At 37.4% G+C, this 288358-nt stretch overlaps 1 protein-coding gene across 1 annotated transcript; it reads right to left on the bottom strand.

Moving 5' to 3' along the window:
• Window positions 1–154014: 154014 nt before the first annotated feature.
• Window positions 154015–280232, bottom strand: CPS1 (carbamoyl-phosphate synthase 1). Its single transcript, XM_044241522.1, has 38 exons — window positions 280098–280232; window positions 257154–257263; window positions 253636–253780; window positions 252233–252322; window positions 250018–250074; window positions 247757–247849; window positions 245410–245499; window positions 243796–243924; window positions 242585–242691; window positions 241600–241738; window positions 240863–240940; window positions 239151–239249; window positions 235354–235449; window positions 231705–231894; window positions 230523–230680; window positions 228878–229006; window positions 225534–225678; window positions 223792–224002; window positions 222265–222463; window positions 218537–218713; window positions 214850–214968; window positions 195113–195254; window positions 193742–193807; window positions 193206–193269; window positions 191319–191500; window positions 185371–185565; window positions 184879–184946; window positions 182539–182614; window positions 178143–178220; window positions 175325–175432; window positions 173583–173672; window positions 172130–172300; window positions 169493–169567; window positions 166497–166595; window positions 158165–158224; window positions 157308–157420; window positions 155854–155983; window positions 154015–155108 (listed from the first exon to the last, which is right to left on the bottom strand). The coding sequence occupies exons 1-38, from the start codon at window positions 280221–280223 to the stop codon at window positions 155010–155012; spliced, it is 4503 nt and encodes a 1500-aa protein (XP_044097457.1). The 5' UTR covers window positions 280224–280232; the 3' UTR covers window positions 154015–155009.
• Between the last annotated feature and the right edge of the window lie 8126 nt (window positions 280233–288358).

The raw sequence follows: 288358 nt of genomic DNA, 5'->3' as shown, positions 1-288358 counted from the left end.
AAATAAGGACCCATCTTCCTTGAGGTTCAACCTTAAGATCCTGTGACACAACAATGTCACGCATAAGAATATATCTTAAAGAAATAATCAGTGAAGCCAGCAAATGTGTACTGATAAACATTCCAATGTTGTTCGTAGTAGGAAAAAAATGAAAATGAAATAGTTCCTCTACACAAAAGAAATGTGATAAAATAAGTTGTACATACACATTATGGATGTAGCCACTAAAATGAAGCTTTTTAAAATTGTTAATGGCATGGGAAAATACTCACATATAAGGTTTAATGAAAAGCTTATTATACAAAGTCAATAGGATATAACAAGTTTGTTAAAAATATATGTATATGTAGTAAAATGTAATGCGCATGCAATAAAAACTCTAAATTTTTTTGAAAATGTAATATTCTTCTTTTCTAGCAGTCTACTTTAGTTTCATGAATATAAAATATGTCCCAGTTGGGGCACCTGGGTGGCTCAGTCACTTAATATCTGCCTTCGGCTCAGGTCATGATCCCAGGGTCCTAGGATCCAGCCCCAATTTGGGCTCTCTGCTCTGCAGGAAGCCTGCTTCTCCTTCTCCTACTCCCCCTGCTTGTGTTTCCTCTCTTGTTGTGTCTCTCTCTGTCAAAAAAAATAAATAAAATCTTAAAAAAAAAAAAAAAAGCCGCAGTCATTACTTTGGAGAAATGTGTGAAGACAGTATTTAGCTGACTGTAAATGAAATGTAAATTATGTATATTTTTTAAGCGGTTTTGTCTCTAAACGCTTTTTTGGTTTTTTGGGTAAAAGTGTCATTTCTGTTTAAAGGTTTAGAATATTCAGTACCTGCATGTTCTGTTTATTCTCCTGGACAGAAATGTGTGTGTATGTACGCAAGCGTGAACGCACACACAGTAGGCCCCCATGTGCGTATGTGCACATATTTTTGTTTCAACAGTTACTCCCAGAAAATCTGGAATTGAGGTTTTGAAAACCAGAGAAAGAATATAGAGAAATACAGTAATGACCACCTCATGTAGGATATAAGACTAACCAAAGGAATCACAGTGGCATGCTGGGCTCTATAAATATCCAGTTTTATCTAAGGCTAGGTATCTCAGTATATACTGGTGTTACATGGGGTATTTTTATTGTTCTGTCTGGTCGAAGAATTGGGGCCCAACCGGGATACAAAAGGAGGACCTCTGAAAGAGGGTTTTTTATTTACATTATAGATAGATTTAAAATATACATATCTTGGAATGTGGCAAATCCTAGCATAAGAAATTAGAGTTGTAATTTAGGCAGTGAGAAAGGAATTTCTTTTGTTTTTTGAGAGAAGTTCTGGGCTGTGGACAGGTCTGCAAGGGGACAATCCTTTACAAGAAGGACTGCAGTGTGGCAAACAGGAGCAGAGAGGTATCTGACCAAGGTTTCCTCGTTCTTAGTCTACAGACCCCAAGAGTAGCCTTATCTAATAAAACTTTACAAGTTATTCTCTATATTTTACTTCCTGGCATGTATTCCTGAGCCTAAGTAGAGTTTTGCAGTGTGTGAAAACCCTATGGAGCCACAGGGAATTAAAAAAAGAGTCTGTCCTCTTCTTGGGCTGGAAAGGCAAGAACAGCCTCTTTCAAGGCAGGGATGGTAGCAGGGGAGCCAGAGGAAAGGAAGGGATTTTCAGCAGCTGTTCAGGTTTCCAGTGTAACAGGCCCCCACGCTCTTCCGGGGCCGGAACTGCATCTCTTGTAATAATACGTACCATCGCCTCCCCGCGCCATGCTGAGCAATTTAGAAATGTTCACCAGGAACCAAATCACTGGCCTTCATAGAGTGTCTAACCCCAGAACTGCTGGAGCTGTGGAAGTTTAATGATTGCCCCCTGAGCACAGGACAGACTTGCAGAAAAAGTCATGAAGAAGGGCTGAAATTAAGGCTTGAACCACTGTAATTCCTGGTATTGAAAGTTAATGACTTTCTTCCCAGATCAACTGCCTGAGGGCAGAGATTTGGGGATTCTGTTCACCATGAGGTCCCTAGCGACTAAGAAAATGCATTGTACATACTAGACATTGATTTTATTTATTGGATATATGAAAGTGAACTCATTTTATAGTTATGTGCTGTAAGATGTACTTAGACATTTGGGCTTAATATGTAAGTGAATTATATAGATATTTGCATGCATATATACATATGAACCACATGTATCTCTGCAGAGATACTATAAGGAAACTTGCTAAAATATCACAGTGTTTATCTCTGGTTCAAGTTAGTATAGATCATGATTTTTTTTTCCCTTTTTCTTTCCTTTTTTGAATTTTTCTTTATTTGTAAATTTCCTACCTAATTAGAATTAATCAAAGAATGGTACTAAAAGAAATACAACTCAAAACCCATAGAAATATATCCTAACAATATGAATTAAACAAGAACACTTAATACATATAATTACAATTATAAATGTGTTATGTTTAAACCTCCTGGAATCCCAAACCCCATTTCATGTTCCATAGACATAGGTCTATTACATGTATGACTACCAACTTCCATATCAGAAAGGAGTATTGTAAAAGGCAGAGATTTAAAAACTGAAAGGGGAAAAGAGCATCTACTACTTAATCTTATCCTGCAGAGTGGAAGTTGAAAAAAATAATGGCCAAAATATGCTAGCTGAGGTTTAAGCCTGTATAAACTATTCATTTCCCCTCAGCCCACCGCACCATCCCTCCCCCAACAGCAATTAGAGGGATATTGACAACTATGCCTTTGTTTTTCCTACATTCTAAAATAACCAACCACACCACTAATGGGCATATCCATTTTTTGCTTTACTAACACATTCAGCCAGGGATAATTTTCTAATTTTGGTTTGAAAATAATTTCATCTTCCTAAATGGAATCTGTGTATTTTCTTTCTGATACTTTATCTGCGGACATAAAATTTTCCAAACTTTTTTGTTCATAAATTATCTCTTCATGTACTGATCAAAAAAGACCTTTTACAGGGAAGAGCAAAGTGTTCTATGCAGACTGGCCATTTTAATGAAGAGGGCTTTCATTCACTAGTCCGATTCCACTTTGATATCTTTCACAAATGAGTTAAAGGGCAATAAAATGTCAAAAGAAAGGAGGACAAATACCTTCTAGGTTTAATGGCTGTTTCACCTCCCTCCAGACATGCATCTGTTTTAGGAAGGCAGGCATATGCTCTCTGAGGAGTGCAGAGAAACTGGGGCAAACATCAGGGTTGTTTCCATGGGTCTTCATTACAAATTAGCATTTGAAGTATCAGAGAAGGTACTCATCACCATGATTTTTATAGCCCCTACATTCTGAAATCTTTAACTGGAAGAACTTCCCAGAGATTCTCAGAACTACTGTGCTAAGAATGTCTTCCAAAAGTTACCTAAGACTTTCTACTAATACTGAATCAAGCTTAACTTACATCTCTCTTATTAAGAATCATTGTTTCAGGAGCAAAATTGAAAAAGGACAAGTAAATCTCCCAACTCTAAAATCTTCCAGTAGAAGACTATTTTTCTGTGTGTATTCATTCAACAAGTATACCCTCACTGCCTACTCCCTGCCAGGCATTGGATTTTCAGTGGCTGACAAGGGAGATAAGATTTATAGTCTCATGTTAAATACATTATAATGGGATAAGTAGAGAACAAAAGCAAACAAACAGTTGACAAAGATAAATACAGACTGGAGTTGGGGTCCTGGAGGACACAAACAAGATGTTATGGCAGGGAAGGAGAAGAGCAGCAGGGATATTGTTGATCAGTCCAGGCAGCTCTGAGGGGTAGCCCTTATTCCTCAAAGGCAGGATGGTGGTGGGTTGTGGAAGAGATCAGTGGGAAACCACTAGCAGTGGATCATTTTGGGGTGAACAAAGCACTCTTTTAAAATTCTACTTTAAAATGTGCTTTATATATTTTGGATACTAACTCTTTATCAAATATGTCATTTGCAAATATCTTCTCCCATTCCATAGGTTGCCTTTTAGTTTTGTTGGTTGTTTTCTTCACTGTACAGTAGTTTTTATTTTGATGAAGCACCAATGGCTTATTTCTACTTTTGTTTCCCTTCCTCAGGAGACCTATCTAGAAAGAAGTTGCTGCAGCTGAAACCAAAGAGGTTACTACCTGTGTTCTTTAGGATTTTTATGGTTTCAGGTCTCACATTTAGGCCTTTAATCCATGTTGAATTTATGTTTGTTTGTGTTGTAAAAAAATGGTCCAGTTTCATTCTTTTACATGTTGCTGTCCTGTTTTCCCAACGTCATTTATTGAAGAGACTGTCTTATTCCCATTGGGTAGTCTTTTCTGCTTTGTTGATGATTAATAGACCACATGGTCATGCATTCATTCTTGGTTTTCTAGTCTGTTTCATTGATCTATGTGTCTATTTTTGTGCTAGTACCATCCTGTTCTGATCACTATAGTTTTATAATATAATTCGAAGTCCAGCATCATGATGTCTCCAACTTTGCTCTTCTCTTTGAAGGTACTTTGGCTTCCTGAGGTCTTTTGAGGTTCCATACAAGTTTTAGGATTGTTTGTTTTAGCTCTGTGAAAAATGCTGGTGATATTTTAATAGGGATTACGTTAAATGTGTAGATTGCTTTAGGCAGTAGAGACATTTTAACAATATTTGTTCTTCTAATCCATGAGTGTGGAATGTCTTTCCATTCCTTTGAGTCATCTTCAGTTTCTTTCATCAGTGTTTTATAGTTTCCATCATACAAGTCTTTTACCTCATTGGTTAGGTTTATTCCTAGGTATCTTATTGTTTTTGATACAATTGGACATGGGACTGATTCCTTAGTTTCTCTTTCTACTCCTTCGTGATTAGTATATAGAAATGCAATATTCTGTGTGTTGATTCTCTATCCTGAGACTTTACTGAATTCATTTAACAGTTCTAGCATTTTTGTGTGTGAAGTCTTTCAGATTTTACATAAAGTATCATGTCATCTGCAAGAAGTGAAAGTTTTGCTTCTTCCTTGCTGATTTGGATAGATTTTATTTCTTTTTGTGTCTGATTGCTGTAGCTAGGACTTCCAGTACTATGTTAAATAATAGTGGTGAGAGTGAACATCCCTGTCTTCTTCCTGACTATCAAGGAAAGACTCTCAGTTCTCCCCTACTGAGGATGAAATTATCTGGCGTTTTGTTTATTATGTTGAGGTGTATTCCATCTACACCTGCTTTATTGGGAGGTTTTATTGTGAATGGAAGTTGTATTTTGTCAAATGCTTTTTCTTCATCTATCAAAATGACCATATGGTTCTTATCCTTTCTTTTATTAATATGTATATCACATTGATTGGGAATATTGGACAACCCTTGCAACCCAGGAATATATAAAGAAATTATAAAACTCAGCACCCCAAAAAACAAATAACCCAATTAAAAACGGACAGAAGACATGAATAGACATTTTTCCAAAAAAGACATACAGATGACCAATAGATACACGAAAAGATGCTCAACATCACTGACCATCAGAGAAATACAATAAGGTATCACCTCAAACTCTTCAGAATGGCTAATATCAACAACACAAGGAATAATAGGTACTGGCAAGGATGTGGAGAAAAGGGAACCCTCTTACACTGTTGGTAGGAATGTAAACTGATAATAGGCACTCTGGAAAACAGTATGGAGTTTCCTTAAAAACTTAAAAATAGAATTACCCTATGATCCAGCAATTGCACTACTAGGTATTTACCTAAATAATACAAAAATGCAAATTCAAAGGACACATGCACCCCAATATTTGTCACAGAAGTTTATGTCTACAACAGTCAAAAATATGGAAACAGCCAAAGTGTCCATTGACCAATGAATGGACAAAGAAGAGGTGGTATATATATATATATGCAATGGAATATTATTTAGTTATACAAAAGAATGAAATCTTGTCATTTGCAACAACATGGATGGAATTAAAGAGTGTTATGTTAAGTGAAATGTGTCAGTTAAAGAAAGACAAATACCATATTATTTCCCCCATATGTGAATTTAAGAACCAAAACAAACAAGCAAAAGGGAAAAAAAGAGAGAGGCAAACCAAGAAACAGACTCTTAACTATAGAAAACAAAGTGCTGGTTACCAGAGGGGAGGTGGTCGGAGGGATGGGTTGAAAAGATGATGGGAATTAAGGAGTGCACTTGTCCTGATGAGCACCAGGTATTGTATGGCAGTGTTGAATCACTACATTGTAAACCTCAAACTAATATCACACTGGATATTAAATAACTGGACTTTAAATAAAACTTTTAAAATTATTAATAAATAAATAAAATATGCTTAAATATCATACATTAAATTCACTTGTAAGTAGGCACGGATTCAGTCAGTGCACCTTCTTAACAACTCTCTGTGAGAACTTTTAGGAGAGAATTTACAGGGTAACAGGACCCTGAAGGAGTAATTTAAGACAGATTGCAAGTTTGTACCAAACTCCACTCTCAAAAAAGGTACAGAACCAATGTGATATGCGTCTTCCTTCAATCTTCAAAAAGGATATGATCATGTCTTCAAAACCAGAGGCAAGCAGATCTGCGAACTGGTTCTGCATCACTGGGACATCCTGGTATCCCCAGAGCAGCTGTTTTCTATTTGTAACATGTATAAGAAAGTCCTGATAGTCCTGTAAAAAATTGAAGTCCTGGGTCATATTCCTGCACAGCTCAATTCTTTGAGTTTTAATGTGGGTCCTGGAATTTGCCTTCTTGGGTAATTCTGGTGCACATAGGCTTAAGACCATACCTTGAGAAAAACTCAAAATCTCTTCTCCTCAGCAGTGTGGCCTAGACTTTTGCTATGATTTGGCATCATTGTTGGTTAAGCCTGCTATTGAGTTTGGTACACACTTTGTCCTGCCACTGCTAATGCACAGATATCTGTGTGTGTGTTAGAAAAACCTTCTCCCATCTGGATAGAATTTTACAGAAAGGCTCCTTACTCCAATAGAGATAGATCTGAACCAGGTGTACAGTTTGGCTGGAAGAGACTAGACTGTATTTAAGTTGTATGGACCCTCTGGACTGAATTGGGCCTTTCGAAAGAAGCTGCTGAACTGAAGGCTTCAGTCCTTCCATTATTCAAGGGCACATAAATCAAAATCAAAATGTACATCAGCAGCAAGAGTGCCAAATTATTTTACATGCAACATGGAATTAATCACTTGTAAAGATTGTTGTCTGTCTTTTATTTTTCAGGGACTGTAGCTAGTTTTGTTGGTTTTCTGTTGCCAATCATGTGTTGGGATTTCATATGACAGCAAAATGTATATAATGTAAAAGATATATTTGGAGATATTCTATATATTCTAGAAGTTTTACTAACCTGAATCCAAGAATCCTCAACCCTTAATACGTTTTACATATTTTCTCTCCACTAGCCAACCTCAGATTCTTTAGGATTCAATCCAAATCCCTTTTGTCTTATCTTTGGGGTTTCCCCCACTTAGATAATCACCCCCTTTGGGTGATGCAATCCAAAGATAGCAGCAGAGCCAAGGAGGGAAGTGGCATCATTGGGGACTACAGGCTAGGAACATCCATTATCCTGACTACAAGCAACATCACTATCTGATGACTTAGAAATTCATAACTTGCAATCTGGCATGAATTTGAGACCTCTTAGATGTTTGCATTTGAATGTATCAAGTCCAGCACGCCAAAAGTGAACCACTGACCTCTCCTTTTTGAATCCATGCCAATATCTGTGCACCCAGTCAATCAAAATCAATATTTGGGTGACATCCTTGATTCTTTCTCTTCTGTTTCTCTACGTCCTATAGGGTTAAACGCTAAGGGAGAAATCACGTATGTGTTTAAAACAAAGGAAATCCAATGCAAGGAATTGCTTACACGGGTCATAGAAGAGCTGAAAAGCTAACCAGAAATTGGTGATGCAATCCAAAGATCAGCAGCAGAGCCAAGGAGGGAAGTGGTGACATTGGGGACGACAGGCTGGGAACATCTGGTAGAAGCTGTAAACAAAGAGGCTCTTAAGTTGGAGCAATGGGCAAGATGCTACACCGGTGGAAATGTTTTGTTTCCTTCCAGTCTCCAGTGAGTACCTGTGTCAGTGGAAGCCACATATAGCAGGAAACCACCTGAAATGCATAACAGAAAGGGGGAATAATGAGCAAAGGATTAGAGGGCACACCACTGATACGAATATTCCTAAAATCTACCTGTAACCTTTATCCAAGCTGACTATATTGGTCTACAGGCTCCCAACATGTCCCTGTCCACTTTATAATCCACACAGTAACCAAAAGAATCTATTTTTCAAATACAAATTGGACCTGTTTCCATTGTAATTGTCCACCTTCACAACTTCCCCACCTATTTAAAGCACATCAATGATTTCCCATTCCTAAGTTCTAAAGACTTAACCATAGTCTGTAAGACTGTCTAATCTAGGCTCTGCCTATCTTTCCAAACTCATCCCTGACAACTATCCATCTCACGCAATCCATTCCAGAGACGCTAGCCTCCCTTTAGTTTCTGGAACATATTAAGTGCTTTTCATCCTTAAAGCTTTAGAAATCTTGCCACTGTTCTGTTATTGATTGGCTGCCTTCTTCTTATCTTTCAAAGCTGACATAATGCTACTGCCTTGGATGGCCTGCCCAGATAACTGCATCTAAGTAGCACCTGCCCCTCCATCCTGTCTGTTGCCTTCACAGCTCTTTTCTCATTATACTTTTGTGTTTCTTTATTTGTTCCCTTCTTCATAGGCACCATATGACTAAGAGACCATACTATCTCAATTTCCATTGTATACTCAGAATGTAGCAGAATATTTGACATCACTGTTCAAAATGATTATTGAATAAAGGAATAAATATGTGAATTCAGGGAGACTTGCAGAGTAACTGGAAACTAAGTGTATTATTATTTAAGAGAAAGAAAGTGCCAACATAAAATGAAAGAAAAAAATCTGCCCAGATGTCTAGCATTCGTGTTCTCCTAAATAATTATTTTTATGGTACATGGCAATTACAGTATTAAGGATATTAAATATGTCATAAATACTACGAAAGGAAAAGTTCCCTGATCGTGCTACAGAAATTCAATAATATTTGTATTTTTAGTAGCATAATGAGTTATTGGTTTTTTTGTTTGTTTGTTTGTTTGTTTTACTTCCAATAGAGTAGGGTTTTAAAAGTTCTGATTCAGTAGGTCAGAAGTGGATCTGAAATTTTGTAATTTTAACAAGTAGGTTGTGATCTAAATTCACTAGCCGCTGCTCTAGAGATCACATTTTGAGTAGTAAGAGAGCCATCAGGTTGATGAATTGGACTTACATGGATATTTTCCAATGTCCACACCTTTTAGCTGCTCTGCATTCTCAGCTAGAAAGTAGAAAGAAACCACAAAATCAATAAGATGAATGTTCAATTAGTCTAACCAGTCTCCTGGCCACATTTGTTCATCGGAAATTATGGTCTGAACCTCTATTTACTTTATAACAGCATTTTCTAACAGATTTTGTAGTTTAAGTTCCCATCATTAAAGCATTAACTAACTCATGTTTGAGGACCAACAATTAATGTACAAATCAATAATGCTAACCTTCATTTGTATAGTGCTTTACAGCTTCCACAGAACCTGCAGGTACATTATTATGTTTAATCCTCACAGCAATACAAGACGCAGCCAAGGCAAGAATCATTAACTTTACACTATAGCAAAGGAGTTGATGTAGAGAGACATTAACTGTGATAATAATCAGTAATATGTTTATAACTTTAAGTTTATAAATCAATTTAATATGCATTAGCTCATTTGATTTGCATAATGATCCTCAAAATTAGATAAATAACTGCACTTGATTATTGGTCATATGCAGCTGCAATGCCCCAAAACATTGTTTTTCACATCAGTTTGTTGTATCTGTTGCTTTAGCTACCTTTGAAGAATGTAGATTATAGGAATCTAAAAACTTAGATTGGAATCTTTGCTCTATCATTCACTCCCTGTGAAACCTTGTGCAAGCAACTTAACTACTCTGAAGCCAGGTGATCTTATCTGTAAATTGGAAGAAATAATAACTTCTATTAAAGAGAAACACATTCCTCTTTCCCTAGGTTTCCACCAGCTAATATCCACTCTACTCCATAGGAAGCAACAGTTTTGAAGCAACATCTTGGAATTACCTGTTTCTATACGCCTTGTATTATACACATCTCCATGCAGGGGGTAGAACTTGATTTATCTGATTGGGCAGATAGGAAGATTCTGACACATTGGTCACATTCTTCTACTGGGAAAGGTTAAGTAATTAAAGAGACTTACAACTTTAAGTTATTAAATTATCTTATGTGCAAAACTAAAGCATTCTCTTCTTGTATCTATGCATTAATGCTCCTGATCTGGTTTGAAGGTTTTCTTCTAGAAGCAGAGTTAGAGGCCCAACTCAGTCAAAATTTAGAATCTGGAGATTCTATGAGCTCAGAGTGTAGGAGAGACAGTTTCTGCCATGCATCTGGCAAGGTGTCTTTGAGTATTTCGTCTGCCTGCAGGTGGGGAATGTGGTCCACATTCAGCAAGTCAAGGACTGTACCAACAGGCCCATTTGAAGTTGCATCATCCACTTTTGCTTTCCAACTGAAAAGTTGATATTTTAATCCCTCTGAGACACTCTATTGACTTCTCAATTGGTTTAGTCCTTAGATAGGAAGTAGCATGTAATTAATTATCATTTTTCAGAGAAAATCCAACTATACTTTGAAGAGCTCTTATGAGAGCTAAAGATATATTCTGTTGCATTATACATAACACTCAATTAAAGGAACTACTATTGTCAGTATTCCCATCTTAACTGGCTCATTTTAATGGGAATACATTTGCATGCTAAAGCAAGTATGGGAGAAGGTAAAAAATAAAGTGAGACTATATGAGAGGTACTTCATTATTTATGATGATGTGAGTATTGATTCTTAATTTTAGTTTAACAAATAACAGAACAAATTTTTGAATATTATCTTTAACTGTGTTGAATAGTTTAGGATTGAGAAATTCAAACAAGTGTTTTTCCCAAGGCCATATATTTGGTAAGTGTCAATGCTAAAGCTTAAAGCAATATATTTTTTTTAATTCATGTGTGCACTTTCCATTTGTAACTCATTGTCTCTTAATATCAATAATCTCAGGGCGCCTGGGTGGCTCAGTGGGTTAAAGCCTCAGCCTTTGGCTCGGGTCATGATCCCAGGGTCCTGGGATCGAGCCCCACATCAGGCTTTCTGCTCAGCGGGAAGCCTGCTTCCCCTCTCTCTCTCTCTGCCTCCCTCTCTGCCTACTTGTGATCTCTGTCTATCAAATAAATAAAATCTTAAAATAATAATAATAATCTCATTATCTCCACTGATATGAAAAATAGCCAAAGTATAATACATAAACAGAAAAGTATATACTCCCCAGTTATATGCTTTGAGATATTTCTATTCATCTTTTTTTTTAGATTTTGTTTATTCATTTGAGAGAGAGAGAGCACAAGCAGGGGGAGAGGCAGAGAGAGGGAGAGGCAGAGAGAGGGAGAAGCAGACTTCCTGCTGAACTGGGATCCCAGCGTGGGGCTCAATCCCAGTACCTGGAGGTAATAACCTGAGCCGAAGGCAGGTCCCAACCGTTAGAGCCACCCAGGGGCCCTGAGATCTTTCTATTCGTCAAATCCCATTTATGGGTACCATGAATTTTTTAATACATATTTAATTTTTCAAAAATCTCTTACTTTATAAATTACCCACAAATTTTACTGCTTACTACAACAATATTATCTATATTTAATTTATAAATTTCATCATGAGTCAGAGATTAAATAAAAGGAGGATAGCAATAAGTATTATAACATAGGTTCAAGCCCAGAAAATTGATAACCTTCTAAGACATCCCCTAAGAAGAGGTTCATCTGCTTTCCAAACAAACTAAATAAACAAACAAACATACACAAAAAAAAGAAAAACAGTGGGATGACCATGGCCCATTAGTACTGATCAGTGTCTCTGGAGAAGTGATCAAACATCCCCCAGGAGTAGACTGGTTCCTGGTCACATTAAGGACAGAAAGGTTCTACTGAGTCAGAAATACCATTGATATCACACAGCTGAAAAAATCCTGTTTTTAAAAAAAAAAAAAAACATAAACACTTAAAAGAGAAAAAAGGCCAAATATCTTTCCTCACTAAAATCTAGATCAAGAACAAAGGAATGTTGTAAATGACCACAAGATTCATGAAAAAAAGTAATTGGGAGTAAAACTGTCTGGGACCATGCAACATGCAAGGTGTGTACATCGGGTTTACATGTTATCTTTCATTTCACTTGTGAGTATTTATACAGAAAAAAAAAATATATATATATACACACATATATATAAAATGACCCCACTAATATTAGATCAAAATGTAGATATTCAATATCCTGTCACATTGAGTACAGTCCTAATAAATACTCAGAATTTAAGGGATCTGTTAAATTCCTGACACATCTATCTGAGGGGGGTCTTGTAAATGAATAATGAGGAAAGGGACAAATAATCCCTTGAAGTATTATGATTATTTTCCAATGTATTTTATCAAACCACCCTATGATTAGGTTAGTAAATGTCCTATTTAGTTCCTTATTCCAATCAATTTATGTAATTTAGCAAATGTATGTTAAGTATATATAGGATAAACAAAGACGAGCAAGACACTGTAGGTTTTTGAGGCCACCTACAATCAATTGGAACTTATAGCAATTTACTACCATCTAAATATTGATAACATAATAGAGACATAGATAAGTATAATAGAATCAACCAGGAAGAGGCATGGAGAAGGGGGCATTGCACGGAAAGAAAGCACAGCACAATGAAATTAACATGAACACAATTAGGCAGACACAGTTCTCAAATGCTAGACCTGGATTACCCATTGAATCACAGTCTCATTCTTTAAAAAGTTCAAATCACAAAATCCAAGTGCTGTGACCCAAATCTGGATGGGGGTTGGGATTTCCTGTAGTAACTAACACACAATGTGTCACACAGAGGGACTCATTGTTAGCTACCGCAGGTAATGATGTCACTAATAGATTATTTATGTTGCAAATGTTTATAATTGTAGATCACTGCTTATCAAAAAATAAGTAAATGAATTTTCACAGTGGCTTGCAGAAAAAAAGGTAGCACACAACTAAGAAACCAAAAGAAATCTGTTAATCACATGGGATGACCTAGGAAATAGAGCAGAAAAGCATCAATGTCATGAAAGGCATAAAGCAAAGTAACGTGCTAGCTTCTGTGCAAGCATTTTCATTAAAACATGCCAGGTCTGGAAAATAGTGAGGAAATTGTTATTTTTTAGGGTGCAGAGAGCATATTCTCAGGTCTTAGAAAATGGTGTGAATGCAGTGGGCTTCATTGGAAAAATCCATTACATTACACAGAAAGCAGGAGACAGGGGAGTAAAAGCGTTCCATATTTTAAAAAAAGAAGAAGAAGAAGAAGAAAGAAAAAATCCTCATTTCCCCAGACTTACTTATATTTAGTCACTAAAATATAATGCAAACATGAATAATACTAGAAATCCCCCATACTTTCTTTTCAGAATAAAAATCATAATATGTTCATGTCAGAAATAAATGTAAGACATACTATTTTAAAATCCTACAATAAATTCAGAAAAATGAATCCTAATAAGAGGTTGAACATGAGAAAAAATGTTTTAAAATAAAAAGAATATTAATTCAAGGAGATAGTGACTTTAAATTTTCATATTTCATGAAATTATATGCAAAATATATCACATTATTTGAGGTCAAGTGAGTAGGTATTATCCTATTTTCCAAAAAAAAGGAAATAAGTGAAAGAAATTTAAAATTTTTAAGTATCTTCTCTTTCTGGTAATATTCCTATAAAAACAAGTTGAGAAGATGTGTAAAATTCAATTTAAAAGAAAAAAAGAAACATTCAAAGTCATCAAAAAGCTACTAAAGCAGCCAGGACTTGCGGGTCCACGCTCCCCAAGAAAAGGAAAGGCCATTGGGAGGAGTTCAATATTTGGGTGTGCTTTACCTGGTAGAATCTGTTGATTGATAAGAAGCATAAATCCAAGAGGCTAAAAAGTGGAGCAGAGATTAGAAGCAGAGAGCCTGGGAACCTGAGGCAAGTTTCCATCAGTTCTGGATGGATACAGAAACAAACACTGAAGTTTGGAGCTTTCAAAACAAGCCAGATTTGAGGCCAAGACACTGGGCAGATGGAAAGTGCAATAAGTAAGTACAACATTCTGCAGCTATTTTCCCCTTGAGGCATTTGACAATTTATAAAGAGCACAGAACAAGAAGCTAAGAACTGAGCACTGATGTCTAAGAATCAGGGAAGGTAGGAATAGCTTTCCACAGTCTCACCGAGCATGGGACACAAAAACGAAGTCTAGATCTCACAAAGAAAGAGCATCCCTGAAAAGCGTCCCTGAAATTCTAGACTTTAAGTTTCGATCCTGAAAGGAAGAGAGTAACAATCAGGATTTGTAGAATTTTCATACACAGATCAACTATTCATGCAAATATAACAAGTGATTTTGGCAAAAACTGACATGTGAAGTTAACATTTACATGGAAATAGAAGGAGATGATATAATGATATAATTTTAAAAATAAAAATTAGATGATTTATACAACAAAATTTACTCTCAAAACTTACCACATAACTGTGGTTATTCCAAGTGGTAATTATAGACAAATTCCAAGGGGTAATTATAGATAAATAAGCCAATGGAATGGAAGAGAGAATTCGGAAGAAAACTCACGTCTATTTAGACACTTGATATATAACAAGAGTGGCCTTACAGTATAGTGTGATAGGATGTTCTTTTCAACAAATGGTGCCGGGTCAGTTGGATATATATATGGGGAAAATATGATCATTATTTATGCCTCATATCACATGCAAATTAATTCCCAATGGATTTTTGATCAAAATACAAGGGGAATACTATAAAGTTTCTTGAAAAATAACACAAAAGGATATCTTCATGACCTTGGGATATCAAAGTTATCTTAAACAGGACACATGCACACACATATACACAAAAGCACTAAACATAAAAGAAAATTGATAAGTTGGAACTTGCATTAAAATTAGGAATTTATGTAAATCATGAAATACCAGTAGAGGATATGAAAATAAGTCACTGAGTGGGAGAAATATTTGAATACATAAAAAAGGCAAAGGGCTCATATCAAGAGTATTTCAGAAAAAAACAACCCGATTCAAAAAAAAAAAAAAATGGACAAGAAGCTTAAACAAGCACTTTGCAAAATAACTGGTAAACATCTGAACACCTGTGTCTGCAACCACAGTAATAATCAGGAAAATGTGAAGTGAAATTACAATGAAATACCACTACCTACTAACTAGAAAGACTGACTACATCAAGTGTTTGTAAAACTGTAAGGGAACTGGAATTTTCAAACACTGCCCATGAAGTATAAAATGATACAGTAACTTTGGGGTGTATCAGTATCTACTAATACTAAATGCTAAATAAATCCTACCATGCAGGAATTCAAAATTCAACAGACATACACACATATGTTCACCAAACTACAAGCCCAAGAATGCTCATAACAATATTATTAACAGCCCCAAACTGGAAACAATCCAGATGTTCATCAACAGTAAAATAAATAAGTAAATTGCATAACTTTCACACAATGCAATACAGTACACAATGAAAATGAACAAAATACATGCAAAAACATGGATAAGCCCCAATGACATTACATTGAGCAATAGAAATGAGGCACAGAAAGGTACACATTTTTAGATTCCATTTATATGAAGTTCAGAAATAAGGCCTTCAGGCAGGGCTCCATCAAAGGTGATATATGGGTAGATGACCCAGGATGTATCAACCTTAAGTCAGGACTCATTATGTCTTTTAAACGCAGTGTTTTGGAGCATAAAGTGTCAGAGAGGCAAATTCATATACCCCCAGAGAAGAAAGTATGAAAAAATTCTGGTTCTAAAATGAGATTCATGTCTTGGGGCAGAGCCTGGGATTTGGTCAGGAAACCAGCATGAATCAAATAAATGTTACCTGAAATCAGCAGAGTTGGAGGGCCCACCTAGAAATTTATTTTTAAACAATGACTCTCAGCATCTGAGCAATGGGAAATGAGGGAAATTTAAAGAGAATTGTACCAACCAGAAGTAACAGTTGTTCTTCTTGATAGGAGAATGGAGTATGTGTATAAAAGAGAGGCAATAGCAAAGAGATGTCCTGTAATATTGAACACGGTTTTCTTCCCCTGAATTCCCCAGCTGCCAGCCCCATCTGTGTTTTCATTTTCAGTGGAAGTCCATATTGTAAGGCCAAAGCAGACATCTCTGAAATAACTTGTCTTCCTATGCCGGGGAAAGCCAAAGCCATTGAGGAGATTGTGTTTGGTGTTCAGAAGAGATAGGAAGGGAGAGAGAGGGATAGAAGAGTTTTTACAGCCCAGAAAGGAGGAAATATCTATAGATCTTTTCACTACTCTTTCTTGGTGTCCTGGGCAGGTGGCTGGGGTGAAGTGGCTTCATGGTACCCTCCAGATGTTGGATTCCTGAACCTTGGTACATTGAAACAGAAGAGCTATGTGACTTCAAGGGGACCTATGGACAATAAACGTCAATATAGCTAAATATCTCAATGTTTGTATATTGGTAATATGGCTTCAGTAGCAACAACTGTGGAAAATGAAGGGCCCACTCAGTCACAGGAGAAAGGAAAGGAAATTGTCCTGTTGCACTACACTCTGGAAACATTTGGGGGATGGTCTTCAAACTATTCAGTATCAAGTATGGCAAAGGCATCTCTGTATCAGGCAATGACGCTGACTAATACACATGCATGGGTTTCAGCTGAAAGAACTCATACAGCTAAGATGGTATTCCAGGTGAATCTCAGCCTTGGTCATGTGTCTTAAAAATACATGATTTCTTTCATTATATGGGAAAATAGAACTGTGTTCCAATAAACATTTCATTCTTTCTTTTTCTTAATTCTATTTTATTTTTTCAATGTTCCAAAATTCATTGTTTATGCACCAAACCCAGTGCTCCATGCAATACGTGCCCTTCTTAATACCCACCACCAGGCTTTTATTCTTTCAAATAACCTTTAGCTCTCATCTGTATATGTCTTGTGGTTCATTACATAGGTAAATCCTAGGTTCATAATAATCTTGAAATAAGTTTCTGGTTATTTCATTTTGAGAAACACCATCTAAAATAACATTCCAGGGGTGCCAGGGTAGCTCAGTTGGTTAAGAGCCCAACTCTTGATTTCAGATTAGGTCACGATATCAGGGTTGTGAAATCTAGCCCCCGCCCCCTCCATGGGCTCCATGATGGGTGTAGAGTCCGCTTAAGATTCTCTCTTGCCCTCTCCCTCCGCGTTTCCCTCACCAGCTCCACCCCACCCCTCTCACGCAAACCCTCTCTTTCTCTCTCTCTCTCTCTCAAAAGATAAAAATAAATAATTGTCCATGAAAAAATGTATCAGAATCATTCTTATTAAGACACACTGAGTTTCAAAGTTCCGAACACAGTTTTCACCAATAGACTGTAAGTCCGTTTTGTAGCCTGGAAGCCAAGATAGTAGAACTACATTCTAATAATACTGTGGACCACAGATCAGTTATATCATCATGCAGAATATCAGCTTTACAGCTTCTTTGCCCTCCCTCCACACCCCCGCATACACACACACACACATTAAATTTGAGAAGCCTTGGTCTAAACAATGATATGAGCTTGCCCTTCTTAAAGGAATGTCCTATTTAGCCACTATGGTGCCCCACTATTCCAGATTTCAACTCAATTTGAGAGGTTCATTTCAGTCCCTTGTAGGTGCATTTTAAGTCTTCCACAGAAATCGCTCAAGACAAGGTCCAGTTCATTGGGGTAAAGCTGCATCGTGAGACTGAAGATTCACCAGCACCCAACCTCAGTGGCTAAAAGCTTGCACAGGCTTCAAGGACTCAGACTACCGATGACAAAAGACAGGGCATATATTGGGTTTGTATTAATAACATAATGGTAGTGTTACATCCCCCAAATTATGCTTCCACAGGGAGTTACAGCTAAAGATCAAATTAGGTGAATAGTACAATGAATCTTTAATCACTGCAGGCATGACCACTCTTTCTGTGACATACTGAGGGCCTTCATTTTTATGAATTCTACCCCTTACTTCCCACCCTTATTTTCAAACTCTCTAGCACTTTTAGAAAAGGAAGAAAAATGCATATCCATAAGTAATGCTATTAGTGAGAAATTCTGATGAAAATTTTTGCAATTCTAATTTTGGCAAAGGCTAAACAAATCAACTGACATAATTCTGGAATATTACAGTTTAATATACAGCTTTTGACTTTTTTTTTACATTAGAATCATAGAAAATTGGTATTAATTACCCTAAAGGGAGAAGAAAACTGTAAAAAACAAGAAGAGGAAAACAAAACAAAACAAAATCAAATCAGAGAAGTAACTAAATATATTGATCATCTAGAGGCATACAGGGAGAAATTAAGAAATTGATTATTCTTCAATATCAAGAGGAAATTAATACAAAATCATTTTAGCTCAATTTCTATAGTCACATATCTAATGTTGAAGGGATCTCCTATAGTACCTTCTCATTCTGTATTTTGCTATCAAATCCAAATATTATAAAAAATTATTTTGAGAAGGTGACTGGTTGGCTCAGTTGGTTAGGTGTCTGCTTTTGGCTCAGGTCTTGATCCCATGGTCCTGGGATTGAGCCGCTCATCCTGCTCTCTGCTCAGCAGGGAGTCTACTTCTCCCTCTTTTTCTGTCCCTAGCCCAGCTCATGCTCTCTATGCCTCTCTGTCTCTCAAATAAACTAGTAAAATCTTTTTAAAAAATGATTTTGAGATTATAAGAGAAATACTTTGATTTTGCCAGCAACAAATGTAAACACCAAACATATTTGAATGTGGCATGTCTAGAAATATAAAAAAAGCCTTCAGAGAGTAGAATCTATTAGCTCTGCCTCTTCTTCCTCCCCATCTTCCTTCTATTATCATTACTTTCTGTGTACATCATTATAGCTGTCTTCTAGCTCACGGTTAGCCTACAACCACCACTCCCACAGAACCACCCTACATGCATTTGCCAGAATAATTCTTATCTCAATTTTAATGGTCTCATTTTTCTGCTCAAAATAAATTAATACATAAAACTTTCTCTTATGGTTTAAGAAGACTCACATTTATTTCAATTCACCTCTAAGTCCCTTGGTTTCTAAGCCAAAATTATAGCTAACATTAATCATTAGTATTCATCAATTGCTTACTCTGTATTAGGCATTATGCTAAGAATGCATATGCATTATACTAAGCAGTGCTTTCTAGAACCCACTGAGGTTTTCTGGAGAACTATCACAGAGACATTATGGAAAACATATGTCCAAGATGGAGAAGTTGATTTCACCTGGGCTGCTGAATGATTTCATAAAGCAGAGCCTGCTCACTACCTGGTTAAATGAGTGAAAAATAAACTTTTATGTATTTCAGCCATCACATTTTTGCATTTATTTATTTCAGCTATTTAGCATACCCTAAATAATACAGATAGGTACCCTTTTATTACAGATGAGGAAATGGAGTCTGAAAGAAATAAGGGAATTTGCTCACCATTTCACAATGAGTTGGTGGTAACAACTCAAATTGAATTGAGGTTGACTAAGTCCAGAGCAACTGTTCTTTTTTTCTTTTCTTTTCTTTTCCCATTTTTTAAATTAACATGCAGTATATTATTTGCCCCAAGAGTACAGGTCTGTGAATCATCAGGCTCACACATGTCACAGCACTCACCATAACACATACCCTCCCCAATGTCCATACCCAGGCACCCTATCCCACCCCACCCCAACTCCTCAGCAGCCCTCAGTTTGTTTCATGAGATCAAGAGTCTCTTATGGTTTGTCTCCTTCCTGATCCCATCTTGTTTCATTTTTTCCCTCCCTTCCCCCACGATCCTCTGCCCTGCCTCTCAAATTTCTCCTATCACAGTAGAGTAGCTGTTCTTAACCACCACATCAGGAGGCTCCAAAGTTGTAAGGCCCCCCACAGAGTCCAAACTCTTGTCTGACATTCATGTCTCTACAATATTTATTTAATCCCAATCTCACTCCACAGCATTGTTATTTATCTGGCTCTTTGCCTTGAGGGTTTTCCACCTGCAATGCCTTTTCTGGCATTGAAATACTACCAGTTTCTCAAGGATCTGCTCATATGTTACTACCTCACTGGTTGAACTGGCACCCTACCAGAACCTCTCAAAAGCTGCTTTTAGCTCTTTTAGACTACATGACTATTTGACTTGGTTTCAATGTATTTCAAATGATCATCTCCCTATTAAGTTATGAAAGATTTTTTAAAGATTTTATCTATTTATTTGAGAAAGGGAAAGCATGAACAGGTGGAGAGGAAGAGAGAGAGGATCAAGCAGATTCCCACTGAGTGTGGAGCCCAAGGTGGGACTCCATCTCACAACCCTGAGATCATGACCTGAGCCAAAACCAAGAGTCAGATGCTTACCTGATTGAGTCACCCAGGAACCCCATGAAGGTTTTTTTTTTTTTCCATTTCTTTTCTGTGGAAGGTAATCCTGTGTTCTCTCCACAGACATTTCCTCTTCTTTTTTAATATCAGAGCTATAATTTTGATCAAGGGGCAAAATGCCTACTCCAGAAAAAAAGATGGCAAAGCCATGATAATCTTATAATAATCATATGAATATTATATGATTATCATTATTATATGATTATTATCATTATTATATAATCTTATAATAATCATATGATTATTATATGATTATCATTATTATATTATATAATAATATAATTATATTATAATATAATAATATAATTATAACTATTATCATTATTATAAGATATGATTATATAATCATATAAATTATATGATTATATATAATAATCATAAAATAATCTTCTAAGCCAATTATAATTACTCTTTGCCCTTTTTCAGCTTCTCACCCTCCCAGGTTTCCTTGCAGCTTAGAATCTCCAGGTGACATGGCTCTGATTAAAGTCTGCTTTCCTAGCAGACTTGTTTCTTCCAGGGAGAATTTTCCTTGTGATTAAAAAGAGAGAGCAATCAAGGAAGCTACTATGTTCCCTCCTTTGTGATTTGGGGCCAGATAAGTGAGGATATGCTCTTTATAGTTGCAGAAGCTTTCCCAAAACCACAAGGTAGCCAGGCTAAGGACCAAAATCCACAACTCTTGGGTTAACAGGACAGAAATATGAAAAGGGCCTTATCCTTTAGAACATCCTTGAGCTCCCACATCAACTCAGACTTCCTTCCCATACTCTCTTCTTACGCGAAGTAACTACATGTCTTTATGAGCCATTCCCAGCCACAGAAAGCGAAAATCATTCCTGATACAAAATCACACCTGAGTGTACCTGAGTGGCTTAGTCAGTTATGGGACTATCTTGGACTCAGGTCATGATCTCTGGGTTCTGGGATTAAGTCCCATGTTGGGCTCCCCTCTGCTCATGCTCCATCCCTCCACCTCTCTCTCTCTCTCTCTCTCTCCAATAAATAAATAAAATATTAAAAAACAAAATCACACCTAAAATAGTGACTATGGTCACAAAACTGGGATATTCCTGTTCTCCTCCTTCCAAGATCACCTATTTTTTTTTTTTTTTTTAGATTTTATTTATTTGCTCGACAGAGAGGGATCACAAGTAGGCAGAGAGGCAGGCAGAGAGAGAGAGGAGGAAGCAGGCTCCCCGCTGAGCAGAGAGCCCGATGCGGGACTCGATCCCAGGACCCTGAGATCATGACCCGAGCCGAAGGCAGTGGCCTAACCCACTGAGCCACCCAGGCGCCCCCCAAGATCACCTATTTTGCTGTTAGGCATATGGTGATGAAACTTGCATTGGTTTCCAAAATGTGAGCAAAAGGCATGTGGTGCATCTCCAGTGGAACCTTTAAGAAGCATCACATACATGGGGCACCTAGGTGGTTCAGTCAGTTAAGCATCTGACTCTTGATTTCAGCTTCTGCTATGATCTCAGGATCCTGAGATTGTACTCTATTATTATGGGCTCTGCATTCAGTGCAGAGTCTGCTTGTCCCTCTCCCTCTGCTCCTTCCCTTGATCGCACTCTCTTAAATAAATAAATAAATAGATAGATAAACACCTTACAAGAAGAAGAAGAAGAAGAAGCAGTAGCAGCAGCAGCAGTAAATACAACTCACTTCAAGTGGTTTTTTTCTCCTGGCACAGTGATTATGTGCCTGCATGTAAATTGAGTCTCAATTCACCTGGGTTATTGAATAACTATGATGAGCAGTGCTCCCCCATATTGACCCATGTGGGAAATGTAGATATGCAAGAAACAAACTCTTGGTTTATTAAGCCACTGAGGTTATATAGTTGTTTTATATGTAGCAATACTTGGCCTGTCTTGACTTATTTTGACATAATACAAGCAATGGTCACAGAGTGGTGACACAGGCTTCCTTGTCCCAGGATCTGCTGTAGTGATTTCATTAAAATGTGTTAAAAATTAGAAGAATTGAAACATAGGACCAATAAAAACCATTTAATGAGATTTAGTAGAATATTCTTGTGCATGCTAAGATATACTGTTAATATCACTTCAATTCATACTCTTAAGGAAAGTAGGGGACTAATTTTTTTTTAAGATTTTTATTTATTTATTTGACAGACAGGTAGGCAGAGAGGCAGGCAGAGAGAGAGAGGAGGGAGCGGGCTCCCCGCTGAGCAGAGAGCCCAATGCAGGGCTCGATCCCAGGACCCTGGGATCATGACCCAAGCCGAAGGCAGAGGCTTTAACCCACTGAGCCACCCAGGTGCCCCAGTAAGGTACTAATATTTATTGAATGCCTATAACCAGAAGACAATAAAATATAAATTAAAGATTCAAGAACATAATTAATACTGTTCCAAACACACACAAAAAATGATGGTGATCTCATTAAAATAATCTGTAAATGAGAACATTTTAAATGAAAATTCAGGTTAAAGTTCACAGAAATGTGAGGAAATATTAAGTAATCCTAAACAAAGACCACTGGCCTTTCTTATAACTATAGAAAGATGCCAATCAAGTTTTGAAACTTGATATAATTAATAACAGTACTAATAAAAATTCAAGAAATCTTATTATGTTATAGTGATCACTAGTCCCAAAGAAGGTAAGTATAGATTTCATTACTGTAAAAAGAGATTTAACTTCAAAATCAAAAAGATGAATATTATATTAAATTGTATTAACTTGTCTATGCATAACATAAGCCTTTGAAATTTTCAAAGGCCAATATCATTGGATATGACAATAATTTTTCCGAAAAAAATCAATGTAAGAAGTTAGAACCCAGTTGTGATGGTTAGTTTTATGTGTCAGCTTGTTAGGTTAGGGTGCCCAAATGTTCGGACAAACATGTCCAGATGTTGTTATGAAGAAAATTTTAAAATGTGACTAATATTTAAGTCAGTGAGTTTGGTATAAAGCAGACTATCCTCTATAATGGGTCTCATCCAATTAGTTGAAGGCATTAAAAGAAGACTGAGGTTCATGGGAATAAGAAAGTTTCTGCTCCATACTGCCTTAAGACTCTCCCTGGGTCTCTAGGCTACATGCTTGCCAACCACCACAATCACATAAACAAACTCCTTAAAATTAATCAAGCTCTCTTTGTCTCTCTTGCTCACCCACCCCCCCACGTATATAATTCGTTCTGTTTCTCTGAAGATTATCTAATACACCAGTTATTGTGAATTTGTTATCTTATGTCTTCAAAAGTTCTATTAGCTAAAAAATATGCAAGCCAAGATTAGTAGCTATATAAAATAGCATCTTGGTAATACAGCCCACAAAATATGAATTACCCTATGTCTGAAATCTCAGTGCTGTAAGGATGCCAGGTTATAAGGTTTATATATACATAAAGACACCAACAGTCAGAACTCCTCAGCATGTAAAACTTGCATAAAATATTTCAGCAGCCTCCTAGATCATGTTACCCAATTTGATGTCCAAGTAAGGCATCACTTGCAAATCTGTTATATGTAATTTATAAGCACTAAACCAAAGGTTGAAAGAAATGAATAAAAGAGACATCATGATATATTAAAGCTGCACTTTCTCTTCACAGCAGAGAAAACATCAAACTGAAGAGATTTCTGTTACACCATAGATTAGTTCCTGGAATGACACTGCTGGAAAATGTTATTTTTAACATTACTATCATTTAGAAAGCATATTGTTATGTGCCTGGGCATAAAAAGGCATTCTCCCAGGATTCAGTGACAGAAAGAGGAGAGGCAGATTTTAATGTAAGTGCATGTTCAAAGTCAATCATTTCCTTTAAGACTTTGTATACTTTAGTTCTACTAACATAAATGTCACTTTTATGAGTTTAGTTCTGTCTGGTAGAAAGAGCAAAGACTTTTAAATGGAGCCCTGAGTGTGAATCTCCGTCCTACATATCTGGTCAGTCTACAACCAGGAGAAACTACTGTATGTCTCTGTTCCTCAGTTTCTTCATCTATGAAATTAGGGGAGAAGTATTTTCCATGAGAGTTTAAGAGAATTAATTAGTTAATGTGCCAGAAAGAAGAACCCATGAAAAATGCTGATATTGAGTAGAATGTTGAATAAAATCCCAGGCTGGAGTGTCATTTATAAAGAAGTAACAAATATAATATTTCTTGAAAAAAACATTTAAATTTTCTTTAGAGATAAACTAAAAGGAAATTATAATAGAAAAACATAGCCCAATCATATCATAAAGAAAAATGTTTTATATTTCATGATATGAAGGAGAATCAGATAAAATTTAGTGACTGGGATTTAGAAAATCTTAAATTGTCAAGGAAATTATTTTAGCTGAAATTGATAACACATACTAAACAACGGTGGTGATGTTACAAGAAGGTATGTGGGGACATATCAGAGCAAAAGGTAGATATCCTAAAAATAAACACAGAAACTCAACCCCTGGTAGAACGGTCTGGAGAGTTTTCTGACCTTAAAAATAAAAGAACCTGCAATATTTTGGTCTTTATTGGTTACTTGACTAAATTTGTATAAACACACTCCACAGAGAATATTAATACTTGTGCTTCAAAAGTAGGCCCAGGGTGCCATTTTTGAATCATAATATTTAGACAATTTAGCTAGATAACTGGGATATAGTTAAGAAAATTACCACATCAGGATGCCTGGGTGGCTCAGTCAGTTAAGGGTCTGCCTTCAGCTCAGGTCATGATCCCAGGGTCCTAGAATTGAGTCCTGCATGGGCCAGGGGCCTGCTTCACCCTCCACCCATCACTCCCCCTGCTCATTCTTTCTGCCTTTCTCTCTCTCTCTGTTAACTAAATGAATAAAATCTTTAAAATAAAAAAAAAAAACCTCAAAAAGAAAATTATCACATCATCCTTCCTAGGCATAGCTCTTTGGAGGGCTTTGGTAAAATTATCAGCAAACTGGATTAAACAAATAATACTTTACTTAAAAAGAAACAGAAAAAAATATATGCTAGCTCTCATCCTGTAAATATAGCAAGAACACAATCATTGAGTCATCTGGTTATCTTATGGCTCATCAGCAATTCTATCCTAGGATCTCTCGGAATTAGATCCATTTCAGAGAGAATAGCAGAAAGAATTAAGGCTCAAGGTAAAATATGCATTGTTAAGCAGAAAAGTGCTTTATTCAACAACTCAAGCAAAGAAAATAGTTACTAAAATTGTAGAGACTCTTGTAGACATTGGAGAGAGAGAGAACTCTAACAAATAAGGTTCCAAACAAAAACAAAAACAAAAACATGGAAATGGCTGTTTTCCACAGAAATAGACAAGAAAATGAAGATGTTAGATTGAACGTTTTACAGAGGAGGGCTTATACCATGGAGGCTAACTGTCCTTCACACCCCAGAAGCTCCAATGCAATTCGTAGTCCTCAGTGACAACTACCAACTAAGGAGGCAATAATAATAATGATAATGATAAAAGCCTATTTTTATTTCTATTTTTTTTAAGATTTTATTTACTTATTTGACAGAGAGAGAGAGATCACAAGTAGACAGAGAGGCAGGTGAAGAGAGAGGAGGAAGCAGGCTCCCCGCTGAGCAGAGAGCCCGACACGGGGCTCGATCCCATGACCCTGGGATCATGACCTGAGCTGAAGGCAGAGGCTTCAACCCACTGAGCCACCCAGGCACCCCAAGAGCCTATTTTTATTGGTATTATATATTTATATTGGTATTATAGACCAAGACTCTGCAAATCACTTCCCATGCATCCGTCTATCAGTTCCCAGAAACCCAATAGTCCTGTTACATTCTTCTTCACAGGATCATTTCTTCAGAGTAATAAAGGTCTCACAGCAAATAAGTGCTAGACCTGAGGCTCTACGCCTAGTTTTTCAGCTTTTGTCTTTTAATTCCAAATCCTATATTCTTAGCACTATGTAATCACTATGTCATCTTTTAGTTCAGAGAAACTATACAATGAGCATGAAAATAAAAAAAGAGAGCTTTAATATTCTTCTTGTGGATAAAAACCTATTCCACATTAAAGCATCATGATGACATTTCCCTTATCCATTAAATAACTGGCAAAGAATAGTCTGGGACACTTCAGTTTAGCTCATGTTAATCACAGGCATATTATCATCCCTCTTATAAACTGCCGATGCCTTTGATGAGGGAGCAGGAGGCTGGCTGAGGACAGAGTAGAAGCTGGCGCCTTGCACCCCCTCTTCACCCGCTCCCCTTCATATGTGTAGCATTCCTCAGGCACCCCTGACTGCCATAAAACGATAAATAGTTAACTTGAAGGGATCGCAATCCTGCAGAACAGGAATCTCCCTTGCTCTACATATGTCCTGGAGATCTAAACAGGGAGGTTACCTTATCAATAGCACAAATTTCCAGAGGCAAATAACTCTCATTTCCTGAAGCCCTAATGTCCCCCTCCCCACTATAAACTGGAGGAGACTGAGGTAGAAGGGAATGTAAATGACAGCAGGGTCATAATACCCCACTAAGAATCTCCTAACTATCTTGATGTTAATGCCTGACCTAAAAACGACATTGATCAAGCCATAAGGGCGAGGACTCCCCCCGGCACCTTGTAGGCCCACCTTAGCACGTGAGAGCTCTGTCGAAATCTCCCATCCCTTCACCACCTCCCCCCCAATCGCAAGGTATATAACACGCCTACCCTCACAACTCGGGGCAGCCGCATCTCCGCCTGCCCACGGGTCCTGTCCCCATGCTCTAATAAACCACCTTTTTGCACCAGAGACGTCTTAAGAATTCTTTCTTTAGCCGTCGGCTCCGAACCTCACCCCACCGAACATCACCTAGGTTCTAGAACTTCATCACCTTCACCAAACCATTTTTCATATCACAACAGAATTTGCACAAACGAGAACTAACTAGAACATTGACTACACTCATACACACAAATTACAAATACATATGCAGTTAGACACCTACTAGTAATATATATGCATTTACACATTTTTAGAGAATACATGTCATGAAAATCAAGTAAGCTCAGTCTTAGGCATTATGATGGTGTTTGTCCATTGTAATGGAACTTCTTCTTTCTGCTTCTACTATTTCACACAGGCAGAGAGAAGCCCATTTCTCCCCACTGCTGACAGTGATGCTTTGTCTGAATGTCTTGTCCCATACCCAAATAATTATTTAAAGAGCACGAACAGCAACTCTGTGAACCCAAATTAAAAAGACCTCACCCTGCTATAGTCAAAATATTGAAGAACATATTAGAGGGAAGCAAGGCCTTCTGCAAAAATCAATTCTCAGTTGTGGAGTCTGTATTTTGTACAAATTTATAAGCAAAATCTAAGATCTGATAATAAGTTAATAAAGCAAAAACCCAGTGAAATAAGATCACAATAAAGGAAAACAATGGATCCCAATTGTAACAAGGCCATTCCCTCAGTCACTCTGATTAAGGGTTACAATTAGTTCCTTAGATCAGGGGAATAGGAGACTACTTGGATATCCTTTATAACTTATTATATAGGTCACTATCTCAGTAAATGCAGTGTTGTTCTTATTACACACAGAGTGGACATTCTCAACAAATCCTATTGTCTTCCTTATAAAGCCCATAGGCAAACAACAGTGTCACATAAGATTAAGCAAACTGTTAAATCAGGCAGAATATGTCTGTGCTGCAGAGTGTACCACACTGGTACAGGATGCTTCCAGAAGGCAGGTTGGCTGCATGTCACATGACAAGAGCCACTGTGAGCGATAAATATATGTGAAGTGTTTTTTACTTAAAGATAAGAAACCTTTATTTTGCCTTTAAGAAATCTGTAAACCTCTTGAAGTCAACTGTATATAACAATTGTATGTATATGTGCATTTTTCTGTAGATTCCCCAGCTTTTATCATTTCCTCAGACGAAGCTGTGATCCCTCGCCCAAAAAAGGTTAAGAACTACCAAACTACAGGATATACGTACCACTTTAAAAAAGGCAACACTGAAAAGCAAAGAGCCTCTCATTTACCATCTTGTGTAAAGAAAAAAGAACATGGTAAAATAAGTATTCATTGTGGGAAGAAAATGAAAGAGGAAAAATACTCCAAGGATATCTGTACCACTTTAAAAATTACAACACTGAAAAGCAAAGAGCCTCTCATTTACTGTCTTGTGTAAAGAAAAAAGAACATGGTAAAATAAGTATTCCTTGTGGGGAAAAAACAAAAGAGAAAAAAATATCTTCCTTAATTATGTCCAGAGCCCAAATTATATTATTCTCAAATTTTTTTCTGATTTTTAAAAAATTTATTCAAAGGGAAATCAGTCACCTAAAATGCAAAGGCAACAAACAAGCAGAAATAATGGTGAGCTGATATTTGTTTCAACATGTTTTTATTTTTAAATATTATCATAATATCATTTTCTTTCAAAGCATATGAGTGAATAGATTCTCATCTCTTAATTATTTTTTCAGGAAAGATATAGAAGTGATGGCTGAGTAACCATTTAGCAAATATATTAGACAGGTCAAGAAATAAAAATAAGCTCTCTTCAAAATTTAAAAGAGAGAAAGGAAGAAAAAAAGAATTGAAAAAAATTAGGCATTTAAATTGCAGCGTTTAACTAAATATAATTAGACCTAACTTGGCTGTTCTCCCAGAGTTCATAAACCCACACCAAGGAGCTCTCCAGGGAGAGATACAGTCAAATTGTGTATTCCTTTAATGACCCATTTAAATGGTCAGCCCTGTCCTACCTGCTCTCAATTTTTTTTTCTATTTATACCATTCACCTTTCCTTTAAGCACTTGACTATTTGCCTGAGTCAGAGGTGTTTATTAGAGCAACTTGTACCAAAGCAAAATAGATTCTACAATGTCTCAGGCTTGCAAATAAAAGAACTTTGACTATAATGTTAAGATCAGCCATTGCTTGTCCATTCCAATCCAGTCCATCTAAAACCCCACTTTACTTGATATAACTATGAATGTAACTGTGATGTAACTACGGAGCAAAGACAGAAAAACTAAAACTATGAGGAAATATCACTGAAAGGAATGTAACAGGAAAAACGAGTCTTATTAATGAGGGGATTTTTTTTCTTTTAAATAATTAAGCATTACATAAGGGGAAAACAATCTAAACTTCCAAGATTTAAATCCCAGTCCAGACTTCAAGTTTCATCTCCTTCATATTAAGAGCTTGGAAATTATCACTCATCCTTCCAAAAATAAACAAAAACAAACAAAAAAACAAAAACAAACAAACAAAAAAACAAACTGATAATTAGTGTCTTTATTTGTACCTATCAGAGTACTCAGGTTTCAGGGAAAACCTGAAATCCAGAGAGGAGGAGCTACGGGGAGCCTAGACTATAGACAACTTAAATGGTAATTTTTACAAATTAATGAAGGCTGAACATGGATTAACTTGAATGTGAGAAACTCCTGGGGGCCCACAGTCTTAGAAGGAATCCCACATTTTCATTAGTTTTTTTCTCCAAGGACCTCAGAAAGTTCTCACAATAAAGATTTTAAAAATATTTCCTTATGGCTCTTGCAAGGGGAGGGAAAGTGTAATCATTGTGAAATAAGCCCAGAGGATTCTCCATTACACAGACCTGTTCTCCAGAGAAAAAGACTTCACCAGAGCCTTAATCTAACTATAGGAAGAACAGTTCTCTTCCCATACCAGCCTTAACTGGCCTTCCTGTTCCATCTAAGTGGAGGGAGAGGGGATCTATACTGTTAGAAACAAAAGTCACAGCCCAGATACACAGATTCACTAAAATGGTAAGATTGCGAAACATTTACCTTCCCTAAATTTACCACAGCCTTACACCCACAGGGTCTGAGTAAGGTAGATTATACCTAGAAGAGCTGCAAACCAGAGACTCTCTTTGAAGAGGAGTACTTGGAGAAACCCAAATTCAAAAAAAGAAAGCAAGTACAAAGACTTTAGAAGCTGACACCTACTTGCTACAGGAAACATTTTAAAAAGCCCAAATCCTGGGATGCCTGGGTGGCTCAGTCAGTTAGGCGGCTGCCTTCAGCTCAGGTCATGATCCTAGGGTCCTGGGATTGAGTCCCGCATCAGGCTCCTTTCTCAGCAGGGAGCCTGCTTCTCTCTCTGCCTCTGCCTGCCACTCTGCCTGTGTGCTCTCTCTCTCTCTCTGACAAATAAATAAAATCTTTAAAAAAAATAAAATAAAAAAATTTTAAAAACCCAACTCTTAGCCAGATGAACATAAATCTTCACACTAAAGCCCTATTTATCTTAATTCTTATTACACAATACAGTGTTCCTAGTTTCCCACAAAAAATGTACAAGATATTCAAAAATATAGGAAAAAAACACAGTGTGAAGAGAAAATGACACAGATGTTGAAATCATCACACAGGAAATTTAAAGTAACTATAGTTAACGGGCTAAGGGCTCTCTAAAGGAAAAAATGGACAACATGTAAGAATAAATGAAACATAAGTAGAAAGATGGACATTCTAAGAAAAAATCAAAAGGAAATGCTAGAGATCAAAAATACAGTAGCAAAAGTAAAGAATACCTTGACGGGTTTATCAGTAGACTGTATATGGCTGAGAAAAGAATCAGTGAGCTTGAAGACATATCACCAGAAACCTCTAAAACTGAAATGCAAGGAGAAAAACAAATTAGAACAAAAGAAAATTCAAGAACTGCTATTTTTCAAAATATATTAACATGAGTATAGACTATCAGAAATACAGAGGAAACAAAACAGAATTATTTGAAATAATAATCCTGAAAACTTTCTAAATGTAATGACAGACACCACACCACAAATTCAGGAAATGTGAAACACCACAAGAAGGATAAAAACAAAAACAAAAAACCAAAACAGCAACAACCAAAAAGACAACAAAAAAATATACCTAAACATATTAAATTTAAACTTCAGAAAACCCGATCAAAGAAAATCCTGAAAGATGCCAAACAGGGGAAAAGAATGACTTAGCTCTTTAGGAACAGGGATAAAAATTATAGTGGATTTCTCATTGGAAACCATGCAAGAAAGAAGAAAGTAGAATGAAATATTTAAAATGTTTAGAAACACACAAACACAGACAAAACAACCACCAATCTAGAATTCCATATCTGGTATAATTATGCTTCAAAGGGAAGCAAACATAGAAACTCAGATAAACAAAAACTGAGGGACGGGCGCGTGGGTGATCGGTGGGTTAAACCTGGGTCCTGGGATTGAGCCCCACATCAGGCTCTCTGCTTAGCGGGGAGCCTGCTTCCTCCTCTCTCTCTCTCTCTGCCTGCCTCTCTGCCTACTTGTGATCTCTTTCTGTCAAATAAATGAATAAAATCTTAAAAAAAAAAAAAAAACAACTGAGGGAATTCATTGTCAGCAGAAATATCCATTGAAAATGTTAAATGGGTTTCTTTGAGGAGAAGGAAAATAATATAGGTAAGAAACTCAGATCTACAGAAAGAAAGGAGTTTCAGAAAAGGAATAAATAAAATAAAATATTTAATTTTCTTATTCTTACTTGATCTGAAAGAAGGCTTTGTTTAAAAATAGTAATTATAACATACGAATAAGTGAAATGACTAACAGTAATGTCATATAGAATGGTAGGGAAATACACTATGATAAGAGACCTGTATTACACATCAAGTGATGAATTAACACATCTGCTGAAGCTGAAGTGAAGAGTTTCTTTCTATGATTATTTTCTTCATTCCATCCCCATTCCTCAAAACATCCATGCATAGCTCCTTTAACACTGAAATTTCTACTTTGGCTTACAGCAGAAAACAAGATTGCAGACTTCAATTATACAAGATAGGTTCTTGAAGGATATACATATATATATATATATATATATATATATATATATACACCTGTGTGTGTGTGTGTGTGTGTGATATATGTATGTGATATATATATGTATCTATATATATATCACATTGGATAGGGGATAGTGCTTAGATTATAATGTTGTAATTACCAAGAAACTAAATGAATTTTCTGTTATGGTTGAGTTGTGTTATAGTGTGTGCTCTGATATTTCCCTATTAGCACATTAAACCAGAAAATTGGAGGTGTGAGGTACTTGAGACTAGATTAATGTAACTCTGGGGGTTCTTATGTATCCCTACCTTTCCAAGGGAACTGATTCAGGCTACATTTGTTGGCACCTGTACAGAATTTCTCTGGCTAAGAGTAAGCACAAGAAAACAAGGAAGAAATGATATATGAACTCATTCCTTCCAAGGAGAAGGGATTGTGTTTTGGAAGTTAACATGGCTTTGACAGTAAGAGAAGGGAAATTTTATGGTTTGGATCTTAATTTTCCTTTTAGAAATTCAAAAGGAAAAGATGATTTGAGATCCTTACTTTGTAGCTACACTTTTTAACATAATATGTCTGTAATGGTCTTCATAAAACCCTCTCTGATGATCTCAGACAACATAACAGGCCATAGTTTGAGATAAGAAATAAAATAGTGAGTGAATCTTCAACATAATATATGATATACTTTTCATTAATATTATTATAAGCTGCTATCTCAAGCTTTTAGGCTATAACATCTGAATTATTCATTTCTCTAGTATCACTTAGAGCATTGTGGCTTTGACCAGCTAACTTCACTGAAATTTCAAATATATTTAATGGATATTAAGAAGTAAATATGGAGAAATATAGAGAAAGAAGTAAATATGGAGAATATAGAGAAAGAAAGAAAGAAATATAAATAAATGTAACTGGCACAATGATACATCCTTTCCATAGTGATGAGGTAGAACCTTAAGGATTGGCATATCCTCACCACAACCTAGAATAGTGTCAAGGCAATAAATCCACGTGGTTGCGTTTTTCTGATCTGGCAGTTTCCTCACTTCATTAAGAACTTCTATGAGAATCAAGAAATGAGCTGAGAGGTACATCTTATTACCTCAACATGTATTCCTTGATCTTATGTTTGGCATAACTCACTAGATCATTTTGGTGATAAAGATAAAGTAAAATCAATTTCAGCCATATTTCTAGTATCAGATCCTTACCAATTCTTAAATCTGGTCCATCCTTTGGGTAAGAAAATCTGTAAATATATCAAGTTTCACAAATGCTGGAATAAGACTTACCTGGAACCTTGTTAATATCATCTGCCAGCAGAGGCAGCTCATCTTTGGATCCTCAGAATCTTAACAATTTTGTCCAGGAAGCCAACAGGAAGCACTGAAAAATAAGGCAATAGAGGGCGGAACAAAAATCTCTCCCATCACCCTCCATATGAGAAGATGACGTCAGGCTGGTTTACTGCCTTTGTTCTTGGTTATAATTCACAGAATTTTAGACCATAACCAATTAAGAAAATAGAAGGAAGTTATACATGTGCATGACAAAGAAAGATATAGATATACTATATAATGTGTGTATACTATATAATCTGTGTTTGTGTCTATGTGTGTTGGTATGTCCATATGGTACAGAGAGAAAATCAGACCTATCTGGATTGGCAGAATTCCAGTTTAGTTACTCTCCTAAGAAAGCCTCTCTCTCCCTGTCCCTCTCTCTCCTTTCTCCTCCTCTCTTTCTCTTTCTCCCCATATAGTAAGTAGTGTGGCAAGGGAAAAACTAAGCCAGGAATTTTCCCTCAGATAAGCACAAATATTTCATTCTCTGTCCTTCTGTCTCCTATCTCCTATCAATAATGACCCAGGGACGGCATGAAAACTGATTTAACTGCTCCTCCAACCCCACCCCCATCAAATTATGTTCTCTGAATGTTCAGGATTTGGAAGGCACTGGTGATTTGGAGAGCAAAGCATATTTGTACTCTAGTCAAATGTCCCAGTTCAGTTTACCAGAAAACTCTGTATTGAGACACAGACACCTGACTAATAATAAAATGGTACTTTTTTCCCCATTTTCCATGGTCCCTTATAGATAGGGTGAACATCGGTCCCAGTTTTCAAAAGGTGGTCCTAGTTTTCCCAGCTCAGTTATTAACAGTATTCTTCTCACACACACATATTCCACTTTGGCTGAAAAAAATGTTATGATCAACTTCCCTATCATTGGTTCTCTTCTCCTTAGAAACCTCACAAATTGAGTTACTATATCAAGATGGGAATTTGACTCTGCTGGGTATCCCGCTGAGCCCTGACCAAATTGAAAATTTGTAAGCCAATACAAAATAGTTGTTTAAGGCCCCCCAAATTTGGGGTGGCTTGTCACAAACCAATAACTAACTAAAACATCAAAACCTAAACTGCATTAACATTAGCCAATTCTCTTCCATGACGATTTTTGGGAAAGAACTAGCCTTAAGTCTGAAACACTTACTTATATAGAAACACTTCCTTCCAGATATAGAGTCCTCACAGCTGTGCTGGGCTTGTCATGTTGTATGTGAATATCTTTTTTTGTTTCATACTCAGCACATGCTCTTTGGTTCTGTTTACAGTATGCGCATCATATAACACCTGGTTAACTTCCCTGCTCTATCTGTGCTCTGTGGGGTGAGGACATCGTTCTTTTTACTCTGGCATGAGAATGCTTGTGAGAACACACTGACAATGGGGCATTGATGTCTGCCTCTCAATGCTGATTTTGCTCTATCTCTTCTTACTCATCCAGCCCCTGACTGTGTTGTGTTTTCTTCAATGATTCAGACACCAAGATGCAATGGTAAGAAGTATTTGGACATCTGTTCTTAGTGGTTGGCAGAGAGATGATCTTTGCTATTCGATATGACTTTTTTTTCTTTTCAGCGTAAGAGAATTCATTGTTATGTACCACACCCTGTGCTCCATGAAATACGTGCCCTCCATAATACCCACCACCTGGCTCCCCCAACCTTCCACCCCCCACCCCTTCAAAACCCTCAGATTGTTTTTCGGAGTCCATAGTCTCTCATGGTTCATCTCCCCTTCCAATTTCCTTCAACTCCCTCCTCTTCTCCATCTCCTTATGTCCTCCATGTTATTCCTTATGCTCCACAAATAAGTGAAACTATATGATAATTGACTCTCTCTGCTTGACTTCTTTCACTAAGCATAATCTCTTCCAGTCTCATCCATGCTGATTCATCCTTTCTTTGGGTATTCATCCTTTCTGTTGGAGGCATAATACTCCATAGTGTATATGGACCACATCTTTCTTATCCATTCGTCCGTTATAGGGCATCTTCATTCTTTCCCCAGTTTGGCAACTGTGGCCATTGCTGCTATAAACATTGGGGTACAGATAGCCCTTCTTTTCACTACATCTGTATCTTTGGGGTAAATACCCAGTAGTGCAATTGCAGGGTCATAGGGAAGCTCTATTTTTAATTTCTTAAGGAATCTCCACACTGTTCTCCAAAGTGGCTGCACCAACTTGCAATCCCACCAACAGTGTAAAAGGGTTCCCCTTTCTCTACATCCTCTCCAACACACGTTATTTCCTGTCTTGCTAATTTTGGCTATTCTAACAGGTGTAAGGTGGTATCTCAATGTGGTTTTAATTGAATCTCCCTGAGGGCTAGTGATGATTAACATTTTTTCATGTGTCTGATAGCCATTTGTATGTCTTCATTGGAGAAGTGTCTGTTCATGTCTTCTGCCCGTTTTTTGACGTGATTATCTGTTTTGCATGTGTTGAATTTGAGAAGTTCTTTATAGATCCTAGATATCAACCTTTTGTCTGTACTGTCTTTTGAAAATATCTTCTCCCATTGCGTGGGTTGCCTCTTTGTTTTGTTGACTGTTTCCTTTGCTGTGCAGAAGGCTTTGATCTTGATGAAGTCCCAAAAGTTCATTCACCACTCTTGTTCAACATACTATTAGAAGTTCTAGCAACAGCAATCAGACAACAAAGAGAAATAAAAGGTATCCAAATTGGCAATGAAAAAGTCAAACTCCTTCTCTTCACAGATGACATGATACTTGATATTGAAAACCCAAAAGACTCCACCCCCAAACTACAAGAACTCATACAGCAATTCAGTAATGTGGTAGGATACAAAGTCAATGTACAGAAATCAGTTGCTTTCTTATATGCTAACAATGAAAATACAGAAAAGGAAATTAAAGAATTGATTCCATTTACTATAGCACCAAGAACCAAAAGATACCTGGGAATAAACCTAACCAAAGAGGTAAAAGATCTGTACTCAAGGAACTCCAGAACACTCATGAAAGAAATTGAAGAAGACACAAAAAGATAGAAGACCATTCCATGCTCTTGGATCGGAAGAATAAACATTGTAAAAATGTCTATACTGCCTAGAGCAATCTATACTTTTAATGCCATTCCGATCAAAATTCCACTGGTATTTTTCAAAAAGCTGGAGCAAATAATCCTAGAATTTGTATGGAATCAGAAGAGGCCCCAAATTGCTAAGGAAATGTTGAAAAAGAAAAACAAAACTGGCGGCATTACGTTACCTGATTTCAAGCTTTACTACAAAGCTGTAATTACCAAGACAGCATGGTACTGGCATAAAAACAGACACATAGACCAGTGGAACAGAATAGAGAGCCCAGATATGGACCCTCAACTCTATGGTCAAATAATCTTCTCCAAAGCAGGAAAAAATATACAGTGGAAAAAAGACAGTCTCTTCAATAAATGGTGCTGGAAAACTGTGCAGCTATATGTAGAAGAATGAAACTTGACCATTCTCTTACACCGTACACAAAGATAAACTCAAAATGGATAAAAGACCTCAACGTGAGACAGGAATCCATCCGAATCCTAGAAGAGAACATAAGCAGTAATCTCTTCGATATCAGCCACAGCAACTTCTTTCAAGATATGTCTCCAAAGGCAAAGGAAAAAAAGCAAAAATATGACTTTTTTAAAATACCAATCCTTCCCTGGGCATGGTGCTCTGTTCAAGACTGATAGGTGACATGATACACTTCTATCTTCTGAGGTTTCATTTATATCTTCTGAAATTTCTTTTCCCTCAAGTACTTGTAACCTGACGAATACCCTAAGGCATTAAAATTATTTCTCCATGAATTTCTAATATCTTCTTTCCCCCAAAGATTAGATGAGAGACTAATGAATTTATAGCCAACCTTGGGAATAATAAGGCTCTTTTATGTTGTTACGTTTCTGTTTGTTAGTTAATAGCAAGCAAAAATAACCAACACATTTCATGTGTCTTTGACTATCTTAATAAAATGAGAAAAGGTGTAAGAATTAATCTATCTCCTGTAACACTTTGGCAATACTGAAAATGTGCTCAAAATTTTCTTTTCCCAATAACCAGGAATTTTGGCATATTTTGGCATTATTCAGATAATTTATCAGATAATTCTTAATGAGAATAATTTTTATCTTATTTGATGTAAATTAGAAAAAACTTAAGTACAAATCAGATAGAAAGTATTGAATTTAGATAGCAACTATAATCCCAAAGAATTAAAATGATATGAAAGAAAATTTATGAGAGTAGATTAAAGGAAAAGTATATTTTATTTGGGAAAAGAGGCCATCTTCCAGGTAAATTAATAATAATTATTACACACATGATAGATTATGATATGCAAGATGTTGACCAGCTGTTCCTTATTTCCACTGAGTTCTGACTATGAGGAAATGCATTGTAAAACACAGCAAAATTTTAAAAACAATAGCATCAGAACTGTTGTAGAAATCCCTTTTTAAAATGGAAAGTGGTTATTAATTTAAAAAATAAAAATAAAATGTAGAATGATTATTAACATTTAAAAATGTAATTATAAGGACTATAAAGCTTCCCTTCTCAAAAGATGTGTTATAAATTCAAACAGAGACTAAGTCTAACATCCTAACACATCAGGGCCAGTAGAGTCCTTAACAAGGAGTATTAACCTTAACAAGGAGTATTATCTCATATCAAAGTTTTGTTTTGTTTTGTTTTTTTCTGGACTACTAAACAGTAGTTTACAATGAAAAACAATGTGATTTACTTTAATGTTCAACTTTTTGAGATGTGCTATTCTCCTTGAGTGTTCCATTGTTATTATCACATTGTCACATTTCATTTACTTGTGATTGACCTGCCTTTTTTATAAATTGGTGGTAGAGTGGAATAACTTACAAAGTCACACCGAGCCCTATATTACTTGCCACCTTGCCTGATATACCTTTATACTTTCTTAGTTGCCCCATTTTCCATCCAGTCCAGTCATACTGGCCTTTGCTATACTGAGAATCTGGCAGCACTGGCTTCTGCCTAGAACTCTCCTTGTGCACAGCATGGCTCAGCCCTCTTTCTTTCAGGAGATTGCTAAGTGTTACTTTCTCATGAGGTGTTTCCTGACAACCCTATTTTATTCTGAAGTCAACCTTCTCCATCACAATCCCATGGGCACTTTCTATTCTCCGTTCTCTTTATTTCTTGTTGGGTTTTTGTTTGTTTGTTTGTTCTTTTATAATGTAACATTCATCACCTTCTAACATATAATGGTTATATTTATAACATTTACTATCTATGGTCTGATTTTCCCCTCCTACTAGAATGCCATGTAATCTCCACACATTTAGGAAATTTTATCTTTTTTTTGTTGTTGTTGAAGCATAGGGATACCAAGTGCCTTAAATGATGCTTGCCATTTTTTATACATTCACTGAATGAATGAATAAATAAATGAATATAAAAGATAGATCCAATTGAGTATTTGCCCAAATCAAGTCACAGAATACCTGATTACATATAATTCCTGATTATATGTAAAATGTCTTACCTGTTGCTAAGCCATAGGGATTTTGTGGTTTGAGTACAATGAATTGCAAGCATAAGAAGTAGATGGACATACACAATACTAAAACACAAACAATTAATGCCTTAGGATCAAAAGATAATGACAGGCCTTGTTGATAGATGTTTTATAGAGACTTTCAACCCCAATTATCTAGAATATTATGTTAGTCTTCATATCTCATGTTACATTTATTAGTTCCTGATGCTATTAATCTCAACTCAGACACTGAGTGCTAATTGGCAAGTCAAGGAGGGATATCATTTTAAACTTAGAACTATTTATTCAAAGGAAAAAAATAATTTGTAAAGGTGTCACATAGAAACCATGCTAAATTGGGTTAACCTGGTTAACCACAGCTTGTCCTTTGCATCCACTGTTAAGCCTTGCTATTCTTTAAGCTGCACTATTTACTGAAATTTTCTATAAACCAAGAACTAAACTGAATGCTTTACAGTTGTTATCTCTGGTCCTCTAGTAACAATTATAAAATACATATTGTTTAAAAAAAAAAAAGATTCAAAGAGGTTAGATAAATTCTGCAAACTCACACAGCTAAAATAAATAAAAAAATAAGTAAGTAAGTAAAGCCTGGATTCAAGCCAAGGCATGTGGGTTGTTTAAGACCCATGTTCCTTCTACTACAGCAGGCTGTCTCCCTTGTTTTCTGATTGTTTTCACCACTGTCTGAGAGCAGGGACATTGCTACAGATCATCAGTTCAATAGTAATTTGGCTTCCTGGCAGCCACCATGAGAGTGAACTCGGGGACATGGGGAAAAAAATCTGAAAATCCTCAGTCCCCTTTGCCCCCATCACATCATGAGTTTTGACGAGAATCCAGATCATCAAATCAGTGCCTCCTTGACTCTGTCTTCTCCACGTGGGAACCCTTCAGGCAGATCTGTGAGTGCTGCAAGCATAACAGTCCATCACCAACCTGGAGGCGTGTTCTAAGGAAGTTTGGTGGATCAAGTTTCTGGGCAACAGCACAGCTCCTGGTTTTCAGCTCTACCTGGAAAGCATTTTAGTTTTTCATTGCTTTATTTTCTTGCAAATTAACAATAAATTCTTATTGGGTACATATGGACAGCTCAAGACCATATGAAAATGGTCAAAATATCACATGCAATCTCTACACACAAGTATTAATGTGAGCTTCTTGTGCTTTTTCTTTAACTCTCCCATCCTTTTTTCTTCACCACCACTCTTTCCTTTCCTGTATCCTGACCCTCATTGATGGAACTCAAGTCCCAGAGAGTGAAGGCCTCCTAAGCATATTTAATTGATCATTGATTTGTGAGCTGCTAATTTCCCATATTGGAATGTCTGAGGCACAATAAAGAATAAAAGCCAATAAACACTTGATCTTTAAGTAAAATCCATCCAAGTAATCAGATAGAATTTACTAAAAAGCAACCATCACATCTACTTATGAATAGAGTATGTGGTATCTACCTTTAAGGAGTTTATACTCTATGGATTGTGGGTCCTACATTCAGTTGGGTGATAGTGGAGAAGTTCTTCACCTATCTTCATCTATAAATATACTAATAATAGTAGTAATTATAAAATAATGAAAATTACAATATACCTCTCAATGTTGGAGAGTTCCAACAAAGGATAGATGAGCTTGAACACCTGGAAAGTACAACAGAGACATTATGTTCACTCTAAACATCACAATCTCCCAATATTCCCCTGCTCTCTTGCGGTTGGACAGGGCCACGAGACTATTTCTTGCCAAAGATTTATCAAAAGTGCTACGAATCATGTTCAGACCAAATCATTTGAAGTTTGATGACAGAGGGATGAGATAAGAGCACCTAAATCACTGAGTCACTGCACAGAAGACCTATAACAAAGTTTTCATGTGTGAGAAACAAACTCATTTGTTCAACTACTAAGAATTTCAGTTTGTTTCTCATGAATACAAGTATAACCTTTCTTAAAGAACAGAAGTGGTCTGATACAGAGAAATATTGCGGACACTTGATAAATCTTTGCCTTAAAAAAATTCCATGAATACTTCATTGTAATAGGCAGTTTGAGATTGGATGCTAGACTGTACAGGAAAATCCACAATCGGAAATTTAGCAGAGAAGGATCAGAGGTGTGATTGATGTTGGATGGGATTTCATGAGGTAGAATAGACAGGAGACAGCTATTTATGCACACAGGAAAATGGCATGAGTAAGGGCAGGATAGACTGGGATGTGCACAGTAAGTTGGTTGTGAGACCTGTATGTTTGAAACAGACAATGTGAGTTGCAGAATGTTACCAAATCATGAGATAGTAAACATCTTAAAGACTGGGCAGAATTTAGATTTCATTCAAAAGCCAATGGAAATACCAAAAAAGACTGGGTCAGTGATAAAAGTAATGATTAAGGAAAATGCCTGGCTTTAGCATTTGTAAAATATTACTCAAGACGGTGGTTCTCAACTGTGGCTGCACATTTGAATCCCATGGGAAAGCTTGAAATGTAGCCTAGGTCTCCCCCTAATTCCTGATTTAATTGATGAATCTGGGCATCAGTGGGCTTTCAAAGCTAAGCAGGTGATTCTAATTATTCTAAATTGCAACAAGTATTATGGTAACTGGAAATCAAGGGGTCTTATCCTCTAGAAGGCCAGTTAGGGAGATAATACAAGACACCCTTTCAGGTGTGATCACACACACACACACAAAAAATCTGGTTATTCTACCCAGGAATTGAGGTGAATTTATAAAGGGGAAGTGGTACTCTGGATCTTGCTCTGCTATTTTTAATTCTTCTCCCAACATTAGAGCAAGAACAAACTACGTTGGTGTACTTTCTTTTCTTTTCTCCATTTTTGTTTTCAAAACACCACACTCTGCAAATATACGGTCTACAGCATAAGGTGTGAAGTAGGACCATACAAATCTCTCTCTGTATTCCATCTCATTTACCAAGCCCACACTTTAAGACCTGGATTTAATCTTCATATTAAAGAGTGAAAGGTTAAGTAATTTGTTTCAGTTTCTTGTAAAAGAGTTACCCAAACATCCCAGTGCTTTGACCAGGCTTCCTGCCTCCTACACTTTAATTCATTTTCCAACTCTGTAACATCTTAAAATTAGCCAAATGGGTCCAATCACAAATCATATATACAAATTATAATGTACGCATATAGTAGTGTTCTTAACCATTTATTACATACCTTCTTATTTCCGACTCCCTTTCTCAGACTCCCAGCAGGCATCCAAATACATAGAATATCCCAGAATATGCACACAATATTTGAGGTTGAGTGAGTTTAAAAAAAAAAAAAAAAGTCAGCTTTTCCAAAACATACAGACTTCAGTGCAATGAAAGATTTCCTCACCAGAGACTTTCATGATGGTGGTGATCAATTTTTTAAAAGGTTAACAAAACTCCCTTTAGCTTTTTAACAAAATTATCCTAGTCATCAAAGTTGTGCAGGACAGAGACTCCAGTGTATTCAGCTTCAAGATTTTGTAGAAAATCCCTAGTTTTTAAAAAGAACTGAGCATCTTTTACATGATCACACTTATTTATTTGGCCCACGCACTAATGTGTTGGTGTGTTTATTGAGGAGAGCTTTTTGTTTTATTCTTTCTGGTTTGTTGGCTTCAAAACACAGTCTGGCCCCATAGGAAGCCATTTCGATCTAAAGAACCCACTCTCCAAAGAGCAAGGAGCTGCTGCAATATTTATGAAATCTAAAACCTCTCTTCTTGATCTTTTTAATAAAGATCCTAGAGGAAGGTGTTGAGGGTAATAAAGAGAGAAGGGAGAAGAAAAAGCAGCTTGTAAGGGAGTCTAAGGGCACTCTGAGCAGACTGCTAAAATGTAAACAGAGAGGTGATCAATGACGGACTCTGTTTCTAAATTAAGTCTTAAAATGCATATTAATGAATGCTTTCTGGAAAAGTATATCACATTGAGAATGTCACTTAGGCAAACGGCAGCGACTTTAATTTTAGATTCAGCCTCCCACCCAGCTGAGTTAGGAAACTAAGAAACATTTGCCTAGTTAGTGGGTAGAGTGGTATGGTTCATTTTAAAAGTAATCTGGAAAGAGGATTTGAGGGGAAAAAAAAAAAAAAACCTTCCCAAACATAAACAGGTCAAATGTTGCTCTCAACTCATCCCCGAAGGGTCTCTTAGAAAGATTCACAGCTGTTCAGTTTTATAGGGCCACCTGCCATACTGATGAAAGGGATGGGATCGCTTTGAATAGCAAGGGAAAAAAGCCAACCTCCTGGAAATGAGCATGAAAAACTGAAAAGATTAGGATTCAGTGTCTCGATTCTATGAAACAACTGTGCAATGTAAAGCATATTCATGAGTCCAAGAAGAAACAAAATTAGAATCGGTCTAATTCAAATTGAATATTCTTCCGAGGGCAGTAGCACAGTGAAACCCCATCTTTCCTTTATTAAGTAACGGGCTTGATGAATGTGATGGAGCATAAATTAAAAAGCAGGAGAATTTAAGGGATGAGGCTGGTGAGCTGGTCAGGAGCTAGGTCATGCAGAGGGTTGCCAATCTTAGATACTATGTAGGCTGATGGCTTTCAGACTTTGTAAAAACAGTCAATTTCTTTCCTTTCTTCCACATTCTCCATACGTTTACCCCTCCCCCAAGTGTCATATGGCACTATAATATATAAAAAAATATAAAAATGGACCTACTCTGGTTAAGACTGGAAGAATTAGAACATAGAACATAGATGTGGTGAGAAGCCAGGAATTAGACTGTCTCTGTCTCCATAAACTTCCCCAACCAACCCCTGCCATCACTACATGGACCCACAGACATTTCTAATGAACCTTAAGGCTTTCAGAGAACCATTTTGAAAACTGCTCATGTCAACTATTTAGGGTACTCGATAGTTTTAAGCAAAAGATGAGCATGTCCCTATCACGACGTAGATGCTGAACATCATTCTGAGACGGGTAAAGAAGACATATTTGAGCCTGTGAGCTGGGAGGCAGAGCAAGAGTTGGGAGACTATCACGATTGTCTAGATAAAGAAGGCAAACGGCCCAAATCAAGACAAAGGTCTTGAGAATAATATGTGGGGGTGACATGAGAAGATTTGGTGATTAGTTGGATGTGGGAAATTCAGGGTTAAGGAGGATTCGAGAATATATCTTAGATTGGTTCCAAGCACCATAACTGGCTAGAGGTATGGAAAATGCTAGGGGAACAAATATTTATTTGTAGGGTAGAGATAAATTCCGTTTTAGTTTCAGGTTGGTGTACTTGACAAGTTAAGTCAGAAATAATATATATATTATATACAATATATATTCAGACTCAGATTCATATATTATATAATTATTTATATATTTATATTATTTTATATATTTTATATAAAATATACAATAATATATTATATTATTTATATATATAATTATATTATTTTATATAATTATATATGAATCTGAGTCTTGAAAGACAATCCTGGTTTGGATATTTATATTTAGTGCCATTACATATAAATAGAATTAAAATTATAGCAAAGCAGTAGACAAGAAAGAAGAATCTATTTTTTCTTAATATTTTAATTATTTGAGAGAGACAGCGATAGAGAGAGCACTAGCAGGAAGGGGAGGGAGAAGCAAACTCCCCATGGAGCAGGGCACCCAATGTGGTGCTCCATCCCAGGACCCTGGGATCATGACCAGAGCCGAAGGCAGACTCTTAACAGACAGCCACCTAACCACTCCTGCACCGGAAGAATCTATTTAAACTCCATGGGCCAACATTTAAGGGATGGATAATGCAAAAAAGGCATATAATAGAGTCAGAAAAGATACAGTATGAGAAATAAGAACAAGGAAAATATCAAGAAAACCACCAAAAGATTTTAAGAAGAAAGAAATTAGCATTGTTAAATGTAACAAAGAGGTCCAAAAAGACAAAAAAAAAAAAAGAAAATACTTCTTTTGGGTTTAGCATTTAAGAAGTTGATTAAGCCTCAGTCAGTTAAGCCTCTGACTCTTGATAGTAGCTGGGGTTAGGATCACAGGGTTGCGAAATCAAGCCCCACCCCCTCAAGCTCCACACTCAGTGCAGAATCTGCTTGAGCTTCTCTCTCTCAATCTCCCTCTGCCCCTGCCCTGCACCCGCTCTCTCTTGCTCTCTCTCAAAAACAAATAAATAAACATTTAAAAAATAAAAAGGAAGTTGTTTGGGATTAAAAAAGAAGAAGAAGAAAAGAAAAAAAAAAAAGGAGAAGAAGTTGCTTGGGACCATAACAAACGTCAGAAATTGGGTTACAGAGGGGAGGTGAGTAGAGGGTTGGGGGAGCCTGGTGGTGGGTATTGTGGAGGGCACATATTGCATGGAGCACTGGGTGTGGTGCATAAACAATGAATTCTGGAACACTGAAAAGAATTTTTACAAAAAGAAAAAGAAACTGGGTTGCAATAGTTGACAAGTGAATGGAAGGTTAAAAGGAACCAGGGACTACTACAAACAGGGAGAAAGGAAAAAAACAAACAAAAAACAACTGGACAATAGAAGAGGATTTATGAGTAGTGGAGCATGCAAAACAATGTCTGGCAAACAACAGGTATGCAACCAATACTGAAGAAATAAATGAGTAAATGAGCACCAGAACAAAGGATGAAATAAATGGGGAGAATAGTTAACAGGATAAAATTAAGGAAACATAACGTGTGTATAATGATTATATTTCTTTTACATTCCTTGAGCTGCTTCAAATCCTTTGGGTAACTGAATGAGAAATTAATGATTTAATCAATCAGGGATCCTGATAGTATTCAAATGTGCCATGAGTCTTGCCATGTTTCCTTATCCTTGAACGTGTAAGGAAAGGGCAGAGAAAGGAAGGGAATCGAGCTAACATTTATTCATAGAGAGTACTTCACTTACATTATTGCATTTGATCTTTGAACAATCCTATGAGGCAAGTATTATTATTTCATCATCTTACAAATGAGGAAACTGAAGTTCAGAGGGGTTAAGTGGTTTGCCTGAGGTCTTACATCACTATTTATATGGTACTATTCTCAGCTATCAAAATCAGCTACTATAAATACTGTATAAAAGAAGAAAATAGGTCTGTGAGTGCAATTTAAAAACCATTCTGACTGGAGAAATTGAGTGGCAATAGAATGTGTTTAGAAAAACAGCATGGGAAGCAGGAAATACTTCACTGAATGTAGAGGATGAGAATGTAGGTTTTGGAATCAGATTGTCTATGGTCTATGATGTTGGGCAAGTTATTTATCCTTTTCATGCTCTGATGTCCTCATCTGATGAATGGAATTAAAATCTTTCCTCCCTAATGCATGGCATAATTTATGCAAAACACTTGGCACAGTGCTTGCCACATGGTAAACACTTAATTCGTGAAAGTTATTTTTCATCCTTGATATCACTGCCTTTTATTAGAGTGACCTAAAAGAGGAAAATCATAACGTGACATTCCCTTTTAAAAGCGTTCAGAGATAGTATGTTTAAAAAGCACAAAAGCTAATGCTAGGAAACTTTGTCTTCGAGTACGTTCCATTTGGAACAACTCCAGCAGTCGCATGGGTGAAAGATACATGAGGGCTGCCAAAGACTATGAGAGTCAGACCAGATTTTTCTAAGATCTATGCCTGAAATTCATTAAAAAGCAAAAAATAATTTCCCTACTTAGATTAAAGAGATTGCGGAAGAAAACATGAACTCTATAGCTGAGTGATAAGGTTACTTGGTTTGGAATCGTGGATTCTCATAATACATGACATGCGGCCATGCCCACAGGACAATACTGCTTCTGATGGGTTCTTCTGCTAAGGAAGGAATCAGCCCTCTCACCTTAGAAAACTCTCCCCTTCTGTCTGACCTGAAAACTCTAAGAAAGAGAAGGAAATTCTATTTCTCTGGATGTTCTAGAGAACAACTACCCTTGAAAAAGTGACATTAACACACCACCACTCCAAAGTTAACCACCGAATCATCTATTCGGACCATGATGTGCAGCAGCCTCGAGGCAGCTACCCACCCGTCTTTGGAGGAATCCAGTCCCAGGAGGAGGGTTTCAACCATGACCATGATACTTCCTCCTCTTACCATTAGTGGTGCTGGCTAAGTAAATTGAAGGGAGGAGATATATATACTAAAATCAAATCCACATGAAAACAAAACGGAGATTCTGGAGAAAATCAGGTTGACAAAGTAAAGTTATTTATCGAGCATGGAAGCTTGACCTTTGAGTGGCAAAGTCTGTAGAGACCATGTCCTGTAATGGAAAAAAATTCCTTAAAGGGTGCCTGTGGGAGACCAATAGCACATAAAAGTAAAATATAGCTGAGGGCTAGAAATGATGAAAAGATGACCTGTGGTCCCTGGGCATAGCTTCAGTCTAAGGAAACATTTTATTAGATTGGGATAAAAAGAACAGCAAACGATTTTCTCTCTCTCACTTCTGTTCTCACTACCTCTGAGTGTAAATATCACTTATGGACAATGAACACAAATACTACAGAGAAGCATAGCTGATTAGAAGAGTATGAAGGAATTTAGTGGAAAAACCAGAATAAAGAGAGATATAAATGCGGCTTATCCCTAGACACAACTATGAGAGGAAATATATTATTGTGTATAAGAGCTCGGACACTATCATCGAACCATCTGGGACTGAATGCTAACAGGTATTAGCAGTGTGGTCTTGGCAGGGCATTTAATTTTTATCAGCCTCAGTTTTTTAATCTGTAAAATGAAGATTACATTGGTACCTATGTCAAATATGATGAAAAGTGCTTTTCTTCTTCCTTAACTGTAAGTTCTTCAAAAGCTCAGAATATGCTTCATGAAATCAGCTTCTATATCCAATTCTTAATATGGTGTCTTCTACTTTTCATAGTAGAAAATAAAGTGTTTGTTGGATAAAATATGGGATAAATTATTCCCTTAATGCAACCACTGAATTACCTAAGCATGTTTTTATGATACACCCAAATTCATGTTTTACTTAATGCCAAATGGAATCAAGGGTAGTTTACATGTTCCTAAGCTTGCATTTCGGAAAGATTATTTAATAAAAGGCATAATAAACACTGTAATCAAATTTTGGTGAGTCTTCAAAGATGGGGATCGAAAAGAACTGTTTATTAAAAATAGTTTAACATGAATAAGTCTAATGGACATTCTAAAATCACTTTGCTCCTTAGTGTTATTAGCTATATAAAATTAGGCTGTCAAATGCTGCTTTATGAATAGTCAGTAAGGAAGAAAGAGAAATCACAGGAGACAAATCACTGTCATTCACAGAAGACTACCTGGCAGTCTAAGAATTAAGTTCACTCTTCAGGGCATGCTATCCTCAGCTGTTATAAATATGCCAGAATGCCTCTGTCAGCGGGCTTAATAAAGAGGCTGCCTCCACCAATATGGTGCTTGTAAGGTGCAGTCTGTTGCTCAGAGGGAAAGGGAACAAAGACATTTTGTTTCCAATTATTGTCACTTTGCCTTTTGCTCAACTGAGCAATTTCATGACCAGGAAGACAGACAGGATTCTCAACAGTAGAGTAACTAAACAAAATCTCTCTAATTAAATGACACTTGGCAAGGGCAGAGGACACCCAGAGTTTAGTTTAGAGCACATTGTCTCTACATGGAGTCAGTAGCTTAGCATTTGGGGGTTAGGAAAGACTTTTACATTTGCAGGCGAGTCCACTGCCTCATTCTGAACTACTTTTAGGCCTTAGCTAGGCATGAGTTTTCTCAGATGCTCACTGGTTTATTAATCCTTACAATATGTCATGAAATAAATAGAAGCTTTTGATACAACCATCGTCTTTTACAAGTGGTGTACTATTATAGTTCCCTTATCTCTTTTTCTGCCTGGTCTCCTGACTAAATACTTTATTAACCTATATCCCTGGCATCATTTGATATTCTCAAGTTTATATATTTAGCCTACAAGTTTCAGGAAGTCAGAAAGTGGTTTATAGAGTGTATTTAGGAAAATCCCAAAATCTTCTTTAAGTGATGGCAATGGCAGGTCTGTGTGATTGTAGTAGAGCCCATCTATAGCTATCCTTTAAAGTCCTAGGTCTCAAATCACAGAAAGTTCTGGAACTCTGAGATCTAGAAAGCTCCAGGGGCCAGAGCAGGAAATGGATGGCAATACATGGCCAAGTCGTCTCCGTGGACCATTGAACAAAAGAAGAGAACATAGATGTACAAATCAGAAGACAAAATATCAATGGTTATATTCCTACAGTCATTTGTAGAATATATATGCCTGCTATTCTAGAATCTTCCAGTGGGAATCATAGAATTATTTCCTACTCTAGGAGTCATAAATCCCTGGGGGAATCTGTGGCGTAATTAAGGGTCTTCAAATCCAAAAGCAAAGGCAACATTGTTAGTAGAATGAATAAAACATCTTTTGTACCTAAATGTACTTTCAAAATGTATACTGACTCTAATACACAAATGTATTTGAAATATTTCCAGAAAGCATAGTATCTACTGACTGTTACATTTTTTTATTATTAACTGATTCTAAAAGTCAAACTGACAGCAAGGTTGTGAAGAACTGTAAAAAAAAAAAAAAAAAAAATGCTGATAATCAAGTGACTTTCTTTCATTCCAAAGAGTTTAGAAGCACTTCCAAAGAGAAAACAATAAACTGGATATGCATGAAAATAAGAAAAAAGGTTAAAGTGTTTCAGCTACCAAATTTTCAATCCAAAGAAGAGATTTAGAATTACTGAAATTTACTCCAAGTACACTAAAACCTATCTACCTCCATACAGTACCAGCATCTGCTGGAAGACACATATTAATGTGACTTTCTGATTAGCACTTTGATAATTTTCACCTTATTCTTTCTTTATGTGACAGCGAGATCTAAACACTAAATTTGCTGATCTTCTATGGCAGCATAAGTTTTATGGGACTTTCAGTATGCCGTTACTCTTGCTTATTCATTCTTTTCCTCTCTCACCTTCTATCTGTAGAGTTCTTAGTCATAGATGGGTGGCTTACACAGACATGCTGAGATTTTTTTTTAACATTTATCTTGTGATAGGTGAAATGGTCTACACATTTTAATATCTGAATATATCCTCCATGTCTAATTCAATTCCCCAAGCAGTATAGAAGGTGCAATCTAAACATTTCAGGTAGGAGTAATTTACATAGAGAAACAATTCTTGCTAACAGCATCTAAAATGATTTAGATTTTACTCATTGAGATGTGAGATAGAAATCTTTCTCTACGAATGACCTTCACATTATGATAGGGATCATATGGAATTTAAAAGTGTAATTATGAACTATAAATCCTCTAAGAACCAAAATGTCAGCCTTTTTTTTTTTCATATTATGTTGTTTCATTACCATCCAACACAATAACTGTTATATCATTAGATATATGTTGGGTTGTTTTGGTTTTTTTTTTAAGATTTTATTTATTTATTTGACAGAGAGAGATCACAAGTAGGCAGAGAGTCAGGCAGAGAGAGGAAGGGAAGCAGGCCCCCTGCTGAGCAGAGAGCCCGATGTGGGGCTCGATCCCAGGACCCTGAGACCATGACCTGAGCCGAAGGCAGCAGCTTAACCCACTGAGCCACCCAGGCACCCTATATGTTGGTTTTTGAATGAATAAATAAATGAATGAGTAAAACAGTGAATTTTATTAGCAATTTAATAACTTAACAAACTCACTTTGGCCTAAAATAATTAATCAGTGATAGAAATAAGGGAAAGCTTGGGATAAGGGAGAGGAGGCTTTAGAATCCATACCTCCATCACCTCTTCCCCAAAGTCATTTCAAACCAATATGAAATCTGTACTGAAACAATTTGCTATCTTTCTATGCATAGTTCAGTTCAAGATTTGTCAACTGCCACATTCTTCCAAGAAGACCACCTCAATCCAAGTTTTTTTACAATGAAATTCTAGAATCGGACTGAATCTACAATCAGCAGAATCCATAAATTGTTCTTTATTTTCCTCCCAAATATTTTGTTAAAATTTCCAAAATTCTGTATAAGTCTGCCATAGCATTGCCTTTCTCAACTACTCTGAATCACTAGAATATAAACTACACAAGGATAGACTCTTAGCTCAGTTTGTTTAATAGTGCCTTCCAAGCACCCAAACAATGTTGGGTATATACTTGACACCAAGTACACATTTGCTGAATTTTTTAATGTTTCATCTAACTCAGTTAAACATACCAAACCACTGATACTTCATGCCACTGAGTGATTCTATGCCTACATTTATTCCATTATTGGACTTGACACCATATTGCCCAAACTATATTCTCCTCACTCAAAACCCATTTCCAAAAAAAAAAAAAAAAAAGACAACAACAACAACAACAAAAACCCGCTATAATCAATATAGTGGAGACATTTAGTTATTAATTAGACTTCTACTTAGACATTGTTTCCTTGGGCGCCCAACAGTGAAACACTGTAAGATTGCCATTAAGTGGCAGAACAGGAAGGTGCCAAAGCAAGAAGGTGAAATGGTCATCCCTACCCACATCGCAAGAAGGTGAAATGGTCATCCCTACCCACATCAGCAGTTACACTTTAGAAATCACTTCTCCCATCTACCACCTTATTTGATAATCTTCATACTCTTTTTTGTAGAGTCAGAAAGAGTCCTAAACATTGAGGAAAAGAAATTGAGGCTCAGAGAGGCTGACTTGCCTGGGTACACATAGCTAATAAAAATTTGACTAAGTCCTTACTCATTCCCTTGGAATTTGCTTTCTATCCAGAACTTTAGGTCCACGTGCATTCCAGTTATTATATACTTAGGAAATGGAGAACAAACCAACAAATACTAAATAGAGGCAAGGATATGTCTCACTTTTGCCACACTGGATTGCCATGTAATAGCTGTAATAATGAAATTGATGAGTAAAATAAAAGACTAAAGAACAAGCCTTAATCTCGCAGAAACAAGCCCTCCAGTGGAAAAAGTCTGTGTGCAGTAAAAGTTGGAAAACTGTGCAGAAGACAGAGAAGTCTGTAAAGGCACAGGTGGACAACCTTTCAAAGTGAAAGAGATAATTGTAATTCTGCAGGGACACACACCCTCCAGACCATGTGGCAGCTGCTTTCCAGACCTCTGTCACACTCTGCTCTGCATGCCCCTGAAGTCAGTGGGGGAAGGAGGGCTTCTTTCCCTTCTCACTAATCATCCTTGACATCCAGTTGGCACACCCATCAGACACAGTCTATTTGTGGCTTTCTAGGTCAGCATGGCACTGTGTGAGGAGAGTGTCAGTATTTATAGGTAGCCTAAGGTTGTAATTAGAGTTACTTTGCATTATTTGGGGAGCTCTGGGATACCTGTGCCTTCCCTGGGATTCCATTTGCGGATGTGTTGCTGTGTCCTTTGAGGAAGGCAGATTCAATCCAGACTTAAAGATTCCTATGCTGTAGGACCCCCACTTGCATGGGCCCCTTCCAAGACCCTGGGTAAAGGGGAGAGTTCCTAGTAATATCTGTACATACTCAAATATTTCATAAATTTTATAAAAGTTGCTAAATTTTTCTATTCTATTTCTTCCTCTACTGTATTTCCCCCTTATGTCCGGTGTCATTAGGGTAGCTGCTGGTACATTTTGGAACTGGCTAAAGGTGGATTACATTGGAGATACATAAAATTGGGTTTATAAAATATATTTGTGTAGTTTACAGTCTCATTCCAGTACAGTTAAGTTACTAGTAACAGGGTTGTTCAACTCGTGAGGGTAAGAGATGCAACTTAAACTGACCTTTGTCTGACTCCAATTGTAATGAACTTAACACTACAGGAAAAGACTCTTCATATGCATAATGATCCATCATAAGCATTTGGTTCCTTACCCTAAAGGCAGGAGTAGAGAGCTTTCAGCTACTTGCCAAAATCTGACATCAGGTCTTTACCTGACCCTGACACACTTGCCCAGCCTTGTCCCCCAGGATGCTCCCTTGCTGTATACACCATAAGTATACCACAATTCCCTATATCCTTTCCATGCAAGTCTTCTCACACACGTTCTTCCCTTGGCCTGAAATAGTCAGACCCAATAATATTTCTATGGATTCTTATTAAATTCTGGTTGACTTAACCCAAAGTGCTGATGTTGGCAAATATAAAAATCATCATATGCCATTATTATGAGGACACCGATGGCAGTTGCTTCATGAGAATTCTCAAATAAACCATACTGAAGAATACTCCTGGCACATAGAAACATGTAATGCTCTGATATCTTACAACTCAAGTAGAAAATTTTCCTAAATCTAATAATTCTAAAAATTTCCATGACAAAACCAGAGTTAAAAAGATAAAAAGGACTTTGGCTTGTTGTCAGAATTAAATATAGTCTTTTTATGAATGATGGTCAAGAAATACTCAGTCATCTCTCTCTTTTCTCTGTAGAAACTGGCACTGCAAAACTGTTGTCAAAGATTACACAGCCAAAATGCAGGCCAAAATTTATTACAGAGGTGTGTCGAGCATTTAATTAACAAAAAATAAAGCTGTTTTTCTGGATTTGGTGCTTCTTGTAACATTTGTTCCTTTTTCAGAATTTATACTTTGTTGTGATTTCTTTTTTTTCATTCTACCTAAAATATTTATTTTAAGTAATTTTCTATTCTTTTTTCTTAAAGAAGAACTCCAAATTGTATAAGCTTCAGGATCCACAAAACCTGAGTTTGGTTTTGTTGGAGGAGGACTTTATTTTTTTATTTTTTTTTTTTAAGATTTTATTTATTTATCAGAGAGAGAGAGGGAGCACAGGAAGACAGAATGGCAGGCGGAGGCAGAGGGGAAAGGAGCTCCCTGCCAAGCAAGGAGCCCGATGTGGGACTCTGCTGGGATCATGACCTGAGCTGAAGGCAACTGCTTAACCAACTGAGCCACCCAGGCGTCCCATGCCGGAGGACTTTAAAAGAAATCACAGATTAATGATGTGTCTAAAGGTCTGAATTTAGATGCCCTCGGGACAACACAAGAGGTCTCCCTGGCAGCCTAGAGGGTAGAAACTCACTTGGAGCTAAAGGAACATAAAGGAAGCCCTGGAGAGTCAGGAATGTGACACTCTGATGTATGAATTTGTTTCCTTAGGCAATCACAAACAATACAGAGAGAATTCTTAGCAAAGTTTCTCTCAACAGATTTGCATTTCAATGGTGCTGTTGCCAGATAACTCACTGGTGAGATGGTTCTATTCCTTCTCTAGAAAAACTGGGGGAAGGGTCCAGAGGATGGCTTCAGGGAGTTTCCAAGAAGGTCTGCTGAAAGCAGGATTGCCTGAAGCCCACCCTGGCAGGTCAGTAGTGACAAAGGGGTCAAGAAATACTCTACTGAAGAAGCTATTGATCCATAGGATGCTACGCGACCTAACGCACAGAGCAGTAATTCTCGGTGGGAACCACGCCACACATAGCGGGTGTTTTGGAGATGTGTAGAGATGTTTTTGGTTGCAATGATGGCAGAGCACTGATGGTTTACCAGTCAGGGATCCTAGACAGTCTTCAATGTGCATCATGGTCAAGCCTAAAAAGACTTCTGTATTTTATGCTTTCCACTAGTTTCAAATGTGCTTCTGGATATTGATGCCAAATAGGTGATATTCCTATTTGTAAGTGTTTGAGTCTTTTTATACAAATGCGATGTACTTTTGTATCGTTCTAATCTAAACTGGATTTTATACCATGTGAAGAATGGGAACTTGTTTATAACTTCCTCACAGTTTGTTCATCTCTTTCAAATATGGCCATCTTGGGAAAGAAGCATGTGTCACTTCCATTACCAATATATCATGCCTAAGTCATTTTGTATTTGCAGTTGTTGTATTTATGGAATTATACCCATATACAGAAATATATTTCACTGATTTCAAATTGTCAAATGTAAAGCAAAGTTTCTTATAAGTCTTGAAAACCTATTCACTATAAATATGTCTACATTCTTATTTCATCCTTTATTCTATTGTGGTAGTTCCAGAACATGTTCATAATGTCAAAGAATAATTCAGAGTTGTTTACATGGTTATTTTGCTTGTTAAAAATTAGTTTCTCAAATATGAGAGTAAGCTTGTAGGTTGAATAAAATAATAAAGGCAAAAAAAAAAAAAAGGATATATAAGAAGAGGGAAGCTCTAGCCCAGCAACAGTGAATCTTGTAAGTACAAATTGTTGGTTAAGCCTGTTGGCTGGAAACTAATGTGGAAGCATCTGGACTTTGAAGAGGACAATGAGGTTATGAGAGAAGACAATTTTAGTGATTATGGATTCCCTAGAAAGCCTTGAGAGTTTTAGATGTAAGCATTCATGTCAGCTTGTCTGTGTTAAGTCTCCTGGCTTAAGTCTCCCCATACCCTTCACTAGAGTTTTTAAATATTGACATATACAATATTTTATTTTAAATTACTTTTATATTGCTTTATGGATATTATTAAGTTCTTAAGAGTTAGGTAAATAGATGGGTTACATTAGCTATGACTTTTATATCAGGAAAAGACAGGGTTGTTACAAAACATTCACTATGAAAAAGCATGGAGCAAAACAGTGTAAGGACCTATTTAGAAACTGTCCCTGCTACCCTTCCTCCAGGGGATTGACTTGGAGGCAGGTCCAGGAAACCAGCTTCAGGTAACAAAGCCCAGATACAAGGGTGGGTGAGGCCAGGTGGAGAATTCAGTGGGGAGGATGCATACTGTCTCCCTGATTACCAAGGAGTATGGGCCCCGCCCTTTGGGAGCCTTTTGGGAGCCAATCCTAACCAAGGTGTGATAGGCTAAATCAAATATCTACTAGGGTAAATTGTAACTCGATTGGTCACCTAGCATCACTGTGGTGTTTCCTGCGTGTGTTACACTCTCATTGGCCACCTGTGCGTGGCCAGGCCCAACCGCATGGCCTTTGCCCTTAAAAGCTAGACTGTGAAACAGAGAAGGTTCACCCTCTCTTGTAGGAGGTACAACCCCGAATGTTTGGTTAAATTCTTGATGCTTGGTGTGAAATAAATCTTTGCTTGACCTTTGCTTTGTATCAGTCTCACTCCTTTAATCACGGACCCATTATTGGGGCATAACAAACAGCAGGACAAGCTCATGTTTAGAAGCCTTTGGCTTGGACTCTCTCCTTGTCCACAGGTCTCCCACAGGTGGAAAGGTGTTTATCAGAGAGTCTCCCATGTGGTAGACATTCAACTCGTGTTTAACATATGGATGGATAAACTTAAAAAAAATTAGGTTTTATAACCTTAACATGCTTCTGGAAGGAAAGTAGAGTCTTTCATTTTGTTTGTTTCTTTAAGTAAATGATCCACTGAATAGAAAGGTGATTTGGGAAGTTTGCTGTCTCAGAGAAATTATAAGTAAAGAAGCAAGTGAAAGGAACTCAGGATTCCCTTCAGAAACCCTGTAGATTTGGCCTGAGGAAATTAATAATTTTAAAATTTATATGGAATAAAAACAGAAGCAGATTCATAAGCCATGAATTCCTTCCAGCTTCTAATAACCAAAAACAGGTCATGTTGGATATGCTCACTGCCAAAAAAAATTTTTGGCTTTATAAAATAAATGGCCAAATCAACATGGGTATTATATTATTTCAGAGAAGGTGTTTCACATATTGGAGGGAAGACATACCAGCAATTCAGCTTATTACCAATAGTAGTTATTTTTCTCAAAATGATGATGACTGCCATGCTCTCTCTCCACGGTCATCAATTTGAGTGGCAATTCCTAAAGGAGTTCTTATTTCCCAAATCACTTGTCCATACCAACACCTACCCATACCTTCTCTTAATAGTATGATCATCTTAAACTTTCTACCCGTACTATAAATAAACCTATATCCCAGATAATATCTCATCTTAGTTTTCTCCTATATCTAAGTTGTGCCCCTATTGAAATAAGCCTCAACACCAATTTCTCTCCCAGACTTAGCCACTCTTGCCAGCTCTTGGCTTCCTTCCTACTGGTGCTCAGCTTCCCTCTACAGTTCACTAGCAGTTCTGATGGTAGGTACAGGTGGATGGAAAAGACTTGGCAAAAGCCATTCTATCTCTAGACGTCTCACAAGTTTCCCAGCATTATCATATTCAGAGATATCATAGGATGATGTATTAATGACTTCATTCATTCATTCACTTGGCTGAGTGTTTGCCCTGTGCTTTAGGTGTTGAAGATGGTTTAAAGTCCAGTACCCTATCACAGGGTTTCAAGAATGAACACAGTCCCATCGTGGGGACAGCTATTTTCTGTCACTTAGACTGCTGCCAAGGTGGCAAACCCCACAGAATAATGAAGTCCTATGAATATCATCAATAATTAAGAGCTACTTAAAAACTCTCCTCAGCCTTTTGAAAGCTATGGAAAACAGGGGTAATTTTAAAACTGAGGAATGGGGGAGCCTGGGTGGCTCAGTGGGTTAAGCAGCTGCCTTCGGCTCAGGTCATCATCTCAGGGTCCTGGGATCGAGTCCCGCATTGGGCTTTCTGCTCGGCGGGGAGCCTGCTTCCCTCTCTCTCTCTGCCTGCCTCTCTGTCTACTGTAATCTCTCTCTGTCAAATAAATAAATAAAATCTTTAAAAAAAAAAAACAACTGAGGAATGTTTAAAAATCTTTCTGTCTCATCACTAAGACTTTGTTAAACAAAATTTATCACTGAAAATCCTAAGCCTCCTTTCCAGAATACAGACTGCATTGCTAAGGACTTAGAACTACAACCCCATGAGAAAACTTGTTAGGCACGAATGTGTATGCAAGCAGAGTGTCGATGAAATACTCAGCATCATAAAAAGCAGTAAGTAATTTCTGTGCTGCTTTTCATTCATATGTTTGCAGGACTTTTTCTTTAGCCTAAACATGGCAACCCTGCTTAACGATAACCACGCAGGATGTTACTTACTACTTACAACAGAATTAAAATCAAATAAATGCACTGAATCGAATTATTTGACTTCAGAGTGCTTATACCACCAATCTCGCCTTTCCGGCAGCAGCTGGAGAAAGGCAGGGACAACACCAGGCTTCAGTTCAGCTTTACTTTACAGCCTGACTGACTCCAGATGCCAGGATTACTCTGGAAATGTAATTAGTTTCAATTAACTAACATCTGGCCAAATATAAACATATTTGGGATTCAGGTAAAGAAAAGCACATTCCTACAGAGCAAGCTCGTTTACTAAACAATCTGAAAAGAAGGTGAAGAAATGCTGTTTAGGTTCATCAAGAAAGAACTATTTCATTACAAGTGGCTTTTAAAACATATTTTTTCGTGATACTCTCCATCTTGAGGTTTCTGGATTAACCTCCAATATCATTACAAGAGCCAAAATCGGTTTGTAGCATACCAGGTCAAATTCTAACCCATCTGAAATCTCTGCTTCAAGCTCTGCCAAGAGTTCATCTGTTTCAAGGAAAAATTTGAATCTATTTTCAACATGACAAAAGAACCATCTCCTTGGAATTGGCTGTAATAGGATTTGAGTTGCACTTCCATGAAATGTTGTGAGGGAAGAATTTGGCTTCATGGTAGCTATAAATAATCCTTTACATGGGAGCTGTACATAAAGATATTGATGATAAATCTCTAATTTGATGTGCAGCATGTAGAGATCCAACCAAACACTGCCAAGCTTAGTGGGAATAAAAGTCATGTTTCATTAGAGAAATTTTTCTGCACATGTGCTTATGAGGCCATAAGCACTACACACTTCTATTCAAATTTGAGACTTATAGACTCAAGTCTATAGAAAATATAGACTTGCCAATGGCTTGAATATTGTCAACATAGACAGAAGACTTCAATCTGTAGCTATAAAATGGTAAATAACTCACGTCCTGGAAGACCTAAGTGGGAAAACATTTGGTTTCTTGCTCATTTCCATGTTTGTAATATTCAGATAAAATTCCCTTTAATCATCACCTGTAATAAAGAATCAAATCAAAAAGCATGTCCAACCATAGGAGGTTGAAAATTTGATGATAATGTAGCCTCAGGCTCCCTACTAAATAAATGTTTTTAAAGCACTTTGGCATTCTACCCTTCTGTACCAGAAAGAGGTAGACTAACTGCAGTATCACATTTTACTTCCTGAAAGTAGCTTTTTCACTTGAACTATTCCATGTATAGAAGAAAATTGTCATCAGTAACAAACTTCAGTCAATCCTTATTTCAATCCAGTCAATCAATTAGCACATTCCCCTATACCTTGCAGCCTGGTTCAGTTAACACAGATAGTTTACATAGAATAAACAACACAAGCAATAGTGAGAAGATATGATTTTAAGTTACTAAAAAACAACTTCAAATTTACTTACTATACATTTCCTTAGCATTATTTACCTCTCTCTAATCCATAGCCAAAATTCGATTTACATAGACTTTCTCCATTTTCTCATCACTCCCTCATTCTCCAATTATGCTCTATTTTCATGACTTCACTGAAAAACAAGTATTTCTCAATGCTTTTCTTAACATTATCTCTGTGACAAGTTGAACACAATGAATTTTCCCTCCATATGGAACTATTCTGCCACCTCGGCTTTCAACCTACTTGACTCTTGCTTCTATTCCCATGTCCCCACCTATTCCTTTCCTGTCTGCTGGCACTCCTTCCTCTGTGTTGTCCTTAAATGTTGGTGTGGCCTTGAGTGTTCTCATGGTACGTAGTCTCCATGGCTAATCCATTTATTAATTTCAACCACCATGTCTATGCTGACAGCTAGTAAATCTATACCTTTTGACCATATTGCCTTTCCAAGACTCACAATTGTATTTCTAACTACTACTTACTGATAGGTTTTGTCTAGATATATTAAACTCACCTATCCAAAATTAACCTCTTTAACTCTCTTCTTTATGATCTAGATCCTCTTATTTAATTCCCAATGTACTCTGTCCTATCAACCTCTACATAATTTTCCAAACCAGAAACATGAGTGTCATCCCATTTTCCTCTGTCTTTCTGATTATTACTAGTGCTTCAATTTGGGTCCTCATCTTCTCTCATTTGGATAAATACAACAGCTTCATAATAGCCTCATTGCCTTGAGACATGACTGCCCCACTTTGAACTCTAGGCTCTGACTATCCATTTTACATAGTCTCAATGCAAGTCTAATATCACTGCCTTGATTAAAGCATATACATGGCAATAAAATGTCAATTTTTCAAGAGTTGTATACCATGAATTTTTGTGGGCTAGATTTATTTTTTAGTCAACTTGGTTACACTAGGAACTGTTCCTATAGAGTTTCAAGTTATATCTGACCAAAAGTGAGATTACAAGAGATTTAGGAGGCAAAAGTGAAACAACTGCCATTACCTTGTGAAGGTCATCGTTCAGAGATAATGACATGATACATATGTGCCAGAAAGTTCCACTTTTGTCTCTTTTCCATTCCACCTCCACTTTCTCTTCTTGATTGCCAACCATGCTAAGTGACAGAGGCCTCAAGCCAATGAGCATCTTCTATTCTACAAACTCACAGAGGTGGAAGTCACCAAGATTAATAAATGTCCATAGGGGCGCCTGGGTGGCTCAGTGGTTTAGGCCTCTGCCTTCAGCTCAGGTCATGATCTCAGGGTCCTGGGATCGAGCCCCGCATCGGGCTCTCTGCTCAGCGGGGAGCCTGCTTCCCCCCCCTCTCTGCCTGCCTCTCTGCCTACTTGTGATCTCTCTCTATCAAATAAATAAATAAAAATCTTAAAAAAAAAAAAAAAAAAAAAACAAATGTCCATAGACTTCTGTGCAGTTTTAATCTTGTGTAAGGTCTAATTCTTTTTTTTTTTTTTTTAAAGATTGTATTTATTTATTTGACAGAGCGAGATCACAAGCAGGCAGAGAGGCAGGCTCCCTGCTGAGCAGAGAGCCCGATGTGGGCCTCGATCCCAGGACCCTGAGATCATGACCTGAGCCGAAGGCAGCGGCTTAACCCACTGAGCCACCCAGGCGCCCGTAAGGTCTAATTCTTATGATAAGACCTTTATTTCATAATACTCCCTGCCTGAGTCTTGATTGACCCATCTGATGCACGATCCCCAGGTACAGTACTGCTATAGCTGAGGTCCTCCAAACATGCCCTTCTCAGCAGTATTTGTGCCCATGGCTCTTCCCCTGTCTGCCATTTATGTCCCCATATCAGTCTTCTTCCCATATCTCCCTGACTATTTTCTCTCAGTCTCAGGTTCTAATCCATTATTGCCTCGTATCAGAAGGATTTCCCCACTATGTGCATAATAACTGACATTATATTAATCACTGTGATCTATAATTAATTGATCTAGTTTTTTTTATTAGTAAATTATCTCATTTATCTCCTGTTACCTTCCTAGATTGTGAGATTGCTGAAGGTAGGGACAATCTTTATGCAGTACCTTCAAAACCTGACACAGAACTTATCAATGAGATCTAAAATGGTAGCCAGATAGGAAAACACCCCAGCCAACCAAAACATATGAAATGAAACTCTTCATTTACAAAGACCTCAAAAGGTCCAACCTCAAAAGAACCCATAACGACTGAAATGAGACCTTTGCTATCAAGTAGAGATATTTTGCTGAGTTCGAAACTCAAGTTTATTGCCCAAAACACTGGCATTCCTATTTCCATTTCATTTTAGAACCTCCTTAAAACTCTCCAGCCATACTTCACCCTCTGCAGCAAGAGTTTTCAAACTAGATTCCTGAAATTCTGAGGTTTCCTTGGAATTGTTTCAATGGTCCCTGTGGGGAAGGAGGAATTAGTAAACCCTACATAAGAAAATGTGAGTTCTCTTGCTCTCTACTCTTATTAGATGATATTCTTCTGTAGGCTTCTGTTGGAAAAAACAAACAAACAGAAGGAAAAAAAAAGAGAGAGAGAGAGTTGTTCTTTGTTTAAAATAAGTTAAAAATAATCCTTGGCTTACAGAAAAGTGTCAAAGCGCCTTAGCAAATCTAATCAAGATCTCCATGAACTATCCCTTACCTAATTCTGTAGATTCTTCTCTTGCCATCTCCTCTATACCTTTACATTCTAGTAATTCACAACACAGACCATGGTTTACGCTGATTCTGCTTTGGTTCATGCTTCTGCCTTTGCCTTGCATGTTCCTCCCATTTCTCTTCACCTAACTCACTTCACTCTTGTGTCTAAAATAGGCTCAGACACCATCATCTCCAGGAACGCTTTACCGAGACCACAGGATAGGATGGGTTATCATCCTCTCCACTCTTATAGTGCCCAAAATACAACTCTCTTGTAAGATAGCAGTCCACTGACATTATCTTCCAAACTGACTTGTAGGACTGTGAGTGTTGTGAGATGTGTTTACAGTGCTTTAGTCCAGCCACAGACACAGTCAGTGTTCAATAAATCACTGTTCAAAAAAGCCCTCCCACATATAATGATCATAATTCATCAAAATATTTTAGATTAAAGATGAGAAGGATCAAAGGAAATGGAAGGTAATTCTGTTTATTTAGATGTGCTACCTGATTTCCTTACATAGCCTATGTGAGCCTCACAAGAACTCTATGACAGTGATGTTATTGTTTCTATTTTACAGTTAGGAAATCGTGGCTCAAAGAAGTTTGGTAAATTGTATGGGATTGGCTATCTACAGGAATGAAAAGGATTTGATATCGGAGTTGCCTGACTCCAAAGCTGAAGTCTTTCGGTTACTACATGTGTGATGGTTAATTTTATGTGTCAGCCTGACCAGCTAAGAGATGCCTTGATAGCTGGTAAAACACTATTTCTCTGCGTGCCAGTGAGGATGCCTCCAGAAATTAAGATTCGAAGCAGTAGATTTGAGTGCAAAAGATTGACCTTGTCAATGTGGGTGGTTATCATCCAATTCCTTGAGAGCCTAAATGAAACAAAAATGTGGAAGAAGAACAGGTTTGCTGTCTTACTTGAGCTGGATTTTAATTTTCTCCTGCCTTTGGATATTAACACTTGGTTCTCAGGCCTTTGGATTCAGGCTGGGACTTCTACCATCGATTCTCCTGGCTCTCAGGCCTTCAGATTTGGACTAGAACTACACCACTCGTTTTTCTGAGCCTTCAGCTTACCGATGGCAGATTATGGGATTTCTCAGCTGCCAGATCACATGAGCCCATTCCCTCCCAACAAATTTCTGTCTATCTATGTGTATATCCTATTGGTTCTGTTTCTCTGGAGAACCCTGATTAATAAAACATAAATAACATATGTTAATGCATATTAAAATGTGATACCAAAGAAAACTGACCAAGAGAGTGTGTTTGCTCTACCAAAGTCCCCCATAATATTCAAGCCTGTTTATTTTTCCATATTTTCCTGGCAACCAAGATTTTAAAATAAAACAGTCCTTTCAAAGAACAGCAGTCTATTTCTAGGTATATGCCACCTACTCAGTCAATTTAATAAACATTTACTTAGCACCAACTAAATGCAAGTCACTGCATATGGCCTTAATGGAGATACAAAATGAGGAAGGCATGATCCTTGCCCTTCAGCAGCTCATAATCTAAAAATATACATTAACAACTCTGAATGGAGGCAGATGGTGATAAGTGCTATAATAGAAGCACTTACAACATGCCAAAGAAGCATAAACCAGGGAGAGATTAATTCCAACCATGGAGTAATAAAACACCTTGGTAAATGTATCTTTCATTATACACCAAAAAAATCTTTTATGACCCAGGCCAAAGGATGCATTTCTTTGTGAAATACCAGAGCTTATTCAAGAAACTAATAGACATGGCTTTAGTTAGCAAGAATAGAATTTAACAACAATAGAGACAGCCCTACCTATGTGTGTTTCCCATAGCAATCAGAGGAAACCCAGGGGCCTATTTACTTAAAGGGCTCTTGGTCTGTTTGGAAAAGACTGTACTTGGTTCTGCCTACAAATCCATGTCCATTCATCGCATTTCTTTTCAGTTCATTTGTGTGCTTAAAGTGAGACTGAATAGTCAATCTTGATGTAGGAAATGTAGATTTCAGAGATACAGCTCAGGCCTAACCAATGAGGGATGAAGGAAACAATTTTTTTTTCTTTTTTAATAAGAAGCAACTACAGCAACTTATCTAGTTGAAACTTGGATTCAAAGAACTTAAACGACTGTGACTGAGGCCAACAATGTTAAATGACTTCCTCGATGTGCCAACTAGATTTATTAGGTTCTGGCAATGCTGTATCAGACGAAAGTCATTACACTAGAATTAAAAGTGAAAGCACAGACAGTTCATACAATTCCATCATTAAAGGATCAATGTGTAACATTTGCCCTGTTGTTTACAGATTGATAGCATGCTGTATCGACAAAGGAAAATGTAGATCATTCACACTAGTAGTATTTTAGAATAAAGAAATTTCTTAATTAATGTAAAAATACACATATGGTTTATTTTACATAAGTTCCTTTGTAAAAATTAGCAATTTTCTTAAGGAAGATATATCCACGGGAAAAAAAAAATGTGAACTAATTAAAGCTCAATGTGTTGCTATTTTTTAAAAGCTCTCTCCCTGGCAGGATATTCAGACCATATAGGAGAGAACAGGTGGAATTTGCCAGAAGCCAATAGGCCAGTGAAAAGTTCTGCTTTTGTGAAATCTGAATTTGCTTTAGACGAATGAAAAATTGATGAGGAAGTGCCCATGACCTTACCACCTCCCTGTCTCTTTGAGCCCTTTCTTTTTCCGCTCTAGCATTCTCCATCTTTCATTCCCCAAAATAAGTTCCCGCTCTAAGTTCAGAGATGAAAAGCTTCTCCTTGTCTCTGGGAAAAAAATCCTTTGCTACCAATATATTCTTCTATCATAAAAGACATTTAAAATCTTTAAAAATAAATAAATAAATAAAATAAAAGACTATATTTTGTCCTTTTCTTTGATGGGAACTAGTGGTTTCTTAATGTGTTTAATCTGACCTTTGTCCCAGTCATTGTCATTATGCTTAAATATGCTCGGTATTTACCGGTTATACCCTCCACATCTGATAACCTGGTTTTTGTCCTTAGAAAAGTGATCTCTTTTCTTTTCAACTCCTGACATCTCCTTCCTATGAAAAGGGCTCAGTTAACATGACTCTGGGCTTCAGTATGATAATGCTGAGGTGATGTGATTTACCAGACTTGTAAATCTGAGAGGGAAAACCAGGCCTGTTGAGGTAATCTCCAGCTGCTTCTTCCCGGAGCTGAATCTGCCTGCTGAGAGCTTGTGTTCTCTGCTTCTCCTTAGCTAAGACTTAGACATTCAGATACTCACATCAGCCTATCCAGATATAGAATTGACTGTGATCAGATCAATAAATTAGCTAACTTTTAGAACCCTGGTAGGAAGTCCATTTGGACCCCATTTGGTTCAGCGGTCGGCCACTGTTAGTTTCTTTCTTTGTTCTTTGTTTTATTTGTTAATTATTTCAATACCTAGATTTAGAAGAAAATGCCAATCTCATTTCACCTATGAAACGCTCTTCACCCATGGCTTCTGGTACATATTTCTGTTTTTCCTCCCACTTCTCTAATGGTTCCTTCTTTCCTGTTCTTTTATTAAATTTTAATAATTCCTTTTTTTCTCTTCACAAAAATTTCACATGGAATGTATTGTTTCTCTCTTTATTTTTTTCTCTCCCCCCACACACGTCCCACATACGTACATATACATGCATACATATATGTTCATACACACCCATAAACACACACACACATATATTCTCACTGCACACATAGAGAAAGATAAATATTTTTTTCTTGCATTGAATACATCTTCAGACTGCTCCTCACTAATACTCATATTTTGTGATTAAAAGTTATACCATTAAACCAGGCATTCACATCAAAAAGTGGAGTGATTTTAGGCATCCGTAATTTAATCACTGTGTCCAAGCTTTTGCTAATAACTGACTTTGTACAGTTATTAAGTTTCAGAGCTTTGTTTATGTATTCTCGATTAAATCATTATCAATAAATTTCCACAGAAAATCTATATGCCAGCCACAATAATAGGTGAACAAAAGAGTAATGTATGAAACAGACACGGATTATAATACCAGGGAGCTTGCAGTACAGAAGAGGAGACAAATACTAAACATCCATCATTAGAAAATGCGGCAAGTGGTATAGGGGGCAGGGAGGTGCTGTTATCAAAAATAGCAAAGGAACTAGTTTACATTGGGAGGTAAGGAAATGGCTTGCTGGGGAAGTGATGTTTGACCTGGAAACTGAAGAATGGGTTGGATTATACATGATAGGAAGAAATTATAGTTCCTAGAAGGAGATCATAGACATTTGTTTTATTGTGCTTCATAAGTGACATACATGTAGCATATATTCAATTTCAAGATATCAAAGTTATAAAATAAAAAGAAGCTTTATATACAAACTAGAATTATAGGATAGATGATATTTATTAAAATTGTAAGGTTGTATATGTATGTACAGACATACACACACACGCGCGCACACACACATACGTGTTTCTTATAGGAACCCCATGATCTTAACGAGCGGCTAGAATCCAATCAGTCAAAGGCTCTTGGTATCCGGCTTCAAAAAATCTGAATCTTTGCCAACCGAGAAGTTTTAAAATGGACTTGCAACAAGAAATGGACTTGCAACAAGAGATGCAGCATACACGGCTTTAATCTCCTTCAGTAACTCCTTTGAAAATGGATTTATGGGAGGAAGTTGACTCCAACTCCAAATGCATTGATTCCCAACCCTCTTGCCCCCGAAGTGAAAAGGATGACGATGAAGAACACAACTGCAACCTCATGAGGCAGAGCGTGAGCCGCATAGTCGGGTAAGTCTAAAATTATACCTCAGGTATGATTTCTCTTTCCTCATAAAACTGAGCTCTAAATATTAAAGAAATGTTTAGAGTATTCAGAATGCAGCCTCTAGACAATATGCTCGCTCTATCCCAGAACGGCACATCCTAACTTCATCTCCACGTCATCTGGCAGGTATACAGGCGTGAAGTGACGGGGGAATGCCTCGCAGTTGCTTCATGTAGCATTTTATGTCTTAAAGCAGCAGCTTAATTATTCATATCATTATCATTGCTTCCCAGACAGACTTTTTTTAAGTTTAAATTATGAAGGCCTCTGACAAATGACAAAATTATTATATTAACACTAGTGCAAAAGACTTGTTGATATTCGTTGAAGTTTAAATGGAGATTCCAAGGATGTGTGTAAAATAGACAATGAGATAAACAACAAACTTCATTTTTAGCTCAATATATATTTTATGGGTTTCGCTTTCCTTAGAAAGGAACATGTGCAATTGTTCACAGACACAAAACAAGCAGTAGCTGCATTTCTCATATTTGTTAAATAGCTAATTCTGAATTTTTTAACCAAGTAGTGATTTGGGTTTGCCATTTAGGCAATTTCCAATGTTACATGCATAGGAACCATCTTAGACATTGGAAAGGAGCAACCAGATTTCCATCTAGATGTCTCAGTAGCTGAGACTAGAGCTTTGTCCTAAAGGGACTGGTGCTCAGAAAGTGTGGCTCGTTTCCTATAACACTAGTCAAGGTTTCAAATACACCGTTAAGAAAGAAAAATGAATAAACAGATTGGACCTGCCAGAGCCTGCATCACCAGTCAGAGAAGCAGAGAAGGAGAACAAAGAGAAAAAAAACGAATGTGGCCTTGTCCCATTCCAGGGCAATGCACACGGTTTAGGAAAAATTCCTTTGCCTCTGTTTACCCACCGTGAAGACTGATGTGTAGTTCTGGTAGTGAGGAGAGACATACCCCAGTGAAAGCGATCTGACAGAAGAGCACTGCCTCAAAGCACCCCTCAGCTCCTTCTAGCCTCCTCCAAGGCAAGACTGCAAAGACACTGCTGACAATGTCACATGCTAAATTCATTTTGTGCTTTGGTGGGCATGATTTTTTTTTTCTCCTGATAGAGACAGGAATTCACTAGGGACACACATGAGACTGTCACACTCATTCCATTTGTATGCAAAAATAGATCGGAATGCCAAAGGTGGTGAGGTCGGGGACACAAAGAAGTAGTTGCAGGATGACTCAGCCTTCTTTCTTGGCTGAATCATGGGGCATGGCCAAGGCAGGCATCATTCCCAGCTCTTACTAGGAAGAAATCCTCAACAAACACCACCAAATGTGAAGAGAAGAGAAGAAGGGAAAGGAAGGGAAAGGAAGGGAAGGGAAGGGAAGGGAAAGGAATAGAAGGAAAGAGAAAGAACCCATTACATTTCTTTCAAATTTAGCTTTAAAATGCTTTTGGAACTTCAGGCTGTTATTTTAAGCAGTACCATCCCACTGTGCAGATGAATATAGATTTTGATCCCTCCGTGTCTATCTAACACCTCTTCATAAAATACTCTCCCACACTTCACCCCCAAGCATCCCCACCTCCTCCCCCTAAAGAGCAATTAAACCCCATTACCCTTCAGCGGGGCCACTCAGGCACAACAGACACTGACAGCCTGTGAAACTGTCATCAGATCATCACCATCAAGGTGGCTCGGCTTCTGTCGCGAGCCGCCCGCGGAATTCAGCCTGGAGCCCAGAAAGCTGCTCTGGCACTCTCAGGAATCCCCCCCACTCGCAGAGAATCCTGACTCCGGGGGTTTTCCCTAATGATGAGTCTCGTTACTGGAAGAACGTCTTCTGGGACATCCCTTAGGAGAAGGGAGCCACCTGCCTTGTCATTTCTCTACGGCATTACCCTCCACCAGAATGGGAGTCCTTAATGTGGATGACTCCCAGGACCCTGGAGGGAATCCGAGTGTTGCCGTCATTTACATATCATTAAAGAAAACCCCACGGCAAACCACTAGATGCTATCAAATCACCAGGAGTGAGTCATGAATGTCTTGTGGCAAATCCCAGCCTTGTCAGTCTTTCTTTTCTCCAGGTACGGCCTGGTCTGAGAGCCCGCTTAGGGACCCCCACAGTACAGTACATTCTGTTCAGTGTTCCTTCTTGACCACCGACTTTGTAAGGTACGAGGACAGTTTTCATAAGTCACGTCAGCCTATTAACCTTTAGAATATTGGCATTTTCCAGTCTTGCAAGTAAATGAATCTTCTAAGAAGTGGAGGTAGACGGTCCCCAGTGTGCAGCTCACAGAGAGCAGCATTTGAAGGCTTCCAGCCTTGCTCAGAAAGGGCAGCTGCCCCTGGCTTCCCTCAGCACAACCTTTCAGCAGGCAACCAACGGGAAAAACTTAGTTTCACCTTTTTTCCTCATCTCGGAGAAGCACAGAGAAGCAGATCAATGGACTGTAATTAACAAATATTCACTGAATGCTTGATGCGTCTAAGTTTCCCACAGAAGAAGGGGAACAAAATTAAGGAGGGAAAAGGAAAAAAAAGGAGGGAAAAAAAAGAACAGGCTTGTTTACATATTTATATGTAATGAAGTCTATGGCCTTAATATCAGCAATAAATTAATTTTATGAACTCACAGCTTATAAACATTTAGAGGGGAAAAAAAATGTAAGGTAAACATTATCCAGCTCATAGGCTAAAGAGCTGAAATGGACCCTCGAGATTATCTTGATTAACCTTTTCCATTTACCAGTAAGGGAAACAAGAGCTCCTGGAGGGAGCTGTCTGAGAGAGCTGGCACACGGCAGGGGACACAGAGTAACCATGTCTGGATTGGTGCAAAATTAACCAGAAAGTTGGTATCAAAGAATTAGAATGTCACTGGATTCCCAAGCCTGTCTGGTTTCTTCTGATACTCTCAGACATAAGTTATTTGGCTTATTTATGCAGATAAAAAGTCAGAGAACCAGGATCGCAGTAAAATACCTATTTCTACATAATAATAGGGCAATTGGGGCGCCTGGGTGGCTCAGTGGGTTAAAGCCTCTGCCTTCGGCTCAGGTCATGATCCCAGGGTCCTGGAATCGAGCCCCACATCAGGCTCTCTGCTCTGCAGGGAGCCTGCTTCCTCCTCTCTCTCTATCTGCCTGCTTGTGATCTCTGTCTGTCAAATATATTTAAAAAAAAAATAATAATAATAGGGCAATTAAAGAGAGAAAGGGAAGTAATAAATAGGTGCTATGAAACCTGACTAATGCAAAATACAAGGAAGAAGGGCAAGGAGAACTTGGGTGAAAACCATTTTAATATATGTTAGGTATAGAAATACCGCTAATTATATTAGCTTACACAGCTACTTCCAGATCAAGTTCAATGAAAACAAGCATCGTATGTGGATGTGCCCTCTAGAAACGTACATGACGGTGACGCTAGGTACATTTTATCTCTTTTTAATACAGATTTTCCTTCTCCTTAAGCCCTGTATCATGGGTAAGCCAAGAGATTAGCACCTAAAAGAGGAAAGAAGAAAGATGTAGTATGGTCATCCACCTCAGTGGGAGAAAAACTACTTTGGAGAGAGCGGCTATCTATGTTTTGAAGGAAAGGGTGGTAGAACCTGGGGAGGAAAAGAATGGCCAGATGAAGGGGTGAGAAGTGTTTTCACTTTCACTTTCACTTCCTTCAGCTCAGAGTATAGGGAGGGGAGGTGGTAGAGGACGAAATGCTAAGGGATAGATACAGCACACGTGGGGTTGGGAGAATCCAAACCCAGAGGCTGAGACTCCACTGCTCTACACACAAACCAAGGGAAACTACACCTTCAGGAAGCCTTGGTTTGGGCGCAGTACTGAATCCAACATGGTGTGACGCTCTCTCTATAATGTAGCGTGGCTGAGCAGGTACCTGAACCATGCACGTTTCAGACAAACATGTACAGAAGCATGAAGGGTGTGTGTGTGTGTGTGTCTGTGTGTCTGTGTGTCTGTGTGTCTGTGTGTGTCTGTGTGCTGGGGGACAAGTATGCATTGGGCTCATAAGTAGTGAGAGAATTAATAGACTAGAGCAGACGTGAGTAAAGACAGGATAGACAACTACGGAGGCCTCTGAAACTCTGCAAATCCCTCTATTCCTATGTTTCTCTTGATGTCTCCTTACTTGTTGAACAGAAACTTGGCTCTACCTTAAGGACACTGCGTCTAAGTGGTGGTGGTCTTCCCTTCCACATTCTCCACATGACTGTCTTTGGAGGTGGGGTAGATGTCCTTGTTCTTCAGTCTCCTTAAAAACCCTTTCCAGGGGCGCCTGGGTGGCTCAGTGGGTTAAGCCTCTGCCTTCGGCTCAGGTCATGATCTCAAGGTCCTGGGATCGAGCCCCGCCTCGGGCTCTCTGCTCGGCAGGGAGCCTGCTTCCTCCCGCTTCTTTCCCTCTGCCTGCTTCTCTGCCTACTTGTGATCTCTGTGTGTCAAATAAATAAGTAAAATTTAAAAAAAAAACAAAAAAACAAAAAACCCTTTCCATCCGACCCACCACCCACATATACTTCCTTCTCACAGGAACCCACAGACTCAGGTAAGTGGGGGGTCGAGCATCACTCCCTTTTATTTCATGAAACCTCAGACGCTGGTTCACTGTCATTCTCGCAAATGCACTTGGGTCATAACTGGTATTTCCTTTTCCACTTCGTTCCATAAGAAAGCTTCCAGTGTGCTTGCCTTTAAATTCCTTGACTCATTCCTTGATTGATGCATCACTGACCTATTGCACGTCTGCCAGTTGCTCCTGCAAATACCAGAAGTATGGTGACTTTTTTACTCCCACTGGCCTGTCAGCTTGTTGGGTATCTAAGTCAACTCCAAGTAGCCCACATTTTTCATGAGGTGTTTCCTGGGGTGGAGACCAGAAAATCCTGTTCCCTGAGCCTCACCGCACATCGTTGGCCACAGTGACATTCAAAATGGAGACAGGATCTATATGGCTCAATAAATATAAGGAGATGTTGTGGAGAAAGCAACTTTCCTGATCCTCCTAGAAAACCACTGAAGAAGTTCTTACTCTTTTTCTGGACAATGTGGTATAAAGTTTTATCATTCAGGACTGCTATGACCTGTCCTGCTATAATACCATACACTTCTAGATCAAATCATATTTGAAATTAGATAAGCAAATAAGTCTCATTCTCTACTCTACTGACACACAAAGCTAAGAAATGGTCTGGGCAAAGCAGAGGCCAAAATTACTAAAATAAATAAATAACCAAACCTTTGACTGGCTGAGACATACCAATTATACTTTCAGAAGAGGTCCCTTTGTTTCTCTAACTGTGGATTGATAAATTTAGTAAGAAACAGATAGATGACAATTTTTTAAATGGCACTCTCTTTAAAAAGCTTATGATTGGGCGCATACGTGTTTCAGTTGGTTAAGCATCTGGCCTTTGATTTCAGCTCAGGTCATGATCTCAGGGTTATGAGATGGAGCCCAATGTCAGGCTCTGCACTGTGTGTAAAGCCTGCTTAAGATTCTCTCTCTCTCTCTGTCTACCCTACCCCTACCCCTGCTCGTGCTTTCTAGTTATCTCTCTCTTAAAAATAAATAAATAAATAAATAAATAAATAGTAGTTGATGATGACCTGAAAACTTTAACTGTGTTAGCTATGCGAGGGTTTGTTTTACTACAGCAGCTGGCTCTATCCTAACTCCTATACCTTTGTAAGCCCTGGTAAAAAGTCTTGATTCTATTCTTTCATGCAACAGGGGAAAGTCATAGGAAGGTTTAAAAAAAAAAAAAAGGGAGGTTCTGGCTAAAAATTGGGGCCTTAATATATAGACAAATGCATTCTAAAAGGCTGTATTTACATGAAATGATCACCGTGTTCACTCTATGATTTCTACGTACTGGGGTCCTCCATGTTTATTTTAGCCTTTCCCTGATAATCACTTAAGATAATAATTGATTCAGAAGCACAACAAAGGCAACTTTCAGGTATTCTTAATTTTTATAACAGCACTCAAGTAATTGTATCGTTCTGGCTTTTTATTCAGAATAGATCCTCATGGGGCACCTAGGTGGCTCAGTGGGTTAACCATCTACCTTTGGCTCAGGCCCAGGGTCCTGGGATTGAGCCCCACATCAGGCTCCCTGCTTGAGGAGTCTGCTAATCTCTCTCCCTCTGTTCCCCCTACTAGTGTTCTTTCTCTCTCTCTCTCTGTCTGCCAATTAAATAAATAAAATCCTTAAAAAAAAAAAAAAAAAAAAGGTCCTCATGCTTGCTGTTGTTCCTCCTTGGGCCAGCTTCATGGATGTGCAGTCACAAAGGCCACCTGTGCAGTCATACAGGCCACAGGCTGGAGAGGGTCCCCTGCTTGGTTTAAGGCTCTTTGGTTGCTATTTTCTAGTTCTTAGTAATATTTAAATGAGAAAAATCCATATTTTTCTTTGGCCTGGGCCCCACTAATTACGTAGCCAATTCTGTTCCCACTTAGTCACCATCCTGCACGTTTGCACATGCGTGCACATACACACTTATCCTCCGTTGCACCCCTGCCTCGATAATAACAAAAATAGCTAATGTGCCATAGGGTTAGTCCTATCATGTGCTAGATACTGTACTTAGAACTTCATAGACATTGTCTTTTCATTTTTATAACAACCCTGTAAGGAAAGACTTTTACTATTCTTATTTACAGGTAAGATATGGAGATATTAAGTCATTTTTTACCCAAATTTGTCCAACTTTTATGCGATTAAACTAGGATTTGAATTAAAAGATTCTAACTTTTAACTGCTATGTTACACTATAGATTTTGCTTTGTTTTGTTTTTTGGTTTTTTGTTTTAGTAGACTTCAAATTCTGTGTTAAAAAAAAGTTGGGCGGGGGGAAGAAAGAACACATTCTAACTTAGTTCTGCTTTCTGGTAGAAAGCAGCATCACTGTTTTGGATCAGAGCCATATAAGGTAATCCACATGACTATTAAAAGCCACTGATAATAATGACCTTTCTTGAGTAAAACATACAGATATGTGGCTTCAGTAAGAGAAACAAATTTATTTTAAATTATACTCTACTAATATTCTACAAGGCAGCTATGGAAACTAAAATACATGCACGATATTCCCCTTAATCTCCTTAAATATCAAATTTTGACTCATCCAGTTGTTTAACATTCATAACATAATGTTATAGGAATGGCAGATGAATTATTAATCAGAATCTGAAAAAAATTTATAATTACATTTTTATAAAAATAATCCCTATCTTTGGTTCTACACTTACTGAGAAGAAAGGGCAGCTGAATCTTGGCTCGAAGGAGCCAGCTGCCAGTTCTTTTCATTGCAGCAAGAAACAATTACAGATGTGATGCCTTTTAAATATGGTTAAAATGCAAATTTAAAAAAAATTCAGTATTTCTAAAAAATAACCTGAGAAGTAGTAATAAGATCTGGTGTTACCAATACCAGTTAGTTAGTAAGAAACAAAGACCACTTATCCATGAAAATTAAAAAAGCAGGTCAATTTCTGTGGATGTCTCAGGTTAACTTCCATTTAACATAGGGTACATATTTCTTCTCATTTTGGACACTGAGACAAGACAAACCACTCCCCAGTTAGAGACAGATGATCTTTTGCCCCTGCTTTGTCACCTTCTACTTTAGGATGGATGCTTCTTTCAAATTACCGCTTCATCTGCTCCTTACTTTCAGAAGATGAACCACACTTGCTCTGGTAATAACTCATTTCAATTTCCAATTTAATAATATAAAGATCCCAATGAGTTTCATTTTCCTACACTATTACATAGCAACAAAAAATTTTCATTACATGTGTCTTCAAATTATTCATGTTTCTTGTAATCAAATTTGTCCTCTTTGGGGATTATTTCTTTTAAATTTTGATTACATTTTCCCATTCACAATAAATCACATCAAAATGATTTTTTAGTTTCCCTAATACACACCCATGACATTAATCTCCTCTTATTTGAATCATCTGGCAAATGAATCCCATACTCTCAAAATACTTTCAGAAGCACCTTTTTTTTTCTTTTTCTTTTTCTTTTTTTAAGAGGGAGAGAGTGGGGTAAAGGCAGAGGGAAAGGGAGAGATAGACTCTTAAGCATGATCCTGAGATCATGACCTGAGCTGAAATCAAGAGTTGGATCCTTAACTGACTGAGCCACCAAGACACCCCTCAAAAGCACCTTTCTTAAGACTTCCCTAGTCCCATCCTTTCCTAACAAAGACTGTTGGGACCAGATGCCTCTGATAAGTTTTCTTTTATTATAACTCTGGCTACACCATATTGTGTAGTAATTGCATGTTTTCCCATGTCTTTGATCTCTGTTCCATAGAGAAGGAAAAATAATTTTCCCTCTACTCTTCTCAGTTCTTGGCTAAGACCCTTGTAATAAAACCCAGATTAACAAAAGAAAATTAGAAGTAAACATGTGTACCTCATAGACACATGAGAGATATTCAGGGAAAAATGAGTAACCTAATGAGAGGACTTTAAACTTCAGGCTTAAATACAATACCAGGAAAAGGGAAAGAGGCCTTAATAGGGAAATGGAGGTCTCTTCGGGGTATGTGAGTTTTAGGAAAAATGGATGGGCCTTTCGAAGAATGGATGGGAGTTGTGAGAGTTGGTGACAGAATATGTCTGGGTATGGTGTGGCTTCTATTCCACGACCCCCCACCCCACCCCCACAGTTGCCTTGACAAAAGTCAATCTTCCCTGTTTGATGAAACTCCTGGGGAGGAGACAGTTGAGTTCTTTTTGGAAGATGTGTCTTTAGGTAGATAAGGAGAGTTCAGAGAAAGCATGTCCCTGCACAATCACCAGGATGCCAAAGCGGCATATTTGGGGATGGCGTCTCCTGAATTCCTGTGGTCATATCCTGCTGTCCTTCCGTTCCTTTCGCAATCCAACCCATGGTAACAAATGTTTGTTTGAAGTGTGTTGAAGAAAGTATACATCTCAGGGAATGTGAGGGAGTTATTCTTAACATCATTGTGTGAGGGACTTTTTACCATTGTACAATGGATGAATCACTGCACGGTGTTAGGACACACTGTGTTTGATAACGAAACTCCTAATGATGATCAGAAGATCATTTCTAGCCTTTGTTTTGGCTACACAGGCTACTGGGGTCAGTCAGCTGGAGCCGCAGCAACTATGGGTCCTGGACAAAGTTTATACTCAGTATTGGAGAAAACGTCTTTTTAACAGTTTGTCTTCTGAGCTTTATTTTACAAAGGAGAGATGTTAGAAAAAATGCCAACAAAGTTAGTTCCCAAATAAGTGGAGATTGTTACATAATGTTTGATTCCTACAGTTTGACTCTTGGATCTTTCTTTGGAATAATTTAAGGTAATCCATAAACTGTTTACTTGCAACACCAACCATCCTACCAAAACACAACCTGATGATTCCTTTAGGAAAGACCGTTCCTGAAGCCGGGCACTTACCCCTCACCCTACAGAATCATCATGATGAGTCTCTGTTCTTCAAAATACTCCTCGTATAATGGCACATAGGTTGTCCTCATGCTCTGAACTTTACCTGGGCCACCTAGAAATGTTGAGAATTTATGGATTTACTACCAGAGTTCTAAAAATGGTGTGGTTTTTTTTTTTTTTTTTGTAATAAAGAAGTTTATTAACCTGTAATTTTCAGAGCTTCAAATGTATATGTGCAATAATATAAGGTTTAGATATATAGTGAATTCTGAGTAAAGTCATAAAACTTTTAAGAATGGTAAATATGCGGGGTGCCTGGGTGGCTCAGTGGGTTAAAGCCTCTGCCTTTGGCTCAGGTCGTGATCCCAGGGTCCTGGAATCGAGCCCCACATCCAGCTCTCTGCTCAACAGGGAGCCTGCTTCCCTTCCTCTCTCTCTGCCTGCCTCTCTGTCTACTTGTAATCTCTGTCAAATAAATAAATAAAATCTAAAAAAAAAAAAAAAGTTGTTTAAAAAAAAAGAATGGTAAATATGACATCTCTATTCTTTGCTCACATATCCATAATAAGTAAATGACATCGAAGCTTGCACGTCATGATGTATCTCCCGTAAGAAAATCTGTCTACTTCTTTCAGAATTCTTTGCTCACTGTTTTCTTCGTACTTACTGAGTTTTAGAAAAAGCTAAAATTTCTGTTGGGCTATTTTCATATTAGGCAGAAAATGCCCAAACATATTTGCACAGGTTTGGAGGCTATGGGAGAAAATACAGGCTACAAAGCATTCTCGAAATTCTTTCTTTGAGATGTGCGGGAGGCGTCTCCTCAAAAAGATAGGCCAGCACCCTTCAGAAAACGTGAAGCTGGGACACAATCAGAAGAGCTACAATATGTATTAAAATGCAAGAAAAAGAAGGAAGTGGCTCCCGATACAAGCCTCAAAACTAAAGTTTTGAGGACAGATGTTTTCAACTGCAGATGTTTGTCTTCTATCTAAGCTACTTCTCCTACGGGCAACTATCAATTCTGAACAGAACACCAGCAGCGGTTGACTTATTTAATGACAGGTAATGCTCACCTGCAAGGCCAAGAAGACAGCTAGTCTGGTAAAAATATGCAGAAATATAGAAACACAAAAATGAAATATTCAGATGAAGCCTACTACTACTTCGGAAAATAGATTCAAATAACCTGAATATTAAAAAAACAAAAACAAAAAACACTTTTCATTAGTAAAAGAATTCTTTCTCTTTCCTAGTCATTTAAAATTTGGAACATCCTGTAATTATTGTTAAATATTCTGACTGGTGACATGTGTTGACACATCAGAACATTCACTTTATTTAAGTGACCTAATAATCTGTCATTTGTATTTTACAAAACGGAAAGAGAATTTTACATCTCAACAGTTTAACCACGGGTACAGATTCTTTTATGTGCCAGTAATTTTGATAATATTTGCTCATAGAAAACAAATATAAAGCTTGTCCCTGTCGGATCTATAAACTCATTTATATGAATAATCACCAACAGATTATGACTGAGAGGTAGCCGCACAAATCCATGGGCTGTACAACTGAAGGGAGAAATTAAATCCGTCGCAACAGCCCAATTCAAACTAAGCAAATTCCTCTTCTCGCCGCCTCTCACATTAAATTGCACAAGGTCATTTGACCACCCTGAGATTGTCTGAAATACCAAAGTAGTAACTACTAAATTCTTTGCCTCCTTTTACCTAAATTAGCTGCAGCAGTGGCCACTCTTGAGACATGCATTTGACTTGGACTTAACACAGTCCCTTAACAAAACTGCAGAATGACCCAATCTGGCAGACCCATTGGGGAAGAAAGACAGCCTACTGACAGCTCCTGCTGGAGGAGTGGTTTATGTTTCCTAGCTGTTAACAACACACAGCTGTAACTTCCAATATTCTTGCCAGACCTCATGTTCTAAGTTCCCGGTTATAAAAACAGAATCATTATAACCCAAAGAATCCCTACGAATACAATCCGATTCTAGCTGCCTGGTATTTTGGACTCTAAGAAAAAGATATATATGTTTTCTATGCACCATGGTGTGGTTCAAAGTTAGAGCTCTGATCCCTTTGGGGTTTCTCCCATCACTCACGGCATATTGTAGTTAAGGAAAAGGATTAGCCAAGAGTAATTTTTATAGCATAAAGGTCTGTTTCTGAAAGCTTGTCTATCTTTTGCCTCTTATACTGTTCCAACACAAAAGGCTCCTATCAAAAAAGCTAGAGCCTCTCTTCTAGTGAAGAGTTCATTGCCCAGAAATCAGAATATATTGCAGCTCTTCCTTATTTAAGTCGCTTGAGAATTCTTCTAAACATGGAATTTTTAGTTACTTTTACTTTCTATCTAGCTCATTCACTTTCAGTCTGAGCTTTTTAAAAAATGGGCACCTGGGTGGCTCAGTGGGTTAAAGCCTCTGCCTTCAGCTCAGGTCATGATCCCAGGGTCCTGGGATCGAGCCCCACGTCGGGTTCTCTGCTACGCAGGGAGCCTGCTTCCTCCTCTCTCTCTGCCTGCCTCTCTGCCTGCTTGTGATCTCTGTCTGTCAAATAAATAAATTTAAAAAAAAATGTTTTATTTTTATTTATTTTTATTTTTTTTAAGAAAGAGAGTTTGTATATGTGCAAAGAGGGAAGGGCAAAGGGGGGAGAGAGAGACAGTATCTCGGGGAGGTTCCATGCTCAGTTCAGAGCCTGACCTGGGGCTTGATCTCAGGATCCTGAGATGATGACGGGCAGAAATCAAAAGTTGGATGCTTAACTGACTGAGCCATCCAGGTGCCCCTCAGTTTGAGCTTTTAATGATTACTGATTAGATCCAAAAAATGATCAGACTGACCCAAAAACCTATTTTCTTTTCCAAGTTCCTTCTCAAACTCTACATTTGGTCTTAAGATTCCTAATCACTTCTTCAGATGGATTGTCTTCTCCACCAACTTTATTCACACTGTTTTGAATAGGGGTGATATCAAACCATCTTATTTGGCAGTTTATAGCAACTACTGTCACCTAATTTCATGAAGTTCCTACTTTAGCTCGAGGAGTTGCTTCCATAACTAAATAAAGCCAGTACACATGTTAAATTGGCCAGTATACATGGGAAAAGTGGGTTTGCCTTGTTGTTAACAGGCACAGACAAGCTAAAGCCCCCCAAAATTAAAAAAAAATCACTTAAAAAAATAAAAATTTAGGCACCTGGGTGGCTCAGTTGGTTAAGCAACTGCCTTCAGCTAAGATCATGATCCTGGAGTCCCGGGATTGAGACCCGCATCGGGCTCCCAGCTACATGGGGAGTCTGCTTCTCCCTCTGACCCTCTCCCTTCTCATGCTTTCTCTCTCTCTCTCCCTCTCTCTGATGGATAAAGAAAATCTTTAAAAAAAAAATTCAACAGAACCATAATTATGATTTTTTAATCAGAAAAATCACATTAATTTCATTCATTTGTTCATTCATTTATTCATTTATTCCTTCATTCAAGAATTCGTTCACTCAGCAAATGTTTACAGAGTACCTATTTGTATCATTTTATAGGTTCTGAAGACAAAGCAAAGAAAAAAGTCACAACATTTGCTTTTTAAGAACTTATATCTTAGCAGAAAAAGAATAAACTGACTGAATAAAATATGAAATATGTCAGCTGGTAATCAGTGTCATGGCAAAAATAAATTAAGGAAGTAGAGTACAACAGTCAGGGTCAAGGAGGAAAAGGGGCAAAAATGAATGAGGAAGGTAATAAGGGAAGGACCCCCTGAAAGGGGGGCAGTGAGTACATACTGAACAGAGATGAAGGAACAATCCATGCATATATCCAAGGAGAATTCCAGGAAGAGAAGGCAGGTGTGTGTCAGAGCCAAGGGAGCCAGAGCAAAACCAGATGGAGATGAGGAAAGGGCAACAAAGAAGAAGGCAGGTAGGGGGGAGGAGCACGAGCTCACACAGTCCCAGGGCCTCGCCAGCCACGGAAGGCATCTCAGGGCATTGGGGGTGGCATTGAGGGGTTTTGAGCAAAGGAAAAACATGGTCTGCCTTAGCTGTCCTGATGACTGCTGCTAGGATGAGAAAAGATTTGGAAGGACAAGAGCAGGACAGAGGAGCCTTCTTACTGTCCAGGATGGGCAGACAGAACTTTTCATCCATCCTTTTCTAATGAGAACTCTCAGCATCTGTTTCCTCATGTGGCAGAAACAAGTGTACCTGCTGTGTCTTCCAAAGGGAAACTCCTCCACAAGTACCATGGCAACTTCCTGTGTGTTAAGAGTCATTCTATCCGTGCAACCAAGGCTCCCTCTGGGCCTAAATGTTTTGAGAGAGCTTCTTAATTGCGCTTAATTAAAGAGCATGTAAACAATCTTAATTTGAGATGTCTATGTGAGGATGGATTTTAATTATTTAATATTAAATTTAAAAACCCTCCCTTATAAGTGGAATTTTTTTTCTCATATGAGAGATGGATATAGCTACATTCTCTGGATTAGACATATGGTGTGGAAGTTTTATAACCAAGAAAATGTAAGCAATTTAAATCTGACACATGCTTAGAATTCTATAGTATTGGTATTAAAGGTATATACCTTAAAACTCAGAATTATAGAAGAAAAAAATTTAAATATTTCTGTGTTTCAGGGAGGTTTCTTTAATCTATGAATTACCATAGGATTCCTTTAAATAGAAAGCTCCCATAGTGAATTATTAATATATTGATGTCGACATGTTTATACAAATGCAATTATACTTTAAAGATTGAGATTTCTAAGCTGGGTTATTAGGGCTCATTACTAAGTTTCCTGAAGTCTGCAAAATCCCTGAAATCATGTGCAAAATTCTGTGTTTGTATGTGCGTGTGTGTGTGTGTGTGTGTGTGTACTATGGATTTTTCCAGAGTGGTCATAGATTTCACCAGAGTTTCAGAGAGCATTTTTACCCAACAAATTTAAGAACTATGGTACAGTCGGTAGAAAGAAAAGATTGTAGCAACAAGAAAAGTAAGAGTTTAAGCAGATATTTTACTGTCTAATCTGAGAGATTTTTTTAGGGTCTTCTAAGTTGCAGAGTACTTAAAATTCTCACAAAAAGGATCTAACTCTTCTAAAACTTGTGTTTTTCTCTAGAAGATAAATAAAACTTACATAAAACAATCCACGGAAAAGGCAGGGGGGTGAACTGAGCAATGATCAGAAACCCAATCATACTAAGAAAGAGGGAACACAATACAAGGAATCAGGAGAATTGCGCAGGCCCCCAGTGCAGAAAGTCCACCCAGTTGGCACGGGAATTGAGAGGTCTTTTCTTATTCTCATTCTCTTTTACTCTCTGCAATATATCTGATCTAGTCCTTTGTCTGCCAACTATCTCTTACAGGCTGATAATTTTTGTTCCTCCAAACTTTGGGTTATGATTGGGTTTGGATCACCATGATATTGATGCTGAATTCTCAACTGACTAAACTTCTAAGCCTCCAAGCTTAATAAATCAGATTCAGCTTCTGTTTCATTTAAATACATTCTATAAAAAAGAGAATCTGATACTCTCAGCTTGGATTCTGAATCCATCCTTGCTCCAAGAGGTAGAATTTTACTGGTATAAGCCTGGGACCATGGTCGCTCCTTCTTCTCTCTGGAGAACCCTAATACAGATTTTGTTACTTAAAGCAGTTCTAGAAAAACAGAATCTTAAGGATGAGTTTTCTAAATTGGTTCTGGGGTTTCTGAAATTGCGATTCTGATTAGATTTGAAGAGATGAATGACTCTATTTCCAGTAGTAAAGAGAGCAGTAATAGTTCATAGTGTGATGTGACAACAGAAATACAGAAAATATCACCATTGGATATTCCTAATGAAATACTTACAAGATAAAGGTTCTAAGTAACCACATATTTGATAGATAACTTAGAACATTTTTGCCAAACTAATGAGTATAATGAGATTAGCTGATTGCTCCTAATTGCACTGGGTGAATTGGAGGGAGAAAAGGATGAGCTCGGGGATTAAAATTCCCTGCTAGAGCACTGTATAAATGATCTGCAAATTTCTAGGTCTACCCTGAAAGAAACCCTTATCACCTATAGCTGCAGGACTGAGGTTGCTGCAAACTAAACCCAGATTCTCATTCTATGAAAGTCCAGATTACAACACAAATTTAATTCCTAACCTCAGAGGGTGTCTGCTGTTAAAATGAAGGCAGGGACTGGAAAGGAATGGGATCCTGAAAATTAGCATGGGGTTATATGGGAAGATCCTGATGAAGGTGGAGACACTGAACCCCTAAATTCTGTTGAGGTTTCTTTGCCAGTAGAATCAGCCATCCAATCCCTATTTGAGGCAAATAACCCTGCTTTACCTGAGGAAACTGAAATGGCCTTCCCTAAGGAAGATACTCTAAGTTCACCTAAGGTGAACTCGCCCACCTCTCCTCTTGGCTTCTAAATCTAAGCTAACTCAAGCCCCAGCAGACCCAACAAGGTTATATGTAAATCATGACCCATGAAGATGTGAGATGCTCTAAAAGAACTTTGTAATGCTTCCAACGTACAGAAAACAGAAATCTGGGAATATGTGTGAGAATGGATATTAATTATGTGAGATGGTAGTACAACATAGAGTTGTATCAGGCCAAATTTATTGATATGGGTCTACTAAGTGGAGATTTGAATTTAACATTACAGTTTGGTGGATGATAAATAATTGTAACAGTTTGGTTCGTTGGCTGAAACATGGACTCAAAAGTGAACTACAATAAATAAAATGACATGTTAAAATTGCCATTTGAATGATAGAGCAGATTTATCATTTAAGACCTAATCCTAATAAATATAAGCTAATAAAAATACAGCCTATAAGGCTACTAATTAACCAAATTCAGTAGACAGTTGGAGGTAGGAGGAAGGAGAGGGATGTCATTTTTAAGGTTTTAAGAATTTTAAGGTTAATGTTCTCTGCTGCAGTGTGAAAGATTGAGGCTTGGTTTACCTTACCTTTTTCTCTTACTACATGTAATAAAGGAAAATAGAGAAAGAAAATCACAATTTTAGAGAGGATCAACTTCTTGTGATGTGGTTTTTCTCCCAACCTACTGTTCTCACCTTTGATCTAAACCATAAGCTTTGAAGAATAGAAAAGAAAGTGTTCTCACTTGAAAGTTTAAGATTATAAATCTTCTTTCTTCAATCTAGATTATAAATTTCTTGGGAAAAACCCAACATAGACTCTCTCTCTCCGTCTCTATGAATCTAAGATGTAGCAGTACTTTTCCTAACCAGTAGTCTCCCAAAATATGACATCATTAAAGTTTGTTATAACAATAAGAAGAAGAAGAATGATTGGGCCATGTTAAGTTACTGGTAAGATCTTTATCTCTACCAAGCAAACATCAAATAGATATGTAATTAATTTTTTCCTGACTATGAGAGTAATTATATACTGGCAAACATATAATTGCCAGTTTGTAAGATACAAAGGTAAACCACAGTGTACCAGAATATATAAACAATGTATAACTAAATCCAAGATAAACAAAAAGGAATTAATGCAATTGCTTTCTACTCTTTCTAAAATTATATTATTTATCTAATATTTACTAAATATATACCACCAAATATTTATGTAACAAAATGAGTAAGCTTTGTCATACAGTAAAGAATAATTTTCAGAACAGTGAATAGAGTTAGACGCCTGCTTTTAAGGGCCTCATTTTTTCATTATTTTCTAATATTTTCTAGACATGAACACACATGGTCAAGATTCCTAGGATCTTGCTAAACCATCCAAATAATTTCTTAAAATTATGCCTGATCTGTATGGAACGTATTTTATGCTAGCACTATTACTATATGTTCAAAAATTAAGAGAGTTTAAAGTGTGGCAACTTGGGCATTGAGACAGAGGTTAAATATGATTTCACTTAAGCTCAAATGCCTACAATGACTAGGCAACAAAGTGAGGAAGAATAAATACAGAAGGCACAGACTGTTAACATGGAGAATGTGGCCGATGTGAAGTGAGATAAAAAAGCTCTACATTCTAGTTGGAATTTGTCATTTGGGAACTGAAGACAAGCATCGCCAGACACCCTGAATTTTCAAGAAAGCCAGAAATCCAAATATCATGTTATTTTAAAGTATCAATAGTGTACGTTTTAACATTCGAAGCTATGTGCGGTGGCTAGATGGGTAGGTGATGGGAACCTGGATATGTCCCAGCTTCAGACCCCTGGCCACTTGCTTGCAATTTCTTGGTCAGACAATACTGAAGATTAATTTCCGATCATACAGCTTCCTTAACTAATGGGAACAGAGTGCTACACATCTCAAACACTCAAACATAAAACTGTGAGCTACGATTCAGCTTGTGAAAGTTAATACGGAAAATAAATCCAATTCCTGTTGTAAAATTATGCAAACTAATTGAGCAATATTACCTTACATGTGCAAGAGGATTGGGGTGGGCTTATTTCAATTAGGCAAACACACAGTGCTCCGACAGGCAGAACAATTTCTAAGAAAAATATCGGGAAAAATCCTATATAAGCAATTTGGTTATGATCACAAACTGTTTCATATCAACATCATCAATCTGTTTTAAATAAGCAATAAACAACTAATTAAAACTAGAATCATAACAGATTCAACAGTTAAAATTCTTGCTGCCAAACCAGCTATTTTTTATCTAGAAATAAATCTTCAGTTGACATATACATAAGTTATAGCTTCTAGGCTTCTATGCACCTGCCTCCCTTTTAGAAAGGAAAAGAAAACATCGTTTCATTTTTTTTTTTCACAAGTACAATTATAGGATGCCATTCAGTCAAAAGTCCTGTTAACTTGCTCTCTTAGAAATACTCAGAGGCTCGATTAATAAGGTTGGTGTTACTGTTCATTCTTGTACCCTGTTTGTCTCTGTCATTGTCTCACTCTGGAAATGAAAAGTTTACTCTCACAGGGAGGCTGGCATGACTGTTAACTGTATTCAAAGCAAAGTTTAAATATGCAAAGGAATGAACATTTTCCCCAAGTGCAACATTTCCTAAGGCTTCTGAAAATGCCTTCCTGCTTCTAAGGTTCCAGATGAGCCCCTAACACCTAACCCTTTGATTTTCTTTAGTGATGGACTTGGTGTTTATCTATCTATTTAGTTTTTTTATTGATGTATAATTGATACACAATATGACATTAGTTTTAGGTATATAACATAGTGATTTGACATCTAACCTTCTTACCTAGCCCTGTGCCTATATCTTTTGGCCTATGCCTCAAATACAGCATTATTATAGCATTTACTTCAAGTCTTGCCTTTTTTTTTTTTTGAATAATTTTTTTTTCTTCACTGATTAAAACCAGGTACATGAAAAGCAGTAATTTTGTCTTGTTTAATTTTTATCGTTTGTCTGCAGAAGATCAACACATCATAGGGTCTTACATGGAATAGTAGATACTCAACAGATATTTACAAATGAATTGAAATACCATGACTTGGAGATTTAGACATGAAAGTCAACCATCCTTTCCCTAGTACTTTTGTTTTTGATTGGTATCAACAACTGGTAGCAGCTGCCAACTAATAATTTTATAAAATATATATCATATTGTTGAATTATACAAAGAGTTTTTGAGTTTCCCACTTGCCAGCAGAAAATACCTCTTAAGAACAGGAAAATGAGATATATACATATATTTGTCCTTTAAATGGAGTATAGAAAGTGGTAAGACAAGAGCAATGACTACATTATATGAAAAACTGTTTCTTTCTTTGCTAGAATGCAAATCCTTCAGGATACTGATCATGTCAGTCTCTCCACACTTGTAAAACTAAACACAACACAGGATTTAACACTTAAGATATGCTCAGTAACTATTAGCTACCTGTTAATACAGTAATCAGTGATAACCCAATTTGAATAAAAATTACATCACCACTCTCACAATCATACCCAATAAAACATATAGTAAAGAAATTTCTAGGTAATGAAGATAATAGTAGCTGCCTAAACCCAAGTCTCTCCATACATCCTCCAAAAACTATACAGATCAACAAAAAGAACAAATGAAGCCACATGAATTCTATGTTTTCAGCAAAAGTGGAAGACAGTGGGGCACCCGGGTGACTCAGTCAGTTATGTGTCTGCCTGTGGCTCAGGTCATGATCCCAGGATCCTGAGATCAAGACTGGCATTGGGCTTCTTGCTCAGTAGAGAGCCTGCTTCTACCTCTCCCTCTGCTGCTCCCCCCTGCTTGTGCTCTCTCTCTTTTTGTCAAATAAATAAATGAGATCTTAAAAAAAAAAAAAAAAAAAAAGTGGAAGACAGAGAACATAACAAACTTAGATTAACTAAAAGTAGAAAAATAAATATCAATTTCCACCAGAATCCCTGTCACAATTTTTGAACCCCTGTCACAATCTTTTGTAGGGAGTTAGTGAGATTTGGAAAGATAGTCCAAAAGAGAGAAGAGGGGATGGAGATAAAACATACTCCCACAGAGAATTTAAAAAAAAAAAAAAAAAAACCAAAAAGAAACAAAACAAAAAAGGAGTCATACTACATCAGAACAGTAACTTAAAAATTTACATAGTGATGTCAGCCAAAATGACAGAGATGGTACTCCAAGGGCCCATCCCTCCACAGAATTATTGAAAAATGAAACCTAACTATAATAAACAACTTGGTAAGAATTCTGAAAAAAAGAAGTCATAGGATTTCAAAACATACAGAACCCTTACTCAAGAAAAATACAACTTAAAAAAAGGTAAGAAAACTTGACAACAGTTTTCCTTATTCTTGGCCCACCTGCCTTCACAGCTCAGTGAGACACAGCCCACACTCAACAGTGAGAGACCTTGGTCCTGGGTTCTAGAGGGAATGGATCAGATCTTATTCTCAGAGAATTGTGTCAGTCTGTTTTAATTTACCTGAGTAGTGGAAGAAAGCATGTTTTGCCTAACTTAGAATGTGCTCAGGAAAGAAGAGAGGCAATGCAGAGGGCTTCCCAGTAAACACTGTAGGCAAATGAGCAAGTCAGGCCAACAAGAGACATGGAAAGTATGGGGGAAGAAACTGGGGGACAGTCCTAGAGAGAGAGAGAGTCCCTTTGGGAAATGAGTGCATTCAAAAGCACATATGTGTATACTGGAGAGTTTTAAAATCTCTGTTCATGGGTAGGGCAAAAATGTATGCTCAGAAAAGACTTGAGGAGAAGACCCTAAGATTTCAACCTCTAGCTATCCTTAAGGCTCAGGTTGAGCACCAAGGTAAGGCTAAAACAAACTGGTAAGTGACCTGACCAAGCACTGAAGGAGATCCAACCTGCAAAGATTAAGAGTTTAATTTTCCTTTTTTTAAAACTTCTTTAATTTTTTTGTCTCTTGGCCTTCAAGAAAGTCTTTGTCAAAATAGTAGCTGAATATATGCTAAAAGAACAGAAAAACAAACTTCAGAGCTCACAATGACAAAAAATACAGACTTTACAAAAGTAGGTTAGAAAGTCACTAAAAAGTAAATATGTACAGCCTACACACCATAAGCAACATAAACGTTGAGGAGGAAAAGAATCTGATTTCCTCAGATACCACATGATTATATTCAAATATCAAGTTGTCAACCAAAAAAGTAGAAAACGTACAAAGAAACAAAAAGTGTGGCTGATTCACAGAAGGTAATAGAAACTATCTTTGACGAAGCAGAATAGGAAGGAAAAATAAAGCTGTCTTTTTTCGCAGAGAGTATGTTCATCCATGTAGAAAGTCCAAAGAATTGACAAAACATTCCTGAAATTAATAAGCAATTCGTGTAAAGTTGCAAGATTCAAGGTTAACATACAAGAGTTGATCATGTTTAGCAATAAACAGGTAGAATTTGAATTAATACAATTTACATTAGTATCAAAACATGAAATAGTTGTAAGTTTAACAAAATATGTGTAAGAGCTATATGGGGAAAATTACAAAACCCTGATGAAAGAAATCAAAGAACTAAGTAAATGGAGAGATATTCCCTGTTTACAGATAAAACACCTCAATATTGTCAAGATATTAGTTCTTTTCAATTTGATCTACAGATTTAACATAATCACAATAAAAAAGATCAAGTTACTTTGTAGATACTGACAAACTTAGTCTAAAGTTTATATAAAAAGGCAAATGCCCCAGAATAGCCAACATAATATTGAAGAAAAAGAACAAAGTTGGAGAATCCTCAAGGTTCCAGAACTTATTATAAAGTAATTGACTGTGGTATTGGTAAGAGAACCAGAAAATAGATCCATGCAACTTAACAGAGAATCTGAAATAAACCATATAAACAGAATCAACTGATCTTTTACAAAAGACCAAAGGCAGTACGATGGAGCGAAGATAATCTTTTCAGCAAATAGTGTTGAACAATTGGGCATTCACTTGCAGAAAAAAAAAAATGAATCTAGACACAGACTTTACACACTTCACAATAATTAACTCAAAATGGATCACAGATTTAAATGTAAAATACAAAACTATAAAACTCCTAGGAGATAGGATAGGAGAAAATCTGATGACCTTAGTTATGGAGAAGAATATTCAGATATAATACCAAAAATACAGTTTATAAAAGAAATGACTGATAAGCTAGACTGTTAAAATTAAAAACTTTTGCTCTGTGAAAGATAAGGTCAAGAGGAGAACATAAGTACAGAGTGGCAGAAAATATCATAAAACACATTATCTGATAAAGAACTGTTACCTAAAATATACAAAGAACTCTGAAAACTCAACGATAAGAAAAGGAATAACCCAATTAAAAGACAGCTGAAAGACCTGAATGGACACTTTACCAAAGAAGATATATAGGTAGCAAGGAAGAATATAAAAAGATGCTCCATATCATATGTCATTTGGGAATTGCAAACTAAAACAACAATGAAATACCATTACATGCTCAGAATGGACAAAATCCAAAACACTGATGACAACAAATGTTGGCAAGCATGTGGAACAACAGGAACTCTCATTCCTTACTAGTGAAGATGCAAGTGGTACAGCCATTTTGGAAGGCAGTTTGGCAATTTCTTACAAAATTAAACATACACTTACCCTATGATCCAGCAATCATTTGTATTTACCCATATGATTAAACACCTAAGTCCACACAAAACCTAGACACAAGTTTATGGCAGCTGTATTCATAATTCTCAAAAGTTAGAAGCAATGATGTTCTCAGTAGGTTCATGAATAGATAAACTGTGGTTTATCTAGCTAAAGGAATATTATTCAACACTAAAGAAATAAATAAATAATCAAACCATAAAAAGACATGGAAGAACCTTAAACGCATATTACTAAGTGGAAGAGGAAAATCTGAAAAGGCTTCATACTGTGTGATTCCAACCAAATGACATTCTGGTAAAGGCAAAACCATGGAGATGGTAAAATGATCAGTAGTTGCCAAAAGTTAGGGGGAAGGGAGGGATGAATAGAGCATAGAGAATTTGTAGGGCAGTGAAACTACCTTGTATGATATTATAATGGTATATACATGCTATTATACATTTGTCAAAAGCCATCAGGAGTGAAACTTATGTCATGATAATAATGTGTCAATGTAGGTTCATGATAGCAACAAATGTATTATTCTCACAGGTGAGACTTTTGATAGTAGGATCAGGAATAAATGGGGCATCTGTGCTTTGTGCTCAATTTTGCTGTAGACATAAAAGAGTCCTAAAAATAAAGTCTATTTTTTAAAATGTGGTGGTAAGAGAGGAATAATAATATATAAAATTTTTATGTTCTGAAGAGTAGAAATAATGCAACTAAAAGTCAGTGGAACAAACAGATATAAAATGGAAATATAATAAGACAACTAGTGTAGTGTAGGCAATAAGAAGCAGCCAAAATATATTATTAAAAACTGACAAAAGACATTAAAAGGTTAAATTTAAAATTCAGAGAAATAGGACATAAAATGTATAATTATAAAGGCAATCACTAGAAAAATGCTATAGCCTTAAATATAAAAAAATTTATATTTATGAAATATAAATATATTGTTCTCTTTAAAACAGAGTTTAAAATATTGATATCAAAGTTCAAGACAAAAAGTGAATATAATAAAAGAGAACAATCTGTTCTCAATTGTTAAAAATCACAATAAAGTTGAAACAGTTGTTAGTGTACACCAAACAACACAGTGACCATGGTTAAGAAGTAAAAACTGCAGAAGATGATAAGAAACATACATGAGATACTATGGATTCTGAAAAACAATCTGAGGGGTTTGAAGTGGGGGGGTGGGGTGGGTGAGAGGTTGGGGGAACCAGGTGATAGGTATTAGAGAGGGCACGGATTGCATGGAGCACTGGGTGTGATACAAAAATAATGAATACTGTTATGCTGAAAATAAATAAAAGAAGAAAAAAAGAAAGAAACATACATTAATAGAATATTTTAACATACTGCTTTAAAAAAATATTTTATTTATTTGAGAGAGAAAGAGAGAAAAACAGTGGAGGGGCAGAGGGAAAAAGAAAGACTCTCAAGCAGATTCTGCACTAAGCATGGAGCCCAGTGTGGGGCTCTGTCTCATAACCCTAAGATCATGACCTGAACTGAAATCAAGAGCTGGATGTTTAACTGATTAAGCCACCCAGGGGCCCCTGTCATACTATTTTTAATACCAGAACAAGTTAAGGACACAAAACATAAGCATGAATATAGAATGTAAACAATATAATCAATAACCTAGATTGTGTGTGTATTTTATGTGTCTAAACTTTATACCTTTGGAACACCTGGGTGGCTCAGTTGGTTAAGTGCCTGCTGGCTCCGGTCATGATCCTAGGGTCCTGCGAATCAACTCCCACATTGAGCTCCTTGCACAACCAGGAACCTGCTTTTCCTTCTGCCTGCCACTCCTCCTGCTTGTTCCCTCTTTCTCTCTGACAAATAAATAAAATCTTTCAACTTTATACCTTTACAGCAGAGAAAAATCCTTTTTAACAACACAGGAAATATTCACAAATTTTTATTATATACGCTGCTATAAAGAAAGCACCAATGAATTCCATAAACTAGAAATATTACAAATACTCTGTTCTAAACAAAATAAAACTAGAAATTAATAACAAAAGTTTTACAGCCCTTTCTATATAGAAATTAAAAAAAAAAACATACTGAACAACTCTTGCAAAGGCAAAAACAAACCAAAATGATAGGATTTCTCAAAAGTAATAATAATGACAATTTTATGTATCATAACCTCTGGGCTATACTGAAAACAGTAATCAGATGAAAATTCATAAACTGAAACTCATGTCAATTAAAATAGAAAAACAAACTAAATAAATTAAATTCTCCAATTAAAGGCAAGAAAACAACAATAAAATAAACCAAAGAAAACCACAGGAAAGAAATAATAAAATGCAAAAATTAATGAGTGAAAACAGTACTGTTCAATAGAATTTTCACATGTCTATACATACGAAAATTAATAAAAAGCAATAAAAAGGAGCAAACAACTGATATATGCAATGATATGGATGAATGTAAAAAACATTAGGTTACCTGAAAGAAGCCAGACACAAAATAAAAGGGAACTCTAATCTATAGATGTGGATAGCTGGTCATTGTTTGCCTAGGTTTGAGGTGATGCTAGAGATTCACTGCAGAGGGCATGAGGAAATTTTTTGGAGTAATGGAACTGTTCTATAATATGATGGTATGGTGGTTGCATGGATATTCATACTTACCAGAACTCACTGAATTGAACTCTAAAAATGAATGCATTAATATATGTAAATTACACCTCAATTTGATTTAACAAAAGAATCCATGTATCTATGCTGATACAAATATAATAAACAAAGAGAGGTGAAGCAGATCTCTTCCTTATAGTAGAATCCAGCTGACCAATGTAGCAACAATGGTGAAGTTACAAAATGAATATAAGGAATTTCCACACTGTTTTCCAAAGTGGCTGCACCAACTTGCATTCCCACCAACAGTGTAAGAGGGTTCCTCTTTCTCCACATCCTCTGGAAACACTTGTTGTTTCCTGTCTTGTTGACTGTGGCCATTCTAACTGGTGTAAGGTAGTATCTCAATGTGGTTTTGATTTGAATCTCCCAAATGTGTGTGTTGAGTTTGAAGAGTTCTTTATAGATCTTGGATGTCAGCCCTTTGTCTGTACTGTCATTTGCAAATATCTTCTCCCATTCCGTGGGTTGCCTCTTTGTTTTCTTGACTGTTTCCTTTGCTGTGCAGAAACTTGATCTTGAAAAAGATATTGTCCATTTATACAATGGAGTATTATGCCTCCATCAGAAAGGATGAATACCCAACTTTTGTATCAACATGGAAGGGACTGGAAGAGATTATGCTGAGTGAAATAAGTCAAGCAGAGCGAGTCAACTATCATATGGTTTCACTTAATTGTGGAGCATAAGAAAAACATGGAGGACATTGGGAGATGGAGAGAAGTGAGTTGGGGGAAGATGGAGGGGGAAACAAACCATGAGTCAATTATAGTGAGTCAATTATATAAGAATCATCTTTGGATGACAAAACTAGTGGTTGAAAGGTTGATGAAAAGCAAACTGTTTACATAGTTCTAAAGTATCTTCCAAGTTACTTAGTAATTACAAAGAAGACAAAAAAAAAACCACACTTTCTGAAGGAGAAACTAAGCAAACTCAACTTTAATCTAGTGTTCAAAGTTAATATCACTAGTAATGGGACAAACCAACATCATATACCTGCTGATATGGCACACTAAGGACATATCACACCTGTAACACGTGTGTTTAGATCTTATAAAAATATCAAACATTAAAAAGATAATACACAACTGTTTTTAGAAACATTAATTTCTTAAAACCAAACATTTCATATAAAAACTGATATAAAGCACTAAAGTGTATTAAAGTACTGGTTTAATAGAGATGGAATATCTTGCCTTCCTCACCAGATACATGTCCCCTAAATAAACATATATTCCTCATTGCTCAAAAGATTTTTATATTCCTCATATATTGTATCTAATCATGTGGGAATATCAAACTCATTGAGCTCAATTCTACAAAATACCTATATTTTACTCTTAAGAAATAATAAGGCTCATGAAAGACAAATATTCAAAACTGTTCCAGATTAAAGTAATATGACAACCAAACTTAATGTGTGATTCTGGATCCTAAATCAGACAAGACATATGTACTCATATATACTCATAACATATACTTAGCTATATGTTACACTGAAGACAATTGGTAAATTTTTATGAAGTCTGTAGATTCAATAATATTATACCAATATAACATTCTTGAGTTTGGTCATCATTCTCTAGTATATAAGAGTGCTCTTATCAGTAAGTAATGTACATTAAAGTATTTTAGGATAAAGTGGCATCATACCTGTAACATACTATCAAAGGGCTCAGGAAAAGTAATTGTGTGTGTATGTGTGTTTGTGACTGTACCTATTTATTCTGAAAATGATGAAGCAAATGTGGTAAATGTTAGCAATTGAGGAGTCTGGGTAAAGAGTAAATGAGAATTGTTTGAATTGTTGCAATTGTTCTAAAAGTTTGAAATTATTTCAAAATAAAAAGTTACAAAAACTAAAAAAGAAAAACACATATTAAGTATGTAGTAATAAATGGTATAATATTAGTTTGGAGACTATGGATAAGCAGTAGGTTGTAAGAATGACCCATTCCGATAAACCATTTCCTTGTTAGATGTAATAAAAAAACGTAAATAGAATGGATCCTTTTCCAATGCCTACTGTTCTCTGTGATTCATTGAGATAGAATGTTGAGAATTTCAAGGCAGTATTTGACCTATTCTCTCTTCCTTATTCTTCTATTCTAAAGCCACATTTTGATATTGTCTCATGAGATTCTCTTGAGGTTTGAGTTACCGTCCTTTCTATCTCAGTATAACAGAAACCTCATCAATTCATGGTAAAATACAGGATCATGAAATCTCTAAACAGAGAAGTTTCTATTTAAGACACTTGATTTCTAGATAGGCATCTCAATTTGAGGTACTACAAGGGAACAGTTTATATTGTTATTTCAGTAATATATGTTGGATTTCTGACATAAACCTATATAAATATAATAAAATATCTAACATTAAATATAAAACAAGTATATATTTTTAGCACTAACTGCCTTAACCAATTGTTATTGGTTTAGTCTTTCATAACTAAACCAATTGTTATAAAAACTGATAACATGCTATATATAACAGTAGCAGTTTCATACAGAGAAAAATAATACATGTCTTTCTCACCAGTTATATATGCTAATAATCTAAGGATCTTTAAACTATACTCAAAATTATCATCATCTGTCTCAAAAATTTCATCATCAATTTGATTTTCATGAATGTCCCTAAAATCATTTGGATGAAGGAGAAGAGTCTGTGGCTGTCATTTCCTCTTCAATAATTTCTTATTTTATAGACAGTTAAATACTTGAAGTAAGTAAGCAATAGCATCTCCATTAATAATTTCAGCTAACTGTTGTGAAAATTCTTCAGTGTATCTATTTGTAGCTTCTCCCTAGACTTTGCCGCTATTGTGGTCAGAATTTCTAAGATCATCAAATACTCATCCTCACAATAACTAAACAAAGCAAAAGACTTCTTTGTTGGAAGACAGAGATTCAGCTAGCTTAACTATGCATCCATGGAAAGTTATGTTTTCCATATGATCACATGACTCATCATGTTATCTTATCACCATTTATTTAATTGATCAGAATCAGTTAACTTCATTAACTTCATTAGATACCGGTTTAGTCCCCACATTGGTACTTTCACTGGCGGTTGTAAATACAGTTTATGAACATCACTGCAGAAGCATTCATGTAGCAGTCATCCGCTCTGATTTACTAGCAATTATCAATGGTAAGATAAGAAAGTTCACATCAAAAATGACCGTGTAGGGGAGCCTGGTGGCTCAGTGGGTTAAGCCGCTGCCTTCAGCTCAGGTCATGATCTCAGGGTCCTGGGATCAAGTCCCGCATCGGGCTCTCTGCTCAGCAGGGAGCCTGCTTCTCTCTCTCTCTCTCTCTGCCTGCCTCTCCGTCTACTTGTGATTTCTCTCTGTCAAATAAATAAATAAAATCTTTAAAAAAAAAAAAAATGACCGTGCATTAAGAAAAAATATTGTGATAGATAATCAATCCACCAGTATTACTAGTATTTATTGGTTCTCTTAATTACATATAGTCTTTAGATCAGCTGGATTCTAACAGGGCTTTCAAAAAAAAATGAGAAACACTGCACATAATACATTTCAAACAAACCCTGCATCTTCACAAGACTGCCATTTTGTCAATAATTTTCCAGTAGAAACTTCTAGAAAATGGAGACTATGAGCAAAGAACTAAGCACTTACAAGGTTAACACAGAAGCAGTTCCAAAGGTTTATATTTGAGATAACACTTAAGAGCATAATATCAATCTGTCTGGGTTCAAAATCTATCTCAACCAGTTATTTGTCATGTAGCCCTTGGGCTAGTGGGCTAGTTCCCTGACCTCACTGAGACACAATTTCTCTATCTGCATATTAGGAATATCAATGCCTCATAAGGCTGTTGTTTTTTTATAGGAATTAAACCCCATATAACTGGTTTTTTTTAAATTTCATTTATTTATTTGACAGAGAGAGATCACAAGTAGGCAGAGAGGCAGGCAGAGAGAGAGAGAGAGAAGAAGAAGCAGGCTCCCTGCTGAGCAGAGAACCGGATGCAGGATTTGATCCCAGGACCCTGAGATCATGACCTGAGCTGAAGGCAGTGGCTTAACCCACTGAGCCACCCAGGCAACCCCCATATAACTGTTTTTTACTTGTTTAGGTTTTCTTCCTTTTTTCTAACCACAGAAGCAATAACAGAGTAAGAAGAGAGGTAATAATAATATAAACTCCCATCGAGAGTTTAGGCTTAGAGTTTATAAGTTCTAGTGTTATAAATACCTGATTTCAAAACCTGGCTCTGACACTTACTATCGACAGGATTCTGGGCACATTGCTTTATCTCACTCTTCTAATCTGTATGATATACATACACAAAACATAGTGGGAACACTGACATAGTAAATATTCAATAGAAAGTCATTTCAAAAAATACATTTTACTCTTAGAAATTTTGTATGCCAAACAAGTAATCGATCATAGTATGAAATCAATATGGTATAAGAAAAATAACTACTGAAGAATTGATTACAAAGCATTTTGCCAAATGATTTGTAATGATGGTAGCACAGGTCTGCAGTCCCTTAACTAAAATTCTTGGGCCACATTTCAAAATTCAGAATTACTCAGATCTTAGAAAGGTAATATACAGCATAGCCTGCATATTTCATACCTCTAGCAAGGTCTGAGGCAGCACCCCATAATTAAGCATATTAATATTCTGTAGAGAAATGTATGAATATTCAAATTAAGTACAGCTTTAAAAAGATTATAAGTCACCTCAGCTCAGTTTAGGTCAGAGTTTGCCGCCAAATGACTTGAAAGAAAGCTTTTAGTTTTCTGAGATTTAGAATTTCAGAATGGTAAATGGGGAATCATGGATGTGTATTTGCATACCTACTAACAGAGCTGGACATACAGAGAATTCTTTATGTACCTTTAACAGGGTGATTGCCCAATAAGAGAAAATTTTCATCAAAACATTCTTGTCTCTTCAAAGTCAAATTTGCACATCACCCACGTTAAGTTTAGTGTCAGCTATGAACTCATGTGCTTTTCTAGAACAAAAAGTATTTGGTAGGACTAGAAATGGGGCCACCCCAGCAAGTTGCCTTATTAGAAGATCTGTAATAGTTTCTATGTCCAAATTGGGTTCCTGTTAGGATATTCAGTAATTTTGCTTCAGTTCTTCCCGGGTTCTCAAAAAACAAAGCAATATAGAAGTAAAAAAGCTTTCATTAAAAAAGAAGGAGAAAAGCAGAGAAAAGGAGGGAGAAAAAGAAAAAAAAGGTGTCATCTACCCAGATTTATTGGGACATTTGCAAGTCAGAATTTACTCCCATGATAATGAGTATTTCATAAAAGCTCTGTCTTAATTATTATATGTGATTCTTTTTAATATTATGAATATAAGCCAAAACTGTGTAAATTTTATCTTTATCAAGAAACACACACACACACACAAAAAAAAAAAGAAACACATATCCAAGGGGCTCCTGGGTGGCTCAGTGGGTTAAGCCTTTGCCTTCAGCTCAGGTCATGATCTCAGGGTCCTGGGATCCAGTCCTTCATTGGGCCCTCTGCTCAGCAGGGAGCCTCCTTCTCCCTCTCTCTCTGCCTACTTGTGATCTCTGTCAAATAAATAAATAAAATCTTAAAAAAAAAAACAAAAGAAACACATATTCAAATAATTTTTTAGATGTCACTGGTATGAAGAGTCTTCAGAAAATGTTTTAAACAAAAGATCAATAAATAAAGACAATTTTTTGTTTTGTTTTTCTGAATTTCCCCTAATTACTTAACTCTCCATGTATTTAATTAAGACAAAAAATGAGTAGAATGCTTTGATTGTCTGGATGAAAGTTTTCATAATTATGCTGACCATTATTATTAATAATTACAACAGTAATTCAGTGTAACTTAATTTGGCATGCATTAAAATCAATGACAAAACCACATACTGATCCTGCAAAAATGTTATTTATAATCAATTGCAATTTCCTTGTCAGCAAATTTACTTTTATATTTGGCATACATACATTGAAAGCTATGGATATTTGAAGCCCAGAAGCCCAAAGTTAAAATAATATAGTCCAATAGGCATTTTAAAAAGTGAAAATCATTTCTATTCATAAACAGATAGTATCGCATCACTATCTAAAAATCCCATATTCTAGGGCACCTGGGTGGCTCAGTGGGTTAAACCTCTGCCTTCGGCTCAGGTCATGATCCCAGAGTCCTGGGATTGAGCCCCGCTCAATTGGGCTCTCTGCTCAGCGGGGAGCCTGCTTCTCCCTCTCCCTCCGCCTGCCTCTCTGTCTACTTGTGATCTGTCAAATAAATAAATAAAATCTTTAAAAAAATAAAAAATAAAATAAAATAAATAAAAATCCCATATTCTAATTTGGCCAAAATCACTTTAAGAAAAATAATCAGGGGTCCCTGGGTGGCTCAGTCAGTTAACCGTCTGCCTTTGGCTCAGGTCATGATCCCAAGGTCCTGGGATCGAGCCCTCCTAAGGCTCCCTGCTCATGGGGAAGCCTACTTCTCCCTATCCTACTCCCCCTGCTCTGTTCCCTCTCTCACTGTGTCTCTCTCTGTCAAATAAATAAAATCTAAAAAAAAAAAAAAAAAAAAAAATTTTAAAGATAATCAATGAAGAAAGATAAGTATTGGGGAAAACATTATTTTTCAAACAGTAAAGAGTTTTCCAGATGCTACATAGTATCCCTGCCGATCCATCTATATAGGGTTTTTACTGTCATCTTCTAGGGTAAATCAGAACCATGGAAGACCAGTAAATTCTCTGTTTCTGACATTCTGTCTACTTGATAGCTTAAAAATCCATCAGATGGACTCGAGTGCTTTAAAAATAACAACAACAACAACAACAAAGCTGCTTTTTTTCAGAGTCTCATGCTTTACCCACTACATCCCGTAAGAGTCATTACTAGGAACCATGTTCCATTCCTTTAAATAGGCTTCACCAGAGCAAAGTTTCAAACTCAGTGAGAGAAGAGCATGCTACTACCACTAGTCAAACTGACCAGGCTGGGAAGCACTTCTTTATCATGCTTAAAGCTGAGAAACAAAGCTTATCTCTTCCCAAACCAAAATAAATCACTCTATGTCCAGTTTGATGCTAACTACAAAAGATTTTACAAAACAAGTCAAGGGCTTCTTTGGGTTTGCTGAAGGAAAGGAAGAAACATTTAGTTCCTTTGAGTGCCAATTGCAAATGATTAATGAATTGACAGAAACGAACAAGAAAGGGAGTAAATCAACACAGAAACATGTAGTCCAGATGTCAAAAGAAGGAGCAAATGGGCCATTTGTTGTGATGTTTATGGAGGATTTTCCCAGGGAAGTTTACAACGTACCAAGACTGCAAGTACAAGAGATACGGAAACTCTTCCATTCACCTACAGGGAGGATCTGTGTTCCTGCTGGATACAGGTAAAAGTATTGTCCTTATGTGCTTGCTGATCTCCTTGGAGGAAGTGAGGTGGTGTCTGAAGAATGTCTTCATTCTCTCTAGTTTATGGGAGCAGATGAACAGATCTTAGACTGCAAAAAAATAAAAAAATAAAAAATAAAAAATAAAAATATATATATATATATATACTCAGGGAAAGTTGAGGGGAGAGGGGCCAGGAGGAATTCTAGAAGCTGAAACAGAGTGAGCAGAATATAAGCCATCTTAAAATGAAGGGAAGAACATGAGAAGAAAATCTGCATCTCTTTATCAAAGATTCAAAGTTTTGTAGGAATGTTAGTAAGAAAGTCATAGGACCATATTCTCTAATGAACATAAATAGGGACTTCTTAGGCCCCAGCAGGCAAGAATCTCTATTTTACACATATAGGTGAAATCCTTTTGAGGAAAAGAAAGAACACTAAATTCATACCCGTCATTACACACCACCAGTACTGGTCTGGCTAACCAACATTACCAGTCAACAGCGTTGTTCTGCAGAGACAGGTCAAAAGGTCAAAAAGACTGCAAACACTTACCTAGCACACAAACTATGCGTTCCTCTGTCTCAGGAAAGTGAAAAATACCTCCAAAAGAAATTTGGATTGGCACCTTAATGCAAGAGTATTTAATGTGGGGTCCACAAACACTATTCAAGAAAGCCAAAAATCCAATCCTCCCCACCACACACATAGTATACTTTGTTAATCTGTGTGCATTATTCTGAGAATCTTACAGCTTCCATCAAATTCTCAAATGATCCTTAAAGGTTAGTAACCACCAATGTAATACCCTACTGATAAGCCAGTAGGAGATAGAACATACTAAAAGGATGAATAAAGCAGTGACCATCCATTTAGCTAAACCCAAGAAGAGGGTTTAGTTCATGGAATTCGTGTGTGTGTGTGTGTGTTTGTGTATTAGAGGAAAGAAAAATTGAGGCAGAGTCAAAAACATCCTTGTATTATACTGTTAATATTAATAATCACACAATTCTTATCAGTTTTATATCAGAATAAAGAAATTTAGCAAGTAAAAGGAAGAATGTCAAAGAGAACAGGACAGGGAGAACATGTTTGGTAGAGTATTATTAGCTGATTCATCAAAATGTCTTTAAGTAGAAAATTGAAGGAAAGAGAGAAAGCTGTTTTATCAGGTCTATAAGGGATACCAGGGTAGGCACTGGAAGAGAAATTTAAACACCGAACTGTGGGGACACAGAGTTGTGCAAATGTCCTTGTTTTACAGAAATGTCATTGTTTTACTGAAATTGAATAATTACTGAAGAGCTCATATTTTGCTCCTTTTTCACTCAAATGATGTGCAATGAGCTAAGCTACTCAAAAATCAAAGTTTTTCTCATGAAATGTTCGTGTGAGATTCTTCTATACAGTAAGAGGACAATAACCTTGCATTGAAAAGCTTGCTAGGATTTAAGTCAGCTTACAAAAAATAGTATAATAGTTACATGAGACAAAGTGGATTTAATAAAATTCTATCTTGCTTTTATCTTTTAAAAAATACACAATGATTTTCAACATAGAAAGAGTAGGAATACACGTTATCAGAGATAAGTAAAATCAAATATGATATGGATGAGAAGATAATTTTCTTTTGGAAAAATAAAATCTAGGAGACAGAAAGAACTTGTAGGGAAGGTTAAGCATTTTTTGAATCTTCAAATTACAGAAACATTCAGGAGAGTATTACAATACTGAACACTATCAAAAATCTTGATTTTAAGGGGCGCCTGGGTGGCTCAGTGGGTTAAGCTGCTGCCTTCAGCTCGGGTCATGATCTCAGGGTCCTGGGATCGAGCCCCACATCGGGCTCTCTGCTCAGTAGGGAGCCTGCTTCCTCCTCTCTCTCTCTCTCTGCCTGCCTCTCTGCCTACTTGTGATCTCTCTCTCTCTGTCAAATAAATAAATAAATAATCTTTTAAAAAAAAAAATCTTGATTTTAAGAAAGAAGAGATTGTTGAATACTGTATGTCCTGACTGTTTACACTGGTATCGTTCCCTGGCCAAAGTTCAGAACAAGTTATTATACAAATGGGTCATGAGTACATAGAAAAGAAAGTGGGGTTACTAATGACCATCGTAAGTTCATGGGAAGTGATGCTGAGGGGAACCAGCATCTGTCTCCCTTGGGACAGAACTTGCTAGTGCCCACCTGAAGACTTCAAACCTTCAAGCAGACTTTGATGTTTTCTGATCCGTATTTCTTACCAATGAATGTGAGTGAATGCCCAAAAATTTCAGAAGAAAAATATCTGATTGCATTGGAAAGAATGAGAGCAGTTATGATAGTTAAAAGATTGAAAAGCACAGATAAGCCGTGGGAACCTGGAAGCAACATAAACCAGACAGAACAACATAAACCAGGTAGCTGTCAAAACAAGCAAACAGGAAATAAATGCAGTTTAGGTTACATAAATAATGTAATAAGCTAGAGAACGATGGATACTTGAGAAATAGATATGACTAGTGAAAAAGAACACATTCGTCATGACAAGGCAATCTTTCTCACACTCTGCCTTGCAAGGCTAAGCTAGGAGAATGGATATAATGATCTACCAAGTTCCTTGGTTCTGTGACCTTTCAACTTTCATACTGGAGGCTTTGTAACCCCTGGATTTGGACTCTAAAAGAGAGATTATAAACTCAGCAATCCAGAGTAATACAGCAAGAATAATGGGGATGCTGGCAAAGCAGGGTGTCAGATTCCTTCTGCTCCAGCCTATTGTTGTCAGCAATAAAACAGGTCCAAGTGGTCAGATTTTCCAGTTGCTCAACAGAGGCCAGAAATCTACATTTTTAAATATGCAATCTACTGATTCTTAAAATATTGGCAATTAATTTAATATTTAAAATTATTAAAATAAAATTAAAAATATATTTTTTAAAGATTTTATTTATTTATTTGACAGAGAAAGATCACAAGTAGGCAGAGAAGCAGGCAGAGAGTCAGGCAGAGAGAGAGGAGGAAGCAGGCTCCCCGCTGAGCAGAGAGCTGGATGCGGGGCTCGATCCCAGGACCCTGAGATCATGACCCGAGCCCAAGGCAGCGGCCTAACCCACTGAGCCACCCAGGTGCCCCTAAAATTAAAAATATTTTTAAAATAATTGTGTAAATGATAGAAAAAACATGAATGGGTAATATATACATTAACAAGTTGCTCTAGATATTCTCCATTATGAGAGATGTAAAGAGCTCTAGGCAGAGCCTCCACTAAGCCTTTATGTGAGTGCTACCTTTTTAAAAAATATTTTGTTTATTTATTTGAGAGAGAGTGTGTGCTAGTGAGAGACCACAAGCAGGGGAAGCAGCAGAGGAGTGGGAGAAGCAGACTCCCCATTGAGGAGGGAGCCCAATGGGGAGCTCAATCCTAGGACCCTGGCATCATGACCTGAGCCAGAGGCAAACATTGAACCCACTAAGCCATTCAGGTGCCACTACAGTTTCTTTAAGTTTTTATTTAAATTCCAATTAGTCAACATACATTGCCATAACATCAGTGCTACTTTGAATTTATTCTTGAGTCTCACAATCTCTTTCTTTTCATGAGACTAACATCTGGTATGTCCTGACTCTACCGACCTTACTCCTATCCTGGTTCTCAGATCCCGTGGAGCTGCTCTATCTCTTACTCTTCATGCTGCCTAAACTCCTTCCTGTGACTTGAACTTTCTTGAACCTGAATGTCTGGAGATGTTCTCTATCATAGTGTCATCTCTGTGGCCCACAGATGGACATTCCTCTCACTTCCAGGTGGGCACCATTGCATATTTGTACCAAACAATTCTCTACCCACTTAGTTATTCTGCTACCTGGAACATGGATTAGGGTCACTTGGTAATGCTGGTCAAGTTGCACAAGGTACACTTTTCATGTCACAGTCTCCATCTATTTGTAGTTTATTCTGACAATTTTTTTTGGCAGAAGGGAGGGGAAGTAAACTGTAATGGGGTGGGAAGTCTCTTTCTTTTCTTTTTTTTTTTTTTTTAATATTTTATTCATTTATTTGACAGACAGAGATCACAAGTAGGCAGAGAGGCAGGCAGAGAGAGAGAGGAGGAAGCAGGCTCCCCGCCAAGCAGGGAGCCCGATGCGGGACTCGATCCCAGGACCCCGAGATCATGACCCGAGCTGAAGGCAGCGGCTTAACCCACTGAGCCACCCAGGCGCCCCGGGAAGTCTCTTTCTAATTCACACAAAAGCATCCTTTGGGATTGATGTGGACTTGTCTACTATTGCAAACCCTACTTTTCCATAGATTTTATTGTACAGTGTGTTAAACTTGGATTGGCTATAATTAATGAAATGAATTCAAACTGGCTCTAGCAATATTTTTAAAAATACATAATAATAACAGGAAATCCCAGAAGGAATTCAGAATATGACAAAATAATCTAAGTATACTATAAATACATGAGACCACCACTGACATGACTGGGGGGAAAGGTGCTAACCCAAGTAACTTTGGAAATGAGCAGTCTTATAGACTAAAGGCAAAACAAACTGTACATAAGGACTATACTCTAGTTTATAAAATAATTTTCCATTGGGGATACAGGTTTACCATTCTGATATTAAAATGCATGTGTAATGAAATTGAATAATTAAATAAATGCATGGCAGATGGGAGATCCAGATTTTTCACTGTTAGAATAAAACATTATAGGTAATCAAAGGAAAGAAGATAGAATGATCCATGTTGTAATGGATTTAGAGGTGGACACATCAGTATAAATTCATATTCTGCTTAATACAGATAAAAATGATTTTATACAGAAATATTTGTAGAAATGTGCATGTACATGGGCTGGTATATACACATGCCTCTTTGCTCTGACAGCTGGAAGGGCCTGGAAACAGTGATATCCCATCAGTAATGTGCACATCTAGTACCCAGATGTTAGTTTCTAATACTATACCCCCCCCAAAAGGAACTAGGGTTCCTTAGAGAAATGACCGATTCTAGGACTGGGGCAGGAAATGTGCAACATGAACCTGAAATAAATAAATAAATAAATAAATAAATAGAATAAAGATGAATAAAAAATAAAAATACTATAATAAGACTTTGTCCAGAGGACACAGAAGCCAACTGAAAGAGCTCCTATCGACCATAACTGGAACAATTTGAGCACCTAAATAAATAAGTTATATTGAATTACAAACTACATATAAAATAAATATCCATGGGACCACATTATATGAATAACTGACAAACAGATAAATGAGAACAGAAAAATACCCCATGCAGAAGAATCCCAACTCATTTATGTACATGCTCAGTCCTAAAAGAGGTAGAATGTCCTAGTCTTTAAGTGTGAGCTATGCATAGTAACTTGTTTATAAAGATGATAGTATAGAAAGGAGAGGAGAGGGAAGTAACTTTATAGTTGAGAAACCTGACAAACATTACCTTTGCCACGTGATTAAGGTCAATATTAGTAATATGTATCCTTGATACCATGTGATAAAATTGCACTTTATTGATGGTATGTACCCTTCATATGAGGTGATAAAATGACATATTACCTCTCTAGTCTTGCTGAAAAAAAATGCATAAGATCAGTTTAATGATGATGAAAACAGTAGGAGAGCAGAAGTGTGAGACATTCTAAGAAATAATTGATTAGTACTCCCCAAAATAGTCAAGGTCATAAAAAACAAAGAAAGTCTGAGAAAAAAACAGGAGAAGCCTAAGGAGACATGACAATGAAATGTAATGTGAAATCCTAGAGAAGATCCTGGAACAGAAGCACCTTCAGCAAAATCTAAGGAAATATTAATAAACTATTGACTTTAGTTAATAACAATCTATCTGTATTACTTCATTATATGTAATAGATGCATCATTGTTAATAATTGGGCAAAATGGGTGTAAGGTATGCAATAATTCTTGGTACTTTGTATATTTTGTGTGTGAATCTAAAATTATTCCAAACTAAATTTGTTTTCTTCTTTTCATTTAAATGCATTTTAATCAAAGAGGTAAAGAAGAGTTTAGCACAATATCTTTTATTAACTATAACTGTAGAAATTACAGTTAATAACAACTGTTTTTTATTTCATTTTATTTTATTTCTTTTCAGTGTTCCAAAATTCATGGTTTATGCACCACACCCAGTGCTCCATGCAATACGTGTCCTCCATAATACCCACCACCAGGCTCACCCAATCCCTCACCCTCCACCCCTCTAAAACCTTCAGTTTCTTTCTCAGAGTCCACAGTCTCTCGTGGTTTGTCTCCTCCTCTGATTTCCCCCAACTCACTTCTCCCCTCCATCTCCCAAGTTAAGTGAAATCATATGATACTTGACTCTCTCTGCTTGACTTATTTCACTCAGCATAATCTCTTCCAGTCCTGTCCATGGTGATACAAAAGTTGGGTATTCATCCTTTCTGATGGAGGCATAATACTCCATTGTATATATGGACCATATCTTCTTTAACCATTCATCCAATGAAGGACATCTTGGTTCTTTCCATGGTTTGGTGACTGTGGCCATTGCTGCTATGAACACTGGGGTACAGATGGCCCTTCTTTTCACTATATCTGTATCTTTGAGGTAAATACCCAGTAGTGCAATTGCAGGGTCACAGGGTAGCTCTATTTTTAATTTCATAAGGAATCGCCACACTGTTCTCCAAAGTGGCTGCACCAACTTGCATTCCCACCAACAGTGTAAGAGGGTTCCCCTTTCTCTGTATCCTCTCCAACACTTGTTGTTTACTGTTTTGTTAATTTTGGCCATTCTAACTGGTGTAAGGTGGTATCTCAATGTGGTTTTGATTTCAATCTCCCTGATGGTTAATGATGATGAACATTTTTTCATGTGTCTGTTAGCCATTTGTATGTCTCCTTTGGAGAAATGTCTGTTCATGTCTTCTGTCCATTTTTTGACATGATTATCTGTTTTGTGTGTGTTGAGTTTGAGTTCTTTATAGATCTTGGATATCAGTCCTTTGTCTGCAGTGTCATTTTCAAATATCTTCTCCCATTCCGTGGGTTGTCTCTTTGTTTTGTTGACTCTTTCCTTTGCTGTGCAGAAACTTTTCATCTTGATGGAAGTCTCAACAGTTCATTTTCACTTTTGTTTCCTTTGCCTTTGGAAACATATCTTGAAAGACGTTGCTGTGGCCAATGTCAAAGACATTATTGCCCATGTTCTCCTCTAGGGTTTTGATAGATTCCTGCCTCATGTTGAGGTCTTTCACCCATTTTGAGTTTATCTTTATGTATGGTGTAAGAGAATGATCGAGTTTCACTCTTCTACACATAGCTGTCCAATTTTCCCAGCACCATTTATTGAAGAAACTGTCTTTTATCCACTGTATATTTTATCCTGCTTTGTCGAAGATTATTAGACTATAGAGTTGAGGGTGCATATCTGGGCTCTCTGTCTGTTCCACTGGTCTATGTGTCTGTTTTTGTGCCAGTAGCATGCTATCTTGGTGATCACAGCTTTGTAGTAAGCTTGAAATCAGGTAACGTAATACCCCCAGTTTTGTTTTTCTTTTTCAACATTTCCTTAGCAATCTGGCGTCTCTTCTGGTTCCATACAAATTTTAGGATTGTTTGTTCCAGCTCTTTAAAAGATGCCAGTGGAATTTTGATCGGGATGGCACTGAAAGTATAGAATGCCTACCTATGAAAAACCCACAGTGAGTATCATCCTCAATGGGGAAAAGCTGACAGTCTTCCCTTTGAGATCAGGAACACAACAAGGATGTCCACTCTCACCACTGTCGTTCAGCATGGTACTAAAAGTCCTAGCAACAGTAGACAACGAAGAGAAATAAAAGGTAAAAGGCATTCAATGGGGAATGAAGAAGTCAAACTCTCTTCGCAGATAACATGACACTTTATATGGAAAACTCGAAGACTCCACCCCCATACTACAAGAACTCATACAGAAATTCAGTAATGCGGCAGGATACAAAGTCAATGTACAGAAATCTGTTGCTTTCTTATACACTAACAACAAAAACATAGAAAGGGAAATTAGAGAATTAATCCCATTTACTATAGCACTAAGAACCGTAAGATACCTGGGAATAAACCTAACCAAAGAAGTAAAGTATCTGTACTCAAGGAACTACAGAACACTCGTGAAAGAAATTGAAGAAGACACAAAAAGATGAAAGAGCATTTCATGCTCGTGGATCAGAAGAATAAACATTGTTAAAATGTCCAAACTAAAATTTTTATTTAAAAAAACAAACACATGATTCTAAGTATATAGGAATAGATTACTAAAGGCAAAGGAAACATTTGAACAATCTGATCTCAAGAAAAGCATGACGAAGTAGAGCTTAGGAGACTTCAGGATAGGAGTTTCTGACTTCATCTGGTTTATGTCCAATAACATAATTCGGCCACCAACCTCTGCCTTTCTCTTGTCAGAATTCCTAACTCCCAGGAGAATAACCCTGACCAGTTTGCAAAGGTTAGATAACCATCAGACTTAAGTGGCCATAGCTCAGAGAGTAGTAATGACAGGTCTTCCTTCGGTATATTGTAAACAGATCATAGAAATAGGGAATGCATGCTTCAGTTATCCAGTAGTCCATTCTTCAAGGAGGCTTGAAAGGAGGCTTTGCAAACAGAACTGGGCTGAGCAGCACCAAGATGGAAGGATAAAGGAAAGCAATTAGCATTTCAATTCTGCTTTACCATTTTTGGTTGGTATATCACTTAAAGTTCAGGGTAAATGCTATAACAATAAACATTTTTTTTAAAAATCCACCCATTCAACAAAATGTGAGTTTATTTTTCTCTCACATAACAATCCCAAAATGATTAGTCCAAATCTGGTGGGTGGCTCTTCCACTCTCAACATGTGGCTTTCAACTCTAGACTTGAGGCAGTTTTTATTTTTTTGCTACCATTTCCTAGCTGGCATGGAAGGGTTAAAAAGAATAAAGAGAAAGAAGCTAGAAGCAGGGGGAGGAGGAAGAGAAATTGCACATATCACTTCCGTTCATTCCCTACCTCACCCCCACTCCCTACCAAAATATTTATTCTACCTATTACAAGCCGTGCCTAACTGCCAAAGAAGGCTAGGCAATACAATCTTTAGCTATACAGCCATATGCCAGCTAAAACTTACAGAATTCTATTATAGAAAGAAAGAGGATTAAAACTGGGGATCATTAGTTAGCTTTTTCATGGACAATAATCAAACTTTTACTCCCATGTATGTTTTCCATATTGACTAATTCACCTTACTAATATTTTATGAATCTCTACCACCTTTGTTTAAAAGATACCCAGTGAAAACTTCCATTTTATTCTAGTACTTTCATAGGCTCTATGATTAGCCTATTACTATATAATTTGAGTTGGGATGATTTATCTACAGCACTATAATCTGTGCCTACAGGTTACAGGTAAATGCCACAGGTTTTAGGGATGCTCCCCAAAGATGACACTTAAGAAACTTCTGGGACAAGGAGTCAATTCATTGCCTTGTTAGTTAGGCCAGCTTGAGTTGGGCTTTCTGATACTGGTTAGATCATTCATATTGATTAAGAATTTTTACATCTATCCTTCAGTTACCTCTGGACCTTAAGAAGGACAGTATGCCCTTGAACAGCATCTAATCAGAGACACCTAAATTGACAGAGGACTGTCAAATCCTAGTTGGCTGGTATGCCTGAGAATTTGAAGGGCTCATGAAGAAGTATAACACATCTGGAAAACACCCCCATGAGAAATAACTTTGACATGAAGACAAAGTCTGCATTTGTTGACTTGTTCTTTTGACTTTTCTTATCTTCTATGCCAGGAACCTCACAGTTTATGCTGGAATTGGTGCTGTCACAACGATCAGAAAGTTAAACTATGAAAAGATTATATGAATGATTTTACGTGATACATAGAGAGATTTGTTCTAAATAAACTTGTGCAAGTTTACGACTTTGAATCATGCTTTGAAATGCTATCACATACTCTCTTGATGCCAACATGCACCCTCAAATCAGTAGGTCCTTCTTAGATTTCCAAGAAAGCCATGTCCATTGTCTGTGGCATGGAATGAGGGGTAAGGGGGTGGGGGAATGAATAGGCTTTCAAGTCAGGGTGTCAGTCAAAGGTTAAAATCAAATTTAAAAAAAAAAAAAACAAAAAAAACAAGAAACAACAAAAATATACAGAAGGTCAGAAAGAAAGGGGAGGGGAGGAAAAGGAAAAGCCAAGCCAAAATGCCTAACTGTACCTGACTAAACCATGTTTTAATTCAGATGAGATGAGAGTGTGGTCAATTCCCAGCAACATTTAGTTCCTATGCCCTTTCATGAGACTGGATTACAAGTTTCTATAAAGAGAAGGACCACAATTTTACATTTCTTTTTAACATCCTCTCCTGACTGCACTGCTGAGCTTCCACATTCCTCACACAAAAATTACTTGTTGATGAATGTATTTTGTTCCAAAAATCCAAAATTGAACAATTTCTTCTATCATAAAGACTACCTGATGATTTATTTTACTTTATTCCCCCTACTTTTCAGTAATTTATGGGCTATAGTTGAGATGCATCCAATAGAAAACCAGTGCTTATAATTGCAAAATCCACCTGAATGAGAAAAATTAAAAACAAAAGCACTAATTAAATTTAATTAGGTTAGAGAGAGTAGACTGATCATCCCGTTTCATTTACTGAAGTATATGAGCTTGAGGAAATGGTAACTCATTAAGCATTTTGCATCGTACTTCACTGATAGCTAACAGATACGATTCCCTCCATATCATGACTGTAACAGGAAAATTTAAAAAAAAGATAATAAAAAGAACTGAGAAAGAACTGAAACTTGAAACAAGATTTCCTGGAGGTTAAGAGAAACGACCGTGTCACTTACAAATAGACATAAGGACCTTAGAGTGATGTATTCTTCCCCTCTTTAACATCTAGAAAATTTGTACTTAGCAGTGGGGAAAAGATACAGAAGAGATTAAGATGTGACTTTTTTCCCATTCAAATCAGATTTATAAATTCATCACACAGGCTCTTCTCGGGAGTTTGGTAAAAAGGTCAAACATAGCTACATAGTCGACTAGTTTGCATCACTGTGTGTGTGCCTGTGTGTGTGTGTGTGTGTGTATTTGTGTGTATATACACATTGTTTGGGTGCCAGCAACAAAACACGACTCTGGCTACATTAAGAAAAGATGTGGGGAAAAAAAAGTATCAGAATGCTCCTAAAATTAAATGGAAAGCAAAGAAAATACCTAGCTTAGAAACTGGCAGAAACCAGAGGTATTCCACAGCCCACAGAGCAGGCAATTCTCCATGGTCTCTTCACAAAAGAATGAGTTCTAACAATCTTCTGTCTTTATATCACTCAAATCAACATTCAAATCCCAGAGGAAAAAAGTCCTGTGGACCTAGCTTAGTCCCATTAGAAAGGCCAGGACACCTTGTGGAATGGCCAAGCTATATATAGTAAGAAGACAAGTAAACTCCACCACCACCACACACACATATACATGCACACACACACACACACACACACACATACACACCCCTCCAAAATTTGGGATCCTATCACTAAAATAATTTCATTTCATTTAAAAAGGACAGACATCCACTGCAACCACTCAAGTCTGAATCAGTCCCCATCCCCCAAATGGTGGATCGCCTAGCAACAAGCATAAAATCCAAGCTGGATCAACCAGGATCCTTCACAGAGACTTTAGGTACCTAAGACTGCTTCCTGTGGGGTTTTAGTCTGAATGATGCACGTGACTGTTAACAGTCGCAGCCTCTTAACTTCTCCTGACACGAGGAGAAAGACTTTCTACAGTAAGGAGGACAGGCCACAAAGGGAAACAAAAAGACAGGAAGAAAAGGGGAGTAGAAGAAACTGAAAACTATCTTACATCATGTAAGTTTCTGACACTGACGTGACCATACACTTGCCAGATTTTTACAGCTCCCATTTGTAGTGGGAGGAGGGGGGTGTTAGGATTAAAGTACTTTGAGTAGAGATTCTGTCACTTGTTCCCATAAGAAATCTAACTAATAATCCATTTTCTAAAATAGCTATTCCCAAACACTAGTCACTTTAGACATCCTAGCTACTTATGGATTTCCCAGTTTTTGTAGATGTTCTTACTAAGTGATAACAAAAAAAAAAAAAAAAGGAAAAAAAAGTCTCTCATGTGAAACCTCCAATTTTTTGGACCATTCTCATACTAGTGTGTGCGCAAATCTATTCTATCCACTCTTGTTCTTCTCTTTGGTACAACCTCCAAGGGAAAATTGCCAACCTCCTTTCTCAAACTAAAGTTCTCTTCATTCATTCATTTCTTCAGTAAACATACATTGCGTATTTGTTAATACTCATGGGACAATGACTTTGGCTTTGGAGATAGAAGAAGGATTAAGACCAGTTCCTACTCTCAAGAAACCCACAGCCTAGTAAAGCACGCAAAACATAGAAATGGGCAATTGATTGCTATTTGTATTAAATGTATTAAAAAGGCATGTGGGAAAGAAAGACAGTTCTCTAACCAAACATGCAATAGGAGGACGAAGTAATATCTAGGAAGACCTGATAGAAGAGAGACATGTTAAAGGCAGGATATGAGGAAATAAAAAGAATATTCCCAACACAGAAACCCAGTCTAGAAAGTATAGAGAAAGCAGCAGCATGGTATACACAGTGAACCATAGTCCCAACTGAGTGACAAAGCAAAGTTGAATCAGACGGCCAAGAAATGAGACCCATTAAATGAATATAACTGAGGGTCTAGCACATGAAAGGCCATGATTGAGGATTTGAACAAAAACATGACATGATAAAATTTATGCTTTATAAGATCACTCTGGATGCTCTGTGCAGAAAGGCTCTAGAGGGGTAAGGGCTAAAGTAGATAAATCAGTCAGGAGGATAATTCTGGAATTCACAGGAGAAACAACACTACTAGGAATATTACTGGTGTACTTCTGGAATATTACTGGAGAAACAATGTTGCTTGGACAAGGGCAAAGGTGGCAAGAAACATTTTGAAACAAGAGTTAACAAATTCGCTTAATGGATTCAAGAAGTAAAGGAGAAGAAGCTAGAAGGACACCAACGATTTTGACCTGAGCAATGGGGGAAATGGAGATCGAACTTATTGGGCTGGAAAAGACAGGGAGAGAAACAGTTTCTGGAAGAAAACAAGACATCGTTCGTGACCACTGTACGATAAATTTTAGAAATTTGAAAATTAGACATTCAGATAGAGATACCATGTAGGCAGTTGGACACAGAAGTCTGAATTAAGAGGAGTGGTGAGAATTGAAGCTGTAAATGTAGACTGCTTTAGCATAAATACATCATTTCAAGGTGTTTAGCTAAGTGAAATCACACAGGGCGTGAGTATAAACAGAAGTCTCAGGACACTGAGGTGCTTCAACATTCGGAGGTTGGGAAGAAGGATCTAGCAAAGGAAATGGAGAAGGAAGGCCTGTCAGTGAGATCCAAGGAGTATCAGAAAGAAATACGTGACAATAAGTTTCTAGGAAGAAGGAATCGTCAAATGCTGCTGAACACTTGATTTTCAAATTTAGAGTTGAAAACCATTTTCAGCAATTCCATTCTGTCATTATCCTTCTCCCCCTGGCCTTATTAACCCTTATCCTGTCTCCAGCATTGTCCTGCCTTCTGACAACTGGTTCCCTCCTCGCCACCAGGACAGTAGCCCTTTTCAGTTTTAGTATCTCTTCCTAAAGATAGGGTAAGTAAATCACATTTAATATGTATCAGGGGGCAATGGTTTAATAGTGCAAGAGATAGCAGAAGCAAAGAAAAACAGTCTTGAAAAGCAATTATCTTGGACATAAAATTATAAGTTGTTTAAATCAGGTGAAAATTTTTGCAATCGTTTATGCTTTTCTAATTTTCTTGCCTCTACAACTCATTGCGGCAGCATTACACATAGCTCAGGGATTACCCCAATTTAGGAGCTTCGGTTCTTCCCATTTTGAAAGTAATTCTGATTGATGGTATTAATATTATAATATTACATCAAGAAAAGCTATCAAATATTCATTTTTAAGTATTTGTAACCCCAATTTTCATTACACAGAATGACAATAAAGATTGCCTAGGACAATACTGGCAATTTTACAAATAAATTTCAAGATTGATCTAAAGTTGTGCTGGTTTAACTCTGAAAGCTGAGACTGGGTTATCATGTCAGTTAAAGTGGTTTGTGAAGTATGGTCCCTAGAGCAGAAGCCGTGTTCTCACCTGGGAATCTGTTAGAAATGCGAGTTCGCAGGCCACACCCCAAATCTACTGAACTCTACACTCTGGGTAGAGGGCCGCAACCGCTGTTTTCCACAGGCTCCCCCGTAGATTGCAATGTACAAAAGAGTCTGAGAAGCAAGAGTGAACGAAGGGAAAGCGGGAGGGCAAGGGACCCAAGGAGGAGGACTAGAAGGGGTGAGAGAAAGGGAGCAAGGAGAGAAGGAAGAGAAGGGGCAAAACAGAAAGGAAAGCAAGAAAAAAGGGCAAAAAAGGGGAACACTAAAGAAAGAGAATCATAGATATCCTAAGACAGTAGTAAGCAACTAGGTGTCTACTAATTAGAAGGGCAGAATAATTACCTCAGACTACTGCTGAAGAACTGAGAAAATTAAAGTAAAACACTTTTCCAGGTGCCCTGGCACCCAGTGTTGGTAACATCTGTATAAAATGACTAGTCCCAAAACAGTTCAATATGAAATTTGCTCAGCGCAGCCACGTTCTTTTTTTTTTTTTTTTTCTATTTTTTAGGATTTTATTTATTTATTTGACAGAGAGACACAGTGAGAGAAGGAACACAAGCAGGGGGAGTGGGAGAGGGAGAAGCAGGCTTCCCGTGGAGCAGGGAGCCCGATGTGGACCTGGATCCTAGGACTCCAGGATCTTGACCTGAGCTGAAGGCAGATGCTTAATGACTGAGTCACCCAGACGCCCACACAGCCACGTTCTTAACCTTCATTGCTCACCATTATTACTAACTATTCTCATTTGTTGTCTCCAAAACAAGTACTTTCTGGGAGTCCCCTTCCCTATCTAATCCACCCCTTGACTTACTTGAACTCTGTTTCCATTCTAGACACTTCATGACTTCCTTGAAATCCCCTTTACTGCCTACGCTGGCACCCATCCACCTGACTTCCAGCTACCAGAAAAAGTTGCAAAGGCACAGTTGAGGTGGGGTGAGACTCAAGACTGTCACAGCGGAAGGTTCGCCACTGAGACACGATCTTGGCAAAGAATGACAGAGGAGATTGATATTTGCTCAAGCTGAGAAAGGAACACTTTCCGTTTCAAAGAGAGAGCCAGAGAGAAGAGCAGCCAAATTGTTTTTTAGTATCGTTTGACTTCCTTATGGAGACTTGAAGATTTCCTGGAGTTTTATTACCAACAGAAAATACCTGAGAGGCCAACTAATTCCAAAGATTCAGCTCTTCTTCGTTGTTTAATAAAAACCATAAAATCCAGCTGGCTAGGAAATTTAAAGATAAAGAAACAACTAATTAAACTTAATTGGGTCAGTCTGGGCAGGCTGATTACCCTGCTTGGCCTCAGGAGAATCTGATCTTGGATTCACTGAGCACAACTTGGCAAAGGAAAGCCTGAAGTCAAGACAGGTGCTATATTTTTGTCTGACTAGAGATGTAATTTTTAGTGAGGAACATGAAAAAGAGGTTAAAAAAAGAAACAGGATACTGGGGTATGGCACAATCAACCGCAGACGAGTCATTCCAGACCCATTCTATTTTCTCAGAGTGGAGCAGAGGGAATTATTATAATAATAAGACAACAGGCTTATTTTATAGAAGGTCCTGGATTTCCTTCACCTGAATTAACCAAATGTATTTTATCAGGTTTTCTTTGCAAGTTCTTTCTTGCTTGCAACCCAGAAGAGAAATCTGAAAGAGCTACGTGCAATGAATTGAGTACATGGACGAAGGCCCAGTTTGAGGAGCCCACATCGCCGTGCATCATGGACAAGGGTGTTGGTTCCTAGAACCTGAGGACAATCTTATGCCTCTAGCCTACATGCAATGAGCATTTAATATGAAACCCTTTGTTTTGTTTTTTTAAAGATTTTATTTATTTATTTGACAGAGATCACAAGTAGGCAGAGAGGCAGGCAGAGAGAGGGGTGGAGGCAGGCTCCCCACTGAGCAGGGAGCCCCATGCGGGGCTTGATCTCAGGACCCTGGGATCATGACCTGAGCTGAAGGCAGAAGCTTTAACACATTAAGCCACCCAGGTGCCCCATACCACCCTGAAAGCACCCCATCTCTTCTGATCTCGGAAGCTAAGCAGAGTCGGGCCTGGTTAGTACTTGGATGGGAAACCCTTTGTTTTGAATGCAGTAATAGTTAATCTGGCTAGTATTGGTTTGGATTATACCAAGATAGAAATGGTTTTGCACACAGAAATTATTTTCTCTCCTAGGAAATAACTTTAGAATTTCAGTCCTACATTTTTACCTTATAAAAGAACTCAAAGAATTAACTGAATTTTCTTCAAGGGTGTATAGATCCCAGACTTCTCAAAGTAATCTGGGGAACACCTGCATTGAATCCATTAGAATCACGGGTTAAAAATACAGTTTTTTAAGCCCCAGCCCTGGCTCCTAGATCAGAATCATCTATAGTAGTAGGTCCAGGGAAAATGTATGCTTAAAAAAAAAAAAAAAAAATGCTTCCCGGATGGCTCTTAACACCCCTAAAATGAGAGAAATGTACTTCCAGTGTCTTGTTGAATGGCAAAGTAGTTAAGAGTTTGAATGCCACCTCCATCAAGCCAAATAATGGTGTGACTTACCTTAAGTAAGTCATGTTACCTTTTTTCTCGTGCATTGTTAACTAAAATGAGGATAATAAGAGTACCTGTTCTCAAATGTTGTTGCAAAGATTAATACACAGAAAGTGTTTAGTATAGTTCCTGGCTCAATAAATCTTGGCTCCAACTGTTATTAACAGTCACACTATGGAGATAAAAATAGTAAGACATTAAAAAAAAAAAAAGTGGAGTCTCAATGAAATCCATGTGGGGACCCTATTGTACTATTGCATTTTTGCAGTTTTTGCAACATGCTAACTCTTCTTCATTAAAAGCTAATTTTTTAAGTTTTTGAAACTTCTGGGGTGCCTGGCTGGCTCAGTTGGTAGATCATATGACTCTTAATCTCAGGATTATGAATTTAAGCCCTTTATTGGGGGTGTCTAAATTTAAAAAAAAAAAAAGATGAAAGGTTTTGAAACATCCTTTTTGTCTTTTACCATCTTCCTAATACTGTTAATCTCTTGAAAGAAAGAGAATAAACAGACAAGGGTATTTTCTATCACACAAGAATGAAACAAGAGACCTAGCCTTTATGAAGTGTCAACCACGTGGCAACAATGTCCACACATGACCGTAGGAGGAATTAGGTGTAAACTTATGACCCTTCATTACCCAACAGAATGGCTGATGACCGAGAGGGGGAGAAAAAATCTGAGACATTAAGCACAACTGTCAAAAAAGGATTACATTAGTTATGTATATTATGAAATATGTTTCTCATTACTCTGGAATATGTAGAGTACATTTTTCATTAAGAAAAGAAGTAAAGGGGCACCTGGGTGCTGCAGTCGTTTAAGCAACCGACTCTTGGTTTTAGCTCCCGTCCTGATCTCAGGGTCATGAAATCGAGCTCCATGCTCAGCCCAGAATCTGCTTGAGATTTTCTCTCCCTCCGTGCCTCCCTCCCTTGGTCTCTCTCTCTCTCTTTCAAATAAATAGTAAGTCTAAAAAAAAAAAAAAGAGAGAGAGAGAGAGAGAAAGAAAAGTAAAAACATAGGAAGATAATGTTTCATATCATGCAAAAGCCACATCTGTGCTTCATTAACCATAGTTTTTATGCTATCCCTACAGATCGATATGCATGATCTCATTGAATTCTCAGGAAACTGTGCAAGGAAGATATCATTTCTTTTCACATGGAAAGGAAATAAGGTTAGCAAGATTAAGCACCTTGCTCACGGTGACATTGCACATTCAACAGGTAGCCGGCTGCTTCTGCCTCCAGACTCCTGCTCTTCATCCCTCTACCTGAGTGACAGATACAAAGGGGTCTGCTGAGTGCCCAGAACTGAACCAGCAGCCGAGGACACATGCCCTCATGAAGCTTTCGGTCTAGTAGAAGAGCTAGAAAATAAATACATCCTGATCAGCATTATGGGTTATGCCCATAGCTGGTTTAAGAAGTTCTAAGAGCATGTCACGCGAAAACTAACTTATTCTGTGGACAAGGAAAGGACTCCTCATGAACAATGAGCAGGGTCAGTGAGGGAAAGGGACAGTGCTTGTAGAGAAGGGGGCAGCAGGCATGAAAAATCTGAAGCAAGAATGAATCAGATACTTTGAAGAAAAATGATATTCAGGAAAGCTGGAGCACCCAAAAGGAGGGCTGGAGCCAAGGAAGAAATAATATAGGTTATATAAGGTTTGGGGAATTCACCCAAAAGGATAAAAACAGACATAAATTAAGCAGATGAAAGCCATGAGCAGATTTTCCGACTGGAGAGGCTCTCCACGTGAATGACTGGTACAGACATAGGAGAAGACTAGCTAGAGTTAGCAGTTTTCAGCCTCTACTCAACATGCTTTTGACCAGTAGATCCATAGCTCTCTTCAAGCTATACTCCTGCCAATTCAACTAATGCACCACAAATACAGTAAGTACTATAAATACTCTGCAATTTCTACTGAACCATAGCTCCAAGCACCACCTCTTATCTTGATCTTGAGATGTACATCAGCTGTTCCTCTTGGCTTATTGTCTGCAGCTGTGTAATAACAACACCCCAAGCACCCATTAGAGTCTATTTTATTGGTAACTTCTGCTTACTTATGACGACCATCATTAATCAGCTTCTGGAAATCAAAGCCAACCGGAGCCTCTGTGCTGACATAGACTTGCAGTCCAGTGAGTACTAGATCCACAAGGACAGAGAGAGAAATAGCCTTTTTCTGTCTTGTTGATAAGTCACTGGCTGCCTTAATAGATTTCAGTTGGAGTCACCGCAGACTACAGAATGAAACTCATCAGGTTAATCTTGAGTAATGTCGTAGCCCTGAATGTTCCTCACACCTCCTAAACTTCCTTTTTTAACATTTCATTAACTGATTTCACTGGCAATTAAAAATAGGCGGGAGAGTAAACAACTGAGCTGATTTTACTCCTCTTTAGATTGGCTACCCAACTATAAACAAGATTACAAAGTCTGCCCTTTTGTTCCCTGGTGATTCCTGTTCTTCTTTATCTTACGTATGCATCTGTCTCCTAAAATCTTTCCCAGGGCTAACCCAGTCCTGCTTTTGCACAACTTCCCTAGTCAGAGTTCCTCCTGTACTGTTTGAAGATTTAGTTTAGAACTCAAAGTTTCCAAGGATGTACCCTACTCCTTGGAGGCTGAAGCCACAGAATATAAAGTGGAAATGGAAAATAAATAATGTATGTTGTAATTTGATGTTGTGATTCCCATCAGAGCCTTCAGAGCAAATACATAAAGGTCAGGGCACTGCCCTGAGAGAAGGGTTTCTGCATCAGGGAGGTTTGGAAGGAAGATGTTCAGCAGGCTTTTCTCCACAAACTGATTGTTCAACGAGTAACCTACCACGGACTATTCTAAAATTAAGTAAAAACCGTGTGCCTGGAATTCCTTTAAAATATTCCTAGTATAGAAAGATTTGGTGCACACTCTAACGTGACCCTGGTGAGTCACGCCCTCGTGTTACTGCCTGCTCTTGAAGGAGGGTGGAAATTGCTCGTGCTTCTAAATGATGGATTGTAACAAAAGAGATAGGATGTAATGCCTTTGATTAAGTTACTTTATATAGCAAAGGTGATGCAATGTCACTCCCATGAATTTGTTATATTATATAAGCCTCTGACTTAGAAGACTGGAGAGAGAAATTCTCCCCGTGGTGGTAAAGTTAGCGGCCATGTTGTGAGGGACTGATGGGGAAGCTCCCGTAGCAAGGAACCGTGGGAGGTGTGCAGACCCCAGCCAAGAGTGAGCAAGGAAATGGTGCCCTCACTGAGTAAGGGACAGGCAGGGCCAGGTAGAGAGAGATAATTAGGCGGCTACGTGATTAGCAAATGTGGAGGGTTAAGGAAATCAGAGATAAGAAAGCACACCAGATCACCCTGTCCTAGGCAGGCTGTCCTATGACAGTTCTCCTGTGGTCAACCGAAAACAGCCAGACCCTAAAAAGAAGTAAGTCCTTGAAGATGTTATCAGTCGTCCTTAATCAATGGTGCTGCCAATAGAGAAGTTAAAAAGATTTAAGTTCCCTGGTTAGCTTTCAATAAAAGACCAGCCCTAAAAGCCAACAATGGCAACCCTGTCGGACCCCTCTCACTCCTGAGAGCTTTTTTCTGTATCCTTGATTAATAAAACTTGATGGCTTTACTCACTCTCCTTTGTCTGTGAGATTAATTCTTCAACTCCGAGAGACCAGTACCCCCCTCTCACGCTTCATTTGTTCCATAGCTACAAGGAGATGAACTCTGTGGACAACTGGAAGGAGCTTAGAAGCAGAGCTTTCCTTAGTCAAGGCTCTGATGAAAATATAGTATGGCTAATACCTTGATTGCAGATTGTTTGAGACCCTGAGCAGAAACCCCAGCTCATCTGTGTCTATACTCCTGTCCTCCAGAAGCTGTGAGAAAATAGTGGATTTATTTATTTTTCCTTTTCCTTCAATATGTTTTAGCAACTTTCCATTATCTTCTGCAATTGGGTTTGTGTTGCAGAAAATACAACATACAACTAACTGACTTGGGGTCCTTTGTAGGTGATTAGGTGATTTGCTCTTGTTCTTTTTGTGTTTGTTAGAATTTTCTTTTCGACTTAGCTGAATTGACATATGTACAAGTTACGCATTCTTCTCGGGAGACTATGAATAGGGATACATCTGAAATAGCAACACGCGGAGCTCCCTTGACCCTAATGATGTGGGAAATGTTGGATTTCAGCACTGATGACCAAGAAAGAATCCTTGAGACATCTTCGGTGCAAAAAGGTGGTTTTATTAAAGCATAGAGATGGGCCTGTGGACAAAAAGAGCGGCACTGGGCTTCTGAGGAATGGCTGATTATAAACTCTGGAGCTGGGGGAAGTAAAGACAAAGGAATATTTCCAAAAGGACTTTCATATGCTAAACTATACTCAGATAATCCTGGAGCTCTAGCTATTATCAAGCTAAGGTTGTTTTTCCCTCTGGCAAGGCATTAACATTAAGACAATTGAGAGTTTCTTGTAGGAAGGTTATACTCTGCCTTCCTCAAGGATTTGTCAATGGGCTGCAGGTTATAAGGAAATTTAGTTTTATCTCCATTTCCTTCTGCCTTTGTTTCCCACATCACTATCACCAGTGAAACAATCACAACTGGTGAAAATTATTGAAAAAATAAATGAAGTCTCTGGATATTGTCCTATGGGCATATAGAAAATGGAGAAACATTTATTTAAGTAAAATCTATGCAATCTTCATAAATTATGAACAGCAAGTCTGGATTTTGAGCTTTTATCACCTTTCCCCCGGTGCACTGGGATCATAAGTCTACTCCAAGCAGGTGCAGCCAAGAACACAGGGATTCCTTCCGCAGCAACCTATCAAGGGTTACACTATCTGTCTTGGCAGGGCACACCACTAGAACTCATCCCACAGCTCTGTGCGGCAGAAGCTCTATTCCAGGCAAGAGTGGCTGAGCAATCTGGAGCTCCCTTTCTCCACCCAGCCCTCACTCCATTGGTGGAGGCCCCACACCAGGTGCATCAAACCAAAAATACTGATTCCTGATTGCCTGTCTCTGCTCAGCTACAGGTGGGATAGAATTTCTATGCCTGAAGAGGCAAGCCAAGGTCAGAAGTTAATGCCCCACTCGTAAAGGGATGTCACTTCTAGATAAGTGAGTCACTTTCCTTACCCCAAGGTCTAGAGCAATGATACAGAGGTTTGGTGGCAAGCAATTAAAATAAGGCTGATAACTCCAACAAGCTAAACCACAGACCGGGCAGACATAACAGAAAAGACCAGGGAAAGAGCGAAGAAGATTCCATTTGGGGTCAGAACAAACCTCAAAGGCCAGCTTCAAAGACAACCCCTGCCGAGACCAAAATTTAATTGGATTAGACTGGAGTTGATATAAGCCCCAGGACATTGCTGAAAACAATAGAACAAACAGTCAGCAATTAGAGGAAGCCAGCAGCTGGATATGATACCATTGGAGGCAACCAGGTTTTTTGTTTTTTGTTTTTTTTTTAAGACTTTATTTATTTATTTGACAGAGAGATCACAAGTAGGCAGAGCAGCAGGCAGAGATAGAGGGGGAAGCAGGCTCCTCACTGAGCAGAGAGCCCGATGACGCAGGGCTCCATCGATCCCAGGACCCTGAGATCATGACCTGAGCCAAAGGCAGAAGCTTAACCCACTGAGCCACCCAGGCGCCCCTAGGCAAACAGTTTTAACAACAGAGATCAGAGAAAAAGACAAAAGAGAGCCCTGCTAAAGTCACTGTCTTCCCAGGGTGACTATGTGTGGTGCCAAAGGTGGTATCCACTGAGGCGGGACTCGGTGGGGAACACAGATTTTACAGAAATAATCCAGCCAAGAAACTAAAAATATAAACAAATATCGAAAACCACAGCAAGCCCTGGAGGGGGTGCACCAGGATCCAGAGTTGGAACCCACAGAAAAAAATGGTGGAAATACCAAGGGGTGTAGCCACTTTGGAAAAGAGGTGATCCTGGGGCGCCTGGGTGGCTCAGTGGGTTAAAGCCTCTGCCTTCGTCTCAGGTCATGATCCCAGGGTCCTGGGATGGAGCCCCACATCGGGTTCTCTGCTCCGCAGGGAGCCTGCTTCCCCCTCTCTGCCTGCCTCTCTGCCTACTTGTGATCTCTGTCAAATAAATAAATAAAATCTTTTAAAAAAAAAAAAAAAAAAAAGAGGTGATCCCTCAAAAGTTGAAAAATACAGCTCCATATGACCCAACAACTCCACTGCTAGGCATTGACTCCCCCCCACAAGAGAAAACATATCTCCACACAAAAAATGTATGAACAAATGTTCATAGTGATGAGAGAGGAGAAGGCTAGCTAAGGTCAAAGCACAAGCTGACACCCTGCAACTCTCCCCTCCCCCACTCCTGAGTGGGGCAGGTGCAACTCTGTTCCAGGAAGCTCCTGACTATCTTACGGTTAATGCCTTGCCAGAAGGGAAAACAACCCTAATTTGACAATGACAAGGTCGCCGGTATCCTGTGAGTTTTTTTTTTTTTTTTTTTTAATAAAAATCCTTCTGAGACCTCCCTTTTCCTTACCTCCCCCAGCCGTCCCTCACAACCCGGGTGGAGCAGATCTTTCTGCCCATGCGTCCTGTCTCTGGGCTTTAATAAAACCACCAGTTTGCACCAAACATATCTCAAGAATTCTTTCTTGGTCATCGGCTCCAGATTTTGCCCCACCAAACCGCACCTATATTCAAAAATTACATCAATAGCATTCATAATGAGTAAAAAAGTGAAAATGACCCAAATTGTTAGACGAGGCACCTGTCCAGGCAGCACTCCATAGGAAGTGGGATCAGACCAGGTAGGCCCAAGATGGTGGGTGTCATGACACGAAACCCCTGACCAACTAAGAAAGGAAAAGGCAGAAACTCTGCCTCCTCGCCTCAAGTAATGAATATCTCACTCTGTTGCTAACAACTGCCAATAAAAGGATAGAAACCCGGACCCCAGGGACTCAGCTTTCTCTCACTGGGGCTCTCCCACTCACATCTCCCGAGTGTACTTTGGCTTCAATAAGCCTTTCTGCTTTGCTTTGAGAAGTTTCCTCAGCCTACCTCAATTTGAGGGGAGGGTGATGTTAGGGCTTCAGGAAACGGAGTTATGGGTCTCTGGAAGATAGACTGTTGGTAAGAAAGCATCTTCCTTGTAAATCACTAGGACATTTGTAAATTGAGGGAGACTCCTGTCCTGCAGAACTGTGATCTCTATCCATTAACCATTTGTTTTTCCTTTAGGACAGCCAGGAGCCCCTGAGGAAATGTCACACATAATCACATGGGGAATGGGGGGTATAAGGTGCCAGCTTCTGCTTTGTTCTCAGCTTGCCTTCTGCTCCCTCATCAGCTTCTGTCACTCCTCTGCTGTGTTGTGTGTCTGCCCTTGAATTCCTTCTAGAGAGGAGATTAAGAATCTTCAGCTAGTCCTTTGGGACGGTCTGGGTTAAAATCTCCCCAGTTCCCGGGGCAACAAAATGCCCATCAACTGGTAAATGGATAAATAAAATGTGGTATACTCATATGATAGAAATATTACTTGTCAACAGGAAAAGAATGAAAAACTGATACCTGCCAGAAACACAAATGAACCTTGAAAACGTACTAGTGACATGAGCTAGCCACAAAAGACCACCTTTTGTTCCAAGATATAGAAAGGAGTGGTTGCCAAAAGTTGGAGACATTGGGAAGAAACGGTAAGTGAAAACTAATAGTTGCAGGGTTTCATTTTTTTTTTTTAAAGATTTTATTTATCTATTTGACAGAGAGAGATCACAAGTAGGCAGAGAGGCAGGCAGAGAGAGAGAGGAGGAAGCAGGCTCCCCGCTGAGCAGAGAGCCCAATGCAGGGCTCGATCACAGGACCCTGAGATCATGACCTGAGCCAAAGGCAGAGGCTTAACCCACTGAGCCACCCAGGCACCCCGCAGGGTTTCATTTTGAGGTCATCAAGATGTTCTAAAATTGTGGTGATAGTTGCTCTACTGTTGAACACGCTAGACAATTGAGTTGTACATTTAAAAGTGAATTGTGTGGTGGGTAAATTATACCTCAATAGAATTTTTTTTTTTTTTTTTTAACTGACAGTGTTGGGGTGCCTGGGTGGCTTAGGCCGTCAAGTATCTGCCCTTGACTCAGGTCATGATCCTGAAATGGGAGTCCTGCATCTGGCTCCTCCCTCGTCAGGGATCCCGCTTCTCCCCCTGCCTCTACCTGCCACTCCCCCTGCTTGTGCCTGTTCTCTCTCTCTCTCTCACAAATAAATAAAATCTTTAAACAACAACAACAACAAAAACCGGCAATGTCAACCATTTACCTTCCTCACTGGACTAATAGTATATTTACACTACAGATTTTATCAAAAGTTTTGTGTTTGCCTGAGAATTTTTAGAACATTCCTCTAGTTGTGTGGTGGAGAGAAAGGAGAAGTTTTAATTAGCTGGCCTCTGCAGATTTTTCTTTTCAATAATAAAGTATATGTTGCTATAAATGAACACAGAGCCAGGAATTGAGAGGTTTAATATTGCTTAGTAATATGGGGTTTGCCTCCAAAGATTCTGAGCCTTAGCAAATAGAATCCATATTGTCCCTTCTGTTCCCAAATCAATGGTTTAGTTCATTATTATTAGTGATTCTATTCAGGCACACAACGTAGTTCTAGGCTGTGTTTTTTTAGTTTAGGAGAGCCAGCCTTTAAAATTAAGCTTATTCACCACTCGAAAAACACCATGCCTGCAATTATAGATCACCATACCGCATCTGTGCCTTTAAAGAAGCAGAGTATAGTCATTTATATTTAAGAGATTAAAACATTTATTTGAGTACTGAAACATAACTCTTTACTAAAGCAAGTAAATATAAATACAATTCTTTTAGAGAAAGATTTCTTTCAGAAGTAAAGACCTAGGATATATTTCTTAGTGACTACTTTAAAGAAAAAACAAAAAACCTCCGTCATTTCCCTTTTAACACACATACACACCTCAGAGTGGGGTAAAAAATCTCTCCAGAAGTTTATTCTCAACCATCCTCAGCATTTGAGTGTCCCAAGATTCTGTTAACTTCTCTGTCACAGCCAGACTATAATCAGAGTGTCCACATTAATTAGGAAAATAATTTGATTTACCTCTGTAGCCTACTTGTTTTTAGAACTTCTTTGGTTTTTTTTTTGTTTTGTTTTAAGATTTTATTTATTTATTTGACAGGCAGAGATCCCAAGTAGGCAGAGAGGCAGGCAGAGAGAGAGAGAGGAGGAAGCAGGCTCCTCGCTGAGCAGGGAGCCCAATGTGGGGCTCGATCCCAGGAACCTGGGATCATGACCTGAGCTGAAGGCAGAGGCTTTAACCCACTGAGCCACCCAGGCGCCCCTTTTTAGAACTTCTACACCCTTCTGCACCCGTAGCAGAAGAGACTTCTAGTTCTCTACCTTACGTCTGCCACATGGTCATGATCACCCTGAAAGCCTGCTTTCACGGGGAGCAGGGTTGCCCTTTCTTTTTAACTCCCTCCCAGCAATTATTTGATGCCTAAACTGCGGCCAGATATAGCTTAATTGACGTCTATCTGTTTACATTTTGAAAAATAACTTAAGATAGCCCCCATCAAGAAAAAAAAAATCATAGAAACTATTCTAAAGCACTGATATTCTCTAAATAATCATAATATTGTGAGAACAACTTAAATACGACTTTTAAATAGAAATAGTTGTCAAGTTTGGCAAAATGCTGGACCTTATTGGGCATGAGTAAGAAGGCCGCACTTAGCCAACCACATCCAATTCAGGAATCAGGCCCTCGTCTAGCTCCTGGCAGCAGCAGTAAATTGATGGCAAGAATGGATCATTAAATTCTGGTAATTAGTGGGATATTATTCCGTCTATCAAATTTGAAGCATAATTGATTAATCCCTTAACTTTGAGATATGTCGCATCAATTTATTTTGCTTGTCTCAATAGCAATCTTGCCATGTTCTCAACACAGTTATTCCAAAATTACAGATCTAGGAATCAATATGTATTTACAAGTGCCATAAAGGTGTGAGTGCTTATGGTAGGCTTTATGGGGGCTACAAGGATAGATAAAATCTTTTTTGTCACCAAGGTACTTAAATATTAGATAACTGGGAACTAAAAACATAAAAGATATTTTGTAAGTGAAAGAGAGGGAGAGAGAGAATAAGATGTAGTAAGTATGAAGTAAGATGAGTAGTTTGAATCTCCTTAAAACAGTGACCGCCATTACACCAGTTTTCGGATTGTCATACACTGGATTTCTGTCTCATCATGCTTCATCGGCTGCCCAAAACCTTCATTATACTTGGTAGATATGAGATACTTGGTAGATATCCTTGGTAGAAATAAGAATATTCTTATTTTCCTCAAAGATGAAAACTACAAAACAGCCTAATTACTTCTTTTTAAAGATAGAATGATCGATCGATTGATTGATTGATTGATTTACTTGAGAGAGAGAAAGCACAGGTGCATGCATGATGTGGGGGAAGGACAAAGGGAGTTGGGGGAAAAGTAGCAGACTCCCCATTGAGTGCCTGAGCTGGAAACGCAGACAGAGGGTAGGGTCTTCAACACAGGGCTCCATGTGCGGTTCAATCCCAAGACCCCGAGATCATGACCTGAGCCAAGTCAAACAACCACCTGACTGAGCCACCTAGGCACCCCAAAACCAGTCTAATTTCTAATGACAAAGGTAGTTTTGTTTTGACTTGCCCTTATAAAATATTGGCCTTTAAATTATTCCCATAACTATTTCTTACAACATTCTGATAATCAAATTATTAGTTTCTACATTAGGCTGTCTACATTTTTATTAGTGAAGATTCTAAGGACTATGGTCTAGATACCACTTTTAAAAGTTTAATCTGCTAAGCCCACTAATACACAAATTATAGACTTGCCAATAGTTCACGTATCTGGGAGCCAAAACAGTGACAATCTGAAAGTTTAAAAATAAATATTAGGCAAAGCATTTACTCTATTTTCATGGCTCAGTTATTTCCATTTTCATTGCTCTTTCAGAAACAGGAAACGTTTCATACCACATTATATAATTAATGATGGATGTGTGACCCTGTGTACATTTTAGTCCACTGTGATCTCTGGCTACATAAATAATTTATATCAAGGAAACTGCTCATATACAGGAAAAGAAAGCACTGACCTGGAGCTCCTTTATCGGTTTCATCTCTAGTAGGTGTCATATCATAATTCCTTCTTCCATCTCCTTTTAAATTTGATTAAACAAAGAGCAAATATGTTACTGCTGTGCAAGGGTGACACACTCATTAATCATAACATAATTTACAATTATGAGCTGCACTTGTTTATTATACTAAAATAATAGATGCCATATGAATAACTAATCTGATAATAATATTCTATTAAAAGTATTCAGTGTTACATTATAAATCCACACTACAAAGAGAATTCAAAGTGATTAGAGTGTAATTTTGTTCCAAACTAGAAAATGTCATATGCCAGCTCTTGTCCTAAGATGGTCCATACGACATACATAAGGCATCTATTCCACTGTGAACATACCTGTAGGTAAACACAGAAAAGAAACCTATCCTCTAATCTTGTAGTATTTTAGTTTTAGTTACAAAAGCTGTTGTGTAAAGAGTACATGAAGGCTTAGGGTTATTAAAGCAATATGTTTTATCGTATGCTCACGAAGATAAAAGCAACTACCAATGTCTGACTTATAACTCATGCTGATAGTGAGGAATTTGCTCTTTCTCGTGAATTCATGTTTCTTGTAGATAACAAGATGCCCTGGGGAAAAGGGCCCTGGGAAGAAAAGGGTGGTAACCATCACTGCGCCTGTGCAGAGTGCTGCACTCTGTTAACACTCCTCCTTCCCCAGGAGCCTGCCTCTGACAGCTCCTAAAGCTCAGCACTAACACAAAAACCGAAGCAGGTGGATGATGGGAGGTATGATACCGACATGGTTGCATTCCGGAAATAACTCAAGTCTGAAATCAGACAGACCTGGGTTTGAATCCTGACTCTGCCACTTACTTACTAACTTACTGCAGACCAGGGTAGAAGACAACCTCTTGAGTTTCAAGTTCCTCATATGTAAAATAAGTAGAGTAGTATCTACCATCAAGATAATCATAGATGTCTGATTAATTAAGCTAGTATTTATTTGAAACAGGTCTACTGTGACAGGCACTATGTTGGGAAGCAAAACAACTTAGGGTGACCAGCTGTCCTGGTCTGCCCAGGACTTTCCCAGTTTTAGCAAAGAAAATCCTGCATCCCAGAAACTCCTCAGCCACAGGTAAACCAAGACAGTGAGTCATCCTACCAGAACATTCCATCTAACAGACTATATCTAGATGCCAGCAAGAATAGGACCGCAGCGTGAAACTGCAGTTTCCAAGAGGAGTCAAAAGGGAAAGCGGAAGTATTAGCCTTCATCCGGAACAGTAGTTAGCATGAGAATTAGAGAATTCTAAAGGGGCTGGTAAGAAGATGAAGAACTAGATTACAAACAGGGGGTGCTGGGGAATCCAGTGAGTGAACAGTTGACAGAGCCAAACGAGAATCCTTGAAGCTCTAACTGGTCCTTGAGGAAAACTTCCATAGTCTGTGACCTACAGGGAAACCTCCAATGGTGAAAGGAGGTATAAAGGAAGTCACACACATGTGTAGGTACCCATACATACCACTGGGGAGAAGCCAAAACATAATATATTTTGCTACAAAAGATCTGTAGACAAAGCCTGACTGGACCACAGGCTTGAAGCATCCTATAGTCTTACATACTAATACCCCCACCGTCCTGCCACCTAGTAGTGAAAAAACTAAAGCTCCAGACATTACCCTCAGCCTCACGTTCCCAAGCCACTGCTTCCAATAGGAACACCTCTGTTTTGCTTTCCTTGCTTGACTTTTATCCCAACACTGCTCCAGGCTTTCTGAGGCCTCCAGTGCTTCCTCTCATGCCTGCCCTGCCAAGCAAACCTCCTGAGAGCCTCCGGATCCCGTTATTTGCACCGGGAACTCCCATCAGATTCCATCTACTTCATCAGCATTCCTCTTGTTCATCCTCTTCTCTCCATCTCATTGCTGTTTGGTTCACACCTGCATTGCTGTTCTTAAATAACACCGCAATCTGCAACTGGTTTCTCTGGACCTTTTCACCTTAGCCACTGAAGCTGGCAAAGCTGACAGCGTACAAAACTGCCAGAGGAAGTTCTAAAAGGAACACCTGACCTGACCATGTCCGTTCCCTGCTTTAAAATCATTCACCTTATTCCTACTTTCCCTTTCGATTTCTTCTTTGACCCAGTGAACACTGAAGAGTGTGTTGTTTAAATTCCACATATTGGTGAATTTTCCGGTTAAATTTGCTAAGAGAATTGATCTTAATGTTATGTGTTCTTAAAACACACACACACACACACACACACACATAATAATAATAATAACAAAAGGGAAGTGTTGAATAGATGTATGGCATAAATTGGGGTGATAGTTTCACAGGAGTATACTTATCTACAAACACATCAAGTTGTATACGTTAATATTTTCATGTATGGAATATACTTTGAAAAAAATGTTTTTAAGAAAATTCTGAGTTTAGAATCACACTAAAGGAAAATTTTTAAAAGCATTTTAGATCAAAAGAATATTATTCTATATTAAAAAGGCAGCTTTGCAAAAAATAATGATAATTAAAAGTATTGGTAAATGGGCTGGATTAATGTCAAAAAAAATAATAATTCAACTGTCCCTCAAGATGTTCACGATGAAGACTGAAATTCTTGGTTTGGTTTATAGGCCGAACTATCATGGCTTATTCTCCCATGCTGGTTCCATGTCTCCCAAAGTATGCACTACGGAGCACCATTTCTGTTACTGAAAGTGTTGTACTAAAACAAGAATTCCCTTAGTACAATGAGTTTGGTATTAAATAAAATTCAATAGTACAGGATTTCTTACAATGATAATGTGATCATATCTTTATGAATCTCCAGAAGAAGAATATGATTTATTTTGTTACCCCATACCAACTGAATCTGAAAACATTTTTTGTAATGCTTTTAGCAGGATGAATGTTCCCCAAAAACTATTTTGAAAAGTGTTGTTCTGGCCTCACCTCCTACTATATCCCACCAGCAGTAGCCTTTCAAGACAAAGTTCAAATGTCCCTTCTTATTCTTCCTTCATCTGACTTTCATGCCCTTCCCTAAACTCCCAGGGCATCTAGTTCATTCCACTTAGTGGTACTTTTCCAAGAAGAGGGAACTTCTTACTCACCTTGGTTCCTTCAGTGATTAGTACAGTACCTGACATATACTAGATGTTTCCCAATTGTTGAACATATGAAACGTTGAAATTGATAGAGAAGAAATCACTGAACCAAACCTTAATGGAGGATATTGGACCAGTGGTATAGCAGCTGCCTGTCTGCAAAATTAATAAGAAGAAACAAAGCTGTCTTTCTGGAGTGCTCTAAGTACAGGAAAATGAACTGTGTGACCTGTGGGGTCTTCTACTTGCCTTTGGAGTCTGTGAAGTTCTGGGAGAATAATACATATCTCTATGAGTTTGATGTAGCCCTTTCAAATGGATTTATTATTCTTTATTTAAATAATGTATGACTTACCCTTCCAGCTGAATATCAATAGGAAAAACAAATGTGATCTTAGATTTCCTAAAGTCTCCAAGTTAGAATGGCATTGAAATTCAATGAGATTTTAAAAATTTAGATAAAAATTATCAGGGATTTCTCCCCAGACTTTTAACTGTCACTTGCACAGCCTCTCTTTTTTATGTCTATTTTGACTTTCCACATCCTCTTACAGAGATTTTAAATTATCCTTTCTTGACTTGTTTAGTGAAAACATTTGAATCTGCTGAGAAAATTTGCTGCATTTATAACCATCTTTTTTTCCCTGTCAGATTTTTTCCCCTTGTTCTTTTATGACTTCTTTTTTTCACTAATCTACTCTTGCCAGGAATTTTGACAGCTGAAATATGTGATTAGTGCCATTTTATATCTCAATGTATGGATTTAAATTTAGTCACAGTGGTTCTAGTTGAAGTTTTGATCTGTCAAAATATTTTGGTTTTAGAGGAAAGCTACCCACATATACCTTTTATAAAAACAATTCTTACACAAAAAGATTTACAGAATTCTTCCTTCTTAGAAATTCTGAATAGGTCACCTAGAGCAGCTGAAAACTACCAGCTTTATTTCATTCTTTGTGTTTTGGGTTTGGATATGCACGGTAAAAATTTTCATGCATAACCATACTTAAGACTCAATAAAGGAGTTAACTTGCCTCCTGGAAAACAATGTCTGCTAACTTCCTGCCTCCACTTCCTATTCATGCTTCAACATACGTAATTATTACTTAACAGTTCCTCACCTCATGAAAACATAACTTTAATTTTTTTTTAATCTTTATGACATTTCTTGGCATTGTTTGAGAAATAGGGAATGAGAATGTAGTTCTGATACTGATATGGATAAGAAAAAAGAGAATTTTAGAAAATTAGAACTTGGTCTCTAATTTAAAAAAAAAATGAAGTATCCATATATATTAACCCTTTAACCTATGTCCTACAAAGTTAGCTTGTTGCTGTTTCTAAGGTACAGTATTACTTGGATATCAGCAAAACCAAAAATTTCTAAGCCTCATTTGTTATAGAAATAAAGTATTATAAAATATACTGCCTTAGAAGTGACTTGTTTCTGATCTAAACACAGATTCATATATGTAAATTTAGTATTTAATGAGTTAATATATTTTAAAAGTTTGATGTAAATGTTAAGAAAATAACCTCTTAAAATCAAGCTTTGAAGGAAAGTCTCTGTTCTGTATTTCTTTATCTGTTGTGCCTACCACATAGCTAGGCACATAGTAATATTAAAAAAAAAAACCACTTTAAATTGAATTTCAAGTAGAGAATTGTGGAAAATGACTGTATAATCAATGAAAGGCAGGTTTTAATTTCTTATGTCAAAATCCACCTGTTGGCCTTTATAATCACTGGTCCATGGGGTAATTTTATGTAAGAGAGTAAAGTCACTTTAGGTGGCATATCTAGCATGAGAATTTCTCAGTTAAGCAACAAAGGGAGTTTGCTCAACAGAGAGAAAACTAGCTTCCCTGTGGCAGTATATTAAGTACATTGGAGAGAGACAACACAGAAACTTTTTGCCAGACTTTGTGCCAGGGTCATAAGTTTGATATTTTTCAGATAGCTTTAAAATGCCAGGGAAATATAATGCGATGGGGCACATATACGATCTCCAAACTCATCAAGGGCTTCAAGATTGCCTGGCTTGTTTCCCACCCCTCCACAATGGTCATTTTAAGTCTTCTTCATTCTCCCTAAATCCTGACCCTTCTCTACCGACTGCAATTTCAGCAGACAATCCTCTCTCTGAGTTTGCTAAAATCAACAAATTAGAATCATAAATAAATTAAAATAAATGAGATCAATCACAGGGGAACTTACAGAACTCTCATCACCAAATACACAGACATACCCACATGGGCACTTGGATTCACCTCTTTCTCTACTTTGAAAATGGAGGAAATATCCTTCCTCCTAAAAAAGTCCTTACCTGATGCTTTCTCACAGCTCTCTGTCCCTGCCTGTCTGCTGAATATTTCCCTCTCCCAGAGGGAATGGTTTAATCATCCCTTTAAAGGATTAAAAAAAAAAAAAAAAAAAGTCCTTGGATCCCATGTTCTCCTAAGCTATTCTTTCTTCTCTTTTCTCCTCTTCACGCTCATTGGACAGTTCTGCATCTTTCTTATCTCTACTTTCTAGTGACTCTTCAACCCATTCCAGCATGGCTTCTCCCATGCCACCAATGAAAGCACATTTCAACACAGCCAATAGACTTTGTGACTCAAAAAAAGTTTTGATTCTTCATTTTATAGGATTTCTTAACAGTATTTGACATAATTGGCCTTGCTCTCCTCTTTAAAATACTCTCTCCCTTGAATTCTGTGAGCTCAGATTCCCCTGGGTTCCCTTCTATTCTCCTATGACCAGCCCGTCTCAACTTCCCTTGATAACCCATTCTCCTCTCCCCAACTTATTTTTTTAATGAAGAGTTTATTTTTACATAATCTCTGTATCCAACATGGGTCTTGAACTAACAACCCTGAGATCAAGAGTCAAAGGCTCTACAAACTGAGCCAGCCCAGGTGTCCCTCCTGCCCCCAACTTTTAAATGCATATGCCTGGGGGAATCCCAGGTTCTCCAGAGCACTTCTCTGCACTCTATTCCTAGCCAAACTCATCCATTCCTACAGTTTTAAATGCCTCCTATATGATAACACCCAAAATTATATCATCAGCTCAAACATTTCTCTCTAAGTCTCACATTGCCAATCCCATTGCTTAACTGAGGTGTCCCCTTGGATATCTCACAGGTACCTGAACCTCAATATGCTAAACTAAACTTAAGATTTTCACTCCCATACCTGCTCCTTGTCAAATATTATCTGCATAACCTGGGCATTATATTATTTACCTTGTAGGGAGAAGGTAGGACAGTCAGAAACAAGAAACATTCTCACTGGGAGGTTAATTTTTCTCCACCATCAAAATGTACATATCTGCTGGTATTAGGGGTGAGGACAGTTATGAAATATGGCTTACCTACTTCCAGAGACTGTCAAGGACATACACACAAATCCCAAATTCCAAATAAGTTTCTAACTTCAGAGTCAAGTAAGGATTGAGGAATAGTGTACTTAGTCTACTATCTTCCCCAAGCACTACATAGCACATCACATGCGTACCCTTAAAACCACACCCTTTCTGCTGCGTGAATAACACATCTCCATCCCCTCCCCCTTTCAGAGGTATCAGGCTGTTTTAAGCACTATTTACTCCCAAAGTCCTAAAATTCTCTTATGCCACATCCTCTACTATGCTTCAGTCGTTCCCTGTTTCACCCATTTCCACTGCTGGATAAAGAAAGAAAGATTTAGAGGGCGCCTGGGTGGCTCAGTCCCTTAAGCAACTACCTTCAGCTCAGGTCATGATCTCAGGGTCCTGGGATCCAGGCCCACACTGGGTTCTCTGCTTAGCCCGCAGTCTGCTTCTCTCTCTCACTCTCCTTCTGTGCTCTTACTCTTTCTCTCTCTCAAATAAATAAATAAAATCTTAAAAAAAAAAAAAAAGGAAAAGGAAAAGAAAGATGTAGATCACAAAGTAGGAGGACATGGGGGAAGATTCCAGCAATTTATTTATACTCTAGGAGAAAAATATTCAAAGCTTTCAGACATGTCTTAATATTAACTTTATAATCTTATTGACTTATCTTTTTATTGAATAAAAAACTGTCAATATATGAGTCACAACTATTTTCTTAAATATGAGAAACATGAGAAAGAAAAGAAAAAAAGAAATATGAAGACAAATCCATTGTTATGAAACAATTTTCTTTGCCAGTGGAACTAACACTCACATAGTTGCTTATGCCAGAAATATGAAAAAACATCCAGATCTCTTTCTACTTCACTCATCATGCGCCATCACTTAACCTAGTCCTGCTAAATCTGTTATATGTTTTTGGAATTCTCAAACTTCTCACCATTTGCACAATTACCACCCAAACACAAGCCACTGTCAGATGATGTGGTGATCAGCTCTTGGAATATTTCAATAGCCTCCCAAAAGACTTTCTCATGTCCAATCTCATGTTCTTGCAAAACATTGCCATACTGCAACCAAAATAATAAGTTAAATCATCTCTTTCCTCTCATTTTCTTGCAAATCACCCAATGCAATAGAAATAATACCCCAAAATTTACCTTTAATGAAATTCATAGACATCTGTAAAAAAAAAAAAAAAAAAAAAAAGAGGAAAGCTATCAAATGCAATAAAGGTAAAACAAAGGAGTAAGAATCCACCAAGGAGGGAAACTTATCCCAGACATATTTCACTGTGTGTTGTCTAAAATAGCCAACTTAAAATAGATGACAAACCCCAAGATTCATTTTATTTTTTTAATTTTTAAAATTTCAGTTTTATTGAGGTGTAATTAACATGTACATTTGTAAGATTTTTTAAAATGTTCACTGTGGTGATCTGACCTACACCTACACTGTGACAGGATTCCTCCCACCTTTACCACACACATCCCCTGCCTTGCATAAGTTGCCTTAGGAGCATTATGCTAAGTGAAATAAGTCAGACAAAGAAAAAAAATACTGCGTGATATCACTTATCTGTGGAATCTAAATTTTTTTTTAAAAAGTCAGAGAATAGAAAAGTAATTGTCAAGGGGTTTGGGAGATGGAGGAATTAGGGGCAGTTTGATAAAAGGGTGCAAACTTTCAGCTGTAAGATGAATAATGTCTGAGGATCTAAGGTGTAACATAGTTTATGGTTGATAACGTTGTATTATATAATTGAAATCTGTTGAGAATGTAAATATTTCACTAAAATAAATGAATAGGTAAATGAATAAATAAATAAATGCACTATTTTTATTTCCTATTTTACAAAAGAAGAAACTGAGGCACAGAGAAGTGAATAATTAGTTCAAAGTCCCATAACTATTAATACCAGAACCATGTTTTTTGGGTGCAGGCAGTGGGGCAGTGTCCACACTTTTAGCTCCTGCATTCCACTCATCGTTAGTCCATGTGTGCATGATAGCCCCCAAGATGCAAAATGAACATCAATCATCAGGTAACACTGTCTGTTTGTTCTTGCAGATACATTCTACACCTACTCTAGTCTGCTCTCTCCTTGAGTTAGCTGACTCTGATGGACTGATTAATCAGGTGTCTTCATCTTCCCCTTTGGAAATGGCCAATGAGAACTACCTCAGGAGACGGTAGGGTGGCAGGAAATTATGGATGGGGTATTTATTCTGTTAGTTCTCTCCGTACTGAGCCACGCGTTAGCAGTGCTTTATTCCTTTCCAAAAAACAGCTCCTGTTGGGAAACCAGATTTCACACCTTTAGTTCCCTCCCCCCAACATCCATTCATCCATCCATCTCTCTCTATCTCGATCATCTCTATCTCTGTCTGTGTGTGTGTGTGTCTTTCATTAACGACTTCATTCATACACACTCCTGCCCTTAGAAATCCTGGCTCCCTGTTACTCTTATCATATAGTCCTTCACCGTCTGTTAGTGGTTTCTCTTAACGATGACTACTATATCCTTGTCAATAAACTCTTTATTGAATTCTCCAATTATTGCATTTAAATAGGCCACTTGATTCTTATTGGGATACTGACTGATGTCCATTGTTTAGAACAATATGAAAAGCGTAAATGGACTCAGGGTTGGTCTTTCTCTAGAATAAATTTGGTACCACGGAATATGAACACACAGACACGTCATTTTTATAGAGAGTCATCTGCAGGTGAGTCTAAAGAGTCTAATTTCTAGTCATTTGTGGCAGCTGAAAAGCCGATAGATTATGTGAGAACAGGAGGGCAAATAGAGGCTAAACAACTCGCATACAAATTAAACACTGCTGATTCTAATATTGCCCAGGCACCTCCCCACATAGGCTTTCTCCAAATAACTGACACAAATGTGCTTTGTCACCTCAATCAAGAATGTATTATAATAATTTTGTAAAGGATACAGACAGAATCATTTAAAAATACTCTTAGGAACAAAAAGAACAGAAAAAACAAATGGCAGGCCCAAAACACACCAACTAGAAAAGATATTGCCACCAAACAGATAAAAATCTCGGCCAGGCATGTTGCCATGAATTCAAAATAATCAAGTGAATTAATCAAAGAGTTCAAAGAAAAATTACAAGAACTCAGGGGGAAAAAATGCAGTGAAACAACAGAGCGAGATGAAACATAATCTTCCAGAGCTCATAAAAGAAGTAAGAAAGAATCACAAAAAATGAAATCCATCAGAGGAACAAAGAGGAGACAAGACTGTTAAAACACACTAAATGCAGGGCGCCTGGGTGGCTCAGTGGTTTAAGCCTCTGCCTTCAGCTCAGGTCATGATCTCAGGGTCCTGGGATCAAGCCCCACATTGGGCTCTCTGCTTAGCAGGGAGCCTGCTTCCCCCCTCTCTCTCTGCCTGCCTCTCTGCCTACTTGTGATCTCTCTCTGTCTATCAAATAAATAAATAAAAATCTTTAAAAAAAAAAAACACACTAAATGCTGTGAAGAAGAACTTTGCAGAAAATAATTAAAATGAATTGAAAAGTATAAGAATAATAATTGGGAAAGAAGAGAAAGAAGCACATAACACCGATTCCCTCAAATTTCATATGTAGAATGTAACATATATATTTTTAAACAGTAAATAAAATTAGGAGAATAGGTTTATTTACAGGGGTAAAAAATATATAATAAAAATGATGGAATCCGTGGAAATCATTTTGTAGATGATAAAAAGAAAGAAATCTGTACTAATTTCACTTTTGCCCTGAGAAGTAGAATGATACAGGTCTTCAGATCCTGAACTCAGAGTTACAAAACACAAAAAGAAAAAGTTTCAAAGACAACTAGAGGTAAAATAATTTTTTTTCATATTCTTATTCGACTTAAAAGACAACTGTTTAAAGTTGGCAACTGTTTAAATAATGGCAACAATGTATTGGATACTTTTAAATAACAACAGTGTCATAAAGGATGGGAGAAGGATTGGGGAATGCTCTGTTGTAATGTTGTAAGCCACCTGACCTAGTGAGTAGTGCTGTGTTACTTGGAGGTGGGTTTAGGTTAACTGAAACTGTATTTTGTGAACTCAAAGGCAACAGGTAAAGAAGAAAATATATAAAAGGGGGCACCTGGGTGGCTCAGTGGGTTAAAGCCTCCGCCTTCCGCTCAGGTCATGATCCCACGGTCCTGGGATCGAGCCCCACATCGGGCTCTCTGCTCAGCGGGGAGCCTGCTTCCTCCTCTCTCTCTGCCTGCCTCTCTGCCTACTTGTGATCTCTATCAAATAAATAAATAAAATCTTAAAAAAAAAAAGAAAGAAAATATATAAAAGAAGTGTGATTGATATGCTAAGAAAGGAGATAAAATAGAATCATATAAAATGCTCAATTAAAACATGAGAAGGACAAAGAGGAAACAAATGAAACAAATAATAAATAAATAGTAATAACTAATAATAAATGAACAAAAAATAAATAAAATAAGTAAAGTAAAACATTGTTAAACTAAAGGTTTATTAAAATATGCCATTAAAAACAAAATGGGATCCAGAGGGAGACAAACCATAAGAGACTCTTAATCTCACAAAACAAACTGAGGGTTGGTGGCGGGGTAGGGAGAGGGGGTGGGGTTATGGACATTGGGGAGGGCATGTGCTATGGTGAGTGCTGTGAAGTGTGTAAGCCTGACGATTCACAGACCTGTACCCCTGGAGCTAATAATACATTATATGTTAATAAAAAAAAATGCCATTAAAATTCTGAAGAAAAGCCAGCTGCAGAATGGGAGAAATTTGCAACACAGAGGTATACATTCACCTATGTTCAACAAAGGGCTCGAATCCAGAATATATAAAGCACTCCAATAAATCAATTAAAAAAAAAAGGAAATAAAACGAATTAAAAAAGCAAAAAAGGAAGATGACCCAATAAAAAGTAGATAAAAGATTTGAACAAGCAGTATACAGTAAAGGACGTCCAGATGACCAATAAGCACATGAAAAGCAGTCTGGGTTGATTAGTCATCACAGAAATGCAAATTCAAATCATACTGCAATGAAGAAGAGCCAAATACAAAAACCAGAAACAAAGATGAAAACACAAGACAAGTTTTGGTGAGGGTGTGGAGCAAATGAAAGTCATCTCCTGCAATAGTGTAGGTTGGTAAAATGGCTTCAAAAAACCGGCGGTATGTACCAAATACAAGCACATATGCACACTCTCTAACTCAGCAATTCTCCCAGAAAAATGCCCAACATAAATAAATACGCATATTCACCAAAAGACAGGGACAAGGGTATTCATAGCAGCATTATTCAGAATAACCCAAAGCCAGCAACAAGGCAAATCCCGAACAGCAGTATGGAGAAATAAGGAATGACATATTCACACAACAGACTGTGACTTTAAAATGGGAGTAAGCTACAGCTACACACAACATAGATGAAGATTATAACCACATTTTATGACCAATTGCAAAGCAATTGGTCATAAAAGAGTATATGTATATTATTCTGTTTATATAAAGTCAAAAACAGACATAACTAAGCTATGGTGTTAGGAGCACGATAATAGTCCCCCAGGGGTATAGACTAGAAGGGACTTCTAGGGAGCTGGCTATGTTCTGTCTCTTGGTCTGGATGATGATTACATGGATATGTTTGTGAAAAATGTCAAGCTACATACTTATGATGTGTACACTTTTCTGTATATGTATTTTATACTTCAGAAACAAAATTTAGGGGCACCTGGGTGACTCAGTAGGTTAAGTGTCTGCCTTCAGCTCTGATAATGATCCCAGGGTTCTGGCATCAAGCCCTGGATTAGGCTTCCAGCTCTGCAAGGAGCCTGCTTCTCCCTCTCCCTCTGCCTGCAGCTCCTCCTGCTTGTGCTCTCTCTCTCTCTGCCAAATAAATAAATAAAAGCTTTAAACACACACACACACACACACACGAAGTCTATTGAAGTGGACTCTTAGAAAAAGATGGTCTTTGTATAGAAAAGCTAACATCAAGAATTAGCTCAATTTTTAAAAATTTCACAAGGCATACAAATATTGAATCATCATGCTGTATATCTGAAACTTATATAATAAATTCATTCCATCTCAATTAAAAAAAGAATTAGGTGGGAGATAATGAAAGTTGAAGAATAATGAGAAGGGACCAAACATTTATTAAATCATATTTCAAAGTTGTAACAATTAAAAACATGATAGTATACACTGGTCACTGTCTTTTTTCCCTTCCATTATCTGCCTTTTTTTACTCTGCTCCGTGCTCTTAGGAGACTGAAACTGTGGATTCATCATCAGGCAGGCTTCTGGTTGGGCTCAACATGGCTGGCACTGGTGGGATACTGGAGGAACAGAGCAAAAAGTCGAGTAATTATTCCCTCGACTCAGTGCAGCGGGGACTATAATTTTGGAAGCAGCCGCATTCTTGGACCACAGCTCCTTTTGGTCCAGCCATTTATTTATTATCATGAAGGAAGGCCGTCCTGGACGATGGCAACAATGTTCCCTCTCTTACCTCTTGAGGTTTATGGAGCTAAAAGGTTTCCATTGTTTCTATTCACTGAGGGCTTTACCGTCCCTTGTAGGGTCCCTTAAGTTTGTCCACTCCTCTGTAAATAGGCCCTTCGGTAATCTCTTCAAATAAACTTTCGAGTGTATCATCTATTTCCTACAGGAACCTCAATTGGTACATACTATCACTATGAATAGAAATATAGCTTTCATGTATAGACAGATTATTGGAACAGATAAAGAAGTTCAGAAACTTACAGAAATTTAGCAAATGATAAATGTACCAAGCATATTAGTTGGGAAATAGGAATTATTAAATACACAGTGTTGGGGTATCTAGATACTCTTCTAGAACAAATGGGTATTAGATAACACCCTCATTCCTAAATCTCCAAATGTATCAAAGGTATAAATATTGAAAAACCATTAAACCCTTAGATAATATAATAAAACATGGGCTTTTCCTAAGTAGTAATCTCAGATAGACAAAATATTTTAAGTGTACAAAAAACCTTTATCATCTATGAATTCAAAAATTTAAAAAGAGACTGCTGCTTCTTAACAGAGAAATGAATAACGATCTACCATGGATCAACTCAAAAGTGAAACAACCAAAGTCAAAACGGGGAACGTAATTGAGATGTAAGTAACACACAAAGGCCTAATCTCTTCTAATTTCAATAGTAAAAATTTTGCAGGTTATTTTTTTAAATGACCCAAAGACATGAAATTGCTCATCAAAAAGGAAAATATTCATATAAATATTTTTATGAAGAGATAAAGTCTCTTTCTCTACCTCTTCATCTAGTTTTAGTCATGCAACCGGTTTGACCAATGAGATACTAAAAAATATGACGCATGATGAGGGTTAAAACATGTTTACACATTTTTCCAATTTGTTTCATTCTAAATAGGTTTTGAGACAACTTCGGAAATGTATATAGATAGTGCCACCTAATAATTAAATTAAATAAAATGACAAAAATGATATTATGCAATGACTCTAAGGGTGAGTTCAGGACTCCATATATGAACCATTAATTTCTGTCTGGATTTTGAGGGTAGGTCTCAGATTTAGTCCTTTGCTTCTTGGCAGCCAGGGAGAGAAATGAGATAGGGTAAAAGAGATATGAGATCCCGGATCAAAGTATACAAGTTGCTAGTTGCTCTTGTGTATAAATATTCAAGATAAATATTTCTTATAAATCCTTTAAAGGGATACTGTGGGATATAGTGGCTTAAACCCTCAATTTCTTAAAACTGTTTGACAAGAGGTAAGCGCAAAGATTTCAATTACCCATTTTTCTAGATACTCCAAATCAATCTTTAGCCCACTGCCCTTAGAATAATCCATGCTTTACTGTAAGTTAGTATGCCTACTTCTCCTTTCTTCTCAACTCCTCTGCCTCTAGTTCCTTGTGGTTCAGGCATTCCAGTTTCCTTGTTATCTACCCAACTCCCCAAGATTATTTCTTCCTCTTCCACCTCGCAGTCAGCGGTCTCTATGCTTGTAACATCTTTCCTCCTAATCTTGCCAAAACAAGTTTCTTGTAGTTATTTAAATGTGCCTCAATGATCATTTTTCAGAGAGGAGGGCCTCCTTATCTTCTTGGTTACTCTCCATTACACAATCCTGTTGTATCGCCTGCACAACACGGATCAGTATTTAAAAGGAGTTTCATGATATTTTTCATTCATTGCCCATTTTTCAAACAGTGTATCAACTCCGAGACCTTACCTGTCTCATTCACTAATCTCTCTCCCGTGTCTAGAGCAGGGCCCAGGACATAGCAAGGGCTCAATAAAGACTTTAAATATTTCTTAATTGAATAAATAATAAAAATAAAGCTAGACTCTCAGAGTAGTGACCTACCTTAAGGGATAAGCAGTCATAAAATCTAGTTTTTGTATCTTACACATAATTTTGAGAATTTAATCGTCTATATCCTACAGTATTCCTATAAAATGTTTCAAACAGCATCGTCCCACTGTTCATCACCCTTCACAGGCAAACCCTTCAAGTGACTCCCCTCTTCTAAGGTATTTCTTAAAGTCCATGGGTTACAGTTCAGTCTTTGATCAAATACTGGTGTAATATGTTCTAGTTGTTTCCTAATATAGATCCCATAAGATTTTAAGTCCTTATGAATTTATATATGTTCTCCCCACACATCTGGAATAGTGCCTGCCACAAAAGGAGTATGTAATAGACCTTTACTACATAAATGAATGGCTTAATATAGCCTATGGCTCAATGAAAGAGTAAGATTACTTTTAAAACCTAAAAAAAAAAAAAGGAGCAAAATTAGTGTAATCAATATTCTGGAACCACACCTATCAAAGCAACAAAAAAAAAAAATAGAAAAATGTGTGTCTAATAAGTTTCCTACAAGAAGGAAGAAAGTATTGATGATGTTCAAATACATAAATATTAAGAGACAGTCTATGCCATGCTTTCAGGATACAGTATTTTACCAGGCACAGATTCGTCAACGATGCAGTGCTTTTGTATTGATTCTAAAGTGCTTTTTGGATGAACTTTGAAAGCCGTTTGCTGAGTGTGGGATTTTGTAGGCTTGGGGTTGTCAATAAATGTGTTTTGCTGTAATTAATAACTTTATGTTCTTGCACCTGTGGGGAAGATGAAGTATCTTTCTAATTTCACATTCAGCAATAAACACGAGCAACTGTCTGCATGATTCCTCGTTTGATTCCAGCTGCCAACAGCTTGGAATGCTTTGAGTCCAGCTAACTCTACATTCCCTCATTAGCTGGTGTCCCCATTTATTTTTCTGACTAAATGGGTAGAGAAGTCATTTTGTTTAGCTCATTCGAATCTGTTGAGAAAGATACCAGCAAATCAACACCTGTCACTTTTCAGTAAATCCTAAGAGGAACTGGGGCTTTGTAGCAGATTTGCCTTGGCAGGAAATAAAATGTTCGAGGACTGCAGTAAATGACAGAATTCTATGAAACTGCCATCTCCTCTCTTAAAGTAGGGAATGAGCATCAGTCTATTATGGACTTAATTAATCCAAATCACTTATAAAACAATAAAATTTAATTATGGATTCTTAAAAACTGAGAACCCACCAATTATTGTTAATAGGCTTTTTCTCGATCATAGCTAGGGAGTTAAATTTATGGGGACTATTTTTCCAACAGTTAACTTTTTAAAAATATCATTTTATTTTTAGATAAGTAGCTTCAGCATAACATTGCTTTACAGTGGGAGATCTAATAAATCCATTAATTTCAGTGTGGTTTCTATATTTTGGAAAACAGTTAAGAACTAAATTCCTGAATGAGTATCTATATAATTGACATTCTCTGCACCTTCCAGACCTTCTATCTTTAATATCTGTTAAGAAAAGTATTTCCCTCTCATCTCTGAATAGCTGGATACCTGTCTTTACATTGTTTTTAGGTACCTCTGTGTTTGAGAGCACAAACATGGCAAAACATTTCAAAATTCATTCTGATTTTGTCAGATCCTAGAGTAGGTCAACCGTTGCTTGTGAATGAGACCCTCATTCCTTGAAATTGTATTAAAGGACATTATGGATTTAATGATGCTTCTGTCCACAAAGAGTTAAGCTGTCCCTAGAAATCAGTAACTTATTCTTAAAAAGTAATTATAAGAATGAATGTTTATTGAACTTTTGCTCTGTGTCTAGTACTTTTCTATAGGCGTCTACATGGATTGTTTTATTTACCTGCACTATAATTCTATAAACTAGGTACTAGTACATACTCTTTTTTTTTTTTAAGATTTTATTTATTTATTTGACAGATAGAGATCACAAGTAGGCAGAGAGGCAGGCAGAGAGAGAGGGGAGGAAGCAGGCTCCCTGCAGAGCAGAGAGCCAGATATAGGGCTTGATCCCAGGACCCTAAGATCATGGCCTGAGCCGAAGGCAGAGGCTTTAGCCCACTGAGCCACCCAGGCGCCCCGTACATACTCCTTTTCACCAATGAGAAAAGGGAAGCACAAGGAGTTTGGATAGCTCGCCCCAAATCACACAGCAAATCAGTAGTGGAGACAGACTTCAAACCCAAGAAATTTGGCCTTTCATCATTACACACACCAGGTTTCTCACCTGATTAGAAGTAGAAGACTGTGTACTCATACACATGTTCTCATTTCTTTAAAGCCTGTCTTGCACTTATCCCTGCAAAGTACTGTGATCAATACCATATAATCCTACATGTATGTATAGTACATGTAGGTGCCTCTTTGGTAGATCACACCCAGAGTAGTAGTTCTTGCCAAGCAGATGTTGTCTGCTCCCAGTTCTAGCCATGCAGTGTTTCCAAACTTCCTGCCTGTCTTTTCTAAACCTCATCCAAATAGATCTTCCTGGCAAAGATTTTCTGTTTTGCTCTTGAGTCATTCAAAATGACTATCATTACAGACCTTGACCCCAGGTGACTTTAAAGTACCACCTAGTCTTCAACAGCAAAATATTATTTTACACTGTGGGAGACCTAGGTATATCTTCAAATAAGAAAATGTTATTCATACATTGCTGATGAGATTTGCACCGTGAATGGTGTTTACAGCTGAGGTGGTAACTGTGTATATACATTTTCAGGCTCTTAGATCAATTGAAAATATTTGCAAATGATCTAATTGGAGTTGGGGGTGTGTAATTAATTAAATACGGCTGTAAATTCGTTACTACTCCTTCAGTTGAGAGGTGGAGTTTCGTGATGGTCTTCGTGATGGATTTGCCAATTTAGATGCAGGGGAATTAACATTCTGAGAATTCCAAGGATGGATCATATGAAGACTTGCAGCTTCCATTTAGGTCTTTTAAAATCCTTACTCTGGGGGAAGTCAACTGCCATATAAGGAGTTCATCTGCCCTGACACCACCACATTGAAGACGCCAGATTAGGCATTCTGGCCCGCAGTCTCAGCTGGGTTCATACTTCCAGTCGTCCTTCTCAAATCACTGTACCTGTGTGTGAAGCCCTCTTGAAACTTCAAAATCAGCCCAACGACCAGCTGTATGCACAAAATGACCTCATCAATGTCACAAAAGCAGAGGACTCATGCAACCAAGCCTCATCCAAATTTCAAAACTACGTAATTAAGAGATATAATAAAATAGTGTGTTAAGCCACTAAGTTTGGGGGGTAGTTGGCTATGCACAATGAATAATGCACAAAAAGTATGACATATGGCTCTGCCACAGGGAATCAAGCCTGACGTTCCGATTCCATCAACACATAATCCTAAAATCCCCAGCCTAAAGAATTCATTTCACATTTATAAGTAGATTTCGCTTCCACATTGGGATCCAGCTAAATAAGCAAGGACCTCTGACTCTCCTCTGTACCGGGATCCTCAGAGGACACTTCCAATGTCTTTGGGAACAAGTTCATGCAAGTTGGCTGCTCCCTGGCAGACTTCTTTAGTCTCTGGGTCCATTGAAAGACACCAGTTCCCACCGATTTGACTTATCTTATGGTTTCATGACATGTTTATAAGGACCCCAAAATCAGTTCATGTGACTAGGTAGGTATGCAGACAAAATCCAGTTAGTCCATGTGTTTGCCCATTTCTCCTGCCCTCCTGCCTTAACTCCTCTGATCTCCCCTTGGTCTTATGTACCTTCTTCCCAGCAGCTTCGTCTCTTTCTTGGACTCACTGCTCCTGTCTACCTCCTCCCTTGCTTGTACAAAGCAGTCACTTTCCCTCTCTTCACACATGTAAATTAGGGATGCCAGGATCGTTAAATAAGATAACATAATTTACATGCTAACATAACACTGGATAAAGAGTAAGAGCTCAAAATGTGTTCACTATGATTAATATATTATTATTATTTTCTTTCAGCCGAAAACAGTAGTGACCCTGCCACAAACTCATGCCGATAAACACCTAACTACCAACTACCACCCGCTATCACTCTTCCCTATTAAAAATCTACATTCCGTTTGGGCTCATTCATGAACAAACCATCTCTCCTACAATCAAAAGCTTCAAGTCAAAGTAACCACACTGCCCAGAAAAATCACAGCATTGTCATTGTGATTATAGAAGAAGTATAGTGTCCAACCTCGTCATACAGAGGAAACTGTCTGTCAAACTGTCACTGAGGTCATTCGAAATCCAAACTTGAACAACTAAATTACTCTTCATAATTATAAGGCTTTGTTCAATATGATTATATCATTTCTGACAGATATACCAAAGTTATTTTAAAGTGGGGTTATCTGGTCTTTCAGTACATTAAAACTTGCTATGTTAGTCCATATAGGATAATATGGTCCTGAAATACATTTTCTTATGTAACAACCAAGAAAAAATAACAATTTTTAATTTTATCTTCCTAGAATACTTTTTGATTCAGGGATTTCTAAACATTTTAACATTGCATGAATTTCACTTTTAAACTGATAAGAGGTCAATGGTAACTATTAGAATGTCTCATTTTAGGGATTTCTTGTTCCCCCCAGAATATAATAGCTACTTAAGAAGATATGGCCTTACCCATGGACTGAGTGATCTCTTTCCAGTCTTTAAAACTGATTATACTACTGCCTGCTAGATATCTCCATTTGGATGTTCCATAAAAATCACTGTAATAATAATGGCTAACACCATAACACTTACTCTCTACCCAGCAATTTGAAAGTACCTAGCTTATATGTTCTCAGTCTACTCATCGCAACAACCCTATGGGTAGAAAGATATTCTTTTTTCCATTTTTACTGAGGAAACCAAGGTATGGAAAATTTAAATCACTTGCTCAAAATCACACAGCTACTGAGTTTCCAAGCTTGGATTCAAACTCAAGAAGACTCACTCCAGAGTCTGGGTTTTGGTCACTGACTGTATACCATTTCCATTCTGCTTCTCACAGACCCTTGAAACTCAAATGCCTGAAACAGAATTTAACATTTTCAACCATAAACCTGCTCTAACTCATGGGTTCCCTAGAGCCGGAAACTTCACACGACCTCTCTCACCGATTTGCCTAGGCAACAACATGGAGCTCGGAATCACAGCACCCTTCCTACTCTCCAGATACATCCTAACAGCTCTTCCTTCCAAACACATTATCCTCAAACTGTTTTCTCTTTCCTAGTCTAGTCCAAATGACACCCCCCACCTCCTTCTCTCCCTCCCTCTCTTTCTACCTCTCTCCTCTCTCCTGGACCCCTGCAACAGCCGGCTCCAAGCCTGGTGCTTTCAATCCATTCTTTCTTCAGCAGACAACCTGAGTTTTGCAAAAATGCAAAAGTAAGTATATTACCTTCTCACTTAAAACACTTCAACAGGGGCGCCTGGGTGGCTCAGTTGGTTCAGCAACTGCCTTCGGCTCAGGTCATGATCCCGGGGTCCTGGGATCGAGCCCGACATCGGGCTCCCTGCTCAGGAGCCTGCTTCTCCCTCTCCCTCTACTGCTCTGCCTGCTTGTGCTCTCCTGCTCTGTCAAAAAAATAAATAAAATCTTTAAAACCAAACAAACAAACAAACACTTCAACAGCTTCCAATTATCCTTAGTCAAGTGTTCAAATCCTTTAACCCCGCTTGCAGGGCTCTTACGATTTAGTCTGTGCTAGTTCCCTGGCCTCGCCATCAACCCTGGACTCACCGCGCAGTCAGACTCTGCTTCCCTCAATTCTTCAAACGCGGTATGTTTTCCTTGCCTCAGGGTCTTCATGCGCCTTGTTTCCACTGAGCATCTGCACTGTAGAATACAGCACACTTCTTCACCTAGCAAATTCTTACGCATCCCTCGGGTTTCAGATTAGATATTACCTCCTTGTGGAAGCCTGCCCTATTTGCCCCAGGCATGTGTTTATATGGCTTCTCAACTTCCCTTACTACAGCATGAATCAGGCTCTCATATAATAGCTTTTTAAAAAAACTCGCTTCATTCACCACTGGACTATAAGCTTCACAAGTCCAAATCCGCTCTATTTTATTTAACATAGCTACTCAAAAATATTGTGAAATTATTAATAAAGTTTGACACAAAAAGGCTAAAGAGAAGCAATAGATAGTATATACAAGCAGCTACATACTCCTAAATTAAGATATTTATTTTCTGCCAAAAAAAAAAAAAAAAAAGGAAGCAAGCGACAGATTTCCATAGACATTCTGTGTGAAATGTTCTATAACAGGAAGTTAAAAAGAACTAAAAGGAGTGGTAAATAACCATAAACAAACCACCATATAGAAAGTATAAGTGAAGGCACAGATCAATAAATATAATTTTTGGAGCTCAATAAATGTTTATTTATAATATCATGAGCCTGGAGATACACACAAAATTTCATAAGATTACTGAAACAATAAGTAAGATTGAAGATAATTATATTGATCTGTGATAGACTTAAAGAGAAAGTAGATTGAAGATTTGGGAAATTAATGCTGGTAGGTGTTTCCTTTACAAACTTCTCCAGCCTCCTGTATACATGAAGAGCAAAGTTAAGTCTGGATGCCAGTGGATACTGGACCTGTAGCCAATAGAGGAAACAGGAACCCCTAAATTAAGAGAAGACAGGACCACAATCATCCTAATCAAAAACTTCGTACAACGATTACTTTCTAGGATCAAAATACTGTGGATTCAATCTTGAATGTCTACGATCATTTAGGTTCCAGAAGTAAAGTCAGTAAGACAGTTTCTCTACTTTCTGTAAACTTTACTTACTGTAAAACCTTCTGCAGCACCAGACACCCTTGACTGGCTTTCAGCTCTAGGTTCAGGTTAAAGAAAAAGGATGCTGAGATGATCTGGAATTATTTACAATGGACTAACCTCAGTGGATTAAAGAAAACCATCACTGATCAACACCAACCCCATCATATGGACATTAGGACATACAGACATTTAGTTACTGTATGTGACCGAAAAACTTGCGTGGTTCCCGTACTTCTGAGAATATATTTAAAACCAGCCTTCCAAGGAGATTAGCATGGGAAAACTCGAAGAGCGTAAGTCGGGGGCCATTCCCTGATGGTTCAGTCTGCAAATTACCACCTGCTGGCTTTCAGATGTCCACGTGAAATTCAGATTCACAGATTTCAACTGAACGGAGCACCAGAGTTAGCAAGTTACTTCCTAAGCAAACAGGACCTCACACAGTACCCCAAGGCAGATAAGGATACAATTAACACCACCTGATTTTTTGTTCTGGAGGGCTCCAATGTTGGGGAGGGTCAATTCAGTGTTGTTTAATCTTATTCTGATACAATGAATAAAGCATGAGCCTAATTTACATCAAAGACTTGTGCCTCACGGTTTTAAAAAAAAAAATCTCTAAAAACTCCTATTCCTTCATATTTTAACTGCAACACCACCATTTTTCCCCTGAGGCTCCCTATATATTTTAATTATGAGTCGGAAAGAAAGTATATCAAACCTGGCAAATAATAGGACAGTATGCCCTCATCTTAATTAGAAAATATTTTTTTAAAAAGGATCCATATGTAAATCCTCTTGAATGGAGAGATTAAAATAAATGTTTCAATTTAATTAAATTATTTCATATAAATTTCATTTGCAGCTTTCTATGTAGAAATTTGTAAAGAGTTATGGAAAACACTTAGCAGAATATTTCTGTTATGCTAAAGACCTCAAAGCCCTGCCATGTTTTATCCTTCAAGATCTTTGCAATAGGGAGGTAAAAAGGAGACTATGAATGAGATTGCCAAATGCCCTTAAGTTTTAGAAAGGAAAATACAGTCATCTAGACACCGCCATTAGAATCTTTCTTTATTAATAAAATACATATATTTTTCAAGTATTTCTCTTCTTTAGTAACATGTTTTGAGCTTGTTGGATCCTCTCCCCTTTCTTGCATGTTGATATCTTGTCAGTCTTTATTAGAGCTGCCAACAACACCAAGCTTTGTGTGGGAAATTGTCATTTGGAGACACAGCATCTTTGACTTTTTTGTGAGACTGCTGCTGTTGCTTCCTTTGATAAACAAAAGCCCTTTTCTGTGGTTTGTGTGGTTCTTCAAGGGAAGGCGTTAAAGAAATAATTAGCTAGGCTGGTAGTTTCAGGAGAGGGAAGCTGCTACCAGAAAAACCTATTTTTTGTTTTGGTCAACAATCAATAGTGGGTTTTTAAAAATTTTTTTTATTTTTTATTTTTTGGCTCTAAGTCCTTTATAAAATGAAAGTGTCAAGACTCAAAATATGATCTTTAAGCAACAAGAAACAAGCACAAATGGTGCTAATTTTGACTTGCCCAGAGGTTTGTGGTTTTTTTTTTTTTCCCTCCATTATGGCATTGATTTCAACAGCTGTAGGTACTTAAACTCTCTTTCTGGAAACCTTGCACCCTACATTATGCGCAAGAGAAGAAGTAGGGACGATTATTACCAATTTTTCGCAGAGCCCCGGGAGCCACTCAGGAGGACAGGCATTCTTCCTCCTGCCACAATACCTTCACGCTCACCGGTCGTACCAGCTTCTCATAAAATAGCACAGTAATATTCATTAGGAAAGATGGAATTGTTACGTGTAAGAACAAAGGGAAAAGAAATGGTAGGAGAGAGAAGGGAAAGAAAGTTGAGCTGGTCTCTTTCAAGCTAAGGGTGCCTGAAATGAGACGTAATGAAGGGCTTTGTGGATTTGATTGGGTGTGTGTGAGCGGTTAGGGCACCTGTGCCCGCGGGGGGCCGCACCAGCAGTCACGTGGTAACGCTGGTGTGTAATTACGGAGCACTTAACTGCATTCAGCCATGGTTTGTTTCTCTGATAATTTCCACTTTCATTGTTCAAGGGGCTGTGGACACTCGTGGAAGCTGAGGTTCGAGTACCTGCAGCTGTTGAGATAAATGAATGTTGTAGCTGTCTCTGAAAGTTTCTAGTAGGAACGCTGCTTAAGAGGGAAGTGTGACGGAAGTACAGTTAAAATATTCTACTTACTTTTCCAAAGCCATAAAATCCTAAATCTATAAATGGATCATTCCTTATTCCTCTTCCTCATTTCACAAGCTGGCTGAGCTCCTTTCTCTGCCCTCCCAGTAGTGCTGGTTTTCCTCGCATGCTATTAAATTCTCAGTATGGAAAAACTACTTCGATTCCGTATTTAGCGCTACAGACTTAGCCCCTCTGTTGTCTGTCTGCACTTGTGGTACATAACAGATTCAGACATTTATAAAACGTGTTAACCTGTTTATACGAAAGAATAAAAATGTTCCAAAATCTGGCCAGATCTGAACACAAATCGGCTTCCATTTCCTTGCATTGCCCTCTGCCCACCAAAGCTCATTGTTTATTTGTGTTCAAAGTATTAAGTTTGAAACATTAAAAACAAAGATAACAAAAACAAAAATTAATGCAATTTCATATGAGCTCAAGGAAGAGAGTATATATATCTTATCTTCCATTTTCCAAAAGACCCTTTATTTCACCAACAAAAATGTGGGCTTTATTTAGGTACAACGCTGCTTGATTCATTACTATTATTCTTCTCGTTTGACTGTATTTTACAAATAGCCTGTTCAAATTAATATAGAAATTAAGAACCTTTATTAAGCAATACAAATCTTAACTATTGCTTTGAATGTCTGGTAGTTTCAGTAAGCAATGCTGTCTCAAACTATGAGTTACATTTCTAAATTTGTCGCTAGTAGCCTGATTACTTCTGTTGGAAGTGTACCTTTTCTCTTCCTGTGTGTGTGTGTGTGTTTAGATAGAGACGGATGGAAGATGATGGGTGGACGGATGGATGGATAGATAGAGGAGAAATAGATGACAGATACATACATACATACATAATACACAAATGTTAAAGTAATAATTGGGGAGGCCTGGTTGGCTCAGTCAGTAAAGCTTACAACTCTTGACCTCAGGGTTGTGAGTTCAAGCCCTATGTTGGATGTCAAGCTTACTTTAAAAAAAAAAAAAAAGTAAGTGAGAAAAAGTAAATAGGGTAAAATATTACCAATAGATAAATCTGGGTAAAGAGAATATAATTTTTATTTTTGCAATTTTTTAAGTCCAAAATTATTTACAAATTTTTTAAAATTTACATGTGGCTTAAACACATACAACCAAGATTCTGTCCTCAACTTCTATCCCTTGCCCTCTCTTTCCACACATACCCTGAGCTTATCATACAAATTACTTGTAATTTCCTTCAGCAGATGCCCTATTTTGTCTCCCCAGGAAAATATGACGTGCTGTTCCAGACAACAAATGAGGCCGTCTCCCCAGAAAAGCCTTTCTCTGATCTCTGCAGGCGAATTAAGTCTTTCTTCTTTGTGAGAAATGTGTTTTTTTTTTTTACATGTTTGTCTTCCTTATAAGACATAAAAAAAAAAAAGACTGCATTTTGTGTGACCTTAGTCACGTTACTTAACTTTTGTCTGCCTCTATTTAAAATATGGAGATGACACCACCTACTCATAGGGGTAAATCAGGTAAAGTGTTTAGAGAGGCCTGAGGTATAATAGGTGTTCATGGTGTTAGTTATTATGGTGGTGTGATGGTGGTAAGTGGTACAGTATTAGCAAAGTACTAGAATGATAGGAAAGATCATGGTATATCCTACACCAACCATTGCAGAAACTCACTAAATATTTTCAGGTATATGAACAAATGGATGCTCAGGGAGTACATTATTATAATATCAAAGGGAAGAAGTAGTGAAGGTTTCAACCACGGTGGTAACAAGGAACAGAGGAGGAGCAAATGAATTTGCAAAGCATTCATGGAAATTTACATCAAGTGGTAATCCCTTGACTATGGCATGAGAGGCAAGGGATACAAACTATTACACCTTCATTATCTTTGGACCTCCACAAAGCCCCATTTTAGGCGGTATTTCTGGGATATGCTTATCCCTGGGATATTAGTACTATCTCCACCAGGCGATAGGGATCAGCTTCTGATAGGGTCAAGTATCCCTGCGTTATGCGAGGCATTTGTTTAAAAGTTTCTTATATCTATGTGGCAATCTTTAGTCAGTGTGTAGTTGTATACATTTGAAAAGATTGAGATCAAAGACCATATATAACCACAGAACAATAATTTTTTTTAATGAGACTTGTAAACAAGGTGAGGGAACAAGAAAAAAAAAATGTAACAGCCGAGGTGTTGTTATTTTTAATATTAATTTGCTCACTCATATCCTATATGGCTTTTAAAGAAAAAGTCACATAATCCTGGCTCAAAACTGTGTTTCATCAGAGAAGTGAAGTGATTTTGTGAAATCAATTAAGTCAATGTTAAAAAAATAAAATAAAATAAAATAAATGCAAGAACACAAATGTACAGCCTCTTAATAGCATTTTATTTAAAAGTTTACAATTAGAGCACACGTAGTAACACAAAAAGTTTAACAGTGACACAGGCTGCCCTGTAGAAAGCACTTTTCTTATAGGCAGAAGGAATGGAAACCTTGTGCTTAAAATGTGTGGCGTTCATAGCATAGTACGGGGCTCAGTAGGTCAACAGAATCCATAATCTGAAGGCAGTGAACATAACTTCCAACTTATGCCAAAACCAGTGGGGGGAGGTGGGAAAAGATGGCATCAACCTGAAGACTTCACTTGGCTCAGGTTAAATCCAAAGGAAAACAAGAACAGAAAACCACCTCAGCGGCAGCTACTCTCTGCAGACATACTCCAAAACACAAAACTACAAACCAGTGTCCTTTAAAGAAATCCATACTTTAAAGACCTCTGTCACTTCTCAAGTTCAGTACTGTGGAAAGGAATAGGGATATTCCTGGGGGAGCCAGATAATTGAGAATAAGTATCAAAAAGATGCCTTACACAAAATCATGATGAAAAGGTTCATAAATTAAATCCATATTTCATTTTAACAAATTTTTATAGTATTCTGCCTTGTTAAAATGTCCTGAGTATGGCAGATGCTGTTTAAAACCAATGACAATAGTGTCTTGAAAATACATATAGTAATATTTCAGAAGATAGAGAAGCGACGTTTTCTACCTTGATCATCATTAATCAGCACCATAAAATGTTAGCTGCAAATAAGCACAGAGGTAAGTTTGCCAAAAATAAGGCATTAGAAAATAGATGAATTCTCATGCAGAACAAGTTATTTAGGAAGGAGTTTAAGAAAGGTTTGTAAAAAGGGACGGACGACAATTTGTGAAAGAAAGGAATGTTAAGGCATAGCCAAGTAAACTGAAATAGTTTGGTGTCAATATTTGTCTCCGTGGAAGACGGTTGGGGAATCAGTTCCTTTAGATCCGGTGTGGCTTGGCTTGGTTTCGGCTGGAGCCCGGTGTTGATTTCTCTATGCCATTTTCCCAGCACTGTACTGCCTGTAGTGGAAAAGACTCTTGGAGTCCACTTTGCGGGATTTCTGCACAGCCTCAGCAAAAAGTTTGGTCACCTGAAAACACAAGGGTAGGAATCTTAGTGACCCACATGACATGAAAGTGAAGATTTAATGAAGCAGGAGCAAAAGGTCAGTTTCTGCTCCCAATTTCCAAAGGGACATGCGCATGTGATGAAAGACACAAAATTTTTTATTTAATCAGGACTGTCTCCTATATTTCAGACCTTATCATGAGTAAGCTAATCCCTGCCCCTCAACTCCCCCCAGGGATTAAAACGGACTCAGGGAGGAAAAAATACAATGAGTCGAAAGTCACTGAGTCTTGAAGTACAGTTCTTCTCCGCAATAAATTTGGTGGGTCATGTCCAAGTGGAACTAAACATACCTCATGTGATCGTTTTCTGTGAATTGGACAAGTGCTTGCCCTGTATTTGGATCCTCAATTATCATTAACCTGTTGCTCTTTTATGACGGCTTTCATTTAGAAACAATGGAATAAAAGTTTGTCTCTTTATTCCATGCCACACCACGCTTTTTATTTAAAAGATAATTGCACGGCTAATGAGTAAGAATGGCTATCTGTGGCTTTTGATTATCTCAATTGCTTGATCACCAACTGTCTGTGAGGCCATGACCTACCATAATAGCACCGTTATTTTAGATTCTATTTAAAAATGCTTCTCCATTCTGAATGTTACAAGAAGGGGAGAAGAGGGATGTGCATATGTTGATGAACACTCTTAAGGGAGACATAGAAATAAGAACCTGCACATAGCTATATTTGAGGAAGAGAACATACCTGGAAATTAGTGAGGAGAGCAATTCCACTGTCAACAGCTGTCCTCCGAATCACATAATTATCATGGACAAACTTGGTGTTGTTATTGGGGAGGTTAATCACCAGGTCAATGCTGCCGTCTCTAATCAATCTGGAAGAATAATCAAAATAAACAAAAGTTTGTAGGTGGCAATGTATATTTCATAATTAGTTTTTAAAATACTAACGTAATTATTCTCTTGTGCATTCAAGTCAAAGTCATACTGAGTTGACTGCCATCTGCCCTCCTCTGTTCCTAAATAGATGTCCAAATTACATTAATTTTTTTGTTGTGTTCTTGAAAGAATTCTGATGGAAGTCTAACTAAGTAAATGGAAAGGTTTTTTCTTTCCCAAATGCTATCTATCCATAGAAGAATTGGTAATTTGATAGGTATTTACTTATTTTACAAGGAGGTTTTTCTCCAGTATTGAAGTCCATTCCACTCCCATACTCCCAATTCCCAGACTTTTACCTCACTGCCTGCTTCCCAGTGCCTCTCAGCTAATGGTATGCCAACACAGATATGTCAACAACACTTGCTTTTGAATTAAATCTCTTCACATTCTGTTGCTGGGCTGCTCTACACACTAGGGGACATTTGAATGTCAAACAGCATGAAGGTATGCTAATTGTTGTTTTACAAAGTCCTAACCAAGGGCCTATAGCGCCTTTGGAAATCTACTAAGGTGTGAACAATTTGCCCTTCTTTTATTAATTTGATAATGATTTATAGGTTGCCTTCTTTTAGCCCAAACAAATGGTAGCCATTTAACAGATTATAATATCCTGGAATAACTGAGAATTTTCTCTTATGTACCTATTGACACATACCTCTTTAAGTGTTGATGTAATGGAATTCCTAAAGACTCACATTGTGCACTAAAATAATATGTCTCACCAAATCTAATGATGACATAGCCTGAGGCATAATAACCAACCTGATTAGAGAAGAGTAAATTAGGTAATTCAATGGTTGGTGTTATCCTAGCACTCACCACAGTCTCCTGCATATAGCAGTAAATTGGACTGATTTATTCACATACAAACCTCAGTGAAATGCAGCTGGTCAATCTTATATTTGATATACACACCTACATACAATCTAAGTTTAATGTAAAATATAAAGTGCTATATTACATTCTCCATGTCTGATTCTCATCACTGAGATCTTGCTGTCCATTCAGGAAAGCATCCTTACTAGAAAATATTTTGAAAGATGCTATGTATCAATATATAGACATATGGCATTATATGTTATCGTAACAGCAAAGTTCACGAGAATGAAACTTTACTATAATCCACAGATTTATTCATCTGAAACAGCTAAGAGGACTTTTAAAAGACTTGCAATAGGGTAAAGTATTCACATCGTACTAGTTCCCCAAAATTAATCCTCTATCTGTAGGAAGATAGAACTCTGCCCCAGTTCTTACTTTCTGATGGAAGAGAGGCTGGGGTTCTGTCCTTCCTGAGACGGCCATGCCACTGGGGTGGCAGGGACATTGTTGGCATTGAGCCAGTCTGACGTGGCTTCCGTGGCAAAGAGCTGCATTTAAAATGGAAAAGTCAGTTACTGAATCACAGGGAAGGCTTTCACGGGACAAAGAAACCTAGGGGGACACACCTGTCACTTAAATCATAAAGTAGAAGAAAGTGGTATGTATGAGAAGCAAGAATACCCTGGATAGAGATTTGGACTCACTGGCCAGAGTCATGTGCACTTCAAATATTTTAAAAAATATTCTAAGGAACAACTTAATAACCTCAACTGTAACTGCTTTTGTAGAAGAAGAAATAAAGAATTATTACTGGCTGAGGATTCACTGTTATCAAACCAACAAAACCCCATGACCACAGGCCCACTCCAAACATCGGGAATCATTTTGTTTGACTGAACCAGGCTTTGCGTGAAAGTACTTGTGGCAAAGAAGTTTTGCCTATAACTGCAACAGCTGGAAACTATGACTTCATACGGAAACAAGAAAAGGAAAAAGAAAAAATATATAGGAAATGCATTGGACCTTTGTCCCAATCCTGCGTTAACTAAACTTTCTAAGTGTTTAGCTGCCAACTCCCATGGAGTTTATGGTACCTTTGTTATAACTTAAAACTAGTCTTTCTAATAATTTTATTCTATGGAAGTTTTGAAACTGTCACGTTAGTTAAATCTTTCAAGTTGAAAGGATATATTTTGAGCTATTTCATTCCTTAAGATTCATTAATGTTCTCTTTTGTGAATAGATTTCAGGGCTAACGGAAAACGACTTGAAAAAAAATTGATATCACATACCTTGAAGCCTTCATTGTGTAATTGTTCAGCCACACCAAGGAATCTGGGACGGAATGATTGCTGAAATTAAAAGAATTTAACAAAATTCACTTTTTGGATATTCTGCTCTTTATTTAGTCATGTGCAATACGTTATTCTCTCATGCCATTACAGAGGCAATGCCATATGTTGCCAGGTGCTTTTGATTCAAAGGTGACTAGTTCGATCCTCTCATTATCCTAGAGTGAGTACCGAGTTCTTACTGATTTCTCCCTATAGGTAAAATTACATCCACATAGTCTTGCTCTCTACAGTCTGACTTTTCACCTTGCCCTCAAATTCTTCCACTCCCTACTTAATCCACTTTGTCTGCAGATTAAGATCCACCTTGGTCCTACCTGGATCGTTCTCCAGGTCAGGGAGAATTTAAACACACCTGGGTTAGGAGTCCAACACCAGGTCAGCCTTGTTGATGGTTCTGTCTGCTCAACCGGTTCTACCCGCTGAATTCTAACTCGGTCCTGTTCTTAGTTGACTGGGACCTGTCCTAACAGCTTACGCATACCTCCCTTCAATAAGTCAACCATTTTGGACTCAAGTTTGCATTAACTTTAAAGTAAAGAATGAAAGAATGGGCTCTAGAGTCACTAAGCTGCCTTTGAGATCCTGGTTTTACCATTCATTTTTAGTGTGACCTTAGAAAAATTAATGTCTTTGAGTCCCCGTTTCTTCCTTTTTAAAATGGCAGTGAGCATGGTAGTGTATCTTTTCTTGGGACTCTACAATAAACTGGGTGACCTTGAGAAACTTACTTAACCCCTCTGTGATGTACTTTCCTCATCTGTTAAATGGGAATAGCAACAGTATCTGTGTCAAAGGGTCATTGTGATTATTCAATGAGTTAGTTTATAAGTAAGCACTTCTTAAAAGTGTCAGTATAGGAACTTAGTCCATTAATAGTTGTTGTACAAAGTTACTTGCCCATTAATAGTTCTCATTAAGTATTCATTGTTATTATTAAAACACTTGTTTTTTCAGCCTCCCAGAGACTAGATTCCCGCCCCTGGACACTAGTTTCTAAGTCTGACTTCCTCTACTGGCTGTCATATTTCAAAAATAAGCCAACTTTTTCCTCACATATATTTTACTTCCAGACAAGTTTTCCTCAGGTTCCATCTCCCAATTCAGATATGTTCTTAGAGCCCATTGTTGTGAATTTCCTAGAGCCTTAGCTGGACCCATCTGGTGTCTAGGTCCCACTTTCCCTGGACTCCTGCACATTGTCAGCAGGGTTCCTCCATTCTGAACTTACCCCTTCCTGTGACCACAAACCAGTATTTGCAAGACAGTGATCAGGGTGAGAGAAAAAAAAAAAAAAAAAGCCAAGTGACCTACCCAAAAGTCAATCCCTTACCTTGACCTCATTAACTGAGGAATGTTTGGGTAACTGAGCTAAACAGCACACGGTTACAAACGTATCTATTCTGCCTTTGGCTAAACATGTTAACTGTTTTCTCTTGTAAAAAGTTTACAAACAGATGAAATAATTTGGTTACTTCAGTACATGTTTTATAATCTATTTAGAAACCAAGCTGGCAACAGCTAAAAAAAAAAAAAAAAAAAAAAAAACCAAGGAGATGATCTTAGTTCAGAGCCTCAAAGAAACTAAAAATTGTGATAATAAAACATATCAAGATCCTTGCACAATTTTGATAATGTTCAGCCCATAAAACCTCCTAATATTTACTTGCAGAGGCTTTCTGAGAACAGACCTAAATCCTAGGAAAAGACTCCAAAGACTATGTTCAAATATAAAATTCTTTTGGATTCAGGCTCTCTCAATCCCAGAACTGCAGTTTTATGAGAGGAAACTATTGGCAAATAGAAAAGATAAATGCGACTGGATGAATCTCAGCTAAGGCGGGCTCAGGGGTTATTCACGGACAGTCTTCTAGAACACAAATTGTAACCATGCCCAGGATAGTAGCTTTCCATTCCTGCTTAGGACCAAACAGGAAGAAATGGGCCTTAGTTGCAAGAAGCTCATGCCTAGACGTAAAGAAAATATAGAAGTATAAAATCAGAGTAACTCAGTGACCTTAGAGTAATTTAATGAGGCATATGGCAGCCTCCTTAAGAGTAGGTTAGACAGAATAATGGCACAATGACTTGATTCTACTTGGAAAGCAGGGGCTGAATTAGATGGCATTTTAGGTTTCTTCACATTTCAAGGTTCCTTGAAATATAGTAAATATACATGAAATATTCTAAATGAACTTCTGAATCTCCCTGATTTGGAACACTACATTGTGACCTTCTGCTAAACACAGGACAGACTTAATTAAGTAAGCACCGGAGCACATTAGAAGATGCAACATAAAATTGTCCAACAAGTTATTAACTGATACACTAATCGTGTATTGAACAAACTATTCTCAATTTCTTAAATTTTTTCCCTAGCAAAATGCCACTAATAATATATAGCCATGTGATAACATAACATTGAAACCATTTTCTAAAATACAGTTTCAGGGGCACCTGGGTGGTAAAGTTGATTAAACGTCCAACTCTTGGTTTCAGCTTAGGTCGTGATTCTCAGGGTTGTGGCACTGAGCCCTGTGTGTGCTCTCTGCCCAGCTCGGAGTCTGAGATTCTCTCCCTCCCTCGGCCCCTCCCCACCAAATGCTCTCTCTCTAAAATAAATAAATCATTTCAGGGCTCCTGGGTGGCTCAGTGGGTTAAAGCCTCTGCCTTCGGCTCAGGTCGTGAGCCCAGGGTCCTGGGATCGAGTCCCGCATCAGGCTCTCTGCTCAGCAGGAAGCCTGCTTCCTCCTTTCTCTCTGCCTGCCTCTCTGCCTACTTGGGATCTCTGTCTGTCAAATAAATAAATAAAATATTTTTTTAAAAAATAAAAAATATATCATTTCACAAGCACAGCAGTTCTCAAAATGTTGTTCCCCAGGAAATCAGTATCACTGAGAATCTGTTTAAAATATAAAAGTTAAAGGGCACCTGGTGGCTCAGTCAGTTATGCATCTATCTGCCTTCGGCTTAGGTCATGACCCCAGGGTCCTGAGATCTAGCCCTGCATCAGTTTCCTTGCTCAACAGGGAGCCTGCTTCTCCCTCTCCTCCTTGCTCCTGCTTTCTCTCGCTATCTGTCGCTCTTTCTCGAATAAATAAAATCTTTTAAAAAAACAAAACAAAGTAGAAAAGTTTGGGTCCCGCCTTAGATCTGTGAAATCAAGAACTCTGAGAGTGGATCTCCATAATCTGCATTTTAACAAACCTTCCCAGTGATGCACACCTAAGTTTAGGAGGAGGAGGGAAGAAGAAATAGGAGAACCATCCTTCACTCATTTTGTAATTTGAGGTGAAGATCCATTAACCTTGGCCAAAGTCACAATGAAAAATGTTGAGGAAGGAGTACCAGAATGTAATTTTTTTCTTTGCTATTTTAAAGTAAAATAAGTCAGCAAGTCCTCTAAGACCTGCAGACACCAGTCAGAACCTCATTATGGAGCTGTTTCAATGCTGTCCCCCAAGTGGAAAAGATAAATATCCAACATGACAGTATTGGCAGTTCCCAGCCGGGGAACCACTCTGCCTTCTAGTCTGGGGTGTTGGCTTTCATAGCCACATTATAAACTTCTATCAAACATGTATTGAACACTTGTGACACATAAAACAGCCTCTCCACAAAAAGAAATTACAGCTGTCAGCTTGCATCTGAGTAGCCCCAGATTTAATAGCTGATTGAAAATACCTGGGTAAGAAACCATTTGTTACTAAAGGTGAAAAGTACAAGCTGATTTATTTCCTGGAAAATGTTTATAAGAAAGAAAGCCCTTTAAAAATGAAAAAACAAAAACAAAACAAAACAAAAAACCATATTTCCTCCAATTATCATTTTCACATTATTCTAACTTCTGGCCGCAGAACAGAAAGTCCAGTTAATGTTGTGTGGTACTTGTGGATTCTACAGGGACATCTGCATCGACAACTCTATGGTTGTTCCTAATGATTCTGTATTGAAGATAAAAGGTTATTCATGTCACTTGGCGTTGTCTTTTTCAAATAAAACGCTTGCTTTGTGTTTCGGAGCAGGGCTGAAGCCGCAGATGTCAGGATGGCGCGCGCCGCCCCACAAACATCGTTGAATAGCCCAATCAGAGGCGAAAAGACAGTGAGTGCTCTTGATCTACTCTAGAGTAAATCATTCATTGTTAAAGGGTGTTCCAGAAAACTTCCGAACAAGGCAGATTGCCTACTCATAGCAACTAAAAATAAATCCTGATGGGTTGAAAGGAGGCTGGAAATATTGCAGGAAAATAAAGGATGATTTTGTTGCCATATAAACCTACATTATGCCTTTTTTATGTTAGGATCTGGGCCTATGGAAAGCCTCTTGTTAGCGACCCAGTGCATGTAATAGTTGACAAGAATCCTTTGACAAAATCTAAATCTTGACTTTTCTCCCCCTAAGTTCTAGTTATACACAATTGATGTTATGAATATTTCAAATTCCTCAGGTGATTTGTCCCATAGGATCTAACTTCGGGAGGGCAGAAACGGAAGGTCTGTGTGTGTAAAGGAGTAGGGTAGGAAAGAGAAGAGAAAAAGGAGGTTAGGAGACTGAAGTGCAACAAATTAGCATGCACATGCCCCCCCCCACACACACACAAACTCTATTTACTAGATGTTGAGAAGTGGCTGATACTTGCTAGTAATACATTACTATTTAAAACATGTGTTAAACTACCAAAAATAAGGAAAAAAAAATGTTTCCTGGCTCAGAGTCATTTTTATCTCTCCTCCGTAATCTCTCTTTTCCCCCAATTTTTTCTTGCAACCTGTTGTGAAAATGAATGAGTTAAGGTATCTTCAATTAAATGCTTGTGTTTGTCACAGGAAGGTGGGTCAAGTTGGGGACATCAGAGAAAAGGCCTTTCCCTCAAATAAATGGGACAGGTCCTGACTATCTTCCTCACTTCTCCATGGAGGAATAATTAAGCAAGTTAACTGCTGTGGTGTTGGCTACAAGCATTCATCTGTGCATGAAGTCTACACGGCATCAGGCTGAATTAATGATTATCTTAAGAAATCAAAATTCAGTGGTGGATTTCTTTCTTAGAACTTCACTCAAGAACTCAACTAACCGTGTTCCTTTGTATTTACTGGTTCTAATGCCCATTAGCATATTAGCACAGAGCCCCTAATGTCCATATATTGTATTATATTAGCAGTACTTTTTTAGGTCCTTCTCACTTCTGACTTTATATATTTGAATGAGTGAATTATTCTGACCATGCTGAATCATGTAAAATAAAATGATTTTTTTAGAAGTGCAATGCATGCTGAAAATACGGAACCTGAATTACTTTGTCCACCGTCCCTAGGAAGTCTGAGTATACAAGGCCTCGGTTAGGTTTGGTCCCGTGCTATCTAAGAAGATACCCAGTGAGTTTTCCAGCTATTAATGCTCCAGTTAGTATATCCTGTCATGTTGTTCAGCTAAATTTATGACGCATTTTTAAAAGTCACTCTCAGAGACAATCCACCAGATGGTAACAGAGAGCGTGTCCTTGAACTGCCGGGAGGGGCAGCTCTTCCTGGCCACCCTCGCTGACTAGGTCAGAAAGTGACTCTCATCCATCTCCTGCTAATCAATTCTACCATAGCTACTAATACTTTATTAAATATAATTTTATATTAAGCATTTCTTTATTTTTTAAAAAGACTTTATTTACTTATTTGCCAAAGAGAGAGGGAGCACAAGCAGGGGGAGCGGCAGGCAGAGGCAGAGGCAGAGGGAGCAGCAGACTCCCTTCTGAGCAGGGACCCTGATGTGGGGCTGGATCCCAGGATCCTGGGATCATGACCTGAGCCGAAGGCAGATGCTCAACCAATGGAGCCCCTGACACCAGCATCCCTTAAACATTTCTTTAAATATACCTTTTAAACTTTATAATTAAAATAGACACATATCTAAAGCCCCAACGTTGTGCACTTACACACAAGTATAAAGTTATAAGAAGTCATGTAGCTGCTGCCATACTGATCTCTTTAAAAAAGAGCATGCTGAAAGATAAAACTTCAGTGGGCAGAACCTCATTCCTTTAAGACACCTCTTTTTACCCTACAAAATCCTCTTTTTTTCCTCCAACCATAAAGCAAAAAATTCTGTTCACTGATGTCAAAATCACACAAATACCTCATAGGGATTGAATTAATTTTTGCTTAATATTTCCCGCAGCACTAGAACCAAACAAGGCACAATTTTATACCTCACTGCCTTCTTAAACTGGTATTTTAAAATGTTAGCACTATTATGATTAGTTGTGAAGACGGGGACTAAGGGCACAGTCTCCTCTGAATGCCCCCAGGTCTCACATTAAACTTTAAGCCATAACTGGAAGTTGGGCCAATACTCTCCTACTTGTGACTTAATAATACTTAATACTCATTTATAACATGATGAGTCTCTCATATGGTGTGATGTGTCTCCAAACTGCCATTAAGCTTCACGATTGCAAGTCATCTTGTTAGCCTCTGCTCTAACTGTTCTCCATCTCCCTTTCGGCACCTTGATGAAGCAAAATTCCAAGTTGCTCTTTGCAGAAACTTCTCCAAAGCCACTAACGCATCCAGTCTCCAGAGGCTAATTTGCTGATATGAAGACACCCTAATGAGGTGGTATCTATAATAATCACCCACGGGCTTGAGAATACCTGGTACTGTTCTAATTATATTTTTATTGATTTTTATGTAACCATGCAGGGTTTGAGCTTATTAAAAGTACGGCAGGGGTGATATCTAAGACCAGCTATTGTTTTTATAGGACCCAAGAATTTATCCGAAATATAAGTGTAAGACCAGGTGGAAAGTATTTAGTATTTTTTAGGAAATTTATAAACAGAACAGACAAATGATTTCCATTTGATGTGCAATAACAAAAAATTAATAAGCAAAGCAACAATAATTAATAAAGCAACTGCTTAAGAAAGCAATAATAAAGCAATAATGCCCTTTCGCACTGAATAAAGATATTCTCTTATAATTTTTTCACTTGGCTTTGACTCAGAAGACTTACCAAATAATGATACTCAAGAACCTCCCCAGGATACTGTGGACTCTGCTAACTTTCTTAAGCCCATTAAGCTCCTTCCCTTCAAGAACCTTCTGTCAGTTGAGGAGTGAGAAAATCCCTCCAGTAATGCCCAAGTCTTCTTCGGGTTTGGATCTTTGACATTTACAAATGGTCCTCAACGTGAAAAAGTTCAACTTTGCAATAGTGAAAGCTATACACATTCAGTACCCACCATACTTTAAATTCTGAATGTTTGTCTTTTCCCAAGCTGGTGATAGGCAGTAGGATACTCTGTAGTGATGTGGGCAGCAGCGGTTCCCAGTCAGTCCGCATGAGCGTGAGGGAGAACAACCCACACACTTAAAACCATTCTGCTTTTCACTCTCAGTACAGTATTCAATAAACTACATGAGATAGGCAATGCTTTATTATAAATGGGCCTTGTGTTAGAAGATTTTGCCACACTGTTGGCTGACATAAAGTGTTCTGAGCGCACTTAAGAAAGGCTACACTAAGCCATGATGCTCGGGAGGGTAGGTATATTAAATGCATTTTGACTTCGGATATTTTCAACTTATGCTAAGTTTACTGAGGCATCACCCCACCATAAGATGTGGAAGATCTATATATTTCCAAGTTGAAATGTGAATGAAGGAAGGTAAGGAAGGAAGGAACAAAGGTGAGGAAGGGATCAGAGAGCTTCAGCGGGGGATGTGTTGGGTTTGAGACATCATATTAGAGGTATTCAGGAGATGGCTGGAAATATGGGATAATGAAGGATGAAGATTTAAAGGTGACAGTTATGGATAGGACAGTGGATTCCACAGACATGAACTGGCAAAGGGGAAAGTCAAGAGATAGAGACAGAGAGAAAGACGAAGTGAGACTCAACTTTATGGAAAGCATATGTTCAAGGGCTAAGGAGGAAGAACTAAGAGCAGAGCACATAGGAAAGATGTAACCAAGAAACAGAAGAGATTCCTCTTTAAGGCATCCTAAATCCTTTTCAGAACAAATAACCTTTTCACTAGAGACCTTCCTTCTTTTCGTCTTATTTATTCACTTATTTGTATTGATTGCTACAATGGAAAAAAGCAAAACCCAGGGAACGTATAGAGAACAAACATCCATTTTTTATATTAGTTGCTGTTTTCTTTAGTGGAGCTTAAAACAAATCTCCCCTCTTTTATACCACAATTCAGGTCCTTTCTCAGCCACTTCTAGCATGTGCCCGGGGGCATGCACACAACCACACACCACTTACCTGGATTCCAATCAGGATGCCCTTCTGGGGTATCTTAAACCCTGTGGAAAGCATTGCCTTTAGGAAAGCTGTGTGAATACCTTCACCAAAGCAAGCCACCTGTTTAGAATAAATTAAAATGTAAAATAAGAAGAAGCAAACACTAGTCAACAGCTCTTACTGATAAACAAATACAAATCAAAGCACTTTACCCCTAGACCCCTTTGCTAGCTTTTATTGAGTTGCCCAAAGACCATGCAGTCTGAATCCTGGGATTAACAAAGCTGGCCAGGGCAGATGTATCTTGTGTTTTTAATTAAGCATAATGAATGAATAAGCAATTCTTTCCCTATTCAACAACACTCCATGGAGCAACATAACTGGATTCTACTGTGAGTTATTTGGATACAAATCACAGCGTCTGGTCCGTAATGTGGTAAGTTACCAAATGTGAATATGACTTAATGTTTAAATAACAGTATATGTCACGTACACGATGCCATGGTGCGTGAATTCATGGGTCAGTAGCTCACATGCATAACTGCTGACCAATTGGTTGGGAATCATTTGGTACAGCTTATGAGAAAGCTTTTTGAGAAATTCAATGAATCCATGAAAATCTCAATTTAAAATCATTTTCATAAAATGAACCAAAATGCCCTGTTTAGACTAGTTCTGAACGCCACAGCCTTATGTCAATCAATCAATCAATCAATAAATAAAAACCATTCCAAACTAACATGTAATGTTTGGGAGACACAGAAGTTTCAGCGAGGGTAACTGTGCTATTAGATAACTACAAGTCACATGGCCCCATAACCATAGAGCAAGTGGTATATTTGAGCATGATGGGAATAGATTCTGCCATGCATATCATCATTTGGCACAGGTACAGAACCACCATTATAGTAAATAACACTGATGGCTAAATTCACTCTTTAAGCAAATGACTCCCTTCTTGTGAAAAGGATGTTCTCAAGACTATGACCTTCAACCAATCACAAGTACACGCTACTTTTCAGCAAACTCCTTCTTTGGTCAATTAATGGTCAACTAGCCTCAGTAACATCAACCTCAGTTAATGAAACCCAAATTCTACTGACAGGACCAGGCAATCCCGTCATAAAAGCACACAGAGCAACACACAAGAGGTTTCAGCAGTTTTCTACAAAAACAAAACAAAACAAAACAAAAACCAAAAAACACAGAACACAGTCAGATATTCAAGTAAGCTCAGGTCTAACATAGCCACCTTGCCACTAAAAAAAAAATAAAACAGCCCTTACCTAGATCAAGAAGTAAAGGTTTACCCGACAACAAGCCATCTCAACACTGAAAATGTCTCTTCGAAGCATAACTGAGATTTCACCTAAGCTAGAATTATTATTCTGATCTCAGTTATAAAATAGCCCTTGTGGGGTGCCTGGGTGGCTCAGTGGGTTAAGCCGCTGCCTTCGGCTCAGGTCATGATCTCAGGGTCCTGGGATCGAGTCCCGCATCGGGCTCTCTGCTCAGCAGGGAGCCTGCTTCCTCCTCTCTCTCTCTCTGCCTGCCTCTCTGCCTACTTGTGATCTCTCTCTCTCTGTCAAATAAATAAATAAAATCTTTAAAAAAATAAAAAATAAAATAGCCCTTGTAACATCCTACTCAGTGACACCTGGAAGTAGGACTCTAATAATAGAAGAATTAACTCTCTACTTCTAAAATAGAGCACAACAAAGGTGAGCTGAGCTTCTAATTCTTTTGTATTTTCCTATTTCAACAACTCCAATAATGTATGTCTGGAGGCAGAATGGACATAGGCAGTGACAATAAGTTTGCCATACTAGAGAAAACAGCACAAAGGAAAGCCGATCTCTCCCGGATCTGAACCCTGGATCTGCTGAAAACAGCCCTGCTACCGAGTGACCCTGGGATCCGTGTGGGTCTGAAGAGCATCTCCTTAAACAGCAGAGAACCGTAATGCAGGCCCCTCGTTTTAAAGATAGGTTTTCTCACCTGGTAAATTAAAAGCGGCAGCAAAGGAGCTAAGAGAAGGCAATCGCCAGTCCAAATACAAACAAGATAGCCATTTATTCCTCACTCCCTGCCTCCCTGTCTCGCTTTACCTCTCAGCACAGATGTTGCTTGTAACCAGGCAACCACATAAGACATCACATATTTATTGTAATTAAATATTTTCCCCTTTCAGGTGTTCCTTAATAGCAAGAGGAAACTATAATGCCTCACAGTCTGATGTTGCCACTCTGATGTGCACTGATGAGAATCTGAAGGTTGTATCTAGTAAGTCTGTCAAGGGCTGGGTGATTCATAAAATGTCCTGACACTGACACGTAGGGAACTTTCTAGAATCTGACAGTTCTCTACAAGAAACACAGTTCACATTCTTAAGAAACCTTCGGCTGACAAGAGTCCCAACACAAGTGAAGAGGGACATCCAGTGGCCAATCCCATTATAGGTTTTAGATAATCCCCCAGGAGATTCACGTTGCTTTGCAAATTTTTTTGAGATTTTTGCATTTATCTGCAGATTCCACAATGTTTAGGTCTGCAGTCTTTCCAATGCTGTACAGTCATTCTACATATTGCTAGTAAAAACCCAATGATTTAATTCCATAGTAGCAAGACGCTGAGGGAGGTAGAGGTGGGAAGTGCTGTTACAGAGAGATCTTGAAATGAAAACTTAAAATAAAGCAGAAAGACTCGGGAGATATTTACTTAGACACGTAAAGAAATATTTTGGAATCTGTTCTCAATGTGTAATGTGGAAATGAATTAGGAACACATACATTAGATTCATGAGTTAAATATGTGTGAAAATTTAGACTCTGGTCCACGAAAGTACAAGACTTTTCTTTAGCTCAAAATTCTTCAGCCCTTTCAGACTTACTCTGATAACAGAAGTTTGTGTCCCCCTTTATACTTAATAACTTACTTACTGTATTATGCTCAGCTCATAAAACCGTAGATTTCAAAGTAGATTTAATGAAAGCATTCATGGATCATTAACCAGTTACCTCTCCAGTGGAAGCCATCTCACATCGCAGAATGGGGTCTGCATCCCTCAGCCGGGGCCAGGAAAACATTGGAGCCTGTCAGAAATAATGGGGAGGAAAAAGATGTGAGAGAAAGGTATAAAAGGAATAAGAGAGGATAAATCTATTTAGTGAACCGGTTCTCTCACAGGTTTCATTTAGGCTATGGTAGACACATAAAAAAATCTCTTTGGTCTAAGCATCTGACTTGAAAAACAGCTTTAAAACTCTGTTCCAAGAATTTCTTGAGCTCTTGGCCAAAAGCTTGGGTTAAATAATCACAGATTATTTCTGTAAATAGGGCCCCTGTGACCAGTCTAGTCCAGTGTTTCTAATCTGGCCTACACATATTCTTATTGGAGTGATTTCAAACAAAGTCTACTGGGCATTGGTCTCCCCAAGCACAAAGTTCAAACACATTTTTTTCTTGGTAGGCTTTGGAAACATTCCTCTTCTTTTTCTGATCATTTGAACTTGCAACAGGCAACCATGCCAGAAATGTCTGTCTGTAAGCTGACTTCTGAGACACTAAACTGTTGTTGACACCTCTTAAAAAGCTTTGAAAAACATTCTGCTTGGGCACACTTCTGCCCAGAACTTTCATGTGTAATAGAACATAGATAAGAGTGTTTCTTCTTCATTTATTTTATCGGTGTAGTTCATGAGGATCCAAGTCCTGGTTTCTTGCATCTATCCGTATTTCTAGTGTGGACTCTTCTTTGACTCTGGTACCCTTCCAGAATCCTGGGATTCTAGCTCGAGGTCACTTCACAAGGTCCTCCTTAGTCAAGTTATGTATTTCTCTACTCTCGCTTTTCTGTGCTCTCATCCAGGAACATCCATCCACCCCCCTAGGCCTGTGTTAAGACTGTCTATAAAGGAGCCATTCATTTTTTAAAAAAGTCAAGATTCATATACAATGATAATTAGGAAAGAAGTAAACTAGAAGATACGGTGCGTTTTGAAAGATGCATATCTGTCCTTCATTACTGTTTTTAACTGGATATTATTTCATACACATATGTGTATGCATAGTTCTGTGCCTATGAATTCAGAAACATCAATTTGAAATGTATCTAGAATTTCGAGTGGGAAATATTTTTCAGGGCCTTCTACTTATTGGTCTCAAACAAAGAAATACTATGCATTTTTTTTTACCTACGTATAATTCCCACTGAAAGCTTTAACAATTTATGTTGTGTCATAGTCTCCAGGAATAAAGTGCAACCCTTCCCCAATATAACAAGTGACATTCCATCTCAATGCCCTGTAAAATCTAAGTCATCCTAAATTATTAAGCTAAATAAGATTAATAATTATTTTTTTATTTATAGCTTCAACTTAAAGCTTCCACTATAAAAGTCAGAAGTCAGAGTCTCAGCTGTAACACAATTATGACTCAGGTCACTAGGACATACAGGAATGGAAGTCTTTTGAAAGGCATCCAAAGTATATAAATGTCATATAAATACATCACACAATATAAATTGATTCCATCTTATATTTTTTCTAAAACATTCAAATATATTTATATAGTATCTCACTAATCCTCATACTTGATTAATGAAGTAAAGTCATAATTATAAATACTCTGTGCCTGGGTGTGCTGAGGCAGCTAGAGGAGCTCAATGGTTTTATTATTAAAGTATTATTAGAAATATACATCTAGGGGCGCCTGGGTGGCTCAGTGGGTTAAGCCTCTGCCTTCAACTCAGGTCATGATCTCAGGGTCCTGGGATTGAGCCCCGCATCGGGCTCTCTGCTCAGCGGGAAGCCTGCTTCCTCCTCTTACCTCTGCCTGCTTCTCTGCCTACTTGTGATCTCTGTCAGTCAAATAAAATCTTTAAAAAGATTTTAAATAAAATCTTTAAAAAAAGAAAAATAAATATACAACTATATTGGAAATTAGAGAGCAAATCTTAGACATTCCTTGCCAATCTTCACAGAGGTGCCATGAATTTCATTTCCTTCATGGCACTACCATGAATAGCAACGGCTATTTCAGCCTTTCAAGAGAAAAAAATTGTGCTGCTGAAGAAAATAGGAACTAAGCAAGGAGGCCAACGTAGTTAGAATTTAACCAACAGTACAAGGTAACACTTTTTACAAGACCCATGTATTCCTGAAGTCTTGACATAATTCCAAAGGGACACAATTCAAGCCTTATCCTAACAAAATATGTCCGGAATTTCTGTTTACCAACCAAACCAACACTACTGTGTATCAATTGCAATATCATAGTTTATAATTCACTCAGCTAGTTGGTTTTGAAGTTATATATTTCTAAATGATTTTTTTATTATTTTTGAAATGGATAAAAATTGATATAAAGTTGCTTGTGTAGATATTCAAAGGAAACATCATAAATCCCTGGTCTAACACTTTAGTTAGAAAGTTCATGAAGTATCAAAATTATTATTTTTTTTACATTAAAAAAAAATTTTTTTTTTAAGTAAGCCCCCAATGTGGGGCTTGAAGTCATGACCCCCAAATGAAGTCACATGCTCTCCTACTGACTGAGCCAGCCAGGCATACCTCGAGATTATTTTTGATGAAAAATTTTTCCTTTAATTTCTTAAAACTTAAAAAAATGATTGATAGATTTTTTTTAAATGTTACCTTAATTGCAACATAATCAGCAGGAATTATGGGATGGTCCAATGTGGGAAGGGGTTTCTCATCAATGTTCTCTCCAATCATCACCTTGGTGGCCACATCAATGAAGTCTACCCCCAGTGTCTTGGAAACAAAGGGGAAGGATCGAGAGGCTCTCAGGTTACACTCAATCACCTGGAGAGACGGACAACAAAATTCAAAAAAAAGAGAAATGATGGTGAGATCCAATGACAACATATTAACGTTCTCCCTGTCACCTGGGTTCTAGCTGTTTTTTACTGGAGCCAGCTCTTCTTTTGCCAGACTCTTCCTTTTCTCCCCGCTGCTCGCACTTTGGCTAACCAGTTTCCTTTTAGTATCTTTGAATTCTGACCTTCTTCCATCTGCTTTCCACAACTTCATCTCCACACACTGCTGATAGATTTTAATGCAGAACTCAGATAATGCCATGTCCCTGTTGAAAAGTCTTCACTGGGTTTCCACTGGCCATCGGATGAAAGTCTGGTCCTTGAAGGCTTTCTATTCTCCTGCCTCAATCTATCTCTCTATGTTATCTTGTACCATTTCCCTGAACCCAATTTTACTTTTCAAGTTTGCCCTGCACTATTTACCTAGAAAAATGATCTTGCTAAACTGAACTAGTTGCTATCTCTTCAAATGTGCCAAATTTTCTCTTAGATGTTCTATTTATAATGTCCTCTCTACCTTCTTTTGTTTGTCAAAATTCCAGCCATTCTTAAAATCCACTTAAAATACAAAAATCACCCTTGAAATCCAGCCCAAACCAGGTACAACACTCAAACACATGCTCAGCCACACGCGCACACACACACATACACACGTAGATATGCTCTCTATGACTTCAGTACCATGTATTTGTACATTCCTTCCAGCAACTATTATATTCTAACTTATGCTATGGTTGTCTACAAAGTCATCTTCCCAGTCCTCGCCAAACTGAATATCTTTGAGAGCAAAGGCTGTGACTTATCCATCTTTATTGCCACCATGTGATTTCACATAGTAGATGCTGCTGAACCAATTCTGGTTACTGACTGGTTACATTAAATAGACTAATTAAGACTATTCTAATTGATTTAACAGTTTTTGTACATCAATAGTATCTGAGACTCCAGTGTATACAATTTGTGACTATCTGACGTATTCAGATAGTCAATGTGTCCGTCTTTCTGTACTGCAGATGGCAGACAGCGATCCTGTTTCCAGTGGGTCGGAGTGCTTTCCATAAGGTGACTGACATTTCAGTGCCACCAAAGGCCTCTGCCTTCCAGCAGGGCAGGCCTTCTGTGCTGGGCAACGACCCACACTCCAACAGGAACAGCTGCAGGAATCTCTGCTGCTCCGTCTGCGCTCATGGAGGAGACCACCAGAGGGGCGCAAACCAACACAACCTGACACAGCTTGGTGTCCACTCAGGCACTTCAGCATTTCTTACCAAGACATCGTTGCCTTTGACAAGAAACTGGACGTTGAATGGGCCAGAGATGGCAAAAGCCTTGGCAATCTTTCGGGTAGCATCCTTCACCTAGATCGAAAGGAAAATGACATAGTGCTAAAGAGCACAGCTTGGTTACAAAACACGAAAAAAAAAACACCTCAAATTTAGATTTTTAAAATTTCTTTTAACAGAGAGCTACACCTCCACTAATAATAATAACAGTCATAATGGCAATAATATTAATAAAAATAATGATAATAGCAGCCACTAACAGGCATCTATCAACAAAATAATAATACATAATAAATGTCCGTAACCGACTAGCAAGAAAAAGAACAAATAGCTTGACAAAATTATCTTTCTGCCGAATGTCCCTATCTCCCTGCCATTGTATACTGCGCTTTTATTCTGAGGGCTAAATGGAATTCTGTCAGTCCAGTTGCGTCAGCCCCAGAAACCGCAGTCCAAACTTCCTATCAACCTCACAACCTACCTGCGGAGAAGAGCAAGCCCTGAAATTACACGGCACTGCAAAGACACCAGAGATACTTCTTTGTTGTGTTTTTCTGCTACCCTGGACTCTACCTGGGTAGATATGGTCAGAAAGAAATGACGTCTCCTTGCCAGGAAGCTCCGCATGTCACATAAACAGATCCCTACATCCAACCGGAGCCAGACGGTACCCATGCAATGAGGGGTCGCTGACAGCAAGACACAAGAGCTCCTTGTTCATTACTTTTACAAGAGGGACTCAGCAGCTTAATTAGTTATAAAAGGGAGGAGAGTCCATGGCATATCAAACTCTAAGAGATTCCGAAAAATCTGAGTCCTTGAGGTCATTTACGCTGACATGATCAACTAAAGCACACTTGAAATCCAGGGATGTTGTTCTCTTAGGCAGCGGGTGTTACAATATATCCTGATGCCTTCCTGACAAGAACGAGGTGAGACCTTCAGAATCCAGCCCAGTGTACAGCCAGACAGGCCTACGTAGATGTGGATGGCAGGGTTATGGGTAAGTCTCACTGAAAAAGCCAAGCCTGACCTAACGTACCTAAAGAGTAAAGGAACAACCACGTGAATGATGGTCTCTGAGGCTGCCTAGCAGAGCTTACTGAGTACTGAGGCATCATTCTTGGGAAGGTCTTTAAAGCAATGGTTCCCAAGGAGAGGTTGAAAGAGACCTAATCAGAAAGTTCTGGTATGAGATGAGGGTAAGGGTGGACAGTGAAAACAAAGGTTCAAGAAGGTTCCTCTGTGACTGCTGCATACCTGCTTCTAATTGAGAAGCACGGCTTTATAGGCCGCTCACCTAAGTGGCTCTCAAACATGGGAATCATCTACAGCAGTGTTCTCCAGATGGGGTCCCCAGACCAACAGCAACAACAGCAACGTCACTTGGGGACTTGTTAAAAATGCAAACTTGGGGCCCTGCTCAGAACTACTCAATCAGGAACTGGGGGTGGAGTCCAGCCATCTGTAGATGAGCAAGTTCCCCAGGTTGTTATGCTGAAGCTCAAGAACCGGTACCCAGCACGCAAGCAAGTGGGCTCAAAAGGGCAGGAAGGGCCTCAAAAGGGCAGTATTTTATCTCTAAAATACTCAGCAGGCTCAGAACAGGAAAATTCCCCTCATAATTGCATTTCACCTGGGGCATGTCCTACATTGCTCCCTAGTTAAAAAAATTTTTTTCTTAATCTTTGCTTTTTCCCTTTCCACTTTTCTTGATAAATCATGACCTTTTCGATGGCTCCTTGGCTGATGGTTTGTGTGGGCAGCATCAGAGTAGCATCTCCTGAGTGGACGCCGGCATCTTCCACGTGCTCAGAAATGGCATGGGAGATTACCTGGCCAAGAGAAGATTTTAGAAAGAGTTGTCAGGCACCTACTTCAGGGAAGCTACTGCCCCTCCACCCTGTCTCTCTCCACCCCCCCACCCCACCGCATTCTAACAGATGCCTGGAGCATTGACCAATTACTCTGCAGAGTCTTTGGGTGAGACAATCACATAAAGCCACATGCATGGACTCGCCTCCCCGCTGTAGAGTGACAGACTGACCCCCGGGGGCAGCTGACAGTGGCTGAGCTGACCTCCCTCCTTCATTGATTAGAATGGGTACGAATCAGGAAAATATGATAGCTGGACTAAGTCATGTTGACTTAAGAACAGAGAGGAATCTAGAGTATTTGGGGCACACTGGAGGGATCTTTATCTTTTCCTTCCAGGTTAGCGTTTAAACACTAGATGAGATGGGAGAGGTAACTATCCAGCGAGGTGCATGTATAACTTAGGTGGACCAGAAAAAAGACTGAAGATCTAGAGCAAGAGATTTTTTTTTTTTTTAAGATTTTTTATTTATTTATTTGACAGACAGAGATCACAGGTAGGCAGAGAGGCAGGCAGAGAGAAAGGAGGAGGAAGCAGGCTCCCTGCTGAGCAGAGAGCCCCATGCAGGGCTTTATCCCAGGACCCTGGGACCATGACCTGAGCCGAAGGCAGAGGCTTCACCCACTGAGCCACCCAGGCGCCCCTAGAGCAAGAGATTTTTTAATTAAAATTTGAGAAAGAAGGGGAAGCAAGAAGAAAATATTCTTATCTTCTCTTACAGGTAAGGAAACTAAGGCAAGATAAGAAGAAATAACCCAAGTGCATGTGACTGCTGTATGGCAAGTCAGATTTGAAGCCCTTATCTGTCACACTGCAAAGTTTATGGTCTCAGTCACCATAACCTGAACATTAATAGCATGTGTGTCTTTGGGAAGTGATAAAGCTGACAGTCGGGGAGAATAATTGGGTAACTGTAAAAGACTTAAATAAATTATAGAGATAACTTGTTTATCAGATTTATAAATGACTTAAAGCAGAGTAACGTTTGAGTCTCCTGCTGTCACTTAGGAGCTCTGTGACCTGGGCAAGGTACTTTATCTCTTCAGCCTTGGTTCCTGATAAGGCAGTGCTAACAATGGTATCGGTCTCATAGAATGTTTGTAAGGGTAAGAGAGAAAGCATATATAGTGTCTGACATGATATTTAGTGCATAGTAAGCATTCAGATTCTTTTATAGTGTCTAGAAATGGGGAGGCACTACTCCCACCAAGCTCTGAAAAGAATCATAATATAGCTGAAGCACTATTTCCATTTCAGAGTGTGACTATTTAAAAAAATTGTGAGTAACCTGGAACATTTCCAAAAGAAGGAGTCCAGGATGATAAGCAATGGTTGATGTCTGAGAGAAGCTTAGATTAAGAGCATATCCTAGCAAGCTGGAGCCAAATCAGGCCAACAGACGAGCATTATATTTGAAAAAAACACAAATGTCTCCAGGCTAGTCTTACATTCTCCACGTTGACATTGGTAAGATCACATCGCTCTCATTTTATACCAGAGTCTCAAATATTTAAAACATTGAAAAGGAGGAAAGATTAAACATATGATCTACAATTCTGAAGGCCAGAAGGTCAGGAATGAAAAAATTCCAGGGAAGCAGACTTTACCTCAAAAGAAGGAATAAATGAGATGTCCATATGACATCTTTCAGTCTGACAACTTTCTGCGCTCTGTATAACCAAAGTTGTTAATCAGAAAATAAGTGACCCCTTTCTGGGGATGCTGTAAAGAAAATGTTCATCCTTTGGGGTATGGGGTTGAAATAAATGATTTCTAAGGGTGCTTAAACTCAGGATTATATGATTCTGTAGTAAGAAATCATTACTGATGTGTATATATACACATCAGTAATGATTTCTAAACAACCCTACTTTGAACTATTAATCTGCAAGACCAAAAAGACAAAAAGATTTCACATTTTCAGTAGTGTTTTGAAGTATCTACAAAGTAGAAAATGAAGGACAGTTCTTTAAAAATTTTTTCATTAAAGCAAATAAAATGACATGGACTCCCTAAAACATTACTTCCTATATATCAAGATAAATCATAAATGCCTTATTAGTACAACTAGCAAACCTAAGGAAAGCATTCTTCACATTTTCATTTTTCACTGAAGTTGGAGGCATTCACTGTACTAGAAATACAGATGTGATCTGGTAAGCTAATTTTATGTTATTATCCTTATCCACCCGGCTCTGTTTAGTTTTGTCTTTATTAATGCAATAAAAAGGTGGAGGCTGGGAAATCAAGAGAGGAGAAAAACTAGGGATTCAATTAGGAACTTCAGAAAGACAAGTATTAGATGTTTTTATAATACCCATTGAAACATAAAAGGAAACCCACAGACCAAAGAAAATGAGAGAGAAAAATCTATTCAAGAAGAATGAGGAGTACAGGATGATAATTAATTTTGAATATCATCAAAGAGAAATCCTAACGTATGAAACACAGGATATATGATACCCGTGACACATACACTAAGTTGTCAGTGAATCTGAAAATTTCTGGACTGAGCCACTCGTCCACTATTCTTAGAGACCTGTTTTGTAGAAATCAGGACCTCTAATCTGTTTCAAAACTGCCAAATCGGGGATGGGGGTGCGGAGGGGACAGGTGGAAGAAACGTGATGGGGAGGCAGAGATCTAGGAGATGGGGATAAAGCACTTACCCTTCCATCTTTGCCGACAGCATCCATTTCCACTTCCCGGGCCCCCTCAATAAATTTCGTCAGCACCACTGGGTGTTCCTGTCATTGAGGAAAAGAGAAGGGCAGAATCCTTAGCTGACATGTGTATAGTGTCAAGTGAAAATTGCATCCCGGAAGTAAATCTCAGTGTAATCCTTGCGAAGACCTTAATGCTCAACACACTACGCAAACCCCTTAGCCAATTTGTTGGGTAATAACAATGTCATTCTCTGCTTTCAGGGAGGGAGAGGGTCTTTCTTCAGTCGTGAGTCCTCAGTCAACTGAACATGAGTGCTGAAATTTCAAATACAGACTTTAAAGTGAATAACAGGAAAGAGGGGGCTAAGGAGAGGGTCGAATGGGGGAGTTATGACTATTTCTCTATTTTACTTATAACTGTGTATTTTTCTTGGTTCTAGTTCTTTCTCTCTTTGTACACTTGCCTTTTCCAAGTGCTGCAATTTCCTAAATCACTTCTTTCCAGGAGACTGTGAAAGAAATTAGGAGGAGAATCTCATTTTGTTTTGGTTTTGTTAGGTCCAAGATGGAATCCATTACGTGGAACTGACATGCCTTATATCACTTCGAAAGCATGGCATTTGCAGCATTTCTTTTTATTAATCTTAAAACATTCTTCCTTTCTCCACTGTTTTACACCCTTTTCCTTCTCGAAGTTCTCCCCATTCTCAGCTCCTTCATGACAGTGCAGTGATGCCCTCCACCTTAGGACCACTGCTTGCTTTTTCCAGACAAAATGAATAGGTTGACTCATGACCTATAGGGTTCAGGCATCTCTTCTCAAAGCCCCAGGCACCAGCAACACACCACTTGCCTTCTAATCAGACTCTGCTTTTCCCTGTCTCTATGCCTCTCTCCCCCAAATGCATCCCACTTTCTCTCCTCAGCTGTGTCTTTCAAGTCTCAACTCATGCTTCAAGCCCTGACACAAAAGCTACCTCCTCCCCTAAGCCTTCTCCAAACATCTCCCTTCCTTCTGAACACAAACCCCCTTTGCCCACCATCATGGAGTTCATCTCATGCATATGTGTCAAATTTAATGTATCTCATCTTCTTGAGTAGAACACTTGAAATTGAAAGGAATTTTGTGGAAAATTCAAAAGAACCAGTGTTTTATGCTATAAAGAACTTTCTCTCTCCTATTAAATGAGGAAAATTTTCATACTTCCTTTTCTTCAAAACCCAACTGGACATGCAACTATCTATTAGCCAAGGGGAGTGGGGGAGATTCCTTTCCATCTCTGTTCCCTCTTCTTTAAATATCTGATGTTTATTGCATCAGGCCTACTGGAGCTGTGTTGAGACCTATATGGGATTTTTTTTCCTATATTTTGATGATAATAGCATGATTTAAAACAAAGTTACCAGCTGTCTTAGCTTCCCTAGCCAAGTCTGAGACAGGAATCCTTGTTCAAGTGATCTACGGAGGGAATTAGAAAAGCAGGATGGGACAACAGGAAAAGGTTCATATGTCGGTAGTCTCAGTGGAAACTGAACTTGGCTTTACTCCACAGGGGGCTCTGGAGGATGAACTGCAACACAGAGTAAGTCCCACCATGAGGCAAAGGTTGCTCACTGGTCAGTGTTTTGAGGGTGGTGTGGAGGTGAGGTATCTTGCCTCCGTGCTGAAGAAGCTCCCATTTGACTGAGAGTAGTTACCCAGAGAAGAAGTACAGCTGGTCAGTATTACCAGCTGTCACTACAGTTAGGGGCAGGTGCTTCTACAGATGAAGGGATCTGAGTGGGGCCATGACCGCATCCACCATCCTGGCCATTTGGACAAATGTATGAAAAAGTCCTTACCATGTTGAGAAAGAAAATCTCTTAATAAATTTCAATCTTTCTGCAATATTATACATTGTCAGCCTTCCTAAGACACTTTCCACCTTTGATATCCATAAACTACATTTTCTTATTTCTTTGTCAGGCTCCTCCATGGTTCCTTTTCCTTTACTCGGCCCTTACCTGCTGGTATCCCTCTTGTCTCTGTCTTAGCTATTTCACTCCCTCTGTCCTCTCACCTTGGTGATTGCCTCCTTCTCAAAACTCTAAAATGATATGCTATTCATTTCCAAAACTATATGTACATATCTATCACTAACCAAAACCTTGAGTCTCAATTTAAAATCTGTATAACCCACTGCTTTTGAAGCATCTGCACTTGGGTTTCTCATAGGCATCTTCCATAAAAGGTCAAATATTAAATATATGATTTCTTTCTCTAAAATTTCTCCTTCTCGCATTCCCTATTTTAATAAATGGTACCACCATCCATCTAATTGTCCAAGGCAGTGGCTCAGGAGCCATCCTTTATCAGATACTCTCTTACCCTCTGCCTCTATTCGCTCACTAATTGCCTTCACTGAACATTCTAAATATTCTAGAATACATGTAATTCTTTTTTAGCGTTACTATCATTACCTGCTCCAAGGTGCTGTCATCTCTACCCTGAGCTATAGCAATAGCCCCTAATCTTTTTCCATGAAAGCAGTCTGGCCCCAGACTCATTATAACTGACAAGATTCTCTTATCTGTCCCTGCCTACTCTTCTACTCTTCCACCTGTGTAGTGTCCTAGCCATATACTAAATGCTTTCTCAGTTTCTAGAAACTCCATTTTTTTCCTCAGCTTTGAACCGGTGCCTGGGCTGCCCTTTCTTCCTACTCACACCCACAATGAAATCTTTTCAACCCGTTAATTCTAAATCAACCATTTTAAATTAATTTTAAAAACCCTCCTTTAGGGATGGCCCCCAATACACTTACACTCACCCTCATCCTGTATTTTCTTACTGCAGTGCTCATTGTATTTCATGTAATTAACTGAAGACTGATGTCCCTAGTAAAGAGTCCCCTGTGAGAGGAGACGGTATCTCTCTTTGTATGAGTGTAGCCCCGATACTGAGAACAGTGCCATAATACACAATATAGCAGGTGCTAAACATGAATGAAGACATAAATAGTTGAGTGATTGATGGGGACTGATTTTATTCTAGATTCACTGAACTGAGTATCCCAGATTCTGCTGTATTTTGAAGAGGACACCTGAATCAGAATGTTCTCAATCAGGATATCTCCATGACAAAACTTTGGTCTAGTAGAGGCTCTATCAATATACTAGCAGAAAAAAATATTTTTAAAACTATTCAATGAGTAGAGGTCCCGTGGGATACAATGTCCCAGGCAGAAAAGAGAGGGCACCTGCTTCCTCATTTACACGAGCCCAGCTGGTTCTAACTATTGGTTTTTCAAACGGAGAGCATGCCCGATCCCTTGGCAGGAAGTCGGATAGAGAAGACAGTGTCTTGCTCCAGTCCGCATTAATGAAAACTGACCCACAGAGGGGATGCCCCCCTCAGCTATCTGACTTTCACAGAAGTAAATTCAAAATCTGCTTGGTTTTCTTTTTTACACTCTTTGTCTTTCTCACCCTTTACTCTTATCCACTCTCTTCACTGACCCAGTGTCCTGGGGAGCAACCACCCTACAGAAGGGATGTCTGACTTCATGAGCAGGAACAGTCCATGCTCTTTCTTCCTCTTTGAAATGCTGCTGACTTCACTCTTTAGATCCCTCCAAATTCCACTTGCCTAACATCAAACTCTTCTCTATGAGTTGTGCTCTCTGTCTAAACAAAACAAAACAAAACAAAAAAAACCCAACAAGCCTTTGAAAGCTTTTAAAAGGAGAACACTACATTCATCCTTTACAGGACAAGGTCTTCAGATCGCTAACCTCACTGGGTAAATCTTAATTGGATCACACTGAGGTAATACCAAGGGAGAAAGTAAAAGCTGAGGGTAATGGAGGAAGGTGGTTGAATCACCACAAAATTATAAACATTTTTATTAACTGACAAATGGAATGTACCAAAATGAAAAAAAGTCAAAAGGTGAGCAAAGGGGTTTACTGTTAAAATTGCAGGGTTAACTAAGGCAAAGTCTCTCCAAGTGTGAGAATTAAAAACCAGGAAAGCCCTCACTGATACACGATAAGATTGGCTAGGCAGTCCTTGAGGCTAGGAACCCGAGGGGTAACTTGATCAGCATCTAACTTATGAACAAAGAAGGATACTTATACGCCCTAACTCCGGAAGGCTAAAATCAGATCTGTGTTGTGATCAAATATGCACTGGTCGTCTTCTACCACTGACTCGAAGGATCTAAACACAATTAAATGCATTTGAGTTTTCTTATTCCCATATATAGGAAACTACTGAGTAGGGAGAAAGAAAAAAAAAAAAAAAGGTGGGGGGGAAACTATCCTAACATAGTATGAAAAGAAAAACATATGAAATAAGGTAGCAATTAATACTGAAATAAGGTAGAAGTAAAAGTCATAAGGAGGAAATCGGATACTACCTGAGAGACTCTAGTGGCTTCCTCTAGGAATTTTTTCATCTCATCCTCAGAGAATACCACATTCATAGCTGACCCACTGGAAAAAAGAAGAGGACAGGTCAGTTTCTTTCACCACTTTGGAGGAAAAGCATGCTAGACTTCATTGTTTCTCAGAACAGTTCAGGCTATCTCTAGTTTCAGTCTGGACTGAATAAGAAGATACTTTTTTCTAGATTGAGTCTTTACTCCATTTAATCACCAGAACAATCAACCAAAGTAGAGTCACTCAAGTTAGGAGTAATAGCTGTGATGATGTCCCAAGAGAACCACATAGCTATAGAGATAGCAGTATGCCAAAGTTTGTCCTTTCTGATCCTGTGTTTTCACTCTGCTGGTGCCAGGTAATTCTTAAGCCTTAACAAGATTCATGTTAGGATCCAGCTATTCTTTTTTTTTTTTTTTAAGGTTAATTTATTTAGGGTCACCTGGGCGGCTCAATGGGTTAAAGCCTCTGCCTTTAGCTCAGGTCATGATCCCAGGGTCATGGGATTGAGCCCCACATCAGGCTCTCTGCTCAGCAGGGAGCCTGCTTCCCTCTCTCTCTCTCTCTGCCTGCCTCTCTGCCTACTTGTGATCTCTGTCTGTCAAATAAATAAATAAAATCTTAAAAAAAAAAAGATTTGGGACGCCTGGGTGGCGCATTTGGTTAAAACGACTGCCTCCGGCTCAGGGCGTGATCCTGGAGTCCCGGGATCGAGTCCCACATCAGGCTCCCAGCTCCATGGGGAGTCTGCTTCTCTCTCTGACCTTCTCCTCGCTCATTCTCTCTCTCACTGTCTCTCTCTCTCAAATAAATAAAATAAAATAAAATAAAATAAAATAAAAAAAGATTTATTTATTTATTTGAAAGGGTCGGGGAGAGAGCAAGGAGGGAGGAGCAGAGGGAGAGAATCTTAAGCAGACTCCTTGCTGAGTGTGGAGCCTGACACGGGACTTGATCTCAGGACTCTGAGATGAGGGGCCAAAATCAAGAGTCAGACTCTTAACCGACTGAGCCACCCAGATGTCCAAGGATCTACTTACTCCTTCAGAGGTCATTGACAATGGCTGATCTTAACCCACAGGTCTGCTGTGAAAGCAGGTCATTCTACTACCAGCTAGGTTAGAAAAGTATAAAGTTTTTAGCAACATTTGCAAATATAGCGTACAGTATCTGACTGAAAGATATTCAACTGTGTCCTTATTGATTGCTTGAGAAAGAATGATGATATCAATTTATGCTGAATTTTGATATTTCTAAAGTGAGATCAAAGGGAAGAAGGAGGAGTAAGACGGAAAAAATAAGGAAGAAAAATACTACGTTCCACTTCTTTTTAAAAAGTAACATTCTTTGCTTCTTCTACTCTATTACATATTTTTGCATAAAGAGCTTCCCATGTCTTCATCTATTTAAGACAGGAAGGCTAAGTCAATAACCCTGATAATTCACAGTATAGGGAACTGGTACAAAGAGACAGATTGCAGAGATGAGAAAAGAAGCACAATAGTCAAAGCTGCTTTCTGCAACCCTCCCTCAAATGCCTGTGTTCTTTAAATTAACTTACATTAATACCTCAAAGAAGAAGTATTATTTGACGGTGATTTACACAAAATGTCATTTAAATAAAAAGGGAAGTTTTCCACCTCATTTCAAATTTTTCATTATTTTAAAGGATCCCATCACAAATTCCATTTACACTTTCAAATTGTGCACAGCAAATTGTGTTTCTCTTATTATCCCCTGTTCAGTGAAGTCCTTCCTTACATGTGGTAACATCTGAAGAGAGTAAGTGATAATTCACAACTTCTCCTTTGATGATAGAACTTCGTTTCAAAGTTTAATATAAAAGATCCTCACCGTCTCTGTCCCTCACAATTATAATTCATCCATTAAAAAATGTGATCTCAAAAACTCAAAAAATTCAAACCATCAGAAGGTGCTGGCAACTGTCAGAGATAAGCTGCCATTTCCGCTGACTAGAAAACAGACACTGGAAAGAGATGTCCCAGGTTTTTTTGGTTTTGCTCTTTGGGTTTTTGAATTGTTCTCTTTAATGTGGAACTACCCTCCCTCAGTTGGGCAACAAGATGCCCTAAGCCGCGTTCTAAGACGGAGGACTGTGGACTCTTATTGCTGCCCTCTGAAAGAAAAGCGATAAGCTGAATGACCACGCATAGGTCCTCTCTCTGGCCATCTTGGTTTGGGGGGTGTGGGCGGATTTACAAATCACTACACATTAAAGCCAAGTGCTATCAGCATACCGCATGCAGTTCAGTAGCTCCTGATTTTTAAAGCATTACTTTGGGAAAACAATATATTACCTCAAAACATAGGAAGGTCTCAACAAGCAGGGGTAGCCCACAGAATTCGCGAATTCCAGTGCCTCATTCTAATTAACAGAAACAACAACAACAACAAAGCGCATGAATAGTTTAAAACACTCAATAGAACTGCAGAAAGGCATCTTTAGAACAAATGGTAACACAACTCTTTTTATTCTTTCTCTCAAAAGACACCATTAACATGTAAATTGGACATGGAAACATATAAAATTCCTAGTTTCTAGTTGTAAATATCAATCAAGCTCAAAAATAGTTTGAACGTCTTTCATTGTCCAAATCTTAATGAGAATACTCTTAGCAATTCATAACCAGCATTTAACTGCCCTCATGGAAATATACCAACTTCAAAGTCAAGTCCCTAAGCCTAAGTGCCTCCTGTCTGTCCTGCAGTTAACATCTGCGGTAGTTAACATTCGGGTTGCAACGCTTCGAAAGCCAACATGAAACACAAACCCGTGTTTCTCTCCTTACCAAAGTGTTAACAGCCTTCCAGGGTGCCTGAGCCACCTTCAGCTCGTCCAAGACAGCTGAGAAGATGGAGCGATCCTCAGCCCGGTCGATCTGCAGAGGGCTCGTGCCCATGATCTTGACACCATTCTTGTAGAGAGGGACTGCCAGGTTGTTTGGAATCTGACCCCCCACTGAGATGATGCAGCCGCCGCACGCCTGGAAAAGACACCCACAACATCGGCTGTTAGGGCCACGAAGTGATGGATGAAAACTGCTTCACATGTTGCGACTGTTTCATGTCTCCCATCTGTGGGCAATATTAAGTTATGCCCCCAAAGAGATCAACAAGCTTCATTCCTCCTTTCCAGGCACTTACATGCGAAAATCTATTTGAGAATTCCATACAACGACATGTGACTACCATGTCAGACTTCCACACAACTACACAGGGATGTGTGATATGGACATGTATGACAGAAAAAGGAAATCAAGACAATTAACGTTTTCACCATGCACTCTACTGTAATCAAGTGCTGCTTGGACTACTGTTGTAATCCCCTAAATGGACAGAGATCTCTCCTTTCTAATGTTCACCTCTCCTCTCCCGCTGCCCTCCAGCCCAGGCCTTCACATTCAGATGAATCATCCTACGAAACTGATTCGCCAAATGACTCCTATACTGGACACTCCAAAGTTTCCCTACGCCTAAGGACAAGGTGTACACTCATCACCATCATTAGGACAATGATGGTGTCACCCTTCTTCACCATCATTAGGACAATTTTCTGTCACCCTTCTTCTCAGCACCAAGACCTCCTACTCAGTGTCCCCAACTACGTGCCCTCCCACTAGCAAGCTTTCTGCCCACTTACCCTTCCCCTGCCTTTGCTGCTTCTCTCCTTTTCCCCTCGCTCTTATCTAAACTCCACCATGTCTATACTACAGGCCAATCTACATCCTACCTCCCATTTTTACATCCTCTCTCCTTTCCTGTTACCTTGGCTCTTATCTACAGTACCCAGTAACTGATTTTAGTCCCTGTTTCCTTACTATTTGCCCTGAAAACAGGAATCTTTAACCTTAATCTTCTATTAATAGTCAAAACTTCCGGATTAAAAATAAAAATGCATATCAAAAAAACAAAAATAAAAATAAAAATATAAAACTGCTGAGTCCCAGCTCACTCCAGGAATATATCCTAATCAACCAGGGGTACATGCACCAATCAAGAAAAAGCCCCATCCATCTCATTAAAAGAAGCATTTCTGATGAATGTTCACTTTTTATTTTTAGTAATTACTAGAATGCACTATATTTTGCTTTTCGTTATAGAATGGTCACCATGGTAATAAAACCTACTACTGTGGCTCAGTAACAATCATAGCCTGAAGGTCTCATGAAGTAAACTTTTAAAATTTCAATGTGTATGTAAGATATTGTTATGGATAAATATATTTTATTAATAGAAATATAGGAAGAAAATTCTAGGAAGAAGGTGAAATAGAATTCCAGCTTAAGGAGATAAAAGGAATAAAGAAAAATTTCTGAATTTCAAAAGAAAAAAACCCCATCTTAATTGTCTCTGTGAAACTCCCTCTAACATTTAGTCTTCGTGTCTGCAAAATTAGAACAATATTTACCTGCTTCATAAGGTCACTATATAAGTTAAATAAGATAATAAACATTAAAGGCCTTACACATTGTAAGTGCATAAATAAGACATTGTTATTAATATTAGAAAATATTATTATAACTGATAGACCACTGATCTTGGAATAATTTGTATTTGCCTTAATAACCTACTAATGAATACTGGAACTGCTGAAGTAATAAATATTAACCAAATGTATTTTATCATTATTTGAAATAATTCTGAAATAATCTTAAAAGGGATAAAGCTAATTTGTCTTTGATGAGAGCAATGATAGTAGAGCCTAAGCAAACACCCCACAGTTGAGTGCTTAAATGCCTTGTAAACAGTGTGGAAAACAATAATGCACAGTTCTGCATATTTATAAGTGCTTTTATCAGGTCTCATATTCAATATACATCTTTGCAAAACCTTTAAGAAGATTTATTCTTTGTATTATAATAGTATTTTTATTTGCTTATTATTTTTAGTTTATTAGCAGAGTTAATATTTTAGAGGCTTAAAAACTAATTCCTCAATTAAATGCATACAAGGATTTCTCACGTGAAGCACTTCAACATAATTTCTAAAAAGAGAAGTATCAACTTGTGAGCAAAAATTGGGGACCATTGCACTAAACGGGAGCTCAAATTTGAGTGAAAAGTCTTTAATAAATACACCAACATTTTTTAAAATGTTCTATGAAATGGTTTTTAACTTTTTCAACAAATTAGCAACTTTTAAAACAGTAATAACGTAATCTGCTACTATTCCCTAAGGATATTACTATTTGCCCTACACCATCTGTTTGACCTTCGCTGTATTCCTCTGAGACAGATATTACTCTCCCCATTTTACAGCTAAAGAAACTGAGGCTCAGTAATGGTGAAATGACTTGCCCATACTTCTAATCTAGCAAATACAGTCAGTACTGATCTCAATTCTCCACACTGTAAAGCAGTTATGTTTAAATAATAAACCAAATCTTCGAATCTTAAGTTAACTATTTTTCTGCCTGGTTTCAAGGGTCGTTACTGCTAGAGGTTGCAAAGAGAGCTATTTCCGAAACCTTGTTTTTTGAAAAGTGGTAGAAAAACTTCCTCTGCAAAAACCCCATTCTCATCATTGACTCTAGAAATAAAGATCATTGCTGGAAAGACAAATACATCCACAGGACATTTTAGAGTAATAGTGGATGGCGTAGTGTAGTTTTGCCCACACAGCAAAAGGAAATCAGTACAAAGAACATGCTTGTAGATGAAGTTAATATATGATAGTTTTGTGGAAGAATTCGTCTTAAATTAGCCCCAACTCCAAGCACAGAACTAGCAGGGAATTACTAAAAGAAAGAAAGTAAAGGTTCATTTATACAACTTTTCAAACCATGAGTCTCCAGAGGAAAAAAGGAGAATGTAAAGTTAAGACAGGATATGTGTGATTCTTTAAAAAAATAATTTATTTATTTGAGAGAATGTGCAAGCAAGTGGGGGGATGGGCAGAGGGAGAGAGAGAGAGAAAGACAGAGAAAATCGCAAGCAGACTCCCTGCTGAATGCAAAGCCTGACCCAGGGTTGAATCTTGGGAACCTGAGATCATGACCTGATCCAAAATCAAGAGTTTGGCCGTTTAACTGACTGAGCCACACAGGTTCCCCTTGATCTGTGTGATTCTCACTCATTGCCATAGCCTGCAAAGATTATTGTATAATTCATCCCTAGAAAATAGATTTAATAATAGATCTAATAAAAGAGAAACACAATGTTGCAACTTTCATAAACAATGTAATAATTTTCAACTCTTATACCTCAAAATAACTTGAGAACATCTTTTCCCTTATAAGGAATGCCTTAGCCAAAATTAAGAACTAAGCAAAACATTATCTATCAAAGCCCTGTAGATGGTAGATACCAATTTCTCATTTTCTTGGCACTTCCCCATACTCAACACCAAAATTAAGGAAAAAAATTAAAATGTAAATTTCTTCTCAAGGAGTAGAATCCATAACGCAATCACAAGTAATAAATGACTTAAATTTAAAGGGTTGCTCTTTATAAAGTATTAAAAAATGTCTGATGCCAAAAGAATATATCACTGAAGTATTTTCTATTAAAAAAAGAGAACAAGTAGGAAGGAGATTTTAGCATAAGAATCCTCTCTCATTCCACCTCCAACTAAGGTTTTGTTTGTTTGTTTGTTTGTTTTTGGTAGCCTTCATGCCTAACATGGGCTTGAACTCATGATCCTGAGATCAAGAGTACATGCTCTACCAACTGAGCCAGCCTGCTTTATTCACAACGCATGTCACTTCTCTGACTCCCCCTCATGTTTTCTTTAGAGGTATATCCTTATTGCCATGGAAATATGGTAGGTCCTGAACTAAACCAAGAAACCTGGACCAGGAGACTCATCATACTTTCTACCATCCTATGTAGCTATGTAGCCTAGTGCCTTTCTAAAGTGACTCAAATGTGTGCTTTTGAGCAAGTTTAGATGTGCTTCCAATTTTCTGCAGATTTACCATTGAATGTCTCAGTGCCTTTAGCATCACTAGGGATACCCAAAGCTGGATTATGGTAGTCTCCTGGAGATTGTGAGGAGATACACAACAACCTCAAAAAAGGAAACATATACACATATGTACTGTGTGTATGACATGCGTATGTGTTAATATAATATTTCCTGTGGGATAGTCTAACAAATACATCAATGGAATATTGTTTTTATATTCTTCAAAATAATATTTAAAAATATCTTACATAGGAGCACTATAAATGTCAACTAGCTTCAAAGAAGGACCAATTTATTTTTTACCATCATACTGAATTCAGTTACTATAAAAGGATCTCATTAATATCCATGTATAACCATATCTAAAGGCAGTTGTAGAAGTTTTTAATCTTTCCTTAAACCATTTCATGAGGAAATAATTATGTGTAAAATACTCACTGTGGTTCCTGTAATCCTTGTTTATATTTTTTAAACAATTATGGAATTTTTCATTTATTTTTGTTATGGGTCCCAATATTATTCTAATGTCTTAAAGGTAGGGACATGGTTTTATAGCTTCCTATCATGCTGAGCCTGGTATTTAAAAGGTATTCAAGATATATTTGTAGAATGTACTTGTTTTGATCCTCACGTGAAATGAATCTTGAGAAATTATTAGAAAAACCATGTCAGAGACAAAACTAAAAATTGTCTATATTCTACCTAAGGGTTCAATTTCATTATACTCAAAGATAAGTGTGTCAGTCTCAAAGGGACAACTATGATGATATATCCATCCAAACATTGTCTATTTTTCTTCAAGGTAATAAAATCATTACATGTTCTAACACTGAAATTCATACTTTCCCATGTGGTTTCAGCCACAAATCTCCTTATCTTCACAATACTTGTATGTAGCACAGATATACACTCACCTAGTCCATTAACAACAACAACAAAAAGATGAAACACGGAATTTCAGAAATTTGCACACCTAATGAATTGTCAAGTCAAAGCTTGAACTTAAGTATTGTGGCCTTAATTCAGTTTTTTTTTTTTTTTTTTTCTAAGTGACCATATTTTATACACAGGAATGATTCTCCATAGTAGGGAATTAACTGTAATGACATGAAAAGACTCAACCACTAAACATCACCCTGAAATCCACCAGTAGTTATCTTTTTAAACTGTAAGACTTTAACTTGTCTTACAGAATTATAGTAACCTGTGGTCATGGGAATCCCAAGTGAAGATAACTCTCGATAACATGAGAGTGTGGGTGAAGAACTGCCAGAGAAACAGAGAGAAGTACCAGTATTGTTCAGAATGAACTGCTCCATCTTAAACTGAAGACTAATGACTTCAGCTGACAGCACACAGAATTAACCACACAGAATTAACTGGTCATTTGTGAACAACTGACTTCTCTCCTCTGGGGGCCATTCATTATTAAACTGTAACAACACACAAACTAGAGAGAGGTGGCTTCTTCTATGTCTAGATGATCAATTAAATCATTCTGCAAAATATTTTGGAGGGTTGTCTTGTACTAGCTAATCCATGTCTGGCATGTGTTACCAAGAGAAGGGTTTTCAATCTAGTTAGAATGCTTAGAAAGAAAAAAAATAATCACTCTGTGCCAGGGCCTCAAGACTCTAAGGCAGGGATAATATTTTTTTTAATTTTTTTAATTTTTTTTAAGTTTCACTACAAAATTAGACAGTGGAAGACACTGGCAGCTCTTTCTCCAAAGGGGAATTACAACATAAATCTACATACATACATCTACATCTATAAAGTATGCACTGCATATATTTTTCTTTTCTTTCTTTTTTTTTTTTTATCTTTTTACCTCCTGATGGTAGATGTCTAGGATTCTCTCCAAAGACAACTCTTCAAAGTACAATTTGTCACACTCATCAAAGTCTGTGCTCACAGTCTCAGGGTTGCAATTCACCACCACTGTCTTCTTGCCAAGCTGACGCAGTGTGCGGATGCTGGAGACAGCACACCAATCAAATTCCACACTGCTGCCTGCAGAGAGGGTGAGATTGGGAAGAGGGGTAAAAGAAACACAGAGTTACAACACAAAGACCAGCAGAAAGATATCGCTAAGGCTAAGGAAGCTAATGTCCTTTCCTTGCAATTTTTAAAACTCCAGAATGTAAATTTCAAATACATTACACACGCTACAATAATAGGAAAAACAGGGACTAATTAAACAACAATAACCTGCTGGCTGTTTTGTATGCTGAGTTCTGCAATAAGTAATCTCCATATTTGAAACATTCAAATTCAAAGTTAATGCGAGATCATTTTAATGATTTTTTTAAAACCTCATTTACAAAAAAAGAACTCAAAGTGAACATACTGACCTCAGGACACAAAAAGAGTCAAGCTAGTGATCAGAATACTTGAGTTCTTGTTTTAGTTATTCCACTTACTCTGCTCTCTGAGGGCTAAACCCAATGATCCCTGAAGTGCCTTGGAGCTCTGACATATCTTGATTGATTGGAAAATCCTGTCCTTTCCAAGCATATCCTTTTAAACTTGGCAAGGCCACCCCATGCAGAGTGAGTGACCTTCTAAAAAGTAATTTGAAGTACAATAATGGCCTAAATACCTCAAAATATCACCTCTACTGGGACGCCACAGAACTGAAAGTCCTGGGATTTGTACTAATCCTTTGCATTAGGATTCTGTCTTCTAAAAATTCTTATCAGAATGATAATTATCCAAAAATAGTAGCATGCTAATTTTCACTATCAGTTAAGTATATACTTGATTATTAGCTTAGCTAGTCTTCCCTGGGTCCTAAGGTAATGCATAATTGTTACAGGAATTAGGCAAAATTTGAATAGGAAAGAAGAAATTTCTACAGAAGAGAAAGGTAAGTCCTGGTGGAGGTATTCAGGCCATTTGGCCATAAGATAACTACGGGGGTAAAGATAAAAACACTTTCAACCTACTTCAAGATTTGAGCAAAGATTGCTGAAGTAGCATATCCTTGGTTAATTGTAAAACTAAAATAAACTATGTTTAAAGTAACAGAGTAAGACTACATACATTTTAAATTATGTATTTTATCATTTCCATACTAGAATAACTTGCAAGACTAAATGTTAAATACACTTGTTGAGAAATATCATTGCCTATTTAAATATATACTTTGTAACTATAAATTATGATTATTATATTGTTATTAAATGTCTAATTTTAAGTGAATGGGTGAGGTGTCACAATTTCTGCTGAGAACATTTTAATTAAATAATATAATGCTCTGTCTATGTACCAATAATAAAAGCTCTTTGCATTTGATATCAACAGAAGTCATATATTCCCAGATCTCATCTACAAATGTAATTTCTGGTTGATATACGAAGTTGTTGAACAAATATAGATCATTGCATAAAACTATGCCTGATGATAAAAGGTCAGAGTGTAATTCATTCTCCAACTTCAATGAGAGGCTAAATTTAGTTCATGAGGATAAAAACATAAAAGGAGGACATGGTGAAACAGAAGAAGGAATTAAGTTGAGACCTGCATCTGAGTCCCACATGTATCATTTAATAGCCATTATCAACTTGGGCTTTACCCAATTGAACCTTTTTCTTACTTTGCAAAATATTTATTATAACAGCATCTCTTTTACATAGTTCTTAGAATAATAGAATGAACATGTGTGAAAAGTACTATATAAACTATAAAGTCTTATGGAAATACGTTATCACTTTACCAATGTGATATGGACCACAGCCCAACACCATCATTCCATGGTCATCAAAATTGATATCATGCTCCTGAGGAGGAAAAGAAAAAAGAAAAAAAAAAAAAAGACACAGAAATTATTGTGTGTTATTCTTCAATCTAATTAAACTCTTTGTCCTGCCACTATGTCTGTCTTTCTCATTCTTCCTCTTATTGACATGAATCCTCTACTAGTCTCTGGGACCTTGTAAGTATGATGTATAAGCTCTGTTTAGTCACAGAAAACAAGTTCAATATTGTTTTAGTTAAATAGCCAGAAGAACACATCATAATTGTATGTTCATTTAACTCTTACTCTTATTATAATTTACTTGTTTGATTTCACCATCTTTAGGCAGTTCTGAGAAGACTGAGTACAGAAAGACATTATCATATCTGACCCACATGATGTCACATTTAATACCAAGATTACTAGATAAGCAAACACACAAAAATTGTATTTCCCCATGTGGACAATTTACTAAATCTGGAGCTTGCTGCATACAACAATTTAGCAGTTCCTACCTGACCGTTGTAGGTAACATAGAGGTAGTTTGTTACTGATGGGTATTCTGCAGCCAGTGTATCGATCTGCAAGAGAAAATAAATAAATAAATAAATCGGGATTTTATTCCCTTTGTTGTATTTTTTCCAAGAATAAAAAAAAATATTGTGCTGCATTCAGATTCCTTTAATGCCTCTTACTGTCAGATACAAAGACAGATAAAAAGCTACGTATAATTCAATTACTGCCTAATTCTGAAAATGAGATTAGGTGGAGGAACAATGATATAATCTGGTTATCATTTGACCAATAAATAACAATACACACCTCAGAGCATCACTGATTGATTACAGCAGTACTTTACTTGTACAAAGCACAATGGTCATAGTCAACTGGCTACCAGGAAAATTTACCCAGACTGCTATCTAAAGCAGCTCAAACCAGGGCAAAACGAACTGTATGTAAGAATGTTTTTGGTTTGCAAATGAATGCATAGGATTTAAGTTACCTATGGCACTAAGCAATGGGATGACAAAAATACCTTAAAGCTTGGGGATGAGCGGGAGGGGACAAGGTCTCATTGAACATATTTAGAAAAAGTAAATCAATTCAGTTCTCAAAGGCCAGAAGCTCAGCTTAGTGAGCAAGAATTCAGGGCCAACAGAGCAGGCTAGTGTAAGGTAGGTGAGAAGGAAGAAAGATAATTGCTGAATAGAATATATTCAGCATCAAACCTGAGACCAAAGGGTATGCATGTGCCCCCTCAGCACGTGGAAAAAAGTCAATGATTTTAAAGGACAAAAACCAGCTGGTGGTACTTTAAGCCAAAGCATCCCTCTACTAAAGTCCAAAAAAAAAAAAAAAAAAAAAAAAAATCACAATGGTACACTATGAAAGTTCTTGTGTGATTATCATGAATACTAGATGAGCTCATTATGCCCAACCCTATCACAATGAATACTAAATGAACCATAATGATGGGACACTTAAAATAAAGTATTACCCTGTAAAAAGTTAGTGCCAAAAGAGGTAACTATTCTTTTCAAGAGGTCAGCCACCATGCTAGGGTATTTCAAGTCCTTCTATTACACTAAGGATTTAACTTATCACAGATCTATTTGCACATGGGTCAAAAAGTAAAGGAGAGGTCATTTAAATTTTTTTTTCACTTAGGCAGAGAAACCAATGTACCCACTCTTACCTTTACATCCCAGTGCCCCTTCAACCTTTCCCTTTTAAGTTTAAGTCAATTCTCTGCTAAATAAAATTGGTGGCATCATGGGCTTCAATTAGACAAGAATCATTTTTGAATTTCAACCCTCCTTCTGTTGGCAGTGGCTCTATGACTTGGTGCCTATGTTTCCCCCTTGAGGAAAGGGAAACTCCTTTACCTGTTTAACCCAAGGGTGAATGTTTTTCTTCAGCCTCAGCTCCCTTGTCTGGGCCTCGGTCAGCCCAAGGCATTTTGAAATCTGCTTGTCTGAGAACCCAATCTCCTTTGACTTTTTCAGGGTTTCTTCTGTAATGGACTCACTAGGATTTAATGAAAAAGAGAAATTCAAGTTTAGAACGGACACAGTAAGGACCAGTGAACTGTTCAATTTCAAAAACACTGAAGTATCCTTCTTTTCCATCTTCAACATGTTTAGATCTCCTATCTTTTTAAAATGCACAAATTAGGGACGCCTGGGTGGCTCAGTTGGTTGGACGACTGCCTTCGGCTCAGGGCGTGATCCTGGAGTCCCGGGATCAAGTCCCACATCAGGCTCCCAGCTCCATGGGGAGTCTGCTTCGCTCTTTGACCTTCTCCCCTCTCATGCTCTCTCTCACTGTCTCTCTCTCTCAAATAAATAAATAAAATCTTTAAAAAAAAAAAAGAAATAAAATGCACAAATTAAATAGCACACTAAATGCACAAATTAAATTCCAGCCTCTGCAATCTTTCAGTGTTTTCAAAGCTGACCTTTTCAAACATGTAGTTTCCTACTTCCATACCCCCGGCACCTTATTCTCTTATTTTCAGAAAAAAATATCTTCTGTATTTACTGTCTTAATGGACTTCCTCTTTCAAAATAATCATGGGCCTTCCTCTTACTAAATCTAGGAAACTTTTCTCAAGTTCCTTCTCAACCTGTCAACATATGACCTACTTAATGTTTCATTCTTTAATATCATCCTCTGGCTCTGATAGGTTGCTTCTCACCCTACTTTATAATTCACAAAAAAATTATTTACTGGTGTTTTCCCCCCCAAGTCTCTATCTTTTGTTATCAGATTTAAGCCTAAAGGTCTGGCTACCTTTTCTCTCCTTCTAAATGTAACCACTGTCATTCACTCAAGCATTACAAGTAATCAATAATTCCCAAGTCTGTAACTCCTTCTCTAATGTCTGACTTATTCTCCAGTCTTTAAATGTAGGATCTTCAGGAATCACCTTCACCTGGGAATCCGAACACTGTATCAGACTGGGTATACTCTCCATGAACTGTCTCTATTTACTAATATTATCTGTCTATGTCCACAAGATTGTTCTCTGTGATTATTTCCCACCCATAGTGTAGAATGTATTTGTGCTGTTCCTCTCACCTGTAGTGACTTCAACATTCCTATAACCTACCCAACTGCTCTCCAACTCCCAGCCACTCTTTATAGGTCAACTAAAGCCAAGTTTCATCCATAAGATCTCTCAGTCTGCTCTCACTCACAGATCTTCCTGGGCTCTTCACTGACTCATTTGCTTAAAGGCAGGAGCATAGTTGGAACCATACTGTTTAGAATGTCAATATTGCCAATATTTTTAATGTTTCCTAGCTTTTATTCACCGACCTGACTATTTTTCTTGCTAGATTCATGTTCCATGATGACAAAGAATACATCTGTCTCATTTATCAATTCATTCCCAAAGTTTAGCAGGTTAGTCCTCAGACAACATTCAATAAATATTTATTAAATGAATAAAGGAAATTGGACTTCAACAGCTTTTGTAGAAAAGACAAAGTTATTGAAATCAGCTTACAACTAGAATTCAAAATGTAATACAAAAGATAATACAAAAAATAATTTGTAAAGAGCCAAGATACAGAAGAATAAAATACTTCTGTAAAAGTATATCTAACTAAATAGCTATGGGCCAACTATTTCAAGCAATAGTCAATACAATAAAATTCAATTATAACAGTCTGATAGTCAATACAATGAAATTAAAATATAACAGTATGTTCTCAGAAGATCTAACAATAAATAAAACATTTTCAAGTTCTGCTAATAAAATGTAGTTGAATTAAATCTATTGCATTTTATTCATTGTATTCTTCAATCTCCTTTAATTAATTCATATTCTGAGTTTATAGAAGAAAGAATCAAACAGGTATATTTAATAGCTATTTCTCTGGCTTTTTGATATCAGTCCTAGTTTGGATTTTTACAGCTCTGTCTCTTCCCAGTCATTTTGCTTTTCCTATGGCACTTAAATTTCCTTCTGTCTCTCAAGTTAGTTCATTATTTCTTCCCAACATATTTAATGTCTTTTTTTTCTATTCTGATTTTGATTTTTTAATTTTCCCAAGTGTTTGATAAACAGTCTCCCAGAGCAACACATTTTTCTGTCAAATTCTTGAATGTAATCTGATTATTTAGTATGATTAGTCACGTGCTATGTATGCAAAGTACTGGGCTTCCTGCTCTAGGACTATGCTGTCCAATATGGTAGCAATTGCAATTAGCCACATGTGACTATTTAAATTATAAATGTTAATTCATTTAAAAATTTTTAAATTAAATTTTAGATTAACAATTGCATTAGCCACATTTCAAGTGTTCAACAGCCAGTGGTTACCGTTACTGTTACTGTATTAGATATTTTATCGTCACAGAAATTTCTACATAGGCCATGCTGCTCATGAAGATACAAAACAGTATTTGAGACAATGCAATGATACGGAGCAATTCGAAACACTTTATGGAGAGACAGGTTATGTGGTGCAAAGTGAGGTCAGACAAAAGAGATAACAATGTGAGTGGATGTAGCAGAGACCTACTATGGCAGTAGAGGAATGAAAACAGAGCTGTAAAGAAAGTTCAGCTTTCTATGGTTGAAGGAGTTGACAGATGTACTATAGGCAAGGATAACTGCATCTGCAGTAATTTGAGACCACGATGGGCATGGCAGGTGTAGAATACATACTGAGGATTTGTAGTTAGGAGGAAATTATGAATGGTGAAGGGGGGACAACACCCACTGTCATTCTTACATCAGCGCTTTAACACTTAGTGAACATGCCCTGTGTCTCAGGCTCTATGCCACCTACTTTATTTTTTAAATTCTTTATTTAAATTCAATTTAAATGGAATTTTAATTAAATTAAGTTAGCATAGAGTAGATTACTAGTTTCAGGGGTAGAATTTAGTGAGTGATTCATCAGCTGCATATAACACCCAATGCTCATCACATCAAGTGCCCTCCTTAATGCCCATCACCCAGGTATCGCTTCCCTGACCCACCTGCCCTCCAGCAGCCCTCAGTTTGTTCTCTATAGTTAAGAGTCTCTTGTGGTTTGCCTCCTTCTCTGTTTTTTCCTATTTTATTTTATTTCTGTGCTACTTACTTTAATGATGGAGAGATAAAATATTGAATCCCTACATTCAGGGAGGTCAGAGTATATTAGGAGGCAAACAAATAGCCAGGGGCTCAGTGGGTTAAATCTCTGCCTTCAGCTTGGGTCATGATCTCAGGGTCCTGGGATCAAGTCACACATCAGGCTCTCTGCTTGGCAGGGATCCTGCTTCCCACTCTCTCCCTGCCTACTTATGATCTCTCTCTATATATACCAAATAAATCAATAAAATCTTAAAAAAAAAAAAAAAAAAAAAAGCCATCGATATGCCTGTACTGTGAGAGGTGCTGAGGAGAAATGTAGGCAAGAGAAGCTCCGGGCTCAGGGGAAATGCTCCCAGCGGCCACTAGGGAAGTCTGGAAAGGCCTTACCCAAGAGAGGACTGCAGAGCCCCTGAGGGCTTTTGAAACACCCCAGTTCCTGGTGTTTACCTTTACTCTTGAAAAAAATAAAAAAATTGAGGCAAAAGCAGAAGAATTTGTTGCTATTTGTTTTGGAAATGTATATTTTCACTTTTCTTGCCAAGATTGTGTTCCTAAATCAATTGCTCATTTGTTTATGCGCAAGTGTGCCTTCAGCCTCAGAGTGGAAGTACTTGATAAATAAGCCATTTTTCTCAATTAGAACTATGTGTGATGTTCTTTTTAAATAAAGATATTCCTGAGTTTTATGAAAGATAAATCATATTAATGTTTACCTGCATGGTGAAAGGCTACACATTTTCTCTGATCTGCAATTTTGTTAAAAACATAAGTATGAAGCTTGAGTTAGGTGGAGAAATACTGTACATATAACATTAAGCCGATTCGTACCCTTGGATTTTTCTACCTACTTGCTAGAACATTTTCCCATAATTGTGCGATAGCGGTAAAAGAAAAATATAAAAATAAACAGATCTTTAGTAAGATGTTTCTTTATTATTGCAATAACTATCTGAGGCAAAACCCATATTATGTTACTGTATCAGCAGCCACACTAGCTTCAATGACTAAATCCTAACCCACAGAGCAACAACCCAGACACACTTAGGACATACACCTTAAAAAGAGTCATTATACCTATAATTATGACTCCAGACTAGCAAAAATGCAAGTTCTTCAAGTCCAAAGATAACCAGAAGTAATATATTCATCTTGAGCTCTTTGGGTCATGCTTTTCTATTTAGTTTTTTTTTTCCCTTGCCTTGAATGATTTATTTTTATTTCCTCTTATAAGGAATATCAGTCAATTCTTCAAAGGTTGCTACATTGCTCTAAATGAAAATTATAAATAACAGTATTAAATAAAAAAAGAAACCACTTAGATTCCTCATGTTTCTATTAGGGATGAAATAAATTTGCATTTGTTTTGTCCACATTCAGCAGTGCAGTCTTTTCTATTGCTGAAATATGCAAAATTCCTCTTATTATTTTCCACCAAAGAGTCCAATAGAGCACATAAAGACATCTCCAGCAAATATGCAATCCTCCTCCTCCACTCACCAAATAAAATTGGTCTCTTATCAATAAGCAAAGAAAGAAGGAAAAAAAAAGAAAGAAAGAAAAGAAAGAAAAGAAGACTGATAGAATTGGCTTCATGCATAAAAAAGTAAAGTAAATTATTTCTGTGCTCAGCTCTGGTGGCAAAAAAACAGCTATCTGTCATTAAGACTAACTCAATCATGACTGCTCCCCACAGCATCTCCACACCAGAGAATTTTCATTATTCAAAGGGGATGCCTGAGAAGAGCAACAGTAACACAGAATAATGAATCATAAATGATAGAATTTCAGGATGGGGTTGAAAATTTACTTCTCCATAGGCACCCCCTCAATTCTTACCAGGTGAGATTCCCATAACAGATATTATCAAGCCAGACTTGCAGAGTGCATGCTTACAAGCTGATTCCCAGAATATTTTCTGGGTGAGCGCAAAACAACTTTTTAACTTTTGCTCAGTCTTCAAATAGCTAGATCAATAGCATGATAGGACATTTTTTAACATCTTGAAAATTAGGGTGTTTTAAATTGGAATGGCATATGAATGTAATCATGCTCATCTCTTTTCATTTGAATGCAAATACTGGGTAGGTATGTTCATACAAAATTCAAAGTGATATCTCTTCTGTAGTATTTTATTTAAGTCTCTCTGGTTATTAATTTCGACTTTTCAGGCATGTTCACCAAATAGTGTAAAGCATTTCAGTCCTCCTCACTGACAAAATAAATGTTGATTCTTCTCTTCTTTTTTTTAATACATGTTGATCCTGACCCAGCACAGCAGTTACAAAGACACGGATAAATTAGATCCCTTCCCACATTCACCACTACCCTAATTCTGTGAGGTACTCCGAACTCCAGGACAGGAAGCTGGTTGCCTCTCTCTATATTTCACTCTTTCTGCTGCTTTTGTCTGACACAGAGCTGGCCGTTATGTCATTACATAGGGAAGAAAATGGACTTTATTCCCTACTTGTTCTGATACAAAATTTTATTTTGAGTCCCATTATAATAAAATAAAAGAAGAGACAGTTTGAAGACACGATTCATTAGCTTTGGGCCAGTGATTTAGATAAGGTTAAACCTCTTCAGAGTCAAATGCAAGATGAATCATCTTAAGTGAACTTAAAGCTCATCTAACAATGTGGAGATTCGGACACGCGCTCCTCATGTCTATCTGCCCACGTTGGGCTGGCCTCCATTTTGTCTGCCTAAAAGAACTTCCATCAGAGGGAGATTTTTTTTTTTTTAAGAAATCAAGTTAGATGAAAGCTTATTTTAGGGACAGGGCTATACTATTTCTCTTTATCCAAAGGAAAATAAAAGCCTTAATTTGGAACAAACTCAAAATAGAATAATTACTAAAAGAGGTATAAATGCTGAATTTGTGATTCCAAACCGCCTTCTGAAGCCTCAATAGGGAATGCTCCATTTATATTATATTATAAATCAAGGGAGCATTATACCAAGCAAGAATGTGATCAGCTGAACGGAGCATATTGCAAAAAAGCACACAGTTTTAAAATATGTGCAATAAAGTATCCGTCTGTTATCTGGTATGTAGGCCTGTGTGCTGCTATGTTTCTGTTGATCTTTATTGCATTCTGGGAAACATGCCGTATATGTAACTCTTCTCTCCCTCCCAGCTTTCCTTGCTTTCAGAGTACAGGGGCAAACTCTGCAAAGGTTACACTTCCCTCATTGCATAAAAGAAGCTACACAGTAACACAAAGAAACACCAGAGAGCTGTGATGTTGGCCTTTTCATAATCTTCAGTTCCTCTCTACTTAGCAGCTGAAAATGACAGTTCTGAAATTTTTGGAGGGGGAAAAACACCTTAAAAACAGACAATCAGACTTTTACACACTCTGCCATAATCTTTTAACGGTTAGACAGCAGGGCTCAGCTTCTACAGCGGGAAGTCTCTTGTGTGTTCTCTGGTTTTATAAACAATACGAGCCTTTCTCCTGTCTCTCTCCGACTTCCAACGTCGATTTTGTTGTTGTTGTTTAAAATTCTACCCTGTCATCTCCGCAACTTCCTCCACTCACACTTAGTCTTCAATAATAAATGATAAAAGGAAATGGAATAAATTCCCCTTAATGAGGAAATTTTCACCTGGCATAGAGGAGCTGGGGAAATCTATTAACCGACTGGAGGAACGCCGGCAGCATGGCAATTACCAAGGGAGGCAGCACACTTCACACAGTCCTCTCTTCCACTTGACTGGCTTTTATCTGATCCACCAACTCACAAGTAATACTAAACAAATTTCTCTCCAGATTGCACAAGCTCTAACGCGAAAATGAGCACTCCACTTGGCCTACGATTACGGGATGGACGGGCTTGTGATTTTATTACTGTCTTCTTTTTAAAAATCCCCGAAAAGGCAGAAGCTGAGAGAAACACAAGGGCCTGATCCTCAGCAATGACACCTGCTTTCATAAGGACTGAAAAAAAGAGTAAGATTCGTGTTCTCTGCCCTGAGACCCCCCCAGTCAGCCTTTCCCCTGACTCTTGCACGGCTTCAAGGATTATTTTTGGCATTTTGCAGGTTCAAGACCATGCCCCAATCCCAATAATGCAAGCAGGGGAGAAGTTATTTGTCTTCTCATCTCCACCCCCCCCCCAGGAGAAATGCAAAATTTTCCTTAAGAGAAATGCAAAAAACGTTTTTCAAAAGCAGCAGTCGTGTTTAGAAAAGCAAAGGATGAGACCTAGGCAATTGGGTAAATACCGCTATTTTCTCTTAATTGTTCAAAGCACGGTGCTTTGTTACTATACAGCCGTGAGGTCTTTGGAGGAATTAAAGAACACCTTGATCTTTACCTCTCATCTACAGGGCAAACAATACCCAGTGATCCAATGTTCATGGGAAAGCACACCAGCATGAAAATTATCTATGAAGATCTAGGTCCGCTTAGCACTATTGCAATATGTTACAATCTTACAAGTGTTGGCTTTTGAGGGACCAGACACTTAAAACTGTATTTCACCTTAAAGGCTACTAAAAACAACAGAATCAAACAAAGAAGAAAAGCTCGTGAGCAAATGAGACTGTAGATACTTTTTAAGCAGGCTATTTTTAATCCATGAATCTTAACATTCTTTTTTTTAGCCAATCTTTAGTGATCACAATAATCCTGAATTACTATGGTATTATTTTCGATCTGGTAAGAACAACTTATATAATACTGATTATAGTATCATGATTATAGTCTATGGCTACCAAGTAATAATAATGCGGAAAATGACCTAATACAGGTTAAGTTAATTGTAATTTTTGAGACATAATAAATCACATTTTATATCTCACTGATTCCTAGCTGAAAATGCTGTGACTCTCTTGTGCTCTGCCATAGATTTGGTAATGATGAAAAACAAACAGAAAGCACCCTGTCACAGTAAGGAGTCATGTCTATAATTGTATAAGAAAGTGTTCTGTTACATTCATAAAGCATGTTTTTACCAAACAACTTTCACCTGATCAGATTGAACTAAAGGACAAAGTGCATACCATAGAATACTGCTTTTCTTACTTCTGATTAATAAGTTTATTTATAATTTTAAATCCATTCAATAGGTCCTTTCCCCCAAATTAAGATGTATTCAGTAAGGAAAATTCTGGATTTTCCCCAAATATAGGTTTTTTATACGTCCAGAATTTAAATCCAACAAAAACAAATGTTGTATAAGGCCTTAGTAGAAAACTGAGATTAAATGAGCATTCTTTGATTTTATAAAATCTGTTCTTTCACAAATTTATTTGGAAGTCCTATATTTTACAAACTCTCCATGATCTTTGTTTAAAGAAAGTCATGTTTCCACAGAGTAGTTTTCCACCTACCAGATGTGTTGTTCCAAGCAACAACAGTGTAATTTTCAATATATAACCTTCTTTGACTTCTAGAAACTATTACTTAGAATCTTATTAAAATAACTTACTTAACTGAATCTTATCTACTGATAACTGCTACATAGATTTTTTTTCTTGCTAAATGGAACATACATAGGAATAATTTTTGACCAAATTTTTTAGTTCCTGAGTGAGCAAAAGTAAGCCCGTTCTAGAAAGGGAGGGGATAAAATGGAAAGTCATTTCTAGGAAGATGTGGAAAAATTCTAGTTTTAAATTCCTGATAACCTATCACATTAGATCGGTTAATTTAAGGATTATTACCTACATGGAAATCAACAGTCTTTATCACTGAGTGTTTTTCAGAAGAAGACATAAAAATAAATATTAACACCCTGGACAGCAAAAATTCTCATTTACTTCATGCTAATGACTACATACTCAAGAGCAAATTGAGTAGCTCTCTTTTCAAGCTGCCTAGCGCAAAGGATGGTCAATTATACCAGTCCATCAGCTACAGAGTAGGTTAGGTTGGGGAGGGCTAGGTAGGGGAGGACTAAGTAGGGTAAGTAGGGTTCTGTAGGGGAGGGTTTGAGTCAGTGTGTGTAATATCACCACGGCCATGTTCACACTGAGGTGATGGCCGTTACTGTATCATCATTATGTGTCACTGGCAAAGAGTGTCTAACCGCCTATTTCAACCCTAAGTAAATACCTCTGGCCAAATCTAGAGTCAGGCACCAACTCTACTGAGAGAACAAAATGATAAATCTGTGAAGTGTTTGGCACAATGCCAAGCAGGTAAATAAGTGCTTCACAAATGCAGGTGCCAGGGCCTGAGGGAGAAGGGGAAGAGCGCAGGCGCCAGGGAGGAGGGAGAGAAGCAAGAGGAGCGATTCATCAGAACAAACTGGAACGTCATTTAAATGCGGCCCCATGGTCTCAGCATTTCTCAGACTTTTCCTCTCCTCTGCAACATTCCCGTAGCTCTCCCCTGACATGAGGGCCAACATACTCGGCTCTCCTTGCAAATCACAACTGATCTTCTGGAGAACACGTGCACCCAAGCATTTTCTACACTGCGGGGAGGCATGGCCACTACCTTACACTCTGTAGGACAGAAATCATGCATTTTACCTCCAAGGCTGGACTCCGGGGCTCTATGCCACCTAAAAGACACTTCAGGTATGAATGGGCAGGTGAAAAAATTCTGGGGGTCAGTGAGTGATTATCTAGCCTCTGTAACTACAGCTGAGGCAGGTAATTTAATGTAAATGTATTCTCCATTGTACACGTCAAGAAATTTTTTACTGACCTGCATTAGCATGGAGGATAAGGTGTCCGCATCTTATTTAAAGAAAAAATATATGTGTATATATGAATGCCTGTATACAGCAGTCTTCTATTTGAAATATGGCGAAACGTGAAAGGAAAACCCTTATCCGAGATCACCATACCCTTGAAAATTCTGTTTACATCTTTTAAAGGTGACTCGCCAGGGCTTTCTCCCTGCCAGGCCTCTGTGTTTCCCCCATAAGAGTCCCAGAGAAGGGCACATCCCTTACAATGCTTCTGCTCTAAGTGGGGTCAACAATTCAGGCAGGAAAACACACAGCTCACAACTTGACAGCTAAGGAGGAACTGATCTCCAGCTGTCTGATTTAAAAGTCATATCTCTAAAAAGAAGCTTTGAAAAGGGTTAGTGACTAGAACCGCAGGCAGAAGCCCAGGGCTAGATTCCTTACTTTCCTGTGACTGCTGTGACAGAAAGAATGACACACACCTCAATTTGACTCAGTTTCACCATCCACGAAAATAGAATAGTGATATTTCCCACTCGTACCATAACAGAAATGCACCTTAAGGTCAAAAGAGAAATATAGATCTCTTATACATAATATACCTTTTTTGCCCTAACCTTCTCCACTGGTTAATTAAATTAGAACCTTCACTACAATTGTAAATATTAGTGAACGTTTCTCACAACAACTTTTAAGAAAATTTGCAATTTTGAAAACCTGGATAGTTTTCTGTTTTTAATCCAAAAATATAAAAATTTTGGCCTGTTGTCAACAGGCAATATGGGATTTTATAATGCATATGTAGGTATTATAGTGCTTCCAATAGATATGTCTCCATTTGATAATTTAAAACAATTAGAGGGGCGCCTGGGTGGCTCAGTGGGTTAAAGCCTCTGCCTTCGGCTCAGGTCATGATCTCAGTGTCCTGGGATCGAGTCCCGCATCAGGCTCTCTGCTCAGCAGGGAGCCTGCTTCCTCCCTTCTCTCTCTCTGTCTCCCTCTCTGCCTACTTGTGATCTCTGTCTGTCAAATAAATAAATAAAATCTTAAAAAAAAAAAAGAAAACAATTAGATAAACCCCCTTTTATTAGAAAGCAGTTTATTCAAAGTCTTCCTACCTAATCAGTAATATATAGCCACTTAAAAAAATGAAAATGTGGTGATGCTGATTTACAATGTCTTCCAACACAGAGAATTTGTATCTTGGACTATATATTTTTCAGGTAATCATTCTGTGGGTCTCTTGAAACAACCAGGAACTATAAATGCATTTTCTAATTTCTCCTTTTTATCATGACTAAGAAATTCAGATTTTCATTTTCTACCAAGAATATGTATTCATTTATTTAATGGGCATATTATCACACAAATATTTTTGAGTTTTTGCTTGATGGAAGACACTGTCTGCCAATGCCCAAGAAAATATATGATCAATAAAGAACTGGAAGCCATTTGTATCTGTTTCAGAGCTGATGCTATGCCTTAGTATAGTGAACTTTATTCTGTGTTCACACAAATCAGCAAAAGCTCTTAAGAAAAGCTTATAATAAAAGTCTATTGACATGATATTTGCAATTTGCCTTAATGGAATTTACAATTTAAGTGGAGGATGGTACCCACATGCATCAAATAATTAGGGAACACTGAAATGAAACTATGTGCTTCCAACTACTTACCTACATTGAACAAATCGGTAGATAATATCCACTTTAATTTCTGTTCATAGACAATTTCTTTACACTAAGATTCTCACTTTTATGAAACATAGTAGAAACATAACAAAATAAGAGCAAACATGATTTGTTGCTTCCTAAGTAAAATTCATCCCTTTACCCACTTCCTCTCTTTTCTTGCATATTTGGTTCTTAGAATCTAGTTCTTTCTCTTTCCTCCAGATCATCAAATTTGGAAGACTTGCTCAATTCCCTCGCTCTCTACTCTCCCTAAACCACACAATATTGTTGAAAGTGTCTTCTGATTTTGTTTATTCTGTTTTAAAGTTTCTCTTTTCTTGGCTACCCTGGCATTGGGATATATTGAAGGATTTATTTGGGGGGGGGGGTATATTGAAGGGATATATGCTGTCCTTGGATTCCTCAAGTCCTGAACTTAAATCCTGGTTCCAAGGGGCACTACCTCTGAAATCTCAAAAAGTTTACTTAAACATCTGAGCCATTGTTTCACTTATAAAATATGAGGTAGGCAGGCACACCTTCTAGGAACTCTTAAATGAACACTTTATGTGAGGTAACATATGCAGAGGTCTTAGAGCTTTTGTTTTTAACTTTCCTGGATTTGTGTTCCTGCCTCTAGTTTGTCTGTTAAAAGTGTCTGTCTTCTGTATAGCCATGTGTATATATTTAACCTTCAAATATAGATTATAAACCCAATGAAGACAGGTTAATGACTAACAATTATCCATCGACAGATGGCACTGGACCTAGTACCAAGCTTTGCACATAGTAGGTACCTAATAAATACTAATGACTGAGTAGATGAACAAATACCATATGGTCCAATAAGAGCTCTTAATAAAGAGAAATGCCATCTAGTAAATACATAACTCATCATGCTGAGATCAGAGATAATGACATAGAGATAATCTATTAATTCTCGACTATTAATAGGTACATGCAAATTATGAGTATATGTTATTTTAAATCAACTTGAGATTTTTTGTACTATCAATATTTAAGAATCAATACACACAAAATACATATCTGTTTTTTGGATTATCTAAATATCACTCTGAAACACTTTGAGTATAACATTTATTTTGCCCATGCCAGAATCAAGTTCTCTCTCACACTTTCAAAATACACATTTGTAAATGCTATTTAAATAGTGAATATAAAAATAAATAAATAAATAGTGAATATAATGAAGACTCTCAGAACATTAAATATTTGGTGTAAACTTTTACATTCTATCTGATTCAATAAATTGTTAGATAAAAAAATTAATGGAGGGCCATCAAATCTATGACATCACCTAAAATATCTTATCACATGGAACATAAAAACAAATTAAAAATAAAATCTGTTTTTGGCATTAGTTCACAGGGGCATAGAAATTCCCACAGTAATACTCCTCTTTCAAATAGAAAAAATATAACTTTCTCATGTAAGCTCCAATTTTTAGTATTCTTGACGTGGTTTATTAGATAAGTGGTTTAGGGTATAAAGACAAACCATAGAATGGTAATATGTAGTAACTGATAAAATTGTTTTCCTTTAGAGTTAATTATTTCACACGTCATATGTTATATATTCATCTTAGTTGCATGGCTTCCCAGTAAAATAAGAATGGAGTTTGCTTTTTTGTGTGTCGCTGTATTTTGTTTTGTTTCTAACTAGAGAGAAACTGAGACTCAGAAATATAGTGTGAATCGGTGGTGAGGTCAGAGGACATCACTCATTTTCTGCAAATCAAGACAATGGGTTCCGCTAAAGTGCCCAATCATCGCCATTCCTACATTCATCTATACTTTGTATATATATGAATGTTCAGACTGGAGTGGGGAAAACAACCAATGGTATCACAAACATATACCCAGAATAAAGTATCATCAGTGGGTTAAGCCGCTGCCTTCAGCTCAGGTCGTGATCTCCCGTCCCGGGATCGAGTCCCGCATCGGGCTCTCTGCTCAGCGGGGAGCCTGCTTCCTCCTCTATCTCTCTCTCTGCCTGCCTCTGTGCCTACTTGTGATCTCTCTCTGTCAAATAAATTAATAAAATCTTTAAAAAAAATTATTACATGCAATTATATTTTATATATGAGGATATATATATATATATATTTCTTTCCCTAAATTATTTCTTTATTTGATACCCTTTAAGACTAAAATTTTTCATTATTAGGTTTTTTTTTCTAGCAGAAAGTACAAATTATCACGAGAAAACAAAGTGCTGACATTTTTCTGTCTTATATCTAAGTTTTAACAACTTTTAGGTGACACTTTTCCCCAAGAAAACTTTAATCAAATTTAAGCACAAAAGGTTCTTCTTTGGTTTTGCCATGCCTCATGAGCAAGTTAAATAAAAAGCCAATAGAAACGAACATGTGTAGGAGAGGACATTCAAACAGAGTGTTCCAGCTAAGGTGACACCTGCATTATTACATCTGCCAGAAGTTTGTGGCTGCAGGGAAATGGCCAACTTTACTGAGCTCAATTTAGCACTTGAATGCCCAAGTGGAACTCACCAGGTTTGCCCTAGATTGTTTTCCTAAGCAGTAGGCACACCTATGATTTTTCAGCACCCACCAGTGGACACAGTTTATCACACTGAACATAGTGATGTTCAGATGACAATGGGGCCCTTCAAAAGTGTACTTTACTCTTTCTGACTGCATTGACTATAGCAATAAGTGGAGGTGAAGGAGGAAAAGAAGATTATCTGAATTAAAACAGTAATAAAAATGAAGGCTATAGAATATTCGACAAAAGCAATTACTGGATAATTTGTACATTAATCCACAGTAAATTGAATTTATATTAACAATTAATAGAAAAATAGATCCAAATCTAAGCCCCCTATACTTACATAGTGGAAACTGTACAATGGTCATATCCCCTCTTTTTAAACCTCTAAATTGGACAACAATAGATTCATTTTGATATGTCAATCAGAAATAGCAAAAGCACCCAAAACTCAAAATAAGGAAATAAAAAAATTAAAAAGACACAAGCAGAAGATAAGCAGATACTCAAACCTGGTAATTAGCACCTCATGGTTTTTTTTTCTTGCCTGTTCATTTGTTGTTTTTTTTTTTTAAGTATCATTATTATCTTTCAACCTAAAATTGCTAATCCAATTTGATATTATAAATTAAAATGCTTGGAGTATAATGTCCTGAAATAGTCCCTGCTCATAAACAATCTTTATTACAGTTGACTTCCTTCCTTACTTGTAGCAGAAGGGGTTCAACTGAGAGATCCTTGTACCTGTGCTTGTCTATTAATTACTCGCATAGTTGAAAACTTTATCATATGTGCTAGTTCTATGGTGATGGGACCATCATGCTCTATTGACTATTGTTACTTTATTGAAAGTGTCTATTATATGTAAACTTATTTCCCTCTGTTTAATTCATCTTGCCACACTCCTCAACATACATGTACAAATATATGTGTGAATACATATGCATATTCATATATATATGTGTGTGTGTATACGTATACACACATTTACATAAAGCACAGGAGGGAAATTTCAAACATCCTCAGCTCTGGAGTCCTAGTCAGGTTTGATCTCACACCTGTCATTTATTAGTATGTGATAGCAAGGAGGTTGCTAAGTATCTCAGTGCCTCAGCTTACAACTATAAAATCAGGATAATTACTGATCTCCTTAGGTTGTGGTAAAAATTAAATGAACAGTGACTGATATGTAGTCAAGAAATTTTCTGATTATTGTCTTACACTTGGAAGGCACTCAGAATTGTTTGATTGAATCAAAATCTGGTTTTCTCTATTAAAAGATATAATTTTAAATCCATTCTTTTGTTACTTTAAGGAATCAGTTATATCAGTAGAACCTAGTTGATGAAGACATTTGACATTTGATTTATTTGATTTATGGTACTTGTACTTTTGCCCTTCAGGTCAGGTTTATTTGCATGACCTGAATTGAATCTATCTATATGCTAATGGAGGAAAGGATTACAGGTGAGGTTTTTGTACTTTTTAATAGATCAAAATAAGTATTTTTTTTCTTGTAATGAGTATTTATGAAAATGCTATATGGGAGTAGCATTATGTGTGAAAGAGTGGGGGGAAAATAGACATATTAAAATGTGGATGGCTCAGTTGTGAAAGCCAATGGATAGAGCTTATGCAAATGTCGCAGCTCCACTAAAAACTCTGACTGAACTTTTCTTAAACTCCCTGCAAAGTGATCCAGTAACATGAAGTTAACAGGTTAAACACCTAAATCCCAGTGCATATGCATTACAGACATTGGAATCCTGTATGATACAACTCACATCACATTGAGTAAAGAGAAACTTTTCAAAACCTAAAGAAATTCACCATAAAATATGTTATCACTCTAGGTCGATTAATGCTACTACACCAGCTTATAAATTTGGGGAGCTTCCTAGAACCATCAACTTTCCTAGCATTCCCTTGGGCAACAATAAACAATTTAAGAGGAAAAGGAGAAAGTCCATGAACTCAAGTGGGGAAGCTGTCTGAATAATGGCTATCCCCTGAGTTGGTAAGAATGGCTATTGCTTTGGAAGTCTCCGGAGGGCTGCCCTTGCTCTGTTCGTGTACTGGAGATGGCAAACTGAGTTCTGATGGGAGCAAGCACTTGCAGCCTGGACACTGAGTTGATTATTCTAACACTGGTCTAAGGTCTCATCGCCCCTGAACTCGGCTGGGATTTCATATATTACCCTCAGCATAACACACGTTCATCTCCACCATTCAAGGAAAGGAATCTCTATAATTTTCACCTTCTCACAGACATGGAAAACTCAGTTACTTCCATAACGCCAACCTCATTACAAACATTGTTTCGTTTTCCCCATTCCAGCCTATGGACACTCACATATACTAAATACATGAGTATATTCCTTTTAGGAGTCAAATTCTGAACTTCATCAGATGACTGTATGTAAATACAAATCCTAGACTGGCCATCAATCTGAATGATGTTCTTATCCTCTGCTAGTAAAGATGTTAATTGGATTTTAGAAGAATTTTAGCACGATTAACAACTGTAAAATAGAAATTTTTGTTCATTAGCATAATGGAGTGTTATTGATCTTCTGATAAGAATATCATTTGTATTACTTGCTATCACAGCTTCTTTTAAAAAAAATACATCTGGCATTAAAACAAGTGACAGTGCATCATTAAGAAAGTTAAGAAATGGCATATTGTAAAATACATAAGCAGATGCAAATTGTGTGACTCTAAAAAATAGTCTTTAAATGTATCTGCCTGAAATCACAAAATACTCTTCATTATAATAAGTAGCTTTTTCATTTTCAGGGGAAAATGAAGGAAAACCTTCTTAGGCATTCACGGTGTGCCAAGTGTCCTTTACATTTATATTGTTTAAGTTTCACAATAAAACTATCAAGCAGACATTAGCAGAAAGCATGTGAGGACAGAGAAAGGAGGGGGAGGTCACGTGCAATTCCACAGTGGGGAAAACTTCACACCGATCCATCTGACTAGCTCCAAAGCCTGTACTCTTTCCAACACACAAGAAAGGAACCAAGTGAAACATAACCCACATCTGGCATTCTATACTTCGTCCCTTCTTTAAGTTTCCCCTTTTCTCCCAGCTGAGATCCCCAGTGCCTGTTTTCCAGGGGACCTATCAGAAAAGTGCAAAGGGACCTCAGCACACTGGCAGCAGAGACATGCCAAGGAGAGAGAATTTGGGGGCCATGTCAAATCACACCACATAGTTATCTCCTAGGTCTACAAGGAAAGTCTGCCTTTCCAATGCTGGAACAGTTGAGATTCTGAAATAAAGTGAACCAAAGATAAATGTAAACGAAAAAGAACTGATCTTCATAAACTTTTTGCAGACTGGCAATGCGTAACTCAGCTATATAATGTCAACTGATAATAGCATTATTATTACTGTTGGAGTAGTATCTGCCTTGATGACTAAGCCTTCTTGGATATGCAGAGGCTGAGAAAAAGCAGAAGACACCATAATCTAGGGTAATGGTGAAGATAACCAAAATAGGACAACAAAACTCAAGTCCTTCACCCTTACTCTCCATCAGCTACAATATCCATTCAATTTCGGACCTCTATGTACCACACAATGACTGAGATAGGTAGCTTCAGTGGACACCTATTCTTTTTTTTTCTTTCTTTAACTTATTTAACACTTCTAAATAACAATCATTTTCAAATTGCTATGTGTGCATCTAGGATATCCCAAAAACAAAACAAAAACAAAATAAAATAAATAAAATAAAACAAAATAAAAAACCAAAAAAACAAGAAGAATTAAACAGTAAAGTGTCATTCAGAAAATAGTGAGTTCAAGGTTTAGGTTTACCAACATCATGGATCACCTGTGGAGTCATTAAGACAAAAGATGACTTTAAATATAATGTTTTAGACCATTCTAAATTATTAAAAGCTTTATATAAAAATTTTTAATGTTGATCATTAGGGACAATAGAAAATATGTCTATTTACAAATGTGCTTATGCCAGAAAATGAAACCTAAAAACATTAAATTGTCAGCAAATAAATGTAAGAGAATGTGGAAATCAGAAAGATAAGTGATCTGTAACAATAAGTGGGTCTAATCCTCCGAGGACATTTTTCACTCTCAATATACACTTATTTCCATTTGTTAGAATCTCAACCTGCTTTCTCGTTGCAACAAAAACTATTTAATTAAAACATAGAATGGGTCCAAAAATCAGAATGTATATCAAGTGAAAATTTAAATCACAACAACAGCTGCTATTTTTCACCCAGGTCTCTCCCACTGCTGCAACCGTCACACTGTAAGTTTCTAGCACCCTCCTGTGGTTTAATTGGGGTGGTTTCCTAGGCATTTGAAATCAGTTGTCTGAAACTGGAAGCCGCAGAACAGACTATAATTCAACATGGAAGTTCTGCTGGCCTCGTAAACCAAAGAAAGGCAACCTCAAGTCAGCAAAATTCTAAGATGAATGTATAGGCTCAATTGTTAATGTATTTGCTGTCTCGTGTTCATTTTATGTGATCACTAGGAAGGATGACTTATAAGCAACCCCAGCTGGTTTCATTTTTGGCAGATTGGAATCCCCCATTTTCAAAACCAAGCATTTGTTGTGGGCAACTAACTGTTCAATAGATGAAAAGGAACCTCGTTTTGCTCAAAAAGAAAAGCAAGTGTTATTACTGCCCAGTTCGTGTGCATCTTGATTAGGTAAACACAGTGACTCAATCATGTGCCACAGATGAAGGCTTTGAGAACTTTCCACTGTCTTCAACATTTTAAGTGATTAATATTTTTACATTTACTCTAATCATTTGAGAATAACTTACCCAAAAAAAAAAAAATCCTTCTCTCTAAACATATGCCTAGGCTTGTAATTGAGACCTTTTCCCAATAATTGTGTATTGCTGAACCTTCTTAAAGGCAGGAAGCTAAAGAGGATTAAACTCTCTCTCTCCTAGATTGGTAAATGTTCCTCTTATCAAAGATCCATGATTAAAACCTATCTGTGATTTCATATGCCTGAGGTGCCCCAACAAACGGTCTTCTCATGAAAAATAAAGAAGTAGATTTTAAAGCACTGATGTTATCAGAATATTCCGAAAATGAAATGAAATTTTTAAAATAATTGGCCATGAAGGAGATAAAAATGTAAATTAGTGAGAGGTAAAGAATCTATTAACAGAACTTGAATGTGGCTTATCTGTATGCTGAACTAGAAGTCCCAATGTTAAAAATATCAGTAGAATGCAAGAGGAATACATTTGCTCATCAATAGACAACAATATGTAGGTTGATATTAAGAGAAAAACCAACTTCAGAACTTAGAAATATTATAAAAAATAAGAATATTATTCATTCATTACTGATTAATAACATTTTGATCTAGGTAATTTTTGGTAAGTTAAATAGCACATGAATTCATAGATTTTATAACTTCAAAATACTTAATAAAAATACCACAATGTTTGAGGGCAATGGTAGGGGTACAAGACTGTTAAAAAGACACCTTTCAAAAGGTAAGTATTTAAAACTGCTATTTCTTGATGGCTACTGCTTACCAACCTTGGCACTACGAACGTCACTGAAGAATTTTGAATTGAAGAATGTTGGCTGAACGCTTGAGGGTAAGAGGAAGACAAAATCTGCACAGAAGATATCTGGAGCGACTCAGGATAACACTGCCTTACCTGTTGAGCCCTTTCAGTGTCTTTTCCATGTTTAAAATGTCACGCATCTTATACAAAAACCACTTGTCAATGGATGTGAGCTTCATAATCTCCTCAAGGGACATGTTGTCTTCCAAGGCCTGCCAAAAGGAGAAGAGATGCTTTCTTTGGCAAACATTTTATAAATGTCTTATTTGGTTGAAAACATATAGCAACCATCCCTCTCCATGTTATTCGGAGAGCTTGAGGCTATAGACTGAGAATGGAACCGATATTCTATCATTGATGTTCCTCCGATAAACCTACCAATGCTGCCAACTACATCCGCTAATGGCGTGCCGAGGAGGTGTCTTGAGTTAATCAGAGCAGTCTGTGCCCTGAAAAATCCCCCTGACAGCCTCTGCTTCCCTGCTTTTTATATAACCATGTTGCTAATTATATCCTAAATTTGGTACATCTCTTTGGAATTAAAGAGAATCTCTTGAAACTACAGTTAAGTCAAGTTGGTAGGAAAATCTAGAATCAATATGATGATCATTTAACTTGTATTTTGGAAAATTACCCTTTGGCAAATACCATAGTTTTATTACCTCATTCCACGCTCACACAAACCAGTCAGTGAAAATTTATGGATCAAATCTGGCTTACTGTTATTTCTTTAGAATATTTCCTCAGAGAGGACTTCAAACAAAAAATTATTTTGAATCAGTTACTATGACTTTTGTGCTAAGACAGACATTTTACAAAATCCTAATATATTCCAAAACAGTGTAGCAATAACTTCTGTTCTGATAGGCAGCTCAGCTTTTTCCACAAGCTTACTTTAGCAATTTCTCAGAAGTAAAATTACAACTATGGGTCATTAAGCTGAGTAGAAAAGGCAATGGAAAGAAGAGATAAACGCTCAAAACCCAAACCCTGATATTCAAAAGGTGTCCACTCTTCTTCTTTACTATTTTTAGACGTATGTTTATACTCAACGAAAATTAATAATCAGATAATACTCCAAAACCACATATTCTAGAAATGGCACGCTATATTTTAAAATCCCATTAAGAAATTTATGTAACTAGTAATTCTGCTGTTATATTTCAACTCGAGGAGCTTAATTTTCTTTAAACTTTCACTGATTTCTAGCACATGAGACAATGATTATAAGTGTTGAGAGACAGCTCAGCTCATAATTCTGTCGACTAGCGTAAGACGACACCTAATGGGAATACTCAAAGTCTTGCTCATTTTATAATTCTATTCATGTTTTTTTTGTTGTTTAATTCTCCCTGTATATTGCCAGTATTCTGTCTCATTTTCCAAGTGATTAAAGGTGCAATTAGCTGTTGGCCATCAACACTATGAGGGGGATAGAACCTTAAGTTAGTGACACTTCTGACAGAGCAGAGGAAGTTTTCACATGATCACACACTCTCAAGACCTCACGGTTGTCAGAGGGCCTAGAACCCTGAATTCATTTCACCACGAGGAAGGACAACTACAGTCACACCCCCGGAGTCTAACTGAAAGCCAGGTCCTCCCCGTCTTACGAACTCGTCTTCAAACACCCCAGCTTTGCCACTTCACACAGCTACAATATAGTTCATAATGATCCTGAACAAGTTTGAGGTTCCTTTAATGTTTCCCAAATCAAAACTAATGCCCTGTATTCTCCCCAGATCGAAAGAGGTGATGACCCAGTCATCCTGAAATAAGACTGCAGCAAAAATCAGGCCTCAGAGCAACTTGCCCTTTTGTAAGGACCATGACAGCGAGGGGAGATTTACTCACGCCTTTCATTCATTTTCCCCTTCAGCCCTCCACCGTCCTCACTCTTTCTGTCAAAATCACCAAGTTCCTGGTTGCTGGGGCAATGAACAGTAATGATGACCTCTAACAAACAGAAATCAGTGCCTTCTGCTGGCACGCTGGCAGACAATAATTTATACCTCAGACCCTGCACTTCTTGCTTATATGGAGGGGGCTCTGTGCGAAAAAGGACCTCCACACATTTCCCCTGAAATCTCATCCTTTATAAGTCTGTTAGAAAAGAATGAGAGATTTGCTTGAGCTTTTACAGCCTTGCCGGGAACTTGGAAATACTTCCCTTTTTCATCCCCCTCAAAATGGCAGAAATACGATTACTAGACTTAAGGAAAAAAATCCATTTACTGCCCCTTGTCTGGAAAGAAAAAAATCACATGTATATGAATCTGGTGGAATGCTTTTTTTTTTTTTTTTTAAAAACAAAAGACTGAAATAAGAACCATAAAGAAGGTAAAAAGCTCTCTGGAATAAGCTCTTGTCGCTGCTATCCACCCCCCCCCACCGAAAAATATTAATTCTCTATTACCATGGAACTCAATATGGAGAAATGTCCATCAAAAGACACTAGCATCTGCCAGAACTTCAATGGAACTTAATATTCTGCATTCAGAAGCCATAAAGGTGAGGAGAGTATACATTATAGGCAACGAAGGAAACACTCCCTCCCCTTCTCTCAGCAGGACTCGGTATATGGACATGAAAGTTGCAGTGAGTTCACAATCATTCACAGCATTTTGCTGTTGCTACAAAGGCAAATTACAAAGACAGATTTCCTCTTTAAAGACAAAATTCCTATTTTCATCAACTCGTCCCCCACACACACACATGTATAAAATGGTCAGCGGGGCTTTGTAGCTCCAGGGTGGTTTGATACTGTTGGAGGATTAATGCCTAAGCTTCCTTAAATGTCAAAAAGCCATTCAGGGATTTCTGACCAGACAGGTCCCAGCTGCCCAAGTCACCTTTTATAAAATCAGATGAGCTGAAACTTCAAAACCCTACGCATAGTAAACATGAAGGGAGATTAATATGGCATTTAATTTGCATAAAAGGGAACTAGGAGGTGGAAGTGAGAACTGTGGGGCTTTTTTGTTCTAAAAATAAGACAGATAAAATAATTACACAAAAAAGCCTAGAATCACTGAAGATCTTTACAGTCACTGTTGTCTAAACACAGAAAATGATGCAAATAAAGATTATTCTAAAGTCTGAGGTAGCACGTACTAAATGATACTGTTCTATGCATCTTCCTTTCTAAAATACAATTTTATACATTTTCAAGGAACAAGTAGCCCAAGGGATAAGAAATGGCAGATCAATACCATCAGACCTACTTAAGAGTATTGATAAGATATATTCTAAAAGGAAGGAACATTTTATCTATGTGATCATCCTTTAAACCGGCAATGTGTTCTTCAGGCCAGGTTCAAACCAAATTTTTAAAGGAGGGGGTAATATTTCATTAATTATAGAATAATCTGAAAAAAGCCACAGAAGTCTTCGGTATAAGGCTAGTGAAGAAAATTATATTTTTCCCCCAAATTCCTGAATTCAGAACCATTTTATGTTTCAGTTTTACTTTAAAGTCCAGGTCGTCGGGGCGCCTGGGTGGCTCAGCTGGTTAAGCGTCTGCCTTCAGCTCAGGTCACGGTCCCGGAGTCCCGGGACCTAGCCCCACATCACGTTCCCCCCGCTGCTCTGCGGGGGGCCTGCTTCTCCCTCTCCTCCCCACTCATGCTCTCTCTTGCTATCTCTGTCTCTGTCTCTGTCTCTCTCAAATAAGTAAAATCCTTTAAAAAAAAAAAATAAACAAATAAAAAAAAAAAATAAAGTCCAGGTTGGCTATATTCTGAAGGAAACAGTCGCTCTGGGCCCCTTATCACATATTACCTTAGCGATGGCATAGATACGGGTGCTGGATGGTTCCGCAAGCTCTCTTCTGAGATCTAGGTTGGCTGGCCATTCTTTGTTCATTGGGAGACGGGAAGTGAAGCCGTCTATAGATGGGTGGCACATTCTTAAGGCTTTCTGGAAACTTTCCTCAAAGGTGCGACCAATAGCCATGACCTGTAATGCACATTTAAGAACATGTATTTTTTAAAAGAGCTTATATATTTTGAATCTGAAACAGAAGTAGAAATGGATGTTCTTCAGAAAAGATGTAGGAACAAAACATATAAGATTATTACTGAAATTTAGGTGTTATTATTGTTACTTTTCTTTCTCTCTCCTTTTCTCCATGGTTTGTTTTTTTGTTTTGTTTTTTTTAAAGATTTTATTTATTTATTTGTCAGAGGGAGAGCGAGAAAGCAAGCACAGGCAGGCAGAGGCAGAGGGAGAAGCAGGCTCCCCGCTGAGCAAGGAGCCCAATGTGGGACTCGATCCCAGGACGCTGGGATCATGACCTGAGCCGAAGGCAGCTGCTTAACCAACTGAGCCACCCAGGCGTCCCCCTCCATGGTTTTGATAGAATGTGTCTTTAACAATCTTAGGTCAGTCTTCTGCCACACCAGGAATTTAGCTTTATTTTCTGGGACTGTTGAGGAAATTGCCTGCACCTGCTCTGAATCATAATATTAAACTAAGGAATACATGGAAAGAGCATATGGACACTTTCTTAATAAAATCTTGCTTTTATGCAAAAGTACTTTAAAACAGAAAACAAATAAAGAGAAGCCAAACATATATTAACACAAAAACAGAACTATTTCCAGATGGGTTATCAGTCACAATCCAAGAGAGGTTGGCTTTCTTTATAACTAAGCATTAATATTAATAAAACCTTCAGAATTATAATGAATACTGACAGATTCAGATCTTGAATGTAGGCGGAGTCTAAACTCCCCAGGACAAATTCGACGTGTTTTCCCACCATCTTGGCAGCTGACTGTACATGAATCAATTAGGAAGACCATGTGGTGATTTCATTTGGACAAGTTACAACTCAGAACTAAACTTAAATTGCCTTCAAGCCTAACCAGTTATTTTCAGTGGATAAACACTGTCTTTGAATCTTTCCATTGAATAAGAGATTGCTATGCATTTTTGGTCTCCAACTTAAAATAATAACAGTGACAATGTTGCCTTCAGTAAACTTCCATGATTCCTCAAATAGACCCAGGTTCCCATTCGTGTCAGTTTGATAAAACTTCATGTCAACTGTGTGACAAGATACATATTCAAAGATCGCTAAAGCCAAACAGATAACATTTCACGCTGCTGCCAATTTAATTAGAAGTAAGGAAGATTTTCAAGTACCGAGGTAAATAAAATATTAGTCCAATTCAGATAGGCAACTTGCAAGGCATAGTGGTATTTGAAGGGGTACACAACATGGTCCTAATACTTTCTAGCCTAAGCTTGAGAGAGACTGCCAGGAATGAAATATTTTACAGTCCTATCAAATGAGGAAAATATTTCTGGAATATTTAATATAGTTTATAAATATTACATATTTAAAAGTTGGCCAGAAAGTAATGGGTTCTATAAGTAACTCGCCATAAATAATTATTTGTAAGTATACCCTACATAATGGTATGTAAAATATGTTCAATGAAAGAAAAATTAACATACCTATATAGTAATAAAGGAGTGCATAACTGTATTTGCTCAAAATTTGTGCTTTTTAATATTTTATATTATTAAAATTCTTCTTCATTAAGTGAAAATTTCACCATTTTTCATTGGAATAACTGACATGGCCCTAACTCTATTCCCTGACCCTATTCCTCTCCATTATCAAAGTACCTGTATGTAAATACTGTATCTTAACTTTCACCACAGTTGAATTCAGATTACATTTGGTTCTATTTATATATTCTGAACTTACCAACTGCAGATAACATATAACAAATATCTACATCTTATTCTGCATCTTGCATGGAAATGCTTCCTAACTTGAGTTGAATTAAATGTATGATGGGAAATATTCATGGACAACAAATGTCCCTTAAATGTCCCTTAAATGAAAACATTACAGGAATTATCTCATATTCCTTGGCCTATAAATTTTACTGTAAGCAATATGAAAAAGGGATACTTCCCACAAAATAAACTAAGTAACAGTTGTTTATTTGGCAGAAAAGCTACCAACAAAACTTTTCATGGCATTTGAGTTTTAATTCTATTGTGCACCATGAAGCATGAGAGGAAAAATAAGATTTAAAGCAGCTAGGAAGGACTACTGGTTGTTTTTTTTTTTACACAACTAGTAGGCCATTTTAATTTAAAAGGTCAAATTTTCCTTATCTGTCATTACTTTAAAATCTTGCATTGATATCCTGGAAAGTAAGGAAACCAAAATAATAATAATGGTCCCTTGCATGCATGAATATGATTGACCAGTAAAATGTCTTTTTTTCCTCTTTTCTCCTGCATTGCTGATGGATTTAAGCTGCACTTCCTGTGATTGATGGTGCGTATTTCTGCAATGGCTAGTCTGAGGGTAGGTAATAAGCTGTAATATAGGGCAAATAAAGGCCAATATAGAAAAATAGGTCATAAGTAGTTCTTTGCTCTGTAGTCTAACCAGTTTAGATATCTAGACATAGACAAAGAGCTCCTACGTTGACCATATAAAGACAAAGATGAGATAAAATAAAATAGATGATAGGTCAATACCTTGATAGAGATTGAGATTCACGCATACTGCTGATAATAAAAAGTTCTACCCATAAATAATGACAACAAGACATTACTAAAAATTTACATGTATTAATCCTAAACCTTATAAGAACCCCCCAAGATATGTGTTATCATTTTCCAGTTTTCGGATGGAAAACTTGAGGACCAGTGTCTCGCATGAGTGTCTGTATCTAGTAAGTGGCAACACCAAGAGTAAAACCCACGCTCATTTGGTTCCAAGGCACATGCTCTCTCCAAGCCGACTAGATGTAAGCAGAAATAGAGCCCTTGGCTGGGGAGGGGAGAGAGTAACTGTCGGAGACTGGGGGTCTCCATCCCTTTCTTTCATCTTATACCGAGGAGCACTCCATCTTTGAAGATGGATTAATCAAAAGCTAATTTTAATTTCAAACTCCATAAAAAGAGAAATTATGAAAAGTCTAAAGCCCCTAAAAGCTTAGACCATTTCAATATAATCAAAGAGGACTTCATATCCCAATTTTAAACTTTACAGCTAGATGTGACATGGATCTTCTAGTCCAGCCCCTTCCTTTTAGACATGTAGAAAGTGAGGTCTAAGGAGGGCAAAGCCACAGTTTGTGTGAACAGATTAAAATGAAATTCTTAACCTCAGTGCAGTGGACTTTTTGGTATGCCACTTTATATCATGTTATTTTCTAGATTTGATTATAAAGCACATTATAGCTCAATTATTTATGAAAATATGTTTTTCGTATGTGTAAATATATTATACACCCATATATATAGCCTCTCCTTTTAATTAGAAGCTTTTACGATCCATTAAGTGGTCATGTAACAAATACCTTATGTTAGTAGTCAGAGAGATGTTGAAACACCATGGAGGAAATGAAATTCCCATATATCCTCTAATCAGGAACCCAGTATCCAGGAAACCTGAAGACTTTCAAGGATATTAAATATTTGACAAAATAGCTGAGAATAAGAATAAATAGAGGAGTAAACCAAAGACTCACCTCTCCCACACTTTTCATAGAGCTACCAATTCGGCTAGATGTTCCATGAAAACGATCAAGATCCCAGCGAGGAATCTTAGTAACCATATAATCCAGGCTAGGTTCAAAGCAGGCTGATGTTTTCCCTGATACAACATTCTTGATTTCTGGAAGTGGGATTCCTAGGGCAATCTTTGCAGCAATAAATGCCAGTGGGTAGCTATAAAAGAGGAGATTTTTTTTTTTCTTTCAGCAATGAGCATTAAAAGCAGCCCAAGACATAAATTGGTCTTAGAAATTCTGGTATTATTCTACATCAGTATGTAAAACACATCTGGTTCTCTCTTCTGTATGAAGACTTAATAGCCACTTATAAAATAGTGTGAGTCATGATAAAGTAGAGAGGCACGGATCACAAAAGAATTCACTCTCTATTCCTGACATTCAGGGCAACAGCTGACAACCTTCACCTCTTTAATCCAAAATCAATGACTTCCTTGATAAGGTGCTCACTTTTGTAGAGCCTTGGCTAAGATAAGAATCTGCAAAATATTATTTTGAAAAGATATATAGATGTCTGCACCTGGGAAGACAGGAAGAGTTAGCTGGTATTATGGGGTATGCAATGGTCAGAAAATGTAGTCATTGCAAGCTGAGGTCCTTGCTTTGTCTCCAAATTATTTTTGGGCTTGGGACTCCTTATAAAACTAACATTCTAGTAACTTAACTAGATAGTTTTGGTAATTATATTTGAGGAAATAATTCAAAGAACTGTAGGATTACATATGATTCTTTAATATATCTCCCCCATCTGACAGATGAGGAAATTGATAGAGACAATAAATGATGCATCCAAAGTCAATAGGAGAATTGGAAGGAGAACACAGGTCTCCTGACTCTTGCTCAGGGCACACTGCACTGGCACTCCACGCAGCAGTGTGGAGCCATATTAAGCAAAAATGCCATGAAATTTAAATGCCATGTGCTAGGTATATTAATAGAAAAAAGTACTAGTTAATGTTCCCTCCAATTATGCTCACTGGCAGTTTTTAAATGGGTAGCAAATTCATTTATTTGGTTGCAATATTTATCTATAGAAAAACCCTACAGTGTTTGGTCCTGTGGAGTTTGGCTAAAATAAAACAATTTATTGAGTGTTTGAATCAAGTAAACTATACTAGTTGCCTACCATTTACTAAACACCTGAAAAAACCAGTTGAGGACTAAAATTGAGAATTAATTCTCACTTTTTAACAATATCTGCAAAGTGCAATTAGGAAGCAGATTTTTTGCAGCCTGCTTTGACCACCCAGATTTTGATTAGTTTATGATTAGCCAGCAAACAAAGCCAGCTAGCAATATCATTTGCCTCAATCTGGCAGCAAGCTCATTAATAAGCATGTCCTTAGGGTCCTAAATGATTTGCAGCCAGCGTACAGAAACGGGGACTGTAGCTTGTCAATGCAGCTCAGTCTTCCACTAGCTGTCAGTTTTCCAAAACTATCTGTGAAGAAACTGCAAACACATGGTCAATCATTCTGATCTTACCCAGTGGCCTTTGAGGCCAGGGCAGAGCTTCGGGACAATCTGGCATTCACTTCAATGATGCAGTATTCCATTGAGGTAGGATGCAGGGCAAACTGAATGTTGCATTCACCCACAATGCCCAGGTGGCGAACAACATTGATTGAAGTACGTCTCAACATCTGAAACTCTGCATTGGAGAGGGTCTGGGCAGGGGCCACGACAACTGAATCACCTGTACATCGAGCAACACTTGTTATTGGTACCATATCTGAATAACTAACTTCAGTGACTTAAATCTATTTGTGTGATACAAGACACAGATCAGTCTAAAGGACTGTTGGGAAAATTACTGTCTCGATGGGTTACATATAAGGCACAGGAGATACTCTTCCCTCTGATTCTTGTTTTGCCTGTATTACTCTGAAACATCATTGACAGGAATCCCTCTAACCTCTCCCAAGTTCATCTAGCTATCAAGGCCTCAGTCATCTCCTGACCAGATTGACATTAACTTTTTCAATCTTCAATCAAACTCTTCATCTCAAAATCTCCCTCTCTCTCTCTCAAGTTCTCCCTTCTATAAATGATCATCTCCTCTTCACTCAGACTGGCTCATCCCTCAGTTTTCCACATCTCATCCCTTTCCATTGTCTCACCCCTCTCTAATCATAGCCTTTGTATATTCAATCTCTTACTCTTTAGCCACCATCCCTCCTGCCCACAAACATGCTCAGATTTCCCCTGGCTCGAGAAACCCTGCCCCCCACACCGCCAATCAGAAGTACATCTCTTTATTCTTCACCTGACTAAACTTCTTGAAAGTTTCCCAATTCTGTGTATCCCTCATCGCCATATAGTTCTTTTCAATATGGCTCCCGTAAACAACTTTGCATTGAAACTGTCCTCTTGAACATCCAAAAACCCACATTAAATTCCTAATTCTTGACATTTCACATTTGATAAAGCCAAAACCAAAGCTCTTTTATGAAATATTTTCTTGCGTTGACTTACTTGTGTACCACCCTGGTTTTCTTCCTGCCACTCCCTTCCTTCTCTTCCACACTAACTCTTCCTCTTACTCACGCCCTGTAAATCTAAACAGGTCCCAAGTTCAGCCCTTGACCCTACTGTTTTTCTTTATATGTCTATGCCCTTGAATACTTAGTCTATGCTTCCAGCTTCAGTTATGGCCTTCACACCAATGACTCCCATGACTTTTATCAACTTCTTTTTTTGTATCCCCATTTCTTGAATTCCAGCTCCATATTATCAACCCTCTTCTTGAGAATTCCACCCACGCCTCAAAGTTAGCATTTCTATATCCTAAGTCATCATTTTTGCCCTCTCATCTAACTAGTTCCTCTTCCTAAAAAACTTATTTCTCCTATTTCTATTACTTGTGGCTATTTTTTTTTATTCACCTGGTAACTAATATCCTTGTCTGATTTAAGCCTTCTTAACCTCATTTCTTACTTTTCAACAGCAAGTCTTACAGATTTTACCACCACTACATTCCTTACATTTAACCTCTTCCTCAAATGAAATCAGGATAATACCTGCCTTACTTCTTAGGGTTTTTGAGAAGATCAAAATTAATGTGAGGTTATTTTCAGTACTAAGAAATATGATTTCGTGTAAAATTTTATCACTAGTCTGTCAGCTAAGAATAGTAATTTAAAGAAAAGACCTTAATAAAGACATCTATGGGTCATCAGAAGCACGAACTGAAGGCATTATTATAATTCCTGAAGATCTTTGCCTACCTGTATGAACACCCATGGCATCGACATTTTCCATGTTACAGACAGTGACACAATTGTCATCAGCATCTCGGACCACTTCATATTCTATTTCTTTCCAACCTGTCACTGACTTCTCCACCAGAATCTGGTTGGTCATAGCAAAGGCCTAGAAATTGGTGACAAAAGACATCATAGAGTCAGAAAAGGCACGGGTTTAGACATGGAAAGTTGGCAAAATGCCCTGGCCTAAATCCTGGTCAGCATCGAAGTCTGATGCCTAGTCTCCGTCCTCCTCTATGCTCCAGAAGGCACAATGTGTCAGAAAATCAGTGAGGTACTAGGAATAGCATCCTGCAGTGAATATGCTTGATTTACATTATTGAAGCTTGCCATTCAAAGTGCTGATATGACATTAAATCAAACTAATTTAGGAAAAAGAGAAAATAATTGAGCAATCAGGCAGAGGGAAATGGAATTATTTCAGCAGCAAGGCTTCTGTAAAACCAGAAAATGTGATAAGTGCGAATAAATATAGAAAAATAAATCTAAAGACTCTGGTTTTCTCTAAAATAGCTGAGAGTGCTTTGTACAGTGACATACACAATAAAAGTCAGTTGATGTTGATGAGGAGAAGAAAGGAGATAATGATGGTTGTAAACAGTTAGCCAAGATGGCATATGAAACTTGGGAATTAGAAGAATCATATGCAACTATTATTATGGTTAATCACCACCTAAGTGCTTAAATACCCTGAGTCATATATCATGTGTGCCTGATTAAATAGATATGAATTAGTATAATTATCATTTCGTATTTATTGCGTACCCAATGGTGGGTAGAATACTGAACCCAAAATATGAAAGAGGCTGTCTCTGACCTTAGGACATTTAGTGTCTGAATATCCAAGACAGAATTGGCCCCCTTTGTCTTGTAGTATTTTTGATTTGCAACAGCAGCGAGAAAGGAAGAGAAAGCAATTGGGGAAAGTACTTTGAATTTTTTCTAATTATTAGCAGGAAGTATAATGAAATAAATCAGTGTTAGTTGGGTGTGTGTGTGTGTGTGCACTTAATGTGTCTCAACACTATCTTTTTAACCTCAGTCAACACTACAGGCTCTCCCATGTCCAACTGAAAATGTAACACATTTGTCCCCACAGCTGCCTGATGATGAGGTTTTCAAAGTGGTTAGAAATCTCTGTAGCCAGCATGAACAATTTAATAATGATTCATCTGCCATTAGAATTGCATGCTAAAAGAGGAAGTCTGGGAAACAAAGGGTATGGATTGGGGAAAGCTCTCTGCATTCTAATGGACTAGGCTGGATGTTTGGACACAAGGACAATTGAGATCAGATTCACCTGTTGCCTCAACTTCCTTCTTTCCAGTCTTAGATTTTATACAAAGACTATTTTATACAAAGATGAGTTAATGCTACTTTGAAAGGTGCTAAATATAATCTCAAGAGAATAAGAAGTACTTTAACAATTAATGATAAAATAATTATTTGAATGGAAAAACTATGTTTTTCAAAAAAAAAAAATCCAATGCCCTATTATTATTTTAAAGAATTTAAATAGTTAAAAACTATTCCATTCCGAAATTGTTTTCACTGTAAACCTTTTCAGACAATTCAGTATTCACAATTTTTACACTGTAAAAATATATTTTTAATAGAGAATAAGTATACATGAATACTAGTATTGAAAATATTGAGAACATCTAATATACCAGAGGGGAAAAAAAGTTGCCTCTATAAACACGTCTTTTCTTTAAATACATGATTCATAACTCCAGAATGGAAACAAGAAATATTTATATTGGGGCGCCTGGGTGGCTCAGTGGGTTAAAGCCTCTGCCTTCGGCTCAAGTCATGATCCCAGGGTCCTGGGATCAAGCCCTGCATCAGGCTGTCTGCTCAGCAGGAAGCCTGCTTCCTCCTCTCTCTCTGCCTGCCTCTCTGCCTACTTGTGATCTCTGTCTGTCAAATAAATAAATAAATAAATAAAATCTTAAAAAAAAAAAAAAAGAAAGAAATATTTATATTGATATATTTCCCTTTTGGGGGGGTTTGTTTTGGCAACTTTAGAAACTCTAAATCCAAGCTGATAACAAGTAAGTTTGTCATTATAGATGTTTAAATATATTTAATTTTATTTATCTGTTCTCAAAATCCTATGACAATTCAAGGGCTGCATTTTGTTTCATACTAAAGAGTAAATAATGACAGATAGTATTTACTCAGCACTCTCCAAAGTAACTTTTTTTTTTTAAAGATTTTTATTTATTTATTTGACAGACAGAGATCACAAGTAGGCAGAGAGCCAGGCAGAGAAAAAGGAGGAAGCAGGCTCCCCGCTGAGCAGAGAGCCCGATGCCATGCTCTATCCCAGGACCCTGAGATCATGACCTGAGCTGAAGGCAGAGGCATTAACCCACTGAGCCACCCAGGCGCCCCCCTCAAAGTAACTCTTAAAATAATCCTGTGAGATTCATGTCCACAACCATCAAGGTACACGGGCCTCTTGGCTCTACACATATTCATTCATTCAGCCAGCAATCACTGAGACCCCACACTACCAGGCATTGTTCTATTTCGTAAGGAGAGAGCATGGGCAAAATTCTTTGCTTTTGTGGAGGATGTTTTCTTTGATAATGTCTAATTTATTTTTTGGAACACATCTTAATTTTCTTTTTAATACCTAAGAATGTATTTTTTAATGTATTCAGTAATACATTAAAATTATTTTGATAGAACACAAATTTTGAAAACTCAAATCTCACTTTTGCTTAGATGAGTGTGCAGCAGTTGGCAGAGAGAACTCATTCATTCGTGATACCAAGAGGTTTATACTGTATATATTTTAAACACCTGACTTTGAGGAAAAGCCAAACTACTCAATGTGTTTTGTTTCACTTTAGATGTCATCGGTGTCATATAATTTCAAAAAACAGAAGAAAATGGGACATCACATTCACTTTTTTTAATCACTAAAATATATTTTAGCATCATGTGTATTTGGGAGCAGATTCTGAAGCAGAGAGAGATGGAATTGAATTGAGTTTATGCTGCTGAAATCAAATAGTACAGTAAAGATCAAGTGAGTATCATCAGTTAGCATGATCACCGATAGAGTGACCATCAGTTTTCCTAGGATCTTCTGGATTAATGCTGTGTTCCAATGTAAATAACTGTACTGCATTTCCCTTCCAAAGGTACCATCTTTTGGATACTTTTAGAAAACATGACAGTGGTTTAATAATAGAGAAAAGGTCATTTCTCATCTACATAACTTTCTCTAACTGAAAGGGCATATTGAATCCATTTTCTTGGTTGGTAAGAATTTGGTCTGTGGAAATACAAACCTTTGTACTGAGGTCCATTAAGGTCTCCTTAGTGGGACAGATACCGGAGCCTAAACCACCCAGAGCATAGGCAGAACGGATCATCACTGGGTAGCCAATGGTGTCTGCTGCTTTTAGAGCATCCTCGATCTAGCAAGGAGAAAGATTCAAAGTCTTAAAAGCTGACCACACTAGCAGAAAAGACCACTCCAAGAAAGTATAGCAATTCAGGTAAGTCAGTTTCTTTGGGAAGAATGACTACAGAAAGGCTGTATTATTCTTTCATTTCCTTCTGAAAAAGAAGTAAAGTTTTACAAATTTAAAGTAAAAAATCCTATGTTTTTTTTAAAATACACAGCAAAGGCTTTCATTTATCTTTTTATTGTAAATTTTGTTCTGTCATATAAAAAAATGAAACAATGGCCCAAACTGAAATAATCATTATGAATTTGAGAATGGAAGCCATATTGAATTTTTAAATTCAATTTAAAAGTCTTCATCTCTTAATGATACAAGGGTTTCTACTGCCAAAATGAACTTGATATTACTGCAACAGGCCATTAGGAATACTGTACAGAAAGAGAGTTTTCATTTTTCAAGTTCAGTCAGAGAGTAGTCCCAGAAGCTTGGATTTTTTTTTTTTTTCAAACTTACAGAATACAACATATGGTGGCTATATTTTTCTGTCATGGAATATTATTACACTACCAATGGGAATGTAATTACACCTTTCCCATATGCCTGTTTCTCATCCTGAGGAAGCAAGGACATAATTAAATCTGGCAATGAAAGAATAAATGTATGGCAGGAGCTTTCCAAATGTTCAGCAGAGCTATCCTGGGACTATTCCTGACTGACAGCTCTGCAACATAGTATGTACTTGGTAGCATTCTTTTCTGAAAAGTGCGTGGTCCATTTTAGTTGTCCCAGCAGTACTTGCCCTTTCCCCTAAGAATTTGCCTACTTTTGCAATGGGAAAGTTGCATTTAAAAAACTGCCTCCAGAACCCCCACTTCATTGACCACATGTCTGAAATCAGGAATAAAGTCAGGGACAGAAACAGATATATAGCAAACCAACTTTATCTTGGTGCCTTGTAATAACCTATCAATAGGCACAGGCTACATTTGAAAATAATTAACAAAAAGAAGAAATCATCTTTCCTCTCTAAACATCTAAGCCACAAGTTTCTTAGTCATGAATCACATTGATTAGATCCAGTGGCTTTTTCTAGATGATTTCATTTTTAAATGTTCATTCCATTCTAACAAGAAAATTTCAATCCAATCATTCCCCACTGGTAAGCCATTTGCACATACAAGATATGTAACGGGTCCCAGAAAGCAAAAATCACTTTGGCATTGTAAGTTGACATGGCCCTTTGTTTTACCTCAGGAGATCTGATAGTCAATGGCACTTCAACCACTGATAAACCACTTCGTCTCTGGGCTTTTGTTTCCCTTTTCATAAAATATTAATACCTATCCCAAACATTTCAGCATGGAATGCTGCAATTAATACACAAAGTTTCTGAGGTACTAACATTTCTGGAAGATAATACATGCAAATATAATAATTTAACTATCATTTTTAGGCATGACAAACCACTCTCCCTATAACATAAGACAAATAACGGTCTTATTTCTCCAGAACAAAGATTCCTTACTGATTCCACGGCAAAGCTTGGAGCAATCTTTTCATTAATTTCATTTAGTTTGTCTGAGAACAGCTGCCTGTCTTCTGTGAACATAATGGATTCAACTGAGGTCCCCAGGACTTTCACGCCATACTCCTTGAGTACACCTCTCTTGAATAGTTCCACTCCTACAGAAGAACCAAGTATAATCAGTTTTTAAAATCTCAAACTCTTATGTCTTTTTTAACAGACACCCGAAATACAACTTTTTTTGAACCTTAAAATTAGCTCCAGGAAGCCACCACAGTCCACAATAGAAGTGTGCTTAAGATTTAAAAAAAAAAAAAAATTGAAAGAGAAATTCTGAAAACACTTAAGCAAAATATGTTGCTGGTGACATTACTTATATTACCACCTTCTCCAAATGGTTTTTATAATCTCAATAATAAAAATCACAAGACACAGTAAACCTCTAAACCTTAGTATATTCCCTTTCCTTCTAAGGTCCAATCTTATAATGAGATTCTCTTGTTTAAATAATCCTAGTGAATATAAAAGTCTTAGCCCAAGTCAGATGGCATGTTAGTGGAAACATTATTTTGATGATTTCTAATCCAGATAGATACAAAATAATGTTTCCACTAACATGACGTCTGACTTTAGCTAAGACTTTTATATTTGATATTTAAATTATTACACCAACTTCTTACTCCAACTAGCTCATGAGATTCTCATTCATGATCTAGCTCCAAAGATTTGAAGTCTTGAAAAAAGGACAGAGTATTGGGTTCAGCAGATGCATGAAGGGGTGGGTGGTAAAGAGACTGATCTATGTTATCATGAGAATATGTGTGAAAGCCAAATGCTACTGGGCCAACAGGTAAGAGCACAAAGCATTTAAGCAATGTTAATTCTCATTTTTTATATATAATAGTCCTCAGGGTTTCGCTGGTCAAGAGAAAAGCAATATGCTGAAATGGAGCAGGGAGCTCTCCCCTGGCCACCCCAGAGCATTAAAGTACCTCAGCTGTTTTGTGAAATAAACCAGTAATATTTATCACATGACATTTTCAGGTGGCTGTTTGCTAAATGCTTCCGCACACATTAAAGAAAAGCTTTTACGAACACACAGAGCATAATTGTTAGAATCAAAAAAATATTACACATAAGTGCATGGGCCAAAACTCTGCAATTAAACTTAAAAGAACTCACCACAGTTCAGAGCTGTCTGGCCACCCATGCCTAGAATTAATCCATCTGGCCGTTCCGCCTTAATGACCTCTGTGACAAACTGAGGGGTGATGGGGAGAAAGTAGACAGTATCTGCTTGCTTCAAGCCCACCTCGTTGGTTTGCACTGATGCAATATTTGGGTTCATCAGGACGGTTTTAACATTTTCTTCCTGAAAGAAATAAAAGGATCCAAAATCTGAACATATGCTCTAAAGGAGAGAATCACCATGTTCAACTGAAGGGTCTGTATTGGGTGACAAAACTTTTAGGTTAGTTTGTGGGCTATCGAGATCAGTAATAGGACTAATGAATGGAATGGAGGGTAAAGGAAGACAAACGTCTGGTGAGAGGAAAGAAAATTTCATTGAAAATAGAACTATTCAAAAGAACTGGTTATCTCACAAGGTTCACCCTGAACTCCTTGCTAGAGGTATCAAGCAAAACTGGAGTTGATTTCTATAGAATTTGACTAGAGGTCTATGAATACTACTGAGTTGGCTGTAAAAAACTAAAATATTTTTAAAACTTAAAAATTAATAAAATATAAAATGGAACCAGAGGCAACATCAAAGAAGTTTCCCTTTCCAATGTTTGTCAGAGACCAACATGGAGTGTACATGTAAAATACAAGATGATGTATTCCCTTGCTGGAAGCACTGAGCTTTCTGCTGGATTCCATCTTTTTAGATTTTCATGACTGCTATAGCGCTTTAACAAAGGGACTTATACAACTTTTTATACATACTAGATTAAAAGAAAAGGACCATGTGACAAAAAAATAAAATAAAATAAAAATGTCACGTGTCTGCGTGCGTATAAATGTATTCATATCTCTATCTTATTTCTGACATCTGCAGAGATCTCAAAAATAATTCCTCATGTAGGCTATGAAAAGGATAAATAGCTTTATAACCTGGGATAAGGGTGATACAAAATAATTGTTATAAAATATGGCCATCTGTCTCTTATTATTTTACCTATTACCATGACAATTTAGAACTCTCCTAATACATCAACAAAACACTCAGATGAGAGTATAGAAATCATCCTTGAAAGCCCTATATGTCCTTGGGGAAGGATCTGAATAAAATATTAAATATATTTCATATTACTTTATACTCAGTGCCTTAAAACTTATAATATACTTTTTTATCAATTTATTTGATTTTTATAAAAAGACTGCAAGAGAAATCTCTACCTCACTGATGAAAAAACTGACATTCAAAAAGGTTAAATGACTTGCCAAAGATCTTCTAGCTGATCAAATGGTAAAATAAGGATTCTAATCCAAGTCTTGTGATTCAAGTTCTAGCCCTTTCTTCCATCTGAGTCATCTCTCAAGGTTTTAAGAAGCAGTTTTCAAAAAATGTTATTAAGAAATTTTTGAACAAATACATACAGATAAGCAAATGCATTTAAACTATAGGGTGGAATTTTTTTAAATTAACGTATATTATATTATTTGTTTCAGGGGTACAGGTCTGTGAATCATCAGTTTTACACAATTCACAGCACTAACGATAACAGATATCACATAACTCTACCCAATGTCTATAACCCAGCCACCCTATCCCTTCCCCATCCCCTGCTTCCAGCAACCCTTATTTTGTTTCCTGAGATTAAGAGTCTCTTTATGATTTGTCTCCCTCCCTGGTCCCATTTTGTTTCATGGAATTTAAATAAAGTCCAAACTAAGAACACATCATCAATAGAAGTTGCAGAAGGTCTCACTACTAGAGAAAATCACCAAAAGATTTAAACATATTTGTATTTTCCTGAATGTGTTTATACAATAGATATAACTATTTTTGTAAATCAAATTATATAAGTAAAGTTTCCATAAATGACTATGATGAGTGTCCATATATTTTAAAACTAAAAATTATTTCAAACTATTTTAATACATTTTATATTATTATTTTTTCTAATATAGTTCTGGCTACAATACATGCACCATCTGATTATTTTTAAATATTTAGCCCATGGGGGGCTGTGTGGCTCAGTCAGTTCAACATCTGCCTTAGGCTCAGATCATGATCCACAGTCCTGGAATTGAGCCCCGAGTGGAGCTCTCTGCTCAGTGACGAGTCTGCTTCTCCCTCTCCCTCTGTCTGCCACTCCCCTTGCTCATGCTCTCTCTCTCTGTCTGTCTGTGTGTGTGTCTCTCTCTCCTTCTGTGTCAAATAAATAATAAAATCTTAAAAATAAATAAGTAAATAATTAAATAAATATTTTGTCCACGAATTCATTTCTACTAACTTCCTCATTAATCATAATACTATCACAAATAATTTCTATTTGGTTAAAATATATAACTTCACTTAACAAATGTAAAGCACATAAAAATATATAAGCTATGAAAATATTAATTCTTTATAAAGCTACCAACTAGGATAAAAAACCACAGGCTGCTTAATTGTATTTATAAAACCTAAACACACTTATATTGTATTCTAACCAATCTAAACCACTGGACATCCTCTAATTACATAAAAAGAAATTGAATCATAATACAATGAAGTAAAGTACTCCTTGAAAACGTGCACAAAAAACATACGTGTGTATGTGTGTGTACTCATGCATGTATGGAAAAGAGCATTAAAATATAAAAATATATGGAAAGAAGAGTAACTAACTGGGGCTACATTCTATTTTTTCAACAGAACTGTCAGGTGAAAATCTTTGTGTATAGCGTACGAATACAACAAAAAGGAAAAAGAAAAATTCTGGCCAACTGTTTCTCTGTGTTTGTTGTCCTAGTCTCCCGCCACCTTGTCTGTGTGGCTTTCTCCTAGTCAGGTCTCTAGTGCATGGCTCAAAGCCAGAGACAAAGTCACAGAAAGCTCACATTGTCCCTGGATGGCCGATTAGCCCCAAAATGAGGACTATCCAAAGAAATAAGGACACCAAAGAGAAGCCAAGTTAGCTCTTTTGTAGAAATACCTTACATATACAGTGAAATTTTTCTAAAGGTTTGTTTTGCTATGACAAACGGTTGGAGAGATCTTGAAAGACTTCAAAGGAACAGGGAGGGTGTTTTTCCCAATGTTGAGTAGCCAATCCTCATTTCTACATGATAATCCGCCAAATCGTTCTGTGCAGTCATCCACCCAAGTCATAAGTGGTTAAGCTGGGTCCCCTAGTGACAGGTAATAACTTCTAAAGCTGGGCAAAAGTCATCTGCTGCCTTTGCTCCCTCAACTTGATCTTGCTGTGTCAACCATAGAGATGCCTGAAGCATCCTCTTGAACATTTATAATATCTTACAGCACCAAGGATTCCCAAATTCCCTCTTTCACACAAAAGACAAATATATTTTAAATGCTCACTGCCTCAAAAGAAATGAGCAACATCTGTAAACATGGCTTTTTATGTTTTCAGTACAAATTGGTGGTAACAGGTAATTTTGGAGATCACTCTCACGTTCTTGATTTACGGGCGTGCAAAAAAGTTTGAGACAGTAGAAGATTTCACATGTGGTCTAAATTTCTTTAATGTAAGATGTGTGAGAAATTGTTGAGGAAATCAATTACAGTGACTTTGAAAAGAGGTAGGGTCATAAATCTAAATTATGAAATATTAATTACACTCATTAAAGGAATATATTAGTTCTTACAGAAACCTCTCACCTTCATGGCTTTTACAGCTTGTGATCCCGAGTAATCAAATTCACCTGCCTGACCAATGGACAGACCTCCCGATCCTAAGATAAGGACTTTGGAAACCTGTAAGCAATAAGAAAATGGCATTGCTCTGATTAGCAAGATGGGGAAAAGAGGCAATTTCAAGAGCAGGGAAGTCTATCTATATTGTCCAGATTTACATCGTGATTTAAAGTACAATGTTTCAAAGAATACATGAAGAAAAAGACTAACTTTTTAAATTCAAATTCAATTAAGTAACATATAATGTACTATTTTTTTCAGCAGCGCAGGTCTGTGATTCATCAGGAAAAACACAAACAATTTAAAAATCTGTAATTTCAAAGCAATTTCCAAAGTTCATGAAGTTTTTTTTTCACTTAGGTAAAAAATTTTGAGAAGAGGTCTACATTTTATTTAAAGATATGTAAGTATCTAAAAATTACTACATAAATATATATGTAAATCTACACATTCTATGTATGTGTGTGTGTGTGTGTATGTGTGTGTGTGACAAGAATCTCTCTAAAACCTAAATGTATTACATTCAATACTCCATAGGTTTCTTTTTTTTTTTCAATTTATTTATTTTCAGGAAAACATTATTCATTATTTTTTCACCACACCCAGTGCTCCATGCAAGCCGTGCCCTCTATAATACCCACCACCTGGTACCACAACCTCCCACCCCCCCGCCACTTCAAACCCCTCAGATTGTTTTTCAGAGTCCATAGTCTCTCATGGTTCACCTCCCTTCCAATTTACCCAAATTCCCTACTCCTCTCTAACACCCCTTGTCCTCCATGCTATTTGTTATGCTCCACAAATAAGTGAAACCATATGATAATTGACTCTCTCTGCTTGACTTATTTCACTCAGTATAATCTCTTCCAGTCCCGTCCATGTTGCTACAAAAGTTGGGTATTCAAATTGGTAATGAAGAAGTCAAACTCTCTCTCTTCACAGATGACATGATTCTTTATATGGAAAACCCAAAAGACTCCACCCCCAAACTACTAGAACTCATACAGCAATTCAGCAACATGGCAGGATACAAAGTCAATGTGCAGAAATCAGTGGCTTTGTTATACACTAACAATGAAAATACAGAAAGGGAAATTAGAGAATCGATTCCATTTACTATAGCACCAAGAACCATAAGATACCTGGGAATAAACCTAACTAAAGAGGTAAAGGATCTGTACTTGAGGAACTACAGAACACTCATGAAAGAAATTGAAGAAGACACAAATAGATGGAAGACCATTCCATGCTCTTGGATCGGAAGAATAAACATTGTTAAAATGCCATGCTCTTGGATCGGAAGAATAAACATTGTTAAAATGTCTATACTGCCTAGAGCAATCTATACTTTTAATGCCATTCCGATCAAAATTCCACCGGCATTCTTCAAAGAGCTGGAGCAAATAATCCTAAAATTTGTATGGAATCAGAAGAGACCCCGAATCGCTAAGGAAATGTTGAAAAACAAAAATAAAGCTGGCGGCATCACCTTACCTGATTTCAAGCTTTATTACAAAGCTGTGATCACTAAGACAGCATGGTACTGGCATAAAAACAGACACATAGACCAGTGGAACAGAGTAGAGAGCCCAGATATGGACCCTCAACTCTATGGTCAATTAATCTTTGACAAAACAGGAAAAAATATACAGTGGAAAAAAGACAGTCTCTTCAATAAATGGTGCTGGGAAAACTGGACAGCTATATGTAGAAGAATGAAATTCGACCATTCTCTTACACCGTACACAAAGATCAACTCAAAATGGATAAAAGACCTCAACATGAGACAGGAATCCATCAGAATCCTAGAGGAGAACATAGGCAGTAATCTCTTTGATATCAGCCACAGCAACTTCTTTCAAGATACGTCTCCAAAGGCAAAGGAAACAAAAGCAAAAATAAACTTCTGGGACTTCATCAAAATCAAAAGCTTCTGCACAGCAAAGGAAACAGTCAAAAAAACAAAGAGGCAACCCACGGAATGGGAGAAGATATTTGCAAATGACAGTACGGACAAAAGGTTGATATCCAGGATCTATAATGAACTCCTCAAACTCAACCCACACGAAACAGACAAACACATCAAAAAATGGGCAGAAGATATGAACAGACACTTCTCCAATCAAGACATACAAATGGCTATCAGACACATGAAAAAATGCTCATCATCATTAGCCCTCAGGGAGATTCAAATTAAAACCACATTGAGATATCACTTTACACCAGTTAGAATGGCCAAAATTAACAAAACAGGAAACAACATGTGTTGGAGAGGATGTGGAGAAAGGGGAACCCTCTTACACTGTTGGTGGGAATGCAAGTTGGTGCAGCCTCTTTGGAGAACAGTGTGGAGATTCCTCAAGAAATTAAAAATAGAGCTTCCCTACGACCCTGCAATTGCACTCCTGGGTATTTACCCCAAAGACACAGATGTCGTGAAAAGAAGGGCCATCTGTACCCCAATGTTTATAGCAGCAATGGCCACAGTCACCAAACTATGGAAAGAACCAAGATGCCCTCCAACTCCATAGGTTTCTTCTACATAAAGCAGGATTCTGGGCCTTCCATAACAAATGAATGAAAACACAGAAGACAAGGGGACCATGGATGCACCTTCATATTCACATTTTCACCTTTACCGTTTGTGCCAGAAATATTTACAGAAAATGCAAGAAGAAAAAGCTCATGTCTTGACAATATACTGAAATTCTATAAATCATACATAGGATTCCAAGCAAATAATGATTCTGCTTATTTTTTAGCCCCAAGTGCTAAAGACTTCAGTGGAGAAAGATATTCCTGGTCACTGCAAAAGACAAGGACTTGGGAAGCTTGGTTTGCCTCAACAAATGCTTATTGGATGCCTACCACATGCGAAGGCGCTGCAAAATCCCAAATTATATCTTTTTTCCCCACCATTAAGAAAAGAAAAGCATCTGAAGAATGTGAGTTGAGGTTCTGAGAAGAACACTATACAGGAAGTACATGGGTTCTTTGATTACCAAGAACACAGAGTGGGTGGGCTACCTCCATCATTTCCATCTGAGGACAAGAGGCTACCATGGAAATCCTTAAAACAGGTCATCCAACTCAAATTATCATTTCATGTAAACATTTATTTCAATTACCTTTATTTGTAAAAAACCAATCTGTATATATATACTTGAAACTACATATACATTCTTCTAAATTTTATATAATAATGATGTGGGTATATATGTGGTGTAACTATGAAGGAAATGTGTAGAAATCTTATCATACTAACCTATACATTCACACTAATAAGGACTCAAGTTTGTGCTATAGTACTCCTTATCTATTTGCTCTTAATAGGTAAAATCATATTTTTCTATTCACGATGATCAATAATAATTCTTTTAGTTGAAATAAAAGTTCTGTCACCTATAATGAATGATTCTGTAATCTGAACTGTATCTCAGTCATACATAAAACTATAGTATATTAAGTAACAGAATGTGTCAAATTCTAAACTAAAATCCTATTCTTTATTAAATTATTTTATTACAAATTTCTAGAAGTAAACTGTAAAAAGTATAATTTTAAATCAAAAACATGAAAATTCCAGTGAACACATCAATAACAGACCAAACAATTAGATTCTAAAATAATGGGTAATTAAAATATTACCAGTAGTCTTTTATAGACATTAAAATGGTTAACATCATTCATTTAAAAAAATATCATATGATAGAGAAAAAATTAAAAATACACAAACCAGAAAGGAATCCACATATACTGACCTCAACGCGAGATGCAACCAGAGCTGGTTTTGGTAGAACGGATGTAATTGTGGTACCTTTCCCTTTCTTTATCAGTGAGAAAAAAGAATCAAACAGGTACTGGAAAAAAAAATCGATCCAACTAGTTAGAAGCTGCAAAACTCATAAGGTTGCTAGATAAAACATACATGCCCAGTTAAATTTGAACCTCAAATAAATAACAAATAACTTTTTAGGATTAAGTATTCATATACAATATTTGTTTTTTGCTTTTCTGCCAAAATTGGCAAAACTAAATATTTACTACTATAAGAACTAGATCAAATAAACATTTCTCATTGTTCACTTCAAATCCTATCAAAAGCAAGTTTTCAGCAGACAATGAACATTTCAGATCATGCCTTCTGAGAATGTCATGCTTCACCCCCTTAATTATGAGTTATTTTCTTCTAAATGGATCCTTCTAAATAAAACTCTAGTTATACAAAAGAAATTAAATCTATATTACTTATACATCCTAAAGTTAGAAATAACTAGATTTTGAAAATTTCTATCAGCTCAAAAAATACCTCCAAAGCTTATTTTTAAACTATACTAATGAATTTGCTGCTATTGTGTCACTAGACATGACAAATTTCAATGAGGATACTCATTTACAACTATCTGGCAGGACAAAAAAAAAAAAGGATTAAGCGCTACTTAATATTGCATGTCTTAATTTCAATGTTCCTAATACAAAGTACTACTATGGGCAAAATATTTAAATTTCAAATTTGAAAAAAAAATAGTATTCAGCACGTATTATGCCAAAAAAATCCATGTAATTAAGTTTCTTTATACATTTCATCATGGGTAGGTAATGTTATACTGATCTGAGGTATTAAGAATCACGTCCTAAAAATATTAAAAAATGAACAGAACATATATATCTGAAAAGGCAATTCAGGAATGAGAAATAGAGTTTACAGAGGGAAAACTCTGTTTCTCCTCATTTCACCTGGGTGTCTTTCGAGAATGTGCTGACAGGGAGGAGCTGTCAGCATTACTACTAGAGACTTTAAGGTGTAGGAGAGGAAGTCACACCAGACTTTCCAGACTTTATCACAAGCTCTTGTTTGAAAAGGTGACCTTGAGCACTAAACCAAAAGCTCACACACACAAAATAAAAATATTTAAATTAAAAACAAAACTCCTGTAAGCATTCTTTCTGGTTCTTTTCTTAAGCCATCTGACTCATATATATGTGTGTGCATGCCCTCCCCCCTCCCAAGTACCCCTGCCCTTCTTCCTTCTCCTGCTGCTGTTTATTCACTCTTCCTGGCTACACAACCAGTTGCCATAGGGATTTTTGTGAAGTCACAGATGGGGGATTAAAATTTCATTTCAGTTATGAGAACAAGAGAGCAAGAGGGAATTCATTTGCATAGTACAACAATTGTAAATTTCAGAACTAAATATATTAGAATGATAACGATTTAAATAAAAACAGCATCGCGTCAGGTTTCTTCAGGGCTTACCCACTTTAAATTTTAAAAAACACAGAAATTTCCTCCATGATATTCATGGGGAAATTTTAATGCAATATACATGTGTTATCAAGGCACTCTTCTTGAAAAATATTCTGTACCTAAATCATCTGAGGTGATGATGTTTGTTTCTCAAGTTTTCACATAAATACATTTCTGATTTTTTTAAAAAATTAAGTGTACAATAGGCCTCATGTCCTAACATACCTCAGTGTCTGTGGGACCCGGGCTGACCTCTGGGTGGAACTGTACGCCGAAGAAGGGTTTACTCTCATGCATAATTCCCTGAGAGAACAAGAAATAGGAGAAATTCCTCTGTAACAATGACTGTCAACCAGGGCTACATATTATTCAGCAGACAATAAAGTTCAAAGAAAAAAAAAAGAGTTAAATGCTCAAGGACATTCCAACAGCTAACAGTCATAATAAAAATAAGCCAACAAAGACTCAACCAAATGTGGTTCCTTCAATAAAAACAACTGATTTGGTCTATAGCCTTTGGGTGACCCCCTCCCAGGGTCTGTTCAGAATAAACTCAAATCTTCTTCTTATCTCCAACTCTTAGATTACTTCTCTGAGGGTCTTCTCAAAGGCTACTTCAGAGCCAAGTAAGTCTCAGAGACCCACACAGACAGTCCCAAACAGATCTCCACCAGCTGTCCATTAGCAATGAATGTGGAAGACAGTCACGGATTTACCACTCAAAGAGGGTATCTCAATGAGCCAACTGATGAGAGAATAAGACAGAAGTAACTTTTTAAAAAGCAGAGGGCGATGGGAAATAAGCTATAAAAAGAGTTCTTACACATACTCTCTCTCTCTCTCTCTCTCTCTCTCTCACACACACACACACACACACACACACACACGGTGTCTGGCTAACAGAGTATGAAAAGCCCTGCTTTACTCATTGCCAACTGAACAGGTTTATTGAGAGCACTCACCTCGTTGGTTTGGTCGTTGACATTCACAAAAAGTGGTTTCCAGCCAGCAGGAAGGGTGTTGTCCAGGGCATAGCCATGATTCTGAGCAGTAATGAAAGCCTGTCTGTTTGTGAGATTCAAAACAGGTTGATTCTGCCCTCTGGAGAAAAAAAATGAGAAAAAGAATAGGGAAAAGGAAAAGTGAAGACGATAAACACCATTGTAAAATAGTGGATGAGAAAATCCTATTAAAATGTGAAAGTTTCAATTGCTTAGTGGAAATTACTTTGTGAGAAAAGTCACAGATTGTTAATCCCAATAATTTTAGCAACAAAAATCAATTCAGGAAGCTTTGCTGTGTGTTAAATACCAGGTCTATTAAACTTCTACAACAGTACAAAGGGAGAACTGAGCTCATAACAAAAAGTTAAGAGTGGCTCATGAGCTTAACAGAGAGACAAATAACAATTTATGTTAAGGAAGATAAGTAATTTTAAACCCAGAAGAGAGTTTTTGGGAAATGATAAAGAAATGACAACTCTGTCCTGAATAATTTTGAATTACACTTTACGAAGAGGGTGGGCTATGGGGGAAAGCGCCATGTTGAATAAACCGGCATCATGCAGGGTAAGGAAGTAAAATGGAGAGGATCTGAAGACTTCCTGGCTCTTGAATCTTACAACGTTATCAGTGCTCTGCTATTTAGCTTGGAAGGCAGAGAAGTTTCCTTTGGAATATCATATGATGGAATATAATAACCTCAATTTATGCCAAGGGAAGGAAAATAACTTTAAACTACAGCAACATTATTGTTAGAGAAGGCTGCCTTTCAAAAATGCAATAAAAGTAGTATCGGGTAGTCAGACAACTATGAACCATGTAATAGTACGGTTATCTGTTTCTTTCCGAAGAAAATGGCACATAAGTTCCCTAAGGCTTTTGCAGTTAGTTATTAACAGTGTTTCAGAACCAGTTTGACCTGTAAACAGACGCGGAGCTGTCTTACCTGTTGGGCATGGACATCTTGTAGGTTTTGGCACCAGCAGCCAGTCCTGTTATTAAATTACCTGTACTGATTCCAAACAATGGCTCCTTGCGATCACTCTCCAAAATCTAAATCAGGGAGAATTTTTATTAGTCAGGAGTACTGTTCCAAAAAAAAAAAAAAAAAAAAGATGCTGCCTCTGATGGAATAAAAATGAAACCTCCATTTTATTCTTAATTAAAAAGGTAAGGAGAATAGAATAAAAGGAGAATTGAATAAAAAGCTAGATTATAAATAAGAATATGACTGACAAATGTGTACCATCAGAATTTTTTTAAATGTACTTAATACTCAAACTAAACAAAACTTGATATTTCATAGTATTCCATTGTGTATATATACCACATCTTCTTTATCCATTCATCTGTTGATGGACATCTAGGTTCTTTCCATAGTTTGGCTATTGTGGACATTGATGCAGCCATCAAAAGAAATGAAATCTTGCCATGTGCGACAACATGGATGGAACTAGAGGGTATCATGCTTAGCAAAATAAGTCAAGCGGAGAAAGACAACTATTATGTGATCTGCCTGATATGAGGAAGTGGTGATGCAACATGGGGGCTTAAGGGGGTAGGAGAAGAATAAATGAGACAAGATGGGATTGGGAGGGAGACAAACCATAAGTGACTCTTAATCTCACAAAACAAACTGAGGGTTGCTGGGGGGAGGGGGGTTGGAGAAGGGGGGTGGGGTTATGGACATTGGGGAGGGTATGTGCTTTGGTGAGTGCTGTGAAGTGTGTAAACCTGGCGATTCACAGACCTGTACCCCTGGGGATAAAAATATATTATATGTTTATAAAAAATTAAAAATTAAAAAAAAAAACTTGATATTTCTTCAGAAACTCAAGGGTGTTATAGGCCCCCAGGCCATGATGAGAAACATGAATTGTCATTTTACACTTGTATAGAAAGACACATTTGGAGATTGGACTCAGGCTCTCTTCACTTGAGGACACAATCCCAGTTACTCTGCCTGAAGAAAGGTTCCTTTTCCTCTGGGACCCTCTCCTCACTGGCTCCCCCCATATAATATCTGGTGACACTGCCTCAGAGGTCACAGATAGGAGCTAAAGAATATCTGAACACCTAAAAGAGATTCCAGCCTTTCCAGCTGCACAGACTCCCTCCACCTCACACAGATAGATACCACCCCCAGGTTTACTGCACCTTTTTGACATTCTGGATTAGTGGTTGTGCAAGAGCAGGGTTCCCCGGTCCTCCAGCAATTAAAAGCCCATCATACTCCATCTTGGTGAAATCATGATTCCAGGGAACTAAATGCACTTCAGCTCCTCGCTGGGAAACAAGGGCAAAAATGATCACGTCAATAACATTTTTCTTGGTCAAAGTGTAATTTTGCCTAGACTTTCTCTTGACTAACCACTCCCTAAAGGGGAGGGAAAAATGGCACATAATTCAAATAAATAATGTTGAGTGAAAAATTCTTTGGTGGCTCCCTGTATTTTGTGTGATGTGTAGGAAGTCAGTGGTCAATAGAAAGTGGAGGAAAAAACATCATTGAAGTTTTGATCCTGAAAAAATAGATAACACATTTTCCCATATTTCAGGAGGCTTCAGAGCCTAAAGAATTCCTGATTAGGCACTGAGGAATATTGGTCATTTTCACTACCTGTGGTAGAGAGAGTGGGAAAAAAAAATCCATTTTCTGCAAAATTTAACTTGGTCCACCCTTACATTTTTCAATTTTGTTTTTTTTTTTAATCTGACCAAATTTTCATCAGTCTTCTTTCCTAGAGTTTTCTCACACTATCCGTAGTATCTATACTCTGATAGAATAAGTAGAACTTTTATATATAGAAGTGGACAGGAAAATATCTTTGATGGTTCCCCTAGAAGCATCTCCTGGGACAAGGATTTGAGGGAAAGAAGCCTATTTGGAAAGGTTTCTAAGAAGAAACACTAGAAAGTGACACTGTGAGGCACCCCAATAAAGTATGCATTACCAAGCACTATGGACAACTGGAGTTTCAGCCCACTAGGGAACTCTGAGAGCCAGTGTAGACTACTCACCCTCAAGATAGCTCATTGACGGGGGCAAAGGAGTTGGGATATTTACACACTGGTCTTCTCTAGTCATTGAATGGGACTGCTCCAAGGATCATTAATTCTGTGTTATTTCCTGCCTACCAGCAGGTTCCAACCATCAAAAGAGATCCCTCAAGCAATGAAGTGCAGACATTGGATGGACAAAATGCCTTATAATGGTAAAATGAGAAGAAGATACAGACAGGCCATCGACAGCATCTGCTACTGAAGAGTCAAATGCAAATTTGTGTTAATAAATTGACAAGAATTTGAAATCATGATTTGGAATGTGAAAGTCTGTACATATTAGGGCATGATCCCTGCAAACATTTGGCACATGAGGAATGTAGTCCAATGGAGGAGTTCTCCAACTGACTCCAAATTTTTGGTCATTTCTAAACCCGAAAAAGTAAACATGACATGTCTCAGAATGTCAGTTAATACATGGTAAGAACCATCATCATTCTTTTCTGTATTGGTGGCCCCTAAAGATTTTTTTAAAACATAGTATTTTTTTAAACATATTTAAACATATTTTTTTAAAACATAAAACACATCACTAATTTTAACAGGGATACAAGTGTTATTTTATAGATCAAAGACAAGAAGAGAGCAGATCCCCTGACATTCCAAGGGGAATGCACAAGTTTTCTCTGAAACAGAGGAAGGAAATCAGTTTAACACTAAAGATCAATATTACAAATCCTCACCCTTGAGATGGAACATATCACTTACCTTTACTAGTAGGCGAATTACATTGTTTTTAATCCCACAGTCAACAGCTACCACTTTCGTGGGGTTTCCTTTGCCATACACTTTGACATCCTGCAATTTTGACAAGCAGAGAGTGAGAGGGAAGTACAAGCCATGAGTAACACGCCAATATCCTAAACACATCTGGGGACGCTTTGCACTTATATTGGTAACAGACTGATTGCTAACTACTAGGGAATGACTGGCAGTTAACAGTCAATTTATCAGGCACAGACAGTGCCACAAACTATCGTTTTTATGAGGGAAAGTGTACTTTGCTGTTTTATATAAAATGTTGATTATAGTAATAACAATGATCCCTAAGAAATTGGTCACTTCCATAATTGACAATAATCTCTCCCATGTTTTGCCTCATTAACAACCAGTGACAATGGAATTTTCAAGTGTTACTGCATGATTCAGTACTAGACAGATGTGGTAATAGATACATCATGCTTTAAATACCATTTGTTCCTCAACTTGCAATAAAGTTTGGATGGGGCAGAGCTGTTGTGCATTAGGCTTCTGTAGTGGGGTTAATGGGTAAAATCAGTATGAGAGTCAGAGGATTGCTAAGCTAGTGTAGACCACTGCTCTCTTTAGGTTACCATGCGATCATTTGCATTTAAATGGTAGACTTCATAAAAGGATCCCTGAGCATATCATAATCATTACCTACAGCTAAAGCACTGCTTGGAGTCAGATCCATTTTCACAGGTATCTACCCAAGAAGCAGTTCCCCCAAAGTCATAAAAGGAGAAATAATAGAAACGGAGAGAAAGCCTAGAGGGCTGGGTACCCACATTGATTACAGCTTCGAGAATTACCTAGTATATTCTAAATTTAGGATGATTTCAATGTTTCCAAAAGATTTTAGATGAAAGTTGCAACCTGGATATTTGAAAGAGCATTTTACTTTAACTGAAACGTCGGCTCTCCACTCTCCACAAATTCTAAAGGATGGAAAATCATAATCCTTAGACCGTACTTGAAAAAATTATCTATAAAGTTTGTTACATTTTTTTTTCCCTGCTAACTATTCTAGAGAAAAAGTGCCCAATTCTTTCCATGATCTGGGGAAATTATTTCTGAGCTGATCCATAAATGCTAGAGATAATCTCTCTCATCGGATAATTTGGAAAAGTGTGGATTTATTTTTAACCTTGGGCTTCTCCTACAACATAAAGCACTATTACCATCTAGTTGTAGCTACATCAAATTGCAATTACAAGACAATGAATTAAGCTATCAACCATATCCAAACAAAATTCACAGAATATATATAATCTGATAAAAATATGCATTTTATCACAGCTACAATGTAATTATTCAATTCTGCTAGCATTAAGAAATGGGGTCAGTTTTCACCATTGTGATCTCTCTCTTGATCTGACATAGATAAAAATACAGACAGGCTCCTTTTTGCTGGTCTGTACACAAGTACATTATATACTCTCCATACAGAATGACAGCAGTTTTAAGGAAGACCGCACAGACACGTGAATATGTGAATTTGCCTTATGACTCTTGAAGAGAAGAAATGTATTATGCACTGGTTTTAACCTTATTACCACAGAATTCTTTTTAAGGTGACTTTCTCTAGGTCAGTGTTCCTCACATGTGGAAAATGCTGCACTAGATCCTCAAGGTAGTTCTCAATACTAAAAGGAAAAATAGCCCTTTTTCATACTGTGTCTCAAATGAAATCACTTCACAAGGGAACGTATAGAAATAACTACAGGAAAAATAGTATGGACAAATTTTACAATTAAAAACCAGGGAATTGCATATGGCATGATCAAATTCCAAATATATAAGCAATTACATATCTAATTTAAAATTCGCTGTCTTTAACAACTCCTATTTCTCAGGTTTCAGCATCCTGTGAATCATGTTTGCATCCAGCATCAGCACCAAGGTCAGTACCGATCGGCAGGGACCCATCCTTCTGGTCCCCGTTTCCATGTGACTAGGTGTAGGAACAGGAATACCAGATAATATCAACATGTGTTTTCTCTGAAACTGACATGCTCTTAGGCGATTTTCAGCCTTTTAATAACATTTTCTTAAGGAAAGGCCCTGGTGCCCGGAAGTTCTCACAGCTGGAATTCTTCATGAAATGTTATTCTCCACGGTCATTCTGATTGATGCTGGATTGCAGCAGGTAAAATTTACTAACTTTACATGCACTGATTTGTAATATATATTTTAGCAGCTATGAGATCTTTTTTCCCTCAAGTCTGGTGCTTCAGGATGAAGACCTTGGCCTACGTGAAGATTTTGATATTATGAGAAATAAAACTAGAAAATGTGAAGGGAAATCTCTCACCTTGGTTGAAACCTCAGCGATCAAATTCTGCTTATTTGGATCCACGAAATCCACAGGCTGACCTTCAAATTCAATCTTCCCAAGCATGGTACCCTATCAAAGAAAAAAATTAGACAGTTCAAAGGGAGTACCAGGCAAGGTGCTGACAGGATCCATTCACAGGAATTTAAACGGCTGCTCCAAGATCTAAATGTCTTTATAACTACTTAAAACCATCAGCAGAAGTTCCTCATCTTCTCAAACTGGAAAGATGAAGTAATTTGTACAGTACATTCTGAGAAACACTGTGGAATGTACAACTCATTTTTTTTTTTTAAAGGTGTGAGACTGGCCCTTGGAGTAAGCAAATTCTAAAGGCATCAGAATTCGGGTCTCTAAGTTTCAGGCTACTGCAAATTTGAGCATTTAGGGTACCTATTCCCTTAGTGCACATGACCTAAAGATAGTTCAGTGGCAACGTGGACAAAACAATCTTTCGAGAAGAAAATAAGAAATCTAAAAACAGAAGAAAATTGAAAAGAAGTATTAATTATATTATGATAGTTAAATTCATTTACAAAATGATAGTGCTATGTAATAAAGTGCTATGTAAATCACAACCTTTGAAAGTAGCATGGAAAATGTTCACTGCTTTCGGTTGTTCACGTCCTGGTGTCTCTAAGGCCCTGAACTTTAAAGAACGTTCAGACCTCTGTGAAGTTTTCACAGATTAGTCTTGCTAGCCTGAACATGGCGAATGTTTTCTTATTATTAGCTATGTCTTGAGATTTACTTATTTGTTAGTAAGTCTAGCTTTATCTATTTACAAAATAGCATATTACAAATCAAGACTTTATTGGAGGAGGGGAATCAAGATAATTCATTGATTGGCCTCTCTCCTAGGAAATCCCTGCATTGGAGGAAAGGGAAGAAGCCTTTGTTTCCTTCTGAAATATATTCCTTAAGGAAAGAAGTAGTCACGTGAGAATGAGTGAGGGTAGAAAGCGCCAGTAGGTCATTCTCATTAACATCTATTCTCGGGAAAATTAAGGAGGAGGAAGTAAAATCAGAAGTAGAGGGGAAGGACTGTGTCAACTCTCATTGTCTTCCTTCTGGTCACGGGTGTGTGGCCCTGCCTCACTTTCAAAAAGCCGTTTTCAGAAAGCCGTTCTTTCTGCTTACAGAGATCCTATGTCAATATACATTCTAACAAGGAAACCACATATTTTCTTGAAGAGTCTATTTCACTTTGAAATTGTATCATTTCTTTTTTCCTTTTTGTTTCTTTAAAGATTTTATTTATTTGAGAAACAGAGTGAGAGACCATGGTGGGGAATGCAGAGGGAGGGGGAGAAGCAGACTTCCTGCTGAGCAGGGACCCCACCCCACCCCCACCCACACAGGGCCCAAGGTCATGACCGAAGGCCACCCCGGTACCCCATCCTTTTTTAGGTAATATGATTCAATGAAAAACTTTAACAGCATTTGGGGAATTTAGTTAAAATTGGTGAGGTAAAGTTTCTTTCTGCTCTGGGATATGAAGGTTTTATGTAAGAAAAAAAGAAAAACTAGTACCCTCCTCTTACAACCGATGAAGCAAGCAGATGGTAATGAGATAGTCTCCAAAGGAGGGGTCGGACTGTTCAGCAATCAGATATGCAAGCAAAAGATACACTTATCTTTCATCATCTCGGTCATTGGTACAGTCTCAAGAAAGACTATACATACAATTGAGGTAGCGTATGCAGGGCTCATTAGACACACCCATGAAATATAACTCATTAATTTCACAGATAACCCCTCCAAGAAGACTAAACAAATAACAGCACTAATGCTGTACACTTCCTGGTTTGCTTCTTTCAGCAGGTCAGTATTAAATTGAGGCAAAGTTGTTATGCACCTGATTACCTTCTCCACTGGGCTCACTAGCCCTGTCACGTGGGCTGACTTAGGCCTCGACTCTCTGGCATAGTGAACACACAGTGGGCACTCAATAATCTGCTGTCCATCCAGCAACAAACATCCCACTCAAGTATTCAGTTTTGAAAATTACATCAGAGATAGTAAAACAAGATGACAGAGGCCCAAATGACAGAAATTGGTCAGATTTGTTCTTTCACATATTGTTGGGTTCCTCAAGCACTGAGAAAAAATAGAATATATATTTTTTAATTTATAGAGCATATAGTAGATAAACCATATATATGTAAACAGGGAGAGAGAAAGAGAGGAAAGAGAGAAAGAGAGAGAAACATAGAGTTGGCTAAAGATGATGATCATACCTTATCCCGAATTATTTTGGTCAGCATTCTTGTATCCACTCCATAAATTGCAGGGACCTATAAGAAAAAGAATTTGTAGTGACAGTGAAATTGGAGGAAATTAGATCCAGCATATTGTTTTCAAGTTATAAACTGAGCATCATCTATCTTCTTTTTTTTTTTTTTCATCATCTATCTTCTTGAGCAGTAAATAATTTCCCTCCTCCTTCTTTTCTCTGACCCAGGGTGACTGTGTTGTCAGAACACGGTAAATTGCTGTTCCACTTGGGAACAGGACTCTTAATACCCAGGTCCTTCCTCAGAATAAAAAATGAGAAATTCTGAACATCAATCTTTTGCTACAGTATTGTTTCTTTTTACACAGGGTAGTAAATAGGCAATGCTACATATTTATATATATAACATGCATTTATAGATATAAATAATGGAATTTGTGAATTTCATAAGCAATGATATGTAAATACTATGAAAATCCACATTTGGAGCCAAATGCTCTGGCTACCTACTAGACACTCAACACATTTTTCTGAGGATGCTTATTTTATTTTTAAAGACATTATTTATTTGTTTATTTGACAGAGATCACAAGTAGGCAGAGAGGCAGGCAGAGAGAGAGAGGGAGAAACAGGCTCCCCGCCGAACAGAGAGCCCGATGCTGTGCTTGATCCCAGGACCCTGGGATCATGACCCGAACCAAAGGCAGAGGCTTTAACCCACTGAGCCACCCAGGCTCCCCTCTGAGGATGCTTATTAAGTAGTCAGACTCTAGTAAGATTTCCCACCTGATTAGGAAATCAGGCAATATAACCATTTGGTTTTTTTTTTTTTTGGTTGTTTTTTTTTTTTTTTTTGAGTAGTTTGTATAGAGACAGATGTGGTAAAACAAAGGGACAGTGAGTTGGGAAACAGCAAAATAGGTTCTAATTTCTTTTCTTCTACCATTCGTCTGAGTGATGTTTGAGCAAGGAGTATTTACTCACCTATACACAGAAGGAGATGAACTGGTTACTATCTTAGACCCTTTTTTTTTTTTAAGATTTTATGTATTTATTTGAGAGAGAGATTAAGAGAATGGTGGGCAGGAGAGGCAGAGGAAGAAGAAGACCTTCTGCGGGGCAGGGGGTCTGACATGGGATCAATCCCAGAACCCTGGGGTTATGACCTGAACCCAAGGCAGATGCTTAACCAACTGAGCCACCCAGATGTCCCTATCTGACTAGACCCTCTTCTAGTCTATATGTCTGTGATCACGAAAGATGATTCAAAGAACATTTTAAAAACAAACTAACAAGTCATGGATGAAGTTTATACTCAAACCATTAGTTCTGACACAGAGCAGCTGTAATATCAGTTGCCTAGTGACACAAAGGAAACATTAAAAGGAGGGTGTCCTAAATGACCATTACAAAAATTAGCTGTCTAGGTAATGGAGGTAAATTCGGATAATGGTTGAGAATGAAATAATAATGATTCAGGAGATGAAATAGATGCTTTGTTCTCCCCTTTAAAATTTAGAAAAAAATGAAACCCAGGAAGTCCAAATCAAGATTCCTTGATTTTCAGAAAGAAGCAACATATAGCCTCAGTAGGCCAACGCTCATTGATGTGGCAGAGCTTTCTTAGAATAATATTCTGTCAATTAGAGGCTCCAAAGCAACAGAAACAGCTACGGCAACACTGGAGATGAAGCCAAATACAGCAGGTCCCTTAACTTTAAGTACGTCTGACATTCAAATCAGGAGAATCCTCTTATTTGATTAGAACAATAATACTTAAACTAAGGAAAGTATAAGATAAGGTTTATAACACTTTTAAATTACCACTTCAAATAGGTTATATCTAATTATATGTCATCGAGTCGTAATGTTTAAGCCAAAAGAAACTTAATAGCAATCTGTTTATCCTCATAAGAGTTCACGATTTGGAAAATATGGTATGATTACATGATCTGCACAAAATCACACAGCTAGTTAACGGTAAAGCTGGTCCGAGAACCCATGACTCAAGTTACATATCACAATCGTGGGTATAAGGGGATGGGAAAATTAAGTGGTTCAAGAAAATAAAAAAATCTAAAATGTTCTCTAGGCTCTTTCCCCATAGAGAAATGCTACCAAGCCTGTGTGAGTGCCACCTAGCGGATTAAACTAAAAATGTGTGGCCGTCAGTATTACAGAAGAGAATTGGTCCAGACAGGTCCGCCTGCATTTCTCACCTTTTCTTCCTGTAGCCACTGCCCCAGACTCTTGGTAGCCAGCCAGTGGTGGTAGTCATTGCTGTAATTCAGCACTAGCAAACCTGCAACCTAAAAAGACAGGGAGTTGGGGTGAGCAGAAAATATTATCCAACTCTTGTGACTTGTCTTACGAGTCCATTTGCAATTTTAAAAAAAAAAAAGCTTGAGAGATGGAGAGGAGAAATGAGTGGGGGAAATCCGAGTGGGAGACAAACCATGTTCTGAGAAACAAACTGAGGGTTTTGGAGGGGAGGGGATGGGGTTTTGGGTGACCCTGGTGGTGGGTATTAAGGAGGGCACGTATTGCGTGGAGGAGCACTGGGTGTGGTGCATAAAAAAATGAATTTTGGAACACTGAAAAAAAATTAATAAAATTTTAAAAAGCTTTATTATATCCACTGATTCAAGGCTTAAAATTCTGGAGACTTGAAGAAAAAAGATGATCAACAATTTTCTCTTAAAAAACATCATTGTCACCTTAATTACCACGTCGAGGAATAGTCTTACCTCATTTGCCAAATCCTGTGACTAAGCTAGGTCCCCCATGTCAGCACCCTGGTACTTTTTCTCCATGGTATTTACCAATAATCTAATTAATAATTAGTCTACATTATCTTCCTGTACCTTAAACAAAGGATACATAATTTTCAATCTACATTTAAAAGAGACTGAATATATGGGGGAAATTGTGAGAAATAGAATTAAGCTAAATGATCGGTCCAAGTCAGTCAAAAATACAGTGGGGAAAAAAATAGAGTGATGAATTTGGATTATACATTTTTTAATTGTTTATATGGTCCACATTCTTAATACTATCCAAATTTATCTTGATTAGGAAAACTTAATGTGTTTACTTTTAGACTGGCATATAAGCTATCTTTTATTCACCCCCTAAATAGGATAAGATTAAAAGACAAATACTTGATACAGAGTTGATTACCAAAGACCTTTTAAAAGGTAATTCATCACCATTTCTTGTAGCATACTTGTCATTTAGACTTATAACAACATCTTTCCAAATTAAGCCAGATTTCATCCAAGGCATTAAGAGTAAATGCAAAGTGCCATGAAAAATGAAATTCAAAATTATGTCATGTTAAAAATCATTCCCATAATACACAGGAATAAGGTTGAGAGCACGAATTGAATGGGTTGTCCTACGGTATTGAGGAGAAACTTTACTCATCCTGGATTCTTAAAAATAAATCTACTATCTCCCCCCTCCAACTGAGACTTTTTACTTTTTTTTTTTTTAAAGTAGGTTTCGTGCCCAGGGTGGGGCTCAAACTCACAACCCTGAGATCAAGAGTCTCATGCTCTAGAGACTGAGTCAGCTAGGTGCCCCAAATTGAGACCTTTTAAATAGTCATCACTGGCACTACCTTAATTCCATCAGACTCCAAATACTTGCTAAGTCCCAGGCCATCCACTGCGGCAGTGTCAGGGGCTCCACCATTCCCAATAATGGGATTGGCCATGGTGAGAATCTGTCCCTTGTAGGCAGGGTCAGTAATAGCTTCCGGGTACCTGAGTAAAGAAGCCAAAAAATTACCAACAACAACAAAAAAAATGTCTGTAACTACAAAACTATAATCTACATACACACTCTTAACTACTGAATCCTCGGAAATGAGAGAACATTAATTTAAAAACCTATAAGGCTGCATCTAGATTTTAGCAAATCTAAAGAAATTTTATGATCAGATATAAAAATGTATCGCATCATATGACTCATATGAAAAGACAAACTGACCTTTAAAAAAAGTTTTTTTTTCATGTGAGTATAGCTGACACACAATGTTACATTAGTTTTAGGTTTACAACATAGTGATTGAATTTCTCTATATGTTATGATCTGTTCTCCATAAGCATAGCTCCCAGCTGCCATGACACAAGACTATTATAATTCAGCATCACTGTATTTCCTTTGTGGTGCTCTTTATTCCTGTGACTTATTCATTCCATAACTGGAAGGCTGTACTTTCCACTCCCCTTCCCCCACTAGTACATCCTCCCCCTCCCCCTTCCCTTTGGCAACCATCAGTTTGTTCTCTGTATTTATGGGTCTGATTCTGCTTTTAACCTAAACTGACTTGTAAGTACTAAGACATATTCTTATATAATCTTCAATCCCTAAACTTCTTAAACTTTTTAATTCCTTGAAAAATTCCTTCATAGGGAATGAAGGAATTTCTAAAAGATTGTCCTATTTAAAGTTTTCAGGTATCCTGAAGTTTCCCCTTGCCTTCCAGACACGAATCCAAACTGGTATTTACTATTAAGGGCTGCCAGTTTCACCAAAATATTAATTGTCAAAAATTTTAAAGTTCTTAAAAAATACTTTTCAGGAACCTTGAAGACTATCCTGATTACATCGCTGGTGACTGCATGGGTGTCTATATTTATTAAAATTCATTCAACATTTAAAATGACTGAGTTAATTTCTGTGGCAGAGTTGCCCAAAAATATAAAGGCTGTCGGTTTTTATTTTAAAGTCTGGGGAAAGGGAAAAATAAGAATACATATATTCCCTAAGAGAATTACTCAATATAGTTGTTTTTCAAAACAGTTTTAGAAAGAATTATACAAGTTTGAGAGTTATCAACTTAGAAAAGAAAATCAGTCCCACAAAAATTGCCCTGAACCACTTCTGACTTCTAAATCAAAAGATTCCGATAACTATTTTAAAGTACTGGCATAGAATTAGGGAGAAATGCATTAGATCTTCATTTTAAAGTTAAGAACGTATTCTCAATTTTATGATATATATATATTAATATATATGCATATATATCACTCTTATTCTGAATATTAAGAAACATTATTCCAGTAAATACCAGGAGGTATCTGTAGCTATTCCATGCCCTGGAATACAGTGTAAGTGAGGCTTCCCCCGACCCTACCCAACCCACCGACCCCCTCACCCCCTGACCCCCGCTCACATTTTTACTTTCTGCAGAAAGAGTTAAACCAAATCTTTCTTGTGGATTACTACTGGTAATGAATTTAAGTGCTGAGGGGGACAGAATCAACAACCTTGAAACCAATAAAGTTCAACTCGGGCAATAGTCAACATAAATTCTTCAACCCCATCCAAGACAAAGTCCTCCCAGAACTACTTTTGTCAACAAAACACTTAGTCTTTCAGCTCTCCAACCCCTGAGGAGACTAGAGTGCTGTAATATTTATCCACACCTCCATCAGCTAATTTCTCAGATGCCTCTCACCTGTCAGGAACTGATAATTTTTTAACCAAGGCTTACACACAATATAAATGCATTTCTTGAAGATGAAAAACAAAATAACCCCTTTAATTATCAGCCACCTTACTGAGCGAGACACACAATGAATGAAAGCAACAATTCTCAATGGAAAATAGGATCTGTGGACTAATCTTATTAATGAATGCCTTTTCCTACATCAAAAACATCTTTAATTAATTTAATTTTACTTCCCTTCCTTCTTTCTCTCCATAAAAGAACTGACCATTCCCTTTAAACATATGCTTACAATACTCTCGCTGCAAGTGAATAAATACAGCTTGTCCTAGAGAACTGCAGTGTTAGAAGCAAATTAATCCATCAGGTCCTGTTTGACTTTTGTGATGTGACAAGATTTATTACCCATAATCTATCACAGAGAAGAAAACTCCAGTGCCCTCCATCATTCTGATCTATATTAAACAGTTGTTTGTTGGCAGGTATATTAACACAGCTAGTAATTAGTGCTGTCGGAAAGCTTAAATAATTGCCTGGTGAAGCAAAACTTTGCAAACAGCTTTCATACACTGTAATTTAATGTTCTTACCAGTGGAACTATTTTAAAACCCACCTAATATTCTTCATTTCAGACAGAGCCAAGAGTTTAGAGAAGAATGTATGTTAATAATATAAAGGAAGTTTCGTCTGTTAATAACTTCCATATCAGTTAACCCAACATCTCTTTGTCTTTATAAGGTTAACGGAATTTTCCTAAAAGAATTTCTCAAATACTCCAAAGAAGTTTAGTTCATTGACTCTCTAAGGGAAACCTCTTGAAACCATCCAGTCATATTTTTTTAAAGGACTCATAGATTAGTTTTTTTTTAATCCCTGCTCTAAATTACTGTCTAATCAGGTCCCTCATTTTATATGTGGAAACTAGGATTCAGAAGGGTTAAGTGATTTTCTCAATATCGCATAACCTGTTAGCATTGAAAATTAGACCAGAACTTCAGCCTCCTTGTTCCCAGAGAACAACCATGTGTTGGTCAATAAGGACAGCTAGGTGATTTCTGCAGCATCTCTGATCTTTCTGCTGCACACCTATTAGCAGATCTTAAACACTGGCTTGGGTCTCAATTGATAAATTTTGGAGCCATCAGATCAATGAACCTGCTCTTCCTTTGATTACTTTAAGACAATAAACGGATCTGTTATTTCACCTTTCTTACTAGCGTGTGAAATTACACAGAATACCTAAGAACTTTCTCAGCTCCTTATGGTACTTCATATCAGATCTGCAAGGTTGATTCTTAACTTCACTAAAGCAATGGCGCTGGACTGTGCTATCCATCCTTTCCTTGCTCCAATTTCTACCTTAATCATATCCATACCTTCTCCGACAGAAGCCATTTAAGTAATCTCATATGATTTGTGTCCTTGGGCTCTAGGTTTCTAGAATTAATTTTATGCTTTATTTTTCAGGGGAAAACCAGTGTCCATGTTCTCTTTCATTTACCACGGCAGGGAGGAGTTTGTTATCTATGCTGGAAGAGACTACTTAGAGCACAGGGCAACGGCAAGACAATGTGTAGTCTTACTATGATGGGATGATTTCAGCTTTCCACCATGTCTGAGATCATCTAGTTAGTCGGCTACATAGAGGAAGAAGAAAACCTTGGTGCCCGAGCATTACTCACCCTCCCAGGCCCGTGTTAAAAACCACTTCACCAGCGACAGAGGATGGATGGCCGAAGGAGTAGCCTTTCATCTTAGTTCCATCTTCCAGGACAATGTGTGCTGTCTGTGCCTAAAGAAACAGACGCATGAATCTGAGCGGAATACAAAGTACGAGGCAAAACGCATTGAAAAATATCCAAAGGTACAATACACAAACTCACACACTCATTAAATAAACGTCCAGTATATGTGATGAAACCATACTGCCTACATTTGGAGTTTCTCTTGTCACTGGCAGGTGTTTTATTTTGTTTTGCTTGCAAGAGGAACTGAAGCATGTTGAGACATTGTCTATTCTAAGTCTACTTGTAGAATTATCGACAATCCAGAAGTACTTCAGTTGAGCTGAAATGCTGTGTGTCTATCTTTTTCCCCTTAATATTCCATAGCTTTGCTCAAGGATAGCTTTAAGGGAACTCATGAGTTTGCAAAAACTTTGTGTATCGTACCATACAGCTCATCATCACTCTGGGGTTTAGAGCTAGAAGGAATCTTAAAGATTATCCATCAAATCCCCCAGTGTTCCAGAGAACTCTTGTGTTTCTTTCTTTCTTTTCTTTTTTTTTTTTTTTTGAGAGTTCTTATGCTTGATGGAGTTGTCCCAAGGGCCGTCCGTCTACACCAGCTTTATGATCATAAAGAAGTCAAAACTTTATCACTCAATTAATACTGATACAAAAGCAAGCAGTATGAAATATCTAAATATAGATCATATTATATTTTTTAGTAAAGTTATTTATATCCATGTCTGGTTCTCTCTTTGGAATATAAGGCATTCTGAATTTGATCACTTCGCCATACTAATCTTTGAACAGCTTCTATACAATCCTTGGCTAAGAAGAGGGACAATGAGAGAAACTTATCTATGAAGCAGGCATCAGCCACTCTTCCAAAATACTCTAAATGCTATTGTTGAAACAATTTATGTCATATTTCATTTCCATAGAAGTTAGGGAAGAGAGAAATGTGTTAAAGTATACTTTGGGAGGCAAAATATAGACTCGGCAAGAAACCACGGGACAAAATAAGTGGAATGTGACCTTTAGAAAGAAAAACATCTCTGCAAGAATTGAGGAAACTTTATTAATTTTTGGCATAGTTTTTTTAAGATTGAAGATACCATTGTGCTTATATTTAAGAGTCCTTTTTTTAAAAGATGTATATTTAAATACTTAAGGATAAAATACTATGATATTTATGATATCTGAAATTTCCTTTGAAATATTCAGGGATTAGGGTGAATTGGTAGGGATATGAAATACATTCCACCATAAGCTAAAATTGTTGGAGTAAGGGAAATCAGCGTGCTGTTCTTTCTGCAAAGATTAAGTGCAGCTCTTAAAGAGAAGCATAGGAATTCTCTACTTTCTTTCGCTCACATTTTTAGGACTGCTCTCATGGTGCCTAATCCTTTTGTACCCTGCCATTCACCCCCACTCCCACCACACACACACACACACACACACACCAAACTTGATATACAGCAGAAGCTTGGGAAGTGATTTCTAGACCTTGGTTACTACACTCCTTTAGATTTGCAACATGTACTCAGCTTTTCAGGTGTTAAAGTGGAAAAACTTGATTATTTTTCTATAGCAGTCTTCTCTGTAGAAATGCAATGCCTCTTTTAGGTACAAAGTACACAAATCTTTTGGCATTTCAATAACTGCTCATTAATGTATAAAGTAGTGTTTGATCGTCTTTAAACCAATATAATCTGTGCCTAAGTATTGTTTATGTGAGGGTATGCATACACATGAACTTATATTTACACACAAAATAATTCAGTATTTCCTAATAAAATTGATATGTTTAAGATACTTATTTCAACAGGAAATTTCTGTTCTTTTGCAACTGGAGGCACAATGCATGGATTTCAAATTTATATTTCTGAGAAAGATTAAAGTGCTGGACTGCACACATATGTGTTTCTGTGTGCAAGTCCGTATGTGTGGCAGAGTTAGCCAAAAGAATTTTGTCCTTTACTTGGCTTATCAAATAATCTCTGAGACAGTTTTGTTTCATGTATAGCCTTGGAACTCATGTTCGAGATTTCAAGCTTGATACTTTATCTTTGAATAGTTATGGTTTATCCTCTTAGCAACTAAACGAAAAGAGCTTTTGGAATTTAAGAAACAAAACAGATGAACATAAGGGAAGGAAAGAAAAAATAGAATAAGATGAAAACAGAGGGAGACAAACCATAAGAGACTCTTACCTATAGGGAACAAACTGAGGGTTGCTGGAGGCGGGAGGGGTGGGGATGGCAAAACTGGGTCATGGGCATTAAGGAAGGCAATTGATAGAATGAGTATTTGGTGTTATGGGCAACTGATGAATTACTAAATTTTGCCCTTAAAACTAATAATACAGTGTATGTTAACTAAACTTAGATTAAAAAAAAAAAAAGCTTTTAGAATTACTTGGCACAAAGGAAATCACAAGTGATTAATGTAGTATGAGTGATGTCAAGTTCTGAGTTCTGCTTCTGTATATAGGAAATCAACTTTGCATGTCCCTTCTTCTCATAGCATGATTTTCTTATTTTGCATTTTATTTTAATTTACCAACAATTGTTTATTTACGATTGAAGACAGGAAGTAAGAGTGATAATGTTCAGTGTATTATTGAAGATTGTTACAAGCTAATCAAATGTCTATGGTGATGGTTCTCAGCAGGGATTTTTTTTTTTTTTTTTTTTTAAAGATCAAGCAAAGCTTTATTTCACGCCAAGCATCGAGAATCAAACTGACCAGTCAGGGCCGTCTCTTTCAGTAGGGATATTTTTAATGGGAAATTTCCCTAGGTAGCTCTGACATGTTTCAATAGGTGAAATTCTTTGGTCCAAGTAATGAAAATTCACTGTCAAAAAAGTATTTTCTCCTCAAAGTATTATTTTCTGTTCTTGAGGAAGTCATGTGTAACCTACATGCTTTCACAAAATGGAAGGAGGAAAGAAAACATCCTTCTAAATAATACGTAACTTTGATAGAACCTAAAACAACTGGACTTAGTTGGCAAAACGGCTACAAACTACAAATTTCAGCTGTTTTCTATCCATCAGTTTATCTATCCTACTCGAAGCCATCCCTGCCTAAAATATCATCTATTTACTTTTTTACTTTTTTCCCCTTTTCCCATCTAAGAATTTCAAATTGTCTGATCTCTGGGTTAGACACCATCTAATTATTTTAAAGAAAGGTAAAAATTAACATAAGCAAATCCAATTCTTGTTAGCCTGTTCCCACAATTCTATTTGGCATTTTTCTTTCTCTCTCCATGGGACCAGATTTCTACTTTACTTTCAGTCTTTTAAAGATATACTTGAGGAGACATTTACTGTTGCCTGAAATAGTCCCTGAGATTGTGTTCAATATGTCTTTTTGATCCTTTAATTATATTTTTTGTTCTTTTTGGCAGCTTTTATAGATCTTCCAATCCTCTTTCCCACTACACATTATATTCTTACAAGTCTTCTGTTTATAGCCTATGGTACCCTTTATATTCCACTTAACTACATAGGCCTCTGATGAGTTTAAAATGATGAGTGCCAATTGACTTATCTATGAATTGATAGAGGAACTCTGAACAAAGAGCTATTATTTGGTATCCCCTCTTCTAGCTAATAGTTCCCCAAATGCTACTTCATTCCAATGAGTCCAAAAGAAATCACCTTGCGACTATTGTAAGATATTTTAGTAGCCTCGCCCTGGTAGAAAGAGGTCCATAGCCTAGGAATTAGATTGTACCATTAAAGGATAATTTAAGTGCCTACTGCCAGAGCCCTTTAATACTTTGAATGCTGAAAGTACAAAGGAAACCTTAAGGAAGAGAAGCCTGTACATTCATATAATGTCAGGAAAAGTAAGCAAAGGATATATAAATATGAATTCTACTAAGTAAAGGACCTCTATCATGACATGGTCCCTATGTGTTTAATAAAAATATATGTGTCAAGAAGACTGCTTTCACATTCAGGTCAAAAACTCATTGAGCTCCTACCATGTGCCAAATCCCACACCAGGCTCTGCAAATACATGGACAAATGTCCCCAGACCCTCCATTTAGCAAAAGGTCTATATATGTGACAGAATGGTAAGGAAGAAACCTCCAGAAGAATATCACTGAAGCACCTGGAGATAACATGATAAATAAAATTTATTTTATTTATAAATTAAATAAATTTAAATGATAAATTTAAATGATAAATAATTTATTTATAAATTAAATAAATTTAAATGATAAATAAAATCCCTTTCCTTTGGGAGATTTTTCTTTAATAAAAGAATTCACCCTTTCTTTTCCATCTATGCTTTAAGTAATAAAAATTAAAATTTTAGGAAAGAATTCATGTCAAATTTTGAATTTAAAGCCCAAAATTTAAAGGCTTTTTCAAGGGATGCCTCTGTGGCTCAGTTGGTTAAGCATCTGGCTCTTGGTTTTGGCTGTGGTCTTGATCTCAGGGTGGTGAGATCAAGCCCTGTGTCAGACTTTATGCTTAGCGCAGTCTGTTGGAGATTCTCTCTCCCTCCATATCTGCCCCTCTCACTTGTGTTTGCTTGCTCTCTCTCAAATAAATAAATAAATCTTTTTTTTTTTTTTTAAAGGAAAAAGAAGATGCCTTCAAGTCTGCTCAAATGTCATCCATCTTCTTGGTGAGTCATATCTCCTCCCTCTTATTTAAAATGAAAATATTGCCCCCTCCCACCCCCCCACCCCCATTGCCCAACTCCTCCAACTCCCCACCCCCACCCCACCCCCGTGCTCTATCTGTTTTTCCTTTACAGCAGTCATTGCCTCCCTGCCTTAACGCCCTAGAAAACAAACTTCATGTAGACAGAGTATTAGATCTGCACAGAGTAGATAATTATTCAATTTTTGTTGCATGAATAAAGATTCATTGAGTGTCAATATGAAGAAAATAACATAGTACCAGAAATTCTTACTATTTTTATCATTATTATTCAGCTTTCAGTTTGTCAAGGAATGAATTTAAAAATAAGCAAATACTTGTTTTGAGTTGCCTTTCTGTTATGCTTAACCAAGAATGCCGTTCTATAATGTGTTTAATTTAGTCCCATCAAGTGGAGATACTACATTGGAAAAGAGACATGAGTGGCATTGAGGGAGACAAGGGGCAAAGAAGGGAAAGATCAGTGGATGCTTATACCCACACAAGCATAGTGAGTGTGCTGTACATAAGTGTACAAATACGTGTTGTGCAGAGCTAAGACAAATACCATGATCATTCAAAATTCAATTTACTAGGCATTTCACATCAAAGAGGCTGACGGTGCTTGAATTACTTAACAAACTGTTTCATTCCTTATCTCACTTCGCAAACATAGACAAAGAATGAGAAAGCTCTCCTTACCCAGTATATTCTAAAATATACCGGTACGTGAAGACAATTCCGTTTTATTCTATTTAATTTTAAGATAATTTATGCACATGACTCTTGAAGAAAAATTATTTTACATTTCTCTTATTGTTTTCAGGTGTTAAAACATGAGTTTGTCACAGCAGATTCAAGTGAAAGGCGTAAGGAAGGGTGAACTCAAAGGGATCAAAAGTTATTTTGTACACCGAAAGCTATTTATTTCTTGATCACCAAAATTAGGTGAATAAACATGTATGATTACCCACCTTACTCAGGTAGAAATTGGAGTCTAACTGGCTGCTGCCTATCTCTTTGTCAGTCATTGTAGAGCAATGGAAGCATGCAATAAATTCTGAAGTGAGTTTACTCTGACCCATGCTTGGTAGAATTATGAAGGATTTTAGTCTGGTTTGCTCTCATTACACATGGAGAACAACTATTCTCCAAAATATAAATACTTATATGAGCATTATTTGCAGATGGCTACTTTGGATTTTTCCTCGTTTTGTGGTTGTTGTTGTTGTTGACGACCTGGGATGAACAGTCTCAATTCTTTTCACATGTCCTTAAAGTTCTTCATTTTACTTTTTCCCCTCTGGGTCTTTGACTAATATTCTAAGAACTTTTCTTAGTAAAACCTTCATGAAAATTAAATTCCATGTGTGACAGGATCCACTTAGTGGCCTAATTTTAATTGAGTCCTCATTTTCATTATAGTGTAATTCTTCATCACTAATTAAATGCATATGAAATTATAAGAATATTCTTCAAATCTCAAGATCATAGCCAATAAAAAATCTTAACTTTTTAATTCACTATCTAATTTTAGATTTAAGTGCCTCAAAGTCAAAGAACTAGTTACGTGTTGTTGTTAGTTGCTTTTATTCATATTGACTCAATCAAACTGACAATAAAATGATGAAATATAACAAAGAAATTTTGGGTTGTATCGGTACCCATCTTCAGGTTAGCAGTTAAAAGATATTTATACTGCTTTTATTAATGGAATGTAAATCAATCCCTTTTCTCCACTCAACATCATTTATCATCCCAAACAAGCATCATCCCCTAAATGTAACGAGGAAAATAACCTTAGCACAAGGGACAGCAGAACAAGAAGCATCTATCTAGAAATCTCATTTCAATAAAGTCAGTCACATTGGATTGCCAAATGCCTAAATCACAGACTTGAAAAATAAAATAATTATATATTGTAAATATATAAATTATATAGTTATTTCAGGATAAGAGTAAGTATAATTTTCCATCTAACCAGGTGAGGAATTATTTTAAATATAGAGGGAGTAGAATTCTGGAGAAAAGCAAGTACTATAGGGAAAAAAAATTCATAGACTATGGTCAGTTACTTCTTCTATGTTGACCACATCTATACCAATGTGTGCCCAGGCCCTATCTATTAGGGACTATTTAAAACTGTACTCTGGGACAATTATCATCTCATATGTGGAATTTAAGAAACAAAACAGAGTGTCACAGGGGAAGAGAAAAAAAATAAAACAAAACAAAATCAGAGAGAAACAAACCATAAGAGACTCTGAATCGTAGGAAACAAACTGAGGATTGCTGGGGGGGGCGGGGTTGGAGAGATAGGGTGGCTGCATGATGGGCATTACGGAAAGCCTGTGACGTAAGGAGCACTGGGTCTTATATAAGACTGATGAATCACTGACCTCTACCTCTGAAATTAATAATGTAATATATGTTAATTAATTGAATTTAAATGAATGAATGAATGAATGAATAAAACTGTGCTCTGTGGAAGGGAAGGAGAGGTAATATAAATGCAGTTGGGTTGGAGAGAGCAATTGTGACCCTCTCTCCCACCTTTCACCATTTGGCTTTCTCTCCCCCCACTTCCTGATAAAATATGGATTCACTGGCTTTTTGGTTTGTTTTTTGTTTGTTTAGTTTTGGTTTTGGTTTTATAATTGTGACTAATTGTAGTGTATTAAAGGTCAACTCTACGGATGCCTTTGGAGACTTTGTCAGAAAAACAAACCTTGAAGAGCCATGAGATTGAGGTATGCCCAAGTTCTCACCCTCATCTCTGCCTCCCTTCTTTCTACCTCCCTGAACTCTACCACTTGTTAGAAACCCAAGTTTCATCATCTTTGTGCATTAATCGAACAAGCAGTAGAAGACTTGTCCTTTCTCAAGTTAAGACTAAACAAAAATTGGCACTTATTATTTACTGCCCCATAACCAAGTATATGACTAATTTCTCCAATAAGATTATAGGCAACACCAGACAACATCAAGGACAGAGAGTCTACCTTGTCTGTCCAACACAGCATCACCAGCACATAACACAATGATTGGCACATAGTGGGTGATTGGAGAAACCATTTTATTCCTTCCTGAATTCATACTTTGGTCCACAAAGCTAATTTTCAGAGACTTTGGAAAGGTCATTTAACCCCAGTCCACAAAGTAAAAGTAAGAGGAATGATTGGTGACTTCGGGAAATGGAATTGAGCAAGACTGGCTTGGCCCTTCTTTTTTTTTTTTTTTTTTCAAGAACTATTAATTTATTGAGTTTTACTGGACCATAGTCTTAACTATTTGTTATTTGATGTAGTATACAATATGATCGACATAGGCCATGTCCCTGTTACAGAGGATAAAACAGCATCGTGTACCAGGTTTGGTTCTTTTTTTTTTTTTTTTTTTTCATTTTTGTAAGATTTTTTTTATTTTTTTTTATTTTTTTTCCAATTTATTTATTTTCAGAAAAACAGTATTCATTATTTTTTCACCACACCCAGTGCTCCATGCAAGCCGTGCCCTCTATAATACCCACCACCTGGTACCCCAACCTCCCACCCCCCTGCCACTTCAAACCCCTCAGATTGTTTTTCAGAGTCCATAGTCTCTCATGGTTCATCTCCCCTTCCAATTTACCCAAAAGCACATACCCTCCCCAATGTCCATAACCCTACCCCCCTTCTCCCAACCCCCCTCCCCCCAGCAACCCACAGTTTGTTTCGTGAGATTAAGAGTCACTTATGGTTTGTCTCCCTCCCTATCCCATCTTGTTTCATGGATTCTTCTCCTACCCACTTAAGCCCCCATGTTGCATCACCACTCCCTCATATCAGGGAGATCATATGATAGTTGTCTTTCTCCGCTTGACTTATTTCGCTAAGCATGATACGCTCTAGTTCTAGAGCGTATCATGGCTTGGCCCTTCTTAACTCTCTTTTCAAAGAAACCTGTTCTCAGTTGTACATCAAGATAGGAGAGGAGCAGCTGTGAGTGAATACACTTGACTCAGGGAAAGGAGTTACAAGAAACATATTTTGTTACAGAGCTGGGCCTTGTTTTCTAAACAGTTTTAGCAGTAATAAAGATGATATTCAGATTGCTGTCTATTTGAATACTGTGTCTTATTTCTGTATTGATTCTAAATATAGAGATTGAAGAGAAAGTATCATTACACCCTAAAATCACACCAGTAGAAAGTACCCTGCAAATACTGACAGACTGAATGAATGAATGAATGAATGAATATTTGAATGAATGGCTTTCAGGTGGCAAAGAAGCTACATAGATCTATTTTTGTTTCGCTGTAACCTAATTGGCTTGCAGAATGCAAGTCCTATTTTAACTATTCCTCTTAGGCACTGCTCACAAAGGTAAAAAACAATGGGCAATATATAACTGTCTTTTAACTCCGTGTGACTTATTTCCTGGGAGACTAGTTAAGAGAATAAAGAACACCTGCTTTCACAGTATTTTTCTCTTCCATATTCCACCAACTAGAGATGTAAATGGGTACAGCAATTCCTTTTTATAAAGTCATTATCATACTTAAGCTTTATTCACACTTTAGTAAAATCACTTCATGCAGATAATCTACTAACTGTTAGTACTGCTAAATGATAATGAATTCACTATAACAGAAAAAAAGGAAAGCATGCACTCTCTTCCATACGATCTTCTCTATTATTTCCTTTAATAGAGAAAATTATAAAATTTATTATGGAAAAATAAACACCTATTTTTTCATTTTATACTTAATATAAGTTTTTACTTTTCACCACATCATGAATTCTTATTCCATTTGTCTTATTTTTGGCTGAACTCTTTTATAAAATGTAGATTTCTAATTTCGGTACTTTTCTAGTAGCAGTTGGTTTTACAAATCTTTCAAATCCAATGATATTAAGACTAATAGTAAGATGTTGGAGTTTCAGGGTCTCTCTCTTTGGCATCTTTTCCTAACATCCTTTGGGAATAACAACTTTCAAATCACATCTGGTCCTACAGGCTAGATAATAAAGTTACTTAAATAATTACTACTGCAATTAAAAATAATTCCACTGTTAATGGGAATGCAAAATTGGTGTAGCCACTATGGGAAACGGTATAGAGATTTTTCCAAAAAAAGTAAAACTGAACTAACATATAATCTAGCAATCCTACCTCTGGATATTTACCCAAGGAATTGAATTAAGGATCTCAGAGAGATAGAAGAACTTCATCTTCATTGTAGCACTATTCACAATAGTGAAAACAACCTAAATATCCATCAACAGATGAGTAGATAAAGAAAATGCATATATACATACAATGGAAGTATATACATACAATGGAATATTACTTAGCTTTAAAAAAGGAAGGAAATCCTGTCATACATGGCAACATGGATGGACTGTGAGGACAGTATGCTAAGTGAAGTAAGCCAGTCACAGAGAGACAAACACTGCATAATTCCACTTACATAAGATACCTGAAATAGTCAAACATATAGAATCTGGAAGAAGAAACGTGGTTGCCAGAGGCCAGGGTAAGAAGGGGAAATGGGTGTTACTAACTAACAGACATAAAGTCTCAAATGTTTAAGATGAATAAGTTCTAATGATCTGCTGTACAACATTGTCCCTAAAACTGCGCTGTACAGTTAAAAATCTTTTAAGAAGTTGAATCTCGGGACGCCTGGGTGGCTCAGTTGGTTGGACGACTGCCTTCGGCTCAGGGCGTGATCCTGGAGTCCCGGGATCGAGTCCCGCACCAGGCTCCCAGCTCCATGGGGAGTCTGCTTCGCTCTCTGACCTTCTCCTCGCTCGTGCTCTCTCTCACTGTCTCTCTCTCTCAAATAAATAAATAAAATCTTTAAAAAAAAAAAAAAAAGAAGTTGAATCTCATGTTAAGGACTCTAACTGCAAAAAAAATAATAAAATAAAATAAAACAGTTCCACCTCATCACACAGTACCTAATAATTCATAATGACTATTAATAACTCATAGGTTGTCACTGACTTGCTTCAAGAACTAACTCCATACTACATTGGCTTTTGTCACCACCCAAGAGAAAAATCTCCATCATCATTTATTATTGGCTCCCAATTGTTCCCTCTGTCTCCAAACTCTCCCTGCTTCTACCTATCCCATGCAGTGAAGTTAAAGGTTATCTTTCTTTTTTTTTTTTTTTAATTATTTATTTGACAGACAGAGATCACAAGTAGGCAGAGAGGCAGGCAGAGAGAGAGGAAAGGAAGCAGGCTCCCTGCTGAACAGAGAGCCTGATGCGGGGCTCAATCCAAGGACCCTGGGATCACGACCTGAGCTGAAGGCAGAGGCTTCAACCCACTGAGCCACCCAGGTGCCCCAAAGGTTATCTTAAACATATACTGCATAACACTAATCTTCACGTTCCCCAATTAACATTCCAAGTCCCCTCATCTGGCCCATTATGGAATCCCTTAGACTCGCCACCTCTAGACTTTGTGCATAAATGTCTCCTCTTTGCCTGTTTCTGTCCTGGTTATCCTTCTTAGCCCGGCTCATAATATGTCTTCAAAGATCCTCCAAGTCAGAATCAACCACTGATTTTCCTGTGCTGTCACTGCATGTGTGTGTGTACTGTTTGTGCTACCTTTTGTTTTAATTGTTTAAGTTACTCTTCTACTCTGCTAGGTCACAACTTCTGAGACAGAAAATCCAAAGTCCGATTTAATTTTATATCCTTACAGAAATGGCCCACGGTTGTTCACACAGTCATATAATCACAATATACTTGGTGAATGCACAGAATATGGGCCATTATGTGATGCTGAATGTTGTTCACATGCTGATATTATGGTTTTACTAATCAATTTTCTGATGCCCACCGGCTACTGGGTTTTGTTCGCTTGCTTATTTGTACTTGAAAACAAAGACAGATGTCCCACATAGGCATAGTTCATGCTAAAAGATGGAAGATAAAAGTAAAGAATAAGTTGGAGCTGGTTGGCAGCCCTTACCTCATAAGCATCCCTAGGTTTCTATACCAACTAGGTGTCATACAGATAATATCTTCAGAAGAGTCTAGAAGATCATTTCTAATCTTGATTCTTTGGCCTTCCTAATGGGTTGCTTCCATTACTAATATTAATTATTATCTTAATGTCAACATAAACCTAAGCCTCCATCACTGGGGAAAAGGAATAATAAATTATGTGTGCATACATAGCCCAATTATTTTCCTTTCTTCCTTTACTTTTTTTTTTTTTTAAGATTTATATATTTATTTATTTTAGAGAACAAGAGGTAGAGGGAGAATAAGAAGGAGACAACCTCCAATAGACTGCCCATGGAGCATAGAGACAACACAGGGCTCAATCTCACCACTGAGATCACGACCTGAGCCAAAACCAAGAGTTGGAGGCTTGACTAACTGAGCCACCCAGGTGCCCCTCTTCCTTAACTTTTCATGTAAAATCCTTGCCAAATTTTACTATAGGTCATTGGTAAATTCATTGATTTTAATTCACTAATATAGTCTCATAGTATTACACTTCTATACCAAATCCCCAAATAGTTTACAACTAATAGTCTGTTTTTATATCCCTCTGGAAAAAACAAAAAACAAAAAACTGAGGCTGCCATATTTTTACCGATATTGTTTCTGAGGTTTACATTTAGTGCTGGTGCATACCTGACACTCAATAAAGATTTTAACTAAATTTGAGAATAGTAACTAAAGATGACATGTATACATCAATTTTTCTCTACTTTGTGTCCATATGTTAAAGTATCTCCCACTTTGTTTTGTTTCTATTTTAATTCTGGAATAATCATCATGTTTGAAAAAATATATATAAAGCACCCCATGTCTTAAGCATGCCTTATAAAAGTGGATTGACCTGTCACGATCCTGTTTCTACCTTTTGGTATTGCTGTAATGAGACCCTGTTAAGGCATAAACCAGATGGCATGTATAGTTACCAATGCTTAGTAAAGTCTATACATAGTTGCACAAATAAACTGTGTATATAGATTTGAAAGATAAATGTCTGCTGTTCTGAGAAAGTTACCTTACCGCAAGTAGAATTATGAAGTTATGTTGGAAAAATGGGATTTGGGAGAACATTGACCTCACCGAGGGCTCTACCCTGATCCCTTTCATAAGATTTCATTAATAATAATTAACATGATGGGTTGGGCACTGCTTCTAAAGCTACCAATGGGTTTTCTCAATTAATCTTCACAAAAAAACAGTGAAGTAGGTAATGTTAAGAACTGTATTTTACAGTAAAGCTAACTGAGGTTTGGAGGAGTCAAGATCATTCCAGTAGTAAATAGAAAAACAGTGGCTTCTGAATGTAGTCAGTGTTACTTAGAATCCACAACCCTCTATCCCGCTATCATTATCCTCTGCAGGGAGCCAGGTAGAAGGATTCAGCTTCAGCTGAGGTACGTATGGCCCCTTTTCCTTCTCCTAAGCTTACTTCTATTTCTTCTTTCCAATCTTTTCAAATGGGAACAAAAAAGCATTTCAATTACAAACTCACTCGAATTTATTTATAAGATCTTTCTTTCAAAACTGCCGTGAATAACCTGGCAGGTGCCCAGGTCAGCCGAGAATCACCTGTCTGTAAGTCTGTAAATCATCAGAGTGGAAGGTTAAGTCATTAGCTGTATCCTGTGATCTTAGGAGAACGAGAAGGCTCTGAGAACGTTTCACACCAATTCCAGGCCCTTAAGTCTGAAGCTCTGAAGACTGTCAGGACTATCGATGTGGTGAACATAGAGACCCACCGCTCAGTCCCCCTTCATGAAGGCTCTGCTGCCCTGCTGCAAGGGGGGAGGTCAGTGGACAGTCACCACCAGTCAGTTCCCTGATGGTCTGCCTCAGCTGCAGAGAGCTGCTTTGCCACAGGCCCTGCACGGAGAGCCCCTTGCCCACACTGGTTACTGAGGCTGGCAGGGAGAGGAAGGCCCCGGCCCAACACAGGAAACTCTGGTGGGCAAGAGCTTTCTGCCGGGTTGACCTACACTTTCTCAAACCTGCATCACAGTTTACTTCTTCTCTGCCCAACTCCATTGCCTCAAATTCCCTCCACCAGCATTAACTGCTAATAAATATCTGGCTCCCTAAACACCATTTAATATCTGCTTCTGGAGAACCTAACTTACGATAGTCACGAGTCAATAAGAATTCAAAGGCTTTGGTGAGTCTCAAGAAAAGTTCTGCGATTTATGAGGGTTCTAACCCAGAAACTACTAGAGAAATGTGGAACACTGCAGGACACCTGAATGGTTTCCTTTCTTCGTGTATCCCTAAAATGTTAAGAATTAGCCCAGACTTCAAGTGAATTTGGCATAGTGCCAAAATTAGGTCAGTTAAGGTCCTTAGGCCAAAGTCAATGGTACCTGCAAGTTGTTCAATGTCCAGAGGCAGACATACACTTTTAGGGGCCACTAAGCACAAGTTCAGCATGCAACTGCCTAAAATAAAACTCATACACACACACATCTACACACACACACACACACACACACACACACTTGCCTATACCTTCTAAATCTCTCTTGACTGACCTTGAACCAATGTTTAAATTGAAATTAATAACATTATCTCTACCCCTTCACAATTGTATTTTTCTCCCATCCACGTAAATATGTTTACAAAACATCCAACAGGACCCTGCACCTCATGCACACCCTGACAAATAAGGCCAGGCTTTGTAGACAATATATGTAGCAAGAAAAATGCGTTAAAACTAGCTCATGCTCAGAGTTTGATTTCTTTTAGCCTGGAGCATTCAGATATTGTGGATTTGGGAGCCAGTTAGATTATGAAATAAGGAGTCAAAAATTGTCTGTTCTTATGACTTTATATGATTTTGTGGGATAAAGACTAAAATTAGTAGTCCCCTTGTCCTAGTAATACTAAATATTACTTTTCCTCACAACTTTATAGTTGGAACATTGTAAGATTATAAATTTTTCCACACACATAATATTTAAATAGGCTAAAATGGAATTTTTCTGTGTATACTCGATTACCTCATTTTAATCTTTTATTTTATAATTATAATTTTCTCTAAATTAAATTGAGTTACATAAATTTCTACATGATCCCTATTCTTATATTACTTTCTAAATGGAACTTTTAGTAAACTGCACAATCTTTGGGTGTTGTACTTTCTAATATTTAAAAAACCTGGTGATTCCTTCATAAAGCATAGGTAATTTCTGATGAAAATACATTTTTGTGAGAGAGCTTGCATATAAGTAGAAATTCCAACAAATTCTCTATTTAATTGTTGATTTTTCTGCCAAGGAAGTTGATGTCGTTTTACTGTACCACAGAATGTTGTTGTTGTTTTTTTTAATGATCTCAAAAAATGTGATGCTGTAAGCAAATCTCACATTTTCCCTAAATATCTCACTCATCTCTTTAGGGCTTTTGATTTTTTCCTTCAAATTAAAATTCATTGTAAACCTACATTTATGGGTCCATTTTCATTTCCTAGTAAGATGACTGATTAGCTTTATGGGACCACAAATAGATGACCGAAATTTTACACCCTAATACTCTCAGTTTGAAATCAGGTTTAAAAGGGTAGATGATTCAAAGCACTTTCCAGGATAAGAACAATGCAACAGCTGTTAATAGGAGTCACACAGCTAAATTCTCCTTCAAAAAGCTTTGAAAATGTGTCCCTGGTGTTATGCTCAACTGATTTAGAGAGCTTAGGCTTAGGAAGTAACAGTCAAAATTCAAGCATAATTTATAATTTAACCTACAAAGGTTTTAAAAGTGCCCAGTGTTCATTACTGTCTTTAGGCTTTTCCTTTGCACTCAGTATTATGTTATTAAAAGTCATCCACCCATTCCTTAATCATCCCACATCACAGCATCATTCTGGGATAACTTTGAAGATATTGGTCCTTCACTTTGAAGCAGCTTTCTTTGGATCCATTAGTTTGAGACAGTGGAAACAAGTCAAAATGAGACTTTTCTTACAATTCAAAATTACTAGCAGTAAACACCTACCACATTAGATTTCTGCATATGTGAAGCTTATGGGACTATAAGAGAAACAAACTGAAAATTGAAAAACAGTATGTTTTGTTACAATACATGACAATATTTTGGTTAAAGTGAAAGAAATATGTCACTGCCCTAAAATATCCTATTAATAGAATTGTTAATTAAAGCAAGAATCCTTACTAATTCTTTAATTTAAACAATCTGTTCTCAAAATGCAACCAAAACAGGAGAAAAAAGGAAAGGAAAATGTATATGATTTATTTTATGTGAGGATAAAGTATAGTATATACATGGGCTCTTGAGTAAGCAATAACATTACAGCAGGAGAAATGATTTAGAGCATTATGAAGCCAAGTTAAACAACAAGGATGGCTCCAAGTAAATGAGCACAGTAGACAAAAAGCCAAATTAAAAAATTCCATGTGGTGTTTGGGCCTAATTAAAATTCTAACCAGATTTGCTATGGATATGTTTCACTTGTACAAAAATAGACATCCAGGTGTCCTTGTGTAAACTCCCGCACTTACACATCCGCGAAATGGGAATAACTGCACTGTTTCTTCCCCTAGGTGTGAGAATTTACCAGTAAAATGTTCTGAATGTAAAGGCTTAAGCTAATTTAGCAATAAGTTCCATAAAAGATTTGAATATAAAACTTGATAGTTGCAATAATCCCCTTAAGCTAATAGTAGAAATGAAAATCATTTACTCAGGGAATCTGACTGTATTGCTATTAAATCATTTGACTATGTAAATTATTTGTATATCAGAAAAAGCAGAAGCCCCATGTGTTTATTTTCATTTTCACCAAGGCCTAAAGCCATATAACATATTTGATTTCTGGCTTACCTGATGTTTCTTAGCTATTAGTTTATATCAGAACTCATCCTCTCAAGAAATAAAATAAATCTGAACCAAGCTTTATAACAGAAGAAGCTTAAAGCCAGAATTTATTTCAGTTATTACTGCATAGATGATATAGTAAAAGTTAAAATCTTAAAGTGTTCTTTATTGGTAAATTAAACCTCTTTTTTCATTATTGGAGTTGTATTATCAAAAAAGGACACTTAAAATTCAGAATTAAGGCACAATTTCTAAATGTGGAATATTTAATGAGACTTTTCTGCAGTTACAATATCTAACACTTCAACAATTAAAAGTACTGTAACAGCAGTAATCAATCAAGACTTACAGCATCCTAAGTTAATAGCCTTACCACATCCTACATTAATATTAAGTTATCTGTCTTTAGTTAAACATAAGCCATTGTTGGGGGGAAAAACTCACAAGGTTAATTTACTTGAATACTTCTCTGCTCCAGATATTTGTAAACAAATGAGTCAGATTCATAAGTAATTTTTATTCTAGTTATGTTTCTCATTATAAATAAAATATAGCTTTTAGAAAAGTTCCATTATAAATTATGTTCATAAAGTGTAAGTTTATGGTAAAATTTTCCTGAATCTAGGAGGGATCTCCAATATTATAAGACAGGGGCACCTGGGTGGCTCAGAGGGTTAAAGCCTCTCTTTGGCTCAGGTCATGATCTCAGGGTACTGGGAGCAAGCCCCCCATCAGGCTCTCTGCTCAGCAGGGAGCCTGCTTCCTCCTCTCTCTCTGCCTGCCTCTCTGCCAACCTGTGATCTCTGTCTGTTGAATAAATAAATAAAATCTTTAAAAATATATTGTAAGACAATTTTTATTTTATGGCAATAAATTAATATGGTTTTATTTAGTTTTACATCATAGATGAAAATTATTCAGTAAAATTCTTAGTGGTACATTGACCTTATTGATTCACCTATTAGAACTGTATGTTAGCCAGTAATCTCCCTGTGAAATATAAAAGATTGGTGTATAATATTTAGTAAGTTAACAAAAAAGGAAAAAAGAGTAAAGAAGTCTTGAAAATATTTTCATGAGTTGAATCCATTTAGACCACATGAAGAAAATCAAGGGGAAACTAGATGTGCTAGGACTAAGGAGTCCAAAACCAAGTCTGATGCTGGCTCATGTAGCGTCTTTCCAGTCTTCAGTCACTATAAATACCCTAAAAAATGCTAGTCCCATCAAGGACGTTCATTCTTGCATAGCAAACTGAGGAAGCCTTGAAGTGGGCTCTGGCATGAACATTGCTTAAGAGATACTGAAAACTCTTTATTATAACTTGAACTTTTGTACAAGTCAGAAATGTGAAAAGGTTAAATGAAGATGTGAGGGCAAAGAAACGTTCTCTATTTCACTAAATTCACTTGTACAGGATCAGTAATTCTGCTAAGCATGGTCAAGTGAAAACTCAAATCTCCATCAGCTGGAGAAGGAAACAGGAGGAGTCCAAGCTCATGCCATTTCTACATGCACTTTGCCTACCAGATTTCTTAGCCTCCTAACCTCCTGCCCTACCCTCATCTAGGCCCTATTTGACTATCACTTCTTCAACAGTTTTATGGCAGTTTTATTCTTGATAACCAACAAATGAGTCTGTACTTTAGAAAAGAGCAGTGGGATATAAAAAGCAGAGTACATTAACAAAAATGTTCAAAAGGGACCTATCTCCTAATTAAAGAAATATCATTCACCCAAAATATACGCAGTTGCTAATCATCCAGACTATCCAACCATTCAGTTGGAATTGAAACATAATCATTTTTTTTCTAAAAATTTGCATCATCTTAGATGAAATCCAGCCCTAAAACCATATGTATGTGTAGTAAAGGTCTAATACAATAGTTACTCTTGAAAGTGTATGATAACCCTATTCCTATTCCCACCTTTAATATCTACAAAGAGGGGTGGGGTTATGGACATTGGGGAGGGTATGTGCTATGGTGAGTGCTGTGAAGTGTGTAAACCTGGCGATTCACAGACCTAATTCCCTGGGGATAAAAATATATTATATGTTTATAAAAAATAAAAAATTTAATTTAAAAAAATCTACAAAGAGGCTCCAATATAATATCCAATGTAATATCCAATATAATAATGAACTCTATTTCCTGTGAATGTCTTTAAAGCTACTTCAATATAACTAAATGATTTTAATTGTAGGAGCTTTTGTAGTTGCCAATTTCTAATCAATGACAATAGCTCTTCAAGACTGAGCTAAATAGGTAGGTTAATGTTGGAAACAGAGTATAAAAATCTTACAAAATGAAAACCATTCAAAGGGAATAATGACTCTAGGGCTCAATTGTATCTGAAGTACCAGAGAGAAGGATACTTGGACTGTTATGTTCCCGGCTTAATTGTAACACAGGTCACCATTTTAAAAACCAAGTGGATTAATATTAGAAGCTGTACCTACTGAGAATCTTTTCGATTCATAAAGTACTTAACCTTTTCAATTTAATACCTTTGATTTCCAAATTCATTTGCAAGTAAAAATAAAACTACTTAGTCTTGGTGACTTTCCAAGACTTGTGAATTCAGAATTTTTAAATTTTAAGTTTCTTGAAATCAGAGACTATCTACTTACTACCCGTTTACTTCCACTTATTATTCTTCCTGTATATTCCCAGGATAGAAGCTTTAAAAAGGATATTAAGAGGTACATCCTGACTTTTGGAGTTGAATTCAAAATAGTAAAGATCATTTGCTTCATAGTTCTTGAGTCTAATTTCACTATAAGCAATATCTTCCTAGAGATAAATTTAATATTAAGGCAAAGGTGAAAAATCATTATATATACTTGAGAATTTTCATCAGACATTTTGTCATTATAATAATTTGTGGTCCATGAAAAACTGATGTGTCTACTAAGTCCTTCTACTAAAGTGTGTAGGACAGAGTTTTTTTTTTTTTATTTTTTTTAGTATCTAAGGCTTGGAGTGCCCAAGTGGCTCAGTCGATTAAATGTCCAACTCTTGGTTTCTGCTTAGGTTGTGATATTGTGGTTATGAGATGGACCATCACGTTGGGCTCTGCATTGAGCATGGATTCTGCTTCAGGTTCTCCCCTTCCCTCCTGCTCTGTTCCTATCCCTACTTCCTTGCACTCTCTCTCTCCTAAAATAAATACACAAAATCTTAAGTATCCGGGGTTTGTTTTTACAGTATTTTATAGATTATTTTTTAAGATTTATTTATTTATTTATTTGACAGACAGAGATCACAAGTAGGCAGAGAGGCAGGCAGAGAGAGAGGAAGGGAAGCAGGCTCCCTGCTGAGCAGAGATCCCAATGTGGGCCTTGATCCCAGGACTCTGGGATCATGACCTGAGCCGAAGGCAGAGGCTTTAACCCACTGAGCCACCCAGGTGCCCTATAGATTATTTTTTGAAGATTTTATTTATTTATTTGAGAGCCACTATGAATGGGGGAAGGGTAGAAGGAGAGAGAAAAGGACAAGCAGACTCCCTGCTAGACGCAGGCTGGAGATGGGGCTCAATCCCAGGACCCTGAGATCATAATCTGAGCCAAACTCAGACACATGACTGACTGAACCACCCAGGTACCCCAGTATCTTATAGATTTTTAAGCACTGATTGCATGTAATAAGTCACATCATCCTTTGAGTAAGTCAAGAACTGTTTCTACACTACTGATGACAAAATTTAGGTTCAAAGAAGACCTGTGACTTGACCAAGTTCAGAGAATTAATAAATGCACAAGAGGGTTTAGAATCCAGATCTTTTTATTCCCCATCCAGTGCATTTTCCACTACACAGCTACAACTGGCCAAATGTAGCATTGAGCACTGAACATTTTCTACACTAGTAGAAAAAGACTGAGGTCTCTGAAGCTTCCGTATGATCTGGCTGTTGATCATGCATATCCTTGATATCTAAGTCCTTTAAATGTAGAGCACCTTTAAATTCCTACCTCTTTCCTATAAGAGAAATACAACTGTGTCTATTGGCAAGCTACACTTTGTAAATATTGGCCACAAACAAATATACAAGGAAGGGCCACATAAAGCTACAAGTGCGTTACTGCTGTCATCAAGCCCACTCTGTCATGATGGGACAAGAAAAGTGACCTCCAAAGCCACTGAAAAGGCGACTAATTTATAGGGCATTGCTTATAGATCTGCCCACAGGATATCTTCTGCAATCTATTTATTAGCTATACCTAACTATAATGCCACTAACCTTTGGTGTCTATTCTCACTGCCCTTCACTGACCATTATGTAACCACATCCTAATAATTTTTAGGTGATGTCCATCTAAAAAGAAGAAATTTGGATATAACGTCCTAGGAGAGCTGAGTTTTAAAAGTGAAGTCAGGAAGAAAAGTAGGTAGAGGACTATTCCAAAATAAGTGAATAAAACACAAGCCCCCTTGGACTGCTGCACAGAATTTTAATTTGCTATTGTGAAGTTCAAGAACTTCCATTTTTCATGCCTGGCTTTCCTCCAAAACTCTGACCAGTCATGACTGAGTGTGAGTAATGACTTCTACATCCGGAAATGATGGCTTATTCCTCTTACAAATTTGTCATTCTTAGCTATGAACTTTGGCAGACCTTTAAAACACATATGCCACCCTGAGCTAGAAGAACTACTTTCACTGAAGTCCATCCATATAATTAAATCATTTTGTTGTGGTTGTGGTTGGGATCATACCGAGCACTTATTAGGATCATGGAGAACTGGCTTCTAATGTCAGTCAGATCTATGCCATTTCAACTAGTCACTCAATTTCTCTTTTTCTGGTGTTGGATGGAGCTACGCCTATCCCTGCCTACCTATTTTTTTTTGTAAGAAGAAAAAGATATTCCAAGGGAGACAACTTTGCAGTCTTAGAAGACACATCTAACTGTAAATGGCATTACTTTCATTACTATCTAGTCTCTCTGCAGTGATATAGGAGTACCCTTGAGATACTGCTAACACTGAACTGAAACTAACAGTCACTCTCAGAGTTTGTGTCTAGTCACTGCATATTTGATGATGGTTTAGAACATATCTCCTTTCTGGCTCTCTTGTTGTAATTAAACTGAATCCAAGAAAATGGCTGTTTCCAGGTTTCTCAATTTTAAAGTGGTAGTTTCTCCTGAGATCTTGTGTTCTTTCTCTTTCTTTTTCTGTCTCTATTTCTCTCTCCCTTTCCTTCTCACTCCTCACCTCTGTCTCTTTCTATCTCCCTCTCTCTTCCTTTCTTTCTACTCCTATTCTTTCCCCACCCTGTCACTGGAGGCCACAAAGACCAACAGGCAAGGTTGAGCCCTACAGATGTCACTCAGGGCTAAATACCGTACTGAATCCCGACTTGAGCCATCTAAGAAACAGAAGTTGAGGAAGCATTTGGAGCATTTTTAGTCAACCCAGTGAGCATACAAAGTATTAGCAAAACACTCAAAACTATTAGGACCTATTTTTACATCAACAGATAAAGGTTGTTTTGGGTTTTTTCTACTTCACTTTTTATAGCTCTTACTACTAACGAAGAAATCTATTTAAAGCTACTGTGATTACTTGAACTTTATATTCACTAAAAGTGTTTTTCATTGGCAAAGTTCCCATGGAGTAATTTCAGATGCCTCTGGTAATAAATACCTTAATAAAGTTATAGGAAGGAACAGAAGTTCCCACTGGAATTTTATAATCCAATGGTGGGAGTAGGGGAGAACACTTCATGTTCTCTTCCCAGACCTGCTTTTCAGTTATAAATACATTCAGAGGGACAGAATTATCAGCTTCTAATTGCCTCCAAGTCTTAATCTGCAAAATAAAAATAATAAATGTGGACTCCCAAATGTGGCGAAGAGGGAAAAGAAAAAAAGGAAAGAAATGGTCTACATCATGGTTAACAAATACCAGAATTATGTAGATATTTTCCTTCTGAAATTTTTTCCTAAAAAATGATGTTTCAAAACAGAAAAGATTACAGTGAGCCAGTAAAGCAGGGCTTAACAAATTACCTTCTGTGCTGTGGCTCATGAACATGGAAGCAACTTCATGTTTGAACCCTAACTGTGTGCAATAGTGACTGTACAGACAGAGCGAGCCCTGGTAGCCTTTAAAAGTCATTGTTTCCTAAACAGAACACTTACATTTTACATATTCACAGGAATTGTGACCCTTCTTGACATTGGTTGAAAACTGCCATAATTTTACTCAGAACAGTTGAAAATGAACATTTACTAAACCCAGTCGATTCAATATTAAAGCCAATATTAATATGTTAGCACTTCAGAACTACATGCAAATCTGTATTTGCTTCCTAAGTGACACCTCTGCTTCATGCTAAACTACACTCCATATGATTTTATCAGAAGCAATAAATATGGGAATGTTACCTTGACAGAAAGGAGCCTGATGCCGGGTCTTGAAAACTTCCATTGATGGTGTGCGGTCACATTGGTAAAACCAAAACCAGTCTTCAGGGTCTTTACCACTTTGCAAGCTGTCAAAATCCTCGTCATTTTGAAGATGTTGATTTGTGACTACAATTAAATAAAATTATATATATTTATGAGAATTTTGTTATAAGATTTTTTAAATTAATGTGAAAGAAAGATGGGGGGTGCAGTCGGTGTTTAAGGCTGACTGCACAGCAATCTGAATTTCCATTCATTCTGTCATTAAATGTCTTCAGCCACAGCTCCTCCTTCTCTTAACCCCTCCTCCTGAGGTAATGTCCAGAGATGTTCCATGGACATGTAATACAAGTTGCAACACATCAAACACTACCTTCTCCTGCTGAGATAATGCTAGCGTTGTAGAAAACCAGTCATCCATCAAAGGAACTGCTTATGCAGCTGAATAGAATGACCTAGACACAGTGGATAACCTTAGGAATCTCACCCTAAAGAGTAGTAACTTTCTAATAATGCCGAAGATCAAAGGCTTTTACCAGTGTTAGATGTGATGCCTACTTTGCCTCAAAAGAAATTTGGGATTCCCAAAGCACCCCGAAGAACTGCCATTTTCTTCATCTTAGAAAAAAGATGACATAAACCCCATGTAGTAAAAATTACATCAGAATGAACTTTTCTCCATAAATATAGATTGTTCTTTTTTGAGTTAATAAGGTAGCAGATGACATGCTTACTACTGCATTGTTTTGTATTCCACATTTGAAAGCAATCGATAATATTAAGTAAAACACAACTGGAGCCAAGAAGCCTGTTTATATCTCTCTTAAGAGTTATAAGATTCCTAAGAAGTCTATGAAATATCAGCAAGCATTGATTTTCGTGTGAGTACTATTCCTAAGTCAAGATTTTTAGTTTTCAAAATGTCACATTTATAAAATTCTTTTTTTATTAATTTTTTATTTTTTATAAACATATAATATATTCTTATACATTTATAAAATTCTTGAGCCATCGTGCTTTAACTAAGGCAAAATGGATTCATGGAGCCCTTCAATCCCATGCTTAATCAGGTAGGTAAAGGGTCTCATTGGTTTGTGGAAGGACCCATGTCAGGCACATGCCTGTGTAGATCAGGAAGCGCTGTACCATCATCCTTTGGTATCCCTGCATAGGAGGCCAAGAAATGAAGGCTCCCTCCCAGGGCTTCCCATAATGAAAAAGATGGCATAGAATAGTGTAGAGATTGTAAACTCCACGTGGATAGGATGAGTGCCAGAACTAGGGAAGTGAGGCGGACTTGGTTTTTTAAAAGAGGAACAAAGTTTAAGTTCAGTCTTCTGTCTTACTTAATGCATTTTGTATAAACATTCTCTGAAGCCAAAGTACTTCATGGTCCCTGGTGATAGAAAACAGAAAAAAATAGTCTCACTCTAGTGTATATAAGTAATTAGTAAAATAAATAATGTTATGGTAAGTGTGTCCAAATGCAATGGAAAAATACAGAGCAGGAAGGAAAGGAAGAAAAAGAGAAAGAAAGAAACACACCCTTGTTCATGTCCAGTAAAATTTAAGTATGGAATTATGTTACCCTGAAGCATGCATGAGAGTTCACCGAGTAGATGAAAGGGGAAAACACACACACACACACACACACACGGGATGGCATAAGCAAAGCTCACATATGAAAATCATATGGCATATGTGGGGGGGTGGGGAGCTGACACAGCCTGGGGAAGCCTAGCGGCAGGTATAGTGTGGGGAAGTGAACAGGAGCCAAAACATGGGAGACTTTATATGCCTTAAAATGGGTGGCCTTAATTCATAAATACTGTTCATAGTAGTCATGGAAGTATTTGAACAGAGATAGAATTTGTGTGAAAGAAAGAATGAATTGGAAAAAACGAAAAGGAGGATGTTGAAACTGGTAGAAGAAAAACAGTACTTATTGTTTTTAAAATTTAAAAACAGTACTTACTACTTACTGGCTTAGTCTAATTCTCTATTAGACCTTAGTCTCACCCCTTGTGTTTATGTCTCTGTCTCTCTCTCTCTATATATATACCAATATTAATATTGATATTGGTATAAATATATAGTGAGGCTTATCTTTCTCTCCTTATAACAATGACATATTTATACTTATTATGGAAAAATTTTTAAATGCAAAATAAATTTAAATCAGTCACAGTCCCATTGCCCATTACCCAGAGTCATGGCCCATTCCCACAGTAAACATTGTGGTAGATTTTCTCCCTTCCTTCCCTGTACTTTGATTGAATATGACGGCTGGGGTACTGAGGACTTCAGAATTTGAATAAGGAAAATAAGTAGCTTTGTAACCATTTATAACAGCCAAAAGCATGATGAACTAAACATGGTTTTCCAGAGAGTTATCTTCAAATGTAGGACATAATTCCATGATTCCAGAGTCTAAAGAAAAATGTAGGCCTGAGAGTTGTAATGGGCTTTCTTTGGGTCAGTAAAAGGTTCTGGATGTAGCCTCTGGCCCCATTCTCCAGTCATCAGAATGAAAGAAGAAAGGAGGTAGAAGATTTAGGATTTCTTTTTAAGTATTCTGAATTAGAGACTTAGGAAATTCATCTCTCATCATTCTACAATCATCTTGGGAATTGGAAAGACCAATAAATAAAATGGCGAGTATTTTCAGATTTGAGTGTTCAAGACAGACTGAAATCTACAACCAAACTGAAAGAAAAAAAAAAAGGTTGTTAGTGAGGGAGTTTATATCAGGATAGATCAAAGGGATGAGAAGATAAGAGCTGATTGGTAGCAAACATTAAAGCTAGAGATGAAAAATTTAGTGGAAATATTATACTTTTATGAAAGACATTTTATCAAAGCATTTCAAAAGAAAGTATTTTTCAGGTTGGAATGATTTTTTTTCCCCCTCTGATAGCATTTACGTGGTCCTCCCCTCCTGTAAGCTGTCTGCGCACAGCTGAGCACAGTGACAGGCAGGCATGCGTGTACACACAGAGACCTGGGGAAATCTGTGCATTTGAAATGTATTCTGCATGAGCCAAGATACAAATCCTTTAATCTTATAAGGCGCTCACTCAAAAAGAGAAATATTTTATACAAATTCAGCCCTTCTTTTCTATTGATACATTTATCACAGTTAACAACTGTTTACACACTGAGCTACTTACCCCTGCACAATCTCATACACAGTGTTAAAAATTATTAAACCACACACATCTCTATTTGGTTGGATTTTGACTCTTGAACATTTTTATCTAATGCTGAGAAAGTATTTTATTTCTTTCATAAATTGGAAAATGCCTTGTGGAGATATATATACATATATGTCTGCATATATGTATATATATGTCTGTATGTATATATGTCTATATGTCTATATGTATGTATATGTACATATACATGTATATATATCTCCACATATATTATATATACACATATAATATATATGTATGTTATATATACATATATATGAATAAAGAAAAAAGTGGGGAAGGAAGAGAGAGAGAAGAAAAGTATCTTTAACTAGTAATAATTTATCATTTCTTAAGAGAAATGAAGCATTCAGCCTTCTAAATCTCTAAGAGTACTTAATTTGATAAATCTGTCATTGGGATATCTGGTATGAAGAATGCTACTAAATCAAGTACTAGGTGATATTTGTTTCATTTACTATTTTAAATTTTCTTTAAATATGAAAAAACAGATAATAGTCCACTCCCCAAACATAATGTCTGTTACCATTTTAGAGTACCTTCTTCTTATTCCCATGAAAGGGTCATAGTTTTGAAACTGTGATCAGCTTGCATTATACTTTTGTGAGGTAATATTATATCAAGAGTACATTCAATGTTAGTGCATGTTCTTTTAAGACCTTAACTGAGAGAACTGTAAAATATCTGATTTTCATTGCTTCTATTGTTGCTATGGTATATATCAGTATTGCCATTTTTTTTGTCACTATTGCCAAATTTCTCCCCAAAGAGAATATACTCATCTATACACTGATTGCAGTGTATGGGTGTCCCTCTCAACATTATCTTTTATTTATCTAAGCACAGAAACTGGTATTTTGCTTTCATTTAAATTTTAAATTACTAGTGAGGTCAAACAGTTCCACGTGCTTTTTATAAGTATTCTTTCTTTTGTTTTTGTTTTTGTTTTTAACATCTTTTTGTTCCCATCACTAAATTCATTCAGCTTAAAGATCAAGAATATTTCTTAAAAGGAACACCAAGTAACACTGATTGACAGCCTATATTAGTACTTGTACTAATTTCAATATCTTCTTCATTTGGATGGTCCACTGACATAAACAAGGGAGAATCTGCTACCAACTAGAAAAAATGAGACCAGCTCATTCTAGATGAAAGACAACAAGCATGGGAACATAAAGAAAATAATGGTGTTAGTAATTCCTTCGTAAAAAAATACAAAAACTGCCAATTGCCCTCTTGAAGTGCGTCTTGCTAGGTAATGAATCTAAGGCAATGTTAAGAAAGTGATACATCTATCAAAAAGTCTTTAACAGAGCAGACATGCAAGGGGCACTTCTGGAAAAATGATTGAGTAAATGAATGGATTCCTGTGTACTGAGTTCTTGCTTGGTCAATTAGACTTACTTAAGCAGAAACAAAATTATGTCAATGAATAGGAGGAAATAAAGATGTTTAGGAAGAGGAAAAAAGAACTGTCAATTAAGAATTCTACAAAAGGCTATTTTGAAGAGATAAATTTAAAGAAAGATGCAAGGTATGTCTGCAGAGCAAACAAAGTCAGAGTAAAAGAAGATGAGGTAACACCTCCAAAAAAAGAAAGTTCTACTTTGTGTTTGAGTAGGGATGCCAGAAACTAGAATGAAAAAGGTAGAAATGATTATTATGTTTCAATTCTGATTTTTATTAGTCTAATAGAGCAAGGAACACCATTGTAAGTAAGGCTATGGACAAAAAAGGCTACCTTTTCAAGGAAAGTGATGTGGATTTGTACCCGCATAAAAGGCATATACTTTCTCTCATTGCAAAAAAACAAAACAAACTGGTAGATAAAGTAAAGTTTGTCAGAGAGAAGTTTTATCAATAGTAACAATAGACAGATATTAGGTTATTAGATGATGGAATTTTTAAAAATAAGATGTCTTTGGAAACCCAATCAAGACAGACACATTCATTAAGATCCAATTGGCATTTAGAAGGATAGAGAGTGAGGGACCGGTGTTCATGAATGTGTTTATCAGACTAACGTTTGATAACATAAAGGTTGAAGTGATACAAAGGAAAATGCAAAATGAAGCAGAAAAAGAGGCTTTGTAAAAATTGTTTCACAAGTAAAATCCAAGGCACATGTGATTTATATCCTGGGATAATAAAAAAGCTACCATAAATGAGACCTCACTTGAAGATACCTTAAAGAGAACAGGTTAATCCACACAAGCAGCATGTATTTATAAAGAATAAATCTTGTCATTCAAATTCCTACCTTTAAGAGACATAACTACTAGACTAATTAGAAATGTTAGATGCAACCTACTTTAATTCAAGAGCACTGAGCACATATTCGAGACCAGGATTAGGTGCATACACATCTGCTGGAGAACGTGTATAAATGTAAAAGGATACAGTGAATTAGCCAGTGAGTAAACCAAGCTTTTTATGTATTTGTGGGATGAGAACAGAGTGGACAGTGCTTTAGAAAGTTGATTCAGAATTCACAGTGACCTTGGCAAATTAAAGACATAGTCAAACACAAACAGAATGAAGTGCAAGCAAAGTGAGGTCAAGTGTAATTTGGTCCAAAAAGGGGGAGAAAAGCAAACTGCAAATACGAGCTATGGAGGATAGATTCTATATTGCATATTATATGGAAGTAGGCCAACAAGCATATGTAGCAGCCCTAAAGCATAGCAGGCTGCCCAAAGTTGGTTATAGTAAGTTGTTATTATCAAAGCCATATATGGCAGAACTTAGAGTAAGATTAAGGAAAAAAACCCTCAAAGTTCATTAGAAAATTAAATATTAAATAACTTAAAATACTAAAAGTAGAATTCTGACAATAAGATGACTATTAAATTTAAAATCATGTCATGCAAGATTCCTAATTGAAATTTCCAATCTTTTTTTTTAATTTATTTTTTATTTTCAGCATAACAGTATTCATTATTTTTGCACCACACCCAGTGCTCCATGCAATCCGTGCCCTCTCTAATACCCACCACCTGGTACCCCAACCTCCCACCCCCTGCCCCTTCAAAATCCTCAGACTATTTTTCAGAGTCCATAGTCTCTCATGGTTCACCTCCCCTTCCAATTTCCCCCAACTCCCTTCTCCTCTCCATCTCCCCTTGTCTTCCACGCTATTTGTTATGTTCCACAAATAAGTGAAACCATATGATAATTGACTCTCTCTGCTTGACTTATTTCACTCAGCATAGATGTGGTCCATATACACTATGGAGTATTATGCCTCCATCAGAAAGGACTTCTTGAAAGTCCCCCCTAAAATAGATGCAGTTAGTAGTTAATATATAAGAAAAATTCTATCATAGAAGTTAAAACATTGGAATTTATAACTATAATATATTAATATATACCTATATCTAGGGAGATATACACATGACTTGCTATTATGTCAATAAGTGCAAATAAGTATTTAAATAAACCCATTTAAATGGCTCCAATGATGATAAAATGATCTTGCCTGAAAGTGGAGGTACTTGTCTTTTGTGGATCACCTACTAGGTGCTGGGCTAGGAACTTGTTATACATAATTTGCTAATCTTTAAGGCAGTCTCTGTACTGAACATAGCTAACACTATCCCCGTATCACAGAGCTGGTGAGTGAGTGAGCCCTAGCGAGTTAAGTAGCTTGCCCAAGATCACAAAGGTAACAAGCTGTAAAGCCAAGATCCAAACCCAGCTCTTAGCCAACATCCCTCCTCTTTCCAGCATGTCAGTTATACCTGGGACAGACAGAGGCAGCAACATGAAATGACTTAGAAAGGGTAGGCAAAATAAGATCCAATTTCATAGGCAGGCTACATGATTGCAGAGGTAGCAATGCTCAAAAATACTATGACATTACTGGGAAATTAGTAAAATATAACTGCAATAAAAATCAAATAATGAGAAGAAAGTATCCATAACTTTTCTGATTTATTTTTATGTTTAAAATTAAAATAATATAAGAAATAAAGATGGTAATGTAGAAGTAAAACTGTACATTTTTTCCAGTGATCTATCTCATAGAACCAACTGGCCAGGGAGGCATACTTCTTGGTGGCTAACTGATTCAGCTAGACTTACCTAAAATAGCAAAGGCTACCTTATATTTTTTTATCTTACATCCTATCGCTTGAAGTTCCATATTCCAGAACCTGGATAACTGAATACCATTGAATTTTCACAATTATTTATAAAGTCTAGAATTGCTCAAAGAATAACTAATTCAGGAAGTATTTACTGAATACTTTCCATGTATCAGACACTGTATATCAGGAAGCAGTATTCTTTTCTGATGAAAGATGCTTTAGAGGAAATGAAAACACTTTTAAAATATGTTGTTTAAGTACTCCTCAAACAGAATATAAAAATGTACATAGAGGGGTGCCTGGGTGGCTCAGTGGGTTAAGGCCTCTCCTTCAGCTCAGGTCATGATCCCAGGGTCCTGGGATCGAGCCCCACATCGGGCTCTCTGCTCGGCGGGGAGCCTGCTTCTCCGTCTATCTCTCTGCCTGCCTCTCTGCCTACTTGTGATCGCTGTCTGTCAAATAAATAAATAAAATCTTTTTTAAAAATGTATGTAGATAGATGGTCTTATATAGCTGAAAGGATCTTTAAAATTATCTTTTCAATTCCTTTGTTTTATAGATATAAGAAATAAACATCTAAATGAGCCAAAGTCAGCTCATTATTTTGAGTTATTTAATACTAGAACTAAAGTCTGTAGTTCTGAACAACTATGTTTAAGTAGAAAAAAATTTGCAAATGATGGCACAGTTTGTGAAACAAACTACATAAATTATATCAATCAAACTCTACACTTAATGTTGGCCTAAACATTTTATTAAAATTTGGTCTAAACATGGCTACAGCATAAATTGCATAAAATAAAATGACCAAATCATCAGGCAACTGTCATTCTAAAAAGTGAAATATTTCTAAGCTAAAAAATTTAATTCATCATCAGCCTCTTTTGCACAATAATTATCATTGCATCAAAATCATCTTCTAATGTGCTGAACA

Source organism: Neovison vison, chromosome 3 (genome assembly GCF_020171115.1).
Source record: "Neovison vison isolate M4711 chromosome 3, ASM_NN_V1, whole genome shotgun sequence".
Classification (NCBI taxonomy): domain Eukaryota; kingdom Metazoa; phylum Chordata; class Mammalia; order Carnivora; family Mustelidae; genus Neogale; species Neogale vison.
The sequence above is the reverse complement of the archived record's forward strand: the minus strand, read 5'-3'. Positions and strand labels throughout refer to the sequence as shown.

Coding starts and splice junctions, on each gene's coding strand:
- CPS1 (XM_044241522.1), bottom strand. CDS start 280,223: ATGACGAGGATTTTGACAGCTTGCAAAGTGGTAAAGACCCTGAAGACT. Junction 173,673..175,324: donor GCCAAGGAGCCATCGAAAAG/GTCATGATTTAT, acceptor CTTTCGATCTAG/GTGAAGGATGCTACCCGAAA. Junction 158,225..166,496: donor GCATCCTGATTGGAATCCAG/GTAAGTGGTGTG, acceptor TTTTAATTTCAG/CAATCATTCCGTCCCAGATT.